Genomic DNA, 288,358 nt, shown 5'->3' on the forward strand with positions numbered 1-288,358 from the left:
AGGCAGAACTACCATTCAGATGCAGGGGCCCACTGCTGCCCCTGTCACACTCTGCCTCCACCTACATCTCCTGATCACCCTTTGCCCCTCCCTGTCACCCACTGCTCTGTTGCATATTTTGAACTTGAGCTCACCACCCACAAATTCCGCCACTGTGTGTCAGCCCATCTGTGGATCAGCGCTGAGGAATATGTATGCGCTATATAAGACACTGTTAATAAATAAAATAAAACTGTATTGTTGGGTCTGTTCATTTTCCAGGGAAGTCTCAACAAAGGCAAGATTTACATAAAGACAGATTAGTACTTTTTTGATCCGATACGATTTTTTACCTGTTCATAACCCCCCTATCCACTACGCATGGAGTTGTTTTTATATAGTGTGGCGAGCCCGAAGCGTTGCGAGTGTACGTACGCGGATTACTGCGCTCGCCACGCTGCATCGAATGTAGAAAAACCATTATGGGGGAAATTTACGAAAATGGATTCGTAAAAAATAGGTGTATTCGTAGGCAGAAATACACCTATTTTTTACACATTTTGTATTTTCAGGATGTACAATCCCGAAAATACAACAATTCGTATTCCTAATGATGGGACATTCGTATTTACAAATACGAATGTCTACACCATCGATAGAATACGACAGAAATCACCATTCAAAAGAATGGTGGTTCCTGATTTACTAAGCAGCCGTATTGATAATACGGCTGCTACTTAGTGTAAAACAGGCACCAAAATACGACAGGAAAATACACCCTGATGTTCCTGTCGTATTTGGCTTTAGCCTGCACGGATCAGTCAGATCCGTGCAGGCTTTAGTGTAAAAAAAAATAGAAAAATTAAATAAAAAAATAAATAAAAAAACAGCGTGGGGTCCCCCCACAGCTGTAACCAGCACCAGGCTGAAGGAGCCGGGGCCGGTAATTAAAAATCAGGGGACCCGACAAATAGGGGTTCCCCGATTTTTAACAACCAGCCCCAGGCTCCAGGTCCGGGGCTGGTTCCCAAAATACGGGGGACAAAATGACTAGGGGTCCCCCGTATTTTAAGAACCAGCCCCAGGCCAAACCAGCCAGCAGGGTAATGTCACAGCCGGGGGACACTTATGATATAAGGTCCCGCGGCCAAAACATTAACCCCCTGACTGGTCAGCCTGGCCAGGGGCCCTGGGGGAGTGGGGACCCCCCCAATGAAGGGGTCCCCCCCCTCCAGGACTTACCTGACCAGGCTGAAGCCTGGTGCTGTCCCCGGTGACCCTGGGCTGTGGTCACCGGGCTGATCTTGGTGTAAAAATAATAATAAACGGTACTTATGTAGTAACTGGGCTGCCGATTTCTAAATCGGGTCGGATCGGGAGATCGCATCGCATCGCATGCGACCATGCGATTCGATGCGATGCGATGCGATGCGATGACCCGATTTTTCCATAGGAATCAATGTTAAAATGGACTGAGTCCATTTTAACATGGAATTCAATGGGAAAAATGGGTCCTTTTCATACCCCTACTATCCAAGTGGGCATGGAGTTGGATATAAACCTGTGGCGAGCGTAGCGAGCCACCGAGCCCGAAGCGTGGCGAGCGAAGCGAGCCCCGCGAGGGGACGAATACCGTCCCCTCGCGGGGCTCGCTTCGCTCGCCACGCTTCGGGCTCGGTGGCTCGCTACGCTCGCCACAGGTTTATATCCAACTCCATGCCCACTTGGATAGTAGGGGTATGAAAAGGACCCATTTTTCCATAGGAATCATTTTAACATTGATTCCTATGGAAAAATCGGGTCATCGCATCCGATATCGGATGCGATATCGGATGCGATGCGATGCGATATCGCATCGCATCGCATCTGATTGTATGCCTTAACTTAAGGCATACAATCAAAAAATCGGCAGCCCAGTTACTACATAAGTACCTAATAAACTATTGTTTAATACTGGTGAACTATGAGTCCCAGCAAGCCTCCCCCTCAAGCTGGGACTTGGAGAACCACAAGTCCCAGCCTGTGGGGCATTAAAGGGCCCGCTGGGTCTTGTAGTTCCACAGTATTAAAAATAGTAAAATAAAACACACTGACACACACTTAAAATAAAACTTTAATACATCCAAAGCCCTTACATACTAATACTTACCTATCTTCATCCCGTAGGTAGCCCTGGTCCTGATGTCCTGGTCTTCTGGTCCTGATGTCCTGGTCTTCTGGTCCTGATGTCCTGGTCTTCTGGTCCTGTGTCGTTTTCTGGCTCCATGTCGACCGTCGCTGTCCATGTCATCGTCGCTGTCGGTGTCCGGGTCCGACGAAATCCATGGAGGAAGCTGTGGAAGGAAACTATACTCACCTGTCCCAGGGCGACGTAGTCCAGGGAAGGGGTCTTTGCAAAAAACAAACCGAGAAAGCGAACCAGTACTCTGTGTACATTGTGCGGCTCCGCCCCCGAATGCCGCTATTGGCCGCCTTGCGGCCTAGCGGCCAATCAGGAGCCGCTACACCTTACACCTAGCAGCCTGCACGGATCTGACTGATCCGTGCAGACTGCCAGAAACATTCGTATTAGCGGCCGTATATATGGCGAGCTAATACGAATGGTTACACCATCGGAGGGTTACAAAGCAGTCGTATCTGACTGCTTTGTACATTCCCCTCCGGAACACGACTTTGCATACGACTGAAACAGTCGTATGCAGTCGTAGGGGAAATACTAATACGAAAAACTAGGTTTTTCATATTGGTAAATTTCCCCCTATATGTCCAATCGTATAGAAAAAATAGTGCATATCTCACCGTTTATATGCTTTATTAGGCCCTTATTCAGATCCGATCGCAGTACAAATTTGTTCATAAAATGGGCAAAACCATGTGCACTGCAGGTGGGCAGATGTAACCTGTATAGAGAGAGTTAGATTTGGGGGAGTTATTTTGTTTCTGTGGAGGGTAAATACTGGCTGCATTATTTTTACACTGCAATTTAGATTTCAGTTTCAACACACCCCACCCAAATTTAACTCTCTGCACATGTTACATCTGCCCCACCTGCAGTGCACATGGTTTTGCCCATTTTGAGAACAAATTTGTACTGCAATCAGATCTAAATAAGGGCCTTAGTGTGACAGGTCAGTGGACAGTCTTTATGCAGCCTGGGTCAAAACCAATGGGACACATTCGGAAGGCAGAAGAGTATTCTCGACATGTTGGTTTAATATAGAGATGAGCGAACCCCCCCCCCCCCCAACTTACCTGATCCGGGGCCGGATCCGAGGAGTTCGCCGGTTCCCACCATCTTTCGAGTCCAAATCGAGGCTAAAATGTCTCGTGTTGGATTCTCGCGAGACCTGGGGATATATAGTTCCCGGCGGTCGGTGCCATTTTCCAACAGGCTGGTGATTTCAGACAGCACGGATGTGTCCATGCTGTCTGCTTAGGGGGGTGAGGGGGAAACCTGCTGCGGGTGGGGGGGGGGGGATGATTAATGCATAGAGGGGGCTGCTAGTGCTACAGAGGGGGCTGCATTATTTTAATTAAATAAAAAAATTAAAAGCAAAATTACTGCTGCCAGTGCCCAGTATAAGTCCAGGGATGCTGCATCAGTCCAGGGGTGTCCGCATGTGTACTGTATTCATCCAGGGGTGTCCGCATGTGTACTGTATCCATCCAGGGGTGCCCACATGTGTGCTGTATCATTCCAGGGGTGCCCGCATGTGTACTGTATCCATCCAGGGGTGCCCACATGTGTGCTGTATTTGTCCAGGGGTGACCACGTGTGCTGTATCATTCCAGGGGTGCCCGCATGTGTACTGTATCCATCCAGAGGTGCACACATGTGTGCTGTATTTGTCCAGGGGTGCCCACATGTGTGCTGTATCAGTCCAGGGGTGCCCGCATGTGTCCCATATAATTCTATGGGTGCCCCCATGTGTCCCATATCAGTCCTGGGGTGCCTCCGTCTATCCTGTATCAGACCAGGGGAGCTGCCCTTTTTTAATGAAAATAAAAATAAGGTGTTTATTTTTATTTTTTTAATGCAAGGGCTGTTAAATGCGCTGTAGTCCAAGGGTGAGCCAAGAGTGCTGTATAATTCATGGGTTGTTGCTAAGTCTGCTGTATAATTCCAGGTGTACTGCTCTTTTTTATAATTAAAAGAATACAAATTTGTATTTTTACTGCAGGAATTTATCTGTCGTATAATTCCATGCCTGCCTTCATGTGTGCCGTATCAGTCCAGGGGTGCCGCCATCTGTGCTGTATAATTCCATGTGTGCTGTATCAGGTCAGGGATGCCCACATGTGTGACGCATAATTCCTGGGGTGAGCCAAGTATGTCATATAATTCATGGGTTGCTGCAAAGTCTGCTGTATAATTCATGGGGTGCTGCTAAGTTTGCTGTATCAGTCCAGGGGTGATGCTAAGTTTGCCAAATAATTCCTGGGCTAAGCCAAGTCTGCCGTATAATTCATGGGATGCTGCTAATGCCCCTTTCAGACCGCACTTTTAAAACGGTAAATTGCCGTTTTTTTACCGTTTTAAAACGGTAATGTGTGCGGTCTGAAAGGTCCAGTCCCACTTAACCGGTTACAAAATGCCGTTTTTTCTAACCGGTTAAAATGCAGGGTCCTACCCGTTTCTGAACCGGTATTTTAGCGCAAAAATCGGCTCAGAAACGGTATTTAGGACCCAGCCAATGAGCTGGGTCCTAAATTCAGCACAGTGAATACTTAATGAGCGCTCATTAAGTATTCACAGCACTGGAGCCCCCCCGCGCGTGTCGACACCCCCCGCGCGTGTCGACGCCCCCCCGCGCGTGTCGGCGCCCCCCCCCCCCCCCCCCCGTGTCGACTTACCCCGTGCCGGTATCTCCGTTGTGGTTCCCGGCACTGCAGCTCAGTATGCTCGGAAAGCACTTATGAAAAAAGTGTCTTTCAGAAAATGGCTGCCCCCCATACGGAAGACAGTTTTTTTAAACAGGGTTTCCTATGGGGCAGCCATTTTCTGGAAGACACTTTTTTCATAAGTGCTTTCCGAGCATACTGAGCTGCAGTCCACAACGGAGGTACCGGCACGGGGTAAGTCGACACGGGGGGGGGGGGGGGGGGGGCGCCGACACGCGGGGTGGGGGGGCGTCGACACGCGCGGGGGGCGTCGACACGCGCGGGGGGGCGTCGACATGCGCGGGGGGGCGTCGACATGCTCTCGGTCCACGCGAGGGGGGGGGGGGAGGGGGGAGAGCTGCACGGAGGGGAGGGCTGAAGGCTGCACTGGCTTTGACCCTGTATTTGGAAAGTTTCCAAAAACGGGTCTGCCAGTGTCAAAAAATCGGCACTTAAACGGTAATATACCGTTTAAGTGCTGCGGTGTGAAAGGGGTTTTATCTGGCAGACCCGTTTTTGGAAACGTTTCCAAATACAGGGTCAAAGCCAGTTATGCGGTCTGAAAGCAGCATAAGTGTGCTGTATCAGTCCAGGGGTGAGCCAAGTCTGCCAAATAATTCCTGGGGTAAGCCAAGTCTGCCGTATAATTCATGGGGTGCTGCCAAGTGTGCTGTATTAGTCGAGGGGTGCTGCCATGTGTGCCATATCAGCCAGGGGTGATGCTAAGTGTGCCGTATCAGTCTAGTGATTGTGCCGCCCACTTGTGTCGCTTATCATAATTATCCAACTACTTCTGTGCAACCTTTTGGCCTAAAAACAATATTGTGAGGTGTGAGGGGTTCAGAATAGACTGGAAATGAGTGGAGATGAATGCTATTGAGGTTAATAATAGCTTAGGAGCAAAAAAAACACCTAAATTCTGTGATTTTTGTGTTTTTTATGCTTTTAAAAAAAATAAAAAATCAGAACCCAAAACGTTGAGGGGGTGTTTTGGCAAAACCCAGTAGAACCCAAAACCTGAAGGTAATCAGAACCCAAAACTCGAAAAGTGACCGGTGCACATCCCTAGTTTAATATACAGGATCTGCCAAGTTCATGGAGCTTACAATGTACTCTGGAGATCAAGAGAGAAAAGTTCTCTGCCAACTTCCAGCTGAAACCAGAGAGAAGCTTTTATACTGTACTGTAGTAAGGGTATTCACCCTGTGATGTGGGCAGTCACTGTAACTATAATGGAATGAATGTTGCTATAAAACATCATGATACACAAGCAGACTGTTAACCATGCTATGTATATGTCAACCATAAGCTTGTGTTGACCTTTTGTCACTGTTGACATTGGGTATGTCAACCATTTCAAGTTGTCGACCTAGCCAACGTCAACCATTAGTGGTCAACCAAGTGACTGCCGCACTAGACATTGTGTACTAATTATACCGTAACCAAGACAAAGAGCAGTTATCAGGCTTTCAGTGTGTGGGCAGTAAGCTCTGTAATATAGCACATGTGTCGGAAGCTTTCAGTGTGGGCAGTAAGATCTGTGATATAACACGTGTCGAAAGCTTTCAGTAGATATGGTATTAAAATAATCACAGACATAACTTTAATCAAGTTTTATTTATTTTTTTGTAAATGAGTTTACACACATTCCAAATTTACATTGCAATGCGAAAAAAGACAAATACTTATATATTAAAAAAAAACTATAAAAGGAGAACATTTGTTGCTGAATCGCACTGTCTGATAAGAAATATTGCAGCCAGGTCAGGACCCTTCTAAGGGTGCATCAGTTATAGGGGCTGGACAGTGTTTTCTGTAAGAAATCTATACGAAGGTTAAGACCGAGATGATGGTGTTTTATTATACAAGATTTAGAATGGCAAAACTGGACACAGAATTTTCCATGAGAACTGTACCACTTATTCCATACATAAAGATGTATTTATTAGCATGCTGCAAATAGACCAAGGGGCACTTTTACAAAGTGGCGGCCTTTGAAAAACCTCTTCTCCATGAGTTTGGGGGTTATTCTGCTTCACTCTTTCTGGCAAATTCCTTCTTAAATGGACAAAACCATGTGCACTGCAGGTTGGGTAGATGCAACATGTGCAGAGAGAGTTAGATTTGGGTGGGTTTTACTTCAAAGTGAGATCTATATTGCAGTGTAAAAATAAAGCAGTCAGTATTTTCCCTGCACAGAAACAAAATAATGCACACAAATTTAAATCTCTCTGCTCATGTTACATCTGCCCCAGCTGCAGTGCACATGGTTTTGTCCATCTAAGAAGGAATTTGACAGAATGAGTGAACCAAAATAACCCCCTTTGAGCTAAAAATGTAAACATTACTACTAATATTAAGTGTAAAAATGTCCAGGCTTTGCACCTAGTACTAGCACCACTTTACATTTTGAGCTCTCACCCACCAGTTCATATATATACCCCCCGAATGTGTTACATCCCACCTTTTATCTTGCCCATGTGCTTTCAGCTCTGCTCCTCTGACCATATGCAGTTGCCATCACATGTGCAATATAGCTACCACTTAATTCACCGAAAGCCCAAACCGGACCGCAGTGCTCATGCTCCCATACTGTACCTGCAGAGCAGCAGTGGAATGCCAAATGGGCTCTACTGTAGATGCCATGAGCAAGAGCAAAGGGGGAGCTGAGCCCCTCTCAACGCCATTTACGAAACAACTACATTACCTGGCCTGTCTACAGTGGGACTTATGCTGGTGAAAGTTACTATCTATTTGCATCATCAGCTGTGGTTATCCCAACATTGGGTATCTCACTATTTGGCAGTTGATCTGGTTTATTGGTCCCATATATGATGTATATGTTTTGTTGGCGATCAAGAAAAATTTGGCTTCTCTTGTATCCCACATCTAGATTCACACACCTCCATCTCTGACCTCTTTGTAAGTTCTTACTTTATTGATAGACCAATCAAGCACTGCAGTTTGGTAAGAGACAAACAGCTGATGCAAAGAATAGGGTTCATAATAATATTTATCCCTGGGCTATTGTTTCTGTCCCTGTAGCCTATAATGATCTCACCAATGTAATTGTCTGGCTAAAACAATGACCGGACCCGTTTAATGAGATTCCTGTGTTTTGTGACTCTGTGTTTTCCTTATTACATTGTTAAATTATCAAATTACAACTGTCAGTGGTTTTAAATCCACAGAATGCTGCACCATTAATTTGGAACTGTGGCTGTGCCCCTTTGACAGCACAATAGGAGAAGTACACTACAAAAGGAGGTACTTGAGCTACAACCAGGATGAACTTATCTTTTCATCATACACTTATGCTGACGTCAACCACAATTCAACTCCACAAGTCAAGGATGGGTGTGGAGTGAAGGTTTTAAACCACTTGCCTACGGTTACTAGCCAAGCAACTCTGTTACCATATGCCAGCTCCTTTCAAAGAAAAGCATGAAATAGTCAAGCAAGGGAACCCTACTGGTCAGTAGTGAAATGTAAAGAAATGCATTGCACATTTCCATGCATGCACCCCAAAAGTCTCGTTAACAAACTAGCTAAAGTTTCTAAAAAGTTACACCCACTAAGCCACTAAGTACTTGAATCCTAACTACATCTATGCCTAACATCTCTCTTTTTTTAAACATCAATAAAAAGCTTTGCTGTACATTTTAGATGGCAAAACAAATGTTAGTTAAGCCCAATGCTTCCAAAAGGAACCCCATTGCTAATCGCACTAAGGATTCCATCTAGCTGCGTAAGGGTTAATAAATGCTAATTAAAAAGAAAAAAAAAACACCACAAGTGAGGCATAATTATCAAAGACCATACATGTGCTGTATACATTAAGCAAGAAATCATTGGTTCAAGCTGCGCTATATTACAACATGATACATTGAAAACAATTTGGCTCAACCCATCTGGAATTCACCAGCTTTCCAAACATTTGAATCAGTGTCCGTTAGTTGTGGTCAGCAATAAATATAGCAACGGGCAAAGAACAGGAGAGAAAAGTTGTAAGATTGCAGACATTATTCAGACCCTACATAAAGGAGCGTCAATTTCAAAATATTGTCAGCTAAATACACCTAGGATTGATTTGGTCACTTTATTGGGGTTCACATACAAAATATGGCACAAATATATATATACATAAGAAATGTATTATTCTTATAAATTGCTTTTTTTAAGTATGGCATGTTCGTATAGCAATATTTTATTTGGAAAAACATCTTGGTAGCCAACAAACCAGGGAACAATGATTCTTATTGACTTCTTTGCCATTAAGACATTTTTTTTCTGTATTTTAAGTGCAAAAAAAATATTTACAGATTATTTTATTACGAAAGAAATTGTAAGGAAAGGATTTGAAATTAAATATTCTGTTCCCAAAATTTGTCACCCTTCTTTTACAGCCAATAAAGGTCATTTACAAACCGCAAAATTGCAAAAGTGCAGATGTTCTTTTGTGATGTTTCCCTACGTTCTGCAGGCGCCTGATTTGTGGGCAAGCCAAGATAGAAGACTCACTATATTCTCCTGGCACTTAGGCTTCCAATTCTTATTTTACTGGGACTAAGGGCCTGATACAACTCTGATTGGACCCACTGTGCGAATGCCTTTGGTGTGTATTACGCTTTAGCATGGGTACGAGAGGGAAGGGGCAGCATAAGGAGAATGCCCAACATTCTATGGGAATACCCATAAAAATGCCTGCTCAAGGCGGCAACACTTGTCCCCTTTTCGTCGAGCTTCGATGTTCAGTACTGACTGTTATTCCCGAAGGGGAGAGAAATCAATGGATGGTCGTCAACCATCAAATAAATTCTCTCCCCTTTGTCCACATGTTAGGGGGAAGTACACATCCTTATACATACATGCATGCTAGCGAAGGGATGTGGGTGACACTGGCGGAAAGGGGGGGATTCGAAGGGCTGCGCTGACCTGTTCACTAGGCTGAGAGTGTATGCAGCTCAACGAAAAGGTCTGAATCAGGCCCTAAATTATTATTGCATTTCTGAGTGTTTTATGCTTTGTCAGAGTGGGTACTCCATTTCCCTCCTCCCATAGGAGGCCAGTCTCCTTAAGTAGTTTAAAGGAACAATTTGCACGCCTTCTGTAATGACTGGCTTAGACCAATTTAATAAAGATCTTCAGAAACATTATAAATCATAAAGACAATGATGCTGTCCCCACACTAATTCATTTTAGCCAGGGGTAAGTCTAAATTGAGAAGTAGTTTAGACTACAAACTAAAAAGGTGAAATTAATAAACAGAGTTGCAGTAGAGTAGAAGGAGCTTGGACAATGATGAAGCATGAAGTCACACTGCCCGTGTACTACGTGACGACTGACTTTACAGGAGCTTGGACAATGATGTAGCATGATGTCAAACTGCCCGTGAACTAGGTGACCACTGACTTTACAGGAGCTTTGACAATGATGTTGCATGATGTCAAACTGCCCGTGAACTACGTGACGACTGACTTTACAGGAGCTTGGACAATGATGTAGCATGATGTCACACTGCCCGTGAACTTGGTGACCACTGACTTTACAGGAGCTTGGACAATGATGAAGCATGAAGTCACACTGCCCATGTGCTAGGTGACCATTGACTTTACAGGAGCTTGGACAATGATGAAGCATGAAGTCACACTGCCCATGTACTAGGTGACCATTGACTTTACATGATGTTCACGAAGACCAAGAAATGGATGAGGAGGTTGGTTAGGAATTGGTGGACGCATGTTACCCGCGTGAAGCACTGCACTTGATCAGTTTTTGCGGTTCCTAAATGACCCTTCCCGTTTCTAGTAAGCCTAGCTGTCATTTACTGACCTCACACCCGAATGTCTCTCTTACATCATCCCTGGTTGGTATAAAGAGCCAAATGCAGCTGAGAATCATTTATCAAAAGTAAAAATCAAAACTGCAGAATAAAAAGGTTTCTGCTAAAAACTTTATACATAATGTTAAAACACATAGAGACAAAACCTACTTCAGTGCCCAGGATTAGGGGCAATACTTAACCATTTCATGCCCTGCTTTTCTCTCAGGTAAACAGCTCGTGTTCAAGTTTACAGTATATTTACATTGTGTGGTTAGGCCTAATTAGCAGCACACAGACTGACATGCAATGGTTTTCTTTTGCAATAACTATTGATTTTGAAGATAATTTAATGATATAAACCCTTCAGCATAGACTAATATCAGCATAGAGCAATATCCTTAGGCATCGTCATAATGGCCCAGTTATCAATGATGGGGGTTAAGGCCGACAATTTTAATATGTGGGCAAATATATATCAAGATAGTTGTGATAATGTACCTGAAACACTCAGAGTCGTGTTTCAAAGGCAACCCCCAGCTTCCTGACCGGATATGCTGGGAGCTTTGTCTGAGTCTGCGTTACTGATTCAAATATGCACTTCTTAATGAGCCCCCCACCTCCTGCTGCCACTAAGTGCAGGCTTCCTACGGTTACATTCAGTCTCCTGTGTCATCTATCTGACGACACTAAATAACTAACAGTGCAATATATCCCCTAAACATTCTTGTAGAGAAGACACGCAGGACATAACATACTGTACAATAATTCTAGCACAGTGCAATAGAATGATCTGAGGCTACACGGGGGTGACCCTTGACTGACGGCTCACCGAACCTCAGAAGACATTAGTCAAATGTGGTTCATTCATAGTTTATATTTAAATGATTTCTGCAGGTAATTTGCAATGAAAAGCAGACATTTATTTCATCATTGTATGCGGGAACATCATTTCATTTCAAAACTAGTTAGGACTTTCCTCCATCACGCCATAATAAATAATAAAGAACTAAGCGGATAGCAGAGTAAAACTAGCACCTACGCTACAGATGGACCTCTTCTGACAGCAGATACGTAAGACTGACACTATCATTCACATCATTGGAGGAGAGTTAAAGTGGTTCTGTGCTTCTCAACAAATGACAACCCTCGTATAATTAGTAGATCTGGTTAGTGGAAATCAGTATAGGAAACGGCTAGGACCACAAAATAAACTCCGGTGCCAACATTTTACATGATCAATGTTCCAGACTAATTACATTTCTTAAACAGTTACATATATAAGTACATCATCGAGAGTAGGGTGAAATCACCCAAAATCTAGGCCTGGTTTCATCTGTAAAGGCAAAATCTAACTGCACGTATATGGAAACTATCATATTGATCAAATATCAGTATGTGTATCAAATACAGCAATAATGAAGTGATGACTAAACATCATATACTGTAGGCCAGTGATGGCTAACCTTGACACTCCAGCTGTTGTTGAACTATACATCACAGCATGCCCTGCATCAGTTTTAGCAATGGCAAATAGTAAAACTGTAGCAGGGCATGCTGGGATGTGTAGTTCAACAACAGCTGGCATGTCAAGGTTAGCCATCACTGCTGTAGGCTGTGGTTTTAGCAAACCACCAGATAATTAGATCAGTATGTCATATCAATCACTAACCATTCAGCCTAGAGACAAGGAATCTAATTATTCTATATCCTCCTGCATGCTGGAGAGGATCGCTGGATAGCTAGAATTTGGATGGGGGACCACGAAGGGTATGGGTCATAGGGTAGACATACATTAGGTCGACACATGAAATAGGTGGACATGGCTAAGGTCGACACAATGATTAGGTCGACAATGGGAATGTCAACAGTCAAAAGGTTTCATGTTATATTGTCCCGAATTTAGAAGTAGGTCGACATGGATACCGTATCAGTGTCCCGTCTCCCCTGGCATGGCTCGCTAAGCTCATCATGCTTTGGGCACACTATTATATTCTCCCTCCATACCCAAGTGGATAGTAGACTGTCGACCTTCCCATTGGTCGCTTAGCCGTACTAAACAGAAAAAACGCATGATAACGCAATGTGAACAAGAGCCCCAACAACAAGCGAGCAGATATAATACGCCTTTGTGACTAATCTTTTCTCAGTATTGTTAGGAAATGCTGCAGCTGCACACTGTTGCTATGCAGTTTCATTTTATACTAATAAATGGGAATATTGTGCAACAGACAATATTTCCTTTCCTATTTTCCCAAACAATACAGTATGCGTAAATGTTGGTTACTACAAGAATATGTGCATTTGTTCAATTTCAAAAATGAATATACGTTAAAAATGCAATGAATTCCAATTGTAATCTGTCTGGAGATATGCTGGCTAGTGAGAAGGCCTTGATCAAATACCAATCGCATACAGTGGGCCAAATGTAATCGGGTGTGAGAGAATTTCCCATTTTTTTAAAGCAGCAATCATTTACACTGGAAAACCAGGTTGGTGTTGTCATGTAATTGATTGCTGCATTAAAAAAATGGTAACACTCTCCCAAAATCTCTCACTTTTGTGATTCTCACACCCTTTTATATTTGGCCCAATATATCACACATATACTTAGCAATTAAAACAATCGGTACTTGTGAGTTATCCGGGCTGCCGATTTTGTCCTTAAGTTTAGTTAACTTAAGGACACCTGACCGACGCGATGCCCGCGATTTAGCCCCAAATCGGGGGCATCGCGTCGGTCGTGGCCGTTATAAGGGGCCGCGACGCGATGCCCACGATTTCCCATAGACAGTAATGTTAAAAGACACGATGGACCCGATTTCCGACACGATTTCCCATAGACAGTAATGTTAAAAGACGCGATGGACCCGATTTCCCATAGACAGCAATGTTAAAATAATATGGGCATTTCACATTGGATACGTTTTAAAAAAAAATGTTTCATGGCCCCCCACCACCGTTAACGCCACCCCGCTATTGACACCAACCCGAAGCGTGGCGAGCGTAGCGAGCCCGCGAGGGGCGGCGGTACGCGTCCTCCGACCTTTTCATACCCCTACTATCCACTAGGGCGTGGAGTGAGAATAGAATAGTGTGGCGAGCGCAGCGAGCCACCGAGCCTGAAGCGTGGCGAGGGGACGCGGATACCTTTACAGGTATCCGCGTGCCCTTGCGGGCTTCACAGGTGTCCGCGTCCCCTCGCCACGCTTCGGGCTCGGTGGCTCGCTGCGCTCTCGCCACACTATTCTATTCTCACTCCACGCCCTAGTGGATAGTAGGGGTATGAAAAGGTCGGAGGACGCGTACCGCCGCCCCACGCGGGCTCGCTACGCTCGCCACGCTTCGGGTTGATGTCAATAGCGGGGTGGCGTTAACGGTGGTGGGGGGCCATGAAACATTTTTTTTAAAAACATATCCAATGTGAAATGCCCATATTGGCCAATTTCACATTGTCATTTTATTTTAACATTGCTGTCTATGGGAAATCGGGTCCATCGCGTCTTTTAACATTACTGTCTATGGGAAATCGTGTCGGAAATCGGGTCCATCGTGTCTTTTAACATTACTGTCTATGGGAAATCGTGGGCATCGCGTCGCGGCTCCTTATAACGGCCACGACCGACGCGATGCCCACGATTTCGGGCGCGATGAAAAAATCGGCAGCCCGGATAACTCACAAGTACCAAACAATCATTAGCTTCTGATGGCGGTTCGGCTGCTTAAAATGGGCCATGTCCCTCATGCCAGAATACTGTCATTCTCTGATATTTGGAGGGGGGAGAGCCAAAATGACTAAAATAATCTGATTGCAATCTACTCAGAAACCCACCCTACATGTGCCATTGCTCATGTGTGTCCTAGCTATAATGGCACATGGCACCTGGGGCTGGTAAAACCTAGTGGTGGTTGATGCACTTTAGAGGGACACTATAGTTTTTGCCCACTTAGTTTTTGCTACCAGCCTTGGCTTCATGTGCTGGTTAATGGTTACACTTCTGGGAGGAACACACACCCTAAGGGATTCCTACCCTCCCAGAATGGCCGGGAGGTTCCCGAAAATTGGGTCCCCATCTCGGCCCCCCAGAAAAGGTGGGCAACCCTCCCAGATACCGCCGGACCGGCTGCATTTCCCCAGTGGCAGTGTTAAATTACCTTAATTTGTGTTGTTGTTTTTTTTTGCTAAATATGCAAATTGTGCCCTTTTAGCCCCGCCGCTCCCCGAAGACCCAGAAATTGCGGGATTTGCATTACTGGGGGCGGGGCTTGATGATGTCTACATCAGGTCCCGCCCCCAGAAGTGCTGCTGAAAGTCTCCTCTCTGGGATCCTCCCAGAGAGGAGACTTTAAAAGTAAGAGAGTATGACATACCCTTTAAAGAAAGAAAAAAAAAAGCACAATGTTTCTGCCTTTTGGAAACCAACAACCTTTAATAAGTTACTGTTAATGATTTGGAGATGAAACCGTGTTAATAATTTGTGGATCCCATGAGGTTAAAAGTGACTGCAAAGCTACCTCTTAGCAAACTTTTGCCCAACTTTGCCCAACTAGAATTTGCTTAAAAGTTTTGAATAAAAAAAATATTTACTTAAACATTTTGGAAAATGAACATTTTTTAGTAATTAGCTGTATCCAGCTGTTTTGTTGGTGCTGGCTCAGAGTGCTGTGTGTACAGGCGATCCACTGACCACCCGTACACTTGCACCGGGAGCCGCCAGTGATTGACAGCTCAGTGGGCAGGTGCAAGTGCACTTGTGACGTCAGTTCTGACGGATCGGGCAGTGTAGCCTGATCCGTCTGTAGATATATCTGCGGATCAATTGATCTGCAGATATATCTATAAAAGCGTACACAGTTTAGGAGTCAAATTAGGGCCAGTCTGCATTTGATTAGACATACCATTCACCCATACAAACTGGAATGAAAAGCCCACATTTGGGCTTTTAACCCTTACTAATTAAACAAAAATTTGCTTACAAATAAAAATGCTTTGCCCTATTTTTAGCAAAAAACATTTAAGCCTGTACTCCCCATGATAAATATGTTATTAGGTCCTGTATTTTTAATATATGTCTCCTAGTAAGCATCATTAGCCTTATATGAGCATGCATTGTATTAAGGCATATTTCCAATACTACAAAAAAAGCTCACAGACAGTAAACAATGTGTAATATGGCAATAACCATGTTCAATAATGTAAATGGTAAGTTACATTTGTTACAAATTAGTTGTTCTTGCGTTTAAAACAATATCGTTGTTACAAAAAATATCAAAACACTTAAAAATGACAGATACCATATGAGTATTTGTATGAACATTTTGTTAGCAAATAAATTGTTCAGAAAATCGTGTTTTTTTTTAAATTATTGAAATCATTTCAAACTACTGGTTTATAAAAGTAGGTTCCTGATAAATTACTGCGAAAAGTAAATGATTATAAAAAATGTAACCACGTTTCAGAATACAAAACATTTTGAAGGCTGAAAACAAAGAATCATAGTGTTTTCAGGAGTGATGGTGACAAGGCAAGTGTGATTTATCAGGGACAAACACCACTGACTTGCAGTAAGATTTGCATTACAGTAGGAGCAAGTTTCATCTTTGCTCCTTTGGGCGTGGCTAGCCATGGCTAGCCATGGCTATTCTATTGTTCTCAGCTGCAATACAATACGTATTGCAGCTGAGAACAATAGAATAGCCATGGCTGGCCATGGCTAGCCATGGCCAAAGGAGCAAAGATGAAACTTGCTCCTACTGTATCTCCCATATTGCATGGGGGGAGGCGAGATGCTGTGTATGGCGTGATCCTAGATAGTGATTCACAGCTGGTGTGTCAGAAGACAGGATACCGTGTACTTGTGTGTAAAGCCCCGTACACAAGGTGAGATATCGGCTAATGGCCAATTTGGACTAAACAATTTTGACTAGATGTACAATTTTGTCTAAGCAATTATGATCTAGTCAAAATTGCCATGCCTACAGAGTCAATCTTAGCTAAGCAATCTATGCTAGATAATATTGGCTTACCTAGGAGATTTTGATTATATAGTAAGAATCTCCTGCCAAAATCTCACCGTGAGCCAGACTGGATTAGCCACAAAATCAAACAGAGAGAAACAAGAGCTTTTTACAAGCACACAGTTTTTTTCTCAAATGATTAAATAAATAAATCTCAGCTGTCCTTTGCGATGATAGGGCATCCGGGATTATGACCTGGAGTCCTATCTGCATGTGCATCAAGTTATACACGTGCCGGTGGGAGGAAGCCCGTTGGCTTCTATAGGGCAACACCATCTAAAGTTGACATTGCTGACCGCATCCAAACCCCAGAATGCGTTGGTTTCCGAAGCTTGGTGCATATGCGTTAAGTAGCCATATTTCATTTTCTAGAGGTTTGGTTGCATTTTATATTTTGATGCATCTCGCCCTTCGCACAATTATGGTAGGCCTATAAAAATGTTAACATTAAATATAAGATTTTAGGGCACTGTATGTCTTATAAGACTTGAGCTAAACTACAAATTAGGTAAAAAAAAAAGATGCACAAAGATGCGCAGTGCATCTATGTGCTGGAGGTTTATTAGTATAATATATTCTCCAATTTGGGATTTTCAATTTTAGTCAAACCTCATGGTGTGGCAATTGGATTGGACTATATGCATGTCAGTGGTCCGTCCCTTGAATAAATCCATCTGAGCCACTGTGGGCACATACCCTGCTTGAAAAGAATAGTTTGATATGGCAATAAGGCACTTGCAGCAACATCCACTAAACAACAATGTAGCTTAGGACATGCTACTGCTAACCAAATGACAGGTCTGTTGAGAATAACAAGATGCTCAGTATATATATGGAGGCAGTGTTTTCCTCCTGTAAAACATATACTATTAATATTTCATGGTAACCCAGCATTTTACATTCAATATAAAGTACTGTATATTAAATGCCTGACTTGCAAGTAGCAAATCACAGGGATCACCAAACAGCTTACATACTGTATATTTTGTTGCCAGTGTTTGTCTGCCTTTCATTGACAGCCCTCCTCTTGCTGCTACTGTCACTATCCTTGTGTTGTGTTTGTCTGCCTTGGATGGCTGTCTGCAGAGGTAGCCAGTTAGGGTGGCTAACACATGCACTACTGAACACTTGTCAGGGGATAGTTTAGCTACAGATCACAAACGTGAATAGCCAGGATAATAGTCCAACTCACTTCCTGGCATTTTCTTTACAAACAACTACAGTATAATGAAAATAGAAGTTTAAAGGAAAAAGAAATTTCCACTATCTAAACTTCTTTTACATTAAGTTTTTACATGGGAAACTTAATTTTCCAATATAGTTCATAGAGAGCTGTACCCGTTGCCTTTAAATTATTATACACCGGGCAAGATATGCTTGTGTAAGTATATGCTGCTCCAGCCCATTTCATATGTATGACATAGTAATATGTGGAAGACCGAATTCATTGGCCAATTGATTATACTTCTTGCATTCGGTTACTCAGCAAGTCATTCATGCTGTGTTATAACTTAAGGTGGCAAGATCCTCCCAACTTACAAACAGGATGAATATCGTCAATCGATGGTTAAATAACATTGATGGTTTGCTACCAAGAGTTAATGTTTTGACAATGATGGCTCAGGTACGATGTTTCTCCACCTTCTATGGCAAAGTTCCTATGGTGATGCGGCAATGGTTCCTTTCCTGATACACCTTACTTGTCCATGCCCTCCCATCATATGGGTACCTTAGCTCACTCTCATTATCTAACTGTGCCAACACAGGCACGTGTCCCCACTTGACAAACACTGATGGTTGCAATCTGCAATCTGTTTCCAGGGATGGTTTCTTGCAATGTTGGAAAGTATCTATGGCACCATTGATTGACACCAGAAATTCTGATGACCTACAATGCTGATGCATTAACGCTTTCATTATAGACAGTGGTTTCTTTGTCATTAAAAGTAATCATCAGGGTACCAGCGCTAGGGGAGTGGCCAAGCAGGGGAGGGCATGTTCCTTACACCAAATCTTTTTTTACATTCTGTGCTGCCCGGTGAAGAGGGCATCTTCTGGTCATCTTGGCTGCCTCATTGGCCCACAATTAACCGTCACAAAAACAACTTTTTAGTTATATAGGTTCACAGAATGTAATTGAAATCCTGACAGAAAACTTAGATTACCATGAAATATTATTATTGCATATCAGTTGATTTCTTTGTTAGTCTACAAGTACTGAGTTAACTGACCAATCCTAGGTGAAGCCCCTAAAATAATTCTGTGCCTGGCAGATCAAGGAACTGCTTATACAATACAAAACATTAATCACTTAACTGTCTGTAGATATATAAAACATGATTGATAATGCTCATATTTCTTTCCCATTATGCTGATATTTCTGCCATCTGCTGCTGAAGTGGGGTCATTGTTTCCCTCTATTGGCATTGGTGCTAGACAAAAATCTGGTATATGTAATATAATTTTATGTAAGCAAAACCACAGAACCCATGACAGGAGGGTTAATGAAATTGTATGAGGCAGCGAGAGGGCCATCTGGCACTCCAATGCTCTAGCCACTCCCAGAACTGTGTGAATAAATCTTTCCGCTTATTCATTGATTTCTCAATTCTGTCAAACAAATGAAGATTATAGTGGTACAGGTTGAAGTTTTCAATGAACAGTAAAGATGGACCCGTAGTATTGTTTGTCCCTTTCATTGCAAATTATAGAATGAATCATGTTTCCCAACTAATATCCAGTTACCACACATACAAGAGTAAGCTTTGAGAAGTTCTTGAAAATGGGAGTGACCCTTTAATTTGTGTCAGTAGAACCCATAATGATTTGATTGAATCTAGCATTACTAGTTCCATGTTACAATAGGGAGGACTTGGGTGTTAATATAAAACAGACATAGAAAGTAATCATTAATACACTCGAAACATTCCCTAGTATACGTACACGTGTCTTGTTTGTTACAACACTGTATAACAATACAATTCACAATGGCTGGTGTCATCCTCAGCTGGTAGAAGCACCATGTTTGGTACTTGGGACAACTCATGAATGGCACACTTGCATACAGTACATCATTTTGAAGCCTGCTTCATCACTATAAAACTGTTGCTCATCCCCGTCAGGTTGGGTCACATGACATTTATGACAAAAACTATAAAATCACAGAAAAACAAAAAAATAAGTATGAAAGCTGTAATTGGATCCTTTAAAAAGCACCACTGTGCTGACCAGCTCTTTTCTGCTGTGTGATCCTACTCATTGGGGACACTGGTACATATTACATGGAGTCCCCAAGAGAGTCAGAGTCATCCAAGGACAGGGGTAGGTACAGATCCTGTAAAAGATAGCAAAAGAGGGATGTGTTAATGTCACAGAACATGAGCTGTCTCCCATTACAGTCTGTTTTGAGTGATCAATCATTATTCAATAATAAAATCTTCTAACTGGTACCTAAGAAAGGTTCCTGCCTGCACTATGGGGGCTATTCAGACCTGATTGGTCGGGTCTGAATTCGGTCCCCACTGCTGATTGTGGGGGTTTGCGCATTCACGAATATGCACATGTCTGCAAACCCCTGGAGCAAATGTACTCAGTGAGTTATACATTCGTCAGGGCACTCGCTCACTGATGGGCAGACAGGGGGTGCCCACAAAAATGGTGCATGTTAACGCAGGGGGGACATCTGCAAATACAGGTGCATCCATGCCTGCTTGGGGTGGGCGGCTGACTTCAAATGATGTCAGCGCCCGCCCCCATTTCAGCAGAAATCAGCCATCCGAAAACTAAGTATAGACTTACTATTCAGACCGAAGGCTGGAAAAATCATTTTGATGGTGAGCGACCTTCAAATGATTTCTCCTCCGTTGGCCACATGTGAGCATGGGAATTCACTCGGTGGGAGGGGGGGTGTTGCGTTTGGCGGGGCAGAGTTCTGAATCGGGCCCAATGGGGGTTATTCTGGTTGACACTCATTGCTGCATGTCTTTTTTAGCCCTCCCACTGCTTGCAAATGCCCTTTGCAGTGCGATTTCACCCACCCGGCTGCGAATAGATGTTTTTACCAAAGATCAATTTGCAGCCTATGGATTGACACTCACATCATTAGTTGGTTGCTGATGTGGTGAGTACACGCAACACTAAGACACTTTGAGGTGTCAGTTTTGCGTGTATCCTGCTGGGGAACATGGTGGGCAGCGGACATCCGGTGATGTCAGTTGCTCGCCTCTTGGCACCCGCATTACTGGGTGATTTCCATAGGAACTCCCAGCATTTTCCTGGGAACGCCCATGAAACGCTGGGTGTTCCCATCAGTGCGACTACCCGCCGCCATCCCACACCCCGCCCCTAATGGTGGATGCGAGCACCCAGCAAACACTCTGTTCGCTGTGGCCGCTCGCACCCTGCACATGTACATGTGCAATAAACCCCTATATATATGTACTATATATTATTGATATATACAAGAACTGTATTTGGAATAAAAAGGGTGTCCAGTAGGTCGCAGGCAATGTTTAGGTAGACAGTCAACAAGTCGACCCCGAAAGGTAGACATGCAGTAGATCAACTTTGACAAAATGTCGACACAAACAAAATATCAACATGGAAAAGGTCAACACATGAAATGGATGACATGAGTTTTTCAGGTTTTTTTTCTCAAAGTCGAGACCTGAACACGTGGACCCTGGATCAGTGTAGCGCCCTCCCTCGCATAGCTCACTCCGCTCCTCATGCTTCAGGAACTTTACTGTTCCCAATTGGAGTACACATGGATGGTAAAACATGAAAAAGTACAATTTATTTTTAAAAACACATCATGAAAAAGTAATGTGTCGACTTTTGTCATGCCGACCTTTTACTTGTGTCAATATTTTGGCCATGCCGATCTAGCGTAAGTCGACATTTTGTCATCAGTTAAGTGCATGTCCACCTTTTGTCCAACATCCTAGTGCAAGTTGACCTTTTGGTGTCAACCTTTTGACTGTCCACCTAGGCATTGTCTGTGAGCCATCTGGATACGGATTAAAATAAATTTTGAAATCCACTGTGATCCATATATACTAGTCCCTGGTGCTAGAGTTCTTTCGAAACTTCTGTGTATAAATGTATAAATATATATAAATAACCTAGACCCCAGGATGATTTTTAACATTGGGTACTTATGTATTATCTGGGCTCCCATGTTAAATGCACCCCATTTTTTCATACCCCTACTATCCAACTACGCATGGAGTTGATTTTATATAGTGTGGCGAGCGCAGCGAGCCACCGTGCCCGAAGCGTGGCGAGCGTGGCGTGGCGAAGCGTGGCGAGAAACACAGGAGCCCAGATATTACATAAGTACCTAACATTGTAGTGCAGTACAATATACATTAACTGATAATATGTATAGGCAATTTTTATTGAAGTTATTCAGATGACATGAATATGCTGTATTGTTATTAGTGACAATTTCCTATCTGCACCTGAAATATTGTCCATATCTTAGGATATCCCATAATTCTCCTTCAAAAACTAATAATACAGTTACAGTAAATAGTACAAAAAAGTACATATTTTAAATGTTATACCTGTCTATCACTGTCATTATAATGGGAAAACGTGATGGGAAATCTTAAAATCATTTATTTATTTATTACTATACTGTACATATACCATTACTATCAAATAATGTATGCTAAATTTCATTTAAAAAAATGAAAGGTTAATGTAGTAAAGTTACACATTTAAGAAAAGGCACCTACAGTATAATTGGCCTAACAAAGGGGCTAGTCCAGGGGTTCCCAAACTTTTTAGAATTATGGCACTCTATAGTGTCAGAATTTTATCCACGGCACCCTTAGGCCAAAACTTTGACAATGAAAAATGTAATACATTTTGTGTATATATCATCTTAATGTTTTACTATTTATTGGAGGACAAGATGTGTTTCTATTCTGTACACATATTTTATGACTGGCAGCCACACGCACTGGTTTTGCCTATTACGTTGATTGTAATTAATTTGAACTGGTCCTGAACCACCAACCCGAGGCACCCCTGTAAGGGTCTCAAGGCACCCCAGGGTGCCACGGCACACAGTTTTTAAACTACTGGGTTAGTCAGAAATTTGTGGACATTTTGAAGGGACCCTGGCTATAATGCAATTAGAGAGACACCTCTCTCTTCAAAGGTTTTTCATTTTATGCCACATACAGTAGCAGTGCCCTAGTGCATTTTATGCCCCACAGTAGTGCTCTAGTCCACATTTTCCTGCACACTGCTCCCGGTTCACATTATGCCACACAGTACCCCCAGTACAATATATTGTATTATGCTACATTGTAGTGAGTTAGTACAAATGGGTATACAAATTGATAGGTAACTGTGGGCCTTATTCTAGTTCACTCTTTCTGACAAAATCCTTCTTAGATGGACAAAACCATGTGCACTGCAGGGGGGCAGATGTAACTTGTGCAGAGAAAATTAGATTAGGGTGGGGTTTTACTTCAAAGTGAGATCTATATTGCAGTGTAAAAATAAAGCAGCCAGTATTTACCCTGCACAGAAACAAAATAACTCACCTACATCTAATTCTCTCTGCACATTTTATATCTGCCCCCTGCAGTGCACATGGTTTTGTCCATCTAAGAAGGATTTTGTCCGAAAGAGTGAACTAGAATCAGGCCCAATGTGACCTGAATGCATCTTAAACATATGGGCTCTATAGTACTGACACCCCTTGCGCTCATTCTAGCATTGCCCATGGTCCATTACTGCACTGGCTTTCCTGTGACTGGAAGTGACAGTTCCAAACATGACAGGCAGTCCTAATTCAAGGGGTTTCCTCCTTCTGGGACTGCCAGAACGGGCTGCACTTAGCAAAGACCTGTCTTCCTTTAGGAAGCCACTCCCTGCTTTTGTACAGCCCAATCCAGCTTCTATGGGCTTCAGCGGATGTAGTTCATAGAAGCCGAGGGTTTGCGCATGCGCAGTCGCACTGTGGCATCTGCGCTTGTCCCGGCACCTGCTAAAACCAATATGCAAGTGCCGGAACTGGCAGCTCTCCATAGCCCCATCGCTAATGGTTGCTATGACCACCATGCATTAGTTTTATTTCATTCTCCCTGTGTATAGAAGTAGTGCTCCAGACTAAAACACAGGCGGGATATGTAAAGCATTACAGTTTGGCCTGTTGCAAAGTGTTTTGGTTAGAACCATGGTAATGTATGTCATTGGACTGCATTTTTATCATATGGTGGATAGGTATTTAGAAAAATGACATTAGCAAGATTCATATGTAACATGATTCCAAAAATATATATCCTACATATACTGTATATACATACTAATTAGGACAATTTCAACTAACTCATCTATCCAGAAAGTATAAGATCATTTCGCCAAATAGAGGAACAAGGTAGTGAGGGGTTGAGATAAGAATTAAGCAGGAGAAGAAACATAATACCTTGTGCTTGCGGAGACTTCCAGGACTGGTTGGGGTAGAGATTGGGGATTGCTTGGATTTGGGAGTGGAGAGCTGACTGCTTGATGTTCCATTAGCTGTTAAACACAAACAAGTAAGATTTATGAATGATTCATTGCTAATGTATAACATTGGAACAGAATATATGCAGGCATACACTATGACAATAGTTACCCACTGAACTTTACGCTTTAGAGAATGTCAGAAAGTTATGCTGTGTAAGTAAGTAAGTAAGTTTTCACTATCTGCTAAGGATAGTTCCTGATGCCGTATATCTTTGGTAATGGATGGAATCTAACACTAGCATGAAGAAGTAAGTACAGTAGACTGTTGCAGTCTTTTTTACTAAGCCTGGGTGAGAGATAAAGTGAAAAGAGATATAGAGTTCTATTTGTACAGCAAAGAAAAGTCCTGTCTTGCTAAAAACAGTGCGTATCTCTGCTTGGTCCAATTTAAAGAGCCCTTGCGATAAAACGATATGTCTGACCCTGAAGTCAGATGCGATTTCCCTTGAACACTTGGACTTTCCTGGGAGTGATTCCATACAATTTTGTACTTTTGTGCTATTTTTTATACCAAAGAGGGCTGACTGACACTTTCCTTCCAAGGTTTTACAGGTTTACATGGTAGATTCATACCTCCCTCCTTCTACTATCCTGTCAGACCTTGTAATTGACCGGTCCCACCGCCTCTATGATCTCATAAGGGCCCCGCCATTGTGCATACATCTTTCTGTGGTGGTTACAAGCACTAGCACTTTGTCACATGGTTTAAAGGATTGGTTGACTGAGCTAATTGTATACATTTGTTTCTGATGTTGTTGGGCCCTTTCCATGTGTTCGTTCAGGAGTGGCACAATCTGCCTCAGACGGTCGTATGATCACAAACTGAACAATGTTAGGGTCCGGGCATGGTTGTTCTTACCACCTTTTTCTAAGAGATCCAGAATCCCTCTGGGCTGTCTTCTATAGAGGAGCTCAAAAGGACTAAACCCTGTAGAGGATTGGGGTAACTCTCTGACCACAAACATCAATTAAGGTAGGAATAGGTGCCAATCTTATTTTTCTTGTGACACTGCCCTCTTTATCATTTGCTTAAGGGTTTGATTAATCCTTTCTACCAGCCATCTGTTTGCAGTGAGACACTGAGGCGGTAATCCTGTCTACTTTTAACAACCGGCATAAATCCTTCATAACTTTAGAAACAAAAGAGGTACCTTAATCCGTTAAGACCTCTTTTAGTATTCCCAAGCAGGTATACATGGTTAGTAGCTCTCTGGCAATGGTGCCAGATTTAATACTATGCAGGGGTATATCCTCCGGGGACCTGGTGGCATAATCAACTACAGTACCACCAATATATATTGGTGTCCTCAAGTAGACTTTTCCACTGGCCCTATCATATCCATAACCATCTTCTCAAATGGCACGGATATGATATGGAGAGGTACCAGTGGAGCCCTAAACTCTGGCAATACCTTGGCAATACCGGCTGGACACAGCGGGTCCGGTACTCGCCCCTCCATGCCCGCCGCCACCTGTCCGTGTGTCTGCTGGTGTCCGAGCGGCATGCTGATTCCGGGTCTGGGGCTGCTGGGGAGAGCTGTATGTGGGGGCGGGATCCCGGTGGTCATGGGGGAGATATGACTGAGGCGGCGTCGGGAGGCCGGCGCCGCCATCTTGGAAGTGGGCAAAAGGCAGATTGGCCAGCCAGGATAAGTTTCTAGCCTCCCTGCACTGTCTAGCCAATGGCAGCCACCCACTATGTATTTAGGGAATCTGCCCTGGCAAACCTGTGTCAGTGCAAAGGTCTTTCTTGCTATATGCAGTTGGAGACTTCTGGCTCACTCCAGGCCACTATTGCTTCACAGTTCAATCCACCCTGCAAACTGACCCCAGGAACGCTGATTTCTTTCGCAGTTGCTTCCATTATTTCCAGTCCGTGGATCCGATACCACCTGCCTGTGGCCTTGCTGCACGTTGCGCCTTTATCCACCAGTCCTGACCGCTTTGAGTCTTCTGGATACCCAGAGACTTTTCAACCACAGTCTTTCCCATAACTCATTGGACCATTACCCACATCTTTCCAGTGCCTGATTACTGGTTCAAGTTGTTCTCCCATCTACTCAATTCATTCACCATAACGGTCTTATCTTCCCACCAAAGCCTTTCTTTCTGTGTCCGGATATCTCCACCATTACCGCTGGTCACCCCGTTACTTACTGCAAGAACTTATTGTATCCCTATTATTTCCAAGACATTTCCTCAAAGACGTTATTTGAGATTTTCTTTGTTTCAGCCTTATATCAAAGCCGTGATTTGAATATGTGATTTGTTTTCCAATTATGAAACCTTCTATAATAAAACCAGCTCATTTTAATCCTGCAACATCTGGTCCTAAAGTAGTTCCTGAGCACCACACAAACCCACCCAGTCCCAGGCATAAATAACGGGCCAAAAGAACCTTAACTATCTGCGTTGGAGTTTTTCTCCTCCCCCAGATGGCCACCCCACAAATGTGGTATGTACAGCTTCTAATACCAACCACACCAGTTTTCAGGGAACTAAGAGCTGATCTACTCTATTCCCTTGTATAGTAGCAACATGATATATCAAATTATTTTTCAATGCAAAATATGGTACACCCTCTGATGGTGCAGCATCAATTACCCTGCCATTAAGGACTTTTACCGTCTCAAAGGCGTGTACCAGTCTGCTATCATGCCAGATAACCAGCTCCTGCAGCAATAGAAGGTCACTGCCCAGGATCAACGGATTAAGTGGTCTGGAGGTCACCACCGCTACCATTTTTAATGGCCAGCCTTGAAAGGTCAGGGGAAAGTATAAATGTGGGCACTCCTCAACATCGCCATGGATATACAACACCCTGACAGGAGGCAGAACCTTGTCAGCTCCTGGAGCTGACAAGGTTGGCAACGACAATGCTGAGCTCACTGCCAGTAGCCACCAGTGCCCAGATCTCCCGGCCTTCCAACTGTACCAGTACCCAGAACATGGAGTACACTGCTTGGGATACACCCACAGCCACCATGCTGACCAATGGCCGAGCAGCTTTTCCTGCATGCCAATCCATCAGCTCTCCCTGTTTCAGACAGTCCCACCACACATGACCAGGCTCGCTGCACTCAAAGCACACCGTGGGAGAGAGTGCCTTTGGCTTACCCACAGTGACCTAAGTTCTGGGCTTCGGTACTGGCACGAACCCTGACCTGGCTTTACTCAGTTTTCCCAAGGTCAGGTGCCACTCAATCACCACTGCCAGCTCCTCAAATGTCTGGGGGTCATCCTGTAGGGCCCATTGCTGTACTGATCGGTCTATCACCCGCATATAATACAATACAAAAGGATATAGCACTCCTCTTCCGGAACTATTACAAAGTCTTGACATTTCTTGTCATCACATGTAAAAGATATAGAGAAATAACGAAAAAAGTTACGAAAATTATAAATTCAATTTCACGAAATAAGTTCTTAGAAAGGGATCCAAACGATGGCACTAAAGTAAATATTCCCCAAGGTCCGTGGGTCGCAATAACAAATGGGTCACCAAGTGAGGAAATTCAAGGAAGCTGATGCTCATCGCTTACATCAAATTACAGGGGACAACACATCAAAAGGTATATATTTAACGAAAATCTGCGTTCATGCGTTCATACAAGGGTGCTCACATGTATGCTATACAGATGCTCACAATCCAAGAAATACTTTTTCAAATCCAAAATCTGGCCAGGTTTTCTACCAAGTATACATTGAACCACGGTAGATAAAAAATAAACTTTATTTCTTTAAACAAAAATAATATGAATGGATAAAAACAGTGGGTTATCTCTTAATGACAACTGATGGAAGCCACAGTAAGATGTTTTAACAGTGTGAATCTAGAATTGGGACATTAACCCGGGATGCAATGTCACCAAAAAATTAAACCTGCATACTGTGTGTGTCAAATGTTCAGAGGCCCATCTTTAACACCATACCAACATGTTTCCACTGATACAGTCTTTTTCAAGGAAAAAAAAAAAGAACTTGAATTTATCATTAAGACTTTTTTTTGGTTATTTCTCTATATTTTTACATGCGATGACAACAAACGTAGGGACTTAAGCTGGGTACACATCTATACAATCCCTGTTTTCTTGTGACCGTTCGACTGACTGTAGACGCGTCGGACTGTCCATAAACAACAGCCGATACGCTTGTACACACCTGTACAATTTTACTTGCGACGTCCGATGTACTCCCGTCCAAACAGTCGCAAGAAAAAGATTGTACCACTGTACACACTCTCTTGATTGTCATTGCATGATGGTTAACACCCCTGTTGTACAGGTACTTTTAGTGCCACGTAAAAAAATGTAGTCAGCCGGCAGGGTGACTAGAGACAGACATACGGCAAATAGCCGGGGTGCGTGTCTAGATGTAGACAGCCGGCAGGGTGACCATAGATAGACATACAGCAAATAGCTGGGGTGCGCGTCTAGATGTAGTCAGCCGGCTGACTACATCTAGACACGCACCCCGGCTATTTGCCATATATCTGTCTCTACTCACCCTGCCGGCTGACTACATCTAGACGGCCAGATACACCATTCTTCAGATCGGTTTGCCGGACGTAACTTTTTACGTGGCACTACAAGTACCTGTGCAGCAGGGGTGGTAACCATCAGACAATGACAATCGAGAGAGTGATGCAGCTATGGAACGCCCACACATTCCAACTTTGGCAGTATAGTCGCAAGAACGGCCAGCATATCGATCGAACGTGTGTACACACTGCACTTTTGTTCCGATATGGGCCCGTCCTGTCGGATGAAAATTAAACAGCACTGAACCTTCGATCGACCGAGTATGGACGGACAAGACTGTTTTTGTCCATTTATCCCTTGTACAGAGGGAGTCGGGACAACGTACACACCTATACAATTGAACGGCCGCCCGACCCAGAACGGAAGAACAGCCCGTATATATGTGTACCCGGCTTTAGGATTCCTCTTTGGGAACTGTTCCAAACAGAGGAGCACTATATCCTTTTGTATTGAATTGTTTTTGTAACATAGACACAGATAACGTCTCCTTTGGATAGCAGCTGTCTCCCCTTACTGCGCTAAGGTTACATTTGTGTATATTCATACAGTGTATAACCTGCCTAGCCTGGTCCAGTGTGACTATCTTTACAATTTGCACTTCAGAATTTTATCTAGCTGCAACAGTCTGTATGTAGTCCAGCTGAGTTTTGCTCACATTTTCCACCAATTGTGAAAAGGATCACATACTTGGGGATTCAAATTAAGTCTTTGTTCTTTATTTTGTAAAGCAGGTCACAGCAAACCAGAGCAATTCCACAGGCAAGCGTAGTTACAGGCAGCAGCATACAGGTAATCACAGCATTTGAGACTCTTGCAAATGATCCAGTGTCAAGAGCTTTTGCACTCTGCTCTGGAAACACTGGTGATTCTGAGCACACACCCTTGCTTCTGATACTGCTCCAAAAAATGGTCTGGATCCTCCATATTACTCTCATGCAGAGATATGCTGTCTGTGTCATAGTAGTTACCGCTCTGTCACATACTGTAAAACTTAATTTATGGATGAAAACCTGAAATTCTTGTCTTTCCTTATAAAAAATTATACTACTATACTACAATAAGAACATACAATATTATGTCTAGATAAAATCTTATGCCTAAATTATATATAGTTTATATAGAAAGATGAACTTTGATAACCTTGATAAGCGCAAGGATTTATTATACAGAGAATGCATATGTTTGGGTTGGCTTGGGAATCTACACCAGTATAAAAATCCTAGAACATGCAATAATGCATTATCCATAGACTATTTGATGTCTTTAAGAAAGAAACAAATTGGAATTTTTATATAAATCACCTTGTATGAAATGTGATGTGGTTCAAAGTTCATTTTGGCAATGTCTGTTTGTTTAATTTTGTTCAAGATAATTTTTCGGAATGGTGAGATTGGTATTCTGGTTTGCCAGAATCTGGGCTGGCATAAAAAGAATATGCAGACATCTGGATATAATATAATACAATTAATTTAGCCAAAATATCTATTTTGGGGGTTCCCTATCACGGTCCTCATGGCACCCTAATGGTCTAGGTTTTAAAGATAACCATGCTTAGGTACAGTACAGGCAGGGACGTGCAGTCAGGGGAGGCAGGGGAGGCAGAGCCTCACCTGTCATAAATCATAAAAAAAAATACAAAGATGATATTTACAAACATATACTGTTCTAAATATCCTATTTGTAGTTTTAATTTTTATAATTTATGGTTTGAGAGAGGCTGTGTGAGCGTTGGGAAGCAGCGGTAGCTGTGCCTCCAGCTGACAGTTTAAAACTGTCAGCAGCGGGGGGCAGGGCTAAGTTGCGGGCACAAGCAGATGCTGAAAAGCCCATTGAAAAAGTATGGGGAAACGGCACCTACTCCTCTGCCTCAGTGACAGGGACGTGCCTTCAGAGCACTCCCCTGTCACTGAGACAGATGTCATTGGACAGCGGATCAGTCTGTCACACACTGACAGACTGATCCGCTGTCGCACGTGGCTGGGTAGGAGGCTGCTGGACCCATTAACGGCAGTCGAGCTAGCCCAGGACCTGGCTGCCAAGATTGCGCTGGTGTTGGGGCAGAAGCCTGGAGCGGAGCCTGCTTTGCTCGCTCAGCATCGCCAGCATAACCTGCAGCCCGGGAGCGCAGGGCGCCCGGAGATCTGGTGCGGGACAGGCTGTCAGGACAGAGGTGTAGATGATGCCCGGCGTTCCCTCCAGGTAACCCGGCCGCTGCTGCGCGGTGCTCCCTCCCTGCTGCCTGGCGCTCCTTCCAGGTAATCCGGCCGCTGTTGCGCAGTGCTCACTCCCCGCTGCCTGTCGCTCCTTCCAGGTAACCAGAGCCGCAGCTGGCTGGCGCTCCCTCCCTGCTGCCCGGCGCTCCCTCCCTGCTGCCTGGCGCTGAGTAACGAGTTGGTGCCATCATGTGCCCCCCCGGCCAGTGCATTAATGCAGCACTGGGGCCACCGCTGCCCCCCTCAATTACATCCAGCTCCTACCCCTTATATCCTGCAGCGTCTCATATTGCTGCTGCGGCCGGACACACCATTCTCCTCCAAGTCAAGGTCTCCATCAAGCCCTGAGTCCCCACAGCTGGTCCCTGCTCAGTAAGTGCAAGTAGGCTGATTAGCATACCTACTGAGGTCTAGCTGTGTATTCTGACCCTTCTGTGTTCTGTCCTTATGTCCCCCCCCCACACTTTTTTTCTTCTGTACCTGCCACACCCCCCCCCTTCTGCATTCTGCACATGTGTCACCCCCACCCCTCCTGTGTTCTGTGCCTATGTCACTTAACCTTGTGTTCTGTCCCTTTGTCACCTCCTCTCTGTTCTTTCCCAGCCGCCATTGTCACCCCCCTGTGTAAGGGGGAGGGGGGCACGCAGGAAACTCTTTTGGCTTGGGGGAGCAAATTTTATAGTTACGCCACTGCTCCCCCATCCTCTACTGTCACTCTCCCCATCCCCCGCTGTCACTCTCCCCCATCCCCCACTGTCACTCTCCCCACATACCCCTCTGTCACTGTCCATAAAAGCTCCTGCCTCACCTAACACTAACCTCACCGCACGTCACTGAGTACAGGTAACTTAATTAGTACTTCAGTCAATTTGATTCAACCATCTGTGCTCAGGCATGGATATCCTTAAAACCTGGACCATTAGGGTGTCTTGGTAACCTTTTATTTTTTAGAATGTCTGGTCTATACCAATAAATTTACTGTTTATGGAAGGTCCAAATTTCTAAAAATGTAAAAGATATGTGTCCACTAAACTTCCCAATCCCTGTCCCATCTGTTTTGTTTTGTCCAGGTGATCATTGGGGGTTGTGTTTGGCATCCTGGCGGACAGGATACCTGCTTCACAATAGCGGCGCTGGAATCCAAACTACAAACCAGAAGCCATGTGTTGGAATGCTGAAATCGATGAGGATGCCGGCACCAGAATCCTAACTGCCGAATGGAAGTATGTGGCAAACGTTAGTGTTAGGCTGGGGATACTTAGGTTTAGGCACTACGGGGGACCTAGGGTTAGGCTGCGGGGTCTTGGGGGGGGGGGGTTAGAGTTAGGCTGTGGGGAGGGAGGGTTAGGGGTGGGCAGGGGAAAGGTAAATATGCTTACCTGACTCTTGTTGGGATTCCCTCCATTGGAATGCCGAGTCAGTATTCTGACCACCGACATCCCCACCGCCGATAATCTGTATGTATCCCAACACTGGATCTCTAGATATCTCTAATGAACAATGGAAACAACAGTTTCCATTTTTGGACCTCTCCATGTATTGAACTAGCTACTAATATAGAGGATTTAACCGTGATTATGTACTGTACCTCCTTATTTATAATAATGCCAGACCTCTTAAATATATACTGCTTGTTATCTCCCTCCTCTGTTATACACATCTATCAAGCCTTCATATCAATCTACCACTGTCTTGAGGGTATAACATGACATAAATAGGCTTGTATAATTAAAGACGTTGTGATCTAACGACTGGAAACACTACGCCATGTACATCACATGTCTCTTCTTTTAGAATATGTTATTCCTAATGGATCTTCCTTGTAAAACATAAGTTCTGAGTACACACTGAGGTTTAACTTGTTTGCTGCTACGAGAACCCCATTTGAGTATGAGGAGACTCCCTCTGGCATTTGTCACAATAAATATTTCAGATGTTGATGTTCTGCACTTATAAATTTGCCAATGCTTAGCTTTCACAGAAAGTCAAATCTTATGCCTAACTCTATTACATACCTTGGTATTTACGGAATGAACGATCTGTGCTGAGGCCTGCTGGAGGCCAGACCTTAGCAACATCACCATACCCTTGACATGTACAGAATAAGACAGGGTGAAAGATATATAGAGGACAGAGGGAATATGCTATTTCTACCTTTCTGTTAAATGCAGCATGCCTACATGATTTTGTGGACAGCTGCTGACATTTAAGCAAAAGGGAAAAGATCACCAATGTGAATATAAGACTGAAATAAATCTAAAATAAATTCTTTCCATTCTGAAATTCTTATAGGAAGCTGTGACATATAAGTATATACCAAACGCATATAGCTGCAAACTTTCTGCATTGGTCCCAGTATGTGAGACATCATTTGAGTATAGCAGATGGTCAAACAGAAAAGCAAATACTCGGAAAACACTTGTCTGGGTCTTGTCTTGGAACGGGTATAAGTCATATTGTCAACTTCATAAAGGTCAACATATTAGGTCGACTACTAAAGGTCAACAGGGCTTTGGTCGACACGTGAAATAGGTTGGCATGGCTAAGGACGATAGGTCGACACAAGCATTAGGTTGACAATGGTAAGGTCGACATTCAAAATGTCGATATGAGTTTTTCCATGTTTATTAGCCCGGAATTTTGTCATAAGTCAACATGGACACTGTATCAGTGTACCGCATCCCCTCACATGGCTTCCCCGGCTGCCATGATGGCCATCTAATGCAGACGTATAGAACTGGAGAAGGGCTAAGGGGGTACAAAGAGGCAGATATGTGTGTATAAGACTATTGGCTGTCTCTGGCCATTAATCAAAGCAATGATCTCCCAGAACTAAGAACTAAATGGATAGTAGATATCCCAGAATTAAGTGAGGATGACTGGAAGAAAGTATTGTCTGTACCAAGGGAGGCGACTAATTCACTCAGAGTTCAGCAGGTCCAAATAAACATCCTACACAGAACCTATATGTCCCCGGTAAAAATGAGTAAATTTACAACTAATAAACTGGACAATTGTCCAAAGTGCCGGGAGTTAGGATGTACGTTCTTTCATCTGCTGTGGCAATGTAAACAGGTTCAATCCTTCTGGCAAAAAGTAAGGAAGAAACTGGTAGACCTTGGTGTGCCAGGCCATTGTTTTCAGCCAAAAAGTTGCCTATTGAGTATATGGCCTAAAGAAAATATGACAACAGAGGGGAGACAAAACGCCATAAATATTTGTGCAATAGCGAAAGTTGTCATAGCTCGATCCTGGATGGCGAAAGAGGGCCCCTATATTTTGGAATGGATAGGATTGGTAAACAGAATAATTGAACACGAAAAATATATCTAGATATCGAGAAGCTCGGTAGATAAATGTTATAATATATGGGGGGGTTGGTATCATATGGGGTTAGGATAAAGGGGCTGGGGAAAGGTATTGGTTATAAGTTGTGTTAAGAAATACACATTAAGTAAAGGATGGTAAATTATAGATCACAATTGAACACTAGTTGAAATACGGATTTGCTCACATCAACAGTATAGAGAAAGAATGGTTGATCATGGGAAAAGTTGAAGTCTAAAAAGTCACGAAACACTGTACAATATAAGTGGTAGGCACTATAACAATATGCAAAAGACTATAGAAATAGGATAAACACAGGGTGTCGGAACTGTCCATTCCCTGATATAGGGGACAACAGGATAAAAGGAGGGTTAATATGGGGCCTGAGATCAGTAATAACGGAGGATATACCAGAAAGAGGCGTTTTGAAATCCTCTATGGCAGAATGAAGGGCACATAAAATAGATTGGTTTAAGAACATAGTTAAACCTACAAGAATGGCAAAGAGATTAGTTGATAAAAAGGCGAAACCAGAGGGATAATGAGCCACCTAAGAAAATAAAAAGGGGAATATAGGAAAGGATGATAAAGTGGTAAATAATTACAAGCGGCAAGCATTGTTATGAATGTATAATGTAATGTATTTTTTTATTTTTTTTTATTGGTATGTCGATGTTAGTACTGTATGTATAAAAAAAAAGTTTATCACTCTGTCAAAAAGGAAAAAAATCCCTTTATCTTAACGGGTGCCTACGTAATACCATTTATACAGAGACATTGTGGTGCTGTCCGAATCTGACAGTGTGTATACTGATCACAAAATCGGATGGTCTATGGTCTATGGTCCAAAGGAAATCTGACCCACATTTAAGAATTAATTGAGCTTGAACTGGTCCTATAAAAAGTTAATCCATTACATCTCCAAAGGATATAAGATTACTACGTAGTAAAAGACCACCATTTAACAACAGTCTCACTGTGTATATACTGTATATATACACACATTTATTGTATATGAATTCAATTTTAATTAATGTATTGTCCTATTAAGTGTGTTTGTTTTTCTTTTTAATAAAGTGTTTATTTAAAAAAAAAGACTATTGGCTGTCTCTTCTGGGGCACACAACTAATTAATTAAGAAAATAAACAAATTTAAAATGGCAACAATTTGCTTTTCAGTCTCTGAGAAAAGATCATAAAAGTCTACAATATTAATAGCCAAGGATTCCTGACAAGGGTTGAAACTGATCAATTTTATTGTTTAATTTAGAATAATAATATCACAATCAGTAGACTTCCAGCAGTCTTTTGTTTTCTCTTTTTAAATTAAATGGCTGGTTTTTCGGTCATGATATATTTAACTAGATGTTATTTAATGATGATTTGAGAGCTCTCAAATGTTTTACAGTGCTGTAATTCTTCTGTTTCTCAGGTTATATAACTACTAATTAGTGGCCTTGGCTCTGCATTATAAATTGCAAATGCCAGTTTCTAAGAGTAATGATCGTAGTCTCAGCATATGGGATGCCCGACGGTAAGTAAGTGGAGAGTGCTAGCATGAGGCCAGGGAAGGGGGGAGGCAGTAGGGGGGAATTAGGGTTAGGCTGCATGTAGTGAGTGCATCCAAAAGCAGGATGGGGGGGGGGGGGCGTAAGAGGGAAAGGTGAGGAGAGAAGGGAAAGAAGGGCAGCCAACTTGTGGAACTCTCTTCCTGGAGAGGTGGTGTCGGCACACACAATAGATATGTTTAAAATAAGGTTGGACAAACATATATTGAGTACAAACATCCAGGGGTACAAACAATCATAATATGTATTTTAATAAAATCAGAATTCACAACGCATAAGAAAGGGATGTAGCAAATGGATCATACTAAAAAAAAAAAACTCAGTTTTTGGAGCGAGGGGGAATCGGCGTATGCGACTGCAGAAACAGCGAGACTCGCGGCTAAATGCAATGGGATCCCTGCACTAGCCACGAGCCTCTGTGTTTGGGGGAATCCTCGCTGTGCTGTGACTGTGAGGATTCCCCCGGAATGTAGAATAGGATGAGCGGCCAGTGAGGGGGCTAAACAGCGAGGATTGCTTGTTTTCAGCGATCCCTACTGTTTAACCCCCTTTGCTGGCCACATTGAATACAAGCTTTATGTTTTGCATTTTATACTTTTCAAACCTACATTTTTTGTTTCCTTTTTTGTGTCTTACTAAAAGTTGACTGGAAGCTTAAGTCTGACATCCAGCCCACCGCAGATGTGTGAAGAAGCAAAGACAGTTCACCCATGTACTATAAATACAGTACTTATCCAGACTGAGCAGAGAGATGCTCAGTTCAGCTTCACCACTGCCAGGCAGTATTGCATAGTGGTTGAGAATCACTCATGGCATGGCATCAATTTGTTAGTAGATTGCCGCAATAACTGATTTTTCATTCTGAGCAGCAATATAAAATCCCTGCAGCTTCTCAAACAGCCTGATATGTATTATAGCACATACAGTAACTCAATAACAACATGCGGATTCTTGGTGGCAGGTCCTATGTGTAGATGTGGCCAAAACTAATTTTCACAAAACACCTTAAGGTCAAAGTATTCATGATGATGACAGTAAAGATGATGGAATGTGTATTCTAATATATACCTACCCTCATATACTTTTACATTTATTAAGTATATGAATGGGGTCTAAGGTGGTGACCCTAAATTGTTATATATATATACTTGTTGTAACACACTATATTAACAAAGGGATCTCTGAGTCCATTGCACCAGCTGTCATTCCAAATAGCTCTTACAATTATATTATCTCTATGTGTGTTGTAAACTAAAAATCAGAATTATTTATTAGGATTGGAACATGAGGGATCACTTTCCCTGCACAGATGCATCTGCTTTGTCCCCAGAGCAGCCATATTCAGAAGCCCCTGGGAGTGAATGTAAACTCAGGACCTGACTGGCAGTGTACTGTATCTGCATGCTGTAATTGTAGCAGCCTGGTGGAAAAGCTTTTGTCTCCCTACTCCAACCCCTCCATTAAGGAAGCATGAAATTAAAGCCAGGAAAACATCCCTTGCTGATTAGATTGTCTTGTTTCGGAGATTAATTTGTAACTATTACAATACTAGGCATTCTGAATTGCTTGCAAATGCATTGTAATGTTCTTACTGTACTTGATTAAGAATTAATCACAGTACAACTTCCCTTAAATACATATAGATAAATACATTTTATAAACTATAGTCATCTGTGTGTTGAGATTAAGTCACAGTCATTGTGTCTGGTAGTAATGGCTACAGACAGAAAGGTGAAGTTAGGACAACGTTTTCAGAGTTTTAGGGTGAAATGTAATAGGGAGAGAGAATCAGAAAGTGAGAGATTTGGTAAGACATCTCCATTTCTTTTAAAGCGGCAATCATTTACACTGCAAAATTAAACTGGTTTTGCAGTGTAAATGATTGCCGCTTTAAAAAACCTGGAGATTTCTTACCAAATCTCTCACTTTCTGATTCTCTCACCCTATTACATTTCACCCTTACACTTTTTACTTTGAAAAACCAGAAAATCAAATCCCTAAAGGCCCATACACACTGGGCGACGTTGAGCTGAAAGCAGCTCAGTTTTGTAGTTTGAGCTGCCCAGTGTATTCCGGGCAGCGATGAGCAGTGAGCGCTGGTGTACGCACCCGCATCATCGCCGCCGACCTCCGCACATCTGTTGGTATTACCAACAGATGAGCGACAGGGTGGTTGGCTTTCCCTAGCGTCCTGCTATGGAAAGTCGTCCACCCTGGTGAAAATTGCTCAGAATGGCGTGAATGTGTATGCACTGAGCGATTTTCAGCCCAGCAATTTTTCCCATCATCTTTGTGCATAAATGCTGGGCAAAATCGCCAAGTGTGTATGGACCTTTACACATTTATTTACTAATGCAGGCAAATAATATATCAACAAATACAACAAGTAATGAGGAGTCACTATTTCAAAGTGGGACATTAAAACAGCATGTCAAAACTAAAATACATGCACAATATCATATGATTCACACTTTATCTCAGTGCAACATGGTTGGTGCAATGGTTAGTACAGTATTTTTGCCTCACAGCACTGGGTCTTGGGTTTCATTTCCAATAAATTTGAATGCCCCCCACATGTTTGGATGGGTTTCTGCATGGTTCTATTATGTTTTGCCCTACAATATAAAACCATAGGATTCTGCCAAGAAATTGAATAGGTATGTCAGGATTTTTTGGCTAGCTGAAAAATCCGGATATCATTGAGTACCCTTGTATATTCCATTTAGTATTCCATCTTTCTCCATGCCAGCCATAGACCAAATAAGGCATATGCCTAGGCTTGACAGAGATGAGGAGGTGATTCCTGTGAAGCACTTACAGAACTGCATATCAGACTCTCATTTCATAAGCAAAGCAAAGAGAATGGATGGTGTGGGTATACATAGGCTAACCATTCTATACCTAAACTGGGATGCCCATGGATTACACAGGTTCTGTAGCTGATCAAGACCAGGTGAAATACAGGCTTGAAGTCAGCCAACCACAGAACCTGCATCATTCATTAATGTCCCAATTTAGAGGGGCAGTATCGTAAGCCAAGGTATATATCAAATGATGCTATGTGATCTGTGGAGAGTATATTGCTATACTCGTAAACAACTTTTGTAACTACACACTGATCCTATCCCACCCTAAAAACCTTCTCCAGCATTGTTACCTACCTGAATCAGCAGGGGACTTGCTGCGACGTGTTGGTGCTGGGCTTTTGGCTGAACTTTTAAGAGGACCGGGCCCTTGTTTTACTGGCTGTGCTGGGTTTCCTTTCATAACGCGACATTCTATAGAAGCAAAACAAAATGCAAAACAACATTTAAACATTAGTAGAAATAACTAAAACCCCTTACACACGGTGAGATATTGGCTAATGGCCAATTTTAACTAAGCAATTTTGACTAGATGCACAAGAGATTCTGGCTAGATGCACTGGAGATTTTGACTAAGAGATTTTGTCTAAATAATGATAGTCTATGATCAAGTCAAATTTGCCTTGGGAGCACAGTCTATATAGGAGATACTGACTTGGCGTCGTTATCTAAGCAGGGGAAAAACTGGGAGAATTTGACTAACCGTCTAGGAGATTTTGAGTATCTGATTCTGGTTGACTCGGTTAGCTGCAAAACTCGTAGCTTACCGAGTCCCAGAGAGCTTGCCCGCTGCCCCGGATCCCCTCGCAACCATGCAAGGGGATGAGTTACGAAGACACATCCCCTCACATGTGCCTGCAGCAGGAGAAATCGTTTGATGATCGACGATTTCTCCTGCCTTCGCAAATATAAGTCAGTGGAGATTGACATATTTGCGGGCAACAGGACAAAGACCTGACAGGCGGCTGACATCATCTGACGTCAGCCGCCCGCCACCGACAAACCTCGCTCCACTTGTAATACCATGGGAACGCCAAGTGTTTTCTTGGGGACGCCCATGTAATGCTGGGCTTTCCCATGTAAGATTTTGATCTTATAGGTACTATCGACACTTGGTGGGACGAATCACATGAGTGGGAGGCTAAAATAAAAGGTTATAGTCTGTTTAGAAAAAATAGATTAGGTAGAAGGGGAGGGGGGGGTTTGTTTATTTGTTATATAAGAGCACAATGGAGTCAGTAGAATCGGTAGGGGTAAAAAATAACAGGTAATATTTAAGGGGCTAAATAGGAACATGTTATAAACCACCCAAAATAAATACGGAGGAAGAAAAAGACTTCCTGCTACAGGTGGGAAAAGTGGCCAGCTTAGGGGACGTTATTATTATGGGTGACTTTTACTACCCAAAAATAAATTGTAAAGATAGGCGCAAGTAGCACCACTAAGGGAAATGTTTTATTGTATGCCCTGAATGACCACTATTTGTATCAATTTATTGAACGTCCACCCAGAAATAACAATATCCTGGATCTCTTGATAAGCAACAATGGGGACATTATTACTAGCATAACCATAAGGGAGATGTTGGGGAACAGTGATGACAATAGGATCACGTTTGATTTAAATTTTAACAAAGATAATTATATTGGAGTAACTAGGTCCTTAAATTTCGGAAAAGCAAACTTTGGTAAGTTTGAGGAGTCCTTAAAGGATTAAACTAGAAGGAATTAGTTAGAGGTATGGATACTACTAAAAGGTGGCAAACTTAGAAAAACAATACTGCAGGAGGGCACTGATAAATTTATTCCTAGGGTAAATAAAAGAAATATGTCAAGAGGAAAACCGATGTGGCTTAACAGCAAAGTCAAATTTGGGCATTCAAAGAGTTTTAACAAGATGGGACACCTGAATCATTTGCCGCATATAAAGAATGTAATGAGAAATGTAAAAATACAATCAAGATGGCTAAATTAGAGGCTGAACAAAAAATAGCCGCAGATAGCAAATCCAATACCAAAAAATTCTATTTATATAAATGAGAAATATTGGCCCACTAAAATATAAGTAGGGTACTCTGGTAATAGAAGGAAAAGATAAAGCAGAATTATTCCATACATGTTTTGCTTCGGTATTTGCAAGGGAAGAATCTTCAGAGGATATCCCACAGATTAAATGCCCAGCTCTTGATTGCTCCCAAACTGTATGTTGAGGAAATGGTAAAAAATAGATTACAGAACCTAAATAGTAACAAATCTCCTGGCCCGGATGAAATCCACCCTAGGATACTAAAAGAATTGAGTTCGGTCATAGCACTACCATTATATCTGATATTCAATGAATAAAAAAACTCAGAGATGGTACCAAGGGACTCGCGCATAGCTAACGTAGTACCAAGGTGGATGAAAAGTAGCAAAACTAACCCTGAAAATGATAGTCAGGTCAGCCTTACATCCATTGAGGAGAAAACATTAGAAGGAATAATAAGAGATAGTATCTAAAATTTCTTAGAACTGGAGAAAGTGATAAGTAAGGCTCAGCAGGGGTTCGTCAAAAATAGAACATTCAGACTAATTTAATTAGCTTCTATGAGGAAGTCAGTGGGAAGGTGGACTTAGGGAAATCTGTTATACTTCTTGATTTTGCTAAAGCTTTTGACTTGGTGTCTCATAAAAAGCCTATTAATAAAACTAGTTAACTAATGTGGGGTACACACCTGAGCGATTTGGTCCAAAATGACGCAATTTAGATACAATCTCGACCGATTGTATATAAATTGGGCATGTTTTGGGCCATTTCAGAGCATTTCAGATCCATTGCAGCAGGTAGGATCTGAAAAACGACTATTCAAGTGGGTACGGGTCGAGATCAGATCACATAAAGCTCTTGAGCGGGTCGTGGGCTCCACCAGGTCGAAAGCGGGTCGCATGATCATCTTCTGATCCACTCACAATCTGCATCATTGTGGTGTGTACCCAGCATTAGGGTTAGGAGATAAAATTTGCAATTGGATTAAAAACTGGTTGCCCAATTAGGGACAGAGAGTGGTGGTAAATGGCAGACATTCAAGCTGCGTAAGGTCCAAAGTGGAGTCCCACAAGGTTCAATATTGGGACCCATGGAAATCCCCCAAGGGGATGTACAGGCGCTAAAAGGGGTTCAGTTCCAAGCTGCTGTGTTAAGTGGGGGAGCTAGTCCCACAAATAGACACAAACACTAGACAAAAAAGGTCACAGCGCTGATTTGTTTGAAGAATTAAAACACCATGGGATATAAAAAGTATAAATGTAATAGAATATAGTTTTCAAAATATAATGTTGATCATATATATACAGTATGTTTAGAAAAACACCTGAATAATCATTTAAAAACACACAAATGGAAAGGGTAGTCTCTCACTTTGAACTGGATTGTGGGGGAAAAAATTAAAAGGTTATCCTGTTTTTGTAAATGACCTTTAGGACATATATATTACCAAACTCCAATAATTGATCTCGACACAAATATGGGTATCTCACTTGTTTAATGGAAATGCTGATGCCATTGGAGTCCCTGGAGCAGAGAAGCAAAATTGAGTTGGATAGGATTCGCTCACTAGTGTGCGTTTCTCACTTGCTTGACAGCAACACTGGAGCCATTGGAGATCCTAGAGTGGAGAAGCACAGCTGTTTTGAAGATTCTGGATGATGATGTTGGTGCCAGCGATGGGGAAAGTGCAGGCTGGAGTACTTTGGTCTGGCCGAGCAACAGTTGAACAACAGGCAATGGTTGTAGATCCAATATTGTAGAATTCCCCCAATCCAAAGGAGAGGTTGAAATAGGCACACCAGATGCATTTTGCCAGTTAAACTGGCTTTTTTAAAGGTGTTTAAAAACTAGTTGCCCAATTGGGGACATAGATTGGTGGAAAATTGAATACATTCCAGCTGGGTAAGGTCCAATGTGGAGTGCCACAAGGTTCAATATTGTTTAATATATTCATTAATGATACGTATAGAAAGTGACATAGTGAGTAAAATTTCATTAACTCAGGAGACGATGTGGAAACACTACAAAGTGACTTAACTAAACTGGAAAGGTGGTCGGAGAGGTGGAAAATGCAGTTTAACGTTGATAAATGTAAAACAGGGGTGGGGAACCTCCGGCCCGCGGGCCGGATACGGCCCCCGCACCCTGCTGGTCCGGCCCGCCCGTCCAGCTGCATATTTTATTGTTTAACAGCCGCCCGCCCGCCTGGCTATATTACTGCAGTAATATAGCTGTGCGGGCGGGCGGCTGATTAATCAGTAATATAGGTGGGCGGGCGGTGGGCTGATTAAGCTTGATTCACCCTCCCGCCCGTCCGCCTATATTACTGATTAATCAGCCGCCCGCCCACCCGCCGAGCAAGAATCCTACCTAATCAGCCGCCCGCCCGCCCACATGGATGGCTGCTGCTGCGGGGAGATGTTAACAACACGTGCCCGCCAATCACAGTGGCTGTGGATGTGATGCGTCCACAGTGATTGGCAGGCGGTAGGGAGGGAGCCTGGTGGTCCCGTGGATCAGTGCATGGGCGGGAGCCGCGGGAGCATCCTACAACAGCCGCAGCAGCAGCCATCACGCTGTGCTGCCAAAACTCAAACTGTGTTAAAGGTAAATGCTGCTCCTCTCACCCTCCCTTCCCCAGTGACTGACAGATCCAGGGGTTGTCATTTACCCCTGGATTCACACCCAAACAGGTTTATGTGATTATGTCTGATTATCATAGTCAGAGATAATCACATAAACCTGTTTGGGGGCGACACTGCCACTTTTTCCACTTTTTATGAGTAAATGACAACCCCTGGATTAATGCTGTGCATTAATTAGCCAGCCCTGGTGTCTCTGGCCACATGTACATGCTGCTGCCCTGTGTATAATGCCCACATGTATATGCCGCTGCCCGTGTGTATAATTCCCACATGTATATGCCGCTGCCCTGTGTATAATGCCCACATGTATATGCCGCTGCCCGGTGTATAATGCCCACGTGTATATGCCGCTGCCCTGTGTATAATGCCCACGTGTATATGCCGCTGCCCTGTGTATAATGCCCACGTGTATATGCCGCTGCCCTGTGTATAATGCCCGCATATATATGCCGCTGCCCTGTGTATAATGCCCACATGTATATGCCGCTGCCCTTGTGTATAATGCCCGCATGTATATGCTGCTGCCCTGTGTATAATGCCCACATGTATATGCCGTTGCCCTTGTGTATAATGCCCGCATGTATATGCTGCTGCTCTGTGTATAATGCCCGCATGTATATGCCGCTGCCCTGTGTATAATGCCCACATGTATATGCCGCTGCCCTGTGTATAATGTCCACGTGTATATGCCGCTGCCCTGTGTATAATGCCCACATGAATATGCCGCTGCCCTGTGTATAATGTCCACGTGTATATGCCGCTGCCCTGTGTATAATGTCCACGTGTATATGCCGCTGCCCTGTGTATAATGCCCACATGTATATGCAGCTGCCCTGTGTATAATGCCCACGTGTATATGCTGCTGCCCTGTGTATAATGCCAACGTGTATATTCCGCTGCCCTGTGTATAATGCCCATGTGTATATGCCCATGTGTATAATGCCCATGTGTATATGCAGCTGCCCTGTGTATAATGCCCACGTGTATATGCCGCTGCCCTGAGTATAATGCCCACATATATTTTTAAGTTGATAACTTTTATATGGCCCCCAACGGGTTTTCAAATTTTCCAAATGGCCCTCGGTAGAAAAAAGGTTCCCCACCCCTGATGTAAAATAATTCATTATGGGAACACAAAGGAACAAGCTACTTATATGCCAAATGGAGTTATTATATGGAAATCTGCTGCAGAGAAGGACTTCTTAACAAGAGATACGTGCAAGGGTGATAAAGAGAGATAAACATCAAGCCAATCACCTGCTAACTGCCATGTTACAGGCTGTGTTTGAAAAAAGAGCTGATTGGCTGGTGGTTTATCTCTCTTTATCACCCTTGAATTTATCTCTTGTTAAGGCTTAATACATCTGCCCCAATGTGTTCAGATATGGGTACCGCATCTTAAAAAGGACATAAATGAATTGGAACAGGTACAGAGAAGGGCAGCTAAGCTAGTAAAGGTCTCTAATCACTAAAATACAAAGATAGGCTGAATAGATAACCAGGCTGAATATGTTTTCACTGGAGAAACGGAGGTTGAGAGGAGACATGATTAGTATGTTCAAATTGAGAAATGGTAATTATATGGAACTGGGAAATGATTTGTTCACTAACAGGCCTATACTTGGGACACGCGGGCATGTACTGAGGTTCGAGGAAAATAAATTCCGTAAGAGGATTCTTCACCATTAGAGCAGTAAAATTCTGTAACTCATTGTCGGTGGGGGTGGTTACAGCATCTACTGTTAATGAATTTAAATCAAAACTGAAAGCATTTTTGGCCTCTAAGGGAATCCTATAGATAGGACTTACTGAAGTCAGTAGTAACAAGTCAAATAGATTGAACTGGATGGACCAACATCTTTTTTTTACCTTAATTTCAACTACATGATACTAAATTCCTGCTATCTCAGGATACAAATTGGGGTGGTAAGTGTAGACAGATTTGGCCAATCAAAAATAAACCATTTTTTTTTATTTTTATTAGGAAACACAAAATTACATTTCTTTTGTATCTGCCCTTTGGCACTAAATGTGTCAGACAGCAAAGTCTATTTGCTCCTAGATTTACAGCCATGGACTTTGCTGTGAGGTCAGGCAGAATTTGTATTCACACAATGCCGTGTTTTCACACCGAACCCCAGGAAAGAGATAATACAGCAACAAAGGAATCAGCCAGCCACATGTCAGCATGCTCCCCAAAGCTGTTACATGCTTTGCTGCACATTTGCAGTAAGACACATGGAAAAGTAACACAGTTTCTGTAAGATTACGCTTGCAGGAGAGAAAAATGTCAAATTATATTTGCTAAAAAATAAGTGCTGACTAAATAGGTCTGGCTGCCCAAGACACTCTGTCCAGCTGCCTTTGGGACACAGTTTGTATAAACTTATACTAAAAAAATAAAATATAATTTCTTAAATTGTGGATCCAACAGAATATGTAATACCCCATACACACGGAGTGATTGTGACTTTGGGGGACATTCTGATTCCTCCGGTTCCCTGCGTGTTTTTACCGTGCATAAAGATTTATGCGCATGTGCAGGGTCCCTGGGCGAACAGACTCAGCGACTTGTTAGTCACAAAGCCGTTGGCACAGAGCGATGCATGCTGGGTGAGTGGGGCAGAAGAGTTGGGTGTCACCCATGGGAACGCCCAGCATATGCATTTTACATGGCGATATGCATGCAGAGTGGCTTGCTGCATCCCGCTCTTTGTAGTCCCTGAAACTGAGTATTGTTTGAACAGTAAAATACCGATTACTGTAGTTCCGATATATAGGTACATCCCCATTGTATAGTTTAAGATCTCCAATGTTACTAACAATATTAAATGTATCACTATTATACATGCTTACAAGCTTACCATTTTCATCCAGAGAAAAGTCATCTTGAGCATATCGGAATTTCTCAGGTCCACATGCAATAAATACATCATCCTCACCAAAGAAATCATGAAGACAGGTCACCTGAAAGAAGAAAGGAAGCTGATTACCAGACAATAATTATACCTTCCCTGGCCATAACTGTGCAAACCTTGATGAAGCCCATGATATTTATTATAGTTACACTACTGCAACAACATACAGACACTATCAAGCTTTTGTCCTGCAATCAAACAATGTCAGCTTACAAATCCGATTACAATGGTATGTATCATTAAGTACCGTTGGAATACATATCGATGGGATGCCGGCAGTCAGAAGACCAATGTTGGCATCCCTATACAGATAAGTATACTTACCCCTTGCTTCCCCTAACCCTCCGTCCCCATAGCCTAACCCTACTGTAAGTCATATATGGTATGTCGGGATTCCAGCGCTGTTCTTGTGGCTGCAAGTGGGGATGCCAGTGACTAATGTAATCCCGCACATAGGTAAAAGCTCTTGGGCTGATCTACTGGTGGAGGCACATAAGCTTCGACAAAAGACCATGTCAGTAAGCGATTTTATTTGATGACCCTATTGGCTGTTGCCAGAGGAACAATGAAGCATACAAACTTGCTTTGGAGAAAGTTCTGATAGTGTTCCTCTGCATACTGTACATATGATGAGGTACAGTAATAATCACAGTGAATCAATAATTAGAAATGCATTGTTTATTTTTTATTTACACCTATAGTTTTGTACTCCAACAGGAGAAAAGAGGGAACATTGTTCATACACACTGCATGGGTATTGTGGATTATGCAAAACACACTCACCCCATAATTCTCAATTTAACTTGGTACTACACTGTTGCTCTTTGTTTTCACTATTTGGAGAGCACTAAATAAAACATGTATACATATCTATTCATTTGACAAGGGCATAATTAGATATTTCTAGGCCCATAGCAAGTTCATAAGGGCCCTTATATAGTAACCAATAGTGATAAATGTATATTACATGTGTAATTTAAACAAGGAAGATGGCCCCCCTTCAGCTCTGGGTCCCATGGCATCTGCACCCCTTGCACCTATGGTAATTACTATGCCCTTGCATTGTGATTATGCACTGGAACACTCTGGGGTAAATATACTATAATAAAAGTCCTGTTGAAGATGGAATGATCCCCCATAGCAACCAATCAGATTCTACTTATGTTTTCGTTAGCACCTCCTATAAGATAATAAATACAATCTGATTGGTTGCTATGGGCAACATCCCATCTTCAATATAACTCCCATCTTAGTAAATTAATCTCTCTGTATCCACAAAAAAATGACTGTGTGCTTTCAAATCAGGGAACATTCTTGTCAATTATCTTTTCCACCCATTTATCACATTTAAATAATCTTGTCCAGCCAATTGGCACTCTTAATCCAGCAACTCCTCTGGTGCAAACTTTTGTTCTCCTGCAGTATGGAATTGAGGTACAGATTTTTTAAGCTCGGTGAAGTGATAAAGTGTCTGGTTTTTATCACCGGCCAATCAGCTCCTACCTGTGAAGTTACAGGCTTGGTTTGAAAAATGACATGTAGGAGCTGATTGGCCGGTGATAAGTACGAGACACTTTATCACTTCACCCTGAGTAAGAGCAGTTACTTAATTTGTTTCCCACCACTCCGGTTGGTAGGTGAATCATTTTGCCTTTATCCCCCACTGTTTAAGATACACAGCTGCTAGTAGCATTGACACTCACCTGTGTGACACTCACCTGTTTTAATTTTATGATGATTGTTTTTTAACAGGTACTATAAATTCTGCAGAACTGATCAGCTGTCTTCCTGTACATTGCTTATTGCTGATCACCACTGAGTATAAATGTACATTCCTATGGCTAGCAGATAACATTTCAAACAGTGCAGCCTCCGCCAGCCAGGCTCCCTCCTCTCTGCCAGGAGCAGTAGAGTCTCAGCACTAAAGGGATCAGACCCTACTGCTCATTTACAATCCTCAGGAAAATGGCACAGCAGCCATTTTCCTGGAGATTTCTGCAGTGCTGCCAGCAGTAGTTCTGCACTGTGGAGTCTGAGCACTAGAGCGCTCAGACTCCACTGCACATATTGGTGGAAAAATGGTCACAGTGCCATTTTCCTGGATCTCAGCAGTGCTCTTGTCACCGCCGCTGGACTATGGATGGTAAGTATTGGGGAAATGGGTGCAGTGTGCATGGTGTGGGCGATGTGGGACTCAGGGCAGAACACACTGCATCCATTATAGACACGCCACTGTAGAGAAGGAAGCCAGAGCCTTTAAAGGTAAGATCTAGATAAAATAATATGAATAAGGGATGCTAGAGGCCCATCTAATGAAGTGCACCTGCCTACTGTACATTATGGACAAATGTATGCTAAGAAACCACTTATTCAACTTGTTTAATGTAGGAGTTTATCAAAATGATTTTGACTATCAGTAATCTTAGGGCTAAATAAACCAAGTGGATGTTTTTCGAAGTGAACAGAGCAACCATTCAGATTGTATTTATCATGAATCTAGCACCTTCTAGAGGTGCTGTGGGCAACATCTCTCACTTCTAAAAACTCACTTTAGTAAATGTACCCCTTATGCTTATAGTCTGCACCTGCATTATTCTTGCAAGATACACCTGTATATTCCTAGACCATTAGTCAGGTAACAGAGGTAAATTACCCCAAATGGAGTATAAATTAAATTCCTGGGGGTAAAGGACGGTCGTGCTGCCGAGACTCAGTCGGGCATACAAATGAATCTATATGCATGCCCAGCTGTGTCTCGACAGTGCAACTGTCCATTACCCCCAGGAATTGTATTTAATTCTACATAGAATCTATATATAGATTCTATATACATGCGCAGCTGTGTGTGTTACAGTACTTTAGTGTACAAGGATCTGACACTGCAGTTCATCAGGCCCTTGTGTATAACACGCTTCCCTGCGGGATGCCCCGGGCCCGCCTCCAAGTCCTCCTGCTTCTTCAGTAGAGTCGACTAGTTGTTGCGCCATCTCACAGTGCGCAGTCTGTACTGCCACTGTGGCACTAAGTTTGCCTAGTTATAGACTCCTGTCAAAGTATACACATCTCTAGTCTAGGGTAAAAAAAAAATTGCACAGACAATCACTATATCATCTTGAGGAACTGCCATAAATAATTGTCTGGACATCACATTGTCAATGGCTATACCACACACAGCATGGCAGCCATTGATGATGATGATGATGATGATAACCATGCATGGCTGTGTGTGGTACATATCAAGGGGGTAACGTCAGCATATCTAAATATATTTTAGGGAAAAAGGTAAAAAAGTTCCCTGACGCCTGTCCTAGAGTTTTGACTATAACATGATTAGAAAATTTTAAAGAAGGTATTTCTAACTTTTAATATCACCTTTGTATCATTCACATCGTCTGTTGTATTCTAATATTTTTTTATAGCAAAAACTCACCACAAAATCATATATGTGAGTGTATATCTGTCTCTGGTACTAGCCGCTGCCTCCCGAGCCACTGACCTACTGCTAAAAATACATTTGTTCTATTTATTTCTAATGCACAACACTTGAGTTATGAAGGCTGTGGGCAGGTGGGGATTGAAATCACGTCCTCATTTTATAAATGTATAGAAGAGAAAGAAAGTAACAGAAAAAGGACCAAATCATTTTACAAACAGTCCTAGTGGGCATCACGGACGGTGTAACGGTTAGCATTATTGCCGCACAGCACTGAGCGTCATGGGTTTGATACCCACCATGGCCCTATCTGTGCAGAGTTTGTATATTCTCCCTGTGTGTGGTTTGGCATAACCAAATGTGCTTTGGGAATGAACCTGAATCAGGCCCTTGATGTAAAGTATTAAAATTGGATTATTTCTTATTCTGCTTATTTTCAATGTTCTATAGAAAATTTACCATCACCATTTTAAAGCATAGTGGGGAAAACGGCAATAAAAAAGTGAAATTTCTGTCTCTTGCCGTAATGGGGTATTATATATTTTTTTCTCATATCTTGTCTTATATAGGTCTCCTGACCTTGCTTGGATCATCAGGCATTGAGGAATTTCCCATTAGGACAGTTCACCAGTCAGTAAGACCTTTCGGCATTGAAAGAGTTAAACCATCTTAAATGCTTCCTTGAGTTGCCAGCTAGAAATGTCTTATGGCATTGGGAAGTGAGCTGATAGCAGATTATTGCTGGAGGAAGCAAGCTACTAATTTGATTCAAATTTCTTCAGCTCATTATACTGTGTATTTATAGCAACGTTTTCCAGAAGCCTGTAGGCAAAGAAGATCTGAAATTGCACATTTTGTCTGAGTTAGGAAAACAAAGAGAGGCTGGATGAGGGATCTCCCTTCACAGCAGAGCTGTCAAAAACAATGGCAGCCCAGTCATTAAAGCGGTGCCCCGCCTCTCACATTGTAATGCGCCCCTCCTTTAGCTGACTTCAGTCAGGAGGGTGCCAGTGACCACCCCTTGCTTAGAAGATCACAAGCTGTCAAAAGCCACTAAACCATTTAGCAAAGAATAAGGAGATAAAAGGGTATTAAGCGCAATTTATCTTATGCAAAGATATCGTATTTATTTTTCTACTTAGACAAAGCCATGCAGGCGGCCATTTCTTTGCTTAGATCAGAACACAAATTAATTGGGATCAATAAGGTGTTGATCAGCAGGGCTGCCATCCGGGGGGGCTGCCGGGACTGAAATCCCAGGCAACAGTCAGAGATGTTCTTACCGCCAATACCTGGAGATCCGTGTCTATACCAGGCTGTGCAACAGGCTGTTTCCTGTGCATTGGTCCTCTGCAAAGTCTTCCAGCAGGTCAGCAACACTCCGTCTATATGGCAGGGTTGCAACTTATGCCCAGCAGATTTTTTTGTCTTGCAGGTAGGGGGCCGTCTATTTTGACAAAACTGGGCCCCACAATTTCTGATTGCAGCTCTTTTGATCAGGACTAGTGCAAAACGACCACAGTCTGAAAGCGTTTTTAATCATTGTCCGAAAACACCAAGCCCCATAGGATTTGGCCATACAGTATATAAACAGCTTAAGAATGCACAGCTCCTTCTGTATGTTCTTGTATAGAACTCTGCAAAGTAGACTGGCGTAGACCATTGCTGAGCACCTGTCATTAGGGCCATTCAAGTAACAATACATTGAAAGTATGAAATAAGATCTTATAAACTTTAAGAATCGGTTTAAACTAAAACTCATAAAATATATAAGTATAATAATAATAATAATACATTTCCATAAGATTTTATGTTATCGTAATGTATTCCATATGATTTATATTACATATTTGCATCTATGTCCATAAGTTAGAAAAATGTGAATAAGAGCCCCATGTATAGTATAGCACAAAAGATTAAATAAGCAGCTGTTGTTAAAGAACAGGAGGGTCGTGTCCCACAACAAAGGTCAGTACCCTAAGCACCACCATGCTGCTGTAGGAGTTCTGCACCATCCACAGCCTTATCTGCTGCAGAATTAGTAATTATACCCGTCGCTGTCTGTCCTGCTGTCAGTAATTACCTGCTGCCAGAAGGAATGGCTGGGGAAACTGATGTCACTGTTGGCACTGTGGAAACCTGCTTTTAACCCATTCCTTTTTTTACATTGTATATTTTATACAACATACAATGACTCAAGTAAAAATAAATGCATTATAATAAAAATGCATACTAGCAATAGCAGAAAACTAAATAGGATGCTTGGGAGTCTGAGGTGTGTACAACAAATGCTAGATAGATGTACAATAATGAGCGTATGGAGGCAACAGTGAAGCATGGTGAAGGTTCCTTGCAAGATTGGGGCTGCATTTTGGCAAATGGAGTTGGGGATTTGATCAAGATTAATAGTGTCCCCAATCAGGGTTGGACTCATGGGCCACTTTGGTTGAAGGCCCACACCCTCATCTGGGGATAAGTTCATGTGCACACGCACACAAGTACTGTATGGTGCATTTCTACAGTGCGTTGTTATCATGCTTGGACTGTATTATTAAGGACCCCAGACTTTGCATTCTCAAATGGATAGACAAGTCTCTGTGATCATACTTTATCCATCATGCAATACCCTCAGGGAGGAATCTGTTTGACTCCAAATTTATTCTACAGCAAGACAATGACCCCAAACATACAGCCAATGTCACTAAGAACTATCTTCAGTGTAAAGAAAAACAAGGAGTCCTGGAAGTGATAATATGTCCCCACAGGGCCTCAACTCAACTCAACATCATGGAGTCTGTCTGGGATTACATGAAGACACATAAGGATTTAAGCAAGCCTACATCAGTACAAGATCTATGATAATAACTCCAAGATGATTGGAACAACCTCCCTGCTGAGTTCCTTCACTAACTGTGTGCATGGGAGTCTAGAAAAAGCGTTACCGTTTTGAAGCAAAGGGTGATCACACCAAATACTGGTCTGATTTAGATTTCCCTTCTGCTCATTCAATTTGCGTTTTGTCAATTGATAAAACTAAACAATTAACACTTGTTAATGTTACCTGCCTTCAAGCTGAACAGATCTCTGATGCCTAAATGTGATTTGTCTTGAGGAAGATCCCTTGGGGACAAAACGTTGACAATGTATATGAAAATGCTTAATAATTTAACCTGCTATCTATAACATCTATTTATTTTATTTTTCAATCAACATAGATGATGTTTCTGTGCATCTGTGGACTGTATTTATGGCACAGCATTCTCCACCAAACAAAGACAGCAAATGACCTAACCCCATACCTAATATATAATACATAATAACCTGAGCAAAAGAACCTGCTCCTAAGGATTTTAACCATAAGAGTGTGTATTCTAAGCACAATCTATCTAGTTCAATCACCAATGCTACAGTGTATATATTTTTCTCTGCTAAGCAGCTTTAGCACTAGGCCACAGCACACCTTTACCAACATCGTGATGGTATGTAAATGGAATGAATCACCATGTGATCGGCCATCCAGGCCAATCAACTATCATTCTTCAACAGAACATCATTTAGTCACATAACAAATAACACACTTTAAGGGGTATATTCAATGGCAAACAGGTGAGCTATGACAGTGAGCATTGCCTATTACCCGCCGTCATAGCCCACCCTCCGTATTCAATCCACCCCCTGCACCCTGGGCTCGCTGCATTAGCGGAGAACCTCACTGTTCATGGGAATCCTCATCGTCCTCTGATGGCAAGTAAGATAGTATAGGGCGATCGGCCAGAAAGGGGGTTAAACGGTGAGGTTGGCTTGTTTTACTGAAAACAAGCCATCCTCGCCATAAAAAAACCCTCGGCCAGCTGCATTGAATATACCTCTAATAATCCACAGCCAAAATTCAAATCATTTAAAGGGTCCTCAACCCCTATTTATCAATTAATTTCTAAATTGCTCAACAGGCCATTAATGGGGACAAGTTATTGCTGATAGAAACAATATATCACACAAACCTATGTATAAAAGTATTCCATTAATACCTTAGTTTAAAAAATATTATACACCTGCAGAAAAGCACCTATTAAAAAAAGTGTAAGACACCCTTACCCCCACAATCTGTAGGTGGAACATGGGTCTCGCCTGGTGCATCATAAATTAATAACTTCAGAGTAAACAATACAGTATACAGCTATCAAAACCTGTACTAACATTATACGGAACATGAAACATCCCCTTGTAAAAATATGTACTGTATATATTTTATGAGCTATCCCTGGAATTTGTGAAATCCAGCTGGTTATTTCCATTTAAGCCCCTGGGACTTACTGAGCCTAAATATCAATATTCCCTCCTTTGAAAGCAAAATTTTTGCTCTCTCACCACCTCTTGACATTTATGGGAGCTGGTCAGTTATGATGCTTGTCAAACAAGTCAGTGGATGTTGTTTCTCAAAATGTTGAGCTACTGGCTTGATGTGGTATGGAGTTACGGTCCATTATCTTTTCTTGCGGAGTTGTGCCCAATCTTGGGCCATGCTTGTATATTGTAACATCCACACAATTGATTCATTTATAATGTACATTACTGTTAAAGATTAAGACACCATCTATGAAACAAAAATAAATTGCATTTCTTCATTTTGGATCATATAGATATTTGCATACACAAGGGCCAAATCAGACCCCATTGCAGTCCCGGTCTTTGGTATATATAAAAAAAAAAAACTATTATTTTTCTATCTCTTATTGTACAAATACCTTCTTCATGAGGGATTACTAATATAACAATCTTACATCCATAGGGGCAAATATAACATTCCTGGCACATCAGACAATGACCTAATCCAAAAAATGCAAAATCATGCACTTGGCCTCAAAAATCCAAAGGCTAAATTTAGTATAAATGGCACTATAATGGAAAGTACTGAGGAAGAGAGGGATCTAGGTGTCACTAATTCAGGGAATTTAAAGGCAGGTAGGCACTGTAACAAAGCAATGAAGAAGGCAAGTCAGATGCTTGGTTACATAGGGAGAGGAATCAGCAGTAGAAAGAAAGAAGTAATAATGCCACTGTATAGGTCATTGGTACAACCTCATCTAGAGTATTGTGTTCAGTTCTGGAGGCCATATCTCCAGAAGGATATAAATACATTAGAGACTGTACAAAGAAGGGCAACTAAAACGGTGCATGGCCTACATCACAAAATTTACCAGGAAATACTAAAATGTCTTAATATGTATAGTTTAGAGCAGAGAAGGGAAAGGGGGGACATGATAGAATCTTTCAAATATATCAAGGGTTTTAACAAGGTACAGGTGGGAGACATTCTTCACAGGAAGAGGAGCAACAGAACATGAGGACATTCACTGAAACTAGAGGGAGGAAGATTCCGGGGAAATTTAAGGAATAATTACTTCACAGAAAGGGTAGTGGATAAGTGGACTAACCTACCATCAGAGGTGGTAGAGGCAAATACAGTAGTACAATTTAAACATGCTTGGGATAGGCATATTGATATCCTAACAAAGAAATAAGGATCAAATATGGGTTGAGGTAACATGTTTAAAAAAGGGGCAGACTAGATGGGCCAAGTGGTTCTTATCTGCCGTCAAATTCTATCGTTCCGTGTTACATATATCATACTTGCCAAGTTAATCCCTCCAAGCAACCACGTCGCATAGAATTTTTTTTTCACATAAAGCAGAAGGGCAGGCACTGTCCAGTTGTTCAACTTAAATGTCTTTGTTTATATTTATCAACACCCAGTGTTAACAAGATTATAACACATCAGTTAAAGTACACTCATTAGACCCCACAGGTCCATAGCAGAATGTCAATTATCAGAAACTTCAATCTGAATAGGTATGTGTACTACCTGGAGCTTCTCCATCGGCTCCAGGTACAGTAGTACTGCTTGCAGAACCCAAACCTCTCACAAAGAGGGACTGTTTACTGGGACCCAAGCTACAGCATAAAGGCATCCGAAAACCAAGACCCACGTGCCCAACAAAGCGCTCACACATGCATGTGGACTATTGTAAATTTTAAATCAAATTCTATTACTCTTAAATGCATTTAAACAGTTAATAGCAAATTAGTTTCTGAAATGGTTCACTGCATTCATTGTACTTACACTATACCATGTGCATTATACATTATCTATGCTAATTGTCATTTTACTTAGGGCATTTAAGGTTTTATTGTATCCATTTAAATGATCTATTGAAAATAAATGCTTTTTCATATTTCAAATTAACATATTTATGCTACACGTGCACCGGGGTTAAACCTATATATTTTTTCTTTTCTATAAAACAAAGATACAAGTCTTCCTTTGATTCAATACAGTATAATGAAATAATGACTTACACAAGTTTTACTATAAATTGCAAACAATTAGATTAAACACAATGACAGACCAAGTTTAAGTGCAAACCACCGTTACTTATTAGTACAGTACTAAAGAAGTTAATGATATATGTTCTGGAAAGAGTAACATTTATTGCATTGCTTGGGTATTGGGGGTGATAATTCAGACCTCTTTGCTAGGCTGCACATATTCGCTGCCTAGGGTGGAAACGCCGTCCCGCCGCCCGAAACCCTTGTGCTATCATCTGCTCGCATGTGGCCGCACGGAGGAAAAACTCTTTAGAATTTTTCTCCCTTCACAAGGTGAAAGTAAGTCTATACTTATATTTTTGTCCTGCAAGGTGATGGCGATAATGGGGGTGGGCACAGATGTCATGTGGCGTCAGCCACCCGCCTGAGCAGGCAGGAGTACAGCAAATGTCATCTTGGATCAGCTTTTGTAAACCCACTTTCCAGACGTTGGTTTAGCATGTGGACTACAGATACACAGATACACATTACAGGTAATTTTCAGAGCCAAACTACATCCAGCAATTTGGAGGATGAAAAGCCCATACTGCATGAGATGCGTGGTAGTGTGCAATGTGCCAAACTGTGCTTGGTTTGGACCACAAACAAAAAATAAATCTTTTACAGTTGGTTTATCAGAACAGAATAACAAATGTAATTATGGTGGAATAATAATTTATTAATTAAGTATCATCTATAATTAGGGAGCCAATATTTATTATTTATATCATTATTTTACATGGTGAAATGGACATAGTATTTCATTAGAGGCGTAATACAAGTGGTTGTTTAATGAGAGCAGCAAGATTGTATTCATGTTGAAGGTTGATAGTATAGTATACATTTGGGGCCTGACTCACACTGGCTCGGAAGGGGCAAATTTGGCCCCGCTACCCATTACCGAGGGGATTTAGATGGAGGGTGGGGGGGGGGGGTTGATTGGCAGTATTAAAGTGCAGCAAATGTATTTGGCCTAGCAAATCACGTGAATTAGGTCCTTGATGCACTGCACATACCAGCATAGTCTTGTGCCCACATAGTATTGGTTCCATAATAAAAGTAATTAATATATGAACCTTTTAACCATTTTATTTTTTGTCCCCAAATTTCATTAAGTCGTTGTTACAGTACCTCCCTAATTAATACGTTTTTTTTTGTCCAGACAGGGCAGAGAGCTTACGCAGTATAAGTTATTCAGCCAGAACTACAGTACATCTAAAATGTCTGCCGTTCCTAGAAAAGGCAGCATTACAACAACCTGCAGCATGATACAGTGCACGGTTTGTGGTCTTGCTGTGTCAGGATGGAAATGACAGAACTGCTCTAATAAATAATGTGATTTGTTATTCAGTTTTACCTCAGTAAGTTACATGGTTTACAAACAAACTATACATAAAACCATCACTAAACTTGTGGTTTGGCAATATCATATGTTATTAAATCTCCCCAATAATGTTCTTTTATAGTCATTTATAGGCTTATGTACAATAGAACTATATAGGTAAAGATACCAACAGAGAACGAGAGGGCAACTTAAAATATTTAATGGATGAGTCGTTCCTGTACATCTTGCTGTATATCAGGCTTGGCAAAGATGTTTTTTATTGGGAGTTGATAATACTACGGCCGTCTGCCCCCGTCGGAAAGAATTATCTGCACATTCGGAATGTGCAACAGCCTATCGACATGACAATGCATTATACAAGCTCCCATACACTGATTGTATGAGCAATTACATCATGCACAATAATCTGCTATATTTTACCAGTAATACAAAAAAAAAATGGTAGCGAAGAGGAGAACTTTGGCCTTTGTCTGTTTATGAAATATCTCCCTTTTTACTCTGAAATCCCAGCACTGGGAGAGGCGAGCAAGGCCATTTGTATTCACTACCACTACGCAGTGCCTCTAGTTGAGAGCGCTAGGAGTGCAATGTGTAATGTTTAAAACAGCAAACTGCATAATTGACTGCAGTGAATTAAAGCTCTCATGCTGTAAAAAAATATCCCTGTTTGACAGTCCCCTCACGTCTCCTGCTTGTTGTGCGGCAGGCAGATTTTGGTTGGACAGCCTCCCATCACACTTCAGGGATTTCAGAAAGCAGCAGTCTCATCCACCTTATAATAGACGAGGAAAAGCAAATGGTAGAGTACAGTCCAGGAGCTACAGCAGTTACATCTTAAAGACATACCGTAGAACACACACACAGTGGTATACAGTACAAGGTCACTGCCATTAATTACAATTAGAGATGTGCGGGCTCGGATTTCAGAGATCCGAGCCCCCACGGACGTCATCATTCCGAGCCCGATTCCGAGCAGCGCTCGGAGATTCCCGCCTGACTCGGTCCGTCCGCGTGATTAGAACGTCATCTCCCGGCGTCGGATTTCGCGAGGCTTTATAAGCAGCTGCCGCGCCCCGCCATCTTCACTCCAGTCAAGTAGTGGGTTGGGAGAGGGTGTGTTGGTGCTGCTGCTGGGGCTTAAACTTGAGCTTGAGCTTTTGCAATCGCTGGTGCTGTCTCTCAGTGCTGCTGTGTAGTAGTCTAACTGTGTACTTGTAGTACTACTGTCTCCTCTGTGCGGTCTACCTCTGGTGTGCTGTGCTGCCTGTAATTGATTATTTTATTTGCTGGGGCTGTCTCCCTCAGTGCTGCTGTGTACTCTGTTCTCAGCTTAGGACAACAGTCTAACTGTGTACTTGTAGTACTACTGTCTCCTCTGTGCGGTCTACCTCTGGTGAGCTGTGCTGTAATTAATTATTTTATTTGCTAAGGCTGTCTCCCTCAGTGCTGCTGTGTACTATACTATGTTCTCCTCTGCTTAGAAGAACAGTCTAACTGTGTACCTGCCTGTAGTACTACTGTCTCCTCTGTGCTGGGGCATACATCTGGTGCTGTGCTGTGCCATTATTATATATATAATTATTAATTATATTAAATATAAATATATATAGTCCACTGGTGCTGCACTGCTGCCTGCACTGAATCTGCCAGTCTGGCGGTCTGTGGTCTGGGGCTCACTGGCTATACTGCCGTATGTACCGTCTGGTCTGGGGCTCACTGGCTAATAAATAATTAAATACTGCCTGCCTAATAAATAATTAAATACTGCCGTATATCTCTACCTTTGTGGTCTGGGGCTCACTGGCTATACTGCCGTATGTACCGTCTGGTCTGGGGCTCACTGGCTAATAAATAATGAAATACTGCCTGCCTAATAAATAATTAAATACTGCCGTATATCTCTACCTTTGTGGTCTGGGGCTCACTGGCTATACTGCCGTATGTACCGTCTGGTCTGGGGCTCACTGGCTAATAAATAATTAAATACTGCCTGCCTAATAAATAATTAAATACTGCCGTATATCTCTACCTTTGTGGTCTGGGGCTCACTGGCTATACTGCCGTATGTACCGTCTGGTCTGGGGCTCACTGGCTAATAAATAATTAAATACTGCCGTATATCTCTACCTTTGTGGTCTGGGGCTCACTGGCTATACTGCCGTATGTACCGTCTGGTCTGGGGCTCACTGGCTAATAATTAAATACTGCCTGCCTAATAAATAATTAAATACTGCCGTATATCTCTACCTTTGTGGTCTGGGGCTCACTGGCTATACTGCCGTATGTACCGTCTGGTCTGGGGCTCACTGGCTAATAAATAATTAAATACTGCCGTACAGTATATCTCTACCTTTGTGGTCTGGGGCTCACTGGCTATACTGCCGTATGTACCGTCTGGTCTGGGGCTCACTGGCTAATAAATAATTAAATACTGCCTGCCTAATAAATAATGAAATACTGCCGTATATCTCTACCTTTGTGGTCTGGGGCTCACTGGCTATACTGCCGTATGTACCGTCTGGTCTGGGGCTCACTGGCTAATAAATAATTAAATACTGCCGTATATCTCTACCTTTGTGGTCTGGGGCTCACTGGCTATACTGCCGTATGTACCGTCTGGTCTGGGGCTCACTGGCTAATAAATAATTAAATACTACCTGCCTAATAAATAATTAAATACTGCCGTATATCTCTACCTTTGTGGTCTGGGGCTCACTGGCTATACTGCCGTATGTACCGTCTGGTCTGGGGCTCACTGGCTAATAAATATTTAAATACTGCCGTATATCTCTACCTTTGTGGTCTGGGGCTCACTGGCTATACTGCCGTATGTACCGTCTGGTCTGGGGCTCACTGGCTAATAATTAAATACTGCCTGCCTAATAAATAATTAAATACTGCCGTATATCTCTACCTTTGTGGTCTGGGGCTCACTGGCTATACTGCCGTATGTACCGTCTGGTCTGGGGCTCACTGGCTAATAAATAATTAAATACTGCCGTACAGTATATCTCTACCTTTGTGGTCTGGGGCTCACTGGCTATACTGCCGTATGTACCGTCTGGTCTGGGGCTCACTGGCTAATAAATAATTAAATACTGCCTGCCTAATAAATAATTAAATACTGCCGTATATCTCTACCTTTGTGGTCTGGGGCTCACTGGCTATACTGCCGTATGTACCGTCTGGTCTGGGGCTCACTGGCTAATAAATAATTAAATACTGCCGTATATCTCTACCTTTGTGGTCTGGGGCTCACTGGCTATACTGCCGTATGTACCGTCTGGTCTGGGGCTCACTGGCTAATAAATAATTAAATACTGCCTGCCTAATAAATAATTAAATACTGCCGTATATCTCTACCTTTGTGGTCTGGGGCTCACTGGCTATACTGCCGTATGTACCGTCTGGTCTTGGGCTCACTGGCTAATAAATAATTAAATACTGCCGTATATCTCTACCTTTGTGGTCTGGGGCTCACTGGCTATACTGCCGTATGTACCGTCTGGTCTGGGGCTCACTGGCTAATAAATAATTAAATACTGCCTGCCTAATAAATAATTAAATACTGCCGTATATCTCTACCTTTGTGGTCTGGGGCTCACTGGCTATACTGTCGTATGTACCGTCTGGTCTGGGGCTCACTGGCTAATAAATAATTAAATACTGCCTGCCTAATAAATAATTAAATACTGCCGTATATCTCTACCTTTGTGGTCTGGGGCTCACTGGCTATACTGCCGTATGTACCGTCTGGTCTTGGGCTCACTGGCTAATAAATAATTAAATACTGCCGTATATCTCTACCTTTGTGGTCTGGGGCTCACTGGCTATACTGCCGTATGTACCGTCTGGTCTGGGGCTCACTGGCTAATAAATAATTAAATACTGCCTGCCTAATAAATAATTAAATACTGCCGTATATCTCTACCTTTGTGGTCTGGGGCTCACTGGCTATACTGCCGTATGTACCGTCTGGTCTGGGGCTCACTGGCTAATAAATAATTAAATACTGCCTGCCTAATAAATAATTAAATACTGCCGTATATCTCTACCTTTGTGGTCTGGGGCTCACTGGCTATACTGCCGTATGTACCGTCTGGTCTTGGGCTCACTGGCTAATAAATAATTAAATACTGCCGTATATCTCTACCTTTGTGGTCTGGGGCTCACTGGCTATACTGCCGTATGTACCGTCTGGTCTGGGGCTCACTGGCTAATAAATAATTAAATACTGCCTGCCTAATAAATAATTAAATACTGCCGTATATCTCTACCTTTGTGGTCTGGGGCTCACTGGCTATACTGCCGTATGTACCGTCTGGTCTGGGGCTCACTGGCTAATAAATAATTAAATACTGCCTGCCTAATAAATAATTAAATACTGCCGTATATCTCTACCTTTGTGGTCTGGGGCTCACTGGCTATACTGCCGTATGTACCGTCTGGTCTTGGGCTCACTGGCTAATAAATAATTAAATACTGCCGTATATCTCTACCTTTGTGGTCTGGGGCTCACTGGCTATACTGCCGTATGTACCGTCTGGTCTGGGGCTCACTGGCTAATAAATAATTAAATACTGCCTGCCTAATAAATAATTAAATACTGCCGTATATCTCTACCTTTGTGGTCTGGGGCTCACTGGCTATACTGCCGTATGTACCGTCTGGTCTGGGGCTCACTGGCTAATAAATAATTAAATACTGCCTGCCTAATAAATAATTAAATACTGCCGTATATCTCTACCTTTGTGGTCTGGGGCTCACTGGCTATACTGTCGTATGTACCGTCTGGTCTGGGGCTCACTGGCTAATAAATAATTAAATACTGCCGTATATCTCTACCTTTGTGGTCTGGGGCTCACTGGCTATACTGCCGTATGTACCGTCTGGTCTGGGGCTCACTGGCTAATAAATAATTAAATACTGCCTGCCTAATAAATAATTAAATACTGCCGTATATCTCTACCTTTGTGTTCTGGGGCTCACTGGCTATACTGCCGTATGTACCGTCTGGTCTGGGGCTCTCTGCCTAATACTGCCGTACCTGTCTGGTGTGTGGCTCACTGCCCAATACTGCCGTATCTACCCTCTGGTCAGGGGCTCACTGCCTAAATACTGCCGTATACCATTATCTACCTGTCTGGTCTGGGGCTCTCTGCCTAATACTGCCGTACCTGTCTGGTGTGTGGCTCACTGCCCAATACTGCCGTATCTACCCTCTGGTCAGGGGCTCACTGCCTAAATACTGCCGTATACCATTATCTACCTGTCTGGTCTGGGGCTCTCTGCCTAATACTGCAGTACCTGTCTGGTGTGTGGCTCACTGCCCAATACTGCCGTATCTACCCTCTGGTCTGGGGCTCACTGCCTAAATACTGCCGTATACCATTATCTACCTGTCTGGTCTGGGGCTCTCTGCCTAATACTGCCGTACCTGTCTGGTGTGTGGCTCACTGCCTAATACTGCTGTATCTGTATAACTGCCTGCTGGTGCATACTCACTGACATATATAATTGCACTCCAGTGGTTCTGTTCTGTGACATAACTCCACAATAATAATGGAGATCCAAAATATGGAGGTTAACAAACAAAGGAAAGATGAAGATGCACTTCCTCATAGTTCTGAAGCTGCTGCCACTAGTCATGACATAGACGATGAAATGCCAACAACGTCGTCTGCCACGGCCGATGCCCAGTGTGAAAGCAGAGGGCATGTACAATTGAAACCAAACTTCCGTAAAAGGAATAAAAATATTAAATGTAAATCGTTGGAAGAGAAACTTAAACTTGGCAATATGCCATTTACGACACGGAGTGGCAAGGAACGGCTAAGGCCATGGCCTAACTTCATGACTAGTGGTGCAGCTTCAGATGACGAGGAAAGTCCTCCTCCTCCGCTCTCCCCGCCCAATAGGAAATCAAAGAGAGTTAGGCTGACACCGACTCAAAAAAGTCTGAAAAAATTTCAGAAAAAAAAACAGAAAAAAATTCCGAAAATAAATCTGGAAAAAACTCATCCTTCTAAAGACATATCCCAAATCCCCACGGAGAGTTCGAGGGTGGCGGTGGTTGTGATGCCGCACCTTCCCATCACTGTACGTGAAGAGGTGGCTCCTTCCACCATTTGCAGTACGCCCTCTGCATATGCTGGAAGGATCACCCACAGTCTAGTTCCAGATTTTATCAGTGAAGGTGATGTTGTACACCAGGAGGAGGATATTGATGTAGCTGGCACTGAGGAGGAAGTTGTCGAGGAGGATGGAGACTTGGTTTGCTTAAATGACGCACCAGGGGGGAATGAGGCACCTTTGGGGGAAAAAGTTGTTGTCCATGGGATGAAAAAGTCCATCGTCATGCCTGGACAAAGGACCAATAAATCCACCTCTGCGGTCTGGAATTTTTTTTATCCGCATCCGGACAACAAAAGTATTGCCATTTGTAGCTTATGTAAAACTCCAATAAGCAGGGGTAAGGATCTTGCCCACCTAGGGACAACCTCCCTTCAACGTCACCTAAAGACGCGTCATGGTTCAGTGTTTAGTCCAGAAAGTGCGGCTAGCAGTCCAGCGACACCTAAATCACTTGGTCCTCCTTTTGGAGCCAAATGCCTGAAAAGCACACCACCAACTCCCTCCTCGACAAATTCCTCCTCGATCCGGATAGGGGGGAGTCCTGCAGTCCATCTCACCTGCATGAATGACTCCATAGATTCCTCCGGAGGATCCTGCAGCACTACGCCTACTACTACTGCCGCTGCTGCTGCTGCTCCTGGAAGTCAGTCATCATCCCAGAGGGGAAGTCAGTCATCATCCCAGAGGGGAAGTCTTAAGACCGCTACGTCTTTCACTAAGCAATTGACCGTCCAACAGTCATTTTCCATGAGGATGAAATACGACAGCAGTCATCCTATGGCAAAGCGGATAACTGCGGCCTTGACAGCTATGTTGATGTTAGACGTGCGTCCGGTGTCCGCCATCAATGGAGTGGGATTTAAACGGTTGATGCAGGTATTGTGTCCCCGGTACCAAATCCCGTCTAGATTCCACTTCACTAGGCAGGCGATACCCGCGATGTACAGTGAGGTCAGAAAAAGTGTCCTCAGTGCCCTGAAAAATGCGGCTGTACCCACTGTACACTTAACTACAGACATGTGGACAAGTGGATCAGGTCAAACTAAGGACTATATGACTGTGACAGCCCACTGGGTAGATGCATCACCTTCCGCAGCAGCAGCAGCAGCATCTCCTGCATGCCAGCTCCTTCTTAGGCAGGCTACGCTGTGTATCACCGGTTTCAAGAAGAGGCACAACGCCGACAACCTCTTAGAGAAACTGAGGGAAATCATCTCCCTGTGGCTTACCCCCCTTAGACTCTCCTGGGGATTTGTGGTGTCGGACAACGCCAGTAACATTGTGCGGGCATTAAACATGGGCAATTTCCAGCACGTGCCATGTTTTGCCCACACAATAAATTTGGTGGTGCAGCATTTCATAAAAAATGACAGGAGTGTGCAGGAGATGCTTGCGGTGGCACGCAAAATTTGCGGACACTTTCGGCATTCTGCCACAGCCTGCCGAAGGCTGGAGCGGGAGCAAAAACTCCGCAACCTGCCCTGCCATCAGCTGAAACAAGAGGTGGTGACACGCTGGAACTCCACCCTCTATATGCTGCAGAGGATGGAGGAGCAGCAAAAGGCCATTCAAGCCTACACAGCCACCTACGACATAGGCAGAGGAGCGGGGCTGCACCTGACTCAAGCGCAGTGGAGGCTGATTTCCGTGTTGTGCAAGGTTCTCCAGCCGTTTGAAGTAGCCACACGTGAAGTCAGTTCCGACACTGCCTGCATTAGTCAGGTGATTCCCCTGATCAGGCTGTTACAAAAGCAGCTGGAGAAAGTGAGGGAGGAGCTAAAGCGGAGCGATTCCGCAAAGCATGTCGCTATTGTGGATGAAGCCCTCCATACGCTTTGCCAGGATACGAGGGTGGTCAGTCTGTTAAAGTCAGAGGAATACATTTTGGCCACAGTGCTCGATCCTCGGTTTAAAGCGTATGTTGTGTCTCTGTTTCCGGCGGACACAAGTCTACAAAGGTGCAAAGACCTGCTGGTCAGGAGATTGTCATCTGACGGGGACCGTGACACGGCCCCAGCTCCTCCTTCATTTTCTCCCACACCTGTGCCTGTGAGGAAACAGCTGCGATTTCCCACACAACCCGCTGGCGGGGATGCAGGGCAGGCAGGAGGGAGTTTGGACATCTGGTCCGGACTCAAGGACCTGCCAACGATTGCTGACATGTCTACTGTCGGTGCATTGGATGCTGTCAACATTGAAAAAATGGTGGATGATTACTTTGGTGACAGCATCCAAGTAGACATGTCAGACAGTCCTTACCTGTACTGGCAGGAAAAAAAGGCAGTTTGGAAACCCCTGTACAAACTGGCTCTATTTTACCTGAGTTGTCCCCCCTCCAGTGTGTACTCCGAAAGAGTATTCAGTGCAGCGGGGAACCTGGTCAGTGAGCTGCGAAGGAGGTTGCTCCCGAAAAATGTTGAGAAAATGATGTTTATAAAAATGAATTATCACTTATTCAATGAAGAGCAGGAATTGCCTCCAGAGATTATAACTGGACCTGTGATTGTGGAGTCCAGCGGGGACGAATTGATAATCTCTGAGAATGAGGAAGTACACACTGAAGGGGGCGAGGAATCAGAGGAGGAGGAGGAGGAGGATGATGATGATGATGATGAGTGACGATGACATCTTGTTACTGTAGAGCCAGTTTATACAGGGAGATATTATGAATTGTTTTATTTTTTGTGGGGGCCCAAACAAACCAATCATTTCAGCCACAGTTTTGTAGGCCCTGTCGCTGAAATGTTTGGTTTGTTAAAGTGTGCATGTCCTATTTTTGCAACATAAGGGTGGGTGGGAGGGCCCAAGGACAATTCCATCTTGCATCACCATTCATTATTCCTACTGCTGAGAGTCATTCATATGTGGGACTTGTCTTTTCAATGCATACAACTGTTTGCATTCCACTTGATTGCTGCACCTTCATGGGTGAGAATGTGATCTCCCTGACCTGGGGGACTCAGGGCTGGGGCAGGAAGGCTCAATTACACTTCTTTTTTGGGGCGGCTAACCTTTTTTTACCTGTCTGGTCTGGTGCCCACTGCTGAGAGTCATTTTTAATGCACATCAGGGTCAGGATCAGGCACATCATAATTAATAATCAATCAATCATAATCAATCAATCATAATCAATCAATCTATCATAATCAATCATAATCAGAATCAAGCCTGGGCGGCTGCAATTAAAGTTCTTTGTGGGCGGCTAAAGTTTTTTTTAGTTTTCCAGTTACTGCAGTTTTATACATAGCTTGGTTTTTGTAAGTTGAAGACTTGTCAGTGCAATTTTCTTTTACAATATCCTTTATCTTTGCATGGACTTTGTGTATTTGGTTAGCATTCTGAGGTGTACACTGACTGCCTTCACCTTGAGCATGATCAGTTTCTGAAGCGGCAAAAATCCTTTTTTTTTGAAGATAGTCACTTTCTTTGCCGTTAGTTGTACAGGCTGACCTACTAACAGACACAGTTGCTTCGGAACAAGTTGTTGTCCGATAAAGCCTTTCCTCAAAACTTAAGTAAAGTTATGTTTCCTTGATAATACTTTCACAGCTCACAAAATTCTCATCACTGGCTTCCTTTTCTTTGCCACTTGATACCTTGTCTTCACAATAAAGATTGATTTATTTTTGATGACCAGTTGGGTACAATTAGTTACACATCTTTTTGGGTGGCTAAACTTTTTTGGGGGAGGCTGCATTTAAACTTCTTTGGGGGCGGCTGCAATTAAACTTCTTTGGGGCACAGGGGCACAGGGGGTATCCTGTAGTGGGCTGCCACACATTTTTTTAAATATGGATCTTTCAGCACAGAGACAAACTGCACATCAGGGTCAGGATCAGCCAGGTTGTTAAACGGGGTTTCGACCACTGTTGGAGCAGTCCTCTTAAAGTAATCTTTTCACGAGCGTCCATCACTTTGATAGGCTTGTCTCCTGCCATGATCTGTTGCTTATTCGAATTCAGCATTTCACGGGCGTCCTGCACTTTACCCCTTATGCGGAAGCGAGCATCTTTGGCCACCAACTTTTCACGGGCATCTTTTATCCCTAGTTTTTGGCGTGCATCAGTCACACCAATTTTCTGACGAGCATCAAATGTTCTCTGAAAACTGGTGGCAAGTGGACGATTGTTCACAGATGGTTGGAGTCTGGATCTCACGTTTCCTATACCTCCCCTGTTACTGACCCTGCGGTACATCCCGGTGCCCACGGACATTCCCCGTTTCCTGATCAGTTCATCCAGCGACACGTCGGCCATATTCCTCCAACCACACAGCTGCTATATCTAATTTGATAAAAATAAAAATAATACTTGTGCTGTGTGGGACTGTAAAAAAGAATTCCATGCTGCTTGTGCACTGACGTCTGCCACTGAGTGCCACGGCCAAGCAGTACCTAATAAGAAAATTAATTATTATAAATTCTGCTGGTGCACAATACTAGTATTGCTGACGTATCTACCTGTCTTGTGCCTAGTACTACTGTCTTATCTACCTGTCTGGTGCCTAGTACTGCCATATCTACCGTCTGGTCTGGGGCTCACTGCCTAATACTGCCGTATCTACCTGTCTGATCTGGGGCTCACTGCCTAATACTGCTGTACCTGTCTGGTCAGGGGCTCACTGCCTAATTTTTTTTGGAGCCTTGACACTTTTAGGGGTGCTGTACTAGCCGACACCTTTAGGTGGACTCTGGTCTGTCTTGTATCAAGCACAGTGGTCTCATGTGCATGAGATTGTTCTCTGTCCTCTTTTAAAATTGTGTCACCATCTTCATGGGTGAGAATGTGATCTCCCTGACTTGGGGGAGTCAGGGCTGGGGCAGGAAGGGTACAGGCTGAGTGGGGGTATGGCACCCTTGTACTCTGCTGCTTTTGCCGGCTCCGGCCGGTAGCGTCTCCCTGGTGTCACGGCTGGCACTCTGCATGGCCTCCCTCTTGCCTTCCTCATGATGCTGGCTGCTGGCTCTCTCTGTGTGCGCTGCTGTCCATCACCGCCGGGTCTCCTGCACGGAAACGCTGCCCGGCTCTCTCCTCTCTAGCGGGTCTCACTTCTGCACGCTTCCAGGCTGCGCACTCTGCTGCTCTCCTCTCTGTGGATCTTTAGGGTGCCCAGCCTGTCTTCTCTCTCTAAGCACGTGTCATCCTCTCTCACGCTGCTGCAAACCCTCCTCCGGCACAGTTTCATTTCACCTCTGACCTCTCCTTTTGCGCTCCTGTGCCAGTGCCCCTGTAACGGTGTGGTGCAAAATAGTACCTGAATCTGGAGCTGATTACGGCGGCAGCTTCTGGATTCCTCACGGCTTCTTCCGGAGAACCTGTGGCAGGGAATGGCACAACCCAAGGAGAACCCACAAAAGACAAGGCTACTACGGCTAGCAGCAACAAATATTTATTTAAAGGAGGAAACGCTGCCCGGCTCTCTCCTCTCTAGCGGGTCTCACTTCTGCACGCTTCCAGGCTGCGCACTCTGCTGCTCTCCTCTCTGTGGATCTTTAGGGTGCCCAGCCTGTCTTCTCTCTCTAAGCACGTGTCATCCTCTCTCACGCTGCTGCAAACCCTCCTCCGGCACAGTTTCATTTCACCTCTGACCTCTCCTTTTGCGCTCCTGTGCCAGTGCCCCTGTAACGGTGTGGTGCAAAATAGTACCTGAATCTGGAGCTGATTACGGCGGCAGCTTCTGGATTCCTCACGGCTTCTTCCGGAGAACCTGTGGCAGGGAATGGCACAACCCAAGGAGAACCCACAAAAGACAAGGCTACTACGGCTAGCAGCAACAAATATTTATTTAAAGGAGATATGTAAATGGGTTGCTGCAATACACTCACGTACTTATGCAAAACAGTCACTTTATATCATTCAGTAATTAAAGCTATAACTAATCAATGACCAGATTAAAGAGAGAACGATTACGCAATAAATTACATCACAACAATAACAATATGACAGAATAATATTACGTCACAACATGTCCGCCAAGTGGCGCTATGCACCCTATATACACTGCGCGGTAGTCCCTGGTGCAAAACAACACAGTTCCTGAATTTGAATAACGGTCCCGCGAAGGAAATCCTCACAAGGTGATTAGGCCATAACTTAGTGTGCACACTACTTTTATGTATAACAAAAGTGATCAAAAATCCTCTCTAAGAGGGGCAGGCAGATTCCCATCCCTTAGGGCAATCTCCTGTATCAGAGGCAAACAGGCAGTCCTGTTAGTGGGGGTATCCAACACCCCAGTACCTGAACAATCAGCTGCAGTTGCCAGCTCCTGCTGGTCACGACTCCTGGCTGGCCACTGCCTGTCTTGGGTGCTGTGTGGTCCTCTGGGTGACTCCCAGATGGGCGGCAATGTCCCTCTCTGCCAAGTGTGGGTTTTGGCAGATCCCTCTGGACAGAGCCTCTTCCATGCTTACTGCCTTCATGACCCCTATTGGGTGCTACGTCTTCCTACGCATGCCCTATGGCATCACCACGGGCAGCGAAGTTTTCCAGCGCTGCATGGAGCAACAGTTCGCTGGCTCTCCCTTTGACATCATCGCTGTCTGCATCCTCCTTATCTGCACAGCCGGGTCCATTAGTTACTGCCACTGCTGCAACCAATGCTAGTGATGGTTACGCATGCCCTATGGCATCACCACGGGCAGCGAAGTTTTCCAGCGCTGCATGGAGCAACAGTTCGCTGGCTCTCCCTTTGACATCATAGCTGTCAGCTTCCTCCTTATCTGCACAGCCGGGTCCGTTAGTTACTGCCACTGCTGCAACCAATGCTAGTGATGGTTTACATTACATTACATCTTCCATCTGCCACCTTAAAATTGATTAGCCCACTCCCCTACACCCATTAGGCAATGATTTAAGAGACGACTGGTAATAATAAATGAATAATAATCACAAAATTAAACAATCAGATTACATTATCACACAATCAAGCCAGATAGGGGTCTTGTTGGATGTTAAAGTGATCGAAACAGTTACACACTTGCAGACAAACTCTGTGCTGCACAAAATGCCCACCGCTCCTTGGCTGCACATGGTAAACAGTGCATGATCAAGCCAGATAGGTATCTTTTATGGGCCTATTTTTTTAAACTGCCATCATGTCTGCCGCTGCAGTGCCACTCTTACATGAGCCACGTGTTTGTGCCGCACACTTGTGTGGCTTAGCATAGTTATCCAGCTACCTCAGTGCAAACTTTGGCAATAAAAACAATATTGTGAGGTGTGAGGTGTTCAGAATACACTGGAAATGAGTGTAAATGAATGTTATTGAGGTCAATATAGTGTAGGAGCAAAAAAAACACAAAACTCTGCAATTTTTGCTGTTTTTAGGCTTTTTTAACAAAAAAATCAGAACCCAAAACCCAAATAAATCCAAACACAAAACACTTAGGAGGTGTTTTGCCAAAACCCATTAGAACCCAAAACCTCAAGGTAATCAGAACCCAAAACCCAAAACCCGAAAAGTGGCCGGTGCACATCTCTAATTACAATGCTATTATATTTATAGTGCCCAACATATCTGCAATGCTATAAAGACAATATGTCATTGTTCATAGCCCTACCATAGCAGATGTTACATTACAGGAACACACCTAAACTGGGATTCATTTATGACAGGAGTCAGTTAACCTGTCACACACTGTCAGCACAGTACAGTCTTTGGCGTTTGGGAATAAACCGGAGCACGTTGAAGAAACCCATGCAAATATGTAGAAAACAGTCAGACAGCCATGATTTTATCCATGATCCCAGTGCAATGCTAACTTGTGTGCCACCATGCTGCCTTACATATGTCTGGCAGAGTGAGCTTTCAGGTAACTATCATTGGTAACATTGGGAGTTCCTTATTGGTGTCTATCGTGGCAATAAGAAATAACTGTTTGGGGTTATTTACCATAGAAAATATTTCCAGGACAACATCCTGTTGACAGTAAAGGGATAAACACCATTTTTATGGCATCACGGATGGTGTAATGGTTAGCATTACTGCCTCACAGCGCTGAGGTCATGGGTTCGTTACCCACCATGGCTCTAACTGTGCAGAGTTTGTATATTCTCCCCGTACTTTCTTGGGTTTACTCTGGGTGCTGCGGTTTCCTCCCACAATCCAAAAATATAGATGGTCTGTGTGTGCGTGTACATGTGGTAGGGAATATAGATTGTAAGCTTCACTGGGGCACGGACTGATGTTCAAAAATTCTCTGTAAAGCGCTGCAGAATATGTGTGCGCTATATAAGAAACTGTTAATAAATAAATAAAACTAGGATACTACGAACATGCAGAAGCAAGATGCAAAGGTTGGAAGGGGAGAATAACAGGGGCAGCCTGGGAGGGATCAGAAGGCCCCACAGTGGTTTTCATACCTTTATAGTATAACCAGTGACAAAGAAGCTAATGCCATAAGTAAATGGGGCCAACTCTGGAAGCTAAGCTATTTGGAGCTGAGAAATTGGCCCCAACTGCAATCCATTTTAAGACTAAAGGGAAAAACGATCTGCAAAGTCCATTATTTCCAACCTTAGGCTCTGCTTATATATACAGGTTTCTGAAATCATGCGGACTACTGTCTACACATAATTTGTGGGTGAAATCTGCTTAATAAATTTTAAACATGCAGTACCCCTGAGCCTCCTCTATCTAGGGGCCCCCTGTGGTTGGCATGAATTTTTTAAACAATTTTTTTTTTTGGTAATGGTTTTGTGCATGGGAGTGGGGTAGTGCTGCAGCTTCACCTATCTGCCAATGTGACAATGATTAATGGTGCATCTTATCCACACCCACAGGAAGTGACATAAGATAGCTACAGCTATTTAAACCCAGTCAGTTCACTGTGGCTGTCATCTGCAGTGGATGATAGACCCCGTGTTCCATTTACCCCACTAAAGGTATGTGATTTTTTTAGACTTTCTCCATGAGTCCATGGCATGTAATCTATTTGTATAAATGATTTAATTATTTTTATGGGACATATCCTTAAAGATGGTATTAGCCTGTATAGACAGATCAGTGATACAATTGTAACCATCTGTATAAAGGATACAGTATTGTTCAGACACCATTTAGAATTGTCAAATTGATGTATATTGCTGTCCTGTTATATTATGAATATGAAAATGCACCTTCATAATACAACATGTGGGTATGTGTTAAACTTTTTGGGCATGTTTGAGAAAAGGCGATCTGTCCCTCTGCTGAGTTTATTTAATTTTTTATTGAAAATCGGTATGTAAAACTATCTGCTATTTCACCACCTAGAAAGTCACCCCTGAGGAAGTCATTTCGACAAAACGCGTTGGGTGTTTCTTTGTGTCACATGAAATTGACGAACTTCAAACAAATGATTATTTTATTGTGTATTAAATTGTCAAAACTGTTATTTGTGTCTGTAAATCATTACAGTTTTATTCATTATTGGTTGTGAAGAGTTAAATATTGGCGCACTCTATTTCTGCTTTCCATTTTTTACCTCCCTTCCCCCACTGACAGGGGGGGACAAATAGAGTTGCAGACGTTGCAGACGTAAAATTGCGCATTGAAGGGGTACCCCATCTTTATATCTATCTATCTATCTATCTATCTATATATATATATCTATAGATATATATATATATATCTATAGATATATATATATATATATATATATATATATATATATGCAAGGAATCCGCACACAATTTAATGATTCATCCAGATTGTGCTCACTCCAAGGCATAGAACCACAACACAATATTTTTGAAGGAGGGCACTCACCATTTCGCCGGTAAAAAATTCAACTTTTATTCAATCCATTAAAATATTAAACTAAGGTCGACGTTTTGGTCCGCATTTCAGACCTTTTTCAAGACAAGTAGCAAGACAATATGAGATCTTTCTCCAACAGAGTCTCTGTTGGAGAAAGATCTCATATTGTCTTGCTACTTGTCTTGAAAAAGGTCTGAAATGCGGACCGAAACGTCGACCTAAGTTCAATATTTTAATGGATTGAATAAAAGTTGAATTTTTAACTTCTAGTTTGGTGAGCTACACATACACAAGTGGTAGAAGTGGGGAGAGAACCAATTGATTATTTTCCCAAAAAGGCTGTGGAGTGTAGCCCATAGGCTACAATTTACTAATGTAATCTAAATATGGCGTTAGCTCCCGGGGCCAAGTTTCAGAATAGTGGTCATACATCACCACTGTTATACAGACTTACTGGGGATCAGCAAACTTACATCCACTAGCGGGTAAGCATCTGACTGAACTATTTATGTGAACGGGACATATTACTTGTAGTTGATTATCTCCTTGAGATCAACCCAATTAATTGGAATGTGTTCCTTTGCCTAAACTGGATAACGGACACATATACTTCAATAAAAATTATAGAAGTATTACTAAAAGAGTAATAAAAAGTTTTATGACCAAAAAGTTTTTATTTATTTTATGTTTTATTAATTATTATTGTTTTCTACAAATAAAGTAGCCACCAAAACAACCGACATTTTCCAATAAAATAGTATATTTATAAATAGAATTTGTCTATAGTTATTTGCATGTGAAATGGTGGTCGTCCAGGCTGATCATTAAGCTAATTAGTTGGTGTATTTTTCTACCTAATCCTCATATATGTGGGCTTAGTTTAAAGTAACAGTTTGCTGTATTACACTGATACAGCTAAAAAGAACTGCAGCTCAGCAAAAATTAGATTTATTTAATATATACAACAGTATTTTATACCCATTTATATGCAAATCAGCGCCTGATTTTCTAGTTTTATCTAGTCAAGTTGTATAACAAAAAGTCTGGCAATAGAGCAGGAATAAGCGGTGGTTGACGTCACAGTGTCCTGAATGTGACCCTAGGGCCACCTGTTGTTGTCACTGCTCTAGGTTCTATCACATTCACTCTAGAGGAAATTTAGTAATTGCATAATTATGCTTCAGTTAATTCATAAAAAAACTATGATTTTACATTAGGCTGCCAAAAATGAATGGAATAATTCAGGAGCTGTCTGTGAGAGGAAAAGGCCTGTGTGCAGGATGTAATCAAACCACCTCCTGTCTGGCAGCACTGGCTCAATGAGAGTCTACCGTGCAAGTGCGAGTCTCTGGAAAAATGGCCACCAAGCCATTTTCCCGGTGATTTCTGTCTATTCTGTCAGCTGCTGCAGGTCTTTGGAGGCGTGATTATACTTACATGGGTGCACTCATAATATATATGCCAATGAAAAACAATGACACACTTTGGTCCTGATATTGAACACACTTCTGTTCTGTTTCTGAAATCTAAACTGCAGTGTAAAAAATAATGCAGAACTTACCCTGCACAGAAACAAAATAACTACTCCCAAATCTAACTCTCTATGCACATGTTACATCTGCCCCACCTGCAGTGCACATGGTTTTGCCCATTGTGAGAAAAAAATGTGTCCTGCGATCAGGCCTTAGTGCGCACAAGAACAATGTGTATTTTGATCACATCTTACGACAGAAGAGGTGGAATTGGATGCAATGGGATGTTGTCACACTGCCAAAACCTCAGCGAGGTTGTGTGGGGGAACTACGGGCTATGCAGAGCTGAATGCAAGTGCGCACTGATGGTGACTATCAGCAAAGAAGGCATACACATACAGCCAACTGCATTGCAAGATGTGTACAGCTCTGCTTATGGGTTTCTGTTTTCCCGGCACAAAATTTTGAAGTAAAACACGCAAAATACTTCAACTGTATCAGGCCATTTATGTATTCCAACATGTTGTTGAAATGATGTCACTTTAACTCTGCAAATTTAAAACGGTTACATTTTATATGTTGTAGTCAATAATATATACAGTACCTCCCGATATTTTACCATTGTTGTGAGATTGTCCAGAGTCAGTGCTTACCAATGTGCTCAGTTGGGTGGACTGAACACATTGAGAGCAAGGATTGGGCAACACAAGCAATCTAGGCAGCACAGTGACATAGTGGTTAGCATTACTGCATTACTACACCACTGAAGTCATGAGTTGGTGACTATCTGTGTGTGGTTTGTAGATTACGCCTGTATTTTTTTGCATGGATTTTCTGTTTTCCTCTCATAGGTCAAAAAACATACTGGTAGGTTAATAAGCTTCTAACAAAAATGAAACCTAGCATGTATGTGTGTACATATGATTGGGAACATAGAGGGTGATTTTGATTGACTCGCAGCACTGCGAGTTTGGCCCTGTCCCAATGTTTTTGGGATTGCGCATGCGCATGGTCTGTAATGCGCATGGGCAGGCCTCCTTTGCAAATGGCCATTAGCATACATCGGGGCAGGCCAGGGACAGACGGCACCAGGGACGGGGATCACCAATGGGAATGCCCAGCATTCTATGGGCGTTCCCATTGGTACCTGGGCCCCGTCTGCAAATAAAACTTTTTATTGTTAAGCTAGGAGAAATCATTCAATGGTCGGAGACATGCGAGGGGGTGTGTCTTCATTACACATCCCCTCGCATGTTTACGTGGGGATTTAGCGGCGGGGAGGCAGGGTGGCATCAAAGGCTCTCAGTAAACTGCGAGCTTCGCAGTTTATTGAGCTAACCAGAATCACCCCCATAGACTGTAAACTCTCCAGATTAAATATTGTGTGATCTGATGTACTGTACTGTAATTATACTATTCCTAACATTATTAATAGTAACAATAACAATAATATATAAATAGAGCAACGAGGGCGATTTATGTTTAGAGGATATTTATTAGCAGTCTGTAAGAACTCTTCTATCGTAAACCAATAATCATCATGACAAACCCATATATATATAGGCTGAGCTAAAGAGATGCAGGTCTGTTTCAGCACTGAGATATATTACCAGACTCTGCTCCAACGTACATGTCAGCTAATGGTAGTAATTATAGTCATTTATCAAATGCAGAAACCCCCCCCCACCTCCCCTCCATTTTGTACATATTATCTTCATCTCCACAGAAATGGGAGAGGGAAGAGGAAAGCAAAGAACAAACTGACTGTATAACCAGAGCACAGCTGGTGAGACAACAGCCCCAAACACTGCGTCTGTGTCACTCCTCATCACTCTAATGCCCCGATCTCATCTTTATTGCATGTCTTACGTGACAGATGTTTTGACAAGTAAAGCAGTGGCTGTACCGTTTTGCATTTCATGTGTGACTGAATAGTTTACCTCCTTAGAAATAACCAGAAGACTTCAAAATTGCTTCTTAGGATGTCTGTACTGCAACACTCATTACCACATTTATGCAGGAATGTATAAAAGAGAACAACTTGTAACACAAAAATGTTGGTTCAAAAATATAAAAAGACAGCAAGAACATGACGTAGGGCCTGATTCAGGTTGGTGCGCTAAGCAGTGTTTATGCGCTGCCTAGCGAGCCCAGAAACACAGCACGCCACCAAGCTGAACCCCCGCCACCGGATCCCCTTGGTAGGAAGTGAAATCATATAATGGTCGCTGGTCAGCAGGTAGGGGGCGTGGCATCATGATCAAATTATTGGTCTCTCCTGCACTGTACACAGCCGGCATGTGACAGGGATAAAGGGGTCATCAAATTATGAAGTACATTGTTGCAGTGGAATAAGCAAGAGCCTCCTACATTGTTTCTTTAAAGAAACATGTTGTTTATGTGCCAAAAAGGGATATTTTTAGATATACTGTCAGTAGTTGCCTTCTATAAGGTATATTTATTATTGATGACGAAGTGTGCCAGAAGTATACCAGTGGAGCAGTTGCCTATAGCAACCAATTAGCTTCTACATAATTCCACAAAACATTTTTTTAACTTTTTTGTACCAGCAGATAACAATACAGGTCACACAGTCTGTCAACCAATGTAAAAGGGAAGGGTAAGTTCTGAGGGACATATACAAAAGTACATTTCATTATAAACCTAGGACAGCCTTCAAAGGCAATGGCCCAAGAGAGAATTACCGGTGAAAAGTCCTCAGGTGTATTTTTCTGATCGGGGGTAATTGAATAGTCGCATGCGATTTATCCCATTTACAAAATGACAATCAAGTTCTAAATCGTATATATGAGCCCTCATGGGGCGCTGCTGGGGAATTCAGGTGCGACTTGTCTTTAGGACAAGGTGGCCTTGTGTATGGCAACCTTAACCATTAGGCCACATCAGCTCTGTGCTAACACCAGGAGCTGTTAATGGATTGGCTACTTCTATGTAATCAGCAACTGTGTTTTTTTTTTATTATTATACTTTTACATACAGTATGTATCTTCTCATCCCTCCATACAGCTCTGCAATGTTGGGAGGTACAGTATGAGTATGAATTGCATTAACAATTTAACACCCATTCACAAGCTGCTCTTATTGCCGCAAACTAATTGTACTATGGGCCTGATTCAGGCCTGTTTGCTAGACTGCGTTTGTCCTAACACATCCCCTCGCATGCAGTTGAACGGTAGGGAACTCATTGGATGGTCGCACGTCATCACATGATTTCTCTCTCCCAATCGCGGAAAAGGCGCTGAAGTCATGTGATGTCAGCCATTCACCCCGAGCAGGCATCGATACGCTTGCACTCCCAGTGGAACAGCAAGCGTTTTTATGGAGACACCTATAGTGGGAAATGTACTAAGATGGGAAATAGTCTTCACATGTGATGTTGCTATGGGCAACCAGTTAGATTGTGTCTACTATCTTCTAGATGGTGCTAAATAAATAAGAAGTAGCTTCTGATTGGTTGCCCATAGCAACATCACATGTGAAGTCTTATTCCCATTTTAGCAAATTTTGCCCTTAGTGTTCCCCTGCTGCTGTCAAACTGCCCGCCCCATTCCATCCCCTCTTCCAGCGAATGGCTCCCAAGGTTTGCGCATACGCAGACCCCAAACATTGGGGAAGGGGACGAATTCAGACCTGACCAAACGAGTCTGCACCAGCCCTTGTATCTTGTACTCTGGCAATACAGGCACCTGTTGTTATTGTACTGTAAGTGAACACAATTAGTATATACAACACTAATATAACACGTGACGTGTTCCATTTATATTAGATATCACCTTCTACTTCTATCATGAATAAAGATATCAAGAGCATTAACAAAACACCACAGTCAAGTTACAGTAGGCTACAGCATGTCATAAAGATGATTATATATATTATAATTTCAGAACATTATTTCAGTGCTGTACCTATCTTCTGTCCCAGAGCTCTAGAATAATATACAGCAAATGTGACATTATTGTAAATTCTCTTCTGCTTTAGTACTCACATTGAAAACTGGTTGTCATGGGTGCCAGGAGACAGCAAGGCACTGTGGCATCAGTAGACTAGATGAACACTGACAATGTGAGAATATTTGCCACAATATAAAAGACTTGCTCACATCTGTGTTTGTCGTGTTTAGAAATCAACAAACAAACAAACAAAAATAGCAACAAATCACAAAATATTTCATTGGGCCCAAATTAATTATTTCTTTAAAACCAAAAAGGAATAAGCTTCACGACATTATAGTGCAATAAAGATACAATTTACTCATTCACATCGGTCCTTGTCCTTGTGGAACTCTAACTAATCAATTACACAAGCAATAACAACGCAAACAATATTCAGTATGTATTTTACAGTGGGAGGAAACACATACAAACATGATGGCCAACCCCGGCTTTGTAGTCTCTTCATAAACATATGGCCAGTGCTAAAAATGTAATATTTATTTGTGCCAAAAAGGGGTGTGACCTTGATAAAACTGGTGTGACCTTTCTAAAAAGGGGGGTGTGGCCTTGCAGGAAAATACTACCTTACACCAAAACAAAGGTGCCCCTTACACCATATTATGCCACACACAGTAGATCCCCTTTCACCATATTATGCCCCACAAGATAATGGGGGTTATTCAGGTTGATTCGCAAGGCTGCGCCCGGCGAACGACCGCCCACCTGCCGCCCCCTCAAAGTGCGGCTTCGCCCGAACAGCTGCGAATGTATGTTTTGCATAAACATCCATTCGCATGGCTCGGGTAACCGCCCACATCTTTCGATGGTCACCGACCATCGAATGATGTTTAGCGTGCACGCATATATAAGTGACTTTTCAGTTGCATGCACGCTGGCGTGGACATGGCCGGGCAGCTGACATCCGGTGATGTCAGCTACCCGCCCCCCACACCCGCGTCACTGCCTCATTACCATGAGAACACCCAGCGTTCTCATGGGAACGCCCATGGAACTCTGGGCGTTCCCATATGGTAATGAGGCAGGCCGGTGCCCCCCGCCCCTCTCCGCCCCCCCCATACGCCGGCATGGGTGCGTGCACCCGGCGACCCGAAAGGTCGGCGTGGGTGCATGCACCATATGCCTGCACATGCGCAGATACCGCCTGCGCATGCGCAGATGCACAACATCGGTACTGCGTGCGAATGCACGCAGTACCGAACGGATCTGAATCAGGCCCAATGTCCCTTGCACCATATTATGCACCCAAAGAAATGCCCCTTACACCACCATATTTTGTCCCCACAGGTATGCTCCTTTTACCATATTATGTGCCACACAGTCATATTGCCTCTTATAGGGGCTGTATTACCTATGGCGACATAGACACCATATAATGTGAAAAACTCATGTTTAACTTTTTCCATGTCAATCTTTGTCCTGTCAACCTTTTGACCATGTCCACCCAATGAATGTCAACTGTCATGTGTCAACCTTTTGATGGTGGTTAAATGGTGGTTCATATTTGTAATGCTGCCATATCTTTAATACTGAAGTTAAGAACTAGAAGTCTCCTATGGAATATTAATTGGTGGCCCTTGTTCATTTTGTGGCCAACTTTTCACAGGGTTTGGTCCTCATGGTATATTTTCCAGTCATCAGTGGTTTCTGCTAAGTTCCAATTTCCCCTTTCCTTACAGTTTTTAATTTTTAATTTTTGTTATCTCTTTTTCCATTTTCTCTTTCCATCGTTATTTGTTATTTATTAGTGTTGGGTTTTATTCCCTACTTTGGGGCAGATTTACTAAGCTTGGAGAAGAGATAAACTGGAGATAAAGCGGAGAAAAGGTAAAAGGAGATAAAGCACCAGCCAATCAGCTCCCAACTGTCTTTTTCAAACACAGCTGATTGGCTGGTGCTTTATCTCCTTTTACCTTTTCTCCGCTTTATCTCCAGTTTATCTCTTCTCCAAGATTAATAAATCTGCCCCTTTGTGTTTTATTATTTAAATGTTTGCAAATAGCTGATGAATCTTGGGCTGTTTATACAATTTAATTATGTGGGTACTCTGTATAGTTTAATTTAGTTTTGTTTGTGTACTTCTAAAAAAGAAAATAATACTGTTGTTTAAAAAAATAAACATGCGAAGGGGGAAGATACAAACTCTATGCAAATAACTCACTTGTCAGGATGGAAAGTTTGGCCACAATCCAGTCAGGCAGCACTGCTAGCCACTGTGTCACTGTGCTTGCTATTTATACAAATCATAGATGGGGAACCTTTGGCCCTCCAGCTGTTGTTGAACTACACTTTCCAGCATGCACTGGTACAAGTTTTGCTATATGGTCATGCTAAAACTGTTGCGGGGCATGCTGGGATGTGTAGTTTAACAACAGCTGGAGGGCCAAAGGTTCCCCATCCCTGATATAAATAATCTTACTAATATGTCTCATCTTACTAAAGTTCAAAATATTTTAACATGTACTGTACATAGAGATTTCACTTCAGATTTGATAGTATTAGAGTAGGCAGCAGTATAGTAAAAGATCCCACCCCAACCACCCCACACACCCCACACAAGCAGTCAACATAAAAACCTTGACACATGAAAACTACTTATACCCCCCCCCCCCCCCAGCTGGCCTGGAAATGGCAAATTTAAAATATGTGGACAGTGACTGAAATACTGGTGGTTCTTACCGGTGTGCAAATAAAACTGCCCTATATGCAGGGCCAGTGCAAGCCCCGTCTGCGCCCCAGGCTGATTCCCTCCCCCCACTCACGCTGCCCACCGCTGGTTGCCGCACGATGATTGGCTAGCTGGGGGAGCAATGAATTGCCGCTGATGACCTGGGGGGGGGGGCATTTCACTCATTCACCTGCTCCCCGCTCAGTGACCCTGCACCGTGCTGGTATGAGTACCGTCCTTGGCAGCCTCTGATTTCTATGGCACCTGGCGGCTCAGTACCACCCTCCAGTGGCCTAAAGCTGCCTAGTGGTGGCGCCGGCCCTGCCTATATGTGAATCCTATGGCACATGCAGTAGCAGGCAGTATTTTATCTGCATGCAAAACAGAACTCCTGCATGGTATGGCCCATAATACATACTTACCTACATGGAAGTCTCCTGTTCAGGAGAAGCCTGGAGAAGAGACCACCTCACCATAGGGAAGTACATGCAATTCACGGTTCTGCGGTGAGTGATGGAGGTAAATGATGTGTTGCACTCATTTAGCCCCACCCCTTCCCCCGGCTTCTACAATTGCTGGTGAGTAACTTCCAAGTGGCAACAGGATGCGGGTGAGCCACATTGGGGGACTACACGGAAAGCCACGAGCCTCCGGCAGCTTCTGGGAGGATAGGCTAGTATGACATACCGTAACATCAAAAGAGCCCAAATGAATATTACCTCACAATAGCAAGCTTGGCATAGATATTTGTGACCTTACAGTAATTTGAATATATTTATTAATATCCAATTTCTGATTCTATCCTCAACATGTCTATGTGCATTTGTGTTGCTGATATGAATTAGTTTATCATTCTACAATTTACTTTATTCAGACATTTATTTCTCAATTTTGGCGAGTACAGATTTCTGTGCAAATGTTCCTTCATTTGTATGGTTACAGATCTTGGCTGATAGCTATAATATATTCTGAGTGAAAGTGACAGGACAGGCAGTCAAGATATATTTAGTTAAATAATGCAAATGCCAAGTTTCTGTGCAGCTAAAATTCTGTTGTATCTGCTATGGGATTATACTAATACACTTTATTAGCTTAAAGCCGCATGTCTGGGGCAGATGATTCCTGTCCTCCTCCTGTCTTATTCGTCCAAGAGATATCCTTTAAAGAGAAGGGCATTTTAATTATAAAAGTAATCTTACATCGCCTTTGGCCAGTCACATCCAGGTATTAGCTTGAAAATGTTCAGTAAGCCACAACACATCAAGAGACATTGCTGTATTTTATTGGAAGAGTTTCCCAATATGAATATTTTACTGTACTGTGTCAATAATGAACAAGCTGTGGTTGAGGAGGTCGGTGTAGTGGAATTATTCATGGTATCAGAAATTGTGCAAGGTCAGATCTTCTGAAGTATGATCTCAGCTCAATAAGATGAGTTTTGTGGTTTTCTAAAACTAAATAAATATGTTCTATGTAATTCTAGGAAACGTATCTACTTGTGTGTCCTTAAAAATCCTGTCAGTCAGCAGTAATATAGATTGAAATGTTCTGCATTTCCTTTTAAATTACATTTTTACTTGCCATATAAACTTGGGACACAATTTTTTTCGAAATGGTTACCGGTAAATGTTTTATTGGTAAACCCTAATGGTACATGGATGCTCATGTAATGCAGTGATGGAAAAGCTACAAGAAAACGTGTTCATGGTTACTTGTGCAATTCAGAAATGGGTAGGAACTATGGGGGGAGGTTTTCCAAAAGCATAGAGGGGCAGATGTATTAAGCCTGGTAACGAGATAAAGTCAAGATAAAGTAGAAGGTGATAATGCACGAGCCATTTTTGAAAAATGACGGTTAGGAGTTGATTAGTTGGTATGTTATCACCTTCCACTTTATTTCCACTTTGTCTCTTCACCAGGATACGGTCATTGGGTCACCACCAAGTAGGTCGACAAGCATTAGGTCGACATGCAGGTAGGTCGACAGAACTTTAGGTCGACATGGGTTACGTCGACAGGGTTATTAGGTTGACAGGGTTAGGTCTACAGGGTCATAAAGTCCACATGGTCATTAGGTCGACATGGGGAAGGTTGACACTTGACAGTCAAAAGGTCGACATGGTTTTTTTTTTACTATTTTTTTGAGCCGACATGTGCCAACAGATGATATTTCATGCCCTACCATCCACTAGGGAATGGTGGGAGAATAAAATAGTATGCTGAGCGTAGCAAGGCACTGAGCCCGAAGCATGGCGAGGGGAGGCGATGCTACGTTTCAGTGTTTATGTTGACTGTGTCGACATTCGGCTGAAATTTTTTTTTCACGTTTTCACTGTTGACCTTACCCACAGGGGCGGATTGGCCTACCGGGAAACCAGTGTAAGGGGCCGTCTCCCTCCTTTACAGGGATCTACGTGCGGCTTTACCGCGGCATCTACGTGCATTTTCCCCTTATCAAAGATGGCCGCGGCCGGCCTCAACTGCTGCCACAGTTAAAATGGCCGTGGGAGGGCTGGTGCGCATGTGCGCGCGCAGGCAGCCGCTCCCATGGTCCAGACAGGCTTGCTGCTCTAACAAGCCACCCTCGCTCCTTTACAGGGCCGGCCGCGGCATCTACATGCATTTTGCCCTGAAGAAAGATGGCCGCGGCCGACCTCAAGTGCAGCCACAGTAGAAATGGCCGCGGGAGGGCTGGTGCGCATGCGCGCGCGCGCGCGCACGCAGCCGCTCCCGTGGTCCAGACTCCAGACAGAGGCTTCATGCTCACAGGATTACTCTTGGGCTGGAGCCTGGAGTTGAGCCTGGAGTTGAGCAGGAGAGCAGCACTACCCAGTACCCACCCAGCAGCACAGCAGCAGCCAGCACTCAACAGCAGTTTAAACTAGGTAGTAGGCACTAAGGGCACACTGGCAGAATATATATATATATATATATATATATATATACCGTATATATATATATATATTGGAAAAGGTATACCCAGCGCAAAAGTTCTTAGTATGAAGGAATGAAGTCCACAATGATCTCCACCATGTGTGCAGTTTTTCTCAACGGATCCTACCAAAGATCCAAGGATAGATACTTGCAAAAAAAGATGGAGAAAAACGCACCAATGAGCCAGATATAAACAACACTTTTACTTGTACTTATGCTCACATACATAGGGGTTTAGAATCATATGCTTGCCAGCCACATATAACATCCGATATCTGCACGAGATGGTATGCCGGATACACAGGAAAGGAAGCCGCTCAGCCGCCGACCAAGGACCCACGGACTCAGCGCTCACCACTCTCTGGACAACAGCCGCACATGCAGGATACACCGGTGGACAGATGGACGTCTCCACGTCGGACCAAGTTAGCCACGCCCTAACTTGGTCCGACGTGGAGACGTCCATCTGTCCACCGGTGTATCCTGCATGTGCGGCTGTTGTCCAGAGAGTGGTGAGCGCTGAGTCCGTGGGTCCTTGGCCGGCGGCTGAGCGGCTTCCTTTCCTGTGTATCCGGCATACCATCTCGTGCAGATATCGGATGTTATATGTGGCTGGCAAGCATATGATTCTAAACCCCTATGTATGTGAGCATAAGTACAAGTAAAAGTGTTGTTTATATCTGGCTCATTGGTGCGTTTTTCTCCATCTTTTTTTTGCAAATATATATATATATATATATATATATTCCAAAGACAAAAAACCTTACGGTTTTACATGTCCCATTAAGGCTTCTTACACATGATCTGGCATTTCTGAAACCTGTTGTAACTCTTCCACTCAAACGCCAAAAAGCAATGAAATTCCGATCATTAAGGCTGACGCCTTAATGGACGTGTTCCTTGCGCAATACAGATATGGTACGCCATCACAGCCTGTGGGTAAGTGCAGATTCAGCACTCTCACAGAGTGAGATTGCTGTCACTCACACAATGGTGGAGCTGCTAATTCACAGATTTGTGTGCTCATTGGAATACACACATGCAGTCTATGCAACTGAAGGTCTGAGCAGTGATGTGGCGCACTCATCCTAATAAGTACCCACAATCATCTAAAACTGTCTATCCCACTGAATTACTATAGTGTTCATTCTAGCACCCGCCATCTTTGAAAACCCATGCAGTTCCTCTTCCCTGTCTGGGGTGTAGCGGTCTGCTGTAGTGCTTCTAGCACAGTGTGATCTGTATATCAGCACTGCAAACCAGACCTGTGCTAGAAACACTACAGCAGACAGCAACACCCCAGACAGGGTAGAGGAACTGCATGGGTTTTCAAAGATAGCGGGTGCTAGAATAAACACTATTACTAGAGCTATCCCACTGAGGGTCCAACATCTTTCACACTCACTACCTATTTCCATTTCATTTAGTATTCACATACAGTTACCAGAAACATCTTTCATAATTGCAAAAACTATAATACTCCCAACTACTATGCATCTACACTTTCTTCTCCTATACGCCTTCATGCTGCTCTGTCTTCTCCGATACCTACTGCTGTGTGTATTCCCTCATCTGCACCAATGTGTCTTTCGCCATCTGCGCTGCCCTGTCTTTCCACACAGATGCCATTGTTTCCTTCTACCTGTGCCACTGGCTTCCCCTCTATTAGTGATACTCTGTCTCCCCCTCCATCCATGCCACTCTGCCCGCCTCATGCATGACACAGTTTCCTTCCATCTGTACTGCCGTCTCCCCTCTCCATCTGTACTGCTCTGTTTTCCCTTTATCCCCTTTGCTCCGAACCCCCTCCCCCATCCCTGCTGTCTTTCCTCCAACTGCTCCTCTGTTTCCCACCCAATCGCATCACTCTGCCTTACCTTCCCCAATCTGTGCCACTCTTTTCCACCCATCTGCTTCGTTAGTCCCCCATCAGCGCTGCTTTGCCTTCTAAGCATTTCTATTCCTCCCCATCTGCACCACACTGCCTCCTACCCCAATCAACACCACTTTTACCCCATCCTAATGGCTCTGTTTACTGCTCAGACCTTCAGTTGCATAGACTGCATGTGTGTATTCCAATGAGCACACAAATCTGTGAATTAGCAGCTCCACCATTGTGTGAGTGACAGCAATCTCACTCTGTGAGAGTGCTGAATCTGCACTTACCCACAGGCTGTGATGGCGTACCATATCTGTATTGCGCAAGGAACACGTCCATTAAGGCGTCAGCCTTAATGATCGGAATTTCATTGCTTTTTGGCGTTTGAGTGGAAGAGTTACAACAGGTTTCAGAAATGCCAGATCATGTGTAAGAAGCCTTAATGGGACATGTAAAACCGTAAGGTTTTTTGTCTTTGGAATTTCATAGCTTTTTTTCAATTTATTTTTTTAAATTCAGAATTGTAAAATTTAACTGTAAGAATAAACATTGGATTTTTTAAAATGTTTAACAATAACACACCCTTGTCAACGAGCATTACCACTGGCTACAAGCATTACAAACCCCTGGCAATGAGTATGACACCCATCCCAGAGCATGGAAGCCCTGGCAATGAAGACACCCATCCCATGAAACCCCTGGCAATGAGCATGACACCCAGTGTGTAGAAGCTATACTGTAGGGCATAATGTATCACGGGCATTGCAGTGTGGGGCATATGGTGCAGGGGAAATTACTGTATGGGGCTTAATATGGTGAAAAAAATGTTCTTCCTGTGGTGGCAAAGGTCTGTAAGTGCAGGGCCAAAAACTGGGTTGTAAGGTAGTCTTCTCCGGTGAGGCCACGCCCATTTTAATGAGACCACGCCCCTTGCCTGGGGCAGAGAACAAATTACAAATGTATGGATAGGGTTAGGCTGCGAGTGTGTGTGTGTGTCTGTATGGACAGGGTTAGGCTATGGGTCTATGAATTGATAGGGTTATGCTGCAGGTGTGTGTGTGTGTATAGAGTGTGCGGATGGGCGTGTGTGCAGATAGGGTAGGCTACATGTGTGTGTGGATGGTGTTAGGCTATGTTTGTATGGATACTGTTAGGCTACGTGTGTGTGTATGGATAGGGTTAGGCTACATGTGTGTGTGTGCATATATGGATAGGCTATGGGTGTGTGTGTGTTTGGGAACCGTGTTATAACCCTGCACACACATACACAGAGTCAATGATGCCTATCCCTAGATATACATGACACGCTGACCCTACCAGGTCATGGATCAGCTGCGGGTGTGTGAGTATGTATGTATGGATGCATAGGGTTAGGCTACATATATGTGTGTGCACGCATATGTATGAATGTATGGATAGGATATGGCTGTGTGTGTGTGTGTGTGTACAGGGTTAGGATACAGGTGCCAGAGTCAATGATGCCTACCTGTACATGACACGCTGACCCTACCAGGTCATGGAACTCCACCAGGCTGAGTGTTCCTCCCGGGGATGGCGATCAATCTGTTCCTTCTGTCTAACTTGATGGTTTCCCCACCAGCAGCGAGTTTCCGGTGTCCGCAGATGCTGAGCAGGAACACAGAGCCTGTCCTCCTTCTTCTGGCATGGTAGTGATGCGGTCTCCAGAATGGATCGCCGGAGTTAAAGGGAGTGTCGATGGGGGGCTGCTGCGCATGTGCCTCCTCCCATGGTCCTCCCTGCAAAGGACCGTGGGAGGAGCTACACACGACTGTGCATGCGCAGCAGCCCTCCCGGAGCCATTTTGGCTTTCTGCAATGATAACATTTGTTTTTTGGGTACAATCAAATTCTAATAAGAGAAATGTGACCTATTTTAGTCTAAAAAAAAGGGAGGGAGGCAGTGAGTCACGCCATACCTCTGGTGCTACAGTATATTGAATAAAATAATAATAGCCAAGGAAAGCCGCATATGACAACAAGCAAACCAGCTTGTAAGAAATAAAAGATAACAATTGGAAAGCTGTCACAGCATAAGCAATTATACCTTTGATTAAAGTTAAAAATTAAATGTAATATAGGTCCCCCTTTTCAATAATAACACAAGTCTCAGTTCATTTCAAATAACAGAAATATTTTATAAACACATAATAAAATCATATACAAAAATATACATAAATCACATGTAATTAATTGTAAAACAATGGAACTTAAGGTGCTGGAGTCCAAATTAATTAAAAGAATTGAACATAGGAGCAGCAGACCTCACTTGAAGCTCAGGCAGGATGGTGATTGAGCCGTCGGAAAAGAGCTGGGTGTATGTATGGTAAGGGTTATAGGCTGCGTTGTGTGTATGGTTAGGGTTATAGGCTGCGGTGTGTGTGTATGGTTAGGGTTATAGGCTGCGGGTTGTGTGTATGGTTAGGGTTATAGGCTGCGGGTTGTGTGTATGGTTAGGGTTATAGGCTGCAGGGTGTGTGTATGGTTAGGGTTATAGGCTGCAGGGTGTGTGTATGGTTAGGGTTATAGGCTGCGGGTTGTGTGTATGGTTAGGGTTATAGGCTGCAGGGTGTGTGTATGGTTAGGGTTATAGGCTGCGGGGTGTGTGTATGGTTAGGGTTATAGGCTGCAGGGTGTGTGTATGGTTAGGGTTATAGGCTGCGTTGTGTGTATGGTTAGGGTTATAGGCTGTGGGTGGTGTGTATGGTTAGGGTTATAGGCTGTGGGTGGTGTGTATGGTTAGGGTTAAAGGCTGCAGGGTGTGTGTATGGTTAGGGTTATAGGCTGCAGGGTGTGTGTATGGTTAGGGTTATAGGCTGAGGGGGGTGTGTATGGTTAGGGTTATAGGCTGCAGGGTGTGTGTATGGTTAGGGTTATAGGCTGAGGGGGGTGTGTATGGTTAGGGTTATAGGCTGCAGGGTGTGTGTGTATGGTTAGGGTTATAGGCTGCAGGGTGTGTGTATGGTTAGGGTTATAGGCTGCAGGGTGTGTGTATGGTTAGGGTTATAGGCTGTGCGGTGTGTGTATGGTTAGGGTTATAGGCTGAGGGGGGTGTGTATGGTTAGGGTTATAGGCTGCAGGGTGTGTGTATGGTTAGGGTTATAGGCTGCAGTGTGTGTGTGTATGGTTAGGGTTATAGGCTGGGGGGGGGTGTGTATGGTTAGGGTTATAGGCTGTGGGGTGTGTGTATGGTAAAGGGTTATAGGCTGCGGTGTGTGTGTGTGTATGGTTAGGGTTATAGGCTGCGGTGTGTGTGGTTAGGGTTATAGGCTGCAGGGTGTGTGTATGGTTAGGGTTATAGGCTGCAGGGTGTGTGTGTATGGTTAGGGTTATAGGCTGGGGGGGGTGTACGGTTAGGGTTATAGGCTGTCGGGTGTGTGTATGGTTAGGGTTATAGGCTGTGGGGTGTGTGTGTATAGTTAGTGTCATAGGCTGTGGGGTGTGTGTATGGTTAGGGTTATAGGCTGCGGGGTGTGTGTGTATGGTTAGGGTTATAGGCTGCGGGGTGTGTGTGTATGGTTAGGGTTATAGGCAGCAGGGTGTGTGTATGGTTAGGGTTATAGGCTGCGTTGTGTGTATGGTTAGGGTTATAGGCTGCGGTGTGTGTGTGTATGGTTAGGGTTATAGGCTGCGGTGTGTGTGTGTATGGTTAGGGTTATAGGCTGCGGTGTGTGTGTGTGTATGGTTAGGGTTATAGGCTGCAGGGTGTGTGTATGGTTAGGGTTATAGGCTGCAGGGTGTGTGTATGGTTAGGGTTATATCCTGCAGGGTGTGTGTATGGTTAGGGTTATAGGCTGCAGGGTGTGTGCATGGTTAAGGTTATAGGCTGCGGGGGGTGTATATGGTTAAGGTTATAGGCTGCGGGGGGTGTATATGGTTAGGGTTATAGGCTGCAGTGTGTGTGTGTATGGTTAGGGTTATAGGCTGCAGTGTGTGTTTGTATGGTTAGGGTTATAGGCTGGGGGGGTGTGTGTATGGTTAGGGTTATAGGCTGTGGGGTGTGTGTATGGTAAAGGGTTATAGGCTGCGGGGAGTTTGTGTGTATGGTTAGGGTTATAGGCTGCGGGGTGTGTGTGCGTGTATGGTTAGGGTTATAGGCTGCGGGGTGTGTGTGTATGGTTAGGGTTATAGGCTGAGGGGGGTGTATATGGTTAGGGTTATAGGCGGTGGGGTGTGTGTATGGTTAGGGATATAGGATGCGGAGTGTGTGTGTATGGTTAGGGTTATAGGCTGCGGTGTGTGTGTGTATGGTTAGGGTTATAGGCTGCCGGGGGTGTGCATGGTTAGGGTTATAGGCTGCGGGGTGTGTGTATGGTTAGGGCTATAGGCTGCAGGGTGTGTGTATGGTTAGGGCAATAGGCTGCAGGGTGTGTGTATGGTTAGGGTTATAGGCTGCAGGGTGTGTGTATGGTAAGGGTTATAGGCTGCAGGGTGTGTGTGTATGGTTAGGGTTATAGGCTGCGGTGTGTGTGTGTGTGTATGGTTAGGGTTATAGGATGAGGGGTGTATGGTTAGGGTTATAGGCTGCGGGGTGTCTGTGGTTAGTGTTATAGGCTGTGGGGTGTGTGTATGGTTAGGGTTATAGGCTGCAGGGTGTGTGTTTGGTTAGTGTTATAGGCTGTGGGGTGTGTGTACAGATGGAGCGGGTCTTATTGTTGCTGGCGAATCGCCAGCAGCACGTTGCTGGTGATCCGCCAGCAACACGGCGCTCCATCTGACTGAGACGCGCGTGCGTCCCCCCACGCACGCGCGTCTCAGTATCCGGGCGGCGAGGCAGACGCAATCCTGTCCGCCACACGCTTCAGGGTGTAGATACCGGGTAACCGCCGGCAGCACCGTCGGAAGAGGACGCGCGCGCACCTCATGCACGCGCGTCCCCTTCCGGCATACAGATGGCGCGGGGCAGGGGATGGCAGCTGGCGTCGCCATCGCCATCCCCTGGATATATAAGTCCCGCTCCATCTGTATGGTTAGTGTTATAGGCTGCGGTGTGTGTGTATGGTTAGGGTTATAGGCTGCAGGGTGTGTGTATGGTTAGGGTTATAGGCTGCAGGGTGTGTGTATGGTTAGGGTTATAGGCTGCAGGGTGTGTGTATGGTTAGGGTTATAGGCTGCAGGGTGTGTGTATGGTTAGGGTTATAGGCTGCAGGGTGTGTGTATGGTTAGGGTTATAGGCTGCAGGGTGTGTGTATGGTTAGGGTTATAGGCTGCAGGGTGTGTGTATGGTAAGGGTTATAGGCTGCAGGGTGTGTGTGTATGGTTAGGGTTATAGGCTGCGGTGTGTGTGTGTATGGTTAGGGTTATAGGATGCGGGGTGTATGGTTAGGGTTATAGGCTGCGGGGTGTCTGTGGTTAGTGTTATAGGCTGTGGGGTGTGTGTATGGTTAGGGTTATAAGCTGCAGGGTGTGTGTATGGTTAGGGTTATAGGCTGCAGGGTGTGTGTATGGTTAGGGTTATAGGCTGCAGGGTGTGTGTATGGTTAGGGTTATAGGCTGCAGGGTGTGTTTATGGTTAGGGTTATAGGCTGCGGGGTGTGTGTATGGTTAGGGCTATAGGCTGCAGGGTGTGTGTATGGTTAGGGTTATAGGCTGCAGGGTGTGTGTATGGTAAGGGTTATAGGCTGCAGGGTGTGTATGGTTAGGGTTATAGGCTGCGGTGTGTGTGTGTGCATGGTTAGGGTTATAGGATGCGGGGTGTATGGTTAGGGTTATAGGCTGCGGGGTGTCTGTGGTTAGTGTTATAGGCTGTGGGGTGTGTGTATGGTTAGGGTTATAGGCTGAAGGGTGTGTGTGTGTGGTTAGTGTTATAGGCTGTGGGGTGTGTGTACAGATGGAGCGGGTCTTATTGTTGCTGGCGAATCGCCAGCAGCACGTTGCTGGTGATCCGCCAGCAACACGGCGCTCCATCTGACTGAGACGCGCGTGCGTCCCCCCACGCACGCGCGTCTCAGTATCCGGGCGGCGAGGCAGACGCAATCCTGTCCGCCACACGCTTCAGGGTGTAGATACCGGGTAACCGCCGGCAGCACCGTCGGAAGAGGACGCGCGCGCACCTCATGCGCGCGCGTCCCCTTCCGGCATACAGATGGCGCGGGGCAGGGGATGGCAGCTGGCATCGCCATCCCCTGGATAGATAAGTCCCGCTCCATCTGTATGGTTAGTGTTATAGGCTGCGGTGTGTGTGTGAATAGTTAGGGTTATAGGATGCGGGTGTGCGTATGGTTAGGGTTATAGGCTGCAGGGTGTGTGTATGGTTAGGGTTATAGGCTGCAGGGTGTGTGTATGGTTAGGGTTATAGGCTGAGGGGGGTGTGTATGGTTAGGGTTATAGGCTGCAGGGTGTGTGTATGGTTAGGGTTATAGGCTGCAGGGTGTGTGTATGGTTAGGGTTATAGGCTGCAGGGTGTGTGTATGGTTAGGGTTATAGGCAGCAGGGTGTGTGTATGGTTAGGGTTATAGGCTGCAGGGTGTGTGTATGGTTAGGGTTATAGGCTGTGCGGTGTGTGTATGGTTAGGGTTATAGGCTGCAGTGTGTGTGTGTATGGTTAGGGTTATAGGCTGGGGGTGTGTGTGTATGGTTAGGGTTATAGGCTGTGGTGTGTGTATGGTAAAGGGTTATAGGCTGCGGTGTGTGTGTGTATGGTTAGGGTTATAGGCTGCGGTGTGTGTGTGTATGGTTAGGGTTATAGGCTGCAGGGTGTGTGTATGGTTAGGGTTATAGGCTGCAGGGTGTGTGTGTATGGTTAGGGTTATAGGCTGGGGGGGGTGTACGGTTAGGGTTATAGGCTGTCGGGTGTGTGTATGGTAAAGGGTTATAGGCTGCAGGGTGTGTGTGTATGGTTAGGGTTATAGGCTGCAGGGTGTGTGTATAGTTAGTGTCATAGGCTGTGGGGTGTGTGTATGGTTAGGGTTATAGGCCGCGGGGTGTGTATGGTTAGGGTTATAGGCTGCAGTGTGTGTGTGTATGGTTAGGGTTATAGGCAGCAGGGTGTGTGTATGGTTAGGGTTATAGGCTGCGTTGTGTGTATGGTTAGGGTTATAGGCTGCGGTGTGTGTGTGTGTATGGTTAGGGTTATAGGCTGCAGTGTGTGTGTGTATGGTTAGGGTTATAGGCAGCAGGGTGTGTGTATGGTTAGGGTTATAGGCTGCGTTGTGTGTATGGTTAGGGTTATAGGCTGCGGTGTGTGTGTGTATGGTTAGGGTTATAGGCTGCAGTGTGTGTGTGTATGGTTAGGGTTATAGGCAGCAGGGTGTGTGTATGGTTAGGGATATAGGCTGCGGTGTGTGTGTGTATGGTTAGGGTTATAGGCTGCGGTGTGTGTGTGTATGGTTAGGGTTATAGGCTGCCGGGGGTGTGCATGGTTAGGGTTATAGGCTGCGGGGTGTGTGTATGGTTAGGGCTATAGGCTGCAGGGTGTGTGTATGGTTAGGGCTATAGGCTGCAGGGTGTGTGTATGGTTAGGGTTATAGGCTGCGGGGTGTGTGTATGGTAAGGGTTATAGGCTGCAGGGTGTGTGTGTATGGTTAGGGTTATAGGCTGCGGTGTGTGTGTGTGTATGGTTAGGGTTATAGGATGCGGGGTGTATGGTTAGGGTTATAGGCTGCGGGGTGTCTGTGGTTAGTGTTATAGGCTGTGGGGTGTGTGTATGGTTAGGGTTATAGGCTGCAGGGTGTGTGTGTGGTTAGAGTTATAGGCTGTGGGGTGTGTGTACAGATGGAGCGGGTCTTATTGTTGCTGGCGAATCGCCAGCAACACGGCGCTCCATCTGACTGAGACGCGCGTGCGTCCCCCCACACACGCGCGTCTCAGTATCCGGGCGACGAGGCAGACGCAATCCTGTCCGCCACACGCTTCAGGGTTTAGATACCGGGTAACCGCCGGCAGCACCGTCGGAAGAGGACGCGCGCGCACTTCATGCACGCGCGTCCCCTTCCGGCATACAGATGGCGCGGTGCAGGGGATGGCAGCTGGCGTCGCCATCGCCATCCCCTGGATAGATAAGTCCTGCTCCATCTGTATGGTTAGTGTTATAGGCAGCGGTGTGTTTGTATAGTTAGGGTTATAGGATGCGGGTGTGTGTATGGTTAGGGTTATAGGCTGCAGGGTGTGTGTATGGTTAGGGTTATAGGCTGCAGGGTGTGTGTATGGTTAGGGTTATAGGCTGAGGGGGGTGTGTATGGTTAGGGTTATAGGTTGCAGGGTGTGTGTATGGTTAGGGTTATAGGCTGAGGGGGGTGTGTATGGTTAGGGTTATAGGCTGAGGGGGGTGTGTATGGTTAGGGTTATAGGCTGCAGGGTGTGTGTGTATGGTTAGGGTTATAGGCTGCAGGGTGTGTGTATGGTTAGGGTTATAGGCTGCAGGGTGTGTGTATGGTTAGGGTTATAGGCTGCAGGGTGTGTGTATGGTTAGGGTTATAGGCTGAGGGGGGTGTGTATGGTTAGGGTTATAGGCTGCAGGGTGTGTGTATGGTTAGGGTTATAGGCTGCAGTGTGTGTGTGTATGGTTAGGGTTATAGGCTGCAGTGTGTGTGTGTATGGTTAGGGTTATAGGCTGGGGGGGTGTGTGTATGGTTAGGGTTATAGGCTGTGGGGTGTGTGTATGGTAAAGAGTTATAGGCTGCGGTGTGTGTATGGTTAGGGTTATAGGCTGCGGTGTGTGTGTATGGTTAGGGTTATAGGCTGCAGGGTGTGTGTATGGTTAGGGTTACAGGCTGCAGGGTGTGTTTATGGTTAGGGTTATAGGCTGCGTTGTGTGTATGGTTAGGGTTATAGGCTGCAGGGTGTGTGTATGGTTAGGGTTATAGGCTGCAGGGTGTGTGTATGGTTAGGGTTATAGGCTGCAGGGTGTGTGTATGGTTAGGGTTATATCCTGCAGGGTGTGTGTATGGTTAGGGTTATAGGCTGCAGGGTGTGTGCATGGTTAAGGTTATAGGCTGCGGGGGGTGTATATGGTTAAGGTTATAGGCTGCGGGGGGTGTATATGGTTAGGGTTATAGGCTGCAGTTTGTCTGTGTATGGTTAGGGTTATAGGCTGCAGTGTGTGTGTGTGTATGGTTAGGGTTATAGGCTGGGGGGGGGTGTGTGTATGGTTAGGGTTATAGGCTGTGGGGTGTGTGTATGGTAAAGGGTTATAGGCTGCGGTGTGTGTATGGTTAGGGTTATAGGCTGCGGTGTGTGTGTATGGTTAGGGTTATAGGCTGCAGGGTGTGTGTATGGTTAGGGTTATAGGCTGCAGGGTGTGTTTATGGTTAGGGTTATAGGCTGCGTTGTGTGTATGGTTAGGGTTATAGGCTGCAGGGTGTGTGTATGGTTAGGGCTATAGGCTGCAGGGTGTGTGTATGGTTAGGGTTATAGGCTGCAGGGTGTGTGTATGGTTAGGGTTATATCCTGCAGGGTGTGTGTATGGTTAGGGTTATAGGCTGCAGGGTGTGTGCATGGTTAAGGTTATAGGCTGCGGGGGGTGTATATGGTTAAGGTTATAGGCTGCGGGGGGTGTATATGGTTAGGGTTATAGGCTGCAGTGTGTGTGTGTATGGTTAGGGTTATAGGCTGCAGTGTGTGTGTGTATGGTTAGGGTTATAGGCTGGGGGAGGTGTGTATGGTTAGGGTTATAGGCTGTGGGGTGTGTGTATGGTAAAGGATTATAGGCTGCGGGGTGTGTGTGTGTGTATGGTTAGGGTTATAGGCTGCGGGGTTTGTGTGTATGTTAGGGTTATAGGCTGAGGGGGGTGTATATGGTTAGGGTTATAGGCTGCAGGGTGTGTGTATGGTTAGGGTCAGAGGCTGGGGTGTGTGTGTATGGTTAGGGTTATAGGCTGCAGGGTGTGTGTATGGTTAGGGTCAGAGGCTGGGGTGTGTGTGTGGTTAGTGTTATAGGCTGGGGTGTGTGTGTGTATGGTTAGGGTCATAGGCTGGGGTGTGTGTGTATGGTTAGGGTTATAGGCTGCGGTGTGTGTGTGTATGGTTAGGGTTATAGGATGCGGGGTGTATGGTTAGGGTTATAGGCTGCGGGGTGTCTGTGGTTAGTGTTATAGGATGTGGGGTGTGTGTATGGTTAGGGTTATAGGCTGCAGGGTGTGTGTGTATGGTTAGGGTTATAGGATGCGGGGTGTATGTATGGTTAGGGTTATAGGATGCGGGGTGTATGGTTAGGGTTATAGGATGCGGGGTGTATGGTTAGGGTTATAGGCTGCGGGGTGTCTGTGGTTAGTGCTATAGGCTGTGGGGTGTGTGTATGGTTAGGGTTATAGGCTGCAGGGTGTGTGTGTGGTAAGTGTTATAGGCTGTGGGGTGTGTGTACAGATAGAGCGGGTCTTATTGTTGCTGGCGAATCGCCAGCAGCACGTTGCTGGCGATCCGCCAGCAACACGGCGCTCCATCTGACTGAGACGCGCATGCGTCCCCCACGCACGCGCGTCTCAGTATCCGTGCGGCGAGGCGGACGCAATCCTGTCCGCCACCCGCTTCAGGGGGCTGCGGGGACCCGGTGTAGACACCGGGTGACCGCCGGCAGCACCGTCGGAAGGGGACTCGTGCGCGCGCGTCCCCTTCCGGCATACAGATGGCGCGGGGCAGGGGATGGCAGCTGGCGTCGCCATTGCCATCCCCTGGATAGATAAGTCCCACTCCATCTGTATGGTTAGTGTTATAGGCTGCGGTGTGTGTGTATAGTTAGGGTTATAGGATGCGGGTGTGTGTATGGTTAGGGTTATAGGCTGTGCGGTGTGTGTATGGTTAGGGTTATAGGCTGAGGGGGGTGTGTATGGTTAGGGTTATAGGCTGAGGGGGGGTGTGTATGGTTAGGGTTATAGGCTGAGGGGGGTGTGTATAGTTAGGGTTATAGGATGCAGGTGTGTGTATGGTTAGGGTTATAGGCTGCAGGGTGTGTGTATGGTTAGGGTTATAGGCTGCAGGGTGTGTGTATGGTTAGGGTTATAGGCTGTGGGGTGTGTGTATGGTAAAGGGTTATAGGCTGCGGTGTGTGTATGGTTAGGGTTATAGGCTGCGGTGTGTGTGTGTGTATGTTAAGGTTATAAGCTGCAGGGTGTGTGTATGGTTAGGGTTATAGGCTGCAGGGTGTGTTTATGGTTAGGGTTATAGGCTGCGTTGCGTGTATGGTTAGGGTTATAGGCTGCAGGGTGTGTGTATGGTTAGGGTTATAGGCTGAAGGGTGTGTGTATGGTTAGGGTTATAGGCTGCAGGGTGTGTGTATGGTTAGGGTTATATCCTGCAGGGTGTGTGTATGGTTAGGGTTATAGGCTGCAGGGTGTGTGCATGGTTAAGGTTATAGGCTGCGGGGGGTGTATATGGTTAAGGTTATAGGCTGCGGGGGGTGTATATGGTTAGGGTTATAGGCTGCAGTGTGTGTGTGTATGGTTAGGGTTATAGGCTACAGTGTGTGTGTGTATGGTTAGGGTTATAGGCTGGGGGGTGTGTGTATGGTTAGGGTTATAGGCTGTGGGGTGTGTGTATGGTAAAGGATTATAGGCTGCGGGGTGTGTGTGTGTGTATGGTTAGGGTTATAGACTGCGGGGTTTGTGTGTATGTTAGGGTTATAGGCTGAGGGGGGTGTATATGGTTAGGGTTATAGGCTGCAGGGTGTGTGTATGGTTAGGGTCAGAGGCTGGGGTGTGTGTGTGTGGTTAGTGTTATAGGCTGGGGTGTGTGTGTGTATGGTTAGGGTCATAGGCTGGGGTGTGTGTGTATGGTTAGGGTTATAGGCTGCGGTGTGTGTGTGTATGGTTAGGGTCATAGGCTGGGGTGTGTGTGTATGGTTAGGGTTATAGGCTGCGGTGTGTGTGTGTATGGTTAGGGTTATAGGATGCGGGGTGTATGGTTAGGGTTATAGGCTGCGGGGTGTCTGTGGTTAGTGTTATAGGCTGCGGGGTGTGTGTATGGTTAGGGTTATAGGCTGCAGGGTGTGTGTATGGTTAGGGTTATAGGCTGCAGGGTGTGTGTGTATGGTTAGGGTTATAGGATGCGGGGTGTATGTATGGTTAGGGTTATAGGATGCGGGGTGTATGGTTTGGGTTATAGGATGCGGGGTGTATGGTTAGGGTTATAGGCTGCGGGGTGTCTGTGGTTAGTGTTATAGGCTGTGGGGTGTGTGTATGGTTAGGGTTATAGGCTGCAGGGTGTGTGTGTGGTTAGTGTTATAGGCTGTGGGGTGTGTGTACAGATGGAGCGGGTCTTATTGTTGCTGGCGAATCGCCAGCAGCACGTTGCTGGCGATCCGCCAGCAACACGGCGCTACATCTGACTGAGACGCGCGTGCGTCCCCCACGCACGCGCGTCTCAGTATCCGTGCGGCGAGGCGGACGCAATCCTGTCCGCCACCCGCTTCAGGGGGCTTCGGGGACCCGGTGTAGACACTGGGTGATCGTCGGAAGGGGACTCGTGCGCGCGCGTCCCCTTCCGGCATACAGATGGCGCGGGGCAGGGGATGGCAGCTGGCGTCGCCATCGCCATCCCCTGGATAGATAAGTCCCGCTCCATCTGTATGGTTAGTGTTATAGGCTGCGGTGTGTGTGTATAGTTAGGGTTATAGGATGCGGGTGTGTGTATGGTTAGGGTTATAGGCTGTGCGGTGTGTGTATGGTTAGGGTTATAGGCTGTGCGGTGTGTGTATGGTTAGGGTTATAGGCTGTGCGGTGTGTGTATGGTTAGGGTTATAGGCTGAGGGGGGTGTGTATGGTTAGGGTTATAGGCTGAGGGGGGTGTGTATGGTTAGGGTTATAGGCTGAGGGGGGTGTGTATAGTTAGGGTTATAGGATGCGGGTGTGTGTATGGTTAGGGTTATAGGCTGCAGGGTGTGTGTATGGTTAGGGTTATAGGCTGCAGGGTGTGTGTATGGTTAGGGTTATAGGCTGCAGGGTGTGTGTATGGTTAGGGTTATAGGCTGCAGGGTGTGTATATGGTTAGGGTTATAGGCTGAGGGGGGTGTATATGGTTAGGGTTATATGCTGCGGGGTGTGTATGGTTAGGGTTATATGCTGTGGGGTGTGTGTATGGTTAGGGTTATATGCTGCGGGGTGTGTGTTTGGTTAGGGTTATAGGCTGCGGGGTGTGTGTGTGTATGGTTAGGGTTATAGGCTGCAGGGTGTGTGTATGGTTAGGGCTATAGGCTGCGGTGTGTGCGTGTATGGTTAGGGTTATATGCTGCGGGGTGTGTGTATGGTTAGGGTTATAGGCTGCAGGGTGTGTGCATGGTTAGGGTTATAGGCTGCAGGGTGTGTATATGGTTAGGGTTATAGGCTGAGGGGGGTGTATATGGTTAGGGTTATATGCTGCGGGGTGTGTATGGGTAGGGTTATATGCTGTGGGGTGTGTGTATGGTTAGGGTTATATGCTGCGGGGTGTGTGTGTGTAAGGTTAGGGTTATAGGCTGCAGGGTGTGTGTATGGTTAGGGCTATCGGCTGCGGTGTGTGCGTGTATGGTTAGGGTTATAGGCTGGGGGTGTGTGTGTATGGTTAAGGTTATATGCTGAGGGGTGTGTGTATGGTTAGGGTTATAGGCTGCGGGGTGTGTGTATGGTTAGGGTTATAGGCTGCAGGGTGTGTATATGGTTAGGGTTATAGGCTGCAGGGTGTGTATATGGTTAGGGTTATAGGCTGAGGGGGGTGTATATGGTTAGGATTATATGCTGCGGGGTGTGTGTATGGTTAGGGTTATATGCTGCGGGGTGTGTATGGTTAGGGTTATATGCTGTGGGGTGTGTATGGTTAGGGTTATAGGCTGTGGGGTGTGTGTCTGTGTGATTAGTGTTATAGGCTGAAGCGGGATGTATGGTTAGGCTGCGGAGGGGAGTGTATGTTAGGTTTAGGCTGTGGGGATGGGTGGGGTTAGGCTGCAGGTGGGAGGAGAATGGTTGGGTTGTGGGGAGTGGGATGTATAGTTAAAGTTTGGATGTGGGGAGTGGGATGTATAGAGAGTGTTAGGCTGGTGGGGAGTGGGATGTATAGTGAGTGTTAAGGTGTCCACAGACGCTACAATAATCGAATGCGTTTTGTACTTTTTAAGCACAAATTGCATCTTATGTACAATTATTGGATGGTGTTTTTGGGCTTGTGCGATGCGATGCGCGTTCCCGGGAGCCCGATATTGTATGTCTAAAAAAGTACGTGCTGCACGTACTTTTTAGACTACATCTGAAATTTAACATTACAAACATGGGTTCATCACATCGCATCGCATGCATCCAAGTGCACATCTCATAGCAAGCTGGAAGAAAAATTGTATAGAACCATTGTACAGACAAAAACGCATAGCACAGTACAATTGTAGCGTCTGTGGGCACCTTTAGACTGCGGGGAGCGGGGTGTATAGTTAGTGTTAGGCTGGTGGGGAGTGGGATGAATAGTTATAGTTACCCTGTGGGGGAGGGGGGTATATAGTTAGAGTTAGGCTGGGGGGTGGGGGGATAGTGTTAGCATACCTTCCAACTGTCCCACAGTGTCCCGTGGTGGTGGTGGTGGTGGGGGGGGGGGGGGCAGTTGGGAGACGGCCGGGACGCGATGTGTCCCTCTTAATGGCAGGTTTGGGGAGGTATGGTGTTAGACTTCAGGGTGTATGTAGTAGCTACTAACCTGGCCCACTGTGCTTCAAAGGAGGCTGCTTTTTTGGGGGACACTCTGAATGATTCACCTCTCTGCAACTCTTCCTTCATCCTGTCCGGACCTCTGGTTCCAGGTTCCCCGCAGCCGTCTTCCCCCTCCTCCACTCCTCAGTGCACTCTCCTGAGCTTCCTAACCTTCTGCTGCTGGCACCGCGTGGTTCTCCTCTTCTGCTCCCCTCCAGCTGCCAGCACCGGGACTGGAACGGCACAGATCAGGGTGACACGTGTCCTGTGCAGGAGTAGAGACAATGAAGATATGCCAGATATGCCCCCACAGTGCTTGGTATGCCCCCGCAGTGCTTGGTATGCCCCCACAGTGCCACAAATATGCCCAGACAGTACCAGATATGCCCCCACAGTGCCAGATATGCCCCCAGTGCCAGCCATATGCCCACACAGTGCCAGACAGTACCAGATATGCCCCCACAGTGCCAGACAGTACCAGATATGCCCCCAGTGCCAGATATGCCCTCAACAGTGCTAGGTATGCCCCCCACAGTGCCAGGTTTGCCCCAGGTGTGCGATATGCCCCCCACAGTGCCATGCCCCCCACAGTGCCAGATATGCCCCCAGTGTGCGATATGCCCTCCACAGTGCCAGATATGCCCTCCACAGTGCCAGATATTCCCCCCACAGTGCCATATATGACCCCAGTGTGCGATATGCCCCCCACAGTGCCAGGTATGCCCCCCACAGTGCCAGATATGACCCCAGTGTGCGATATGCCCCCCACAGTGCCAGGTATGCCCCCCACAGTGCCAGATATGACCCCAGTGTGCGATATGCCCCCCACAGTGCCAGATATGACCCCAGTGTGCGATATGCCCCCCACAGTGCCAGATATGCCCCCACAGTCCCAGATATGCCCCCCACAGTGCCAGATATTCCCCCCACAGTGCCAGATATGACCCCAGTGTGCGATATGCCGCCGACAGTGCCAGGTATGCCCTCCACAGTGCCAGATATTCCCCCCACAGTTCCAGATATGACCCCAGTGTGCAATATGCCCCCCCCCCCAGTGCCAGATATGCCCCCCACAGTGCCAGATATGCCCCTAACTTCTGTAGCATTTATCTTTGTATCGGTCAGCATAACTATAGATGACCATAGTGCATGTAGCCCTCGGATGTGATACAAAAGAGAGGTACTTACTCTGCTAGGGTTAACATGCTCTGCCAGGGGATACATGCTTGTTGTCATGGAGTTACTTGCTCTGCCAGGGGTTCACATGATATGCGTTTTTACTGTTAGTTTGTTTGCAGACAGTGACCAGTGAGCTCAGGCTTGCTGAGCTCCTCCGGCTCCACAGCACTTCCCCCCTCTCATGTGCAGACAGCATCCGGCCCCAGGCTACTGCAGTCTGCAGACACACAGTAAGACTCGAGTGATGATGAAATCATCATCTCGTGAGAGTGTCTCTGCAGAAGCTCCGCAGCGGTGGACGCCTCTGCCACTGTCTGCACACAGTGACAGGCTGCCGCTGTGCTGCTGACCCGCTCTCCTGCTCCAGATGAGTCCAATAATTAATCCTCGATCCCCCGGCACCCAGTCTTTTGGATCCCAGGGTGGAAGGTCCTGCATGGGGTTAGTCAGCATAATGTGAACTGCCTCATTAAAGCTTGATGCAATATGTCGATAGCCAGGGGCGGATTGGGGCCTAAAAGTGGCCCTGGAAAATATCTGGAAGTGGCCTCATGTGGGCAGAGCCAGCATAACAATAGGCGGCGCCACAACCAGCAGCACCGGGCCTTATATTTACTGCGGTGTATGGAGAAGGAGGTGGGGTGGGAGGAGGTGGGGACGCATCCAGCAGCAGGGCCCTGTGCGGCGTTGCCTCCACTGATACATTGCCCGTCAGGTGTGGCTCCAGAACACAATTACAGGAGGACACCATAACAGGGAAGGGAGGGGGGTTATTTGCGCATATTCCCAAAACAGTTGGCGTTGCCTCAAAACAAGGGCATGGCCTCAAAGGGAATGACGAGAGACAGTGGGTAACAGTGAACAGATGATTGAGAGAAGAAGAGGGTGATGTCTTGGAAAGGCAGAGTGACAGGAGAGAGAGGAAATGGGGAGATAGTACCACAGGGGAGAGGTAGATGGTGATGCAGTGGGTGATGGGGAGAGATAGAGAGACAAAGGTGGCTACAGGGAGACACATAGGGAGCTAGGGAAGGTGGACAAAGGGATTGGAGTCAGAGTGGGGAGAGGTACAAGAAATGGGGACAGTGAGAGGGAAGAGGAGGAGAGGGGGTGGTAGAGGAGGAGAGGGGGTGGTAGAGGAGGAGAGGGGGTGGTAGAGGAGGGGACAGGGGTGGTAGGAGGAGGAGATGTGGGTGGTAGAGGAAGAGACGTGGGTGGTAGAGGGGGAGATGGGATGTAGATGAAGAGAAGGAGTGGTATAGGAGTAGAGGGGGGGGGTGTAGAGGAGGAGAGGGGGTGGTGGAGGAGGAGAGGGGGGAGAAGGGTGGTGGTAGAGGAGGAGAAGGGAGTGGTAGAGGAGGAGAAGGGGGGTGGTAGAGGAGGAGTGGTAGAGGAGGAGATGGAGGGTGGTAGAGGAGGAGATGGGGGTGGTTGAGGAGGAGAATGGGGGGTTGTAGAGGAGGAGAAGGGATGGCAGAGGAGGAGAGGGTTGGTATAGGGGGAGAGGGGATGGAATAGGAGGAAAGGGGGGTGTAGAGGAGGAGAGGGGTGGTAAAGGGGGAGAGGGGATGGTATAGGAGGAGTAGGGGTGGTAGAGGCAGAGAAGGGGGTGGTAGAGGAGGAGAGGGGGGTGGTAGAGAAGGGAGAGCAGAAGCAGGCAGGTGTTTGAAAGTTACAGAAATTACTTTGCGCCTCCTAATCCTTCCTCCCCCTCAATCAAAGTGGAGAGTGTACCTCGGGCAGCTCTCCCTCTCTTCGGCGACGGGCCTCCTCCTCCCAAACCGGCGTGCCGGGCCTCTTGTCTGTTTTCCCCTGGTGCAGAGCCTCAACCTCCTATCTGCGGTGCAAGACTTTTTCTCGTGATCCCTGGCGCTGGGCCTCCTCCTTCCATTCCACGGTGACAGGCTTCCTCCCCGCTATCCACAGCAGTGGGCCTCCTCCTGATCCGCGGTGCTGGCAGCAGAGGGCTGCATCTCCTTGTTGGAGCATGAGACTGGGTTGTAGAGGAGACAGGGGTTAGAGGAGGAGACAGGGGTGGTAAAAGAGAGGAGGTGCAGATGAGCAGTGGTGGCCAGCGATGATGCGAGAACGTGCAGCAGCGCTCACCACTGATCACTGCCCCATACGCATAGGGTGGCTTTTGAGATGAAAGCAGCTATAGACAAACTGAGCTGCTTTCAGCTCAAAGTGAACCAGTGTGTATGGGCCTGAAGACCAAATGATGGAGCACAGGGCAAAAATTTCCTTTGCTGACAGAAAAAAATAGCATACCTCAGTTTAAACATTGCGGTATGTGGTGCGCGGCATTACACAGTTCACGCATATCTGACCTCTGAGTTTGCTACCCCTCCTTTTTATTTTAACCCACATTGCATACCTTTTCCTGTATTTTGATGCTGAATTAAATTTTAGTGTATGAAGGATTAGTATTTGTACTGACTTCTTAGACCCTGCACTACATCACTGCCCCCTCTATACCCGCCACTACATCACTGACCCCTCTATTACCGCCACTACATCACTGACCCCTCTATTCCCGCCACTACATCACTGACCCCTCTATTCCCGCCACTACATCACTGACCTCTCTATTCCCGCCACTACATCACTGACCCCTCTATCCCCACCACTACATCACTGACCCTCTATACCCTACACTACATCACTGACCACTCTCTACCCGCCACTACATCACTGACCCCTCTATACCCGCCACTACATCACTGACCCCTCTATTACCGCCACTACATCACTGACCCCTCTATTCCCGCCACTACATCACTGACCACTCTATTCCCGCCACTACATCACTGACCCCTCTATTCCCGCCACTACATCACTGACCCCTCTATCCCCACCACTACATCACTGACCCTCTATACCCTACACTACATCACTGACCATCACTGACCACTCTCTACCCGCCACTACATCACTGATCCCTCTATCCCCACCACTACATCACAGACCCCTCTATACCCACCACTACATCACAGCCCCCTCTATACCCACCACTACATCACAGACCCCTCTATACCCACCACTACATCACTGACCCCTCTGTACCCGCCACTACATCACTGACCCCTCTGTACCCGCCACTACATCACTGACCCCTCTATATCCACCACTACATCACTGACCCCTCTGTACCCACCACTACATCACTGACCCCTCTGTACCCGCGACTACATCACTGACCCCTCTGTACCCGCGACTACATCACTGACCCCTCTATACCCGCCACTACATCACTGACCCCTCTGTACCCGCCACTACATCACTGACCCCTCTGTACCCACCACTACATCACTGACCCCTCTATCCCCACCACTACATCACAGACCCCTCTATACCCGCCACTACATCACAGACCCCTCTATACACGCCACTACATCACTGACCCCTCTGTACCCGCCACTACATCACTGACCCCTCTGTACCCGCCACTACATCACTGACCCCTCTGTACCCGCGACTACATCACTGACCCCTCTATACCCGCCACTACATCACTGACCCCTCTATACCCGCCACTACATCACTGACCCCTCTGTACCCACCACTACATCACTGACCCCTCTATCCCCACCACTACATCACAGACCCCTCTATACCCGCCACTACATCACAGACCCCTCTATACACGCCACTACATCACTGACCCCTCTGTACCCGCCACTACATCACTGACCCCTCTGTACCCGCCACTACATCACTGACCCCTCTGTACCCGCCACTACATCACTGACCCCTCTGTACCCGCCACTACATCACTGACCCCTCTGTACCCGCCACTACATCACTGACCCCTCTATACCCGCCACTACATCACTGACCCCTCTATACCCGCCACTACATCACTGACCCCTCTGTACCCGCCACTACATCACTGACCCCTCTGTACCCGCCACTACATCACTGACCCCTCTGTACCCGCCACTACATCACTGACCCCTCTGTACCCGCCACTACATCACTGACCCCTCTGTACCCGCCACTACATCACTGACCCCTCTGTACCCGCCACTACATCACTGACCCCTCTGTACCCGCCACTACATCACAGACCCCTCTGTACCCGCCACTACATCACAGACCCCTCTGTACCCGCCACTACATCACAGACCCCTCTGTACCCGCCACTACATCACAGACCCCTCTATAAGCTACACTAATGAACTCTGTACACCCTTGTACATCAATGACCCTTCTAAACCCACTACATTACATACCCTTCTAAACCCTATGCTACTGAACTAATATACTGTCCATAGGTACACATATTGTATATCAATATATATATAGGCTTGTATATAAACACAAACACTCATATATATACTGTCCATAGGTACACATATTGTATATCAATATATATAGGCTTGTATATAAACACAAACACTCATATATACATATAAACCTTGGAATATACAGATTGTATACACATATACAATTACCAGAAACACATATACAAATGGCACATATACACACATAACTATTCCAGTTTATATATAGTTACAGATGCTAATATCTATATACAAGTACCAGATACTGTAACAACAGCCAACCCCCCCCCACCCCACCCACCCACACACACACACACACACACAAACAAACAAACCACTGACATGTATTTTTCCACACAATCACATGCAGACACACACACACATTTAATGAAAGCAACAGGGCCCACCCACATATGTTACACATAGTTTTACACACACAGAGACATACTTAGTCCATTCCACACACATAAGCACTGACACATGTTTCTAACATAACAACTATTTTGGGATAGCCCCAACCATGTCCCCTCACAAAAGCACTCACCCAGGCCAGCAGCTCCTGTGCTGTGATTTGTGACTGTGGACCGTGGAGAAGGGAGGAAGCAGTTGAAGCTGCCCGGGAGGAGAGAAGAGGAGGAGCCTGAGCCTGAGGTCAGGACAGTGGTCACAGGAGGGGAGGGGCTAGCCTGCGTGAGCTCAGTTAGCTCATTGGTGGCTGTCCCAGGCAAAGAGGGACTGCACAGTGACAGGTCCTGTCGTGACTGTGTACAATACAGTCACAGTGCACTTTGTCTCCCCACTGATGCCTGCCAGAGCAGTCAGGAGCACACGCTGCACTGCATACCGATCCGCCCCTGTCGATAGCTGCCCTCTGCTCTCACCCCTATCCTTGCACGTATACATCCCCTCCAGGATGTGGAGCCTGAGTGAGTGTGCGGGATCATCCTGCGTGAGCTCTGTGCCCAGGGCATCCTCCGGCTAGCGCCTCCTGCAGGCTAGGGTTCGGGGATGGCTAAGCGCTGCTGCTGATGTTCCGCTGGGTCCCGCTGTCCTGGCCAAGAGAGAGCTCAGAGTAGTACTACACCCCAGACGTGTAGCGCTACTTCCCGCATCCCTGAGGATTGGGGATTCTGGGGAAGGGACGGAGGAAGGCATGTAACTACGAGCGTGTAACCCTAATCTGTGAAGCATGGGAGGCAGCAGCGGCGGCAGCAGGGGAGTCTCTCTGCATCTTGGGTTATGCTCTGCAACGTCAGCATCATGAACCCACTCTCACTGGCTGCTCCCCTAACTATCCACTACAGAGAGGGAAAGTCAGACATGCAGGTCACTATTGCTGGCTGGCTGACACTGACAGAGTCACAGCAGTGTCTGCTGCTCCCACTGATAGAGCAGCACTGACTGTAAGATTTGAATTTCCCGGCAGTGCAGTGAATAAATTAATGACGTCACTCACTCAGTTTACAGCCGTCACTGGCACAGCACGGACCTTACAAAACTATATAATTACAGCCATGTCAGGGCTAATGATCACCCAGCACCCATCCTTACACCCACCCACACTCCCATGTATAACATAAACACTGCAAATTCCACTTACACAAAAGAATTTCTGTTTGCGAGCAGGAGTCGGCCATCTTGGTACACCCAAGTGAAGCCTCTCTGTGTACTCCCCCAGCTGATTGAATCTGCGGCTGCGCAACAAGTTGGAGCTCCTATCTTTATAATGGGGGACGTTTCACTAAATTATAAAAAAACTGTACCTATCTGAAAATCCTCAACCCCAAAAGGCACTCCACTGGGACAATATCTACCTAATAAAACAAACCCCAAGTCTCAATTGTTCCCCTACCCCGAGTTATGCCTTCCCAAAAAAACCCTCATAGACTAACATGGGTGACAAAGTGTCATTTCGCGAGTGTCAGAAAAAAACTGGCAGTTGGAAGTTTAGATCGCTCCCAATTGCTCATTTTTTTATATTTCGCCCTGAAATTTGGCACGCAGCACCGGTTGACGATTCTACGCGTACATGCCAAATTTCAGCTCAGTACGCCCAGTCACTTTTGAGGTGCAGTCCCTCAAACACCATGCCCCCATCCGAAAAGTTCCCTATGGGAAAAATCCGTTCGTTGGATTCAGCCTTAATATAAGGGCACTACCGTGCCCTTATAATATATATATATCTGCTAGCAGAGGAGACATTTCTAAAAATACATTATCTTCTACATATATATATATATATATATATATATATATATATATAAATGTTTATATATATATTTATATATATCTATATATTGCACAGGTAAAGGTATGTCACTTTTTTATGCATTTATAAAAAAGCTTGATAACCGTTAATAAGACTGAAACGCTGCCAAGCAACCTTATCATTCCTGTTCCTAAGTGCGGGCACCGGACGCAGTGAGGGCACCAGACGCAGTTATTCCATATAATAATTTGGAGTGCCGGACCTGCCCACACTTAGGAACAGGAACGATTAGGTTGCTTGGCAGCATTTCAGTCTTATTAACTGTTATCAAGCTTTTTTATAAATGCATAAAAAAGTGAAATATCTTTACCTGTGCAATAACGTGAAATGGAGTGAGTGAGACGCTCCGGCGTTGTGCGCTGGCCTGGTGCGTCCCCCAGCAGTGACGTCACTGTACAGCAGGGGCGGATTGGCCCACCGGGAAACCGGGCCATTTCCCGGTGGGCCGGCACATTAATGTCCAGAAACGGTCGCTCACACCCCCTCCCGGGCCGCAATCTCCGTGGTTAGCGGCGCCGCAGCAGCAGGGAGCACTATGGCCCAATCAAAGATGGCGGCGGCAAGCGCCTCCTCCCAAAGTCAAAATGGCCGCTGGAGGGCTGCTGTGCATGCGCGGCCGCACGCAGCTCCTCCCGCAGCTATTGTGAGTTGTGACAGTGCAGAGGTGGCCGGATCACGATTGCGGGTGCGCGTGTGACGTCACCGCGCACCCGCCCACTACAAGGCTGCCTGCAATGGGGTCCGCTACTGTCTAGTAGCCAGTGCCACCCCACAGAAATGTTCATTATATATATATATATATATATATATATATATATATATAGATGCATATATAGGTATATATACCTATATGTGTGTATATATATATATATATATATATACACATACATACATACATACGTGTAATCGGCATTGCGGTGTGTCACAATGTGTAATGGGCATTGCGGTGTGTCACATAATGTGTAATGTGCATTACGGTGTGTCACATAATGTGTAATGGGCATTACGGTGTGTCCCATAATGTGTAATGGGCATTGCGGTGGGTTCCATAATGTGTAATGGGCATTACGGTGAGTTCCATAATGTGTAATGGGCTTTGCGGTGTGTCCCATAATGTGTAATGGGCATTGCGGTGTGTCCCATAATGTGTAATGGGCATTGCGGTGTGTCCCATAATGTGTAATGGGCATTGCGGTGTGTCCCATAATGTGTAATGGGCATTGCGGTGTGTCCCATAATGTGTAATGGGCATTGCAGTGTGTCCCATAATGTGTAATGGGCATTGCGGTGTGTTCCATAATGTGTAATGGGCATTGCGGTGTGTTCCATAATGTGTAATGGGCATTGCGGTGAGTTCCATAATGTGTAATGGGCATAACGGTGTGTTCCATAATGTGTAATGGGCATAGCGGAGTGTTCCATAATGTGTAATGGGCATTGCGGTGTGTTCCATAATGTGTAATGGGCATAGCGGAGTGTTCCATAATGTGTAATGGTCATAACGGTGTGTTCCATAATGTGTAATGGGCATAATGGTGTGTTCCATAATGTGTAATGGGCATTACGGTCTGTCCCATAATGTGTAATGTTCATAATGGTGTGTTCCATAATGTGTAATGGGCATTACGGTCTGTCCCATAATGTGTAATGGGCATTACGGTGTGTCCCATAATGTGTAATGGGCATTGCGGTGGGTTCCATAATGTGTAATGGGCATTACGGTGAGTTCCATAATGTGTAATGGGCTTTGCGGTGTGTCCCATAATGTGTAATGGGCATTGCGGTGTGTCCCATAATGTGTAATGGGCATTGCGGTGTGTCCCATAATGTGTAATGGGCATTGCGGTGTGTCCCATAATGTGTAATGGGCATTGCGGTGTGTCCCATAATGTGTAATGGGCATTGCAGTGTGTCCCATAATGTGTAATGGGCATTGCGGTGTGTTCCATAATGTGTAATGGGCATTGCGGTGAGTTCCATAATGTGTAATGGGCATAACGGTGTGTTCCATAATGTGTAATGGGCATAGCGGAGTGTTCCATAATGTGTAATGGGCATTGCGGTGTGTTCCATAATGTGTAATGGGCATAGCGGAGTGTTCCATAATGTGTAATGGTCATAACGGTGTGTTCCATAATGTGTAATGGGCATAATGGTGTGTTCCATAATGTGTAATGGGCATTACGGTCTGTCCCATAATGTGTAATGTTCATAATGGTGTGTTCCATAATGTGTAATGGGCATTACGGTCTGTCCCATAATGTGTAATGGGCATTGCGGTGTGTCCCATAATGTGTAATGGGCATTACGGTGTGTCACATAATGTATAATGGGCATCACGGTGTTTGGCATATGTATAATGGGCATTACAGTGTTTGGCATATGTACTGTATATTGGGCATCATGGTATGTGGTATATGTATAATGGGCATCACGGTGTTTGGCATATGTATAATGGGCATCACAGTGTTTGGCATATGTACTGTATAATGGGCATCAGGGTGTGTGACATATGTATAATGGGCATCATGGTATGTGGTATATGTATAATGGCATCACGGTGTGCGGCATATGTATAATGGGCATCACGGTGTGGCATATGTATAATGGGCATCACGGTGTGCGGCATATGTATAATGGGCATCACGGTGTGCGGCATATGTATAATGGCATTGCGGTGTTTGGCATATGTATATTGGGCATCATGGTATGTGGTATATGTATAATGGCATCACGGTGTGCGGCATATGTATAATGGGCATCACGGTGTGTGGCATATGTATAATGGGCATCATGGTATGTGGTATATGTATAATGGCATTGCGGTGTGAGGCATATGTATATTGGGCATCACGGTGTGCGGCATATGTATAATGGCATCGCGGTGTGAGGCATATGTATAACGGCATTGCGTGTGAGGCATATGTATAATGGCATCACGGTGTGTGGCATATGTATAATGGGCATCACGGTGTGTGGCATATGTACAATGGGCATCACTGTCTCCCCTCCCTGCATCCCCTGCCACTCTGCATTCCCCCTCCTACCCTGTATCCGGTGCCACCATGCCCCCCTCACACTCTGCGTCCTGTGCCACCCTGCGTAAATCCTCACTCCCTTCATTCTCAGCCACTCTGCATCTCCCCTCCCAGCATTCTACGCCACCCTCTGTCCCCCCCCCCTCCCTGCATCCTCTTCCACCCTGCCACTCTACTGTGTTGGGTGACCCCCTGTCACCCCCCCCCCCCATCTCTATCTCCCCAGCCCCACAGGCTGCAGAATAAACGCTGTATGCATGCGCCTATTCTGCAGCCTGAGGGGCTAGGGACATAGCCAGCAGCTCAGAGAGACACTATCCAAAAATTGGGCGTGACCTCGTTGAAATAGGCCACACCCCCATATTGATAGACCACGCCCCCCCATTGGGGCTGCTTCAAAATATTTCCCGGGCTGGTTTTAATTCCCAATCCGCCCCTGCTTACCCATGTCGAACTAATGACCCTAACCATGTTGACCTAATGACCCTGTCGACCCCGTCAACCTAACCCATGTCAACCTTTCTGCATGTCAACCTTAAGTCATGTCGACCAAGTGGTGTTGACCTAATGCTTGTCAAACTACTTGCTGGTGACCTAATGATCCATGCCCTCTTTACCAGGCTTAATACATCTGCCCCCTTGAGAGATAAACTACCAACCAGCTGTTAACTGTCATTTTCAAACACATCATGTAAATGGCAGCTGATATAATAAATTTCCTTTCAGACAGCTCATATTTTAACATTGTGTTTCTGCTAATCTGCTTTCTGCATTTTTATTTTTCATTTATGCACATTGTTGCCATTTTTGTGACATTTGTGACTTTTGAAAATAATTATTTGCTATATATATATATATATATATATATATATATATATATATATATATATATATATATATATATATATATATATATATATATATATATATAGTAAAAATAGATGGAGTCACTCACCAGTCTTGCAATCAAACAGGGGTTATTTAATCAGGCAGCATGGCAAACAGTGATGGGCATCGACGTTTCGGTCCGCCTCATGCCCATCACTGTTTGCCATGCTGCCTGATTAAATAACCCCTGTTTGATTGCAAGACTGGTGAGTGACTCCATCTATTTTTACTGAATGCAGTAGCGACCTTCTAGCAAGTCTCACTACATCTGGAATGTCACCCCAGCAATTTCCATTTAAATGCGAGTGTCAGTAATATGGACTGTATATATATATATATATATATATATATATATATATATATATATATATATATATATATATAGAAGGGGGAGGCAGATGGCACTCGTCCGGGCTTAGGAGAAAACAATGTCAGACAACTCAAGGAGGTACCTCCTTGAGTTGTCTGACATTGTTTTCTCCTAAGCCCGGACGAGTGCCATCTGCCTCCCCCTTCTACATTGCCCCCTCTCAGCGGCACCCCGGCAGTTGTCCACCTGCACCTGGAGTGCCTTTCCACGTCTGTCTATATATATATATATATATATATATAAAGTCTATTCTATAGATTGTAAGCTTGCGAGCAGGGCCCTCCTACCTTTTGACTGTCTGTAAATACCAAGATGGTTGTATTACTATCTCGTTTGTAAAGCGCTACGGAATTTGCTGTGCTATATAAGAAACTGTTAATAAATAAATAAATAAATATTCTCAGCACTTGGAGACATGTTAACGCTGCTCTCCAACACAGAATTAAGAAGCTTGCATTTTACAGTCTTGTTATTACACTTGAATGAAAAGGGTCACTTTCTATCAAAATGTAAATGAGCAATGAACCGCAAATTAGCAATGATCGATTTAGTTTAACTTGGACAACAAAAGTGGGTGTCAGGTATTACCGCAGGTTGCATATTTAAATGTATGCAATAAGGAAAACAAATTGTCTCATGTATCATGTCCTATTCCATCCGTAGGTGTGTGCCAGTGTGCACACACCTATCTGCAAGTCCAACCTTTAAACGACGGAAAGTGAGCAGGAGATTTGGGAAAAAAACATTCTAAAGAAATGGTGGCTGCTGATTGGCATGCCTTCTATTGCATGGAAAAAATGGCATGTCAAGTGCCAAATTCTATGTGAACCTCCCAGGAAGCTGACAAGTGGCTCATGGGGGAATTGGATGCAACTTCTCCCACCATCTGCCTGTAATAGATGCTGTGTCACCATACAGTGCTATCACTGCTGGTTCCCAGGAAGTCCAACCGCACCTGAATGCAACCCCAAATTGCAATCCAGGGTAATCCAATTATGTAATATGCCAGTTTAATTGAGAAAATAAAAGCATACTTCTAATTGGTTGTTACATAATATTAGACATTAAGAGCATTCCGCAGCACTGAAGCACTTATTTTAGAAATGCACCCGAAGCAAAGGACACATTCCACCAATTTACTGTACTTTATCCATGTACTGGTATGCTTAGCAGTATGCACTGTGCCTTGCTTGGATTAGCTAAATGCTAAGTCCTATTAATGTAAATATCACAGAACATTGTCAGTACTTTAGGCAGCTTGGAGGAATATCACTGACTATGTGCTGTGAGGGAGCCAGGACTGAGTTCTGTACTGTGCTCTGCCCTGTGGTGTTCAGTCACTGGCAGAGCTTTCCCCTTTACAGGGTGTGCATAAGCTGAGGAAATGGAGGGGGTTCTCAAGCTAAGCTGGTCTATTGCCCAATGTTTTTCTTCTGAGTATATATGGGCTCCATTTACAGTGAAACTATTTGTTCTTTCAATTCCAGAACTGGAAACAAAAATGGAGTGTCATGCCATGCTTCCATCACCATGCATGCTTAAAAGAGCAATGCTCGGGTAGAGAACAGATAATGCCATCAGTTTAACAGAGAAAGACTGAGCAGCAGTCACTATCACCCCAGCCACCTGGTAATAACTGTATGGAATGGAACACCCAGGAGGAGTGCCACTTCTAATGAGGTGGGAGTGGTGCGTCCTAGGGCATTCCCAGGGCTTCCCTATGTTTTTCCATTGCATTTTACATGCTTACTGTAATTATTAAAAAGATGGCCTTAAAATGAACAGCAAATTAATGGGGTATTCAATTAAGTGGGTTTTTTTGGGGGCTATCTGGAAAACAGCACTATCTGCCCCATAGGCTTCAATTGCAGTGTTTTTGTCTGTTTTTGAGTACTCTTTCGCCCATGCCATTTCTCTTTTTTTTAAGGGCGAGTTGGCATTGCCAATGGACCCAAAATCGGGCAAAAATGCTGGGATATTTGACCACAAGTGGTCTTCCCGTGTGCTGGATTTTTCAAACATCAAAAAATCTGCACAAACATTGAATGGGGCGAATCCAAATCACCTTAAACCATCAGAATATTACAGATTTTTCAGCTCTTGAAAAAGCCGGCAATAATTGAATACCCCCAGTTGGAAGTGGTCCGTTCCATATTAGGCTAGGCAAGATTTCAGTCTCTGATTGACCTGCAGCAGTGAACCTAATTAAAGCTATGAATGTGTATATAGATAGTGTTCTAGTAATGCAGGACATGTGGTCCTGTGAGAGCCTGTAAATGAAAAACGAATGTGTTTAGGCTTAGAGGGACACAACTGCGGTGTACTGGCTGACCTCCCAACTGACGGTCATAGATTAACTAGAACATTCTGAGCTGGTTGCACTGTATATCTGGACTGAGTGTATGTCTGGTGTAAATGCTGCAATGTGAATATACAGAGAGGTGGAGATCTAGGTAAACTGTCATATAGTGGTATGCACTTACAGTATTTATACTGTACATGTTAACTGTCCGAGATTTATCTCTTGCTAAGCTACTGTGCATCTTCATGTGATATACAGCTCAACTCCAGCTTGGCTTTATGTAACAGTCTCACATTACTTACCTTCCAACATTGGACATTCCAGGATCAGGACACCCATGAAAAGGTGTGTGGGTTAATGTAAAGGGGCATGGCTTCGCGGAAATGTCTATGATTGCAAAAGCCACGCCTCTGTTTCGCCGCTGCACACAGAATCTATTTACTGCTGTGACAAGGGGACTCTCAGCATGGGACACTGCCGCCTATGGGCGGGATGCGGGACAGCTGCGGAAATAGGGACAGTTGGGAGGAATGCACATTAGCTTGTCCATGGATCCAGACCAGTACATTTTCAGCTGCCAGATAGTTATAGGCAAATTCATCTACACAAGCTGAAATGTTTCAACAACAGCATAGAAATCAGATTAGTGATGAAGCATAGCTGTCCATAAAAGAGATAACACTGTCCATAGTAGCCAAAGGCTGTATTAATTGTAATTAAAAGAGTTTAATTCCATTTAATCTTCATTAAGAATGCCATCTTAGAATGGATGACTCAATGGGATTTTCACGCTTCCTATTCAAGAACATTTCCCTGAAATATGTGAGCATTGTTCTCCAGCGCACTGTAATGCTTTAGCAACATGTCTGCATAATTATGAAGTGTATGCAATCGCTATGCTGGAGACAGCGCATAATGATTCCTCAATGGGCACAAGCAGGACAAAGAGAAAACATAACACTAACATTGCATTATTTACAACTGGTCCTTAGCTGCGCCATCTCAGGTTATTATAAAAGGTAACATTTATTTCATTAACATTCTCTTGATATCTGCATATACTGTACAGTATTTGTTGAAGCTGTATGACAAATGCCATTCCCCCTGGCGTAGATTACAGAGCTGTTTGGAACCATCACATTGAATTATACATTTTAAATGTTCCCAGGGTAACAAGTAAGCTTTGCCAATGCTGTGTCATTGAAAATGGGATTTGCTAAACTATAAACACATAAAACATAGTGTACAGTACTGACAGAGGAGGGTGAGATGAGGCATTGAGGCATCATTTACCTCACCATACACCATATCACTGGTGTACAGCATTAGGTTCCTGATGCGGAAATATTTTCTGTACCTTGTAAGTATTGTATGGTACATCAGAAAATAGCAAGCAGGCTAGGATATTAACCCCTTCAGTGGGAGTTTTTTCTGGGGAGCGCTCCCTAAAAAAAAACCACTGAGGCGTCCCCGGGTCCGGGCAGCGCCATTGAACTGTGCGCCCCGGTGCCCCGTCCCTGCATGCGGCAACCCGCCTTGTCATAAACCGGCGCCACAGGCTGTAATACAGGCATGTCCAACATTGGCCCTTCAGATGTTGTGAAACTACACATCCCAGCATGCTTTGACACAGTTTTGCTTTTAGAGAATGCTAAAACTATTGCAAAGCATTCTGGGATGAGTAGTTTCAAAACATCTGGAGGGTCATCGTTGGACATACCTGCTGTAATACAACAGTGTGTGTGTGTGTGGGGGGGCGAAGTGAGGCGGAGACGGCTGCAGAGGAGAGGGAGCGGGGCAGTGCTGAAGCCAGCTGAGTTCAGCAATGAACTCAGCAGCGCTACCCGGTGCTAATCCCTGGCAATTCCGAGAATTTTACGGGTTGCCAGTCTGAGCATTAAGACATAGCCCGGAAAATTCTTGGGATTACCAGTGAAGGGGTTAAGGTTATTTTACAAAATACATACATTTGACAAGATAGTTTTTTAATTAAGGAGAACTAATGCATTTTACAGGCATACCACCCAAATAATGGCATTAATTTATTACAATGGGAGTTCTACTGAAGATGGGATGTTGCTATGGGCAACCAATCAGATTCTGTATATTATCTTCTAGAAGGTTCTAAATAAATAAGAATTATATACTGATCGGTTGCATCTTCAGACAGTGTCCATTCCCAAAGGCCATCCCCGTTGTCTCAATAGCCCACACTCATTTCCTATTTCAGACTTGACTGCTAGAGAACTCTCAAATCGAGCAATTATCGATATGTATACCAATTGACTTGCACTTGAACAAGGGGAACTAACATAAGAAAATGCTTATGTATTATAATAGTAATCCTCTCATAGGCCCTTACTCAGCTCTGATCGCAGTACAAATTTTTTGAAAAATGGGCAAAACCATGTGCACTGCAGGGGGGGGCAGATGTAACATGTGCAGAGAAAGTTACATTTGGGTGGGGTGTGTTGAAACTGAAATTGCAGTGTAAAAATAATGCAGCCAGTATTTATTTTGCACAAAAACAAAATAACTCACACAAATCTAACTCTCTCTGCACATGTTACATCTGCCCCACCTGCAGTGCACATGGTTTTGCCCATTTTCCAAGTAAATTTGTACTGTACTGCGATCAGATCTGACTAAAGGCCATAGTTTTAATGAAAGGAAACTGGTGTTTGGGGGTGGAAACCTGCCATTTTCTGGGTGTATCTGAAAAAATGCAGGTGTGCCCAGGTGTTTTTTTTTTTTTTATGAAGGTCCTTGATATCAGGGATACCCACTTCCAATAGTATCAGTTGCAGATTTGTGGAAGCTTCAGAATTACTCACATTTGCACAGACAGTAAAATCCTTTCAATGGTCCGTGAATTGCTTATGGATTTGCAAGTGGATGCCATTTTCAATTGTCTCGCGAGTTTTCAATGGACGGTTACTCTTTCTGTCTGGGTGACGTTTATCTCCTCCAATCCACTACATATTCTTACATTAATGGTCAGGTCTGAATCTGGCCCATTATGAGGGGTGACATCCACATGAGTCCTATGAAAATATAGACTGATGGCAAGTATACAGGTCTAAGCACTGTCTACCAGTATTTCCTTGTGGAATTAGCATTTTCCCCTATTTATATCATTCGCAGACTTTGAATAGACATATAAAGAAGTTTATGGATATTTGGGGCCAAAATTGGTGCATCCAATGAGAGGAGTTTGGTAGATTGGGGCATTAGGACATGTATACCTAGCTTCCACTGAAGTCCAGTAACCAGGGTTAGTTTTGCAGGAAAGGATAACCAAACTGAGAAGGTGCATTTACAAAGGAGATTTACCACTGAATCTCATTGGGGCCTGCCCTGCTGGGCGTGCCCATAAGAGGGTATGTGGTCAGACCCTCACATCAGTTAATTGTCTTATTTGTCTACATTGTGTGTACCAGGAGGTAGGGTCATTGCACGGGGGTGGGGTGCATGGTTATGACTTCCCACAATGTCATGCCCCTAGAGAGATCTGCGCTCTGGCAGGTGGCATCACTGGAAGAGGCGTAGCCCTACAAGCTCCCTATTACATTAAACTGGGGGAGTGCCCAGCATTCCCAGGAATGCTGAGCTGCCCTTTAACACTCTGTCTGCACTGCCAGCTTCTCTTCAGTGTAGCACCCGACTCCTAGTCAATGAGGAGGAGATGGCATTTCTGGGGTGTCCAGACTCCCCTGCACCCCAAAAGAGACTCCTCTGCATCTGTCTCAGAGGAAGAGGAGATCACTACAGAAAAAGACTGAATGCAAGTGCGGGAGTGAATTGGATGACAGAACCCCCCCATGGTCAATTATATCTCGAATGGCTGACATAAGTACCCTTATCTCTCCAGACCAAATGATTATCCAGGCCAAGCAACAATGGATTCCCTCATAATGTGGTAAATAGTGTGGATCGCTGGTTCCTATTAAATCATTTATTGATCATCAACCAACCAGGAGTATATGATGTTCTTTAACCAAATCATTGACACCTATAAAAGTGTTCAAAGAACACAAATTGGAAATTGACCTCAGCCCTGTTATGAGCATGGCTAATAAGCATACACAATCACTGATTATACAGATCCCATCATGACTCATCAAACATCAACTGTAGAAATTAATTGAAAGTGACACATACATTCTTTGTCTTAAAGAATCTGGGGACAGTGGCTGCATCAATACATGTACAGCAATAAATGCGTTTGTTAAAGACACATACAGTAGTTCTTTAAATTGGCAATGGGAGTGCACACTGGCTGAGTTATCTTTGTTCTTCAATTCCTACAAAATAATCCCATAGCTCTGCACACAATACCCAAAGGGTGGTGAGATAAGATTTACTCAGTGCTGCAAGAAACGCAAATCTACCATTATAAAAATCTCTAGAAGTGAAAAACCCTCTTTTGTCATCAGATGTCAGACTCCATCACACATCAGAATCTCTCCTGAGCCTTTCTCCTCTGAATACATATTTATAATAGAACTTTGTGTATCCTTCTTTCAGAATCCTGCCTGATTCCTTTTCTGGGAGTCAGGAAAGTACTTAACTAAAAGTACCATAAAGCATTCATTCATATAATCAGCCAAATGCATAAATCACAAGTACTGTAGTGTATTGTAATGGACAGCTTCTGAGCAGGATCATGCAGTTCTAGTCCTCAGTAGTGGCCAGATCTGGGTAATTATACTTACATAAGTGAGACTTGAACGGAGTTATGTTTTAGTTCTTAAAACCAAGGGAAATACATTATCCAATACTTGACATTTTAATAATGATCTAAAATTCCACTACAACAAAAAACATAATGATAATTTGATTACTCTGTAACTAATGGACGTTAATAACAAAGTTTGTAATACCCATTTTTTTTAAACATCTGGCTTTCACAATGTATTCTACAATTTTGTTGTATACACTAAATTTATTTAATGTTAATGAATGTATGTCATATAATAAGCACATTAGATGGATAATTATCAAGCCTTAACCATTTTTGCCTACTTACCTGGAATTTCCAGCCGACTCCAGAAGTTAGAGCAGCCCCCAAGGAAGATCATTCATTGATTTTAAATCCCCCATATGGCATCAAGGCATAAGGTCTTAATGAGGTGATGTGAGGCACCATGTCACCTATTCCCACTATCTGGACTTCCCAGAATATTTGTTGACCTTGTCGGTCTTCATTTATACACTACCAGAATGGAGGGATCATCGCCTCCCAATAATAAGCACACTTACATCTCCCTTGTATATCCTGAAATACCAGTTGCTGCCATGAACATTCTAATTATCTTATTGCTTTCATGGTGTTTTATCCCTGCTCACTTTAAAAGTCAAGACACAAGTATGATTTATAAGCAAACTATAATCATTTAAGATAGCAAACAGAAAGTATATACCATTATATGTGTGCTACTGGGCGACAAATACAAAAAGAGAAGACCCAGGGCCAGATCAAGGGTCACATGGACCTGAGCTGAATATTTTAAATGATCTATTATGAGGAGCGGAGCTGTTGCTGTGTGGGTGTGGCCAGTGGTGCAGAGAAGGGGGGAGGGGTACTTATTACATGGGCCCAGGTGTGATGGAGGGGCCCAGTGGGGCAGAAGCTCTTTTCAACCCAGCACAAGCTGCAGTGTACTGGGGTACAGTGTGGCCAGTCAATAACCATGCCTTCCATGATTAGGCCACCCCCCCCCCCTGAAAAGTACCTGGGCCTGGCCAGGCTCTCTTCTTCCCTGGGTGGGACCAGTGCCATGTGGATATGTACATCTTTGTACCCAATGTCTTCCTAAAGGGAGATGTATCAATTCTTGGTTAGAGATACTGTAAGTGAAATATTTGTTGAAAGCAACCAAACAGTTTCTGTCATTTCAAAGACTACAATAGATAAATGACATTTAGGGGTATATTTACAAAAAGTTGATTTCAAACAATTGAAATTGATTTTAAATACACACTTATTATTAATAATTAAAAAATCAATATAAAAGAAAATAGTATCTTAATAAAATAGTTTTTTATCCCATGAAAATATAACATTGATTTAGATCAATTTTAAATCGTTGAACATGGACTTTTAGTAAATATACCTCTTAGAAGTGTATAGCTGCTGGTTAGTCATCATCCTGCTGTCATGATAATGGGCCTATTTTTATATGGAGGCCTGGTTCCTTAAGGGTAGATTTATTAATCTGGCCATAACATTCCTTGTGTGCCCCCAATCGCTTCACCACTTTATCGTGGTGAAGCGGCCGCCACTCTTCTCCTGAATGCATTATGTATGTGGTATATGTTATGGGAGTGCATTATCCCCTGCCGACAGGGATACGCTTACTCCCATAACGGATGTGCGCCCCCCCCCCCCCCCCCTGCTGCCAAGTACTGCACATGCTCTGGATACCTTGTCTCACAATGTGTATGCGGCTCATGCGCAGTTTTCCATATTCAGCGCCGCTTGCTGGTCTCCGGCGTCTTCAAATTAAAACTGAGCATGCGACGGGATGCTGTATACCCGGCGCATGCGCAGTTTTAATTTGAAGACGCCGAACACAGCAGGAGACCTGCAGCACCAGATAATTGTGGCGCTAATTACATGAGACAAAAAGAGGAGCACGCGGCCACCAGGGAGCATAATAAATAAGGTATGAGGCAGGCGCCCGCTTGCCCCTAACATATGTGCGCTATGCCGCCTGCCCCGCATCGCTGCACGCTAAACACCCGCATCGCGGGTGTCTTATATCAGGGGGAAGCGCTATCCCCTGCCATAACACACTGGGATAGTGCATATTCCCCTGATCGACATTTAATAAATCTACCCCTTAGTTCCCTCTTCTCCTTTGTATGTAATGTAGCCCTGAGTAGACCTCCAACGTTCAGTCTGGTATTGTAGTTCTAATGTCTACATACTTCCTATTGTTATACTTATCTGGCTTGAATCAGACTCCACAGTTGCCCCTCTGTTTAACAACTAAGGACGTTTTACATTTACCAGGAAATTAGAACTACCCCTAAATCAAACTTATAATACATCTTCTTTAGACTATTCACCACAAACATATGCTAGAATGATGTGCCTTTAGTGTTCTAATACTGAGACAGGTGTATTAAGCCTGGTGAAGAGAGAAACTGGAGATAAATTATAGATAAGGTAAAAGAAGATAAAGCACCAGCCAATCAACTCCCAACTGACATTTTCAAACACAGTTCATTGGCTGGTGCTTTATCTCCTTTTACCTTATCTCCTCTTTATCTCCAGTTTATCTCTTCCCCAGGCTTAATAAATCTGCACCACTGTTGGGATATCTAGCAACAGACCTACCCATTGCAGATGGGTGCCGCATCTAAGGGACTGCAGGGGCCTATAGCTGCTCTCCATGCAACAAGAAGGCTCAACCAGAACAAAAGGCAATTCTGTTCCTCCTCTTTGAAATTATGCTAAAGATCCCTACAGTGTACTGTCCAACTTTCATTGCTGAAATCTCCAAAATCACAATTTTCAAAACCTATTTATAAACCCATACAGGAGAGCATTCACAGATTTGAAATATATACTGAATTTGAATAAAAATCTAATTAAATATAAAATAATCTTAACGGCACATACATCACTATGATAATGCATAAACAAATTTAACAAGCAAATACTTCACTATTATAATAATGTATAAACAGATGTATGCATTATTGTAGTGATGAATTTGTCCATAAGATTTTGAAATACCATCTTATGGGCAAATACATCACTATGATAATGCATAATAAGATTTGTATATTATGGTCCCAGATTACCAGTCTATGTACGGCTGATTTCAGATCTCATTCATTTTTCTGAAACCCACCCCCATATTAGCAATAGTCCTATGTAATTTGGTTGTGGTATAAATATACACTGTCTCTAGAATAGACAGCTATTAGGATGAACACTTGTGGTCTACAAGCATTAGGTTGAAAGGAACAAAAGATCAACAGGGTCAAAAGGTTGATAATTAAAAATTACACAGTGGGTAAGGTCGGCACGTACCATAAATCATCAGGGCCAAAAGGTTGACATGACGGTGGTTGACACAAAATAGCTTAACTCAAGCTTTCTAAAGTTGTTTGGTGACATTGTATATGATGTATATCTAAGCACAGTCAGTGGAAATATGTACTATCATGGGCTCACTTCACTCACAACGCTTTGGGCTATTCTCCATTATAGTCCAACTGGATAGCAAGTCAAGCAAGAGTTAGAAAAACATGAAAGCCCCCAAAACTTGTTTCAAAAACTTGTGTTCCGGCTATTTTCATGTCAACTTTTTGATAATGTTGACCTTTGATACCCCTTCGACCTTAATCACTGTATACCTTTTACTTGGTAATCTGTTGACCTTGTTTACTTATCGACCTGATGCATGTTAACCATATGGGGTCAACCTGATGACTGTTGACCTAGATACTGTCAACCCATTTACCTTGCATCTTGTTTTGGGTCAGGGTTCGACATTCATTTCTTATGAACACCTGTTATTCTGTTACTTACACTTTCCAATGGGTCAGCATGATGCCAGCCTAGAAAAGTTTCCAGCTTACTCGTGTCCTGATTATTGCTTCAGACAAGAATCAGATGGGTTTACTGTGTAATCTCATTTGTAATGTATTAGTGAAAATTATTTTATTAAGTTGTTAGTTTGTATAAGTGTCAACGAGCATTAGCATTCCATAAGCAATAGCATGATTTGGAACTTAGGTGTAAACTTACTAGAAGGCCAGTGATATTGTGGTGGTTTACAGATTGCATTCCACAGATTTACCAAACTCAAAACTGCACAGTGGAGACCAACATTCCCTCCATCTATCAGTGGTTCAAGGAAATTGATCTCTACATGATGATGGATTAACTGACTAAAGAATAAGAAGAAGCACCACATTAGGTGTATAGTAGTTTATTGCATAATTTTTTGTAGATACTGTACCAATTCAGTGTAAACAGGGGAGGTGAACAGTGTAGTCAGCTTACTGATGATCATATCTGTGCTTCACTTGAATATGAACTTTTAATATATTACAGGCTACATTTCTCCAGAGGAGGCGTGGACACCCGTCTACTATTGTTCTTTTATATTGTGTTTGTGCTTTCTACCTTCAAGGATGAGAAGTACATACTGTAGGCTGCTCGCACTTATTTTCTGTTATTTAAGCATTACACTGTTTTAGTGCGATAGATGGTATTGTGCTGTGTATATATATATATATATATATATATATATATATATAAAATCGAGAATGACAGTTTACTGTCTAATTATAGCTGCTATTACTACAATGAAAGACCTCAATGACATTGACTTAGAAGTGACCTGTTTAGCATACTTGATGACTTTCTGTGAGGTGACAATGTGAATCATGTCATCATGCCTTTTTGGCCGATAGTCACGTCTCCACTCTAAGCTTGCAAGACTTTCTCTAGGGTCTAGAAAATCACCCACTGTTCAGAAGTCTCGCAGGCATTCCAGTGTCAAGTCAGCACATATGCAGTTATGCAGTTTAGTCTGTTTTCCTTGTACTATATTTTTATGAAGTGCAATGCATTTTGGTGTACTGAGTGACAGTCTTCATGGTGACTATATAGGGGCTAATGAATATGTTTTACACTAATAATTAGACAGAAATAATATGAGAAACAATGGCACAGAACACCAAATCAGATCCAGCTTTGGCCCACTGAGTACTTAACAGCGTTTTTGTAACAATATCAGCTTGTCAGACATACGGTATAACATGCTCAATGAACCCCCTTTCCTATAACAAAATATTTATCTGGCCACTGATAGAAAAAATAAGAATGAATTAAAAAAGAACAAAGAGAAGGGGCAATAGAGGAGTTTAAAAACACAGAAGGTCTGAAATGAATTGACAAAAAGGGACAATATTTTTGTGTAGCTCCACCAGCTATGACTAAAAGTACCCTAAATCCTGCAACCTCTCTTACAAAGGGGAGAGCTAGAGATATAAACTGCAATTTAGTTGGAACCATGTACCAATGAAAATTACATTTATTGTTCTCCTTGACTAATATAGACATGGAGTATCTAACAATCCACTCTTTAATCGAGAACCATGCATCCTCTTGGGTAGGGGGAACTCAAATCCTCCTCTCACTGGCATTCACAATGTGGTATGGAGGGCTCTGCTGAGAGTGGAATTATGTTTATTGAGAAATCATACCAGATTTTAAGGGATTACGGTAACAATGGGGCTCAAAGAATTTCAAAGGACGAGACAAGCTCAAAGGAAAGTGATAACAAAGTGGCATAATTAAAGTTTTAGATATATCAGAAAAGAAGAATGTTGCCTTTAGGTTCTAGGTCATCTAGAATAATTCAGCTTGCGCGATCCAGCATGTCCACCACACACTGGACAACCATACACACTTAGAGAGCAGTTGAGGTTTCTCCAAAACGGAGTGACAGGGGAGGTACTACAGGTCAATTTTAAATTACTGGTACTTGGGTCACACTTTTAAAACTAACAATAACTTGAGTAAAACAGACTAGAAGTCTGGAATGGGGGAAGATAACTAGAAGGGGGTGGGCATTGCAAGGATGCCACTGCACATAGTGAAGTTTCCAGGTCTATCCAGCGTAGACGACTACCGGAAGTGAACCAGTCTAGCTAAGGTGGGTGGCTGAATAAGAAAACTTAACATCCATGAAATCCCTACCACCATTCATGGTAGCTCTACACAAATTGTCAAAACTAATTCTAGGGATTTTCTGTCTCCAGATCAACTGTCCAAAGAAAGTATGGGTCTGTGCAAGATCAGTATTAGAAATCCTTACAGGCAGTGTTTGGAACAAGTACAACTGTTCTCCTTGTAGTCCCCTTTTGTACTGCAGCAAGACTAATTACATAGAACAAAAGCTCATATGCGACTGCATAGATAACATGTCAAATATCCTATTGTGTCAAGATATGGGATGTTTTACATAACTTATGTGTTTTAGTATATATATATTAAAAGATGCATTTTTATGGTGGATCATGGTAAGTTCTACTGAAAACAGTACAGGACAGTAATGTGCAAAGTAGGGATCAAAATAGTGACAGATTACAAATAGAAACAGTGTTGTAATACCTTTGTAAAGCTCTCGGCACCCACAATTTCTGTGTAAGCTTGTATTTTCCAGAATAAATAGTTTGTCACTAGAGCTGAGACAAAGACGGATGCCAAATTCATTCATGCAAAATATACTATAGCAGCCAAATGCTAATGTGTCAAAACTTTTGTGGACCAGTTGTGAAAATGTTTCTTACGCATAGAAAAATTGTCCTGTTACCCATCAACCAATGAGTAAACTGCTATACTTTTGTAAAATGTAAGAAATATCTGTTACAACAGCACCAATTCCAATAAATGTCCATCCCCTTTTTTCATATCTGCCAATCTGTTTTTGCATGTATGCCAGGTTACATGTCAGACACATTTCCCTATCTGCTTGGATATGCACAAGTATTGTATGTGTAGCTAACAAAAGAGTGATAGTAATATAATTAAGTTGTCATAAACCTGTAAGCATAGTTTGCAGCCAACATAAAGCTCACAATTCATTGTATGTCATTTTCTTTTCAAGTCATTCTTTATAACTATGAAATACAGTAAATGGAATTAATATACAGTAATAAAGTCAGAACTGAGCCAACAACAAAAGTGTGGTGTCATAAAAATGAAGTCTTTCAGACAACAATAGGAGGCTCAGTTTATTTTGATTAGTTGATTTTCTCTTAGCTGTCTTCAAAGACGATGTGGTCAGCTGACAGCAACATTCAGGACCAGGGCCAGCTCCAAAGACAGAGTTCTAGATTCATTACATTGGAAGATCTGCCTCTGGTTCATGTCTTTTGAAGCCTAAGAACAAAAGCTCCATAGTGCCAAGGAGCTTAAGAACATTTACTTAGATGAATGAAGCCTTCAATAAACAATTTGAATATAAAAACAAAACTTGTATTTTATGAGCTGACGTTAATCTTATGATTAAACATTAGAGTTAAACTGTAATTATTGAATTGTGTTTTTGAGGTGCTGTATGCTGGCCATTGCCTAGCATTGGGCATGATTCAGCAAGGTTCGCTAGGCAGTCGCCGTTCGCTGCTTAGTGAGCCCTGAAATGCTGCTTCAAATACACCCGCTTCCCCCCCCTTCCCGCACGCTGCCACTGCCAAATCCCCTCTGCACCATGAGGGAGGATGTACATGAACACATCCCCTCCCATGCGCCCGAAGGGGAGAGAAATCATTCCATGGTCGCATGGTCTGAACTGGGTTTTATTTCTGTCAGTGTATGGCATAGAGGGGGTGGGCGCTGATGTCATGTGATGCCCGCGTTTCCAGGGGAAGGCTCAGCTTTTACATGGGGACGCCCATAAAATGCTAGGTGTTCCCCTGATGCTCCCACTACATGCCCCCCTCCCTCCCATACCCATGCGACTGTAAAAACAGTGCTTCAGATGCACATATAGGTGCATGGGCAGACGCCCCACTATTGGAACGGGCCCGAATTTGGTCCTGTCCAATCCGCATTGAATCAACCACTTTATTTGTTTGTTTCACAAATTAATCTTATAAAATAAAGTATTATCAATAAACATTGGTTTGGAGAAACATGTAATATTGCTTTTATATTGCCTGTCCCATTATTTGTCTGTCCCCCATCTCTGATCTTTACTTATGGATTCACTAAACTAGCATAATCATATCAAGCCACATATGTTATACAGTAGGTTTTGCATTATGTGGTGTTGTTGGGACCTTACAGTAAATAAAGGTTTTCACCTTCAAGGGGATTATTCTGGTTGATTCGCTCGGAGGCGAAATGCATCCTTGCGAATCAACCAAACCCCGCCTTTCCGCCACCCATTCCCAATGGCAACTCGCTCGCAGGGGCCTGCTACACAGTAACATCCATTCGCAGGGCAGGGGGAATCTCCCACATTTTTTGATGGTCGCCGACCATCGAAAGATGTGGAAGGTGCACGCATTTATATATGGTAGCTCTGAGCAACCTTATATATGTGTGCATGTTCAGGGGGAAGTGGGCGGGCAGCTGACATCCGGTGATGTCATGAAATGCTGGGTGCTCCCATTTTCTAATGAGGCTGGCTGTCCGGCGCCTCACGCCCCTCCTCCGCGCATGCGCACTAACACAACATCGGTCCCCATGAGAATGCAGCCCTGCTGTGAAGGAACCTGAATAAGGTCCCGAATGTATACGTTGGTACATGCCCTATGATAAGCTTATTATATTAATTGATTGATCTTTGTGACTTTCTGATGGGTTCTACATTGAAGCTCATATACCAATGATCTAGAGCATTTCATTTGTGTTGCCTTCAGATATGAAACAACTTAGCTCTGCACATTGGCTACGGGTGTATTGCGACAGAAGTATACAAGGCCAATACAAATCATAGAATAATACTGTACAATGACATGATAGTAGATTAGTATAGAATAGTAATAAAAGGGTGGGGGAAAATAACCAGAAAGACTCATTAAAAATACAGCTGGAGTAATTTCCATATACAGAATTATATGAATGTGCACCACAAGTGTTACTAATTCCATGTGATGTCACAACGCCGATTTATTGCTCCTGGTCCAATGAACAAACACATTGAAAAATATGGCAATGACTGATCAAATGCAGACAAATAAATTGTTCTGTTGACTGAATGTCTAGCGGAGATTTGGCATATATGATATTCAGTTTAGGCACTAACCAATGCAAAAATGTGATTTCATTAGGCATGCCCGCAGCACCTCTCACAATCATACTCGCTTAAAGGTGGCAATAGCTAGTACTCTGCCAATTAGCCTAATGGCATACATTGTGCTTTATGCATGAATATGCACTAATCAACCAGTGCTACAGAGAAATGGAAATCTAAATTGCAGTCGCTTGAAACAGGGGAAAACCCAGACATCTGCCAGGAAAAAAATCGTATGAATATAAAGGTTACTGTATTTTATAAGGTAAAATATTGAATGATGTAATTAAAAAAGGGTTGGTCCTAATTAAGATAGTAGACCGTAGTCTTCAGACTTGCAAAATGTTATGTAAAGCATCTGCTCAGTCAATCACAAACCACAATGGAGATATGCTCCGTTGAATGCAATTAGAAAATAAATGTGTACAATAGCTCATAACAAATGTGCTGCAATGCGTTATTTTTTTCCACTTCATCAATTACCCTGTGTGAGCCTGAAAGGTGTTTCTTGCCTTTAGCAAAACACACACACACCTAACATGAGTCAGCTGGTCTCCTATGATGGAGAACTGGAGAGAGGGGAGGACAATGCTGCCCAGCTGTTTTGAGGAGGACAGATCCCACCAAACCAGCTGAGAGACCATTGTGTTGCTGAGGTTGTTTCCTAGCAACCAGCATTTGCAGCTGCCAGACTACAAGTGAAAGCTCCATTATAGCAATACATGGAGTAGTGATGAGTGGAAGGTGGGACTGCAGATCCCGGCTCTGTGTCGCAGATATACATCACAGTTATGTTCTCAGCAGCATCTAGAATAAATGCTAAGAACTAGCCATGCAGTGTCACCAGAAGGTTATTTGCATGGTGCTTCTACTTTAGTATATGCAATTTAGGTAGCTGATTATAATGGAAGCAATGTAAAGGAAAGAAAGAGAAAAACATTAGCAGTATCTTAAAATATATGGGTATAACCAGTGGTCGAAGTGGGGCGGTATACGGGGGTATGCCATACCGCCACTTTAATCTGAAGATAAAAAAAAAAACGTTTTATTCCCCCTCAGGATGCTCTCTGATCACTCAGCAGCGCATATTGTGCTTTTGTAATACCCCTGTACAACGGGGCAGTCTGGCAGGGGACGTTGATGGACAGGGGGGTGTCCGAAGGTGCGCACTATATTCACTCTTTACTTTTCCATACCCCCACTTCAAAATTTCCATACCCCCACTTCAAAATTTACACTTCGACCACTGGGTATAACAATATATTACTATAATGTACATAGCAAAAACATAGTTTAGGTTTGGGGATTAAAACAGAACTGAGGAATGTAGTGACATAATAATATTATCAATGAAGGTTCAGTTTATCTCCTCTTTGTCTGATTAATGACATCAGCATTGATGTTGCCTTGCTGGCCGTGTTGCCTGGCGGGTCTTGACATGTAATGCATATTTAAGGGCTTATCTAGCTGACTTTTCTCATTGCATATAGAACATGTTTCGATCACACCCATGGAGAGTGGGTCAGGAGAGATATTGATCATTGTGCTGTGCTGCCTGTGCTCTCCAAGAGGACAGCAATGATGTATGTGGTATAAAGGTTACTATCAGAAAATTATGTCTGCACCATTTAACGCTCCAGTACCACCTAGGAAAAAGCAGCCCGAGGCTTTGCTTGGTTTATAGAACAGATCCAGCAAATGTATTCTCTTATCCACCTTAAAGTGGTGCAGAGGGGGTGTGTTGTAAGTAGGAGGAGCTGTTATTGGATTACAGTTTGTTATTGGTCCTGCCACTCGCACAAAGGCCCTTATTCTGGTTCACTCGCAAAGCGCAAAGGCAAATTCCTTCTGAAATGGACAAAACCATGTGCACTGCAAGGGGGGGGGGGGAGAGGTAATCTGTGCAGAGAGAATTAGATGTGGGTGAGTTATTTTGTTTCTGTGCAGGGTAAATACTGACTGCTTTATTTTTACATTGCAATATAGATCTCACTTTGAAGTAAAACTCCACCCAAATCTAATTCTCTCTGCACATGTTACACCTGTCCCACCTGCAGTGCACATGGTTTTGTCCATTTGTGAAGGAATTTGCCTTTGCGAGTGAACCAGAATAAGGGCCAAACAGAGGAGGGGTACCAATGGTTTTGGCTAGGAGGAAGGGGTACATTAGAGTAACATTTCTGTAGAAGTGCTGCTTTAATTCTTATTTCCAAGATGCTTTTAGCGTTTTGGAATACAACAGGATGACATTCTCATTTTAAGCAACCCTTAAGTTTACAGAAATATATTTTGACAAATTTCTTTAAAATAGGACATATGTCAGTCAGCATAATATAAGATAAAACTCAAGGGGGAAGGAGAGTTTCATCTGAAACACAAAGAGCCTTATTCAGATCGGAGCTCAGTACAAATTTGTTTGGAAAATGGGCAAAGCCATGTGCACTGCAGGTGGGGCAGATGTAACATGTGCAGAGAGAGAGTTAAATTTGGGTGGGGTGTGTTGAAACTGAAATCTAAATTGCAGCGTAAAAATTATGCAGCCAGTATTTACCCTGCACAGAAACAAAATAACTCACACAAATCTAACTCTCTCTATACATGTTACATCTTCCCCACCTGCAGTGCACATGGTTTTGCCCATTTTCCAAACAAATGTGCACTGAGCTCAGCTCTGAATAAGGCCCATAGGGTTGCCCATAGCAACATCACATGCAACGTAGAATACACATTTTAGTAAATTTGCCCCATAGGGGTAAAATTCCTAAGATTGGAGTTCTATTAAAGATGGGATTTTGCCAATAGCAACCAATCTGATTTTGCTTTATTTAGCACTACTAGAAGCTAATATATATAATAACAGGGTAATTTTCAAGGATTTTATTTTGGGACCTCAGCAGGTCATGGCTAATTGGATAGTCTAGGGAATCAGCCCTATTGCCACAGTTTCATAAATTAATCCCTAACAAGCATTAATTAGTAACATGGTAACTGGTATATTTAGACATAGGCCCTTATTCTAGTTCACTCGCAAAGGCAAATTCCTTCTAAAATGGACAAAACCATGTGCACTGCAGGTGGGGCAGATGTAACTTGTGCAAAGAGAATTAGATTTGGATGAGTTATTTTGTTCCTGTGCAGGGCAAATACTCGCTGCTTTGTTTTTACAATGCAATATTGATCTCACTTTGAAGTAAAACCCCACCCAAATCTAATTCTCTCTGCAAAAGTTACATCTGCCCCACCTGCCGTGCACATGGTTTTGTCCATTTGAGAATGAATTTGCCTTTGCGAGTGCATTAGAATAAGGGCCATAGTTCTGTGTATTTGCACCTTTTTGAACACTGTCATCCTGGGTATGGGTCATAGGGTCAACAGAACTTGGTTGACAGTCATAAGTTCGGCCATTATAGGTTGACAGTCACTAGGTCGACAAATGAAATAGGTCAATCACCGCCTCCATCTTCTTTGTTCTATCGCCGTCGTGCAATCAGTGCATGCAGAGTAGCCTCTACGGTACTGCACATGCGCTGGCCGCAGCCTCTATGGGGCAGCTTCAGGAGCAGTCCCGTAGAATTGTATTTACGGTCCCAAGTCCAGTGCATGCGCAGTATCATCCACTGTACTGCATATGTGCAGAAACCCATTTTTTCATAAGAAAATCAGGGGCACCAATTAAATGAAGAAAATGAGAAGAGTGGATTAATTCCTTTTACAATAAACAAATTACATTAACTCTCTGTTGTAAATGCTGGTTGTAAAATTACCTTAAATGACCCGTGTCAATAGTGTCTAGGTCGACAGTCAATAGGTCAACAACAAAAGGTCGAAATTCACAAGATCAACGTTGACAAAAAGGTCAAGATGCACAAGCATATAAAAATGTCGACATAAGTTTTCACTTTTTTTTTTTACATACCCTGGCCATGCGCGGGCACATGCTACATTAACTGGGGCTTCACATGCTCAGGTGTCGACATTGACACCCAAAAACCCCATGAGAATTCATGTCAACTTTTTCCATGTTCTGACCTTTTGTCAATGTCCACCTTGTGCATGTCGGCCCTATGTTGACCTATTCACTGCCGACCTAGAAACTGTTGTCCCTATGATCCATATCCACCCAGGTCATTTAAGGTAATTTGCCAGTCAAAATTTAAAGCATAGACTAGACGCCAGGGTTGCCTACATTTAAAATCTCCTCTCCAGGATAAGCCCAGAGAGGAGACTGTCAGCAGCACTTCGGGGGGCGGGCCTGATGTAAATGTCATCAAGCTCTGCCCCCAGTACCGCAAACCCCACAATTCAGGGGAGGGTTGCCCGCGTTTCCAGGGGGATGAAAGGGTACCTGATTTTCGGGAACCTCCTTGCCATTCCGGGAGGATAGGCAACCCTGCTAGACGCAGCCTGTTTATTGTAAAAGGAATTATTTTACTCTCCTCATTTTCCTCATTTAATTAGTGTTCCTGATGGGAACAATATGGCAGTTCCCAATTCTCCCATAGAAGAGAATTGAACAAATTAGGAAGAGGTTTCATATGTTTCCTCGCGTGACAGCCCATGCTGCCTTTGTCTGATTGCTTTATTGCCGCCGCTGCCGCCTATGTCACTACCCTGAGCCGGAGACTAGCCGCCGCCGCTAATACATTGCGCAGAGTGCTGGATCCGGGAAGAGGAATATGGAAGAGTTGAGAGAAGTGTTCCGGACAGACGGTGGATACCCATAATTGAATCACTTATTGAGCAGTGGTGGAATACCACCAGAAACGGTACTCCTTGAGTTTTTGGGGTGCTGTTGTCTCTCTCTATGTGGTGGAGGGAGTCATTTGATCACATACATATTGCACTAGGAGGTGCCCATCTCACTTTTGTTTTCTAGATCGTTTTAAATGGTATTCCGTGAACAGAAACCCACTGGAGAGGTGCTGCCACCCTGGAATAAAGGGAGAGTGCAAAAACACGTACATTTTAGAGTATGGACTCTTTCGGGACTCACTATTAAGTGACATTGGGGGGATTAATTTTGATTGCTCTAATACCACCATTTTACACACATATATATATATATATATATATATATATATATATATATATATCCAGAGACACGACACTCACCAATTCTTTGCAATAAAAAGTGCTTTTATTCTTCACAAATGCTGCATATTCCCAACGTTTCGGTCCTAAACTTGGACCTTAGTCATAGTGCAGTCCATCACAAAAACATCCAAGTAGTGGAGTTTCATATAACTATTAATATATAGATACATTTACTACTAAGATAAGGATAAGCAGAAATATACCTCCAGAACAGACTTTGAAATTGTTACCGAGATGTTATTTAAAGAACTATTTTTTGCTGAGGAATGAATTAAATACTCTGTGTCTAATTTACATGTAATCCTTGAGTCTGCAGCAATTGATAAGGTTCAAGATATGGCAAGTGGACTTAATATACAGATTATTCTTGGTTTTGTCACATCAGCTATTTTTTAATATGCTTGTTGTATTAATCTTTTTAAATGATTTCATGGATTTTATTGCATAGCCCGGAACTCTATGTCAGCTGTCTCATTTTTCACAGTTGTCACGGAGACCTTCACTTATAAATGTCCTGGTAAGTTCTTACTTGGATTTGCATTAAAACTCCAGCAATATCAAATTATTTCTATCTACAGTACATGAAATCTAAATTCAGTTATGTGGCATCTTAAAAGTGTGTTAGCTTTAATGTTTATATATTGTCTGATATATCTTATCAATTCAGATTCATAGGTGCATGCAATGTCGATGTCCGATACAGTGAATGATGTGCCAAAGCTCACCGTGCATGTTTAGCAATAGCACTTGCAAAGTCAGTGACAAATATTGTAGTGAATGTATCTGGGAGGTTACAGGGAGTGGCTAGAAAAGTGCAGGTGTGTCATGACCATTTCCTGGGCATTACCTAGACTCAGAGCCGGCCCTAGCCTAAATGACGCCCTAGGCAAGATTTTGGTTGGTGCCCCCTACCACCGCCACTAGTTCCGCCTCTGACCCTGCTCCCCTTTCCCAGTACCATCAACAATCATCATAGCAGTCATCATTTTGGTGCTCCTACCCGCAATATTTTAAATAGAAACAGTGCACACATTTGTGCGCAGCCCAAACAGGGGTGTGTTTTTGCTGGGAAGGGGCATGGCCACACAATAGTACCCCCAATTCACATTATGTCACACAGTAGTGCAACTTTATTCACATTATATCATGCGATGGTGTCCCTTATTCACGTTACATCACACAGTAGTACCACTTTACCTTATATACATTTTTCCTCACATTATTCACATTATACCCTTAGAAAAAAATCCTGAGAAAATATTGTATTTTAAGCACCTCCATGGCTACACTGCAACCCAGCACAAAGCAGTGTGTGCTGGGCAGAGGAGAAGAGCTTCAGCTGCTGCTGACTTAAGGGGAGGGGGCCCGGGGCCCCCACTGGGCCCTTCCATCAGACTTTGGCCTGGGTAATTTGTACCCCCTACCCCTTTCTCTCAGCATCCCTGATAATACCACACAGTAATGCCGCTTACACATGACACACATTATTAATGTCCTTATAACCATAATGCCCCTTACACATTATGCCAACCTTTATTAATGCCCTTCATACACATAATGACACACATAATGCCCCTTACACATATGTTGCACATTATTAATGCCCTTATACACATGACACACATAATGCCTGTTACACATATGTAGCACATTAATCATGCGTTTATACTTGACACAAATAATGCCCCTTACACATATGCCGAACACTATTGCACAGCCAACACACCCGCAGACAGCACTCGCACAGCCGCTAACACTGTGACCTCTGCCTCTGCTTGGATACAGATGTTTCCTCATACAGCTTGACTCAATAGGCCATGCAGCTCCTGGCCAGTTCTGCTAACGTTGGGTGCCTTTTTTGCTGAAAATTCGTCTTATTTGCATTGTTATGACCAGCACACACAAGGAGTTTCCAATGATTAAAATAATATGCGGCATGCCTATATTCTGTGAGTGACTGTGGCTGTACCTGCATACGGAATGCTATGTTACAGTGATTTCCATGAATACACTATTTCATATGCAGATACAGCCTCACTCACACACAGAATATAGGCATGCTGCATATCATTTTAATCAGCAGAAGCTGCTGATGCCCCTAGGCATTCCAAATGCCCTAGGCAATTGCCTAGTTGGCCTATGCCTAAGGCCGGCTCTGCCTAGACTGAACCCTTTTATCTTATGTGAGCCACTTTAAAACAGAATAGGGTTGCATAGAGTGTGATCTAATGTACCTGCTTACAGGGTTGTACTGGCCCACAGGAGCAGGGCCACCAATAGGGGAGTGCTGTGGGTACAGCTGTCCCGGGCCCCGGCCTCGGGAAGGGTCCGGGCAGCTCATTTTGCTCACCGCCACCCCCCCCCCTGACTGCCTCAGCTGCGCTGCGCTCTGTGCACTGAACAAAGCAGGTCCTGGAGCGCAGGCTTTTTCTCACCCCAGGACACCAGCGGCCAATTAAAATGCTGCACCGGCTTTTGAGCCAATCAGAGCTTGCGTACCGGCAGCCAATCAGATAAGCTGCTAATATGCGAGCTCTGATTGGCTCACCAGTCAGTGCTGAATTTTAATTGGCCACCAGCAGTTTAACAAGCCTGCACTCCGTGACTGCTGGGCTGCAGCTCAGCAGAAGAGGAGATGGGAGAGCAGGAGCCTGGTTACGATAAGTCAAGTTAGGAGGGGGGGGGCAGGGCTCGGACTGGAAATGAGTCCTGGGCCCCAAAATTCCTGATGGCAGCCCTGCACAGGGGTAACCCCTGATGGGCCCGGCTCCAGGAGCCCAACGAGTCCTCTAGGGATTAGGTTTCAGACTGTGCACTTGAATTATACATTATACATATGAATACAGAATTTCTGTTATCAATCTGGCATATTATCATGCATGCACTAACAGTTTTATCTATCTATCTATCTATCTATCTATCTATCTATCACTCAGGAGGAGACAGCAAAAACTTGTATTAGGTGACAATGCTTTGTGGCATGCAAGCCCCTTAGTAAGGACACAGAACCTAATACTGTATGCATCCTGCTGTAGCTTCTCCTTCTTATACCTCAAGTAGAGATGCTGGGTGGCAATAGATGTGGATGTTTTTAATTTTCTTCTCTCTAAACTCTGCCAAGCATGACTAAATAAAGGCAGTACAGTTCGATGATTTGTAAAGAGGATGACAACAATTCACAAGTTCAGTTACCATTTGAACTGTAAACATGGAAAAGACAGACAATGATGTCATTGGTATCTACAGAACAGCCACCCTATCATGGGAACTTTTCTTTCCATTACACACATCCTCATTTTCCATAAAGTAACTGATAGTAAATACAACAAAATTATACTGGGGATTCCAAATACAATGAAGGCTTCTATTTTATGTTACACTCCTGGCTATAAGCTCCACTTATAAAGTAGACCAACACTGAATATTGCTGCTTGTACCTTTGTGTTTGTGTGTGTTTGTGTGTGTGTGTGTGTGTGTGTGTGTGTATATATATATATATATATATATATATATATATAAAATGAATGTGGGCATTTTGAATGTGTCGGTATTTTGACTGCAAATGGTTGTTGGTATTTTTACCGTCTGTATTTTGACTGTTGGTAAATTGATTGGTTCCATTTAGTTGGACTGGATTGAATTTTTCCAGGTCCTCTTGCTCAATACTGGCTCTCACCAGGTGTTTCACATATTTGCAGTATACGATCCGTCCTCATATTTAATTGATATTAAGGTATCCAGTTATGTTTATTGGTTAAGAAACATCTGCCTTATTGTTCCAGTGAAAAGAACCACCTGGCTCCTGAGTATTTATTCTGACTAGCTCTACTTTAACGAGTGTTTCTTGAGACCAGTTCATTTTTTTAATCTCCCCTGAAGAGGTCCCTTATGAGAACGAAATGCGCTGGGTCATTGTTTTGAAAAACCTGCCTCTGCCACATGAGAGGTCCACCTATGGGTCTATACAAATAAGAGTATAGGTGGCAAATAAAATCTACCCTTCTGTACTGGAGCATTTTTACTAAAAGTTGTTTTTATGCTACTTATGTATTGACTTGTATTGTAAATAGTTTTCTATACATTTCCTTTTACTCTCTCTCTCTCTCTCTCTCTCTCTCTCTCTCTCTCTCTCTCTCTCTCTCTCTCTCTCTCTCTCTCTCTCTCTCTCTCTCTCTCTATATATATATATATATATATATATATATATAAATGTAAAAATCACTCACCAGACTTGTAGGTAGCATCAGCAAAACAGGTCTATTTTGATCAGAAGCATGGCATTTGGGTCCCCATCTGGGACAGGCCCGAAATGTAGATTGTTTATTCGGTATGCCATGCAGCCTGATTAAAATAGACCTGTTTTGCTGATGCTACAAGTCTGGTGAGCGATTCCTACATTTGTGGATTTCTGGACCAACATTGGCCAGAATTTGGACAATCACCCCAGCATATGCTCATGTTGATTTGAGGGCAAGCCCCATGGACTATATATATATATATATATATATATATATATATATATATATATATATATATTCCAGTCCTGCTCTGCTGGGAGATGCCGAGCTGTGGGAACATCCAGTGTTCTCCAGACAGTGTTACTAGATCTTCATTGTAATGGCTGACTAAACACTTTATTAGGATTTGCTGGTGCATGAGCATATAAAAGTGAAATAAGCGCATGTTTACACCGATTTATGAGGCCACGCTGTGACCTCTGTAAAACACTGCACATAACCTTCCTGTCCGCTAGTCTGTTACAGTATTACTGCCAGTAAAGGGAAAACTAATGTCACAATTATTGAACTACACTGTTGTTAACAATTGTACAGCCCTTATGATAGCATTTTGTTTAACCTGTACTGAATTAAGAAGAGGATTATTCAAAATTAGAGCAGTAAAATTCTGGAACTCAATGCCGGTGGGAGTGGTTACAGCAACTACAAAACTGGATGCATTTTTGTCCACTAAGGGAATCCTATAGATATGACTTATTCAAGCCAGTAGTTACAAGTTGGATAGGTTGAACTCAATGGACGAACGTCTCTTTTCAGCCTTAATTACTATGTTACTATGTTACCATATCAGTTTTGGGTGCAAATGAGGACAGAAGCTTTCTTCCCTGTTTATGTGTAACTGTATGTAACTTTATGTTATTGTGGGTATATTTGTAAAGGTTAGTCAGCCCTGTACTATGTGAAATTAGTTCTTTATTACATTGCTTCCGCACCTAGAAATGCATTTTACAGAGTGCAGCGACATTATATCGACACAAACTAATCTGCACTACCCTGTCAAAGGGTTCAAAGCTTTTTTGATGAGGAAGAAAACCAAGGCATATATATACACCTCAGCCCTTCTCCTAATTTGAATACTACTGTCTTGCAAACAGAAGTCTCATTTTTGCACAGCAGTGGAAATGTATGTTTACTGGTCTCTTAGCTGGCGGAAATGACTGCACTTTGCAATCACCATCATCTTGACCCCAATTCAAAATGTATGTGTTAAAAGTGGTCCACCATCAAGATGAAAGTTAAAACACGGTAACAATAACAGCAGCACCAGGCTTGCATATAGCAATGTCACAGGCCCACAGGGGAAACCCCTTGTAGGCCCCAATACCTGGGTGATGCGGGCACCTCTTCTCATAGGGATCAGGTTCCAGACTGTACACTTGAATTATACATTATACTGCACAGGGCCACTGTGTATTTTTTGCAGTGTATTGCTGTTATTCTTCTGCTGCTATTAACTTGGTACTTTATCATGCTTGCACTAGCAGAAAATACTATATATATATATATATATATATATATATATATATATATATATATATATATATATATAATATATATATATACATTTATCAAGGGGACAAGTTTATGCACTCTCTACTGCAAGCATGTTCAAACTAAGGCCCTCCAGCTGTTGTGAAACTACAAATACCATCATGCCTTGCCACAGTTTTTCTATTATGGAATTATGGCAAGGCATGCTGGGATGTGTAGCTTCACAAAAGCTGAAGGGCCGCAGTCTGGACATGCCTGCTCTACTGGTTAGGCTGACCAAATGGTGGCTGGTCATACTGCTTCAGGAGGCAAGCCACACCTGTACACATGGCTCCCTACCACTGAATATAACATGGTGGGTCACCCATACCCCAGGTGACACTGATGTCATGTCCTATATTATCAGATGTCATGTCCTATATTACCAGAATGGAAAAACTGTCCTGAATACAGTGCAAATACATGACAATTATAGTTACTTTTGATATTGTAAAATATACAATCAAATATTTTTCTGGCTCTCATCCTACCTGTTTTCCATCCAAAGTGTACAGCTTTTTGACCACTCCAGTCTCCAGTTTAATGGCATCAGTGATGTCAGTGAGAACTTGCTCAAAGGAATGAGCCGTCTTTTTATTTAAGAGGACACGGACAGCCTTGCGTGGCTTTACTCCACTTCGAATGATTGTCACCAACTTGGGACGGACAAAGTCCTTGCTCTCCTTGAACAGACTGTTGTTGCAGCTGCCGAGGGACTGGGGTGACTTAAGTGTAGCGGAAGTCTTCACGTTGACTGACCAGTTTGGGTTGACATTCTTAGTGTATTCCAGTTTCTTGAAAAAGTTGTCGGATGAACAAACATAGCTTTCACCTTAAAGAGATAACAGACAGACAGAAAGTCTATAACATGCATAGACAGATAATCTTTACTTGTTTTTAGCAGCCTAATCCTAAGTGTCACCAATAAATTTAAGCTTTCAAAGGCACAGATTTCTTTTGTTTGTTTTTTAACTACCAAGTGATGTAAAACACAGTATATACTCCTTAATGTATTTATTTCCAGTATATTCTCTTTTTGAAAATGTTATAAATTCATTATGACCAAATAAAAAGGAAATCAGAAGCAAGAAACTATTTAGTGTACAATATGTGGTGGTACAACCTCCCACATCACATCTATACTCATTGCATACTGTATGTACTTAAATATTCAATCAAAAATATTAGATAACTCCTTAATTGCGCTCTTACCACCTGGACTAATTAAATTAGTTACGCAAAGGACAGCCCTCCAAATAAGAACTGTCCTTTAAGGAGTTGACAACTGCAAGCGGTGCTGGGGTGATCTGATTGGATTCCTCTAAGAGGGAATTGAGGAAAGAAATTCACAGTAAGGCCAGCAAAAGCTGTTTAACATAATTTACAGCAAGGCACACATAATATTTTTGTAATCCCTCAGTGTTGCCAAGTAATGTATTGATAACATCACAAAAACAAACAACCTTGATAACATTGCGTAGTCACAACATTCGAGAAGAAAAAATAAAAATTGACAAGGTTAAGGGCCCCTTACACTTGTGAGATTTTGTGAGATTTCATCTAATTTGAGTCAATTTATCTGACAAGATCTGATGTGCCGTCTGACAAAATCTTATGTGCCTGATGTGTAGGACACAATCCACAATCCTGTGCCATTGGGTATAACCAAGAGATTGGAAGAGATTGAACCTCCTGCACATAGGATAAATCTCGAGTCAATCAGGTTCAATTTGTTGAGACAATTAGTTGACAAGTGTAAGGGGGCCTATAGACGCACACCTATGGGATAAGATATTTATTTTTCAAATGAAGACTTTTATTAGCATTGGTTTAAAAAGTTCCTCTGTTTCCTTGTTTTTGGAAACATTGAGGAGGTTCCCTAGGTGTGAAATAGGGGTTACAATTTTAGTGACAATATCAGAGCCGGGCCAGTGATTTTAACACTATTTACACTTTTTTCTTGTCTTTATGAACACTTACTAAATGTTGTTAATGTACAAAAAATGTTAACCCCTATTTCACTCCTAGGGAACCTCCTCAATGTTTCCCAAAACAAGGAAACAGAGGAACTTTTTAAACCAATGCTAATAAAAGTGAAGTCTTCATTTAAAAAAGAAACCCCTTATCCCATAGGTATGCGTTTAACCTTGTCAATTCTTCTTTTTTCTGCTCGATTTCTTGCATAAACCCAATTGCCCCAGACTGCATCCCCACAAATTATAATCATTGCGGTAGATAGCCTGAACTAAATAGGCAAAAATTCCAAGTATGCAGACTTATTCTCTTTGTCTCTTCATGGTAGTCACAATTTTAAATGGTGACATCATCTTTTCCATCTAAAGCACCTTTTATCTTTTGCTTTTCTAGATTTAAGTAGCAAACCCACGTGCACTTGCCAACAGATTTCCCTAAAGCAGTGGTTCCCAAACTGTGTGCCGTGGCACCTTGGGATGCCTCAGGGAACTTGTAGGGATGCCCTGGGTTGGTGGTCAAATTATTTATGGTCAATGTATTAGGCAAAACCAGTGCCAAGAAATTAAAAATGTGGACAAACAGAAATTAATTCTGCCACTCACCACATAACTAATCCTGAAGTGAATCCTGACACTCACCACATAACTGACCCTGAATTGAATCCTGACATTCACCACATGACTGACCCTGAAGTGAATCCTGCATTCACCACATAACTGACCCTGAATTGAATCCTGCCATTCACCACATGACTGACCCTGAAGTGAATCCTGCATTCACCACATCACTGACCCTGAAGTGAATCCTGCATTCATCACATAACTGACCCTGAAGTGAATCCTGCATTCATCACATAACTGACCCTGAAGTGAATCCTGCATTCACCACATGACTGACCCTGAAGTGAATCCTGCATTTACCACATGACTGACCCTGAAGTGAATCCTGCATTCACCACATGACTGACCCTGAAGTGAATTCTGCATTCATGACATAACTGACCCTGAAGTGAATCCTACATTCACCACATGACTGACTGTGAATTGAATCCTGCCATTCACCACATGACTGACCCTAAAGTGAATCCGGCATTCACCACATGACTGACCCTGAAGTGAATCCTGCATTCATCACATAACTGACCCTGAAGTGAATCCTGCATTCACCACATGACTGACCCTGAAGTGAATCCTGCATTCACCACATGACTGACCCTGAAGTGAATCCTGCATTCACCACATGACTGACCCTGAAGTGAATCCTGCATTCATGACATAACTGACCCTGAAGTGAATCCTACATTCACCACATGACTGACCCTGAAGTGAATCCTGCATACACCACATGACTGACCCTGAAGTGAATCCTGAATTCATGACATAACTGACCCTGAAGTGAATCCTGCATTCACCACATGACTGACCCTAAGGATGACATATTAACACAATTTGCTTCCTTTAATATTTTTTTCACAAAATTTCTAACTAAGAAACATTTGGACTAGAGCCATAAAAAAAACATTCTGATACTGTAGGGCATCGTAATTCAAAATAGTTGGGGAACCCCTGCAAGGTGTAAGCATTTCACAGGGGAAAGACATTTAGGGCCTGATTCAGCCCTGCTTGCCAGGCTGTATATGTTCACAGCCTAGTGAACAGGTAAACGCCACCCACCGCCCGACCGAATGAAAAATCATTCGATGGCCACTCACCATCAAATGATTTTTCCTCCGTTTCTGGATAAAAGTATGTCTACTGTATACTTACTTTTATCTGGGACAAGACGATCAAAAAGAGGGCGGGAGCTGGCATCATATGATGTCTACTGCCACCCCAAACAGGCATTGCCCCATCCTGCTCCTCCTGGAGCGCATGTGCGGACCACTCCCAGGGTCCGCACATGCGCGTAACCTCGCATGCGCAAACCCGACCTTCGGGGACGGATTGTAGCTGGAAATTAGAGACATTTGACAACTATGAATTGTTATCTCTACAACTGGTATATTTACTACATTCACTAGATTTTAAAATAATAATTAGCACTGCATTGGCCCGTTTTAAGAAAGATTGTTCTTCTACAATGGTGTAGTGTATCATCAAGCTAATATAGATTTAGGTTCAGAAGCATTTTATGAACAGACGCCTATTTTGCCAGGGTGCAGGATGCTGGTCATTCTCATATTTGTACTGTATAAGTTGAAATCATTGACAACCAAGAAAACCCCCCATAGTTTCACATTGTAAATGATTGCCACATTAAAAAACATCCAAGATTGTCCAGTTCCTGCACCCCTGGAGAATCCCTATTACATATTACCGTTAGAGCTGTGAATAGTACAGTATTTTACTTAGGGCCAGATGCACTAAGGGGGTTATTCTGGTCCGTTCGCAAGGACCGTACGCACGGAGACCGATGTTTTGCGCATGTGCAGCCGCATTTCTGTGCATGTTAATAGATCGGGTGCGTGCGGCCATGGCGAGTGCACACACACCCAAGGCTGCGGCCAGGGGGCGTGGGCGTATTGTCTCCCACACTCAGCGTTTCATGTGCGTTCCCATGGAAATCTCCTGGTGACGTGGGCGACGGGGGCGGGCAGCTGACATCACCAGATGTCAGCAGACCGCCCACTTCATTTCGAATTCCCACACACATCTAAGGTTACCTCAGAGTAACCTTAGATGTGAGTGTGTCTTCAACATCATTCGATGGTTGGCGACCACCGAATGATGCTGGTGTTCCCCCACAGCCTGTGGATTATGTTAATGTTAAACATCCATTCGCAGCCCATGCATACAAACGTGGTGTGCAAGGGGGGCATGCGTATCGGCATTCCCAGGGCGGCGTCTGGTGGACTCGCAAGGCTGCAAATTCGCAGCCTTGTGAATCAACCAGAATAAGGTCAAAAGTGATAAACAACCAACCAATCAGCTCGTGCTTGACATTTTTCAAACAGTCTGTGACATAGAAGTTAGGTGCTGATTGGCTGGCTGTTTATCACTCTCCATTTGATCACTTTGGAAGCTTAGTGCATCTAGCCCACAGTGTTTACACTAGTGGTTTATGTAAGGTTGTGATTTATAGTGAGATTGACATTTAGATTAACATTAGGCATTCACGCAAAGTGAAAAAGTTACACATTGCATGTGTGTGTGTGTGTGTGTGTGTGTGTGTGTGTGTGTGTAAATCTGGCTCTTGTACTAGCCAATGCCTCCCCAGTCACTTACCTCACTGCAGGTCACTGGTATGAGGACACATCTGTACCTAACAGAGTGTCTGTCAGTAGCATGACAACAAACCCTAACCATCAAGTGCATTACTAATACCCCTTTCACTTTGCAAATGCTAGGGTTGCACCTGGGATTTGAGTGCGGGTCTGCTCTGGTAGCGACCCAGCATTAGCGATATTGCCTGGTAGCTGACATCATTCAGGGGCAGAGCGGCAGCGTGTTAGGCGAAAGAGGAGACGGCTCTGAGGTGACACTGCTGCCTCCTCCATAGAAGTGAATGGGACACAGGTCACTCGACTTAGGGTTACCCGTTTAGACTGCCCAGTAACCCGGTTCCAACCCGGGAATAACACTGCTTAGACCCCGGGTCGGATTCCCGTATTGCTGGACCTGGGATATACGACATGGCCCTTTCACACCGCACACCGAACTGAGTCGACCCAGCAACAACGGGATCGGCCTGGGGTAAACTTGCATAAGGATTATATTTTGTTGACCACATCTAATCTGCCAACAAACCCTGTTACATACTGTAGATAGTAAATATTAACCCTTTGAGTGCCAATATCTCTGTGAGAGATGTGCAAAATATCCACTAAAAATGGCAGTGTTGCTCAGATTTGTTATATAAATTCTAATAAAGAATTTGCAAAAAAAGATTGTATTTCCTGTATAAGGTAATCATTACAGGTCATTGTGATGAATAAAAATGTTTACTACGGCATTTCCACACCTATTTTGACAAACTTACTTGACACTCAAAGGGTTAATTCAAAATGTGCATATGTCTCCCATAAGACACTGCAAAAACTTTAATTAATTCACTCATGATCTTCATCATTGATTATTGCAATTCCTTTCTTACCAGCCATCCCCTAGGCAGACTTTAACCCCCTACAATCTATTCTGAGCACAGCAGCTAGTCTAACTGTACTCAGCAGATGTTCTTGTATTGGAGCTCTGATCTGCCAGCCCCTACAATTCTCTATACTAAAGTACAAATCATACTAACAAACAATGCCTTTAGCTAATATCTATACCATTATACTGCACGTACAGTATGTTTTTTATACCAGTGTTGCTGACTTTTAATTGTGCCTCTCTGGGAGAAGCCCGGAGAGGAGACCAAATTCTGCATGCCGGGAAAGGAAGGGGGGGGGGGGGGGCAAGGCGGACGTCATCATACCCCATCCCTATTGTACACAATTTCTAGAATTTGCTGATCCACGATTAGGGGGTTGAGCTAAAATGACGTAAAAAACACTCAATTTTAGTCCCGTCCCCTCCCCAAAAAGCCACAAATTACGAAGTTTGTTTCAGCAGCTCTGGGGGGTGTGGGGGTGTGGGAGACTTGCATGCCCTCCCGGGGGGCCTCGAGTCTGACCCAGTTTTCGGTAGCCTCCCAGCCATTCAGGGAGGGTAGGCAACCATGCGTTATAATTGCTTCAAAATATCTTCCAACTCAACCTTAAAGCTGGGTACACATTAGACAATATGATTGTGTACCCAACATGACATAGTGGGCAACGGGACCTGGCAGGGGAGTCGGCAAAGGCAAATAGTGGAGTAGTGACTACTGCACATACACATACAAAAAAGACTCTTATAATTGGGATCTTGCTCATGACCAGCAATCCCATAGAGGCTGGACTGCCCCAAGGCTCTCTCAGCACTATAAATATGCTGTGCACACAGCATCTATTTACATTATACATGCTAACTCCTGGAGGGGGCATCAAAGCCGCGCAGACAGAGGCATGGTGAGAGGGGATGAGGGGAGTGGCATGACATACTGTAGGTGGGTGGTAAAGAGGCATGATGGAGCTATTGTTTTCATGGCCTTACACCCTTTCTATTCCAAGATTACCAGCATTATAAAACAAGGTGCGTGGCATCGATGACACGATTCAGTACAATTCGTGTCAATGACCTCCTGAACAGCACACTGTACTCAGGAAGGGCCACCCACTGGGTGGACCTGTGGGTGGGATAACAGGAAAGTCCCTAAAAAGCAGCACAGTACTGTCCATAGTAAGACAGTTGGATATATGGTAACCACTTCACCCAGTGCAGTATAGCTGGACAAATGTGCAGTCATCATATATATCTAACCTATATTCTTCCAGAAGACTTTAAGCTGGCAAGCAAAGCCTGCTTACCTTTACATACATATCTAACTGTTTGGCCACATTGCTGTAGTGCTGGAAATATGATGGTGCTACTGTATATTGCATCAATACATGTCAATAGTGTTACAGTTCAGATTGTGATTAGGATTTAACGTATATGAAAATGTGTAGAAAGAGAAAAGGCTGGGAATCTGAGTGGATCTAAAGTCATGAAAGGGAAAATGTGGAAACTAATTTCATCACGTTTTACTAGACCCACTAATGGCATTTTAGTTTGGCCTTTTAAGAAAAATCGCCACACATTATACACTCAGAGGCAGCATCCATTATATGGATTCATTTAACAAGTATTTAGCCTATCAGTTTGCTAGGAACTGTGACATCATTGCACTGGGGCTCACTCTGCTTAATATTCACTGAGAGCTGGTTTTAGTGAATGAATTATCTACATTCTTTTTATTATTAATTCAAGTCACAAAATGGACAACTTTACTGTGCACAGGTGAAAGGTCTAGTATTAGGTATGGATCATAGGGTCAACAGTGCCTAGGTCGACAATTGGTCGACACTAAGAGGTTGACATGCACAAAGTTGACACAGGAAAAAGATTGACACACACCAACGGTCAACTCAGAAAAGTTCAACATGCTTTTTTCACCTTTTTGAGGGTCAATGTTGACTCTTAGCACGTGGACTCCCAACCAGTGGACTGGGCACCCCTGCACAGATTACCGTGTTTCCGCACACTTTGTTTTAATAGGAGTCCACATAGATGGTAAAGTTTGTAAATATGCAAAAAATAGGAAAACATTTGAAAAATTCATGCCAACTTTTTCATGTGCCAACTATTGCCATGTTGACCTTTTGCTTGCCGACGAGCATATGATGTCGATTTATACTGTATCTCATATATTCAAAGAACAGAAAAAAAGGTGTAATTTTGAAAGCTATACAGTAGTTACTGTATGTGCTGTACCATACCTCCCAACTTCTGTATGTCCCAATGTGGGGACGGGGATTAGTAGGAAAGGGGTGTGGTCTGTACCACGCCCCGTTTCAGCCGCTGTGGGGGCATGCTTGCCCCTCCAAATGGGGAACAGCACACAGCATCTATTCATGTGGGATGGGGGGGGGACTCCCAACTGCCCGGGACACTGCCGGCACCAGGAAGGACATCCCAAAAACTGGGACGTTTCTGCAATAAAGGGGTCAGTCGGGAGCAATGCTGTATGTTGTATGTATGTATATACAGTATAGATAGCACTCTATACCCAGACAAGACCGTCAGGCACACAGGTTATTTTAATGAGGAAGAGGTTGCCTGGGGCAGTATGTGGAAAGACCTGGGTAGTCTTTAAATGTACAGTACCTTAGAATATTTTTAGTTATTGTGCTCCAATATTCCATCGCTGTATGATATATGTGTTTTTCATTACATATTGTACTACGTTCCATTTAAAAATTCCGGCTATGGAATGAATCATTTAAAAATAATGACACGACAAGGGAATGCTGCCACTGTATTGCAGAATGTAAGCACTGAATGTAATCCTAGGGTGTGTGCACCTCCTAATGAGGATTACGACTTATTCATTTAAAAAAAAAATATATATATATATATATATATATATCTTGTTCGATGAATATCATGTAATTAATGTAAGACATTGGTAGAACAGATTCACCTAACTAACGATAGGAAAACAAGAGATTTATCCAGCAACCATTGTATTGAATGTTAAGGTAAACCTAAACTGGTTGCCATAGAAACAATGCAATCTCTAAACGATAGTCCACTGCCTTAAAAATGCCTGCTGCTGCAAGGCAGAGGTAAAAGACTAGCAATTCTATCAATGGTACATTTTTTTTTTTTTAAATAAAGCATTGATTGGTAAAGAAGTAGAAATGCCAATTTTGAGATTCAAGCTAAACTAAAGTATTCTATTTAAAAAAAAAAAAACATTTCTGGAGGCAAGGAAGGAATTGCAAGTGCTTATAGGATTAGTACTGCTTGCCAGTCCCTCTAAACACATCTCATACCCATCCATTTTAATTTCTTTCAGCTTCTAGGCCTCAATGGGATTTGCAAATTAAGTGAAGCGGTTTTTGCTTTGCAGAAAAAGAGCACATGCTTATCTAAACACCCGTTCATTCCAGCACGCCGCCTCCTATTCATGAAATGTGCACTGTGAGACAGTCAGAAAATTCTGCCATCTTCCTCTTGTTCTCATTTATAAATATATATGCTAAAAAATTCCGTTTAATGCCCTCCCTGTCAGTAAGACCCGCAGCATGCTCCCCTTTAATGTATTCATTTTTTTTTTTAAGATCAATAACCAAGCTGTACAGAATAAGTTACTGTTTATTTGTAATTATAAATGAGAACGATTATTAGACAACGCAGCTAATTACTCTAAAGAGATGTAATGCACTGCCTTATTATTTTTAAGGGATGTAATGTATTTTACAGAATATTGCTTATTTTTAATCAAGGTGTCCTAGGAGTTTTTGTATGTGGCTTAATTACTGGTGATGTCTGGGGCTGGTTCGGCAATGGAAGTCATTTGGATATGCATTGCTGGTAAGATTGGTACATGGAAAAATGTGTATTTATATTTTCCCCATGCTGTGTGAAGGACTCCAGGCATCTCAATAATGACATGAGACACTCCCCTCCCATGCTCATTGCCAGTCTAATCGCACCATTCTTAGCCCCCTCTCATGCCTATTATTGCTAACCTCATTATGGCTTCCCGTGCCAGTCACTGCTCCCCTCCCTGAGCAGGGGTCTGCCTTTTGGTTTAGGGTCAGATTGACAATGGGGTGGATAAGACTGCAGCCCCAGGCCTCCACATAAGTATAGGCCCAATTAGCAGCCTAGCTGGCCACATGGACACCCATAATCATAATATTAAAAATGTATATCATTTTTTTTTTTGTTTTCACAGAGTTATGCAGATTTCTATATTTATGTACTTATGGAGGCAGTGGGGATGTTAGTGTAGGGCAATGGTTCCCAAACTGTGTGCCGTAGCACCCAGGGGGTGCCTCAGGACAATTGCAGGGGTGCCCTGGGTTGGTGGTCCAGGACCAATTTAATACAGTGTTTGTGGCTTCCAATCATAACATATGTGGACAAACTGAAGTGAGTCCTGTCCCTCACCACATAACTGATCCTAAGGATGACATATAAACACGATTTTCTCAATAAGAATTTTTGGCCTGGGAGTGCCATGAATAAACTTCTGATACCCTAGGCTGCCGTGATTCTAAAAAGTTTGTGAACCCCTGGTGAAGGGTGTACACTACCCTACACTTCTAAGTGGTGGCCCTTAAACATTTCAGTCCCAGACCCATGTGGCCCTCAATCCTGCCTTTATTGCACTATACTAGTTGTCTCCAGAGGATGGGCTGCAGCACAGTTCAAAATTCAAATGGGGGGGGCACACCAACTGCCATTCCAAACTGACGTACTGGCAGTGGGTGTCACTAATTTATTTTAATTTTGAACTGCGCTACAGCCCCACCTCTGGAGTCGCCACTGGTTGTCACCCATTCTGTAATTACTGGGACCTGCTGCATCCTTTATAAATTCAACATGGGTTGCAGTTTGGCCTGTTTTGTGGTCTGGTACATGAGGTGCTGCCGGTGCCTGGCTGTTGCAGTAACTGTGGGCCTTATTCTAGTTAACTTTTTCTGACAAAATCCTTCTTAGATGAACAAAACCATGTGCACTGCAGGGGGGCAGATGTAAAATTTCCAGAGAGAATTAGATTTGGTTGAGTTATTTTGTTTCTGTGCAGGGTAAATACTGGCTGCTTTATTTTTACACTGCAATATAGATCTCACTTTGAAGTAAAACCCCACCCAAATCGAATTCTCTCTGCACAAGTTACATCTGCCCCACCTGCAGTGCACATGGTTTTGTCCATCTAAGAAGGATTTTGTCAGAAAGAGTGAACTAGAATAAGGCCCTGTGTGAGGTGATGAGGTGGTGAGGTGGAGGCTCTGACAACTGCTTTCAGCCTATGAGGCCTACTAAGCTGTGTGAGGCTGCATATTGGCCATTGCATCTAGCGCCAGCATGACTCACAGGCAAAGATAGCAGGCTTTGACTGAGTCATGCTGCACACAATCACCCAGCAGGCACAGTGCACTGGCACTAGCTGCAGCTTTTACCTCCATGGGACCATGGCTTTCCATGAGGCTGTCTACCTAGCACTATTATTATTGTGTGTGACTTCCCTAATACCCCTTTCGGTACTTGTGTAGTTTCACGGCACCAGCATGGCACTGTGCTACTTCCGGGTTCTACGCTCGCCACAAACTATCTAAAATAAACTAACTTAAATCCATGCCAACATGGATAGTTCATACCCCCACTATCCATGTTGGCATGGAGTTGATTCTAGATAGCGTGGCGAGCGCAGCGAGCCACCGAGCCCGCAGCGTGGGCAAGCGAAGCGAGCCCCGCAAGGGGACTCAGACGCACAACGCAGTGAAACTACACAAGTACCCCTCTTTCACATCGCAAATGCCAGGTCGCACACTGGTAGTGTAGATGAATGACAATTGTCCAGTAGTAATTAATAGTCTATTGCTGGTGGGGAATAGGAAAAGGGATTTAGGGCAAGTTGTTGTGCCCGTTGGATGTATAATTACCCAGTGCCGCTGGAGGATGTCAATCACTTTAGGATAGCATTGCAGCAGTCTTCCTCACGATCTCGCGGTGATGGACTTAATGGAAATTGTGATCCCGGGCAGCCAGCTCTGGGAAGCGCAGAAGGGAGGGGGTGGGCCACCGGCGTGATGCAAAAGAGGGTGGGATGGGGCAGGGTTTATGATTACAATCTATATTAAGAGTATGACCAGTGTGATCTCGTCATTGTATACTATGCCAGTATTACAGGAATTGCGTCATTTGGTCCCCAGGGTGCCATGGCACAAGTTTTGGGAGCCACTGCATTAGGGTCTTACAAGTTCATTATTTTCAGAACCCCAAAACATTTGGTAATAATTGTAAACAGAACAATTAAAGAATGGGTCATATCTCTTTCTCACGTCATATCTGTTGTCCTGATAAGAGAACACAGAACAGTATTAGTCATAGGCGTAACTACCATAGGTGCAAGGAGTGCAACTGCTATGGGGCCCAGAGCTGCAGAGGGCCCATCTTTACTGTCTAAGTAATATGTTTTATATAAATTTATCACCAACAGTTGCTAACTTACAAACTTTTGCTATGGGGCCTCCAAATTTCTAGTTACGCCCCTGGTATTAGTTATGTGCAGTGTGTGTATATATTTATCTGTATAAAATACTAAGCATGTAGTACTTAATAGTTAAACAGATTGATAATTTCCAGGCTGAAAATTTGAATTAGGATCCTTCAAGCAATATAGGAACACACTGTGGTGCAAAAGCTGTACCACCTGCCATTACAATGCAAAATCTGTCTCTTTCTTGGGAGGCAGGGCAGCCTTCCAGGGACTGCATCGCTGATCTGCCAAGTCAGCACAGATAGGGACAGATGGCCCAGTGATACTGTCAGCACTGAAGACATCGGACAGGGAAAATAATGAGCGATCGCATGCTTTAGCTTTATATGGCTATCAGAGAAACTTAAGAGAGAAGCAACAATTGCAGCTGAACTCTCATGCACTTTGTGCATACCTTGATAGGACGCCAAGTGATTTCTCTAGTGGCGCTGCTGCAGAACAATTACTCTTTTTTTTCTGTAATTTTCACAAATTATTGCGGATTCCCATATAATGTATGCAGATTACAATCTTTAAAGCAAGTAACATCTAATAATTATGTTTTTCTGGGTACACAATTTCATGTAGAAACTCATGGAAAAAAGACCCAGCCTGCATAATCTGTTTAATCTTGTCAGTGAGCGACCTAGACTGGAACTTTCCAATACATGGGTGACGTAGATAAGGAACAATGCTAGGTGTATTTACAAAATGGAAAGTATCACTTCCTCTGTTCCCTTTTTACATTTGTTTAAGTACACTGTAGTACAATATTAGAATCTGTTCAACCCACGGGAAAAGTCGCTAAAACATCATAATTGTTGTACATCCATTTACAATAATGCTGCATAAAAGATCTTATACTTCTGTGACATATGGGGCCTGATTCAGAGGCGGGTGCACTGCTGGGGTCAGATGTAGTAGGAGAGATTTTTTGCTACTGCGTATGCATCTTTCACATAATGTACGCATCCCTATTGGGTCCGTATCGCAGGTGCAATTTTATATACACGTGCAGAGCAGTGTATTGGGAATGTAGCTGGGGTTCCTGGGTGGTGACACGGAGGTGGCTTAGTGCAGGCATGTAGATGGAGAGGGTCTGTCTTATGGGTGTACTATGGTAGTAATGCAGGCACGTCAGTAACAAAAAGGGCTGTGTACACAGAGACATATAGGATACTAATGGTGTGTGTGTGTATGTGGGGGGGGGGGGGGTGGATGTTACAATTAGGTTGTGGAGAGAATGGCTAGACACTTAGGGAGTTAGGGTTAGGCAGCAGGGTACGGGAGTTAGAGTTATGCTGTGTACACATGGCTAGATATAACATTCGATTTTGACTATGCAGTCATAATCTAATTATAATAGAATGCTTTTACCAGCATTCGATACAGATTCGATCCCGATGCGCATTCAGTGGAAATAGAAATGAAAATAGTCTTTCTAGGCAAGACTATATAGTAGAAATCGGATTGAATTCCACATCTAACTGTGTGTACACACCTTTAGGCACTATCGGGGATGGTGGGGAGATAGGGTGGGGTTAGGCAGATTGATTACCTCATTTGAGATGCCTGTGTTGGTATTTTGACCACTGGCATGCCCTGGCAGGGGCTAGGATCATATTTACATACCCAGACAAAAGGGACTTATTTATTTATTTTTACACTGGCATTTTTCTATAAATAAATAAAGAATCAGTTCCCCAGAGGCAAGCTTTGGCTAACCTGGGAGAGAAAGGGTAATGCGTAACACTGAGGTTTTGGCAGAGGAAAGCCTAAAGACATCTGACCCCTATGGAGCCCATTGGCTGGGAGTATCAGGGATGTTGAGGCCTGCCCCTGAGCTTCGGCAAAGGGGATCCGAATATTGCTTTTTCCTCTCAATTTTGAGGGGATGGGGAAAAACAAGGGACTTCTCCGAAAACAGAAAATTGTTCTGACCATATTGCCAGTATTCAGTATGGCCTCATACTTTTAGACCTTTAATTCAAGAATTAATGAAATCTATCCCTTTCTATTTCACATTCCATAGTTACTCTTCTTACTTTGAAATCCTAATTAGAATATGCAGGTTCTTTGATATTTGCCAGATAAAAGTCATTTTGCTAAGTGACTGACCTTATACAAAGACATGATCAGAAAGTCATGAAATGAAATTAAAGTTTCTATTGCAAAGTCATTAAACAGGATTGAAAGAAAACATCATTAAACTACATATACTTATGTGCACAAGGCCAAATACTGTAATAAGATGTATATTTATCATTGGGGCAGATGGGCCCTTTGTAAAGCTAAATCTGCAGTGGCTAATCTGGGCCTCTGAATGGCATCATTCCTTATAATTAGTTTAGAGGGGAATTTATCAAACTATCCTGCTCCAGTGTGAGTGACTGTCAGTCTGCTGTCTTTTGGGGAAGGTAGAGGGTGGTGACGACCACCAGTTCCCAAAACAGATGCATGTGGCCACCATTTAGGGAAAGAGAAAAAGCCAAGAATCTCTGGTTGTACAGAAATTTCCTGGTCTCTGGGATGAGGAGCTTGCCCTTCTCCATGGGTGCTATAAGCCACCTGTCCATTGGCGTAATTAATATTATTGCGCCCCCCGCCAAAATTGACATTGCCACCCCCCCCCCTTAGTAAAGTTACCCCTCTGCATGCTGCCGCCGCCGCATTCCTGGTCCGGCACCGCAGATATCCTCCTGGCTCCGTCTCCTGCAGTTATGAAAAATTACAAGGCAAAATTGCTGCCCCCTAATAGCAAACAGTTTTTAAGAATGCTAGAGGAGGCCACCGCCTCCTCTAACATTCCTAAAAAACTGTCTGCTGTATGGGGGCAGCCATTTTGCCGTGTGATTTTTCATTACATGACAGGAGGATATCTGCGGTGCCGGACCAGACAGGAATGCGGCGGCGGCATGTGGAGGGGTAAGGGGGCGGCTCTGAGCAGTGTGCCCTGATGAGCACCGGCGCTTGCTCCCCCAAGCAGCCACGGTGGCTGCCGTACGGTAGCTACGCGACTGCACCTGTCTAATGATCTGATGCCTGCATCCTTGGCTTCTGCTTCCAAGGAATAACTATTCCAACCACATCTGAACAATAAGCTCGAATAAGCGCTCACTTACAGTAAGCAGAGATGCATGAAGCCTTGAAGAGAGAGATAAAGTGGAGGTTACCCATAGCAACCAATCAGCTTATAGCCTTATACTGTAACTGTCATTCTAGAAAGTGTGGTAGGTAAATGAAGTTACAAGCTGTGTTGTGTTGGGCTACTCCATTTTATATCCCCATTTGTACTGAATAACCAGAAAAGTAAAGAGCAAGTTCAGTGACTGGGAAATAGCAAGGCCAGTATCAGGGGTCCCGATGCAGCAAGTAACTTGGGGTGATCATTGTAGGGCAAGCGGTAGACATTTGGGGGTCTCTGTGCAACAGGTGGCTTTAAGTTTGGATAGTCAATGCACCATTTTATTGGCAAATGTGGGGTCATATGTGCAAAAGGTATCAGGCAGTAGAGACTTTGGGTCTGGATCAGACCTGATCGTTAATCTGAGAATTTGCAGTGGACTGTGAGGAGAAAGCTGGTGCACGGACAGAAAAAGAAAACGCCCCTTGCTAAATTTCAAGAGAATTTTGAATGGATCGCTAAATGCTCTACACTCGTAAGCCATGTCTCAATTCCCAGAACATTGGACATTTTTTGCTGACTGCCATTTTGAGTAAGTCTGAGACTTCCACTAAGCTGCGACTGAGACAGCGTGGAAGTGGTCATTGCTGACATCATAGACCCTCCCAGTGTTCGTAGTGGAAATTTGAAAGTGGGGGTATGGAAAAGTGAAGGTGCGTGCTATGTGCGCACTCCAGAAAAAGGGGCCATGGCCACTTAAAAGGGGTGTGGTCAGTTAAAAGGGGGGGGGGTCTTTGAATGTAAAGTGCCACGCCATATACCTCTTATATACACATTATGCAACACAATAGTAGACCCCCTTATACTTGCCCCTTTAACATAATGCCACACGGAATGAGCCAAAAATCATATTATACCATCTGGATGGAGCAAAAATTCAAGTTAAGATGCCCATACATGGAGCGATGTGCTCCGTGGATGTTGAACTAGATCACATCTAGTTAAAAATGTATACGATGTGCTAAAGCAGCTGTGTTTTGAAATAGATGCAATGTGATCTAGTTCAAAAAGTACATGCAGCACATACTTTTTGGGGGTCTGCCCATCGCCTCGCAAAACAGGATCCCTCTGTGTATGGGCACCTTTATGCCAAACTTAAAGTGCCAAAATTCTTGTCATGCCACCTGGATAAGCCAAAATGCAAACATCCTGGTACCCAGACTGAGCAAAAATTCACATCCTGGTACCCAGACTGAGCAAAAAATCACATCCTGGTACCCAGACTGAGCAAAAATTCCCATCCTGGCACCCGGACTGAGCAAAAATTCCCATCCTGGCACCTGGACTGAGGCAAAATTCACATCATGCCAGCTGGACTGAGCTAAAATTCACATCATGCCACCTGGACTGAGCAAAAATTACATCATGCCTCCTGGACTGAGCAAAAATTCACATCATGCCACCCGGACTGAGCCAAAATTCACATTATGCCACCCAGATTGAGGAAATAAATTCATGTTTTGCCAAACTTTACATAATGTCACACAGATTGAGCAAAAATTCAGGGACAGGGACTGTGGGGAGGCTGGGGCATGGGCACAGCGTAGGGGCTGCCTGTCTGCCTGTCAGATATAGAATGCTGATGCTAAAGTAAAAATACAAGTTCAGTGCTTGAAGTGCCGTTATACCATACCGTTGTATACCGGCCCACTTCGAGCACCGGACCCTCCTCAAAAACGCCTTGACATGCCTGAGTTTCTTTCAAACACACCCAAATACTGCCTTCCTGTCAATCAAACTTTGACTACTGTGATCAAATTGCAACTACATAGTGAACAGGAATTTTGTTGCTAATTGTGGCCGCGCATGAGCCATGCAGCTGATGCACAAGCACAGTAGCTTTATACGCGGCCGAAGTCGCTGATTAGCGATCACCTCTGAATCATGCCCTTCAATGTGTACTCCACAATAGGTAATGGGAGTAGTATGCCTCTAGTTGGAAATGGAGTGATGACCCTGCAATATATGGCTGGCAATAATTGCTTGGCTCTGTGCAATGTATGTATGGCAATGTGTATGTGTTGGTGGGGTTCAGGGACCAGAATCTCCTTGATTGGGAGTCTAGGCCCAATGCATGAGTCTTAAAGGATATACAACAGCGGCATAGGCCACCCAACATGTCTTGTTTATAATATATGAATGTTTTGGGATGCAGTGTAAATCCCGGCGGTCAGGATCCCGGCGTTCAAAATCCCGACGCCGGAATCCCGACCACCGAAATCCCGCCACTTTCTTCCTCCATGGGTGTCCACGACACCCTCAGAGGGAGAATAAATTAGTGTCGCCACGCAGCGAGGCACCGGGCCCGCAGGGGGGGGGGGGGTGATCCACGTCCCCCCTTGTCGGGATTTCGGCGGTCGGGATTCCGGCGCCTGGATTTTTAATGCCGGGATCCCAAACGCCGGGATTTAATACTGAATCCGAATGTTTTACATAAACAGTACAGTCAGTGCACTTTTCTCTCAACCTATAAGAAGTCTTCACTTTATTAAAATTTGCTTGTAACAATAGAACACTGTGGGTAGATGTATGAAGCTGTGATGAAGGAGGAGAAGTAATAAAGTGCCTGATACTTTATCACTTTATCACCGGCCAATCAGCTCCTAACTGTTAAGTTACAGGCTAGGTTTAAAAAGGGACAGTTAGGAGATGATTGGCTGGTGATAAAGTACCAGGCACTTTATCACTTCTCTTCCCTTATCACTGCTTCATACATCTACCCCTGTATACCCCTGTATGTGCAAAAGTAGGGACTTTAAATTTATTCTGTGCAAATGGTTTATAGTTGCCCAAATTTATCCCAAATTGCTGTCTGTTGGCATGCATAGGCATGCATAGCTTGGCATTGCTGTTTGCTAATGTTGCCCCCAGTGTTTTTTTCTAACCAAGTGTGAATATCCAAAATGAGCCATGAATGCCTGTACCCATGTAAAGCAATGTGAACACTTCATCAATCACAGCAGTATGAGCATTCTGGAGAGGCCAGGATTATATACCAAACCCCTAAATTGTTATAAAACATTTATGTAATGCTGGCTAAGGCAACTTGATGTAACAAACTGAGTTCGCCTGGGGTGTAACATTGCTTATAACGTTAAAAGCCCAATGTTCCTTCCAAAGTAAAGTATCAAATAATAACTGCCAAAGCTTAAAACAGATCCCATAGAAGTAATGCAATTCAGATTAGCTTTTAGAACTTGGAAACAATGTTCTAGACATATTTTATATGAATAAGGCTCTCCTGTCTGTAAGCCCGTTCTCTCGTGTGTTATTGCTTGGTAATACCAGGAAAGCACATTCTATTGCCTGTGTTGCATTAGGTACTGAGAGGTCTATTCTGTTGCTAATCGTAGAAAACCTTGTAATAGTGAATTTTTTCAAAAACAAGCATTAGCAAAACATAAATTACATAGTATGCTATGTTTATGAAAACTTGGATAAAAGAAAACGGTACTCTTTACCTAGCACGGCGCCCACTATTTTGATCGTGGGAATCGAAGGTAAAAAAATCGCGGGCATCGCGGCCATTGAATGCACTAAAAATCGGGTGCGACGCGATGCCTGCGATTTCCCATAGGGAACAATGTTAAATTTCTCAATTGACCCGATTTTACTGTTCAATGCCTCAATTGACACGATTTTTCCATAGGAAACAATGTTAAATGGCCCACAGAGGCCAAATAGCCACCCTGAAGTGTTAAATGGCCCCCACAATTGGTAACGCCACCCCACGATCAACGTCAACCCGAAGCGTGGCGAGAGCAGCGGTACACGTCCTACGACCTTTTCATACCCCCACTATCCACGTCGGCGTGGAATTGAGAATAGAATAGTGTGGCGAGCGTAGCGAGCCACCGAGCCCGAAGCGTGGCGAGCGCAGCCGGATACCTTCACAGGTAAACGCGTCCCTTCGCGGGCTTCACAGGTATCCGCGTCCCCTCGCAGGGCTCGCCACGCTTCGGGCTCGCCACGCTCCGGGCTCGCCACACTATTCTATTCTCAACTCCACGCCGACGTGGATAGTGGGGGTATAAAAAGGTCATAGGACGCGTACCGCCGCCCCTCGCGGGCTCGCTGCGCTCGCCACGCTTCGGGTTCACGTTGATCGTGGGGTGGCGTTAACAATTATGGGGGCCATTTCACACTTCAGGGTGGGTATTTGGCCTCTGTGGGCCATTTAACATTGTTTCCTATGGAAAAATCGGGTCAATTGAGGCATTGAACAGTAAAATCGGGTCAATTGAGAAATTTAACATTGTTCCCTATGGGAAATCGCGGGCATCGCGTCAGTCGCGTCGCACCCGATTTTTTAGTGCATTCAATGCCCGCGATGACCACGATGGGCGCCGTGCTAGGTAAAGAGTACCAAGAAAACTGTGGAATTAAACACACACACATGACTAGTTGCGATAAGCACAGATCCCCCCAATTGAAAAATCTATATTTCTAAGAAAACAATATTTATTAAGGATTCATCATCAATTCAATCACAACTGTGTCCTAAATGGTGTCAATCCAGTACAGCATATATCAATTCTGTATAAACTTTTGTTACACATTTCACAGTGCCACCTGCAGAGTGATAGCCTTTAGCCGGCTTCCAACCAGGAGTTCAAAAAGGGTTGGATATAGATCCCATGCATTAAATGTTTGTGCTGACAGGACATATCATATGATGCAGGAGGAGCCTGAAGTGTCCCCTAGCAGGCTCGCTTCACTCACCATGCTTCAGGCCTGGTGGCATGCTCCACTTTGCTTGCCACCCTTTATTAAAAGGAATACATGGTGGTGTGGATAATCAGATTCAGTGGCGTAACTATGAATCTCCCCCTGCCACAAATGTTTTGCGCGCCCCCCACCCCCAGCACGACCACGACCCCCCCCCCACCTCGACCTCCCCAACCCCCTTACCCCTCCACATAGTGCCGCTGCATCTGCCCCGGGACCTTCCGCTGGCGAATCAGTCTGCGCTGCAGCTCTCCGTCTCCCTGCTCTCCCGACTCCTGCTGTCATATAAAACATGTTACTCAGAAAATGGCTGCCCCCGTACAGCAGACCGTTTTTAAGGATGCTAGAGGAGGAGGCCTCAAAAACGGTCTGCATTATGGGGGCAGCCATTTTTTGTGTTTCACATTTTTTATTGCAGAAGGAGCCGGGAGAGCAGGGAGACGGAGAGCCGCAGCACAGACTGATTCACCGGCGAAAGGTCCCGGGGCAGACGCAGCGGGTAACAATAGTCTCGCAGCCCCCCCCTGGCGCCCTCACCTTCCAAGCGACTCCCCGCCACCGCGGGGGGCTGCGGGAGCGATAGTTACGCCACTGGCCAGATTGGTGTTCTATCGACCTCTCTGCTGCCACTGCACATGGTATGTTCCATTGATCACATAGTTCAAAGCTACATTCACAGCCTGGGAAATAGTTGCTATCTTTTTAAAACACAGCATCCTATTACATTTCCCCCATAATATCTCTGTACACACAAGGTTCTGTGAGATGATATTTATTATATTTTTATTTCACCAAACACATTCATAGTTCCAACTCATAGTAATGAATGTGTGATATGCAAATGGCTGCGCTCGCCACGCTTCGGGCTCGGTGGCTCGCTGCGCTCGCCACACTATTCTATTCTCAACTCCACGCCGAAGTGGATAGTAGGGGAATGAAAAGGTCGGAGGACGCGCACCGCCGCCCCTCGCGGGCTCGCTGCGCTCGCCACGCTTCGGGTTGGCGTCTATCGTGGGGTGACGACGGGGACATCTATAATGGGAAATGGGTCATATTGGCCCATTTCACATTTTTTCACTATTTCAATGTTAAAAAATATTTTAACATTGAAGCCTATGGAAAAATCGGGGGCATCGCGTCGGGAACATTGTTAATGGTCCGGACCGACGCGATGCCCCCGATATTTTACCTTTCCCGACACGATTTCAATGTTAAAATATTTTTTAACATTGAAGTCTATGGGGAAATCGGTGGCATCGCGTCGGTCGCGTCGGGACCATTGTTAACGGTCCCGACCGACGCGATGCCCCCGATATTTTGTCCCAGCCGGCCAAATGGACCTGATTTCAAAGGAAATCGGGTCCATCGTATGGATCGTGTACCTTAACTTAAAGGTACACGATCCATACGATTGTGGCCGTGCTAGGAAACAAGTACCAAATACTGTTTTTTGTTGTTGTTTCTGTAAAGAAATATCAAAAAGACTTTGGGGGAAATTTACTAAGATGCGTATTCTACTTCACATGTGATGTTGCTATGGGCAACCAATCAGAATCAACTTCTTATTTATTTAGCACTCTCTAGAACAGTGTTTTTCAGCCACTGTGCCGTGGCACACTAGTGTGCCTTGAGCGGTTCTCAAGTGTGCCCCCAGACCTAGAGATGCCCAAACCATTTTACAGCTACCACCAGTTCAACTGTTATTTACTGGTCTTTTCTTTTCATGTAAAGGGCCAATGTATTTTATTTATGTTACCTGTGGGGACCAGTGTGATTGTTTTTTTCCTGTGGGGGCCTATGTGTTTTCTCCTGTGGCAGTGGTTCCCAAACTGTGCGCCTAGGCTCCCTGGGGTGCCTTGGAGCACTTGCAGGGGTGCCTCAAGTTGGTGGTCCAGAATAAATTCAAGTTATTTATGGCCAATGAAATAGGCAAAATCAGTGCTTGTGGCTTCCAATTAAGAATATGTGGGTAAACAGAAGTGAATCATGTTTCTCACCACATAAGTGGACCTAAGGAATACATTTAAATCACAACTTCTAAAATATTTTTCCTGAAATTAGTAACAAACTTTTGGCCTAGGGGTGCCGTGAAAAATATTCTAATACTTTAGGGTTCCGTAATTCAAAAAGTTTGGGAACCACTGCCCTGTGGGGATCTCATGGTGTGCCTTGGCAATTTTAAAATCTTATTTAATGGGCCGCAGGGTAAAAAGGTTGAAAATCACTGCTCTAGAAGATAGTAGACATGATCTGATTGGCTGCCCATAGAAACATCACATGTGAAGTAGAATACACATCTTAGTAAATTTCCCCCTTTATCTGCATTGTATACTGTCTAAGAGAATCTAGACACCACCATTGGACAGATGTAATGTCCTGAATGGTTAGGGCACTGGTCCTTCACCCATGAACAGGAGATGTAACAAACCTTCTTAAGAGCAAAGGTGGACAAGTTGCCCATAGCAACCAATCAGATTCTGCCTATGATATATAATGTACTAGATTAGTGAAAGCTGACTGGTTGCAGAAGTGCATCTTCACCACTTGGCCTCTTTAAAGGTTTGATACATATCTCCCTGGGTAAATTTTATCTTGTGCACTGATAAATTAATTTGTATTAAGTTTCCATTGTCCAAGTTCTGTCATTTCCATCCCTCCAAATAACTGATGTTACTGCAAGTGACACTGCACCCTAGGGAGATAGACAGTCATCAGCTGTGCCCCCAGCAGTCCTGCTAATGTGTGTGAAATGCACCTGAGACCTCTGGCCAGTGACATATAAAACTCTCCATTAGTGTTTGCGATGGAAGATCCATTTGCATATCACACATTCATTACTATGAGTGGGAATTATGAATGTGTTTGGTGAAATAAAAATATAATAAATATCATCTCACAGAACCTTGTGTGTACAGAGATATTATGGGGGAAATGTAATAGGATGAGAGATTCAGAAAGTGAGGGATTTGGTAAGAAATCTCCAGGTTTTTTAAAGCAGTAATCATTTACACTTCGAATTCAAACAGTGTAAATGATTGCCGCTTTAAAAAAACTAGAGATTTCTTACCAAATCTCTCACTTTCTGAATCTCTCATCCTATTACATTTCACCCTATAAGTATACTATAAGTAAAGGCCAATGGGATCAAGTAACCTCACAATGAATTTTTAGAAAGGGCTTTTCCCATTTGAACTCAAATTCTCCATGTGCCACTAAAGGTAAGTACACCCTGGGCAATTTTTTTAAACGATATAATGTAGCTTATCTTGGCTTTTCTGAGCGATTTTGTTTAAAATATTGTGCATTTTGTATGTGACAAACGATGTGCGCAATTTGTAAGTTTCAGGATAGTTTTATTTATTGGATTAGTATTAACGAGAGTGTGATGCACCAAGCTTACAGTATACAAATAGATGGTCAATGGTTGCAATTGTGCAAAAATGACTGAATAGACTAATTATGGAAACTGTAAACCACAGGTCTTCAATCTGTGGGCCTCCAGATGTTGTGGAACTACATTTCCCAGCATGCCCTGACAGTTTTGGCATGCTCTTATAGGAATAAATGTGGCAATGCATGTTGGAACATGTAGTTTCACAACATCTGGAGGGCCATAGGTTGAAGACCCATGCTGTAAACCAAAGCAAGAATACAATTACAACCAAACTATTTTGTAGCCCAATTCGGGAAAGGAAATCCTCCATATATATTAGAATTACACTTATAGATCCTTGAGAAATGCAGTCAGTATATTGATGTCGACATCCCGACTGCCTTTAGAACACTAGTGCTGGAATACAGACAGCCAACATTAAATACATGTACATAAGTATGCCGGGCTGATTAAGGTCAGGCCTGGGATGGAGGGTTTGGTTTAGGCACTAATGGGGGGACTTAGAAAGGCTGTGGAGAGGAGGGTTGTATGCAGGCAATTTAAAGTAAGGGTTAGGCTGTGGAGTGGGGGATAGATTTAGGCAGTGGGGTACAGGGGTTAGGATTAGATACTAGAGGGTTAGGCTTCTGAAATGAAGGGTGGTAGGGGGAGAGGCTTAGAAATGTTTTGGCAACAAATATTGTATGACTTCAGTATATTATAGCAGCACAAATGTTTAGAAAACATTAACCTACCTTCCTCAAGGTCATCCATGCTGCCGATTTTGTTCATTCCATCAATGGTGTAGATGTAGCGAACACCTTGGGGCAAATTAATGTTATCAGATAGGGAACGGGTCAAATCAGCCAGCAGAGCATCAAAACTTCGGAAGCGATCAGGTGATACAGCATACACAATACCCTTGAAGTATCGATCTCCATTACGGTAGAACCTAACTTTTTTGGCTTTCTTTTCATTACTGAGGGCCTGCAAAGTGCGGGTTCTGTAAAAACTGCAATGGGCGCTATGCGTAGGGCTTGGCAATCCATTCATTCGAGATGTTCGTGCATTCCTGGAAGTCTTATCCCTCTCATCAAAATGACCAAAATCGAGCTCCATGTCTTAGTTCCTCTGGAGACCTAAAAGAGGCAATGATGCAGAGATAAGGATTTTTCTCCTAAGTCTCGCCCAGACAGCAGCAAACAGGGCAATCCCCTTGTAACATTAATAATTCCTTTTACTTGTTACAAGCACATTCTCATGTTACTCAAAGTTTGTGAATAATTAATACCAAAAAGTGAGTGAATTGAGGCATGGTTAATTACACGGCTAGCTAATTGAGACAAACAGCAGACTTAACACCTGAGCCCATGTAAATCCATGATGATGTCTGGACCTTGGAGATTTATGAGGTAAGATATTAAGACATTTGGCATTACATATAAATTCATAATATGAGTAAAAACTGGGGGCTAGGTGAAGAAAGTTACAAGCCTTGTAAATAAAGGGCTTTTCCACCTCCGGGTACTGACTAAATAGCTTCAGAGGAGAAGCTGCCTATGGCAACCAATCAGATGCTCTGAATAATTTTATAGTATGCAAATTATACAGTAAATGTTACATCAATGCTGATTAGTTGCCTTGGGCAACTACTCCATTGCATAGCTGCCTACCCTCCTGCATTCTGCAGGAGACTCCCTGACATAGCAGCAATCTCCCTCCCTCCCTCATTAGTCTAGCAATCTCCCTCATGTCACCTAGCCCACATTACACTGTTACATTTTTGGGGAAAAAAGGAATGAGAGACAGATTCAGTTACATTGAATCATCAGAGCCATTTTCCAGCACTTTACCAAGTACAGTAGCTCTTACTAACTGCTTTGGGGCTCATCTACATTTGGATAAAAGTCATTTTAAAAGATTTGTATCTTACAGAATGTAAGATTGGGTTATCTTACATCCTGGGGTGGGGCTTAATGTTGTCACGCTCAAGCCCTGCCCCCCGAACTACAGCTGGAAGTCTCCTCTCCATGCTTCTCCCAGAGAGGAGACTGAAAAAGTCGGCAACCCTGAAGTAGATAAGTATGCTCCATTGGTGCATATCTCCACTCTTATCACTGCTTCAAACATTTACCCCATTGTTCTGTAATTTATACTACACACATAGATTTCCATTTTCTTTATGATTAATTCTTGTTTTTAGTCAAAGATGTACAGCATAATAAAATGCTATTTTATATGTATTATCTGTCTATCTCTCTATTCCCACAGAATGGAGCTACTGTGCGTGCCCATTGGCAGCAGATTTTCCTACCAAGTCTGTTGTGTGTGTCAGTGGATCTGAGTGATTAGTCATGGCACCAGAGAGAATCTGGTCAGTGGCTTACCATGATCACTGGGCCTGTATACTGTATGGGCGGTATTCAATGAGCCAGAATCGCTGGTCACAGTGATCCAGATTTAACATTCGCCTGCCAATCGCCGGTTTTTAGCTGTGAATCGCCATGCATGGGGATTCGTGGGGAGTCGCCAAGTAACCCTATTCAACGTGGCTGAGAATCGCCGGCCCTAACGGCGATTCTCAGCCATACCGGCGTTTCCCTATACAGCCGCATTAATGTAGTCAGTTGTTTAAAAAAATGCAGAGAAATGCCAGAAAAAAGCAAATTACCCTGTACAAACGCTTCCCATACAGCATAAGGCAAACGCTGGGTATTCTGCTCTACGGGCAAACGAAGGAGTGAGGTGGGGAGGAGAATCATGGGTAAGTGAGGTGCACCATGGGTAAGAACAGTGCTTTGTGGGAGAAAAAAAAAATGCCTGAAAAAATTAAATATATATTTGTATAGCACTTCTACGACCATGACATCACACAAGGGCAGCAAATAATAATACATTAGACTTGCATAGTTAAATAGAACACTTCAAACCAATTATTTCACATGTTCCTATAAAAGTTCACCAGAAAAAAATGACGAGGGACACTCGGTGAGGAACGGCGATATGAAAGAAGAAAAAGGAATCGCCAACTTCTCATTGAATACACTTTTGGCGATTCCCCTCAACTACCGTCGATTCCCCATGTAAAATCCTATAGACCAAAAACGGCGATTTGGAGAGAATAACATTTGGCGATTGCTGCTTCATTCACCGGTAGTCATCGGCGATTTCAGCTCATTGAATACGGTGATTCGCATTTGGGGCTCCAAAAATCACCGTCAGACACGATAAAAACACAGAATCGCCATAAAACTTGGCGATTCTGGCTCATTGAATACCGCCCTATGTCTAAAGTACTGTACTTCTGTACATAAACTACTACAGTATTGCTTGTTTCATGATTATGCAACATTCATGGGCTTGCAACAATTGCTCTAGAATCATAAACTCCACACAGACATAGGCATTCATCCACACTCACACTACTTATCTAAGAAATAAAGACGCGTACAACTGAATGGGCTTAAAGGGGACGGCTTATTTATTTTGAGCAGGGGCGGCCTATTTGAATCTAACTAAAATTTATGTCCCTGCTCTAACTAAGGTGGCGGGCAAAGAACGGCATGCAAGATAAATAACATTGCTGGAAAATAACAAAGTAATAAAAATAACAAACTCCGGATCTAAGGGCCTCCTGCCCTTAATTGCCAAGGACCGGCCACCTGCCAGCGTCCAAGACAACGGCACAATTTCGAAGCGGACTTTTCAAAAGGGGCCACTTGCCCTTAAGGTCAGGGGGTTGACCTTCTGCTTCTGCCCCTGACCTCGCATATCACTAAGGCAGAGCTCACCACTCTGCCCGAGTCAGCAAAAAATTGGGCCACCTGCCCTAAACTACAAATGTTCGCAACAATTTACCCTATCCGAAGTAGATGATCGTTAAGGTCCAGATGTGGGCCCACCTGGATCGGTGATGCCCACATCTCGACATCAACCACCAGCTAAGTGTAAATACAGCTCTAATTTAAACTACCGTTCTTTCCGCCAAGACAAAATAAGCCGACAACAACTAAACGAATAAATGCAACGACTTCTCAAAACGAATTCTGACTAACAATTGGGGCGGGAGGGAGGGCAACGTTTCCTGAAGCAAGAGGCAGAACCTTCTGGAAGCAAGAACATCACCCCATCAATCTCCACCTCTGGCCTCAAGCAGCCTATCCTGAACCGTCATTCAAATCAGCCAACCCGTCAATCAAGATAAGACGAACCCCCGGGCCCAGATTCAGTGTGTGAGCTAAGGATTCCTGCCAATAGCCAGGTGAGTTTATGCTGTTTTCAGCCAGACAAGCTGGCTTCTACAGTCTTAAACTCCACACAGACATAGGCATTCATCCACACTCACACTACTTATCTAAGAAATAAAGACGCGTACAACTAAATGGGCTTAAAGGGGACGGCTTATTTATTTTGAGCAGGGGCGGCCTATTTGAATCTAACTAAAATTTATGTCCCTGCTCTAACTAAGGTGGCGGGCAAAGAACGGCATGCAAGATAAATAACATTGCTGGAAAATAACAAAGTAATAAAAATAACAAACTCCGGATCTAAGGGCCTCCTGCCCTTAATTGCCAAGGACCGGCCACCTGCCAGCGTCCAAGACAACGGCACAATTTCGAAGCGGACTTTTCTAAAGGGGCCACTTGCCCTTAAGGTCAGGGGGTTGACCTTCTGCTTCTGCCCCTGACCTCGCATATCACTAAGGCAGAGCTCACCACTCTGCCCGAGTCAGCAAAAAATTGGGCCACCTGCCCTAAACTACAAATGTCCGCAACAATTTACCCTATCCGAAGTAGATGATCGTTAAGGTCCAGATGTGGGCCCACCTGGATCGGTGATGCCCACATCTCGACATCAACCACCAGCTAAGTGTAAATACAGCTCTAATTTAAACTACCATTCTTTCCGCCATATCAGTTCAACTTGAACTGACCCGCCACCAACCTAATGACAAAAACTCCCTCAACTAAACCTCTAAACTTCTCAATGCGTCTATCAGATTCTGAAAAAACAAATCCATGCCTACTATAGAGAGATGCACCCCATCCGGCCTGTACAAGGTCTCGTTTCTAAAGGATATGGCCTCGTGCCTGACGACCACTCCGCCCTCCGTTACTATAGCCCTGCCGACTACAGAATTGATCCGCCTCCGTACCAAATCGATGGCACCCGGATTGAGTGCATCTCTCCAAACCCTCCTAGGTATAATCTCTGACCAAAAGAAACGGCAAAATCGCCATTCTCTGATCAGATCCAGCAATAAATTCCTAATCTCAAATCGTATATTGAGACCGGAATTATGCGTTAGGTCGTTGCCCCCCAAGTGAATGATGACAAAAAGTGGGTAACCAAATGACCTAACCGACTCATCCAAAAGACCCCTCAACGCGGACCACCTCATACCTCTACGCCCCAGCCAACGGATAAATCGCGTCTCGGGGAAACGTTCCGTATCCGTGGTTACCTGGGACAAGGACAACCAATAAATAAATGAATGCCCCACCATCCAAATCATATTGGTGTCCAAGCGTTGACCTGTAATTCGAAATGATAGATACTGTTAGAAAGTTTGAAATAAAGGCAAACATCTTGAAAAAATTTAACGGGCCCGGGAAATTCCCTTAAAGGTGATTTTGGAGTTCTATATTAAATTGTTGATAACTAATAGGACTGTGATTTGGGTGATCTATTTAGGACTAATTGCTTTTTTGACCCACTTAATTAATTTATAATCCCTACTTGTTGTTTCCTGTGAAGTGGGGGGGGGGGGGGGGGGGTGGGTCACCCGATTTGACTTGAGGCAAAAAACACAAATCTTCCACCAGTTGGCTAGAGCCTAATTTAAGACTGGTGATAACACAAAAAATTCCTCAAGGCCCCCCAAACACTAAAGCGCGTTTGGGCGAGCGGCTACTCCTCAAATGGGCTCACTGGACTATGTCGGCCTGATGTATCGCTTAAATGCACCAGACCGCCATCTTCCGAGTGCTCGTATGTCGACCTGAGACCAACCCGCCGCAGCGGCTGCCGAAGCGGCGCCGATACGGAAAGAGTGTGTCCCAAAGTCGGCTGGAGAAAGACCCTGATGCAATATACAGCGCCTGAAAACCGACCTGAACTGGAAGTTAGTAAGGGGGGACCCGTCGATGTGCATCAGCCAGGCCCCGGGCAATTGGGGCCGCAACTCCACGTAAGCCAGAGCCGCCACCACTGGACAGATCCGGCGGTCGCCACTCCGACCCAAATGGACCCACTGCCCCCTGCCTGCTACATCGGTCTTTGAACGCTGTACAGTATCTTGCACCACAAACCGTCGTGGTGCACGTCGACATGGTTGAACAGCATAGGCGAGGGAGATGCCCTGGTTGCGGACACCAGTTCGCCTACTCTGAACGCCCCATGGAAAGCCATGGCAAAGGCCAGCCTGAAAAGTCGAACCTCGTAATCGTTTGAGCAAATTACTCTTAGAGACCTCGAGATTCGACGCAACAGGCTGGCATCAATCGGCCGGCGCCTGTCGGGCAAAACCGGCCTGGTTCTGGCCCATCCTTTTAGCATCCTGGAAAGGATGAAAGACTTGGTGATGTCTCTCTTCCCACCAAGACGCAAAAAGAATGATATGCCTGCCAGAGAGCGTCCAACAAAACTTCTGGACTTACCCTCCAAGTACAGGCTCCATACATAGGCGATAATAAGACGCTTAGAGCTCTTACCTGTGCCACCCTGTTCAATCATGAACTCGCTCCAGCGCTCCCATGAGGCCAGATAAGCTCTGAAAGTCGCCGGCGCTAACGACCGCAGGGCCAGCTCCTCTACCCCTCCAGAGGCACCTGCCATAAAAAAGATGGACACTGTTCACCATGCTTCTGGGCTAAAGGCACAAGTTGCCTGAATCTTACCCATTCGAAACGGGACAATGCATCCGCTACTTCGTTAAGCACGCCTGGGACGTGCTTGGCTCGCAACGTAATGTTGTTCGCCAAGCACATCATCACTATCCGTGCTAAAATACGCAGAACTGGGAGAGAGGTTGACTTCAGTTGCGTAATGGATTGTACCACCCCTAGGTTATCACACCAAAAGACAACCTCCCTGTTTCCCAATTCTGCGCCCCAAAGCTCTAAGGCGACCATTATTGGAAATATTTCCAATAATAGCATATTCCTAGTCATGCCGTCTCGTGCCCAAGATTCGGGCCAGGCATCTGCGCACCAACGTCCCGCATAGAATGCGCCGAATCCGAAAGATCCTGCAGCATCGGTATATAATTCCAACTCCGCATTTGCAACAGCTGGAGCTTGCCATATGCATATGCCGTTAAAATTATCCAAAAACATTTCCCACACTCTCAAATCCCTCTTCATTTCTGAAGATAGACGTAGAAAATGGTGGGGTTTGCGAATCCCGACGGTCGCTCGTTGAAGTTTTCTACAAAATATTTTGCCCATGGGTATAACTCTACATGTGAAATTAAACAGGCCCAATAGAGATTGGGCCTGTCTAAGTGTTAACTTAGCAGCCGCGATGGCATAAAGTATTTCGTCATGTAGACGGCGTACCTTATCCAGAGGAAGTTTACACAGACCCAGCTCGGAATCAATTTCAATTCCAAGGTACACCAAATTCGTAGTAGGTCCCTCGGTTTTTCCCCCTGCCACGGGAACCCCGAAATCCCTAAATAAATCAAGCGCTGTTTCTAGTAACTTAAAGCACAGGTCAGAACTTGGAGGACCCACTAGAAGAAAGTCATCCAAATAATGAGTAATGCTGTCAGCTCCCGTCACTTCCTGTAGGCACCACTGCAAAAATGTGCTAAAGCGCTCAAAATAAGCACATGAAATAGAGCAACCCATGGGCAAACATTTATCTATGTAAAAACCCCCATTCAATTTAAATCCCATGTATTGAAATGCGTTCTTATTTAAAGGTAATAGTCTAAAAGCTGATTCAACATCCAATTTGCACATGAGGGCACCAGGACCAATCTTTCGAATAATGTCTATAGCGTCCTCAAATAAAAAATAATTAACAGTGCACAAATCGTCATCGATGGCGTCATTGACAGACGACCCTCTAGGACAAGAAAGATGTTGAATCAGCCTGAACTTCCCTTTAACCTTCTTGGGAACCACCCCAATAGGGGACAAAATTAGTCCCTCAACTGGTGGTGTTAAAAATGGGCCTGCCATGCGACCTAGTTTTACCTCGGCCTCAACTTTTTGTGATATTATGTCAGGATATTCCATGGCGGAGCGTAAGTTTCCCCTAGTTCCCGTATTAATTGGAGCGGAAACAGGTAATTGGAAACCTTCTGAAAATCCGGACTGCAAAAATTTAGCTCCATCCCTGTCCGGGTACCGTTCCAGCCATGGTAACATCCTGACCAATACTATAGGAGTTGGGGCTCTATCCAACGACAGGTGCCGCTGGACCGCGGCTCTGTTTTGTCGTGGGCTGAGCCCCACCTCCCCCCCCAGTTGGTGGTTTTGTGCAATCCTTGATTGCGTGTGGACCTCCGCATCTGAGACAAAGGTGCCGAAAACGACACCGGTTTCCCAGGCTGCACTGCCCATTATTAAATGAGTAGCACTTACCATGGCCAGGCTTAGTATTACCTCCCTTATTAACGTTATTGTAAGGCCTACTCCCATACTGTCTTACCCACCCCTTATTCTCAGCAGCCCTAAGAGGTGTAGCTGATTCGGTAACTTCGACGTATAACTCTACGTCTTTCTTACCAAAATCAAACACCTCCCGGCCATGCTGCTTCCTCCTAAACTCTTCGTCATAGATCCGCCAACCGGGACCGACGTAAGAGGTGTAGAGTTTATGAATAAGAAACTGGTATCTCACCAGGTTCACATATTCATCTGGGTGTGTTTCTAAATAACAGTCCGCAAAAATAAGTATGCCTCTTACCCAGTTATTATATGTACGAAAGGCATCCTCGTTAGAGGGTCCTTTCTTCCTTGCGGCTAGGAGGGCCCGCCTATCTTTGCTTGTTAAAGCAAAGATATCTACATAGCGCCCTTTTCTGATCCTATCCCTAGCCCTAGGGCGCAAATACCGCTTAACAGCGGTGTTCGCGCACTGCACTGCGTCGGACTCGACCGATACATTAGAGGAGCCTGAGCTATGGGACCTATATTCTCTACGCCTCTTTCGCTTGCGTCTCCTCACGACGCCGTCCGAAGATGATTTATCTTCGGAAGACGTCGATGCCAACGAGGAATCCGAGGTTTCATTTCTGCGCCGTCTCTTCCGGGACTTTGCAGATCTTTTTCGCCTAGCTTTTTCCTCTACAGATGAGTCCTCCGACCCACCACTGTTAGACCCAGCATTATCATCATTTGTCCAGTCAGGATCATTCGTAGACTCACCAGTATCAGATGATGCTGCCCTCCTTCTTCCACCTTCGCCCCTTCCACGACTTGATGAAGTTCCCTCCATAGCTTGCTGCGCTGATTCTTGACCTGTCAATAGAGGTTCAGTAACAACCCCCATAACATTTGAAACATTCGGCGATGCCCTTTCCGCTGAGGAAACGGCGTTTCCCCCTTGTGCCGCAGTAATAGTCGGAGCTATTGCTTTAGCTATGATGTCAGATACTGACTCCAAAGTCGCCGTAGGAGCTGTGGTCCCCTGTCCACCTGTACGGTGGTTAACAGGGGAGCCACTGCCGACACCACTGCAGCGCATATGGATGTAAGCGCTGATGCGTCCAATGATACCGTGGTAGTAGCTGTATTACTCCCCCTAACCGCATCGGCATAGGAGAGACCCGGCTGCAGCCTAGACCCTCGTGGAACCCTATGGGCCTCATTAGCTTTTTCCGCGGCCAGCCTTCTCCGTGCTGCCCGCCTAGATCTAGCGTTAGAATTTCTGGACCCTTCTACTGGATTCAAGTGTGAATCACTTTGTTGGTCCCTATCACTATCCCCATTTTCTTCATTTGACTCAGCCATGATCCCTTGTTCCTGTTGAGCGGATTCGCTACTTACAGAACGCATTTCACCTGACTCACTGCTTGAGGACCCGGATTCAGTGGAATCCTCACTATTATCCCGCCACATAGCTACGGCCGATTTGAGCATGGCAAATTCGGCCTCAGTGAGCTTATGTCGCATATCTTCAATGAATTGTCCCCTGGGGTTGCTATCAGACCCCATTCCACCAGATGGCGCTGTCCTCTCATTCCCTTTCTTCCCTCTATTGTGGGACCTCCTGCCATTCCCCCTTATTGCAGCAGAGGGCGCTCCAGGCAAAGAAGTGCCTGCAACACCCTCTGTACTGTCTGTCGTGGCACCCCTGCGTCCACTTCTTCCCCTTGGCGCTATAACACCCTGAGTGCTCATAGGCACTGTACCCCCCTTTTTACTTTTAGGGCGCGCTCCGGTCCCCCGACCGTCGCGCCGTGCCCTCACTGTTTTATTCCCTTTATTCCCTTGTATTGTGGATGCGGGTCCGGAGTGACTCCTGGCACCCGCATCCCTCATGACTGTTACTGAGGCGGATGCTTCAGGCCTAGCGCCTGAGCACCGCCGTGTGATGCGGCTGTAGCGTGGCGCGGCGGGGACAGGCGCCGGCTCTGACGCCCTCGTCCCCTCCGCTCGCCCCCGCGTGCGCGTCTGACGCGCAGGGCTTGCCGGAGGATTTCCTGAATCTCCGGCAGCCCCTCCACGACGCCCAGACTTAGCGGGCAGACGACTGATGACCGCCGGAGCGGGCAGTCCCGCCCGCGTATCGGCAGCCCTCCGGCGAGGGGAGGGGGATAGCCCCCGCTCATCCACCCTGCAGGGAGGCCTAGCTCTGGCCCGAACAGACCCTGCATCTTCACCTAGCGCAGCGTACCTGGCGGGAGCCCCCGCAGCGCGCTTAGGCCTGCCAGCCATATTAACAGTCACAGCCGCTTAAAGAAAAATATAGAAAGCAGGGAAAGTTGTTAAAGTAATAGAGTTATAGTCTAGCAGTAAGAGTAGGAAGAAATAGAGTGAAAAAGGAAAGAGATAGGGAGTGAAGTATATAAAGGAATTATAGATCTCTAACAGGCTAATAATTGTCTGTACTTAACAGTCCAACGTTTCCTGAAGCAAGAGGCAGAATCTTCTGGAAGCAAGAACATCACCCCATCAATCTCCACCTCTGACCTCAAGCAGCCTATCCTGAACCGTCATTCAAATCAGCCAACCCGTCAATCAAGATAAGCCGAACCCCCGGGCCCAGATCCAGTGTGTGAGCTAAGGATTCCTGCCAATAGCCAGGTGAGTTTATGCTGTTTTCAGCCAGACAAGCTGGCTTCTACAGTCTAACATTTGGAAATCCCCCTCCAGAAACCCTGCAATTGCCCCTGTATTATCCACTAATGGCTCCCAATGTGATGGACCAGGATAGCGACTGGGGACTAATGCGGGGTACACACCAGGACGACCCGCTCACGATGCACATCGTGAGCGGGTCGTCAGTGTCTCGTCCGACCCGCTCACGGTGACGAGGGGGGGCACGACCCGCTCACGATGTGCACCGTGAGCGGGTCCGATCCGATGGCGACCCGCACCCGGCTGTATGGTCGTCATTGAGATCCTACCTGCAGCAGGTAGGATCTCAATAACGACCGACCCGCGGGACCGCGCATCGGATCGGTATCGGTCCACACCAGGTCAGAAAAGGGCCCAATCAGCACACAATCTACATCCAATTGATCGGAATTGGATCGAGATTGTGGGGATCGGGCCCTAGTCGTCCTGGTGTGTACCCAGCATTAGATTGCTGAAGATGGAGGGTATACATTAAGTGTCAAGGGATCTGGTACAAAGGAAACAAAACACACAACATATAAGTAACAATACAATGGATGTAGCGCTCCTATTATGCATTGCTAAAAACTTGGATGCCTACCTTAAACATATACAGTAGTTGATCATATCAAAAACAGGTACAGTAGTACTCCAGGACTGTCACCCTCTCTAATTCTCATCTATTGTTTTAGGTGGTTGTTTAATCATCTATTGTATGGTGTATATATAAATATATATATATATATATATATATATATATACACATATATAGTGACAAAGAATACCAGGTTAACAGTTTGCAAGCAAGGTTACAATATCACTGGGTTTTACACATATTTCACAGTCAGGGTACACTCCAACACTCCAAAGCACCTAATGTTCTATTACATTACTGGCCTATCACCCAGCCACTTTTCAGCATTGGGAGCAATGACCTCCTGCCCTGGACACACATATAACAGAATCCACAGGTGCTGCTATTCGGCCAAACATCAGTTTAGGAAATCTGGACTGGATCTATTTTTCCTGCTGCTAAAACCTGGTCAGGACCTTCCACATTACCCTCATGTGAAAATATGCTTTCCTGCCACAAAATATTATACACACACACAAACACACACACACACGTAGCACAAACCTGTAATGTTATATTGAGTGTACAGCAAACTAGTATTGCATCCCATGGCACTGAGTATAAAAATAAAGAACTTTAACTAATGACATAATTATGTAGCTATACATAAGGTACCTTATATACACGAGTATAAGTTGACCCGAATATAAGCCGAGGCACCTAATTTTACAACAAAAAAACTGGGAAAACTTATTGACTCAAGTGGGACCCTCACTCGAGTATAAGCAGATGGGGGCTTTTTCAGCATAAAAACTGTTCTGAAAAAATAGGCTTATACTCGAGTATATATGGTATATGGGAATAAGCAATATGTTTAGTAAAGGTTGTAAGAAGACCTGTCAATGATCAATTAAATATCTGTAGGAATGGAAGCCTTTAAATAATTTAAATATTCCAGACCTCATTCAAGATGAATCTGTGCAAAACACACCTCCTTTTTCACCATCTCCCAGACAGCTGCCACCATGTGTTATCTGCTGAGAATTCAATGAGCGTGCCAAATGTATGTGTCACCGAGTTAAGAAGATTCAAGTCTTAATAAAATAACAAAATATACAACACAACAAAGAATCTCCTTTACACACAGTCCAAAAATAATAACAGATACAATTAAAACATTTACTGTATATAAACTTCAGGAAATATAGTTGAAGCAACATTGTATGACAGACATGACATATATGAGTATGATCCAAAAGCCCAGATTCCATGCTGCTTACACACCAGCCAGTCTAAAAGCGGATAAGCAGCTGATATAAGGACACCCACCATTTCTATGCTAGCATCCTGAGGTATGGCCGAGGTGTGACTACGAATACATTCTCCCATTTATTGCTTCATGTTTTATTCCCAAATCCTTAATTTAATTGTACAGTGTGTTCAAGTTTTATTATAAAACCTCTCTAAAGAGAATATAGTTTATTATAGCATTTTTTTGTGAATGTATTTTATTCTCTCATCAGCCAAGCACATTTCCTAAATATAAAAGACAGTACATGTGGCATGATGTCATCTATTTGATTCTGCCGCAGCCCTAGTCGGCACAAAAGAATCAGTTGCCATGGTAAAGGGATGCAACAAGAAAGGCAATTATCACATGGCATGTCCTGCAAGTAGTATGACCGAAGGCAAAGCTGCCAGTAAAAGCATCGTGTGAGGCAGGATATTCAAATAGGATTACAGTACAAGTCTGAAGCGAACATGACAATGTAAAAATGAAGATTACCTATCTACATGGCAGAATTAAAGAAAGCAAGATGTTTCCAATGAGAAAATCATCCATGGCTATGTATGTATTTTTCATGCACCGTTGCACATATTTAGGATTCCGGTGACCACATGGTCTCTCCACATAAATACATTGTGCAGTTATTGTAGATATTTTCTGCTGTGGCTCCTCAAGCTCACATGAGTTGCAAAAATGACTGATTACCAACTATCTATATTAGCTCCAAATCTGGGATACTATCTGTCCCGCTGTCCTGACATTTGCTGGCAATGGCACTGTATGTTCCAATGGCGTAAGTTCGTCCCAGCTGCCCGGAGGCAAGACATATACTGGTTGCCCCCCCCCCACACACACACACAACCTTATACAATCTATACGTGTGTCCATTCTGAAATTTATATTTCTATCTCTCTATACTGTATATACAGTATCTAAATAGAGATAGGGAGAGACACAGAGGACACATTTTAGAACTCAGTCACAGAAGCGATATTGATGGCTTTCAATTAACTGATTTAAACTTGCAGGTTAGGACAGGTGCCCCCTCGGAAGCAGGAGCCCGGTGGCAGATGAATCCATTTTCTCCCAGAGTTCTGCCTCTGGTATGTTCCATTCGGCACAACAGAACAGCGGGGACTGGGTGCCACATGAACATGCTACTGACAGAGTAGCCAAGACAAATATTGGCCGGCCCCCTTGTACTTAGTGGGGGAGTGGTTTGGGAGTGTAAGCCACTCCCTCTTGTATATGGAGTGCCTGAGCCACCAGGGTGTCATTCAATGGGGTTGTAGCCATAATAATTAGTGGCTGCATGACCCTGGCAGGAACCTTTGTATCTGGTGTTGCATGAAGAAGAGCAAAAGTGTGTTATGGGTGGGAAGGAGGTTGGGGCTTTGTACTTTGAATGAATGGGGTTCGGGCCTGCTTTTACATATTTCAAGTGCCATAGCTGCTTTTATTTCAAGTACCATTGCTCAGTAGTACATATATTAATTAATTAAAGCTGTCTCCACTCTTTTTAGCTCCTCTTGATTACTTGTCCACAAAACGACATTGTGTTCTCTAATCCTGTGCTTAGACACATACATATTCAGGAATCTGACTATGGGAATGCCCCATTCTGCCTAGCTCTTACCAACACCTGGCACATAATTGAGCTTCTGTACAAAGGACCCCATCTTGCCACACTAATCAATGCAGCATTGGTAAAGCAGACACAATAACTACATATGCTAATGTTGTATTTAGGGGAATACAATAATAACCTCTAATAAGTGTTAAACACCACAGTAGCTATTGGGGGACATGTACACTATGTCATCTGTTCATATTTAAATGTATAGGCTGCATATGAGCATTATATGTATATATCTTAGAAACTGCTTGAATACCTGCACTGGTAAAGTCAAATTATATTAACTGCCACATGAAAGACTACGAAGTGTTATACCTTTCAATGCAGATCAATGGACATAAAAAACACTATCACATTATGGCATAATTTACCTGTGATCACTATGTGCTAAATTACTTAATTTATAATAAGTATAGCATAATCCCAATAACCTACATGCACGTTAGCAAACTGCTTTATGTGGGTGGACGTTTGTTTTGACTTATGGTGTAGACCAAACGGCACGTCCAAATATGCAAATGTGCATGCACACATAGGAGTGCATGCAGAAAGGTTATCATTAAAATGGGTATATGCAAATATGATTAAATGAATGACCGTAACAGTAGCATTGTTCATTAAATGTGTGCCTTCACCATATAGGCTCAATGTACCATGTCTCCCAATAACAAAGGATTATTGATCAGTAGCTGCAAACGCTAACCCTCGCCCACATGTGCTCTCTCACGCCTACACCAACCAAAAATACTCCTGAGGTTTAGCAAGACACAGTGTTAAGAAATGATTTATTTGTACCAGACAATATTGCTGAGCACTACTGAGAAGTCAGTGTGAACATGTATGTACTACAATTAGCACCAATATGCTAATATGCTAAGGATAACCGGTTCTAAATCCGCTCGGTGTATTGTTCCAGGCAAATGCATATCTGGATGCTTTCACTAGACATGTCTATCACATCCACCTTAAACACCATGCTGCAGAGGATGGGTGGAACATGGGGGCTGTTAACACATTTCTGCAGCACTGAATTCAGGGCTAGCCACTGATGGGTTAATTTCATATGACAACTGGCCTCTCCCATTTCTCTGTACTTTGCATGTTTTACACTATATCTCCATCCTTCACCAAAGCTGTACTGCGCTCAGGGATATTTTATTACAATACTATAAAGCCACATTAACAATAGAAGTCCACACCTCTTTTAAGGCAGTGAACTGGAGTTCATTGTCCTAATACACTTCAATCTCTAGGAAAAAAAACCTTTCATTTCAATTCTTCTCTCCTTACTGTGTTCTCTGGGCATGATAAGGTTGGTCCTCATTGTGGTGTGTTACATACATCAGAAAACACTACAATGCACTTATTAATGTATTTTCATTGAATTTCATTTTTGTAATTGAATTTATTAATGACTGTTCCAATAATCGACTTTACACGGTATTTGGCATGTTTAAATGGTTAGAACTTATCCTGTATCATGTAGACACTGGACCTATTCCAGGTATTGTGTCTTTAACAAGCCTCATGTGACTGTAACAAGCACTTTATAAGATGACAGCACATTACAATGTCTGATGACTGTCACCTATATAAGGCAAAGGATGACTGTCCTCTGTAACTACTGCCCTCTATACAATGATATATTCTACCCATTCATTCTACCAAGTACAGTATTACCATCCCATTCATTGCCTCAACTAAGTCCCTGCACAGAATACTAATAGTAGTAGATGACGCACAGACTCCAATTAATACAGAATCATTAATATTGTCTCCCACAAATAAGCTGCTGGTACAAGTGTGTTACAGAATGTTTCATACAGCACAGGGAATACTCCATTCCTTTATCTGCATTGTCCTGTGCCCCCTCTGCCAGGGAGTGGGTATAGATGAACATGCATGGATGTTACTGGAAAGCAGCTACTCACCGTGCTGCCACTGGTACAAGCTGAGGATGCTGTTGGAATGACGGCTATTTTCAATCTGCCTTTGTTATCTGAGCTTCTAGTCAAGGGATTCCAGCCAGGGTGGGTGAGACTGCTTCCAGGTCCTAGTGCCTAAAATGCAGACTCCTCCTGCCTTAGGTTAACCCTTTCTTTGTTTCATTCTGGCAGGAGTGAGCAGTCTATAATCAGCTATCTATTTATGTAGTGTATAAATAATTGCTGTTGTAAAATAAAGGGAAGCCTTTCTTATTCAAGTCACAGCTCAGCATTATAAGCATTGAAAGGGAAATGTCACCTCCTTGATTACATGTGATGCACACTAATTAAAAGGCAGAAAGTATGTGTTTTATATGTGTTTCTTACACTTCAGTGCATAATCGATACCATCTCTGCGGGTAAGCAGAAAAATCTGAGTGGTCCCCCACTTTCTCTCCAAAAAAATTATAGGATGTGGTTGGAGAAGGCATCGAAGCAGCAGCAATACACCAATATCCATCACTATGGTAATAGAGCAGGAGGTGTCTGGTATAAGTAGCTGCCTCCTTGCATGCATTAGTGATCATGTTGCATCCTAGGATGCATCCATCCTCTAGCTGGCACAATGTGTATAAGAGGCACTACTGTGTGGTGTAATGTGAATTGGTACTATTATTTGGCCACACCCCTTCCCGACAAAGCCATGCCCTAATTTCTTGCCCCGCACTCTGTCCCTATTTTTTGTGTGTGGGAGTGTGGGGGCACCAATTCCTTTTCTGGCACAGGGCAATGTCTAGTTTCAGCACTGCTGCTACAGAGCACATTATGGGGCGATTCAGGTTGGTTTGCAAAAGCAAACTCGTTTTTTTAATGGACAAAACCATGTGCACTGCAGGTGGGGCTGATGTACAGAGAGAATTACATTTGGATGGGGTGTGTTCAAACTGAAATCTAAATTGCAGTGTAAGAATAAAGCAGACAGTATTTACTCTGCACAGAAACAAAATAGCTCACCCAAATGTAACTCTCTCTGAACATGTTACATCTGTCCCACCTGCAGTGCACATGGTTTTGTCCACTAAAGAAGGAGTTTGCTTTTAAAAACCAACCAGAATCACCCCCTAGGTGTATAAGAGGTACTACTATGGGCATTATACATATTTTTTTAATCAGCATCTGTTCTCAGCACACATTGTTTCTTTGTAAAGTATGGGAGGGCACAAATTTATAGTTTGCAGGGGGCATAGGCGAATCTAGGGGGTGGTCCGGGGGTGCACAGGACCACCCATTAGCCCATTTTGTAGCTGAGGGACGGGGCTTTCCAACGAGCCCAGCCCCGTGTCTCTAGCCCCCTGGGAACCGGAGATACGACCAGGCAAAGCTGGAACGTTTTCCCTATAAGATAACATGGGACCCGCTAATTCTGACCCCCACCCAGTTCAAAGGCTGCCAGTTCTCCCTTTGGCATCACTGAAGCTCGAGGTTGATCTCAGTCTGACCCAAATCGCTGGGCCTTCAATCTGATACCAGGCTGGATCTATATGGGTTAATTGGTTCCAGGGATATTGAGGTTAAACCGATTTTTTTATTTCTTAAATGTAATTTCATGACTGTTTATGTTCTTTCTCTGGAACCAAACAGCCCAGTTGCACAGTACCAAAATCATTCGAAGCCAACTCAAAAGTTCTTCAATATGATACTGGTCTCATGTAAATGGGTCAGTTGGTTCCGAAGATATAGCTGGTTGGTTAAAAGGGGGTAGGGAGAGGGGAGTGGTTGTCTCTCCCCCTCACACCAGAAAATGCAGGGACTAGGCTGGTGTATAAGGGGTCAGCCTGGGAATGTCCCTGCATGATCCTGGGACCATATTCCCGGGTAAATCCCTGCATTTTCTGTTATGAAAGGGGTATTATTTCAAACAGCCATGACCTGCAGTGCTCTGAATTCAGCCGCCCTTAATCATGTGGTGCCGGCGCTCAGCGTGCTCCCCCGACGTCACGCACAACAACAGCGCGCACAATATTTCAAAAGTCCACTCCGCTAGAGGGGGCACCAGGAGGGTAGTGGGAGCGTGCTCTGCGCTGCACTCTGCTCCTCTCCCCATAGAAGCAGCTGCACCGCTCTCCATCTCTCCCTGCAGCAGCAGCGAAGGCTCATATAAAAATTTACAGTAAGTGGCACTTTTGGGGGCATTGCTTAAGGGACGCTACAAGTGGCGGTATGTGGGGGCATTACGCATAATGTGTGGCTTCATGTGTAAGGGGCATTACGGTGTGCAGCATCATGTGTAAGCGGCATTATGTGTGCAGCATCATGTGTAAGGGACATTATGTGTGCAGCATCATGTGTAATGGGTACTATGGTGCGCGGCATCATGTGTAATGGGTACTATGGTGTGCGGCATCATGTGTAATGGGTACTATGGTGTGCGGCATCATGTGTAATGGGTACTATGGTGCGATCAAGCAAGAACCCCCTAGCAATGAGCACGAAGGTAAGAAGCACTTATGTGGCAAATATGTAATGGGCATTACGGTTTGTTATATAGAATGTAATGGGCATCATGATGTGTGGCACAATGTGTAATGGGCATTATGCTGTGTAGCCTTATGTGCAATTGGCATTACGGCGTGTGGCTTTATGTGTAATGGGTATTACGGAGTTTGCTAAAATGTGTAATGGGCATTACTGTGTATGGTCTAATGTGTAATACCACACCCCTTTTTGTGATGTCACGCCTCCTTCCCATGAGACCACGCCCCCTTTTTGGCGCGCGGCTACGCCGCGCAAAGGTCCCTCTTCTATTACGTCTGGATCTGGGACCACCCATTACCATAATTCTAGATTCGCCTATGGCAGGGGGTGCTGAACACCCTAGCACCAACCCTGGATGCAGCATTGGATCACCTGCAACACCATTGGCTGCCTGTGTGACCCATGGGATGCAAAGAGGCTAGGAAATCTTCCCTAAATGGCTGCAGACTGTCTAATTCTTGCATATGCACAATATTGAATATTAGTACTTTGTGCCTCAGATAGAAATTATGTTTTATATTCTTAGTATGACCAAAATACAATTCTGTATTGCTCAGGTAAGCAGCTCATAAAAGTCTTACCATTACTGACTCCGCCGCTAATTACTAACTGTGGAATTTTGCAGTACCAGGTCTGACCCAGTCTACACTGAGCGATTTTGAACTGAAAGCATCTCAGGTTTGCCATTTGAGCTGCTTCTAGCTCCGCCCTCCTGCACGCACCCAGGACAGCGGGCTGGGGTGTGGAGAGGGGCGTGGGGTGGCAGGCGGCTCCATTAGCATATTGGAACTCCCAGCATTTAATGGGTGTTCCCTTGAGAACACAGGGCGTTCTCATGCTAATGAGGCCATGATGCCAGGGCAGGGGGCTGGCAGCTGCCATCACCGGGTGTCACCTGCCCGTCCATTTCCTTCCCAGTGTGCACGCATATGTAAGTGACTTGAAAGTCACTTTTCTATGCGTGCACCTTCCACATATTTCGATGGTCAGTGACCATCTAAAGATGTGGGAGGTTCCCCCTGCCCTGCGAATGGATGTTACTGTGTATCCATTCGCAAACCCCTGGGAGCGAGTCGCCACTCGCCAGCCACTGGCAAGGCGGAGTTTGGTGGACCGGTAAGGCTGCGGCTTTGTGAATCAACCAGAATAACCCCCATTGTGTGGCTTATTGTGTACTGGCAGCCCTTCAAAGTAATATAATGTGTAGGCACTACTATGCTGTGTAACATTACCTAAGGCACTACCACAGTTCACAAATGAACTACAGTAGGACACTTGGTACTTGTGAGTTATCTGGGCGTCCGATTTTTTGATTGTATGCCTTAAGTTAAGGCATACAATCAGATGCGATGCGATACGATATCGCATCGCATGCGACCATCGGATGCGATGACCCGATTTTTCCATAGGAATCAATGTTAAAATGGACTGAGTCCATTTTAACATGGAATTCAATGGGAAAAAGGGGTCCTTTTCATACCCCTACTATCCAAGTGGGCATGGAGTTGGATATAAACCTGTGGCGAGCGTAGCGAGCCACCGAGCCCGAAGCGTGGCGAGCGAAGCGAGCCCCGCGAGGGGACGGTATTCCGTGTCCCCTCGCGGGGCTCGCTACGCTCGCCACGCTTCGGGCTCGGTGGCTCGCTACGCTCGCCACAGGTTTATATCCAACTCCATGCCCACTTGGATAGTAGGGGTATGAAAAGGACCCCTTTTTCCCATTGAATTCCATGTTAAAATGGACTCAGTCCATTTTAACATTGATTCCTATGGAAAAATCGGGTCATCGCATCGCATCGCATCGCATCCGATGGTCGCATGCGATGCGATGCGATGTCCCGATCCGACCCGATTTAAAAATCGGACGCCCGGATAACTCACAAGTACCGGACACTTTTATGAGGCATAAAATACAATTACCAAGCAGTCTCTCTCTAATAACATTGGGACAGGGACCCCTTAAAAAATGTTGCATAGGGACCACAGAGTTCTAGCTACACCCCTGCTACAGATTTACAGAATATATACAAACCTTCCTTGTTCTAGTGGAAGGTAGTGGTTCTCAAATTCAGTCCTCAAGGTACTCTAACAGTCCAGGTTTGAAAGATATCCATGCTTGTGCACAGATGGTACTGTATAATCAAATTGACTGAGGTACTAATTGAGTTTTTGGATATGTAGTTCAGTGTAAGCTGTCTTTAGACCTTTGGGCCCTTGGAGTAACTGATTTATTATTGGGAGACACACCTGGTATGAGTAAGTGGGGACTGATATGGAAGACACTCAACTTTCCCCATCATCATATTGGGTCTGAGACCATACCTCCCAACATGACCCTCTTCAGGAGGAACACAATGCTCTGTTTCTGGACTTCCCTCTTAATTTATGATTGCCATCGCCTGTTTTAAACAGGATGATTGCTAAGAAAGCTGCTTCAATGCAGGTAATAGTAATCATTAATTAAGAGTGAAGTCCAGAAACAGACCATTGTGTCCCTCCTGGAGAGGGTCATGTTGGGAGGTATGGGTCTGATAGGGGATGCCACCTTCCTCCCCTAAGGATTCGATACTGATGTGGACAAGTCTAAATCTGCACTTTGATGGTGTAAAAATGTGACCTGGAGATATGCACTGACAGCTTATCATTGGTTACTCAGCTGTTGATTGCATTGCTGGAAGTCATCATTGTGGTTGAGAGGAGTGAAAGGAGAAACTTTACAAAATGTGCTGTCCCTTGAAATGACTCTAATAAAATGTTGCGATGTCCCAAAAGCATTGAGCATGTCTTGCACTGTGTGACTAGTCCTTAAGTTACTGCCAGAATAGGATTGGAGAATTTATTACAGCAATTAGATGAATATGACAACCATTCCCAATGGCATATCAAGGGGTCCATGGGCCATAGTGCAAACACTGAGCTGAAACTGCATCATCCATCATCGCTCCCTTCACCTCACCTATTTCTACTAAACCTACAAGTGCACATCCATATTTTTATTATGATCATTTATTTGTAAGGCTCACAGTGCTCCGCAGCACCGGACAATGGGGAAATCAGGACATAAGTATTTGCAACAGGCATATAGGTACTCAGGTGTACAGAAATGCCCCCAGACACAGATTTACAGCAGTTGCCACAACAGAATGAAGGAACATAGGGCCTAATTCAGATCTGATCGCAGGTCAAATTTGTTCTCAAAATGGACAAAACCATGCTGCACTGCAGGTGGGGCAGATGTAACATATGCAGAGAGAGTTAGATTTGGATGAGGTGTGTTCAAACTGACATCTAAATTGCAGTCTGAAAATAAGCAGCCAGTATTTACCCTGCACAGAAACAAAATAAGTCTAACATTTTACATCTGCCCTACCTGCAGTGCAGTATGGTTTTCCCATTTCGAGAGCAAATTTGTCCTGCGATCAGGTGTGAATTAGGCATATAGTACAAAGGTGGGGTGAAAGCAAAGGACCACCTTGAATGCTTTGCTGTAAATCTGTTTACAACCACCACTGTTCAGTATGTGTGAGAGCACCACCTTCCCCTGTGCATAATTTAACTCATACTTGCTGCTATTTGTACTGCCTCCTCCAAGATGGGCCATGCCAGGTGGAAGGTGCAGGGCAGCCATGTAGGAGGGACAGGGGTATGTGGTGCAGCAATCATGTCATTGTGCCCCGTCTCCCATTATACAAATCCACAATTTGTGGAATTAGAAAGTAGGGGGTGGGTTCACAACAAAACAATTTAGAACAAATCTCTAGAGATGTGTGGTTTGGTTTTCCAGAAATTGCAATCCATCTGAATAAAAACCCAGTCCGGATATCCCAAGCAATCCCGGTTTGGATCTTCCCACGGTTCAGAATTTGGATTTTAAATCAGAATTTGAGGTTTTGGATTTGGTAGTATGACAGACCTTCCCGGATAGTAGGTGAGTATGAGTCAGCTCCTTATTGTCCTTTGTATAATACATGTAGATCACCACATACAGTAGCATACCTCCCAACTTTAGTAGCAGTGCAGGTGGGACGCTGCTGCTGCGCGCCGGAGGGGCGCCGACATTTTCGGGGGGTGTGTGGCCTAATTTGGGGCGTGGCCTACACTCGCCGCTCCCCCGCGAGGCCACGCCCCCATTTTGCCGCTATGGGGGCATGACCCAGAGACTCTGTGAGCCTCTAGCCATGCCCCCAGCCCCCTGGCTGCGGGAATAGACGCTGTGCGCATGCGCACAGCGTTTATTCCCCGCTGCTTAGCAGCTGACAGGGGGGACTCCCAACAGCCCCCCCACACCGCAGGACACTGCCACCCGCGGGTGGGACAGCGGGACAGGCCCTGACAATCGGGACTGTCCCGATAAAATCGGGACTGTTGGGAGGTATGCAGTAGTATTGCTAATATCTAATACGTTACAATGATAGGTGTGACATGAGCAGATCTGCCAGGAAGTCTATTGAGCCCGTTGCTATGGGTACATGACTAAGTTTTTGGAGAACTATTACTATTATTAGTTTTAGAACAAGCAGTAGCAGTAGTATCCTTTAAATACATGTACATAAATAGCGCTAGCATAACATAACAGGAAATAAAGCATATAACAGTATCAAAAGACAACATGAAGATGTTAGAAAAGTATACATTTGCAGTCAGGCTCTGGGTCACTGTAAAGTGGGGAAACAAAGAGTACATAAAAGAATCCTGCATGTGAGAGGGTACAATCTACGATTTCAGGCGTTTATATTTAAAACAGCCTAAATAGTAGTATGTTCTGTATGGGTACCTTATGGTGCCAGAGATATGTATATAGCTTTAACTTCTTAACGCTAACATTTATTAACACTTTAGTTTTCTCACTGATGTGCTGCTTTGGGCTTTCTGGCTTACTGTATGCTGATTTTTGGGGCCATATCCCACACCTAGATATAGCAATAGGGACCCCCAATACTCATAGAAGCCATGAGGGATGGCTTGGGGGCTTACCCATGTATTTGCAAATATATGTAACCAAGATCTATGGATTCTATTATGATGTTTTTTTTTTAAATGGTTACTGGTATCATTCTGTGTGTTGGGAGAAACAATGTGTTTTTTCTTACTCGGTGCCAGAGACAAGCCAGGTTGGTAATATAATGTTCAAAAACAAACAGAGAAGCAGCGCTTGTATATACACACTAATTACAATGGATTAAATCGGCAAAATGTAACACATTTATTAAAAAACATTAAAAAGAACAAATATCATGAGCAATTTGACATGATAAATGTGGATTTAAAAAGTACCCTCACTCTTTCTATGTTGGCTTAGATGGCTTAGGAAGTCCTCTTATAAGGGCTGTATTTTGGCCATAGTTTGTATGGTTGATAATATCTCACCACAGATGTATGACCGGGTTTCCAGTAATTTCCAATTGTCCTCTCTATGATGCGGGTGTCCACTGGTGGTAGATCGCGACTGGAGGAATACCAGGACCTTGTGGGTTTCCCGAAATTGTAGGTGGTGTCCTTGGGTGTATTGGAATCCAAGGGAAGCTTTTCAATTGCCCGTTAGTGGTAGCCTTTTTGGAGTTTTTTTCCTTTAGAAAGGTAGTTGCCAGAAATCGTGCCAAGTGTGGATGACGAGTGAAGGGTAGTTAGGAGCTCAACACCGACGCGTTTCGCTGAATTAGATCAGCTTTTTCAAGGTGATCACATTTTGCCGATTTAATCCGTTGTAATTAGTGTTTATATACAAGCGCTGCTTCTCTGTTTGTTTTTTCTTGTTGTATAAAATTCTAATGGTCCGCTATAACCACTAACAAGCAGCTGGTACTAGGAAATTGAGAAGCAACCTATATAACGCGCTTGGTTCACCACAACGTTGGTAACTCCCCTCTTTGGTAATATAATGTGTTGAGGATACATGAAGGAGAGGAGGTGGTGGTACACGGCAATGGTCATTATAGAAGTTGCTTTACTACTATCTGAACTCCTATCATCACACTTGATATATGTCCTGGTAAGCCCAGGGTGCTTGTTGCTATATATTACTATATTCATCCAACAGTAGGACAAATATATTGTTTGGTAAATTATCTATGAGACATTTGCTCTCATAGCTGGGCTAACACCAACAACTCATTAACACCAAAGAATAATGTTAGCAGCCTGACGTTCTGGAGTGTCAAATTTAAACTTGATCAAAGGGAAATTAATCTGTTGCTACCATGCATCAATATGGTGAGCAATAGTACCAAATATGGTGGCCAATCCTGGGATTGGGATTGGTGGGATCCTGAGATTTGGCCCCAAAATGTGAAGGATTTCGGGAGTATCCAACCCCGAGATTTCCAGATAAGACTGCGTTTGAACAATCTAATGCCGGAAAACGTCTAAAAAACCACTCAGACGATTCCTGGCTGTTCCTGACCTTGGGGTGCGCCCTGTGCAGCGCGACTAGGTCATAAATCACACTGCGCAGGCCACACTGTTGAAACTCTCTCGCCGCCCACACCCAGTTCCACTACAGCAGCTCTGCCGCCACTTCAGCAGCTCCGTGCCACACCTGGCGACTGCCTCCACCTCCCGAACCGCTGCTGCCTGTCCTGCTCCTCCAATTAAGTTAATATGGGAGACGGGGGGGCGTTTTTCTTTAGGTATACCAATCCCGGGATTGAGTATTTTTCAATCCTGATTCGCTAGTACCTAAGAACTCAGAGAAAGACTGTAGAAGACAGCTTGTCTGGCTGAAAGCAGCATAAACTCACCAGGCTATGGCAGGAATCCTTAGCTTGCACACTGGAGTCGGGCTGGGGGGCTTGGCTTGCTTGATTGGCAGGTGGCTGATTTGCATGTAGATCATTGATAGGCTGGTTTGGAGTCAGGGGCGTGGATTGATGGATAGAGGATCCTGCTTCCAGAAAATTCTGCCTCTTTCTTCTGGAATCGTTGCCCTCCCTCCCGCCCCAATTATTAGTTTTATTTAATTTTAGGAGTTTTTCTTTTAACAGTTTTTCCATTTAGTGGTTGTCGGCTTATTGTGGCAGAAAGAACGGTAGTTTAAATTCTAGCGGTATTTACATTTAGCTGGTGGTTGGTGTCGAGATGTGGGCATCACCGATCCAGGTGGGCCCACATCTGGACCTTAACAATCATTTACTTCGGATAGGCAAAAGTTTTTGCGGACAGTTTGTGTGTCAGGGCAGGTGGCCCAATTTTTCTGGCTCGGGCAGAGTGGTGAGCTCTGCCTTAGTGATATATGCGAGGTCAGGGGCAGAGGCAGAAGGTCAACCCCTGGCCTTAAGGGCAGATGGCCCTTTGGGAAAAGTCCGCATATAAAGTTGTCTGTTGCCAAGGACGCTGGCAGTTGGCCGGTCCTAGGCAAAAGGGCAGGAGGCCCTTGGATCCGGAGTTTATTATTTTCATTACTTTTTTATTTTACCAGCTGATGTGTTTTATTGCCATGCCGTTCTTTGCCCGCCACCAGGGAGCAGGGACGTAAAATTCAGTTAGTTTCAAATAGGCCGCCCCTGCTCAAAATAAATAAGCCGTCCCCTTTAAGCCCAACTCAGTTGTACACGTCATTATTTCATAGATAAGTGGTGTAAGTGTGGATGAATGCCTATGACTGTGTGGAGTTTATAACTATTGTACGATCAGATCTACCCCACAGCAGTGAGATTGCCGCTTTCTTACCAAATTTCTCACTTTCTGAATCTCTCATCCTATTACATTTCGCCCATATGTGCATATGATATAACAAAAAAATGCCATATCAACAAAATGTATTCTGCCCAATAATGTTGAGTTTATAAACCATTGATAAAACCAATACACAAAAGGCTACCATTCTGTTATACTGTATATACGCAATGATAATCCACCTGTGCTTATAAAGGCAGTTACTGTAGAGATATTTCTGTACAATTGTTTGTAGCCTCATTACAATAACAATTAAAGCAAACTTTCATGTCGATGCAACATAAGTATTGATGCAAATGTCCACAGTGTGCCTGAATTACTGGAATGTCCTTTCAAAGTGGTTGGGATCATTAGGTTGACCACTGAAGGTCGACACACTCAAAAAGTCGACATGGCTTTAGGTCGACATGGTCATTAAGTCGACACACATTAGGTCAAAATGCCTAATTTCGGGGGCGTGGCCTATACTTGCGGCTCTCCCGTGAGGTCACGCCCCCATTTTGCCGCTATGGGGGCATGACCCAGAGGCTCTGTGAGCCTCTAGCCATGCTCCCAGCCCCCTGGCTGCGGGAATAGACGCTGTGCGCATGCGCACCGCGTTTATTCCCCGCTGCTTAGCAGCCGACAGGGGGGACTCCCAACAGCCCCCCCTCACCGCGGGACACTGCCGCCTGCGGGAGGGACAGCGGACAGGCCCTGATAATCGGGACTGTCCCGCTGAAATCGGGACTGTTGGGAGGTATGGTATAGGCCTGGTGATGAGCAGTTCCTGGTGTCCTCCAAACATAACACCCGGTATTCACGCCAAAGGCTTCAATCTTTTGTATATATTCAATTGATGTCGGATCCATTCCGGAATTCTTTCGCCGAATGGATCCAGCATCCATTATTCAGCTGGCGGTGAGTACAGGAGTTGACGGATGGGTACAGGGCGAATCGGTCATCGGCAGGAGGGTGCGGGTGGTGGCAGGAGGACGGCGCCGTGTAACCTGCTGCTGCTCACCTGGCGCGCTAATCCCTGCCTCAGTCTGGCATCTTTTTAAGTCAGATTGAGATTGAAGGAAACACAGCCAAAACCTTTCGATTTTGCCTGTGTTTCTGTCAAAAGCAGGTGGATTAGTGGCTATTCTGTCAATCCATCTGCTTTTCGGCAGGTCAAAACATTTTGACCTGCTGGAAAAAAACATATCGCATTGAATAGCTTGAAAACCCTACCGATCTATTCATGTCGAAAACTACCGTCTTTTCGGCAAGACGGCAGTTTCAACACTGATTGAATATACTCCTTTGTCTCATCAGACCAGATAATTTTGTTTATAATGTTCTGAGTCCTTCAGGTGCATTTTGATCCAGATCAGCAGTTAATTATGACATTAGAGGTGCTCAGAATTGCTTTTTCCTCATGCATATTTGGTAGTGGTAATATGTTGGGATTCATGAAGTGAACACTAATACAGTGTCTGAATGCAATGTCTACAAAACACCCTGAATGTGTGAAAACTCATTCAGTTAATTATTTTGTAGGATCAGTGTTTAGTTTCTGATAAAAAATCATATCTCCTTACGTAATACTTCCTCAGAATAGTGTGTTCAGCACCGCTTGTGTTCTGGCGGCTGCTGGTATCATATGTCCAAGTGGTTTTCATTCGTAGGGTTCAATTTTATTTTTTTAGAACTTGAATTTGCACTAGTCTATCATTCTCCTGCTATAGACTACAGCATAAACATTCAATCATCATTGAAACTGCCAGTAATGTATATTTATTTCTCTCTTTTCCCAGATGAGGTGGAGTTGGACCATGAAGCTTTGTGGAAATAAAGATTGGGGTGATGGACACAATGAACAGACACCCAGGGATTAAAGGAATTAAATCAACTTGACACCTTAATATGGTTTATTCAGAGACTAATATTAAAAAGTCAGGTATGTTTTTGGGATCCTGTTCACTGGTTGGTGATGATAGTCAAATTTGTGTGCTTAATAAAAACAACAATAATAATAATAGATATCTTCACATACACCTTCAACTGATACCCCTTTCACATTGCACTTTTAAAACGGTATATTGCCGTTTTTTTCCATTTTAAAACGTTTAAGGCTGCAATGTGAAAGTGCCAAAGTTGATTTACCGGTTAAAGTTAACTGGTATTTCAACACGGTTAAAAAGCAGAGTCCTACACGTTTTAAAGCCGTTTTTTAGGCAGTGTGAATGGCTCTATTTCTATTGCTTGAAACGTGTTCCTTGGGGGTTAAACGGGTTGAATGTTTGAATGGTATTAAATGATTTTTAAAACGGTTTTCACCTTCAATGTGAAAGGTCTCAAGGCTCAGACCCGTTTTAAAGTCCCATTTAAGAATACCGTGTCATTACCCATTTCTGCAATGTGAAAGCAGTATCATAGAATCTTTTCCAGCCATTGCATTTTGTGTATCCTGCAGAGATGGAAGCATGTTAGCAGAGAAAATACACAGCACAGTATCTGTCTATTGATCGTGAAGCCACATCTGCTGTAACCCTGAAGTACAGTAAACTCTCCCCCGGGTTAATTTATTAGTTACACCTACTATTCCCAAGTCAATTGACTTAATCAGTGACAGCAACATCTTATATTTATTTGTTTACCGTTATTTTTATAGTTCACATATATTAATCGGCACATAAACAGGCATATACAGTATTTGTTATTTTTATGCTTTTTTTATATGGCGCCACAAGGGTTCCGCAAATGACAGTGAAAAAAGTGATGGGTTTGATGCTGTCGAGGTGTAAAGTAGAAGTTAGTTGATATAAGTAAGAGTAGGAAAAGCACATGAGGGAAGCTAGTGCATACACACTAGCCGATGCCAGGTCCAATGGGGGGGGGGACACGTGACATGATGTTTTTTGCACCATGTCATAGCTAGCAGGACTCACTTGGCGCTGTGAAGGCCGTGGGTAGAAGAGGGCCACTGATGACATCAGCGACCCTCCCTCCCCATGAATAGGGAACACCTGTGTTCAATCACACTACTAAAAATGAGCAAACTCAAAGACCTTTGCTCGTGGCCTTTTGGTCCGGCGGCTCGCGCTTGCGTACCATACACATCAGTGGTGTGCAGTGGGGTGAGGCAGGTGAGGCACAGCCTTTCCTGTCATATTAAGGTATATGCCAGAGTTTTGAATTAATAAAGTATTTCAAAAATACAAAGAATATATATAAAAAAAATCTTATTTTTATTATTCTAATCAATTCTATAGTCAAAACTCTGGAGTAAAAAGTCTATGGCAGGTGAGGCAGTGCCTCACCTGGCTACCTTTTCTGCGCATCTCTTAAAAACTCAGCATATCTCCAGCAGTATATACTGCTGCACATATGTATAATGCCGGCATGTACCTCATGGCTCATATATTGTGTACAAATCTGGCTCTGGTACTTGCCAGGGACTCCTCAGCCATTTACCCCACCGCACATCCCTGATACACATAAGGTCATTTGATCATTCGCAGGCTGGAAAGTGCTTCTGAATCAGGCCCTCTATACTTTAATACCAGAAATATGTGTTTTCAAATCTCAGACCTATATAAGAATTTGTAATTGTAAGACAGCAATACACATTTTACAACTGGGGGGGGCAGAAATATACAAGCTGAAATAATACAAAATAAATGATAAAAAACAATAGACAAGCTGTCTAAGTGAAAATAGAGCCTCTCTAGATATTACTCAGACACGTGTAATCATGGTGCGGCTTGCTTCCATTGTAACGGTGCAACATCCAATTATTTATCTCCACCTTCAATACATTCTGACACCGAGCTCTCTCAACCGATGAAAACAATGTGACCCTCAAACTGAAGTGGAAGAAATTTATAGGAGTTGGAAGATGGCTCATGAGACATTGCGGCAATGTGACGGATACTCATTTATCAGATGGAGAGGAAGATAGTTTGCTGTTGTGTGATTCCTAACAGTGGGGATAAAGATAAAACATTAACACTGAAATAAACTACATGCTGTGAGAACCATCCAAAAGAAATCATATTAGCAGCCAGGGCCAGATTAAGGTCTGTGGGGGCCCTGGACCACAAACTTGTGGGGGTCCCTATCAAATAAAAGTGATAAAATGGCAGTTATAAAATAAAGTATAGTTTATAAATCAGCATTGTGATCGTGTTCAGTTCCATAAAAAAAAAAGATATAGTATTGTTTTTTGAAAACCAAAATGCCAATCACACTTTACAAAATGCACTCTAATGTTCCAAATATCTTGCACGTCTATGTGTGGGGAAAACAAGAAAACCTGCTGTGTGAACCGGTGACTGCAGTTCCACTGTGCAGCCCCCCTTGCAGTTCCCTAACCCGGCGGCACAGTGCTGCAGGAACTTGGAAACATGAGGAGTGTGGAGACAGAGATCATGAGAGACAGCTTATAGCTTCGCCTCCACATTCCCATGGCCCATGGGAGTATCTGCGCTAACCAAGCATATGCAGCAGCGCACGAACGGCCATTTTAACTCCTGATCATGTTTGTCCACCTGGAAACTGGACAGGAATATATAGCTCCTTTGTATGAGGAGTGGACTAGAGCTGGTTCCCCTGCGTGTTCGCACAGGGGAGCGATGTTTAGTGACTGCGCATGCGAAAAAACTTTTATGAGCATGTGCAGTCGATTGGTGCAAGTGGGCGCAGCGATTTGCTTATTTGCCAGCTGCTAGGTGCGAACGGGGGGCATCAGTGAGTGATTGTGCCCATAGGAACTCCCAGTGTTTTATGGGCATTCCCATGAAAATGCTGGGTGTTCCCATGGAAATGCGCCTGTGACCCGGGTGCCGGGGGTGAGCAGCTGATGTCAGCGGATGTCAGCTGCCCACCTGCTTCACGCACAGGGACGCTGCAGATCTAAGACTCCAGCATTCAGCTAAGAGGCCTCCCGCTAGAGTGAAATCCCAGCCCTGTGAACAGGGGTGTAACTATAGCACCGCAGCCCCCGCGGGGGGGGGGGGGGCGCTGTGCATGTGGGGGCGCCGGGGGCTGCGGTGCTATAGTTAAACCCCCCAGCAATCCCCCGCAGACTTAGCTATCGCGCTGGTCCCGGCGGCTCCGTTCTTCTGCTGAGGACCACCACAAAATGGCCGCCCCCATATAGCACACAGTTCTCTGAAACTGTCTGCTGTATGGGGGCGGCCATTTTCTGGTGGTCCTCAGCAGAAGAACGGAGCCGCCGGGACCAGCGCGATAGGTAAGGCTGTGGGGGATTGAGGGGGGGTTTGCATGGGCGGCGGGGCGGTGGGGTAGGGGTGCTCGGCGGGGCGGCGACAGGGGGGGGCGCCCAAAACGTAGCTACGCCACTGCCTGTGAATTATTGTGCTCGCTGTAAGAATGGATGTGCACAGCTGCAAATCTGTTCACAACCGAGCAAAAATATCGAAAACCAATCGTAATAGGCTCACCATTAAATGATTTTCACACTGGCACAAGCCATCACAGGCTCAGAGTAACCAGAGACTTACTCAGCGGTCCAATGAAAACAGGCATATCTGGCCTGCTGCTGAAGTCACGCACCCTCCCCTGAAACAATCAGGCATGCCTAGAAAACACCTGCGTTTTTCTTAACACTCCCACTAAAAGGCCGGTTACCAGTCACCTGCTTCATGCCAATCACCTTGCCAACGGCCAGTGAACAGAATAAGTAGCAGAATTCATTGCTGAAGGTTTTGTGCATGTGTACTGCAGGCGCAGGTCATCCAAAATTGATCACCTGTGATCAGGTCTAATTACTGTACCCTCCATGGACAGCAAAGTCCTCCTCCCTTGGGTTTCCAGAAAATGAATCTCTCCAATGTTGCTGTACCACTAGTGAGGGAGCAAAACCTTCTAGGTACAGGTGTATGGGTGCAAAGTCACGCGGTTTCTCTATGCTTTTATTAAAAGCAATCTGAAGGGAACTGAATGCCAACTAAAGGTGGCCATACATCAGAAAGACATTGCACCCAATCATACAATCTCAATGGATTGTATGATGGATTGTATGACAGATTGTGAGAACATTGTGTGTCAAAAACCCACCAAGGACTGCTCGATAGTTGAAGGGAAATTGGACACAATCATGATTGTAAGACCGGTCTTTTTGATGTATGTATGGCGGATATGGACAGTGTAATGGTTAGCATTACTGCCTCACAGTGCTGAGGTCATTGGTTCAATTCCCACCATGGCTCTAACTGTGTGGAGTTTGTATATTCTCCCCGTGCTTGCGTGGGTTTCCTCCGGGTACTCCGGTTTCCTCCCACGATCCAAAAATATACTGGTAGGCTAATTGGCTTCCAACAAAATGAACCCTAGAATGTCTGTGTGTGTGTGAGTGTACTGTACATGTGGTATAGAAAATAGATTGTAAGCTCCACTGGGGCAGGGACTGATGTGAATGTTCAAATATTCTCTGTAAAGCGCTGCGGAATCTGTGTGCGCTATATAAGAAACGGTTAATAAATAAATAAATGTATGGCCACCTTGAGATTGGTCTTTCTGATGTATGGCCACCTTAACTGTTGGTACATCAACTTGTGATGCAATAGACAATTCAATTTTGTTTTCATAAATGACACCTCAGCAAATCGGTCACTTTAACTATGGTTTGGTTAGTAGGCAAGACTAAAGTTACAGAAACTGGCCATAGGGGTCTATATAATAAGCACTTGGTTGTACAACCTGGCACATGCATCATTGGCTTATCTACAGTATAATGTGTGCAGTGCACATAGGCCCCTGAGTCCAGGGGCCACACAATTACCTCTCAATCTGTGCTGTGGGTATTACTGAGTACATAGAACCTGATTCAGGCCTGATCGCTGGGCTGGGAATCTTCAGAGCCCAGCGATCAGGTTAACTCCACCCACCACCACCCTGCACACGCTAAATCCCACCCCTGTGCAAGGCTGCAGATTTGTTCGCAGCCGTGCCCCCAGGGAGAAATCTATTCACCATCGGATGCATTTCCCCCTGTTCCAAGTTCCGAGTAAGCCAGGACTTAGTGCTGCAATGGATGTGGTGAGAAGGAGGCCGCTGATGACATCCCAACAGCAAGGGAATGCTGCCTGCCTTTTCTGGAGAATGCCCAGAAAATGCCAGTGGCATGCCCCCAAATTGCCACCCGCTGTCAATCACACAGCGAGCAGCGATCACAGGCGTTTGGAGACTGTGATCACACAGAGGGCTTGCGCATGTGCAGTCCTCTGATAATTGCCAGGGTGGGGAATTGAGGGCCCTGTGATCAGGGCTGAATTGGGTCCATAGTGCAAATGCCATTCTTCTGGAGATCTGCACTGCAGTGATCATCCAAACACATGACACAGATACCATGTTAACAGAGACCTGCACATGTGCATTACAGAAATCACTGGGAAAATGGCGCCTGTGCAGTGGACTTTTGATATTTGTCAGGAGTCTACTGTAGGAGACGCAAAGTGAGAGATGAAGGGTATCTCCACGGGGGCTGCACAAAGCCCCTTACCTCTCAAGACACCTCTGGCTTCCAATCATGGTTGTGCCTGAATTTTGAAACGGTCAATTTTTTTTATAAAGGTCCATACACACTGAGCAAATTTTGCCAGTTTTAGCAATTTTCCCTGGGTTGGACGACTTCCATTGCAGGACGCTATAGAATGCCGAGCAACGAGGCCAGCAATGATGCAGGAGCATAAATCAGCGTTCCCGATCATCGCTGGCCTGTAAACATTGGACGGCTTTCAGCTCAAAGTCGCACAGTGTGTATGGGCCTTTAGGTTTGTTTTACTAGTAAAATCATTGCCCTTTTAAATTTAGGTCATAAACACAGGGCCAGGTTTTAGGTTTTACACTTATGAATCACCTAGTGTCAACTTCTGTAGCCACTGTGCTTTCAAACTATAATTTAGTGCAAATAATATATGTATGGAAAAAACTGTCCCCAATATATTAATAACATTTGTTATGCACATCTAATCAGTTAGGTAAATTCATATCAACAAATCACTGCACTTTTAGTGACGTTCCCGTATATGAACAGAGCTAGTAAAAACTACCCAAAATGCAATGCAAAAGTAAAATGAAGATATGAGACATGCTTCATGCTGCGCTGGTAGATGAGTGTTCATGTGTAGAATTCTCTGTGGGCTGCATGGCTCAGCTGTTCTTCAGGGGGCACTGGTCTTTCAGCCACATAGTAGAAATAATTGTAATTCAGCCGCACTGACTTCCTGTTACCAGCCCTGACAGCTGAGAGACTATCTCTGCTTAAAGCGTTTCCCATGTACAACAACAGCCCCTTTTCCAGTCATATGAATAAGCTAATAAAGGTGCAGTGTCATTTTGCATAGCAAATATAAGAGTGTTGGCATGTAGGCATCCCTAGTAATATAATGGGAAGCAGTGGGGACAAAGATACGTATATGTCTAATAGTTGTGCTCCCAGGTGAGATACTGGCACTATATACGATTCATTTAGGACATAGCTGCCCCTTTGTCTTTTAAGTCAGCCCTGGGAATACATGGACCACCGGGTGAATGCAGGAGACCATGTCTAGGGGAGTGGCCATCTGCCACAGAGGCGTGGCTAACCATTAGAGAGTGTATGGTCTGGATAGATTAGATAGATTAGATCAGGGGTGTCCAAACTTTTTGCGACAAGGGCCAGATTTGGTGAATGGTCCCCCACTCTGCCCCCATTCACTCTATGTCCCCCAGCCTGCCCCTTCACTGTATTTACCCCAGCCTGCCCCCATTCACTGTATGTCCCCCAGCCTGCCCCTCCTTTACTGTATGTCCCCCATTCACTGTATGTTCCCCTCTCTGCACCCATTCACTCTGTTCCCCAGCCTGCCCTCCCCTTCTCTTAATGTCCATCAGTGCCTCTATTCATTGTATGTCCCCAAGCCTGACCCTCCTTCACTGTATGACTCCCATTCACTGTATGACCCCCATTAACTATGTACCCCACTCTGCCCCATTCACTGTATGTCCCCCAGCCTGCCCCTGCCCCCCCTTCTCTGAATAGCCATCACTGCCTCCATTCACTGTATGTCCCCCAGCCTGACCCTCCTTCACTGTATGTCCCCCACTCTGCCCCCTCCCTTCTCTGTATGTTTCCCAGCCCCTTGTGTGAGCCAAAGGAAGGAGAGGCAAAGCAGGCACTGCAAGGATAGGATGCTTGGGCTCCCGCTGCTGCCCTCCTCCGCTCTGCATGTTATGGGAGTAAGATTCCCCCTTGCTGCCCTCCTCCCCAAACACTGCTGTCACTGTGATTGTGGAGTAGGGTGATATACGATTGCAGCAGCAGGGGTAGGACGCCAAACACATCTGACTGTGGCGGCTGGCACCTCCTCACTGCAGCAGACAGCAAGGTAAAGGCGCGCTTGCCGGGGCCCCACCTTTAGTGTCCTGTGCTTGCCACATCTGATGTTCTGCCCGCTTCCAGCTGGAGGCTGCAGGCCGCTTGAAATGACAGCACGGGCCGCAATTAGCCCTCGGACCTGACTTTGGACATGCCCGGATTAGATAGTTAAAATAGATAGATCAGTGGGGTTTTTTTTTTTTTTTTAATATGTTTATTGGATTTTCAAAGAATAACATGGTACAAGTTCCAACGAAGGAGTTACAGTAACAGTCAATTAGTCATACATCAGAAAACATCACATGTTCACATTAGCATCCAATTAAACATCAGTGAGTTACAATCAGTAAGTCTGCATTCATATATCAATATTATATATCACTGATAGAGATGTGAATTTCTCATGTTGTCCGAGTATGCGTTTATAAACCTAACATATCCTTATAACATTAATATTGAATAGTTAAAAGGGGGTAGTGTAAAGTGTTTGTGTGTGGGGGGGTATAGGGGGTGTGATGGGCAGGGCCGGCGCCACTGGAGGGTGGCAGTTCGCCCCTCGCCCCCAGCATGGAGGGTTAGCGCACGGTGTATAAAGCTGGCGGCGTCAGTGTCCCTGCAGTAATTAAGGTGCTGGATCGGGCAGGGGTGTCCATGCCGCGGGGGTACCTGCGGCGCTGTGTATAAAGCTGGCGGCGGGGTCCCTGCAGTGAATAGAAAATGACTAGCGCTATGCGGCGGCGCGGGAAGCGCTTCTGGGTTTGAAAACACTTGCTGCACGCTGGTTGGCTGAGATTCAGGGACCCCGGCGCCGCCAGCTTTATACACAGCGTGCAGGTACCCCCGCGGCACGGACACCCCTGCCCGCTCCAGCAACTTAATCACTGCAGGGAAGCCGACGCCGCCAGCTTTATACACAGTGCCGCAGGTACTCGAATTTCAGTAAGGATATCGTTCTATATGAGCCGGGGACCGTCAAATCTCTGCCTGGTTTGGGCAAGACTCTAATTGTGGCTAAATTAAAATAAGGGGAGGAGGTGTTTTCAAACATTGTTTTGTTGTACATTGCTGTGTCTGTGGGAGCTATTTTATGGTTCAAAAGTTTGTAGTAATCTATGGTGAGACCATCTGGTCCCGGAGCCTTTCCAAATTTAAGTCCCGAGATAACTGATGATACATCTTGGTGGGATATTGGACTAATTAAGTATGAGGCCTGTGTTTCATTTGGGGTATAGAAATATCCTCCCAAAATGTAGTGGCTTTCTGTGTGTGAGAGATAGGTTTAGAACAGGGGTGTCGAACTCAAATTCATCAGGGGCCGCATCAGCAGTTTGGTCACCCTCAAAGGGCCGGTTGTATCTGTAGGTCCCCCTGTATAATTATAATGCCATGACACCACAGGCTGCTCCCCCTGTATAATATAAAATGAATGCCATGACACCACAGGCTGCTCCCCCTGTATAATAATAATGCCATGACACCACAGACTGCTCCCCCTGTATAATATAATAAAAGTAATGCCATGACACATAAATGATTATACAGGAGGATATTTATAGTGTGATCCTCATCCTCACTTACTGTTTCTCCGTCTGTCCTGCAGCTGCTGCGGCTTCCAGCTTTTCTTCACTGCTTGCTGCGGCCACACTGTCCCCGACTCCCGGTCCAGCTTCCCTGCCTGCTCCTACTTCTCTACAGACGCCTGGGCGGGCGGCGTCATCGTCATGACGTCCCCACCCAATGTCTGTCACTGCCGGGCATCAGAGGGAACAGGCGGCCGGGCCCTCCTCCACGTAGCCGTGGAGGCCGGCGGCCATGTTTCTGTAGCCGCATACATATGTACCTACAGGAACATGGCCTCCGACAGTGGAGGAACAGGTAAGGCGGCCGCGGATGTGAACGCGGCCCGCAGCACTCCTGTTTTAGACACACTGCCCCTGCATGCTATCTCCTCGCGCGGGCCACATGACGAGGTCTGGCGGGCCGGATTTGGCCCGCTGGCCTTGTGTTTGACACCCGTGGTTTAGAATATAGATGAGTGTAGAATTCATTAAGCACCTGTGCGGTTTGGGTATTAGTCTTAGATAAAGTCCCGTCTTATTGACGTAAGGGATATACTGTATGGTCCCTGATCGTCTCTGGCCTATTAGTAGGGATGCGAGTAATTTACTCGATTTGTTTCCAAACTTATGGAAGCAGGAGTTTCCTACAGAAGAATAAATAGATTCTATCGTCCCTATGGTAGCTTCGTATTTGGCTTTAGAGTCTTGGTATGCTTTTTGGTTATAGGGTTCGGGGAGTTTTTGTACGCTTGATATGATTCTGTAAGGGAGGGCTGAGCTATTAGGTGATTTTTGGATGTTGATTTTTTTGAGTGAAGCCATATGAGAAATTATTTCACCTCTAATCGTGGCCTTTGATGCCTGCCAGATTAACATTGGATCAGTTTCTAAAGATTCTGCATTATCATGGACATAATTGTCCCAAGCATCTATCACTGCTTTTCTTAGGTGTGCTGAGGAGGCCAAAGCCACTGGGCTTCTCCAAGAAATACATTTTGGTTGTGCCCTTGTGATACGCATTCTAGCCCACACCACTGCATGATCAGATAGCACCATATGCTCTATCTCACAATACTCGATTCTTGCTAATAAGCGGTGAGACATAAATATAAAGTCTATTCGAGATAAGCCATCAGTGGATGAGGAGTGACATGAATACTCCTGATCTGTGGGATGGAGTACTCACCAGATGTCCAGTAGCTGCGCCTGGTCTAAAAAAGCTGGAATACCAAACTTGGGTAGCTTACGAGAGGAGGAATTGTGGGACTGTCTATCTAGGTCTTTCGTTGGAGTCAAGTTAAAGTCTCCACATACTATGAAGGGTAAGTGGGAGAAATGGGCTAGTAATGAGATTATTTTCAGCAGAAAGGGTTTGGAATATATGTTGGGGGCATACACATTTAGACATACAAAAGTTTTATTTTCAAATTTCACTTAATACAACACATAACATCCTTCTGGATCTCCTTTTAATATTTGTGACTTCTAAATCTAGATGGTTTTTAGTATATTCATGTACTGTATGGATGAAAAATACATGGGCCTGTTAGTTGTGTTATGACCCTACCAGAAGTGTTAGGATGCTGCAACTACCACATTTTATGTACAGATGGAGCCCTTCTTATTCAGTGGGGGTCTGGCGGTCGGATAGCCAACCGTCAGCCGCCGGAAGGGGACGCACACGCACGAGGTGCTCGCGTTTCCCCTTCCAATCAGTCTGGAACCTGATTCTAAAGGCAGAGGTGGGCCCCCGGGACGTGGGTCCGGCTGGAGGTTCCCCTGTGCCCCTGTGGGTCAGACCAACACTGATTTTACAAGTTATACAATCAGTAATATTCTATTTAATCACTTTGACTGTATTTTTTTTAAGTTTTGTATACAGTATTTCTACACTAGATCCCATACAAAGTTTACACCTATGAAGTTTGGTTGTATATAGTCTCTAACATTTGACATAAGTAACATACAGTACTATCCTTAAGTTGATAAACCTTTGATAAAGCTGCTGTAGCGGCGAAACGCGTCAGGAGTGCTGTTGCCCTTTTCTCCACCACTACCATTTGGGATTGTAGTCCGGACCAGCCCAGGAAAAACCATCCGCTGATACCTTTTATTGTTGGAAACCGCTTTCTCACCACATCGCCCCACATCTCAACACCCAGGTACCTGAGGACTTTACCACCTGTCCTTAATTCGTCCAGTGAATTCGGTGATTTGTGCCAGTCTGGGCCGACCACGTGGACACCAGGACATTCACAATACAGCGTGTGGAGCGGTAAATATACCAACTTCATTTCTTCCATCTGGGCCTAATAGGAACGGACTCTCCTAAACCACCATATTGTGGAATCAGGGCATCAATTTAATGAAAATTTTATGCTATTGATTTTACTATGTATACATTTGTCTATATTATTGTTTTTATTTCAGTAAAGTATTTTGTGTAAAGATCATCCAATTGTCAATTTTAATTTTAAGCGCTGCTACCATCCTCTTTTTCTATCCTTAAGTTGTTTAACCTTAAAATAAATGAGACGTAGTCTCTCAAAACAAATGTGTGTAGTCATTGGTTTTAAAGCTTAAAAGTTTTTTTTACAAAAATATGTTTTAATTACTTATAATGTGAATTATATCCTGTTGAAATGCCCATTCGCTTCTATCATGTCTTTTATATGTAGTGCCCCCCTTTTTTTCCCTTCAAACGTCCCAATTACATTCTGGAAGCCAATCTCTAGCTCTCACAACCAAAGTAGTTTTTGCTAGTGGGTTTCTTTTTTTATGTAGTTGTTGTCTTTAATATATATTTCAAGATCTAGAAGATTAAAATAGCCGTGCTGCAATTAACTCAATATGATAGGTATTTGAATTAAGACACTTATAAAAGTCCTCTTCCTAATGTCTCTTGCCATTTGAAGAGCGCATCATCTCTATATCATTGCCAAGACACCAGGCTTGGCTAAAGAAAATAACCAACCACTGATTTTTCCCAATGCACTACAAATGTGCATTCGAGTAATCTTGTGAAAACCTAGTGCCCATAGCTGTGCCTGTTTCTTGTAAATGATATGAGCCTTCAAAATAAAAACAGTTGTTATGTTAAATGAAATGTGTACCGTCTACTGTGAAACCCAGCAAATCTTGTTCAGATCCATAATATGAAATAGTTTGTTTTTTTCAATCAATCCCTTTATCATAGTTTATAAAAGTTTACAAGGAGGAGTAAAAGAGAAGACTAAAGGTGCCCATACACGGTCCGTTTAACGGATCCGTTCGGGACTAAATTAGCACGCATCGCATCGGATCGTATCCCTAGTGCATGCCTTGTGCATGCACTGTGATCCGATGCGATGTGTACCTAGTACAAAAAGTATGTGCAGCACATACTTTTTGTACCGTACGATGAGATGCGCGGGAGCGCACATCTCATAGTACAGAACGGACGGTCCGGAAATGGACCGTCTATGGGCACCTTAAGGGGGTTATTCAATTTCGGGTCACGACTGTCATGACCCTGCCCCGTTTTCAACCCACTCAACGCTCATTTTGCAGGTGGCATTCAATGTCTGCCTGCCGACTTTGCTGCGGCCGGGAGCTCATCAATTCCTTGCCGTTCTCGGCAGAACGAGCCCGACTGCTTGTGAAGTCGGGGTCATTCTGCCGAGATCCCCTGTTCAATGCTGTCGAGGAAGACAGCATTGAATAGGGCCCTGCCTCCATTTTCCCTGTCGGGAATGGCGGCAGGAGATTGAATATCCCCCTAAGAAGGAATTCACATCTATGTTATAATAAGTAATAAGTTAACCTAGGCGACAACCTAGCATCCAGCATGCCACATAAAGTTCCTGGCCATCCAAAATGTTCGCCGAGGAGGATTGTGTGACTACCGCTTGGTGTCATGACATCAAGTGGACCTGTGTACACTCCCAAAGTCCCTATGATGTCCTTGGATAGGATAAAAATGTTTGTAAAGTAAAATGGTTTCATCCACTGTATGCGGAGGACAGTCAGCTTACATGTAACACAGGTAAAACTACTCTGTACTAAGATGTACTAAGCGTTAAAAAGTGAAAAAATGTGATAAACCACCAACCAATCAGCTCTTACCTGTCATCTTTTAAACACAGTCAGTGACATGTAAGTAAGGAGCTGATTGACTGGTGATTTATCACTCTCCATTTTATCACTTTTAAACTTAGTACATCTGGCCCTTAGAGCCTAATTTAAATGTATACGTATTGCCGGTGCTCACACAGCTGAGCATTTATCGGTATCAGTTAGGTGACAAGGTACTCCATCGATGCATCCTGCAATCGGCAGTAAAATTATAGTGCTATGCTTAGTAAGTTTGAGGAGGGCCCCAAACTGGTACTTGATTAGGGCCCCATGAGGTCTATATCCGCCTCTGGTTTTCTGATTTGTAGACTTATTTGCATGGAAATTTTTCTTCTAACTTTTTATTCTCTATAACATCAAATAATATCAATCCAGTTCACAAAATCAAAAAAGCAACATACACATTTCATGACCTTTAGCCATTTCCTACTAAACTTAATGCAAATGACTGAGGATCACCAATAAGCCATATTTATAGAGGCTTGGCCACACAACAGCTTGTGAACAATTATGTTTTGTTCAGTCAGCCATAAAATATCAGATAAAGTACAACAAGAGAACATACAGAAGCAAAATGCACAAAGCTGGAGCAGCCTTGTGAGCATATGGATGTCATTAATCTTTCACACTTTATTAAATCACATATTGTTTTGATGTACTATACTTACATTAGTAGTATACAATGAAATCTACATTTTCTTGAACATACACTTAGTTATGTTGTTTTGTCTAGTTTAATATTTTTTTTCATAGCTAAACTTTGTTGTGGTCCCTAAATTAACAAATCTTAAATCATATTTAGGGGGGTATCCTAGTAGCTGCGATAACGCAATCCACAAATGCAGATAAAGTTATCGCACCTACAGTATCGCCTGAAAAAAAAATCACTTATTGCGGGTAGGTTTTTTAACACCTATTTTCAAACTGTATTATTTGTGGTATTAATTTTTAATTTTCTTTGTTTAACCCTTTGAGTGCCAAGTGAATTTGTCAAAATTGGTGTACAAATTGGCAAGCAAACATTTTCTTCACCATAATGTTCCTGTAATGTTTATCTTGTAAATTAAATATAATCTTTTTTGTAAAAACATTTTTTATTTGAATTTATATAACAAATGTTAGCGACGCTAGCATTGTTAGCAGATATTTTGAACATCTCTCATACAGATGTTGCCACTCAAAATGCTAATCCAGGTCATAGTTTTTCAGATGGAAAATAATTTGATGCCTCACATATTGGAGGGTGCACTACATGGTCAAATGTATGCGAGCGCCTATTCTAATTAGTGTGTTTGTCATATCAGATACATCCAGGGACATACTGGGGCTCTAAAGCAGCTCTGGCTTGCTACGAGTTATGGAGGCATGGCCTTGTGGCATGCTTTGTCTAACTGTCCCCAGGTTGGCCAAGCATAGAGCTGGGAAGTGGAGCTGTTTGACCAGCCTCTGTATCTGTGTAAGTAGCAGCTAAGCAGAGTTCCAGAAGTCGGAGCAGGGCCGGACTGGCCATCTGGCACTTCTGGCAAATGCCAGAAGGGCCGCTGGCCAGGTGGGCCGATTTTTCGCCATCCTAGTTGAACTAGTCAGCTCAGCACCGACTCCTCTGCCGGCGTCCCTATGCTGAGCAGACAGCCTGAGCACGTCATGACGCATATGACGTCATGACGCAGGTCCATCAGTCTGAGTGGTTTACATACAGACAATAGTGGCGGCTGGGCGCTGCGCGAACCGGCAGCGTTTCCCTCTATCCCCTCCTACAGCCAGTGATCTTTGCGGCAGCACAAGGGGCAGGTTCTGTCCCCGCCTCCTCCCGAGAACACAGCAGCGCTAGTACCAGGGATGACAAAGTGCGGCCTCTATCTCAAATCCATTATTTGGTGCTGTCCCCCAGGCAAGGGCATCAATAATGCCTCCTCTTCTTGCTATCCGTGGCAGCGCTATATGTGGAGAAGAGACTAAGGAACTTCACTCCTGCAGCTGAACCTCATTACTGGCCGCAATGTAACATGGATACCGCTGTTAGGACAGAGGCTGCAATCGTGACCTTTAAATTGTCCACGTGCCTGATCATTGCCAAGTGCATCCGAGGTAAATTGACAATTTTACATTGTGGCAAAGGCACAATGTATAATGGGCATACATTAGTGTGTGCCACCAATGTGTAATGGGCATAATGAATTGTGTACCTTATATGAAATGGGCATTACGGTGTGATATAATGTGTAAATGGCATAATGGATTGTCATATTCTTTAATGGGCATTATGGTGTGTTCCATAATGTGTAATGCCACGCCTCCTTTCCATGAGGCCATGCCCCTTTTTGCCGTGCAAGGGTTCCGCCTACCGCAGGTGGGCCTGTGCGCTCAAAATGCCAGGGCTGAATTCTGGTCCCAGTCCGGCCCTGAGTCGGAGCCATGCAGTTAAATCACAGTTGCTCCAACTGGCTTTTAGGCTGGACTGGCATCAGTTCTTCACCCCTTTTGTCATTTGTCAGAAGTGGCGGATGGCCAGTCTGGCCCTGATCACATCTATTGTCAACAGGTGCATAAAATCAAGCATAAAATCATGTACCTCAAAAGTTAAAATTAAGAGCTTTGTGAAAGTCACTGTCACATATTGCACATATTCTTACAAATCATTTTAACCTGCTACAGCTTCCCTGGTGAAGTGTAATTTTTATTATTGTGAAGTGGAAATTTCTAGTAGCAACAACAACTCAGCTGTGAAGCAGTAGGCCACAAACGCTCATAGAGAAAGAGTGCTGAAGGCATAAAAATGACCGGTCCTCGGCTGCCTCACGTACTACTAATGCCTCCATACTGTAGGTGTTGTAAATACAAGAACTCAGGGCCAGAATAAACATCAGGGGCCCCCACACTGACATTGCTGTGGCAGGTGGGTGACAGGCAGAGGGGTTGGGCAGCGTGGAGTGGGCAGAGGGTCCCTGCGGTGGCTGGGCAGTCAGCGGCTGGGTCCCTGCGGCAGCTGGGCAGTCCCTGCGGCAGATGGGAAGTCAGCAGCGTGGTCCCTGCGGTGGATGGGAACTAGTAGCGGTATTGGCGGCGTGGGAAGTGGCTGCTGAATGTAAAACCATATTTTGAAAAGACTGGTCACTGATGGGAGGCTGCTGATTAATGGTGGGCCAGTCTTTTCAAAATATAGTTGCACGTTCAGCAGCCGCTTCCCGCCCTGCCAATACCGCTACTAGTTCCCATCCACTGCAGGGACCCTGCCACTGACTGCCCATCCACCGCAGGGACCCCGCTGCCTCCACAGCGCTGCTCGGATGCCTGCTGCCCGGACCCCAAGCTGCCCAGGTACCACCTGCCTCCGTCCCGGACTGGGGGGGGCACAATTTTGTTGTCCAGGGCCCCCACACACGTTAATCCAGCCCTGCAAGAACTGTTCATCTGGTGCTTCATGGATTGAGATTCCATTGCCGAATAGCCCACATAAGTCTCAACCTATGTGATGCCATCTGTGACAGGAGTGGTGTCAAGCATACAGCCACTGAATTCGGGTGCCATGTAAATGCATTCTCTACAGTGACTAATCATGCTTTATCATTTTGCAGTCTGATGGACAAATCTGAGTTAAAACCTGGATGCGTACTACCAAAAGATGGAGGAGGATAACGGTCTATGGCTGCTTTTTATGGTTTGGATTGGCCTGGGCTACTTAGTTCCATTTGTAGGGACACCTTGATCAGGTAATAATATTTTGGCTAATTGTTTGCTTCCAACTTTGTGGGAGTTAGGGGAAGAGACTTTTCGGTGTTATGAGTATGCTGCTCTCTGAGCACAAAAAACCATTCCTCCAACCTCCTCCACCTGAGCACAAACAAAAATGGCTTGACAAGTTTGATGTGATAGAAGCTGATTGGCCTGCAGCGTGTAACCCTTAACCCCAACAACCTTAACCCCAACAAACATCTTTGGGATGAATTGGAATAGTGACTGCAAGCTATACCTTATTGGCCAATCTCCTTGCCCAACCTCACCTGCTCTCATGGCTGCATGGATGTACTGTAAAGAAGCTTTCCCGAGATGGGATATTATTCAGCACATACTGTTTTTGCGATTATCATTTGTTCGCATATTTTTGAAACAATGTCGTATATAATTGGCTGGCAACATTCAGCCCAGGCCAAATTCGACCCAAGTGGCTCAATCAGAGCCATAATTAGACATTTGGTGTCCTGTGCCATTAATAGAATTGGTGCCCCCTCCCTCCCCATATCTGAAATAGAGTAAATAATGTGACTGTTTGAGAGAAGGGGCATGGCCACAGAATAGTACCATTTCACATTAAACCACACAGTAGTACCGTATACACATTATATCCCACAGTAGTATGATTTAAATACATTATGCCACACATTAGGTTCATAAACAATACAAAACACAGAAGAGTCCCATATAGACATTACTCCTCAGTAGATCCAATCAAACACATTATGCTATGGTATAATCCCTAATACATATTACGTCATAGTAGAGCCCCTTATAGACATTATCCCAAAGTGGAGCCCCTTATCATTATTTTCATTATCAATCCTTTTACTCCTACTCCTCTTCCTTATACTTCCTCCTCATTTTCATTCCTTCTCCATATTCATCCACATCATTATACTTCCTCACCATTATCAACATTTATCCTCCTTATTAACATTCTTCTCCCACACCCTCCTCTTCATTAACTTTATGCCCTCCTCATCATTATCACTCCTCTTCATCATCCACATCTCTCACCGGATTCGGTATGAAATCCCGACGGTCAAAATCCCGACAGGGTCAAAATTTCGAATGGGTCAAAATACCGACAAGGTCAAAATCCCGACATTTAAAATCCCGACAAGGACAAAATCCCGACATTTAAAATCCGGACAAGGTCAAAATACCGACATATAGAATGTACAGGTCAACATGACTTTGTGTCGATAGGTCGCAAGGTCGACATGGGTTTTTTCACCGTTTTTTTATCCGAATGTCGACACGGTCGACATGGACACCGTTGGAAGTGAACTGCAGCCCCTCACATCGCTCGCAATGCTTCGGGCACGGTGCTTCGCTGCGCTCGGCACACTATTTTAATCTCCCACCACGCCCTAGTGGATGGTAGGGCATGAAATACTGCCTGTGGCACATGTCGGGTCAAAAAACAGTGAAATCCCTGTTGGGATTTTGACCGTCGGGATTTTGACTGCATTCCCTCTCACCTACCTCCTCATAAACATGCCTCCTGCTCATTTTTGTCATCAACATTCCTCCTCATCAACATTCCTTCGCCGCCTCCACCTCATCATCATTATTCCCCACCCTCCCTTATCATTCCTCCCCCTTTTACTCAACATCAACATCAACACTCCTCCCCTTCATTATCATCACCCCCTCCTCCTCATTATTATTGCTAATCTGTCCTCCCCGTTCCCTGATTACCTTTTTTATGCTTCCAGCCATGGAATGCCACAGTTCCACTGTTCATCATGCCGACATCAGTCACTCTGGAGAGACATCATGACATCATGAGGTCTTTTCCTTCAGACTATGGGAGTCAAGGAGGCAGATCCCAGCCAGCTTTGCGTTATTGAATGGAGCTGGGCACCTGCCACTGAGATGCCTGGGTCCTCAGTGGCAGGTAACCTATATTAGAGTGCTTGGAAGTTTGCAGCTGCCAGGTCCACACACAGGGCACCTGCACTCTTTGCCGTGGCTTTGGCCGCACCACTCTATTTGTCACTCTATGCCCAATATATGCCTCACGAATGGGCATGGACAAGTCCCAGAATGGTTGTCAGTCCTAGTTTGCACTTCAATTGAATTCCTTTCCATTCTCCCAGGATATTAATAAATATCTAACAGTTACCACAGCCAACAGTAATAAAAAAAATCCCTTCATAAATAAATAAATAATAAATACCTTTTTGTGTTACATTGCTGAAGGTCGTCTGATGGGCTAAGGTCAGTGAATAAATGTATACTTCAGTAGCACTAGACCAAGTATGATTTCCTCACTTAGGGACTAATGTGGGGAAACGTGTCAGTGATCAGCTTTTTAACTATAATGGTAGCTGGCACCGCTTACTACACCACGAATATATTGCATAGATCAATAGACTTCCACGGAACCAAGGCCCTTATTCAGATCGGTGCGTACTTTCCCGAAATCTTACGGAGCGGTCCGCACGCCACGCTGTGCGGTGGCTTGCGGACATCGTCCGTATAAACGCCCACCGGTCCTCCGCATGCGGACAAAGTCACTCTTTAAGAATAGGGCGTGTTCACGGACGACATACAAACCATGCGTGTGCGGGGGAAACACTCAGATTCTGCACGGTCAGACAGCGTAAGCACGGTCTGACAGCGTATGCACGGCCTTAACGCGTTAGAACGGACGGGAACCTGCCAGTACGCACCGATGCGGTGTACTTACGCACAAAACACCACCACTCTTATCTGAATTCCCAAATGGATCACATGACACACTTAGGCAATTATCAAACCACTTTGAAAAGGGATTGTTTATCCTGGTCATCTATTATTTATCTAATTGATCATTAAACACTTACAACCACTTTACATTAACCCTAACATTCCCTATGCAATAAAAAATGCTATCTACCCTTTTGCAGCGTACATAACTAAACATCAACATTTTTTTATATTTCATTATATTTATACTTTTACTGTAAAATACTAAAATAACACACAGACAACTTCGTAATTAAACGTTAACTTTTATTTACAGAACATAAAAAAAATAAATTAACAAAAAAACATTCAATCCAGGAGGAGGTCACAGAGGTCCTGCACATGGCCAGCCATCCGCATGAGGTCCTCCCGCAACCTCATTAGGGCCCCTCGCACACCCTGGGCTGCCTCCAGGTAATCTGTGGGCATGAGAAAGGGGGTACAACATTAATTATGCTACTCAGGTACACCTTGTACAGTCAATCCTAAGTACCTACACCATGAGAAATCATACATACAAACAAATACTTAGCCAATCCTGTATCTAATGGCAGAAAATATATGATCATGATGCTGCCACCACACACACACATACACACACATACACACACATACACACACAAATGTGGTGACGGATATCCCTCACGACTATCAGTCGGGTGCTTGCTAAAGGCGGCGGCGTGCTCTCGCACCACTTCCATGACTCCTTCCTTTTCTGTCGACGGCGTGTTCTCGTCCCCAACTTGGAGGCCCCTCGACCAAGCGGATGGCTGTTCTAGACCAGCGTTCACACTGTTCTGCGGTGGGGGTACGACGTCTTGGAACGTGGTCCACCTCAGCGTTGCTATGGGTTGGTTGCGGTACACTTTCACTACCCGGCTGTGGGGGTTCAGCACTCTCACGGGGACACGGCCACCCCTGACGGTGACCAGGGCGCTTGCCACGACGACATCGTACCGCGCCGGAATCAGCCCTGCTTCGACTAACGCATCGTAGTCACCACCATTGGGTCCACATCGGGCCTTGCCCCACAGGATTGTCTCAGAGTTCGGCTGGAGCTTCACTGGCTTCCCATCCGTTAACCAGACTTTTCCGACCTCGCCCGTCTTGGGCACGAACCATTGGTGTCCCTGTAGTACTTTGATGGTTTTCTGCAGGGCTTGGTCCCCGGCCGTCGCGCCCCTTGTCAGCTTGGCCTTCAACGTGGTCACTAATTCGTCGGGACACCGGTGCAGCACATTCATCCCTAGGATGACGGGGGCTAACTGATCCCCTTCCACGTCAGTGACCAGGCACCCCTGTTTGGGCAGCAGCGTGTCTCCAATTCTGATGTCGGCTTCCCAGTAGCCTACGCAGGGTATGGCGAGGCCGTTGCTGGCTATCAACTGCAACAATGACGGGGGTGGCAAGATCACCCGCTCCTCGTCCCAGTGCTGTCGAAGGGTCGAAAGCTGGATCGTGGTGATCTGGGAACCGGTGTCCAGCATTGCTGGGATCTCTATTCCCTCGACGGTCACTGGCAAGATGGGGCATTGTCCGATGAATTTTGGCCACCACTGATTTGGGTCTTGTTCTACTCCCGGTACTCGCCCCGAGGTCCTGCCCTCGACCTCGGGGTGTTGGAGTTTAAATGTTCCTCCTGTCCACAATTCCTTTCTACGTGCCCGACTTCCTGGCATCGACGGCATATGGGGCGCCCTTGACCGTCAAATTGATCGGAAGACCGCCGCCCATACTCTCGGGGCGGCTCCCACCTGCTTCGGGTTGGCCTTTGCCGTTCGGCCCTCCATCTCGGCTCTGTGTAGCTCGGTGCCGGTGAACTTGCCATTCGGCGCATCTCCCTCTGCATTTCCGCCATTCCGACGGTGAGTTCTTCCATTTGTTTCTGGAGTGTCTGCATCGCGTCTCGGTCTGGTTGTTGGCCGCCCTGTACTGCCAGGTCTGGGGTCCGTTTGGCTCTGTCGGTACTACTGGTTGTAGCTCCGGCTGAGCTCGCTCCTTCGTTAAAGCCGATCAGCTCTGGGTAGCCTTCTTCCTTATTTTTGGGGTTACCGACGATGACAAGGGCGGCCGTCTTGAAGTCCCGGAAGGTCTTGCCTGGCATCTGTGCCCTCAGCAGCCGCAGTTGGACCCTAACATTTTCTTGGGCCACCCCTTCGACAAATTGGACTGTTAGGGCCTCGTCCGCGTTTCGTACCTCTTCCGGGTCCACCGCTACAATGGCCTTTAGCATCTCCTGTAGACTCAGAGCGTAGTCCCGTAGCGTCTCATTTGGCCGTTATTTGCGTGTGTACAGTTTCATCTTTAGTTCGGGGATGGTCTTTGTTTCGAACGTGGTAAAGATTTTCTTCAGCATGTCTGTCGCATTTGTTCTATCTTCCATTGGCCATGAGGCCACTTCTCTGCGCGCCGATCCCTTCAGCTGCCCCATCAGGATTTCCACCTTCTGCTGCTCACTCGGTTTGTACATCCGGTACGTGGATTCTATTTTATTCCTGAACTCTGCGAATGAGGTCTTCTGTGGTTGGTCATCGTCTCCGCTATAGGTCGGGAGCCACGGGGCCCCGAAGTAGTACGGCAGGGTTATAGTCGCAGCCGGTGTCGCGTCTTGAGCATCCTGTTGTTCCTGATTTTGCGGATTCGCCTGCTGCGCCGATCCTCCGCCTTGTTGCTGCTCCATTTTTCACAGAATTGTCCCTCTCCTAGTGCACGCGGATCCTGTTCGTTGAGGCCAAAAAGAATTTGTGGTGGCCGGTGTACGAAGGGAACGGGTTCCCCTTACCTTGCTGTTCCAGTGGCGACTCAGATTCGTCTGTTCTCCTGCCTTCCGGTGGACGAGGGAGAGACTCTTCAATGAAAGGGGCAGCGTTCTGTGATGCAACTCTTATTTATTGCGAAATAACCACAACCGATGTCCACTGACCCTCGCTGCGCAGCAGTACTTGGGAACAATGGCACATTGGGATTTAACAACAATCAAGAACGTTCAATTTGACAATAGGTGAGAGAACAGGGGTTAACCAAATTACCCACGTGCCCGCTGGGGCCTACGGACTCCACGTATCCAGAGTACCGTGACGACACTCGGGGTCAATCACCCCCACTTTAATGCTACTACGGGGTTAGGCCAGTCGGCACGGTACCATCGACACTGGAGGCGTACTTTCAACACATGTATAAACCCGCCGGCATACAATATACTACACAACAATAATAACTGTAATAATGATTGAGGTAAACATTATACCCGAATACTAAGTAACTGGGGTGACGTCACCTTAGGTGGAGCTCAGTCCTGATCGACCTGTGCACAGGGGCCTGAATAAGTCAGTTCCAGTAGGGGCCCGCGTCGGCAATGGTTACGGTCCCTCCTCCTGCTTCCTGGCAGTAAAGTCACTTGGAGGCTGAGGGGTCACTAAACAAAGGGGTCCTCGGCCTTACTATATGGTAGGGGGGACAGTACCCCAAGCTACCCACAAGATGGCGGTGTCTTCCTTATGGGTTATAGGCTGCCCCAGCACTGGTGGAGGTGATAGCAAGAAGGGACAATTCCCTTAGGGTGCAAGTTCCCCCTGTCTGTGGAGGTGATAGCAAGGAGGGACACTTCCCTTAGGGTGTTGCGTGGGCCCAGACTTGGGTGCAGGGTATTTCCTCCTGCATGTCTCTAGCACAGGGGGGCAGAGAGTGGGCTTTGGCTGGGATTGTGCAACCAGGGGTGACTGCCGGGAGGCTGTGGGTACCTGTATGCGGCTCTCTGTTGCAGGCTCCCGCCCGTCACGTGCTGCCGTCGCCGGGTCCGCTCCTGCTTCCGTCCGGGGGGTCGCACCAGTGTGGGCGCCACAGCCGTGGCGTTGTCGCACTCGGTGATCACTCCGGTCCCCTCTCGTGCCGGCGGTGAGGCTGGATCAGCCGCTCTTCTGTCCCGGGCGCCGCCGCGTCTCCCTCTCTGCGCCGACGAGTCTGGATGACGCGTCGCCCACACGCTTCCTTCTCTGCGGCGAACGGGTGCTTCTCCGGCTGTCGGGGCTTCTTTCCTTCTCTCCCTCCTGCACTGGCGCGCAACTCTTCTCTCGTCAGCTCTCCTCCACGACGCACGCTGTTCACGCTGTCTCCTTCCCTGCACTTCAATCACGTGAGTCCCGGTCTCCTCCTCTTCCTCTGTCCGCATCCAATCCCCTCTCAGCCTCACTTGTCAGTCACTTGACAGTGGCGCGAACCAACTCAGGGGACATTAACCCCTTAGTGTCTAGACTGGGGAACGCGGCATTAGGCAGTTCTGGGGCACCACACATACACACACATACACACACATACACATACATACACATACATACATACACACACACACACACACACACACACACTTGTGTGACATATACATTTGACAATGTATATATCAAAATCACCACAACACTTGAGGATCACTCACACTTCTCCTGGCCAAACACTCCCTAATCTACACGAAACCTACACCCACTACAACATGCCACATTTAGCCATACATATATACCTGCATGTTACTGCTTAATAGCTAAACTGCATGATAGATAGATAGATAGATAGATAGATAGATAGATAGATAGATAGATTGATAACACATTAAAAGGCTACCCTAGTCACTCTACCCTATTACTTCATGATTCCTTGTCACATTGCCAGACAGGTCAAAGTGCAGCACTAATCTGTTTCCATACACCAAACCATTTCGAAGTTCAATACATCCTACATAAGTCCTTTCAAAAAAACATGCCAACAACACAGGACCACTGGCTACAGGGGGGCCCAGGAGAACTGGACACTTGAGACTCCGTTAGAAATCTGGCCTGCCCATATTCCATTGATGTTTTGTTTGTCTTCTATACAAAGACCCTGCTTAAAGAAACACTCATCACCTACATGAGCCTGCACATTGCACGGTTGCAGCATGGCCCTATAAGGCCAAAGTGTGTCAGTTGTTTTCCATTTCTTTGGACTACTCTTTACTCTATTATAGCAAAATGTCATCATCTTTGCCACATAACTAACTGTCCCTAAGTTAGTCATGAGTCATTGCGTCTACTTACCCCTGCCAGACACCTCCACCGGCTCTTCTTCCTCCAGACTTGGAGGCGGTGGCAGCTCCTCAAGGGGTAGGGCCTCTTGGTACCCAGGGGGGGGGAGGTAGATACTGGAGGTTGGTGATTGGCTAGGGGGAGGGGTGTGTGTAGGGGTGGTGGAGGCGAGGTATTCCACCTCATGGTGGCCCTCAACCTCCTCCTCCATCTCCACCTGTCCCGCCTCCTCCTCCTCCACCTCAACCTGGCCCTCCACTTCCACCTCCAGGGCGATCTCCTGGACCTCCAGGGCGTCCTCCTGGACCTCCTGGCCCTCATATGTTGCCTCCTGCCCCTCATATGTTGCCTCCTGCCCCTCATCTGTGGCCTCCTGGCCCTCCTCTGTGGCCTCCTGGCCCTCATCTGAGGCCTCCTGGCCCTCATATGTTGCCTCCTGCCCCTCATCTGTGGCCTCCTGGCCCTCCTCTGTGGCCTCCTGGCCCTCATCTGAGGCCTCCTGGCCCTCATCTGCGGCCTCCTGGCCCTCATCTGCGGCCGCCTGGCCCTCCTCCTCTCTGGCCTGTCTGGCTCTCTCCCGTGCTGTGGGTTAACCAAACAAAATGGGTCAGTGTCATTTGACATTGTAATTGACCAAGTACATATCCTACCCACATTATATATGTGTTATATATCACACATATAGTATATGGCATTTCTATGTCATAAACACCCAACTGACCTCATGTAATGTTATTATTCAATAATGTGAAAATGAAAACACTCACTGGGCTAGATGCACTAAGCTTCAAAAGTGATACAATGGAGAGTGATAAACAGGCAGCCAATCTGCTCCTTCCTGTCATAATACAGGTTGTGTTTGAAAAATGTGAGGCAGGAGCTGATTGGCTGGTTGTTTATCACTCTCCATTTTATCACTTTATGAAGCTTGATACATATGGCCCTTAATTTTAATGATTGATGAATTGCGAAAAAACTTACACCGTTCAATTCGGCGTCTGAGCCGCTGTAGCAGCTCCGGCTGCCGCCTCCTCAGGTCGGACCATCGCCTCTCCAGTTGGGCGACGGTCCTCCGCACATTGGTGCGGGCGAATATCCGGCACCGGGCAGCAAGGTACGCCCGGCGCTTGTCTGCGTTGGAGATGAAGGGGCCTGCACGCCCCAGCCTCCTCTCCATAACTGCCACCAGCGACAGCAGCTCCGCAGTGGTAAAGGGTGCTGCGCTCTGGTATGCCGCCATTTTACCACTGGCACATGAAAATTCTTCCTGTCCTGTGATTGGTTGGTAAGGTCACTATTTGGTATTAACTTTATTATCCATATTGACATGGACATTGTGTATCCGCCCAACCATCGGCGATAACATCGCACCGCCAAGCAACGTGTGCTATAGCTTGGCATCGCTTAGCTGTACTTCGCATTACTTACTGTATGCATTTATGTGTATGCGTACATTTATGAGAAAAAACACATACACATACTAGCACTTCGCCATTACATTGGACACCTGCCTGGTTGCCTGCCTGCCTGTCTGCCTGCCTACCTGCCTACCTCCTAGTGCTTATATATTTTGAACTAAACCCCCAAAATAATCATAAATATTAAATCTGATAAAAAAATAATCACACCCACATCCCACACATACATGGTGAAAAAAGTAAGAAATTCAATGTACTCACCAGACACGGATGATAAGCTCAGCTAAAAAAATGAATACATAAAATATGTTTTTAAATCTATGGACAATACGTTGTTTATTGGCCTTAAACCAATACACCTCAAACCGGATACGTAGTGCTATTGCTATTGCCATTAAAAGGCCATGCTGCCTAATGTTTAATTAGGAGGACACTAAATTTAAATCATTGTCAACCTTGATGTGGATAATAGATCGGAATGAGGTTTGGTCTGGCCAACATTCAGAAATGTACCTGAAGTATCTCATGGCCACAGAGTCCCGCAGCTGGTATCCGCGTCTGCTTTCAGGGGAGCGGGATGGGCGCATGGGCGGGTCTTGCGGCTCAGATGGCACCTACCACTCATCAAAGGGTATCTCACGCCACACAGCTATGTTGTGAAAACAAACACACAGGCCCACAATCCTCGACACCATTTCAGGCGCATACTGTAAGTCACCACCAGTGCGGTGGAGCACTCTAAATCGACCCTTCAACAGGCCAATTGAGCGCTCCACCACTTGCCTGGTGGCAACATGCGCCCTATTGAATGCCTCCTGTGGGCCTGGTTCTGGGGAGCTGTACGGCGTAAGTAGCCAGGGCATACATGGGTAACCGGAGTCACCCAGAACCCACGCATAACGGCCTTCAAGCTCTTGGAGTCTTTGCCAAATCCCGGTTTGTCGGATAACATGAGAGTCATGGGCACTTCCGGGAAACTTCGAGTTAAAGGCGAGAATTTCCATGGATGGGCCACATACCACCATCACGTTCAGTGAGTGGAACAATTTTCGGTTCCTATAGATCTTCTCACTTCTTGATGGAGGCACAAATGGTACATGGGTGCCATCCACAGCCCCTATCACATTAGGGAAGCCAGCAATTTGATGGAATGCCTGCTGGCTTCCGTGAAGGGTCTCTTGGGCAAAAGACATGGCCACGAAGTGCCCCTTGCGCCTAAACATGGCTGACGTCACACGCCTCAGGATTCGGCTGAAAGCCGGCTGAGATATTCCAGCAAGTACTGCCACTACTTGTTGGAAGGATCCCGAGGCACAGAAATGCAACACCGCCAGCAGCTGTGTGTGAGGCGGAATTGCTGTCGTGAGCCCATGAAGAGGTTCTAGATCACTCTCAATTAAAGAGAGTATATCTAGAATTACATGTGGGGGTAACCTGTACCTAGTAAGTACCTCATCTTCGGGCATCCCAAAGAGTGTCACCCGTGTGCGGAAGATTCTAGCACATCCTGGCCTCCTTGGCCGACGAGTGGGGTGAGCCGCAAGTGCCCTTAGCCTCTCACCCATGTACTGCATCACTGCTTCTGCAACCTACAACAAAAGGTTACTAAATAAGGATACACCTATGCAAAGATTGGTGATGCTCTAAAATTTGACACATTTTATGCAACTATACGTACAATACAGGGGCGCCCAGTGTAGTCCCACAGATCCATACAATAATAATAATATTACCTCTCCACACACCTTCTTAAAGACTAATGTTTTTAAAACATGTAACAACTAAACACAAAGTAAGTATTACAGGTGTGATCAACTGCTCAATATCTACAATGAAACATTTCTAATAAAGCTGGGACATGTAGTTCACCATTATTTGGTGCCACACAGGTTTAACATCTGTCAGTTAAATGGTGGGCAGGTAACATGTTTCTGTAATGCTAACAAGACTTTGCTGTACCAACAATCTGGAGCATGCAAGTGCTTACCTTAGAACCTGGCCCAATACAGCTCGGGAGACAAATGCACCTAGCAGCAAAGCACTATTTATAGGCCTAGCACATGTGTTGTGCATGACATCAGTGATCACTATTGCATGACTTCTGGGCCGGATTTGAAAATGGATTGGGTAACTGACTTTTTATGGACAATCTCAACAGTAACACAGTACTACTGAACATTGACAGATAGCATTTAGGATTGCATAACGTTACAGGTGTCCATTACAACAAATCTTTAAACAGGTCACCTACATTATAGTTTGATGTTACGCCAGGTTTTGCACAAGCGAGTTACAGCTACTATGGGCGTGGCCTATGGGCCGCACACACACCACGGCGTACGCTGCCGTACGTGACGCTGCCGCACGGAACGCAGGTTGTAGCTGATTTACGCCAATTACACAAATAGTATTTAAAGTTGTGCTACAAAAGCACAAAGTTGTTTCTAACATGGCTGGCTCTGATTCAGAGGAAGACCAGGTGTTGCAGAACCTCTTAGCCCGCATGGAGTCCAACACCAGCTATGTCCCCCTCAACCCAGACCAGCCAGTGGGAGAAGAGCAGCCAGCTGGCCCATCTACATCAGGGCAATCGGCAGCTGGCCCATCTTCAGCATCAGCAGAATCATTGGGATCACAACAGGTGGCTTCCCAACAGAGTAGCCTGGCCAGCACTTCGAGCACAGCGACAGGTGGCCGTGGCCGAAAGAGGCCAACAGACGAACCAAGCAGCAGAAACATGGCATTCGAAGCGCAGGAGCTTGCCATCCTGGTGCCCCGCGCACGGGATTGGATAGAGTGTCCACAGGACCGGTTGACACACACAAGGAGATGGAAGATCTGGGAGGACATAACGGTGGAGATTAATGCGGTGGCTCCACAAGTTCGTGAGACGGAGCACGTTAAGAAGAGGCAAGTTCATGTGTGTTACATTTGAGCAGTACAAGACCAGTAATGTTTACATTAGATATTAGATGGAGTTGGTCAATGGGCGGTCACGTTGCTTGGAGGCACAGACATGTTTGCCATGTCATTTAATTGATAGTTATTGTAGGGTGAGTGTGAGTGTATCTTCTAAGGGTTGGTTTTCAAATTTAATATATTCTAAGTTTGGTGTCATGAGGCACATACTGTATTATGTTGCAGATTGCAATGGGTGCTACAGCAAACATGAGGAGTGACATGTATTAATATGTAAACTTTGATTGCAGGTGGCACGACTTCAAAACGAACCTCAAGAAGAAATTGACCCAGCGGTGGGAACACAGCCACACCTCTGGGGCTGGCCCCATGCCATCAAAGCTGAAGCTCACCCCCCTGGAAGAGATGGCCGAGTGCTGCATTGCAGTGGAGGAGGTCCGGGGGGTGAGCACCATGGACAGCGAGTCCCCAGCGGAAGTCATGGCTTCTTAGCTTGAAGGTAATTATTTGCCATGCCATAAGTAGCTGGTTCTAATTTGGCATGGAATGTGTTGTAATTGTAATGTTCTCTTTCACCAGCATCCCCACCGCTTGGTCAAGAATCTCTTGAGGAGGTTGAGGAGTCTGTGCCACCTGGCCCCAGTAGCAGGCCCGTGCAGCAGCAGCAGCCAATGTCCGCGGCTGAATTGGCCACATGGGGGCATGTGCTTGGCAATATTCAGCAGCAGGGAGAGTCGGCATCAGAGCGGGTGCGTAGGACCGAGGAGGTGTTGCAGGGTTTGATCAGCAGCCAGCAGGCTATCGCTGGGAGCCTGCAGGCTATTGCTGAGGCCCAGCAGGCCATGGCTGGCACCCAGCAGTCAATTGCTGCTAGCCTGCAGGTGCTGTCTGATCAAGCCCTGCGGCAAAATGACCTCCTCCTCCACCATAATGAGCTTATGGTGGAGCTAGTTGCCAGCAATAGGGTCCTAATGTCATCCGTTTCTGGTGCATTCCCACCATAAGCACTCCCTGCTGCCAGAGGGGGAAGACGATCCACCCCCTCCCCAGCATGTGCTCCACCTGGGCCACCATCTGACCGTGGCCGTGGCAGAAGAGCTGCTGCACGTGGCAAGGAGCCTGCCAGGGGCAAACGTGCCCGCAAATGAACGCATTAATCTCCACCGTTATGTCTTCCCAAATCTTTCATTGAGCTGTGTGTGTCAGCTTCCTGTGTCCAATTCCGTGCCGAGGGTACCCACATTTGCCCTTGCTTCGAATGTCATGTTTGGTTCCCCTGTTGCCCTGTTTCGGCTAGCATTACTGTGTGCTGTACTTGAAGTGTTGGTGCTATACTTTTGTTGTGAAGCCACCTGATGTGTTCCTAATGATTCTGCTGTGGCTATGTATGTGTCGAATACATGGATTTTGTATCTATTATTTAATTGTCTTCCTGCTATGCTACCTTTCATTTTGTTGCAATTTCTAAATTATGTTATAAGTTCCTTTAATAAATGTTTTTTGGTTTCCCCCAAATGTGTGGGTTAATTGATACATGTAGAAGTAACATGTGTAGTAGTATTATTAATATGAAGTGGTGTTCATTATTTGCAGTGTAAAAGTGTGTGAAAAGTACAGCATATATGTGTGTGTTTAGTAATGGTCCATTTAAGCTGCAATGTTTCCAATTGAAGCAGTAACAAGCGTGTAATTAACAAGTAATGAGTAAAGTAGGTGATTGTATTGTGTTCACCTGACATTGGTTGTAGTGATTAGGCGTTCCGTTTGCCTAGCGCATGACCGAGTGGTGTCCGCAAAGCAATACTTGCTTATGGACACCGCATATTTCTTGCCTTTTTGTTCGCGTGCATTCGGTGTGCTGTCCGAATGCACGCCCACCAAAATAAGTGCACTCCCCCGTGTCCGCCCATGTTTCCGCCCAGTTTAGCCCACTTTGAAAGTACGCCCCTGTGTCATTCCGAATGACGCCCATAATACGCCCATATTTCCCGAGTGATTGCGGTGCACATTTCTGTACGGTATTAGTGAGTACAAGTACGGAGACCATGCGTCGCACATGCGCATAGCGTTCCCCACGCATGCGCAGACGGCTAAAAAACGCCATCCGAAAGTATACGGGAAAGTACGCACCAACCAGAATAAGGCCCCAAGAGAGGAGAGCTAGATGTTCCACTGCAGCACTAAGCTATTGACATCCCCTCTGCACAGTAATTGGCTCCTGACAGCCTAGGTGCACCATTGCTTAAAGGATATAAAGGTTGGGACAGCAAGATCTAGTAAGAGAGACTGAGGAGCTGCTAGTCTTTGGAGCGGTAAATATAAATCAAGCTGATAATTCCTCTGTTTCTACAGTGCAACTTTACAAGACTGAGACCTTCTAAAATCCTCTAACATTGACTAAGTATGGTGTTTGAGGGTCTACATGACTCAATTACAGTGACAACTAATCTATAGTGTTACCCGACATTGACCCTTGGAGACATCTAAAACTACTTAACACTACTAAAAACTAATATGGACACTAATACCCCTTTCACATTACAAATGTGATGGTTAGCCCCCACAGTGACCTGAGTCGCTGTTGTCAGTAAAGGGGCAGGATGGATTGGCGGAGCGTCATTGGGGTCGGGGAACTAGGCAGCGCTTGGATCGGACACTGCCTCCTACTCGACCCAGGTTACTCATTTACAGTGCCTAGCAACCCGGATCTGACATGAGTAAAACCCTTCTTTTAACCCAGGTCGGAATGCCAGGTTGCTGGTCCTGGTTTTTTTTCAAATGGACATTTCACACAGCACAGAGACCCGGGTCGACCCAGCAACATCCCGGGTCTGACCCGGGTTATTTGCGCAGAGTGAAAGGGGTATCATTGGTCCTTTTTAAAGTGACAGTTACTCTTGTCATGGTGGATTATTCTATTTTATCTGTGGCTTATTATTAATTTTATTGTATGTCATTATTCTGTATCTTTTACTGTCCGGTTATTGTATTGTATTGTTATAATTATTATATCATTATTATTACTTTTTTATTTTCTAAATCTTTTTAATATAGACTTAAATGGCAACTTCCTTTTTTATAGCACAGTCTACTGTTTTTGTTTCTGTGTTGAGCCAATTAAGAGTAGAGTAGCCCCTTAGACTGCCGCTGATTAAGTGTGTCTTTAAATTATCCCTACACAGTTTCTTTTCTTCTTCTTTTTTTTAGTCCTAGACTGCACTTCAATCGAATTCCTTTCCGTTCTCCCTGAATATATATATATATCTAATAGCCCATACACACTGGGCGACTTTGAGCTGAAAGTCGCTCAAAACAGGAGGTTTGAGCGGCTTTCAGCTCAAAGCCACCTAGTGTGTATGGCCTGGCGATGAGCGGTGAGCGCTGCTGTGCGACCCCTCAACTTCGCCGGGAAAGCCGTTCATCTGCTGTTTATATGAGCAGATGAGCGGCTTTCAGGACGGCTTTGCATAGCGCTCCGTCGGCGCCGGGCAGGGGGAAAGCCGCTCAGTGTGTATGCACTGAGCGGCTTTCCCTGCAGCGGTGAACGCCATCCTCGCTGTCCATACACGCTGGGCATAGTTGCCCAGTGTGTATGGACCTTAACAGTTTCCACAGCTGACAGTAATAAAATATCCCTATATAGATCAATACCTTTTTGCATTACCTGGCTGAAGGCAGTCTGATGAGCTGGGTCAGTGAACAAAGGTACACTTCAGTAGCATTAGACCCAGTATGATTTCCTCACTCAGTCAGGTAAATAACAGAAAACAGTATAATGGAGGTCCCCTAAGTTAACATGACTTGCAGCAGCACCTTAACCTCAAACTGATCAAAGTATGTTGCTGGGGGCTTGAGTATTTATCTGGGTACAGGTAGGGGGAGGCAGCTTGTGTATGTCCCTGGAATAGCGAGTTTACTGTTTGTATAGGGGGCTGAGTGCAGGGCCGAAATGGGACCAAAAAATCGTCCCTGGCATTTTTACCACACAGGCCCATCTGCTGTGGCTACACAGGCCCACCTGGTGGCACACACCGTGATGCCCATTACACAGTATATACAGCATAGCAGCACATATGTCCCCTCCAAATATAATACAGCCCATACTGTAGGTCCCCCCCACAGATAATTATACAGCATATAGCCCCTCCACATTTAATATAGCACATAGGTCCTCCTCACCCATATAATACAGCACATATGTCCCCCCACAGACAATTATACAGCATACAGCCCCTCCACATATAATACAGCACATATGCCCCCCCCCCATAGATTATTATACAGCACATATATCCCCACCACATATAATACAGCACATAGGTCCCCCCCAGAGATAATCATATAGCACATAGCTCCTCCACATATAATATAGCATATAGGTCCTCCACACCCATATTGTACAGCACATATGTCCCCCACAGATAATTATACAGCATATAGCCCCTCCACATATAATACAGCACATAGGCCCTCCTCACCCACATACAATACAGCACAGATATTTTATGTATCCCCTGTGCACTACATAAATACACTATTAATAAATAAAACAAAGGGTAAAGTACTGACAAAATGGGAAGCCCCCTCATCCTCAACTGAAAACTCTGAGTAACAACCTTTTACCCCCCTGACAGGTCCTACACACACACATACACACACACACACACACACACACACACACACACACAAACTCCATACTAGTACAGGTGCTCAGCGCTTTACAGAGAATATTTGAACATTCACATCAGTCCCTGCCCCAGTGGAGCTTATAATCTATATTGCCTACCACATGTACACGCACACAGACATTCTAGGGTTAATTTTGTTGGGAGCCAATTAGCCTACCAGTATATTTTTAGATTGTGGGATGAAAAAGGAGTACACGGAGGAAACCCACACAAGTACGGGGAGAATATACCAACTCTGCACAGTTAGGGCCATGGTGGGAATCAAAAATGATCTAAGGTGTAGGACCTGAAAATAATTGCGTGTAGGGATGCTGGCAGTGGTTACACCAGACACCATTGTGATGCTCCTTCAGTGCTCTTTGCTAAGAGCACCTGGAATTTAGAAGTGCCAACTAGCTGGAGTATATGAAAGCAAGTGCTGCAGCTAGCCCCGCATACATATGTATCAGAAAGGCTGGGCAAGCAGCCTGCTGCCATAGAATGATTTGTATGTCTTCACCAAAATATTTTCTATAAATTCTATGCTTCTTTATGCACAGTAAGTGTTGTTCTAGTGCTTTATCCTAGCTGGATGATGTAAGTGCATACTCTGTTCTCTATTTTGGAACTTGCACTAACATGCTAAACTGGGTTGGACTTACCTTGTATCGTCTTGAATTGAAATAACAGAATTACGAGATTTTAATGAATTTTTAATAAAACACAAATTGTATTGTCAACAGTTGTGTATTTATCTCCATATTTGTCCATACTATTGGTGACAATTTATAAGCTGGTGGATATAATTAGTGCTATCTATTTTACACCATATATATATATATATATATATATATATATATATATATATATATATATATATATATATATATATAAATAACAATAATATATATATATATATATATATATATATATATATATATATAAAATATCAATAGTATATATATATATATATAAATAAATAACAATTTTTAAAAATATCGATTTCAGCTAATGAGAATATTAGTCTATTAATATTTCTTATAATTAAAATTTCAAGCCATAGTAATTACATAGACATTGATCGTATAAAAATAGTCTAGGAATCAATGTTATTATCCTGTCTGAACAAATGGTATTAGCCACCAATTGGTCCCTCTGATATTTGTAACATCCACCGTCTGCCTCATTGTTCACTTGATTAAGGTTTTACAGGAAAGCCCTTTATAAGCTTCCCAAGTATCATTTTATAGCTTGGAGAGCAGCTGCCAGGTTACCTCAGACTGAGAGTATTTAGTTAAATGGGGATTGTGGTCACAATTCGTGTGACTAATCTCTGAATCTAAAACAAAAATAACTCTTATCCACATCAGAGTAATCATAGGACTAATCAAGACACAATGAACCCGGCCAGTTTTAAGTTTCAATCTAAGATAAAAAAGATTTATGAACTCCAGACTTTTAAGGGGTGTATTGGAATGCTACATAGTGGTAAAACACATATATTTACAATGTGTAAATACTGTATATAGACTCAGATAAATAAAATGAGACATTTAGGGTGACATTTAATAGGATACAATTTTTAGTAACATTTAGAAACCTTATCGCACCGCATTGCACTTTTTAAAATCGCATTTTTTCCTTCAAAACCGATTATTTAATGGGATGCGCAAATAACCCCCTAACCTCTTGGCCCACCTAGGTCCCCTACATTATGCATTACACCCCTATATAAAGGGGCACAGGCGCCATTTTGACCTTTGGAAGGTAGTAAGGAGCATGGAGAGGAGAGGAGCGATGTCTGGGAGAGGAGTGGCAGTAAGTGCAGGTGGCAGAGGGAGCAGTTAGCCAGTCACAGGCAGCAGCAGCGCCAGAGGAGCCAGGGGGAGAGGCAGCAGAGGCATGCTGAGAGGCAGCACATTGAGAGAGAGAGGCAGCAGTGTGGCAGGCAGCATGGCCACAGAAAGGCCTTGCCCAGCCCAGACCCCGGAGGAGCAGGCACAGCAGGAAGAGGTGGAAGACCCTCTTGCATCCCCATCCCATCCACTCACACAGGACCTGTTCAGCACACAGTCCGAGGAGGAGCTGCAGGAGGCCTACATGTCTGATGCTGACTGACCTGAGGTGGAGGAAGATGGAGGTGAGGAGGAGGAGGGTGAGACTGCCCTGGAGGAGGACGGAGACATGGCTGCAGAGGAGGTGGAGGCAGAAAGTGGACGTACCCAAAGTGGCCGTAAGGTGCGGTTCTCATATGAGGTAAATGTCGCACTAGTCCGCCCTGTAGTCCCTGTATATGACCGGCTACTGGGCAAACATAACAACAGGACCACTGCACAGCGGAAGAGGGACATGTGGGACTCTAGTACAGGGGCCGTGAATGCAGTAAGCAGCCACAAAGGGACAGTGAGGAATGTCAAAAAGAGATTTAATGAAATAAAGAGGCAACTGAAAACCAAAATAGCCACCGAGGTCAAAGAGGCCAACCGCCCTGGAGGAGGAAGCCCCAAACCCGTGTCTTACACCTCCTGCGAGAAAAAACTGAAGCGTATTATCCCACCAGAGGTCTTTCCTGGGCTCCATGTGGTGATATGTCACTTCCAGCGGACACAAGATGGCCGCGGACCGGAAGTTACAGATTAACATGACGCCTGGGAACCAGCATAAATCAAGTACACTCATAAGATTCAATGGGGCAGTTATACCTTATACATGCCCCTCTATATTATACACACCTGAGGAATATTCTTAATTAATACAAGGGTATTTAAACCCTATAACTCTGTCAGTCAGCAACACCTTGAAAAAGTTCTGACCTGCAGATCGAAACACGTTGGTGCTGACTGACCTAGTGAGGGACCTCGTCACTGGGACAGAGGACTGCTGACCATTACAGAAAATGGGGGCCCCATTTTTCTTGGTCTATTACCAGCTTTTATCTGGACTCTGGAAACCCCAAAGATGAGTACCCCACTACCTTTTTTTATGATGTTTTAACCAAATATATTAAAGTCCACTATTTTATCCTAGCCGAAGTCTGAGAACCATTTATGTACACGATTGGGACAAAGTACACTGAGGATATTTTTGATACGCCAGCTTTACTCCAGCACTTGTGCGTAATTAGGAAGGGGGTACCCCCGAACCTATAATACTTTTTATTCAAATGAGTGGAAATTATAAGGAGACACTCCTAACCTTACATTGTTTACCAGAATCCACCTTGAAAAAGTGCACATGACGCATGAAACGCGTTGGAGAACCAAGACCCTCCGGCAACCTGTCACCGCATCTTCATCACCTGGCTCCACCAGCGATCGTATTCCAACTTCCGGCCACTTCCGGTCTGCACGGCGAAGACGGAGAATCAGCGCAGCGGCTGTCACGTGCAAACGGGGTCCATCCGGTCTCTGCGCTTAGAAGCTCTCACAGCCAAACAACTCAAGACCAAAGCCGAGACAGATCACACGGAGCACAGGGTAAGATAGGGACAGCAATACCGGACTGACATATAGATTTTTTTTAAATCAAAACTCTTTCACGAAAAGAGTGTAAACATTGTCACTAACCAAGTTTATTTCCACAGGTACCACTATTCTATTTATTCTATTTAATTTATCCCGTTCACATTTACTTTTCACATTAGATTATAAAGCTCATTTTAGATACATTATATAAGATAAAATCACCAGCGCTCCTCCCCCCAACTACTTCTACCAGAATTAACCTGTCAGTATTACACAAAGTGTGTGTATCATCTTTCTTTTGCATGTACGGCTCCCAAAGAAAATCATTAAGGAGCCCAAAAAAGAATCTCATTAAATAGAGGAGTATCATCCATTTGTTTTTTAGCGCTCACGACTTTAAGTTACAGTTTTATTCCTCCATGTGGCGGACACAGATAGGCCACCAACAATGCCACCCCAAGCTGGTTAGTGTTCACACATTTTCATGTACATCATACATTGCAATGTTTCTCTTGCATACCTCCCTCCCAACGTTTGTAGGGGGCGTGGCCTATCGGAAAGGGGCATGGCCTATAATTGCGGCGCTGCCGCGAGGTTAGGCCCCCGTTTTTGCCTCGGTAGGGGCATGCCCAGCAGCTCTATGAGCTGCTGGCCAGCCCCCAGCCTCCCTGCCTGCAAGAATAGACGCTGTGCGCAGCCCTCGAATCATTTACACCTGATGAAGAAACCAACACCACATCACTGACTGAAAGGGCAACAACTGTGGGACTCCCCATCAACCCCCACCCACCCGATCACCCACACACCAACCACCCCTGAACAGGTAGTACAGTCATTGCACACATTTAAAAGCAAGCAGATTTAATTTATGGCAATGCAAAGCCATCAAATTGGCAATATTCAAGGCTACATTAGAAACATATTTCAGCAACTGAAAAAATTGACAAGCAGTGTCCGTGTAGGTGTGGGGACACAAGTGAGAATGGCTACCACCCTGGACACACGTATGTCTGAAATTATGGCCCTACGCGACCATAATAAGAATATTGCCAGCTTAACTGAAAGTGTGCATGGCCAAACACAAGCTATAGCACCACAGACCAACGCCTTCATTTCCATGCAGGGTCCGAACCATCGGTGGGCTGGGGTCAGGGGCAAAGGGGGGATGTGCACGTGCCCAGGCATCTAAAAAATGACTAAGTTGAACATGTATATTGTTGTTCTTGTACACTTGTATGATGCTTTTTTTGCCAGAAATGTATGGCCCAGTAAAAGGAGCCTATTTATTTTCCTTACATGAGTAAAGATGTTATTTTACATTGAAATGTGTATGTGGTTTATTATATCCTAATGTATATTTCTTAAAACTTAAATGATGTAAGGCACTATGGTTATTTGCAGTTAGGGAGGTGATTTAATATTGTGGGTTTGGTAATTACTTCAAATGGCATACAGCATTTTAATAATGCACTTACCAGCATGTAATCAGCAAGGGATACCTCAGGTGAAGCAGCTTCTGCCATTGGCCTCTGACTACTCCCCTAAATATTGGTGATAATGTATGGGAAATGGTTTATGGTATGTAAAGACGCTTACACCAAAGGTACATGGTTGGATAGTTTACACATGCAATTACCTGAGAAATAGCGCCTGATGATCTCCCTATGCATCAGATCCCCCCCTCTGCGTACTCCTAACTACCGTAGGTGGGGTAGTTTCAGCTTCCTGCATGGCTGCTGCATTGCCATCCTCCACATAAGATGTTGGGAGAGGGCAATGTTGTGTAACATGCAGCAAGCATGGACAATCATCACTACTTTTGCTGAGTGGTAAAGCAGTATACCTGATGATCTGTACAAACAACTGAAACGACTTTATGTAAATTGAAACTTTTTACTTGATACAATTACCTTTTTGAACCACCTTACAGACATTACAACCCTGACCGAAGACACCTGGCTAATATGTGCTAACGTTGTTAGTTTATACACAGTGATCCCACAGCAGGATGGGAGTAATGCAGTTAAGATGTTTTTGATTAAGAGTGGTCTTTTTGAAACCAATTATATTGATTTTTTTATTCTACTCCTTGAATTTATTCTAACAAAAACATTTTTTTATGTTTAACGGTAAATATTATTTGCAATATAAAGGATGCTCTATGGGTTCCTCAGTCGCACCAGCACTTGCCAATATTTCTATGTTTTACATTGAACAAAAGATATTTTTTGAACAGAAAAGTGTCAATAGATACGTATTGTCAAATAAAAGATATATAGACGATCTGTTTCTAACTTGGACAGGCACTGAGGCGGCATTTGTGGATCTCATTAATGAGCACAATTTGACAGATTGCCCTGTTAAATTCACTATCCGAATGGATAAAAACTGTATTGACTTCTTAGATGTGGTTGTACGGAAGAGTGGTAACCTCTTCAGTACGAGTGTCTATTATAAACCTACCGACCGAAATACCGGTCTGCATGTGAACAGCTGCCACCCTGTTTCACTAAAAATGGGATATCTCTATATCTCAGATGATCCGGATAAGGCGGATCAATTCTGATGAAATGTCAGCGTTAAAACATCTAGACAATCTTATTGATCACTTTATAGACTGTGGATATGACAGAAGTTTCTTGAATAACACAAAAATTAAAGTAATGAATCTTGATCGCAATACTCTTTTAAGTGGTAAAATCAATGATGATCAGAGTGTACAAACCCGATTACCATGGGTTAACAACTTTGATACTATGTCAAAATCCATTCAAACAGTGGTATAAAAACAGTGTCCCATTCTCCAATCAGATAAACAGTTACCCTTTGCCAATACTGCCCTTATGCAGGGCCATCTGTTCGTATGGGCTTAATGGGCACTTGCTAAGGGCCCCAGGTGTATAAGGGCCCTATCCTGATAGCTGAGGATCCCCTTTTTCCAGGGATACCAGAATTTTGAAAATCGGACTGGGGAACTGGAGATATCCAACTTCAAAGCAGCAGTCCACATCCGAGCTGTTATTTGCACTTCCTAGTCATATTTCTCAGGTTCTCTCTGACTTAAAGTTTTAAGTCTCTATCATGCTCAGAACCAGAGATATCAGCCTTCCAGCAGCCGGTCCCTGCTCCAGCTCCACACGTCTGGTGTACAGTTTTATATTTTTGTCAAGGTATTGCTCTGGCTCCTGATCTCTGATCTCCAAGTCCCCAGCACCTCCTGATAGGTGGGACTGTAGGTTTTTATACTATTGAAGGCTAAGAAATCTATTTCCAGATAATGGCGATATCTGCAGTCAAACAAGCTGCCCTTCCACTGGAAAATGACGAAAATTAAGCCCACTCCATTATCCAACCCTCCCCTGCGTATAAAACACTCACTACCTCCCTGGAAGTCATTTACAAGGGACTCTTTATTCAGCTCAGGGGGCGGCGGTACGTGTCGTCCGACCTTTTCATACCCCCACTATCCATGTCGGCGTGGAGTTCATTTTATATAGTGTGGCAAGCGTCACACTATCTAAAATCAACTCCACGCCGACGTGGATATTGGGGAAATGAAAAGGTCGGAGGACGCGTACCACCGTCCCTCGCGGACACTCACCACGCTTCGGGTTGACGTTGATCGTGGCGTTAACAATGGGGGGCATTTCACGTAGTAATTAACCATCAGGGTGGGTATACAATTAAAAATGGGGTCTAGCGGGCACTTAACATTGAGTCCAATGTAAAATCGGGTCTCAGGGACCATTTAACATTGGTTCCAATGTAAAAACCGGGTTGGTCGCGTTGCAACGCATCGCATGCGATTTGGTCGCATGCAATGCGCCCGATTTTTCGGACCCAATGGCATACAATTATAATCGGTGGCACCGTGCTAGGAAACAAGTACCGAAGTTTTATCTTTGGCAGCATTTTAAATAATGATTCTGTCATTTGTATATCTCTATCTGCCCTATGTTATATTGTTCCATTTTTCTGAACTACCTAGAATTATGTGTTGTCGCACTTCATTCTTTATTATTCAATGTACTGTGATTTATGTTTCCTTTGTTGTCGTGGTGATGGTTTCACTTGTGGGCGTGAGCAAACCCATGATGTCATCAGTGGCAGCCGGATGGACCGGCATGCAGGGCATCTCCTTCCTTTCCTAGCACGGGTGATGCTATATAAGTTTTGTAAGTATTGTTTCTTGTTATATTCTGACGATAGTGCCATAATAAACGAGCACTGAAACGTTGATTTCAAAACCGACACAGCATTGTCGTGTATCTCTTTTTATAGCTGAGTGCCGCACCATCCTACTGTCTACATTCTGCTTCACAGCTGTGAAGGCACCAGCGTCAGCTATCTACTCAGCGTGGAGTGCCGGTCCCATTTGCAACTATATATATATATATATATATATATATATATATATATATATATATATATACAGTATATATATTGGAACTTTACTGATCTGCTGTAACATCTTATGACTATTCATTTAAGAATAGAACTTTTATCTTGGAAAAATTGACGTTTCATTGAACTTGGATGGAAGCATATGGACTTTTGTTCTAAATAGGCGCTATACCACTATTGGGGATTACATACAGATAGTGGTAGATGCTCAAATTAGTTCAGTAATACCACTATTGGGGATTGTATGCTCAGGGAACTGTGTGGTGAGGCAGCCGTCATACTTATTGGTCAATTGTATAAAAAACACTAGCGCGTCTTGGAATATTGGGTTTCATATATACATGTATAATGTGCATCATTTATCTTTATATCTAATAATATACTAATATATATTTTTAGCTTTTGCTCTTGAAATTCTGCTTTTCTGAATTTTGCAACTGACCTGTAAGAAAACAATGCCGCCATCTTGTGGTAGTTTGTGGCATGTGACTATGAGCAATAAGGTAAATTTACTACCACAAGATGGCGGTATTGTTTTCTAAGCTAATCAATGGCAGAATTCATAAATGCAGGTGAGGATCGTTTATTAGAATGGAAAGTCAGTGGAGATCTTTGATGCTGTTTATTGTTGTGAAATACTATTGCCAAGCAAATTAGAATACTTGTATTTGTAAACACAGGCTAAGTAGTGAAAATAGAAGTGATCCACTTTTACCTGTGTCTAGTCAGTGGCAGAGCAATGTGATGATATATTGCGTCACAGACCGCTGGACACTCAGAGCGCTGTTTGTTTTTATGTAGGTCTAACTTAACTCATTGTGTGCCAATATTGCTGTGAGATATGTGCAAAATATCCACTAAAAATGCCAGGGCCGTATTCCAGGAATATGAATCAATTAAGCTATGGCCAGCAAATGATCTGAAGTCAACTGATTAAAGTTTAGTTAGATGTTGCGCCCTGAAAAAATAGGGTACTTATATGTTAGTTGGGCGCCCACTATAGTTACTACACTCATACTCCCACTATCCATGTCGGCATGGAGTTGATTTTATATAGTGTGGCGAGCGCAGCGAGCCACCGAGCCCGAAGCGTGGCGAGCGAACGCGCAAAACTAAGCAAATAGCTTAGTGGGGGCCCAACTAACATATAAGTACCAAAAATAGTCTCTGTGAGCGATGCTGGCATTTTTTGTGGAAATTTTGTACATCTCTCACAGCAACTTTGGCACTCAAAGGGTTAAAGACACTAGTCAAAATGTAGTCAAATGCAGAAAAGGATGATTGACAGGTTGGGATTATGATTGGACCAGTGATGCATACTTGCCTATTTTTGAAAACTAGTTTCAGGGAGAATATAGTTGGTAGCAGAAGTTTGCACAGCGTCCCATTGAAGGGGTGTGTCATGCTCCACTTAAAGAGTGTGTTTAGTTCCATATATGGAGAGATTGTGAAAACAGATTGTGAACGTGGCACCTAGAAGCGTGGGTGTGTACTGTTACATCTGACAGGAATCTTGTAAAATGACTTATATCCAAATGTAGATGAGCCCCAGAGCAGTTAGTAAGAGTTACTATACTTGGTAAAGTGCTGGGAAATGGTGCTGATGGTTCAATGTAAATGTATCTGTCTCTCATTCCTTTTTCCCCAAAAAATGTAACAGTGTAATGTGAGCAAGGTAAAATGAGGGAGATTACTAGACTAATGAGGGAGAGAGGGAGATTGCTGCTATTTCAGGGAGTCTCCTGCAGAATGCAGGAGGGTAGGCAACTATGCAGTGATGGCTTTCAGGGGTTGGGCAGCAGCACAGTCCAAAATTCAAATAGGGTAGCCCCCTGCAACAGTCAGAGAGTCATTTTGGAATGGCATTTGCTGTGCCTCCCCTATTTCAGTTTTGAACTGTGCTGTAGCCCCTCCTCTAGAGACTCCACTGGAATGGACCTTGGCTATCAAAGTGTAAATGGAACCTTTTGAGACATTTTGTGGTTGTGACCTGGGGACTTTTTTTTGTACACAGCAATGCTGTTTGTTGGTAGAGGCAGAGGGGTGAGAAAGAGGCAGGGGGAGAGAGGAAGGGAGAGATAAAGGGTTGTGAGAGAGGGAAGGGTATAGAGAGAAAGGGGGAAGAGAGAGGGGTGAGAGAGGGAGTGGGGATAGTGAGAAGAAGAGAGAGGGAGAGAAGAGAGAGGGTGTGAGAGGGTTGAGAGAGAAGAGCGAGAAGAGAGAGAAGTGAAAGAGGGAGAGAGTCAGAAAGAGGGGAAATATATATATAGAGGAAGAGTGAGTGAGAGAGAGAGAATTGGTAGAAGTGTGCAGGGGAGCAGCATCCACATCTACAGAAGGGATTAACTAGTAGCCTTGCGGCTAACAGTTAGCGGGTGCCTAATAGGTTGGTTTTTTCAAGTTGCTCCTACTAGGGGGTGTCAGACCCCTAAGGGGAATACAAATAGCAAAAAGGTAGGTGGAGCGCTACAAAGTGAATAATTGGTTAAAATTGAAGAATACATTATTACTTTTGCAATAAAAGAAATGGGTCTGATACTTAATTGGTCTGAGGTCCCGTTTGGAGTCCTTGGGATAAGGAAACGTGTACACGTGTTTTATTTTCCTTGGATCAGTCCATGGAAAGCTGGAGGGTATGTGGGTCCATAAACCTTGCCGGATTGTGATCGCGCTGGAGGATGGATGGTTTACTCCAAACAGGACCTCAGACCAATTAAGTATCAGACCCATTTCTTTTATTGCAAAAGTAATACTGTATTCTTTTAAGGTATTATAGATTGTACCAGATCTTTGTAAGCAATGGTTATATGCTTGTTGTTTTTTAATATACACCATAGCCAGTGCCTTTGCACACCATTTATTAAGTACGATTTTAACCAATTATTCACTTTGTAGCGCTCCATCTACCATTTTGCTATTAGCATCCACATCTACATTACCTTCTCTGTGTCCCTGAAGGGTTAATCAGCCATCTTGTTTCTCTGTCTTATAGTTTCTGTTCCTGCTTATCTCAAGAAGTTATGTTCTGGCTTGTTTCCAGTACTCGCTTGCTATCATGTACTTTGTAACTTTCCTCAGAAACTGTACATCCTGTAATTTCTCATAACTAACGAATACTACACACTCCCCTATAAGGCGACGTATAAGCCACCCCACCTAGATGCTGTTATTTCCCTACCTCTGCACCAAATATTAACCAATCATATAATTGAACCAGCGCCGTATGTTATGTATAAATATGTTGTTTTTGTCATTATTAAATTAGAGTTAAACCTTGTATCTGTGGTCCTCGTTACTGGTCATATCATATAAGGTTACACTCTCACGGAGCTCTAAGGGGTCTTCACACTGAGGTCAAATAAGGTAATGAATATATAAGGAAATCGATACATCGGCACATGATCGATTTTCCATCAAATGGGGGCTCGGCCGCGGGATTCGAAGTTCATTCCTACACGGTCGTCAGCAGACTCCAAAAGTCTACTCTGAGACCGCTGTGAGGTTACGGACAAACTCGATCCTGAACCTATGACTCTATCCCCGGGGGATATCGGATGTCAGTTCATAGAAGTTAAAATCTTCTATCTTTGTTTTGTGTACACACTGATCTAGGATCAGATACCGTACTTGGAGTACGAAGAGACCACGGGTCTTTATCCAAATAGAACCTCATTTTGAACACCCACTATTTCATTGGCCAAATTTCCTTACTATGTTTAGTTTGAAGTATAAGTTTTTCTTATTTCAATATCCTTGTGTGATTGGTAAGTATACACACTTGTGATATCTGTATTTCTTTGTAAACCGTGCGGCTGGTAAGTTCACGCACACTAATCTCACCACTTGTCCCATTTGATTACTGTATGCCAACAGACTTGCGGACTTTATGCTCTCCTTCTTGGAGTAACGCAACGTGAGGCTTCATATACAGTTCTCATAATCAGAACCACTAGACTCTATTCACTGTCACGTAGACAGTCTGTGGTCCCTACTAACAAAATCATTATACATTTAAAACTATATGAGATGTCTAAAGTGAATACATAATTCTGAAAAGTGGGCAGACAAAGACCAACCCTCACAGCCTGCTGCAACAGGTTGTACCTGCCTTTCTGTGACGACGCCCCTGGTCTGCACACTTTGAATTTTTCACGCTCTCATATCATAGTCACATATGTCACATCCTAGACACCCACAAATAGGAACCTGTGAAGATTGTCAGTGTAGTATAGTGCTTTGGTACCACAACCCTGAAAGAGACGATTATTGGCCGAAATTAGTATCTGCCAATAGTGAACTTATAAGGTTCAAATCTACACTCACGTCCTTTTCTAACGGTACTGTTGTAGAGGCGGTCCTTGTATTAGGTTGCCATCTGCGCACGGACGTTATACAAAAATACATTGATCAACCATACCCTTTCTTTGTGACGGATATACCAATTAATCTCTTCAATTATCCAGTTATCTGTCCCAAATCAATAGAGCAGATTCACCAACTACCTGAAAGTAGTCAGATACTATATTTCTTAGATTTCAGTGAAGATTATAGTCAACAACAACAGATAAAGAAGTGGAAACTATTTTCACAGAAACATCAGAAACAAACTCACAATAAACATGGGTTCAAAACAAAGTAAAAAGACTGTAACATATCCACCTCCCCTACCTAACGAGACATGTAAAGATTACGTAGCCCGTAACTCACCCACTAATTATTTTTTAATCAACCCATGGATAGATAATCTAGCGGGATGGACTGAAAATTGTGGGAGCGAAGATGCATTTCCCAGAGATGGCGGCAATTACCCCTATTACATGGAAATGGTTAAAGGATTGTGTCTTGGAGACAAACAAGCCTGGCCATGGTATGATGCTGATCCGTCTTGGGACATGAAATACATGTCTGCAGGAGGTGAACAATGGCTCACCATTGCCCCCTTCTGGCATGACACCACAATCACCAAGAAACAAAGACAAATAAAACTCATATCTAAATCTTTACATGACAAAGAGGAGAAGAGAATTAAGAAGGTTGTTAAAATATTATCACCACCCCCTTATAGCCCAGTCTATCCCTCATTGACAGATACTGACCTGATGGCCATTAGTCACCAGGTTCTATACCCCAGTGCACCACCCCCCAATCCTGGTGTACCGGGGTCTGGTACAATACCTCCAGGACAAGTACCCCCTGTTAATAACGTCATACCCCCTGTAAACCAACAACTAGGAGAAGAATCTGACACTGACGACGAAACCCCTAAAACAGAACCTACTGAGGAGGAATTGGAGGAATTAATAAAAGATGCCACAGAGATGCTTAAACATAAACAACAACAAAAGACCAGAAAATCAGCTGATGATTCCATTATAAATCCACAGTCACTAAGTAGTATTAGTAGGGCCAGTAGAAAAATCACCAAAATAGAAGTAACTGATAACAGAACCTCCGGAGACGATGATTCTGCCTCCGGAGCCTCTGCCTCACGTTTTCTTGCCCCCTTCATGACCATAGGAGACCAACTCCTCATCAAGGCTATGGACCTTGAGGAATTAAATAAGATAATTAAACATTGTCCCAAACCTCATGTCAGTCCCACTGGCACTGTAGCATACCTCAAAAAGGCTTGTACAGGCCGTAACTATACACATGATGACATCATATTAATTATTGACAACGTCACTGACCACAACTCCAAATGGGATTGGAAAAACGTAAAAACCATCGTCGACTGTCCAGCTAAAATGTCCACTAAGGATTATCCTTTAAACAATACAGACAGCGTAAAAACCATGTGGGAAGAAATAAGTACAGAAATGACAAAAGTATTTAAAACCAAGTCTTCCCTGCCCGTCGCAGTGGCCTGTAAACACAAGGCAACTGAGACAGTCACTGAATTTTGGAAAAGATTCAAGAAATGTTGGTCTGAGGAGGCTGGTTTAGACCCTGGAATGGATACACTCCTCATCTCCACATTTATTAATAACTTACACCCATCTATTATCACCACTGTCAAACAGAGTGTCTCTACCTGGACCTCTGACAACATCACTCAATTTAGTGATCACTTGTATGAAAAAGAATCAGCAGGATGTTTTGACATGAAGAAGACTCCTGTCACTTCTACTCACAACTTCCAGAACAACAATAGGGGCCCACCCAATGGATCAAATAGGGGACTCCCACAGAACAACCACAGGAGACCTCACAGGCCCCCTCAAGGTCAACCGTTCCGTACACCACCATATAACAGGGATTATAATAACACTGGCACAGTCCCTAAACAGACAACTTGTTTTAACTGTGGCCAAAACACACACTGGGCTAGGGACTGTCCATTCCCTTCCCAGAAACCACAACAACCTTACACACAAAGGCCCCAACAAGGACTGTCCCGATCAGGTTCTACACCAGTTCAAGACCATGTGCGATTCAGAGTGGACTGGTCTGACCCTACCCACTGACGGGGCCCGGAGGAGGGTATCCCATCTTTTGCACAGTTCACTACTCATTGGGAAGATTCACCCCTCATCACATTGTATGTAGATGATAAAAAACTGTCTTTTCTAGTGGACAGCGGGGCCACCACCAGTGTTTTGTGTTCTCTTAACTATGATGGTGAACTGCAAAAGACTACTCCTTCAATGGGAATCAACGGGATACCTACAGACACTTACCTGACTGACCCAGTTATCATACGTTCTGACAAGGGAAAACACTTAGGGATGCACCAATTCAGGATCATCCCAGAATGTCCTGTTAACTTACTAGGCCGTGACTTGTTTAGTAAATTCCACATCTCCATCTCACCCTCTCCACAAGGAAGTGGGCTCCAAGTCACCTCCCCACACTTTGTGTCACTACAAAATACTCTGGATAACTCACTTGATCAAATTGATGATAGAATTTGGGCCACTGGCCCTTATGACACTGGTTTCGTACCATGCACACCCTACAAAGCCAAACTCAAACCAGACACACAGCCAGTGTTCTGTAGACAGTACCCACTTTCATCTGAGAAGATAGAAGGTCTTAGACCCATGATACAAGAATTCCTTGAACAAGGCATACTCCGATACGTCATCTCACCTTACTCGACACCCATCAACCCCGTTGCCAAGGCTGACGGTGCTGTCAGGTTCGTACAGGACTTGAGAAAAGTAAATGACCTCATTGTCCCTATTGCACCTATAGTACCAGATGTAAACTCACTCATCTCAGCAATCCCTGCAAACGCAACCCACTTTAGTGTCATCGATTTGAAAAACGCATTTTTTAGCATTCCTATAGACACAGAGACCCAATTACTATTTGCTTTTTCATTTGAGGGTAAACAATTAACCTGGTGTCGTTTACCCCAAGGCTATATTGACTCTCCAGTGGTCTATAGCATAGTCCTCCAAGCCACATTGGCTCCCTGGCACCCCCCCCCATGGTTCTGTCCTGCTACAGTATGCAGATGATCTGCTTCTCTGTAGTACCACCGAGGAGGCCAGCCGGTTAGATGGAATTTCATTGTTAAACTGGTTATCAGAATGTGGACACAAGGTGTCAAAAGCAAAACTGCAATGGTGCAAAATGAATGTCAATTATCTGGGTTTTGTACTCTCCGAGGGAGAAAGGAAAATCAGTCCACAACGCATACAGTCTGTATTGGGCCTGGTCACCCCAACTACCCAGAAGGATATGCTGTCTTTCTTGGGTATGGTAAATTACTGCAGACAGTGGATTTCTGATTGTTCCTACTATGATAACATCTTGAGACAATGTACACTCAAGGACAAACCTAAGGTTATAGAATGGTCGGATGTAATGTTTTCTGCATTTGCAAAGTTAAGAGAAATGTTGGTAAAGAGTCCCGCGCTCGGCCTCCCGGATTATCTGTTAACATTCCATTTATTTGCAAGGGACACATGTACGACTATGGCGGGTGTGCTCACCCAACTTCACGGAGGCAAAATGCGCCCTGTCGCATTTTTTTCAAAAGTAATGCCTGTCACTGTGCAAGGAATGCCAGCTTGTCTTCGAGCCCTGGCTGCCTGTGCAATGGTTGTTGAGATGTCTACCACATTAACACTAGGACACCCTACTGTGTTACATACCACACATAACGTCCTTTCCATTCTCAATGGCCTACACACACAACACATGTCAGCTCAAAGACTCAGTGGTTATGAAGTACTCCTACTTAGTAACCCTTCTCTCACCATTAAATATGCAACAAACTCTGAAGGTCCGGTCCCCGTACTCAATGCCCTTTTAGGACTAAGAGGCCCTGACGACGAGGCACCTCCTCAACACGATTGTGCATTGACTATTGACTCAGAAACTTCGCCCAGAACAGACATGTACACTATACCTGTCCCGAACGCTGACACGATCTTTGTCGACGGTTCTTGCAGTCGACCAAATGACAACACATACCAAGCAGGCTATGCGGTAGTTAAGCTTCCTGATATCACTCTTGAGGCAAAGGCAGTTCCCTTACAATCAGCACAGGCTGCAGAGCTCATTGCACTCACCAGAGCATGTCACCTATATTCAGGCAAACCTGTAACAATCTACACGGACTCCAGATACGCCTACGGTGTTGTCCATGACCATGGTATGATCTGGCAACGCCGAGGATTCACAGGTGCTGATGGAAAAGGCATATCCCATGCCCAACTCATCACTGACCTGTTGCACGCAATTACCTTGCCATCACAACTCGCCATTCTCCATTGTAAAGCTCACACTGGAAGAAAAGACGACATCAGCAGAGGCAACACCTTAGCTGACGCCGCTGCTAAACGAGCTGCCACTACAGAAACTTACAACCTCATTCTTGCTATCATCTCACCACCATCACTAGATGATACCTATTTACTCACAGAATTACAGGCGGCTGCCTCTAACTCTGATCTTTCAGACTGGACATATCCAATTTTGCAGAAGAATCCACGGACTGGATTAATCTGCAAAGAGGGGAAACCATGCATTCCCCAAACCAGTGCTTCACTGTTCATAGCACATTACCACGGAGTGGGACACCATAGTATAGTCACAACCACCCTACTCCTCTCAAACGATTTCTACATCACAAATGTGAAAGAACTTATTAAACAATACATCAGTAGGTGTATAATATGTCTCAGAAACAACCCAAATAACCCAGACAAAGCAAGACACCAACACTTAGAATACCCAACCACTCCATTCACTCACCTGCAAATAGACTTTACACACATTAACAATGCAGGCAAACAGGAATATGCCCTCGTCATTGTCGACATGTTCTCACGATGGCCCGAGGCATACCCCACAAAGTCAGAAGACGCAAAAACCGTAGCCCGCATACTCACGCGTGAAATCATTCCGCGATGGGGATGCCCGCTCCAAATCAATAGTGATAAAGGCTCAGCCTTTACGGCCAAAATTACTGCAGAATTGGTCAAAGCTTTACAAATAGAATGGAAGTTTCACATTCCATATCACCCTCAAAGTTCCGGTATCGTGGAACGCATGAACCGTACCGTCAAAGACAAATTACGTAAAGCCACGGGAGGTACATTCGCTAAATGGAAACAAATCCTCCCTATTGTATTGGCTGAAATAAGAATGACGCCACAAAAAACTCTAGGATACTCCCCCTTCGAAATACTAATGGGTAGGCCTTTTCCCACACCCTGGGCAAAGAAACCACTGGTTACAACTGAGGGAGATCTAGACGTAATAAGAGAAGAGTACGTTAGATCCCTAATAGAGAAACTTAATGAGTTAGAGCAAAATGTTATCTTTAAGAATCCTTCTCATCCACAGTTACCCACTCACCCATTCAGGGTTGGAGACAAGGTCGTAGTGAAGGTACTGCCGAGAAACAAGCACCCTGGAGACTTCACCTACGGACCAGAGACGGAAGTGGTCGCAGTCACCAGGACGGCTGTCCTCACAGACGAAGGACCAACGTGGATCCATGCATCCAGAGTGAAGAAAATTCCACTCCCACCGCAGATCGACACCGATCCCGACGCTGATCCAGAGAATTACACAGACGGGACGAGAGAGGTGATAACGGGGGCAGACAGCCCTGACCTCCAACAGGACGAGGTACTAACGGGAGTCAGTGACTCTGACCTCCAACCTGGAGAAGACCTGCCGGCTGGAGGTGACGAGGAATCAGGGGTACAACATTCTGAAGCCGAGGACGACGCTACAGGATATGACTCCCCCCACCTTAGCCCTAGTGACTTTACTCGGGCTTGTTCTTTATAATTGTTTTGCTGAAGTTGATATAACCCAAAATGATGGACGCTTTACCTTCTGGTATAATTCTTCTAGCACGACTGTCGCTACTTTTATTTTTTCTTATTGTGATATTGTACCTTGCTCAAACAATCAAGGCGGGAATCGGGGAGAACCACCGCTGCCATGGCTGTGTAATGTCCACCACGCACCACACGCAGTAAGTCACGTGTATATCTGTGTCACCAGCACTTACTGGGGAGATTCTTGCGACTCATGGGGGGCTGTTGGGTGGAACACTAGAGCAGATACCACTGTCTTTGAGAGCAGCCAAGACTGGGGATATCGCCCCGATGTTGGCCTCCAGAAATGGTCCCATGGTCGATCCTTACTAACCCGTATGTCCCTACGAAAAAGGGGCACTTGCAATAGCCAATTTATCATTAACCTAGAAAACCCGGCCCCCGGCGATGCCGGACTATATGTCATGAGTAAATATCAATCAGGAGAAAGCGGGGGCCCAAGGGGAAGATTCCATTTAAAAGACATGTATGATAACCCAGAATACACCGCCCTCAAAGCCACTGTAAAACCTAAAACACCACCATCATTCTTTAAACCACATGTCACTACTTTTAATGAAATGTTAGCCATTAACAACCCCACTTACGAAGACACTATATCCATAGAGACTGGATCATCTGACGTAAACTATTGGTTAGAATGGATGAAGTATAATGCCCGCAAGGTTAATCAAACTGATTGCTATGTATGTGGAAAGTCCAGACCCCATTTAGGTACTGTACCCATACGCATACCTCCCGATCAGGATAAGTGCTTTTTTAGTTTATACACTGATACCATAGTGGAAGAGGCCAAATGTGAACAATGGAAAAAGGAATACCCCATTATGACAAAGAATACCAACCCTGGTAGTACCATAACTATTTACCCCGGTAATTACACTTGTTATTTCTCTAATAGTACTGATCAAAATGTTGTACAATTGAAATTATTTCCTGACGGGTATTGTACTGAACGAAGAAATATCAGCATACCCACCATGAAGAAATCATTAGGCGATATCTATTTTATCTGTGGAGATATGAAATTGAGGACAAAACTAAATAGCCCTTGGAAAGGAGAATGTGCCCTGGCAAAGATTATCATGCCCATTCACATCCTCCCAGCCAACCTTCCTCAACCTCCTCCCACAGGCAACACAAACACACACTCTAGAGCTAAGAGAGATGCCCCCAAGGAAAGTTTCGATCCACACATATATATCGATACTGTTGGTGTCCCTCGGGGAGTTCCAGATGAATTTAAGGCTCGAGATGAAGTCGCTGCTGGCTTTGAGTCTCTAATTCCCCAAGTGACAATCAATAAGAACGTGGACTGGATAAATTATATATATTATAATCAGCAGCGCTTTGTTAATGATACTAGAGATGCTTTAAAAGGTATTGCTGAACAGTTAGAAGCCACTTCTCAAATGACTTTTCAGAATCGTATGGCTTTAGATATGATGCTTGCCGAGAAAGGAGGAACCTGTGTGTACATAGGTAAGGTTGATGGATGCTGTACTTATATCCCAGACAACACAGGTCCTAATGGGAAAACTACCCTAGCTATTAAACATCTAGAAGATTTATCCATCGAACTCAAGAAGAACTCAGGTGTCACGGACCCCTGGAGTAGCTGGTTTGGATGGTTAAACGATTGGAAACACGCACTAACACAAATAGGCATGTTTATCCTCATTGTAATTATTGTACTTATGATAGTAGGATATTGTGTCTTTCCCATATGCAAGAAGATTGGTTCCAAGTACCTGGATAATGTAACACCTGCTATGTACACTGATCTCGCCAAAAGCCCTCCCTCACCAGAAGATTATGGTGAATATGTCAAAATTCACCATACCAAACAAGATGCCATCTACAAGAATCAAATTGTCTAAAAAGGACATTGATTCTAAGAGGGGATTGAAGGGTTAATCAGCCATCTTGTTTCTCTGTCTTATAGTTTCTGTTCCTGCTTATCTCAAGAAGTTATGTTCTGGCTTGTTTCCAGTACTCGCTTGCTATCATGTACTTTGTAACTTTCCTCAGAAACTGTACATCCTGTAATTTCTCATAACTAACGAATACTACACACTCCCCTATAAGGCGACGTATAAGCCACCCCACCTAGATGCTGTTATTTCCCTACCTCTGCACCAAATATTAACCAATCATATAATTGAACCAGCGCCGTATGTTATGTATAAATATGTTGTTTTTGTCATTATTAAATTAGAGTTAAACCTTGTATCTGTGGTCCTCGTTACTGGTCATATCATATAAGGTTACACTCTCACGGAGCTCTAAGGGGTCTTCACACTGAGGTCAAATAAGGTAATGAATATATAAGGAAATCGATACATCGGCACATGATCGATTTTCCATCAGTCCCCATACAAATAGGAGTGCTCATAAGGGGGGAAGGTGCCCAATGCCCCACGGAGGTGGCATGAAGGACGGAAAGCTGTTTATAATGTAGAAAAAAAATCAACTAAATGACAAGGGGGGACACATGCCTTGGTGTCCACAAACCCCTAAATCTGCCACTGCCTCTGTCACTCAACACAAACCCACATCTGTTCACTCAAACACAGCACACCTCTTTTACTCAAAAGACACATGCACACCTCTTTCAGTTAACACATACATACATACATACATACATACATACATACACGCACATTTCTGTCACTTAAACACAACATACTTTTCCTGTTTATCATCCATCAACATCCATCCACATAAACACTGCTTCCAATATTTATTAAGAAAAGACCTCCTGATGCCCCCCACATGCACCTTTACACACAGTAGCATTTTGAAGCAAGACAAGCTGTAAGCAACAGGATATCGTGGCAAAGGAGGAGAGTGATTCCCCCGGGCCAGCTCGGAAGTACCTCTGAGTAACTGTGCACAGAAGCTCCTCATAGATTGAACCTGTAGATTGAAGGAGGTTCCCTCTCGCCCTGGCTCTGATGTTGCTCCTCTGTTAAGGTCACGGGTGGATGATGCGACTAATTGCTAGAACCCCAACAGGTCAGTTCACGGAACGGGAGTCTCACTGAACAGCGCTCCTGCTCCCTGGTAAAATCAGCAGAACATGGAGCCGGACTCTGGAGGCCAGTACTCCGCAGCGCCCGTCTGCAACTTGCTCTCTGCGCCCGCCCGCAGTGAGTGACGCTGCTGCAGCAGGAAGTGCCCGCTGGCCGGGGAAGCAGGCAGCCTGTGGCAGCAGGAGTTTGGATGGGTTTTTGCTAATGTGAGACTTTGGGGCCGGCTGTACTGATGGAAAGAGCTGTGGGTAGGGATGGCCATCGACCATCGATTATTCAAAATCATCAATGGTTCATGGCCAATGTCGAATACTTTTGCCATCGATGGCAGAGAACCAGATAGTTTCCCTCCATCGATGGAATAGCAAAACAATGTTTTTTTTTTCAAAGTGCCGGGACACAGAGCATAGCTCCGCCCCGACACCCGTGAAGCCCTGCCCCCTGTGTTTTGATTGGCCCACGGGCCAATCAATCAAATACAATGGATGACCATCGATATGTAAAAATATCGATGGTCATCCATTGCATAGTTAAGCACTATTGATGGCCAGTTGCAGAATTCCCATCAATGGCAACCATCGATGGCAATGGCAATGATGGCCATCCCTAGCTGTGGGACCGCCCAGGCCAGGGGTCTGAGGGACTGGCAGTGCAGGGCGTGCGTCGGTGGAGAGTGCTGCAGATGGGGAAGGGTGGTGAAAGGCCCAAGGCGGAAGGCTTGGGTGTTGGGCCCTTGGGCAACTGCCCATCTAGCCCATGCATTAATAAGGCCGTACCTCTCACTCGGCGCCAGCGGCTTCACAAAGAGCAGCTCTTTTCGCCAGAGCTATCCTTAATGATAATAATCACATATGTGAATACATATGTTATTATATCAATGCAATGTTTTGGGCTGAAAGACTGAGTTCTGTCACCTGTAATGGTAGGTGGAACTAGTTCTACCTCTGACACTGTACTCTGGACAGTAAGCATCAGTAAGCAGTAAGCCTGTGGTTGGAGTGCTACAGATAGGTGACTTTTAGGCCTCAATCCACTAATTAAAATTTTACTCTGCACACCAAAGTGCATGTGTGTGAACTTGTGTACACGGCCACATGGTGTTCATTACCGTCACATTGAGAATTCAATATTCAAATGTGTACAGGTTGTCACTACTAATATAACTATACAGTCAGGAATTTAAAGAACTGTTTTTAGAGAGCAAAACTGTTTTCATTTGCACTGCCTAATGTTAGGGGGTAGGTAGCAGAGCAAAAGAGTGCCACACCACTTTAAGCCCTGCTACCACTAGATACCCAAGCAGCATTTTAGCCATACAATAAGAGCAGGTTGCACTACGTATGTTCAACTTTGTGATCAAAAATATATAGAAGAAAAATATAGAGAGAATTGCATTTTTCCTGGAAACTCAAAATGAAAAAAATGATGTGAAATGTTTGATGAATTACTATTGACCACAACATACCAGTAGATGGTGCTCTTGTGGTACAAATACAAATATATATGCTACATGGTATATAGCAGGGGTTCCCAATCTTTTTCGAATCACGGCACCCTAGAGTATCAGAATTTGTCCACGGCACCCCTAGGCCCCCAAAAATATATATAAAATTAAGTAGATTGTGTTTGTATGTGCTTCTTAGGTTCAGTTATGTGGTAAAAGGCATGATTTGCTTCTGATTGTACACATTTTATGATTGGCAGCCACCAGCACTGGTTTTATCCATAAATAATCGATCATAAATAATTTGAATTGGTCCTGGACCACCAACCCGTGGCACCCCTGCAAGTGTCTTGAGGCACCCCAGGGAGCCACGGCACACAGTTTGGGAACCACTGGTATATAGTTTTCTTTAAAGAAAAACATAAATCCCATTTAAATAGAGTGACATTTGCAACCCAAGCGCACATGTAAATGCACGTTCTTACCTGCTTATTAAGTACTGTGTTCTTACCTGCTTATTATGAATTCAGCTTGATAATGTGGAAACTAAGGCCCTCCTTATAGTTGGATTGCTTCCCTGCGTGCTCGCATAGGGAAGAGATGTTTAGCAACTGTGCATGCGAATAAACATTTATGCTCAAGTGCAGCCGCTTGATGCTAGCGGGCGCAGCGAACTGATCATTTGCCGGCCCGATCGCACCTGGCAGTGCGGGCCTGAAACAGCGGTAAGGGGTTGCACCCATGGGAAAGCCCAGCATTTCATGGGCATCCCCATAAAAACACTGGCCTTTCCATTGCTAATGCGACCGTCAGGGGTGTAACTAGTGCTTTGTGGGCCCCATAGCAAAATCCTGATAATTTAATTAGGGGTGCACCGTCAAAGGGGTGTGCATAGCACCATCTATTGGGCATGTCTAACACTGCCCATTGGGTGTGTCTTCAGGTGGGCATACATCAAGCTGATAAATCGGACCAAATCGGTTCATCATGACATGGGGTCGGGTCCGATGCGCAGTCCCGTGCGTATCGGACCCGGCCCCAGGGGTCGGACTGGTGGGACATACAATGTTTAATAAGATCAGTCGGGACGGGCGGCGGTGACAGTCAGTCTCTCTCCACTGTCCAGCGCCGTAGCGGTGAGGAGCAGTGGTGGCGTCCGGCTGGGGAGGAAGCAGTGGGGCAGAAGCGCATTACCAGATCAGTGCTGGGGCGGGCGGCGGTGACCATCAGTCTCCACTGTCCAGCACTGTAGCGGGCGGGCATCCGCGGCAATCACAACTTTAAAATAACATGTCAAATGGCTGCCCAGCTAATGATTGGCTGAGATAGAGCACTCGCAGCCAATCAGTGGCCTCCCTCCGCCGCTGATTGGCTGAGAGTGCTCTATCTCAGCCAATCAAATACCGGAGAGTCATTTGACACATTATTTTAAAGATGTAATAGCCGCCGCTGCCCGCCCGCTACAGCGCTGGACAGTGGAGACTGATGGTCACCGCCACCCGCCCCAGCACTGATCTGGTAACGCGCTGCTGCCCCACTGCTTCCTCCCCAGCCACCCGCCCCCACCTCGATGGCCATCGACCATCGATTATTCAAAATCATCAATGGTTCATGGCCAATGTCGAATACTTTTGCCATCGATGGCAGAGAACCAGATAGTTTCCCTCCATCGATGGAATAGCAAAACAATGTTTTTTTTTTCAAAGTGCCGGGACACAGAGCATAGCTCCGCCCCGACACCCGTGAAGCCCTGCCCCCTGTGTTTTGATTGGCCCACGGGCCAATCAATCAAATACAATGGATGACCATCGATATGTAAAAATATCGATGGTCATCCATTGCATAGTTAAGCACTATTGATGGCCAGTTGCAGAATTCCCATCAATGGCAACCATCGATGGCAATGGCAATGATGGCCATCCCTAGCTGTGGGACCGCCCAGGCCAGGGGTCTGAGGGACTGGCAGTGCAGGGCGTGCGTCGGTGGAGAGTGCTGCAGATGGGGAAGGGTGGTGAAAGGCCCAAGGCGGAAGGCTTGGGTGTTGGGCCCTTGGGCAACTGCCCATCTAGCCCATGCATTAATAAGGCCGTACCTCTCACTCGGCGCCAGCGGCTTCACAAAGAGCAGCTCTTTTCGCCAGAGCTATCCTTAATGATAATAATCACATATGTGAATACATATGTGATTATATCAATGCAATGTTTTGGGCTGAAAGACTGAGTTCTGTCACCTGTAATGGTAGGTGGAACTAGTTCTACCTCTGACACTGTACTCTGGACAGTAAGCATCAGTAAGCAGTAAGCCTGTGGTTGGAGTGCTACAGATAGGTGACTTTTAGGCCTCAATCCACTAATTAAAATTTTACTCTGCACACCAAAGTGCATGTGTGTGAACTTGTGTACACGGCCACATGGTGTTCATTACCGTCACATTGAGAATTCAATATTCAAATGTGTACAGGTTGTCACTACTAATATAACTATACAGTCAGGAATTTAAAGAACTGTTTTTAGAGAGCAAAACTGTTTTCATTTGCACTGCCTAATGTTAGGGGGTAGGTAGCAGAGCAAAAGAGTGCCACACCACTTTAAGCCCTGCTACCACTAGATACCCAAGCAGCATTTTAGCCATACAATAAGAGCAGGTTGCACTACGTATGTTCAACTTTGTGATCAAAAATATATAGAAGAAAAATATAGAGAGAATTGCATTTTTCCTGGAAACTCAAAATGAAAAAAATGATGTGAAATGTTTGATGAATTACTATTGACCACAACATACCAGTAGATGGTGCTCTTGTGGTACAAATACAAATATATATGCTACATGGTATATAGCAGGGGTTCCCAATCTTTTTCGAATCACGGCACCCTAGAGTATCAGAATTTGTCCACGGCACCCCTAGGCCCCCAAAAATATATATAAAATTAAGTAGATTGTGTTTGTATGTGCTTCTTAGGTTCAGTTATGTGGTAAAAGGCATGATTTGCTTCTGATTGTACACATTTTATGATTGGCAGCCACCAGCACTGGTTTTATCCATAAATAATCGATCATAAATAATTTGAATTGGTCCTGGACCACCAACCCGTGGCACCCCTGCAAGTGTCTTGAGGCACCCCAGGGAGCCACGGCACACAGTTTGGGAACCACTGGTATATAGTTTTCTTTAAAGAAAAACATAAATCCCATTTAAATAGAGTGACATTTGCAACCCAAGCGCACATGTAAATGCACGTTCTTACCTGCTTATTAAGTACTGTGTTCTTACCTGCTTATTATGAATTCAGCTTGATAATGTGGAAACTAAGGCCCTCCTTATAGTTGGATTGCTTCCCTGCGTGCTCGCATAGGGAAGAGATGTTTAGCAACTGTGCATGCGAATAAACATTTATGCTCAAGTGCAGCCGCTTGATGCTAGCGGGCGCAGCGAACTGATCATTTGCCGGCCCGATCGCACCTGGCAGTGCGGGCCTGAAACAGCGGTAAGGGGTTGCACCCATGGGAAAGCCCAGCATTTCATGGGCATCCCCATAAAAACACTGGCCTTTCCATTGCTAATGCGACCGTCAGGGGTGTAACTAGTGCTTTGTGGGCCCCATAGCAAAATCCTGATAATTTAATTAGGGGTGCACCGTCAAAGGGGTGTGCATAGCACCATCTATTGGGCATGTCTAACACTGCCCATTGGGTGTGTCTTCAGGTGGGCATACATCAAGCTGATAAATCGGACCAAATCGGTTCATCATGACATGGGGTCGGGTCCGATGCGCAGTCCCGTGCGTATCGGACCCGGCCCCAGGGGTCGGACTGGTGGGACATACAATGTTTAATAAGATCAGTCGGGACGGGCGGCGGTGACAGTCAGTCTCTCTCCACTGTCCAGCGCCGTAGCGGTGAGGAGCAGTGGTGGCGTCCGGCTGGGGAGGAAGCAGTGGGGCAGAAGCGCATTACCAGATCAGTGCTGGGGCGGGCGGCGGTGACCATCAGTCTCCACTGTCCAGCACTGTAGCGGGCGGGCATCCGCGGCAATCACAACTTTAAAATAACATGTCAAATGGCTGCCCAGCTAATGATTGGCTGAGATAGAGCACTCGCAGCCAATCAGTGGCCTCCCTCCGCCGCTGATTGGCTGAGAGTGCTCTATCTCAGCCAATCAAATACCGGAGAGTCATTTGACACATTATTTTAAAGATGTAATAGCCGCCGCTGCCCGCCCGCTACAGCGCTGGACAGTGGAGACTGATGGTCACCGCCACCCGCCCCAGCACTGATCTGGTAACGCGCTGCTGCCCCACTGCTTCCTCCCCAGCCACCCGCCCCCACCTCTCCTCACCGCCCTGCAGCTCCCTGTTATTTTTTTTACATGTGATAAATCGCATGTGATTTATCACATGTAAAAAAATCGCACATCAAAGTCCTAATCGTATGTGAGCCTCCCGGGGAGCTGCCGGGCGGCTCGGAGGTGAATTGGGTTGACTTGTCCTTAGGACAAGTTGGCTCTATGTATGGGGGCCTTTACACAGCCAATCAGGCATGTCTATCATCATCTATTGGCACTGGCTACAATATAAAACAGCCACACCATAATCTCCTGCCTTTTTTAGTTTTAATTTTCTAATTACTCTGTGTAAAAGTATATGCAAATAAACTCAAATACATACAGTATATGGATGATGCAGGTATGTAGTGATATGACAATGGTCTAGTACAATTCTAATATGCAAAACACACATAATTGATTGATGAATGCTTCTTTAAATAGAATACAGTTCTAAAAAGCAAAAGTCTTTGGTAAAAGGTATTGCTGGTTTTGATAGTGGCATGGAGGTATTCATAATGGTGGCCACAGCATTAGGAGGTGCCTGTGCATCACTAACATTCAATGTGCGCACACTTATGAGAGAGAGTATGGGAAATGAGAGACAACGGGGTCAACTTACTGTAGTGCATTATGAAAAGCACTGGGATGGAGCTCTCATGGCTATTAAAATCTGCATGCTGTTATATTGGAGAATGCCAGTACTCGTGGTTGTTTAGTGCAAGTACTGGCATTCTCCAACTAAAGTGCCCTGCCGCGATGCTGTTTGAGCCACGCTCCGGTACAAAAAAAACACTGCAGAGATAGTTTTGTCTCACTCTCTCTCCCATTGTGCTTTTCACAGTGTACTGACTTAAATTGACCCCAAAGAGGGTGTCTGGGAAACCAGGTCTAGCAACGCTGCAGGCACTTCAATTGTGACAATGAAGGTGGGCACAGGACAGTGGCACAACGATTGCCCACATCAGTATCTAATAATGTAGAGTGTGCAGGGGATTGCCTCGGGCCCCCTCAGCCACTGGGCAACTGCATCCCCTGCACCACTGGCACCCATGATGCAGGTGCGGGGGGGTGGGCAGCTGACTTCAGCAGATGTCAGCTGCCCACCCGCTTCTCTTACAGGGGCGCTGAAGATCTAAGGTCAGCAGCGGCTGACTTAGATCTGCGAGCACTTGCAAAATCATTTGATGGTCGGCGACCATAAAGTGATTTTGACAATGTTTATGCTAAACATCCATTTGCATGCATGCGGGTAAATCAGCGTGCGAGGGGGGAAGGGGGGTTTTTGCGGTAGGCATTTGGATGACCCACAAAGCTGCAACTTTCACAGCTTTGCGGGTCAACCAGAATGAGATTTATCGCATGTGATTTATCACATGTAACTCCCAGGTATCTGCCTGCCTCTCCCTGCCCAACACATCTCCCCCTCTCCCTGTCCAATCTCTGTCCCTCCTCTTCCTGCACAGTATCTGCCCCCCACTTCATGTCCATCATCTGCCCCCCCTCTTCTTTCCCAGTATCTGCCTCTCCCTGCCCAGAATCTGTCCCCTCTAAATGCCCAGCATCTGTCCCCCCTATCCCTGCCCAACATGTGACCACCCTCTCCCTGCTCACCATCTGCTCCCCCTCTCCCTGCCCACCATTGTCTCCCCATCTCCCTTGCCACCATCCTCCCCTTCCTCTGCCCAGCATTTGTATGCTATTTGTGTGACCCTGATGAAGATGCTCTGCGAAGCGCACACAGGTTTGTTCCTTATGCGCCACCACTTCCAGTGAATTTGCGCATGATTTATGTGAATATTGCTGTACAAATACACTGCCTGTGAACCTCTCACCCCTGCACTTGTCAGGGCAGAGGAATAGATTCTATCTGACTCCATAGTTGACTCAATCCACCTAATGTGCCTCACTATCAATAGGGACCCAAGGCAACATTGCAGTTGATTAACAGTATCTCGCTCTACAAATAGGCAGCTGCAGTCACCAGATTGCACAGTATAGTGGCCAAGATACGTAGTACCTTATTCAGGTCCCTTGTTTAATGCATGAGGATTTGTGCGCATTTTGTTCGTCTGCTCCTGGTATCGCTCATTGCCAGTCCTGGTCTGGTTTCGGGTAATCGTAAGTTCTCCACGCAGGAGACCAGGTTTAATTTATATACCATTTGTTATTTGGTGAACTGTGTGTTTCTTTATTTGGATAGTCCCCACTGGTCCTCCTGAGTTTGATACAGGTCTGCAACATTTTTTATATTTACCCCATCTTTGTGTGGTTTTGCTGTGCTTATCACTTTCTTATGTATGCAACGAGGTCACCCATGGTATGCAACAAAGTCACTTCTGCATTTTGCTCCCTGGTGTGTCTGTTGTCAGCAGTGTGCCGTTAGTTTTATATCCCAGTCAGTTCCCTTTAGTTAGTTATCCTCTTGGTCATCTCCTTCCAGATTATGTTACCTTGTAAATACGCAAGACCTGGTGGCACCGGAGTTAAGGTGGACATAATCTGCCTTTTCAATCATGGCTATTGTAGGTGAAGTCCTAGTTTACGCAGGTATCTGCTATCTTCTAGGAGGGGCCAGCAGAGGCAGAGTAGGGTGCGCCATCCTAAACAGTGGTCACGGCTGTGGGTTCACAACCCAAAACCATAACACATGCATCTTAGGTGACTATTCAGGCCTGATCACTGTTGTACGGATTTGCATGGCAATTGATTATAGAATAATTATAGAATAATTGTGGCACACATGCACATAACCAAACAGTGACAAAAATCAATGATTACTCTTTTCACAATCCCCTTGCAACTTGACTGACGTGAAGCTGACTTTTGGGGGTAGTACCCGGTGATTTTCTGGGAGTGTCTGTAAAACCACAGGCAGATGAAGCGGAGTGCAGAAACATTGGTCATGTTTTTACTCTTTCTTGTTGGCGACTATCTGACCACAGGTCTCTGCAAATTCACCCAGCAGAGATCAGGTCTGAATAACCCCCTTAGTCACACTGTGCATGTTCCAGGATGGTCTTGTGACAGTGGTCGTAGTCAGGGCCGCCACTAGTAATGTTGACTAATGTTGACTAATCTGTGAGAAATGCTGCATTTTTCCCATTTTAATAAGAAACTGTACAATGCAGACAAAGAATAACATCTTAATTATCATTCATGGAAACAAGCTCATATAGGTCTCTCAAGTATCTAACTCAGACATACCGTGCAGAAGCTGTTTGATTGGGTTATTTATGCTGTGTTTGGGGGTTCATAGGCTTTTTACTGGCAGGAAACTGGCCTTTCAGCAGAACAGACGTAATGTCCATACAAGAAAGCAATTGGGACCCACTTCCAAACTTGGGCCAGACCTAAGTCAAGTATAGTAGGCCTCCTGTCTACTACACCATTGGTAGGGACTGGTGGAGCTTCTGGGCACCATTTTCCTACCATATACACTTCAATGGTACCAACACTGAGGCAGGCTCAGGTCTAAGTGTGGTGCTGGGTTGCTAAGCTGCTAGGGTCTGAATGTGTGTCTGCCTGGGGGGACATAAAGTTCTAAAGCTAATTGCCCTCAAATGGTTTGATCCAGTGAAGAGTTCAGTTTGATCAGGGTCATTGTAGATTCAGGGTCTGATAATACTTTAATTATAAGAGGGGCCTTGCGGTGAGATGCAAGAAAAGACTGATTAAGTCTTACCTGGGGCACACTTTAATTTGATGTGTTTTGTATTATTATAATACTTTAAAACATAACTTTTAATTGTTTTATTCTTAAAAGGAGGGGTGACATTTGTCACTGTTTCGGGAGCATCGCCCTTGTTCCTGCACGCCTCCACTCTCTGCATGCATCTCCTCGGGAGCGCACACTGCACAGTGCAGCTTGCAGAACGCCGAGCCCCTCTGTGTCCTAGGCTCGGCACTCTGCAGGTTGCACTGTGTATTGTGCGTGCCTGGCTGGGAGTTGGTGTGCGGCCACAGGGGTGGGAGAGTGGTACCATGCCACTGTCGCTGTGGGCAGCTGCCCAGGCCCCTCCAGAGGTGGGGCCCAGGACAGCTTTACCCACAGCACCCCCCTGTCTGCGGCCCTCCCCATATGCATGACCCAGAATGGCACAAAGCTTTAGATACATGCCCATGACATTTACTAAAAGTTAAGGCAGTTACGTGCGATCTCATGATTTCCAACTAGCTCCTGCCTCAAAATATCTAGTTTCACAGAAAAGATAAATATTACCAAGTTCTGTCAAACTCATAACAGTAGATTCATATATAAAAATCCATAAGATCTGTGCCTGCAGTGTATGCTAAAAATGTGCCAGTGGTTGGGGGGGGGAGGGTCTGTTTGATGCCACAATGAGTTCTAAATGGAATTTAGAAATGGGATTGATGCGCTCCGCAGGCAAAATGCTTTCATTGTGGAGCACATCGACCTTGTTTGGGTCAAAATATGGCCTGAGAACTAAGCAAGTTTACTACAGCGGATCGGCCATGATCGGTCTCCTCAGTAAATTTCCCCCCATTATACTTGTAGTGCTGTAGAGAAGCACACTGCCAGACTTATCAAGACATCAAAATCTATTTTCAAAAGTTCATATACAGTAACACATATATACTGGGTATGAACTGGGCACTTTTCGTGTTCCGTGAAACACGTTTTGGGTCTGTATCTCGGGCAGTGTTTTGGATCTGGATCTGTTCCAAAACACCACCATTTTCGTGTTCTGGGTTCTGATTTTTTTTTTTTAAAAGCTTAAAACTTCTGAAATTGCAGAATGTGTGTGTTTTTTTTTTTTGCTCCTACGCTATTATTAACCTCCATATCATTAATTTCCACTAATTTCCAGTCTATTCTGAACACCTCACAATATTGTTTTTAGCGCAAAAAGGTTGCACCGAGGTACTGTAGCTGGATAACTATGCAAAGCCACACAAATGGGGGGCACAAACACGTGGTTCATCTAGGAGTGGCACTGCAGCAGCAGACAAGATGACTGTTTGAAAAACTAGGCCTCAAAAAGCACATAATGGCAAAAAAAGAGGTGCAAGATGGAATCGTCCATGGGCCCTCCCACCCACCCTTATGTTGTGTAAACAGGACATGCACACTTTAACAAACCAATCATTTCAGCAACAGGGTCTGCCACACGACTGTGGCTGAAATGATTGGTTTGTTTGGGCCCCCACAAAAAAAAGAAGCACGCCACCTCTCCCTGCACAAACTGGTTTTATAGAGGCAAGATGTCCTCCTCATCCTCCTCCTCTGATTCCTCACCCCATTCATCCCCGCTGGACTCCACAATCACAGGTCCCTCTGTTTTCTCTGGAGGCAATTGCTGGTCTTCATTAAATAATTGATAATTCATTTTGTTAAACATCATCTTCTCCACATTTTGCGGAAGCAACCTCCTACGCCGATCACATAACCAGGTTCCCCGCTACACTAAAAACTCTTTCGGAGTACACACTGGAGGATGGATAACTCAGGTAAAATAGAGCCAGTTTGTACAGGGGCCTCAAAACTGCTTTTTTATCCTGCCAGTACAGGTATGGACTGTCTGACATGTCCACTAGATGCTGTCACCAAAGTAGTCGTCCACCAATTTTTCAATGGTGACAGCATCCAATGCAGCAACAGTAGACACGTCAGCAATTGTAATAAGGTCCTTTAGTCCGGACCAGATGTCCAACTCCAAACTCTGCCCCGCATCCTCACCAATGGGTTGTGTGGGAAATTGCAGCTGTTTTCTCGCAGCCACAGGTGTGGGAGAAAATAAGGGAGGAGCTCTTACCATGTCAAAGTCTGCTTCAGATGCCAATATCCTGACCAGGTCTTTGCACCTTTGTAGACTTGTGTCTGCCAGAAACAGAGACACAACATAAGCTTTAAACCGAGGATCGAGCACGGTGGCCAGAATGTATTCCTCTGACTTTAACAAAAAAGAAAGGGGGTATGCAGCACTAATTAAAAAATACAATTATGTTGGATTGACTTTACATATTTTTATATTTCATAAAATGCAAGACAATTTAATAAACAATTTAAATTGAATATATCACATAGAAAGAAAAATAAAAATATTCATAGCAAGACATTTAAATTGCATTTAAAAGTATAGTGGAGGGAATATTTGAAAGGGCGATGGGTATCCTCAATGGCCGTTCCTAGTAATACCTGGAAAAGTAATGGACCAACTCTATATTGGTTTAGAGTGGTTATAGTTACCGTCCACCTATAGGATTACAGGGTCATGGATCCGAATTGTGCTGTATATAGTATTTTAATTGGTCCAAAAGTCCTTTTTGTATCCAATTGCGGTGTACCATACACCATTGGTGGTATTAGATGAGCAAAAGTTCTTGTCCGTCCAGGCTGGTTTGGGCAGCTGATGAGAGGTCCATCTCCTAGACTGAAGTAAACATGGCGCCCACCCAGCCGTCCTTATATACATATAGTGACGTTGTCCGGATCTCACGAGATCCGACAGCGGGATCTTGCGAGCGCCAGTCTGGGTGGGAAAACCCGAACAGGCTCGTGAAAGCGTTTGGCCAGGGGGTTGTTCGTGGGCGCTCATCTCTAATGTATGTAAGATATAACCAGCAGCTATGCAGTATGTCCAGCAATAATTCTTCCTCACACTTTGTACGGTTTATAGGAATGACTAGTACCATTTTCCTATTACAATGGCCAGGTCCAACCCGGGCCGGCACTTTCACATTAAACCCAGGTCACCCATTATATATAGGGCGACCTGGGTTTAACCTAGGTCGGATTGCCGGGTTCGGCAACCCAGTCATAAGGTTTGGTGCTTTCACTCTGCACCTCAACCAGGTCGACACAGCAGCAACCCAGCAATAACCCAGGTTTGAGGTGCGATGTGAAAGAGGTATACGTATTCAGACATCATGAACCAAGGTAGCCTCATTATGGAAATACAGTATTTGCCTCACAGAGCACTTGCATAATGATGACATGAGAATGAAGGCGGTTGATGAAAACCTCTACTGTGTAGTGTTGTGGTCAAATATGCATGCAAGGTCCCAGGAAACTGGATCATCCTGCAAGACTATAGAATTCTATCCTTAGCTCATTACATTTTTTCACCCTTAACTCCTGACTTGTTAATGGGCACAACCCTGGAGGTCACTGATTGGAATGAACCAGTGGCAAAATAATGAAGAGCAAACAGCGGCGTGTGCAGACCTGACAGTGATTCTGAATGTGTACATGCTGAGGCTCTAGATGAGGTTTCATTAGGTTATACAGACTGATAAGGTTAATACAGTTGAGAGGCTATTCTCACTATCAGCCAGATAAGGCATTTAAGTTTAAACACCAATATAAAAACCTAGGACTGTGTGCTGCCATGGCAACTACTCCTGATGCTTTCATTGTGCTACCTGCGCCTTCTGGTGAAGTGTGGGTATAACACTGCATACAGTACTTGCTGTCACTGGTATGGATGATGCACAAAATAAAACCGTACGTCTTATACTTACATTATACCTTACTCTTATGTGCCTTTGTTAGGTCTCACAATCAAGCACAGACAATTTGCAGTATCAGAGGTGGTTTTACAGAGGAGGGGCCCCATGTGCAGACTCTGGGTGGGTCCCCTCCTTTCGACAGTTTATTAGACTCTAAAAACAAAACATAGAGCCCACCATATACATGGGGACCAATTTCAGTACTGCGCATGCACAGTGACAATTTTTCCTGTGTTTATTTCCGCAGATGCAGTGCCTGACGTGGGGCTCTGGAAAGACATATTATTAACACATGGGTACAGTGTAGGCCCATGTGCACCGCACACATTCAACCCATCAAAGAAACACCTGGGGGGGAATGGTTCCCCACAATCTTGCCTTGCTGAAGATTATTTGTGCAGAATTTGTATCTGATTTCTCTGTACAGCGCTGCGGAATATGTGAGCGCTATATAAGAAACTATTAATAAATAATAAATTATTTGTGCAGAATTTGTGTCTGATTTCTCTGTACAGTGCTACTTAATATGTGTGTGCTATATAAGAAACTATTAATAATTAATACATTATTTGTGCAGAGTTTGTGTCTGATTTACTGTATGTAACCATTGAAAACCTTTGCATAGTTTGTGGTGTTACATTGTATGTTTTCCATGTTAACAAATAGGATTGTGGTGACTACAGGTGGATTCTAAATAATTTGTGGATCTCCAAATCCCCCCCCCCCCCCCCCCCCCCCCCAATGTCTGCCATTAAAAAAAAAAAACTTGAATGTGATAACAGCTATTGACTGATAAATGCAATGGGTGTTGTGTAGCTCTCAGACAATGGCCCTTATTCTGATCGGTGCGTACTTTCCCGAATTATTTCGGTGCGGTCCGCACGCCACGCTGTGCGGTGGCGTACGGCTAACGTCCGTAGAAACGCCCACGGGTCCTCCGCATTCGGACGGACTCACTCTTTAAGAACAGGGCGTGTGTACGGACGACATTCAAACCGTGCGTGTGCGGTGGAAACGTACAGATTCTTGCACGGTCTTCCCGCACAAGCACGGTCTTACCGCGTCAGAACGTACGGGAAGCTGTCCGTACGCCCCGATGCGGAGTATTTACGCTCAATCCCACACTTTTTTACTGAGTACACACAGCGATCACATGACCCACTTAGGCAATTAGGCAACCTCCTGAAAAAGGGATTGTTCTCAATTTCAATCAATTAAATGCTCATCTATACTGACCCACATTCCTACTACATTCATGACACACATTAACCCTTACAGCATGTGACCCTAACATACATCTATATACACTATGTACATTTTGCTTATTTTAAAGATTTTAAACAAGTTACACATATACTTTAGCATGTTAGAAAAAAACACTGACAACTTTGAACTTTAAATAACTATTTATTAGAAAACAACTGTCCACAAAAACATAATTAATTATCGCCATCAATGATGCGGTCCATTTCCGCCAACATCTGGTGCATCAGGCCTCGCAGTCTAAGGAGGGCCCCACGGCGACCCTCCTCTGCTTGGGCAGGCTCATCTGTGGAGGAAATTCAAATTGAAAAATGACTAATGATATTCATGCATACATTTAACATAGTCAAACCTACATTTTAAACATGCACCGTGACAGGTGTGTGTGTATATATATATATATATATATATATATATATATATATATATATATACACACACATATATAACTATATATATGAGACATACACCTATACATACATGCATACATACTACATGGAAAGCCTGATTTTGGCCCTCTACCCTTTACTCTGTCGAACACCTCACAGTCATACTGCTCCTTCTCAATCCAAACCCACCCATGACTAAGCTGTGAGAAGCATGTCACGCGCTGCACCAATCACAATTCGGCAAACAAAGTTCAGTGTCTGTTATATGATGGAGCCTGGCAGGGGAGTTACACAACTCTCAGGAATGCTCAGTACATTTGTGCAATCAAGCATGGCTTGCCTGCTGATGGTCTGCTCCAGAAATCATTGTCAGAATGCCAGTTAGGGGAAGCTGCAGCACTAACCCACTCCCATGCTCAAAAGCATTACTAAGACCAAATCAACACACAATTATGGTGCAAAACATACATGCAGACCGCAGGGGGTGGTTAGCTAGAGGAGGGCCCAGGGGCACTGACCACTTGTTACTCCAGTCTAAGCCACGCCTGTCCATACTCCATTTATGCCATACTGAATCTAGTTTCGAAAGATCATTCACCAGTAAACTCTACTCACCTATATGAGGCTACAGATTGTATGCTTGCAGCAGGGACATGAAACACTTACATTAGCAAGTCATCCCTTTCTTCCAGGATACAGACTAACTACACAGGTTCAGTGGCACTTAAACTCGATATGAAAGACATCCTCACAACCTGTGTCATTAATATGTGTCCTGGATGAAAGGGATGGTTTGCCCACCCTATCTAACCCCAAAGTGTGTCTGTTGCTATCCCGTTTGTTTTGTCACTTTATAGTATTGTAAAAATCAATTGAATCACCAGTGCTACATAGCAAATAGTAAATGCCAAACGGATAAATTAATCCTTATGTATACATACCAATTCCGGCCGCCTGGACGACCTCACAGGCCTCCACCTCCTCCTCAGGGGCCTCCAATGCCCCCACCTCGTCCTCGCCTTGGATGACCTCCTCCTCGGGTGGCAGCGCCTCCACAGCCCACCCCTCCTCATCCTCCACTTCTTGGGCCCCCTCCTCCGGCCTCCCCTCCTGAGGAAGCTCCTCCAGGGCCATCTCTGCCTCCTCCTCCACTTCCTGGGCCCCCTCCTCCGGGCTCCCTTCCTGCGGAAGCTCCTCCTGGGCCACCTCTGCCTCCTCCCGGCCCTGTCTTGCTCGATCACGTGCTGTGTATGGGAAAAATCAAAAAAGTGGCAATTAGTGGTAATTACTATCAAGCCTTATCAAGCTATAAATGCAAAGGTTATAAGTACAGATAATTGTACAGGCAAACAGCTCCTTAGTGGTCTTTACAAAACACAGCCTGTAACATGGCAGGTATGCTGTGACATTTGGGCCATTGTAAGCATCACAAGCATTAATCCTCCGCAATAACATATTTTATGACCATTACAGGGTGTCAAACAGGAAGTAGCACTCATATATTGTATGCCATGTTTAACTCATGATCAGGCTGGTGACCTTAGTGGATTAAATAATGTCAGGTAAGCAATCATGTCCAAATCCCCATTTACTGTCGAAATACTCACATCTAGCAATGCTGGCCCTTATTTGTTGCAGCTTGTCTGGCTCCCTGCGCCTCAGGTCGGACCACTGCCGCTCCAGCTGAGCGATGGTCCGCCGCACCTGGGTGCGTGCGAATATACGGCGGCGGGCCACTGCATAGGCATTGCGTTTTTGCCTATTGGTAATAAATGGGCCCGCCCGCCCCAGCCTGGTCTCCATAACGGAGACCAGTGTTCTCAGCTCCGCTGGTGAGAATGGGGCTGCTCTCCCAAATCAAACAATCATGTGCTGTCATTGGTTGATCAGAGTGATATTTGGTATTAACTTTATTGTTCATTTTTACACTAACAGCGTCTATGCGCCCGAACAGACGGCTAACCCATTGCATCGCACACCCATCCTAAACAGACAGTGTAAAATAAGATGGAAACACATTATATATAATCTATAACATTCACCAAACATGGGTATAAGCAACAGGTGAAATAGTCTGCATCACTAGACACTTACACCTAACTCCACAAGGTACTAAACAGCTATTTTATAATGAAAGGTATGCAGCAGAAACATAGCAAATAGTGGCAGACCTTTTCCAAAAATTAGGCCATGCTGCCATGTGTACACTTACCTTCTACTGGCCCATACTACAGAAGTGGAATGAAAAGTAGCTAGCATCCAGCCTGAATTTGGAGTGCTTTCACATGTGATTTGGATGCTAGCACTGATTACTTGTGGCTAAGTGGTGGACTGGATTTACATATGGAATGGGTAGTGTCAGTTGTACTACATACCAAACAAGTGCACAGTACAGATGTACATTCAAATATACATTTCATGTGTGACCTCAGTTTTATTTTGTCATTGGTGTTGGAATCTGCATTTAGCTACTAAATCAGACTTACTCAGTTTGCCAGGTTTTTGAGAAATATTTTTCCACACCAAGGGGCGTCCCGTATGCGCCGCACGGTTGACGCTGCCGTACGGAATGCGGCCGTACGGAACGCAGGTTGCAGCTGATTAACGCCAATTACAGAAATAGTATTTAAAGTGGTCCTAGAAAGGCAAACAGTTGTTGCAAACATGGCTGGCTCAGAGTCAGAGGAAGAACAGGTGGTGCAGAATCTCTTGTCCCGCATGGAGGCCAACACCACCTATGTCCCCCTCAACCCAGAGCAGCCAGATGGGCCATCAACATCAGGCCAATCAGCAGCTGGCCCATCCTCAGCATCAGCAGAATCATTGGGAACACAGCAGGTGGCTTCCCAACAGAGTAGCCAGCCCAGCACTTCAAGTACAGCAACCGGTGGCCGTGGCCGTGGCCGCAGTCGGGCAACAGAGGAACCAACCACAAGAAACATGGCATATGAACCGCAGGAGCTTGACATCCTGGTGACCCGGGCACGTGATTTGATAGAGTGCCCAGCGGTAAAGTTGACACACACAAGGAGATGGAAGATCTGGGAGGAGATAACGGCGGAGATTAATGCAGTGGCTCCACAAGTTCGTGAGGCGGAGCACGTTAAGAAGAGGCAAGTACATGTGTGTTACATTTGAGCAGTACAAGTCCAGTAATGTTTACATTAAATATTAGATGGAGTTGGTCAATGGGTGGTCACGTTGCTTGGAGGCACAGACATGTTTGCCATTACATTGAATTGATAGTTATTGGAGGGTGACTGTTGTTGTATCTTCTAAGGGTTGGTTTTAAAAATGAATATAATGTAAGTTTGGTGTCAGTAGGCACATGTTGTATTATGTTTCAGATTGCAATGGGTGCTACAGCAAACATGAGGAGTTACATGTATTAATATGTACACTTTGATTGCAGGTGGCACGACTTCAAAGGAAACCTCAAGAAGAAATTGACCCAGCGGTGGGAACACAGCCACACCTCTGGGGCTGGCCCCATGCCTGGCAAGCTGAAGCTCACCCCCCTGGAAGAGAAGGCACAGTGCTGCATTGCAGTGGAGGAGGTCCGGGGGGTGAGCACCATAGACAGCGAGTCCCCAGCGGAAGTGATGGCTTCTACGCTTGAAGGTAATTATTTGCCAGGCCATAAGTAGATGTTTTGAATTTGGCATGGAATGTGTGGTAATTGGTATTTTCTCGTTCAACAGCATCCCCACCGCTTGGTCAAGATTCTCTTGAGGAGGTTGTGGAGTCTGTGCCACCTGGCCCCAGTAGCAGGCCCGTGCAGCAGCAGCTGTAAATGTCCGCGGCTGAATTGTCCACGTGGGGCCGTGTGCTAGAAAGTATTGTGCAGCAGGGAGACTCGGCATCAGAGCACCAGCCACCAGAGTATTGCTGCGAGCCTGCAGGCTATGAGTGCCAGCCAGCAAGCTATGAGTGCCAGCCAGCAAGCTATTGCTGCTAGCCTGCAGGTGCTGGCTGATCAAGCCCTGCGGCAAAATGAACTCCTCCTCCGCCATAATGAACTTATGGTGGAGCTAGTTACCACCAATAGGGTCCTAATGTCACCCGCTTCTGGTGCATTACCACCATCATCACTCCCTGCTGCCAGAGGGGGAAGAACATCCACCCCCTCCCCAGCATGTGCTCCACGTGACCCACCATCTGACTGTGGCCGTGGGCGAGGCCGAAGAGCTGCTGCACGTGGCAAGGAGCCTGCCAGGGGCAAACGTGCCCGCAAATGAACTTGTGTCCCCATTAATCTCCACCGTTATGTCTTCCCAAATCTTCCATTGAGCTGTGTGTGTCAGCATCCTGTGTCAAAATCCGTGCCGAGGGTCACCACATTTGCCCGCGGTTCAAATGTCATGTTTGGTTCCCCTGTTGCCCTGTTTCGGCTACCATTACTGTGTGCTGTACTTGAAGTGTTGGTGCTGTACTTTTGTTGTGAAGCCACCTGATGTGTTCCTAATGATTCTGCTGTGGCTATTTATTATATATTATTTACTTTTAGTCCTGTTATGGTACCTTTTGTTTTGTGATGTTTTTGACATTTTTGGCAAAGTTTCTTTAATAAATGTTATTTTGGCCCCACAAATGTCTGTATTAATTGATACACGCAGAAGTGACATGTGTATTAGTATTATTAATATTAAGTTGTGTTGATTATTTGCTGTGTAAAGGTGTGTGACAAGTGCAGCATGTAATGTTCCCTTTAAGCTACAATGCTTCCAATTGTAGCAGTGAGAAGCGTGTAATTAACAAGTAATGAGTAAAGTAGGTGATTGTATTGTGTTCAGCTGACATTGGTTGAGGTGCGTCCGTCCTGATTAGGCGTTCCGATTGCCTAGCGCATGACCGAGTGGTGTCCGCAAAGCAATACTAGCCTTTTGGACACCGCACATTTCTACCCTTTTTGTTCGCGTGCATTCGGCGTGCTGTCCGAATGCACGCCTACCAAAATAAGTGTACTCCCCCGTGTCCGCCCATGTTTCCGCCCAGTTTAGCCCACTTTGAAACTACGCCCCTGTGTCATTCCGCATGACGCCCATAACACACCCATATTGGCCGAATGATTGCGGTGCACATTTCTGTACGGTATTAGTGAGAACAAGTACGGAGACCATACGTGGCACATGCGCATAGCGTTCCCCACGCATGCGCAGACGGCTAAAAAACGCGATCCGAAAGAATTTGGGAAAGTACGCACCGATCAGAATAAGGGCCAATGTCTAGGTCGATAGTTTATTTATTTATTTATTTATTTACAGTTTGTTATATAGCGCAGCAGATTCCGTTGCGCTTTACAATAGTAGACAGTGATAAAACAAACTGGGTAACAACAGACAGACTTGGAGGTAGGAGAGCCCTGCTGCAAGCTTACAATCTATAGCAGTGGTTCCCAACCTTTTTTGTCTCCCGTACCCCTTGATTAGGCTTTTCATTTATGAGTACCCCCTCGTGAAATTTTTAGGGTGCGTGGCCTATAAAGGGGTGTGGCTTAACAGGGGCAAGTCATACTGGCAATGACGAGAAAAAAAAAAAGTGCAACCACTTGACCACAATATAAGCTCAGCCCATTCTGCGGACAGCATATAAAATAACAGAATACTGTCAAATCTCTATTGCTGAAGCAACAGACATTCCAATGGATCACATTAGCCTTCCAATAGTGCCAGATACATATATGCCCCCAAAAGTGCCAGATACACATATGCTCCAATGGTGCCAGGTATGCCCCCACAGTGCCAGAAACGGGAATGCCACCACGGTGCCAGGTATGACCCCATGGTACTGGGTATGCGCCCACAGTGCCAACAATGCACATACAGTGCCAGCAACAAGTATGACCCCATAGTGCCAGCAACAAGTATGCCCCACAGTGCCAGTAACAAGTATGCCCCACAGTGTCAGCAACAAGTAGGCCACACAGTGCCAGCAATGCCCCACAGTGCCAGCAACAAGTATGCCCCACAGTGCCAGCAATGCCCCACAGTGCCAGTAACAAGTATGCCCCACAGTGCCAGCAATGCCCCACAGTGCCAGTAACAAGTATGCCCCACAGTGCCAGCAATGCCCCACAGAGCCAGTAACAAGTATGCCCCACAGTGCCAGCAATGCCCCCATAGTATTTCCCAGCAGCAGCACACTCACCATTGACGCTGCTGCTGGGGAGAGGACAGTCCAGTGTAGCTGCCGCCGCTGCTTCTCTCAGGGAAGGAGAGGACAGCACACTGCGTATCTCTCCTTCCCTTCACTGTGACTGGGCTGCCCGCCAATCAAAGTTCGCGGGCCGGCTCCTGATTGGCTGCCGGCCCGCAAGCTGATTGGCGGACGGGCGGCAAGTCACAGGGAAGCACACTGAGGAGTAGGAGAGATGCGCAATGCACTCTCCTCCCCTCCAGCAACCTGTCTGACTGCCACGGCCGCCATTACAGGCCGGGCCGCCGCGTACCCCCGAGCGGGTGGACGCGTACCCTCAGGGGTACGCGTACCACAGGTTGGGAACCACTGATCTATAGGGATATAGGGGGGAAACACAAGGACAGGCACCAGTAATAGCATAGCAGTCCCACCAAGTTACAAGTCCAGAAGGCTATATAATACATAAGTGCCTCAGAGGCTTATGCATGTAGAACTTAAATATGATAGGCTTGCCTGAAGAGGTGTGTTTTCAGGGAACGCTTGAAAGTTCGGAGTCTTATTGTGCGTGGAAGGGCATTCCATAGGATGGGAGCAGCCCGATGAAAGTCCTGTAATAGAGAATGGGAGCTGGTGATCCGTGCAGAAGAGAGACGCAGATCTTGAGAAGAGCGGAGAGAGCGAGATGGGAGATATTTTGTGATAAGTAAAGAGATATAAGCTGGTGCAGTATGGTTAATAGCTTTATATGCAAGTAGAAGTGTTTTATATTGAATACGGTAAGATACAGGCAACCAATGGAGGGACTGGCAGAGCGGATCAGCAGATGATGATCGTCTTGCAAGGAAGACCAGCCTAGCAGCAGCATTCAAAATGGATTGCAGTGGCGAGAGTCTGTTCTTGGGAAGACCAGTTAGGAGACTATTGCAATAATCAATGCGGGATATTGCAAAAGGTTGACATGCACAAGGTCGACACTGGCAAAAATTTGACATGGGCAACAGCTGGACATGAAAATGGTCGACGCATTAAAAGGTTGACATGATATTTTTTTCACATGGATTTGCGCTTTTTGCACATCCCATCCGGAGCACACGTGGTACTGTACAGTAAGAAAAAGTTCAAAACATGAAAAAATCCCCCAAAACTCATGTCATCTATTTAATTTGAACTTTTGTATGTAGGCCTAGCGGGGCTTTTGTGCGAGGATGTAGTGCTGCCCCTCCAGCAAGTGCCACCACTAGGCGTGTGCCTCACGTGTCTAATGAAGAATCCACCATTGTCAACATGGTCAGAATGTGGACAATCTGCATGTGTGATAAATCTGTCGCTATCGCTAAATCCTGATCCTAACATTGTCACAATGTCATTTCATATATCAATATTCTGTCCATGTTGGCATTTTTTAGGTATCGACATTTACGATATGTCAACATTATGTGATGTCAACATATGAATTTCAACATTGTGAATATTGACTTGATGACTGCATACTTGTCACAAACTCAGACTCGTATTAGAGACTACCAGGCCAGGGATTGGCAAGACCTGGCACAGGGGTGCGGAATCTTATCATGTCAGCGTTTTTTGCCAGTGACCCCTCCAAGTGGGATTTGGGCTTCGCTGCGACCGATACGCTGGTCGAGGTCACCTGTTCAAGTTCCCCTTTAGGAGCTGGTATACTGTTATGGTAACAAAATGGGCTCTGGAATACTCATAGTTGTATTTCCGGGTCAGAATATAAAAGACAATGCAGGTACCGAAGGAGTAAACGGAGACAGGTCCAAATTCAGGCTGGGTCATACACAGGAGATCACTATACACACTACACTGGGATAAGGCAGGAGAGGAGTCAAAGGAATAGCCGGGATCCAAGGGTGTAACTACCATAGGTGCAAGGTGTGCAGCTGCTATGGGGCCCAGAGCTGAAGGGGGCCCATCTTTACTGTCTAAGTAATATGTTTTACATACATGTATCACCATCAGTTGCTAAATAGGGGGCCCTTACAAACTTTTGCTATGGGGCCCATGAAATAGTGTTCATTCTAGCACCCGCCATATTTGAAAACCCATGCAGTTCCTCTTCCCTGCCTGGGGTGTCGCTGTCTGCTATGGTGCTTCTAGCACCGGTCTGGTTTGCATTTCAGTGCTGATATACAGACCACACTGTGCTAGAAGCACTACAGCAGACAGCGACACCCCAGGCAGGGAAGAGGAACTGCATGGGTTTTCACATATGGCGGGTGCTAGAATGAACACTACATGAATATCTAGGTATGCCTCAGCCGGGATCAGTTACCAATAATCAGGAAGGAGTAGAAAAGCGATAGGGATGTTGGAACAGGTGTGGGAACCTATACTCTGACAGGGTCTACCTTCCAGCAAGTTCCTTATATAGGGAGGGACCAATTTCCTGTGCACTGACCCCTTTAAAAGAGACGTGAACACTAAGACACTGGTGCATCTCTCCCTGCTGCTCTAGGAAACTACCTGCTTGGCTGTCACTGCTGGCCCGGGGTCTCAGCTAGAACCCTGGGTGTTTTATTGTTTCTGTGCAGGGTAAATACTGGCTGCTTTATTTTTACACTGCAATATAGATATCAGTTTGAAGTACACCCTCCACCCAAATGTAACTCTGCACATGTTACATCAGCCCCACCTGCAGTGCATATGGTTTTGTCCATTAGAGAGTGATTGTGCCTTTCCGAGTAAATCAGAATAACCCCCATTATATGATGTCTCCAAAAATAAACGGTATAGAAATGTCCTGGCTGCATAACAGAGATTAAGGTTTAATAGAAAACACTATTTCTTCAGTCAAGAATCAACCTTCGTTTTCTATGCACTATTGTTCTGAGACCGAATTAGTCCCAGCGGCAATTCCCCAGCTGCTCAGGCTTTATACATTTATGCAACAATATATAGCACCTTCTCAGTCTTCATTATTCTGCAGTATAATCTTACCAGCAATCAATCAGATTAGGGAAAGAACTGTCAATCAGGTAGGATATGAAAGTTCAGCACTTGGCAATGCAGCGCACGTAGCATGTCCCTGACATAATGGTGGGTACTGGTATCAGTGAAAGATGGACTCAGTTTAATGCTGAAGCAGGCTGACTTTTCCATTGACACGAGACATTTATGACTATATATACACACATTCCTATAAACATGTACATACAGACACAAGTGTGCCTTTGCTGCCTTTCCCCCTTCCATTATAAAAGACAATATTCGGTACTTATGTATTATCTGGGCTGCCGATTTTTTGATTGTATGCCTAAACTTAAGGCATACAATCAGATGCGATGCGATGCGATGACCCGATTTTTCCATAGGATTCAATGTTAAAATGGACTGAGTCCATTTTAACATGGAATTCAATGGGAAAAAGGGGTCCTTTTCATACCCCTACTATTCAAGTGGGCATGGAGTTGGATATAAACCTGTGTCCCCTCGCGGGGCTCGCTACGCTCGCCACGCTTCGGGCTCAGTGGCTCGCTACGCTCGCCACAGGTTTATATCCAACTCCATGCCCACTTGGATAGTAGGGGTATGAAAAGGACCCCTTTTCCCATTGAATTCCATGTTAAAATGGACTCAGTCCATTTTAACATTGAATCCTATGGAAAAATCGGGTCCATCGCATCGCATCTGATTGTATGCGATATGGTCGGATGCGATGCGATGCGATGTACCCGATTTTAAAATCGGCAGCCCAGTTAGTACATAAGTACCCAATATTCTCTAAGTCTGTATTAGTGCATGATGCGCAGTTGTTCCACGCTCCCCAAATACCAAATAGAAACAGTTTTGTAATGATTAATTTAGTATAAACACCAAAATACAGTATGTCTGTATGTGACTACAATAGATGGGGCTCATATAAAAAAAATTTTAAGTAAAGGTTGAAGCCCAAATTGTCATTGTGAATAGTCAGCGTGCCATTATCAATACATCTGTGACTAGTGATGATGCAGGTGAGATGTCTATGGTAAGTTGTCCTTCACCGTACAAGGGAAATAACAAAATGGCTGATGAAATGAGGACATTGGTGTTTGGTTGTCCGCTTCTTCATCAGAATACAGATTGGCCCTTTGCATATCCAAAGTGCTCTCAAATGTTTAACAATTCTGCTTAATGACCGAGTGTTATACGCCAGCATTCTGTGTGTAACCGAATCGGGCACTGGACGTGTAGTCAACAATGAAAGCAGTCTTCTTATTTTACAATATTGTTTAATGTGATGGGACAAAAGCACAGATGCTATGGAGTACAGAGCAATACAGAAGGGAGATCCTTCCAGAGCCCCTGTCACACAGATGTAGCATTAGCAATTGTTGTTCAGCACACGTTCATCTGTGCTATAACAGGGGAATTGTAGTGTCACTGAAAATCCAGAGAAATAGCTGAAAAAAAGGCGATATGTCTATTATTTGTGTTCAATTTCCTCGGAGTAACTTAGACCAACTCAGCCATCACTAATAAAACAAGCGGCTGTATGCTCATTGCCTCAGGCTCATAGTTTCAGCTGCATCGTCACCTTTGCTTGCCGAGTATTTCGCACACCGAGGGACATTTATTTAATAAAATTATTGCTGGAACTATAGCTGATAGTGAAATTGTTATTATAAATACTTTTACAGTTCTGTTCATTCAGTTGCTAAAATTTGTGCCACTTAATTAAGATAAACGTGTCTATGTCATTTATAAGATATGTATACTGGCCACCATTGTCTACATACAGTGTCAGCACCATTTTATGGGCTGAGCAATACTATGAGAATGCAGCTATTTAATCAGTTTACAGTACGTATGTTTCATTATCCCCTAGGGGTGCGGATCACTAGGTTGTCAGTGTCTAGGGTTGACAGTCATTAGGTCGTCAATGGAATGACAGTGTAAAAGTCGACTCATGAAAAAAGTGAACATGCACTAGGTTGACATGAACAAAAGGTTGACACAAGAATGAAAATTGTGGACACATGAAATGCTTGACCCGAATTTATCACATTTTTTCAGTTTCATTATGAAGTCTGTGAATACCAGAGACCAAACTGGTTAAAATCATTCCGAAGAGGTGGCTGGGTGCTTCTCCAAACTGAAGGCTATTCAGTCAAGGCCCATACACACTAGAAGATATGAATAATGAAAGACATTGGTGAACAATTCCCTAAAGGTCCATATACACTGGGTGACTATGCCCAGCGTGTATGGACAGCGATGATGACAATCATCGCTGCGTGGAAAGCCACTCAGTGCATACACACTGAGCGGCTTTCCCCTGCCCGGGCGCCGACGGACATAGCACTATGCAAAGGCCTATTGTGGTGGGGGAAAGGAGGTGGAGGGCAGCAGAGGTGAAGGAGAGGAGGTGGTGGGGGAGCAGCTATATCCCAATATTGTTCATATCGTTGGGCACAGCTTACACACATGTGTCTAATGATATGAACAATATTGGGCTGATTGACCTGCATGTTCGGGAGAAAATGGCACTCGGCATCATAGGCAAATGCAGGGGAGTTTCTGGTTGCCCAGAAACCCCCGCCCTCATCTTTACAAGTGCCTTAAATTAACACAACAATAGCACTCGTATATAATATGATCAATAGAGCTGCCACCACATCATACAGTTAAAGGAACAGAGCAGGGCTAGTGCACATGCCTAGTGTACCAGCTTCTTCTACCACATTTACTGTATGCGTGGATCTGAACTCTCAAACAGTGCAATGGACCAGAGAGTAGCTGCCAAGAGGAAGAGACAGGAGCCTTACCATGAAGTGGGAGATTGTGATAGTACTGGTTCTATTATGTTTGTGTACTTATTTATTATGATATGATTAAACATTTCCTGACCACAATTGTTTGAAACAGCTAACATAGTATCCAGTGTATAAAAAGACCAATTTTCAGGGCTATTACCACTCCCCCAGACTCCCGAACTTACGCCAATGTGCAGCAGAGTGGGAGATTGTGGATGTAACATGTGAGAGACTTACATTTGGGTGAGTTATTTTGTTTCTGTGCAGAGTAAATACTGGCTGCTTTATTCTTACACTGCTATTTATATTTCTGTTACACACCCCACCCAAATGCAACTCTCTCTGCACATGTTACATTTGCCCCACCTGCAGTGCACATTGGCCCTTATTCTTGTTCACTCTTTCGGATGTGCGTTCTTTCAGAAATGACCGTGCGCACCGCACATCGGTACGGCAAGAGAACACAGGCCTACATGTTGTCCGCGTTCCTTCGGACGGACTTCCACAGAATAGGAAGTGTCCTCGGACTGCATCCAGACGACCGTGTGCGGTCGGACCTCAAAGATTTATCACGGTCTTATTGCGTCTGAAAGAACGGGAAGCTGATCGTATGCACCGAGTTGGCGTTTTTTCTCACAAATCTATTCGGAAGTCATGCTTCACCCACATTACACACTTATCCAATTAGGCTAACTTGTATTATATATATTAGTTTTGATTTAAATCAATTACTTCCTAATTTAGACTTAAACGCATTACTTCCAATTGAGATTAACCCTTACATCATGTTCAGTTTCATTATTCCATTTCAGCACCTTTACTTGTGTTTATGGCCCTCATTCAGGTTCATGCACTCGCATGCACATTCGCAAGCACTTTTACGGAAAAAAACACACGCACGCATCGGGCGAAGGCACGCCTACAGTGCTTGCGAATTCATTCGCACGCAACCATACTAAGAAGGGGGGTGGTCTATCATTGCGCGTACGTGTAACTGGTCGCACGCACCCACACATTTGCGCACGCACACTCACCTCAAGCTGCTAACGAACATGCTCTACTCCCCAAATGTTAGCAAACTAAATACTAGTATGCACATGTGTTGTGTTGTAAAGGAAGTATCTGATATTTATGTTGCATGTGAGGTGACACATGTCGACTAATGTTGACAGGGGCAACATGCTAAATATAGCAGAGTAGAAATGACAATAGTGGTGGTATGTTACATAAGGCAAATTTATAAGGGTGGGATTTGTTTGGTTTTAGCGCATTGGTTTGGTCAAAATAACTTTAGCAACAGAAGAAGTTTGTATCTGCTAACACTTGATTGCTGGTGGTATGCAATCAGAAGTTGTGCTGAGGTAATTGTCTCATGAAATCAACCATGCATTGGTGTCAATAGTGTGCAGGTGCCATTGATTTACCCACTGATTTAGCCATTTCGTGCGTGTGTTTGCTCCGTATGAATGTGCACATTACAAGGAGCAAGGTGTGCGAAACGAAAAACCTGCTTTGAGCTGGCGAAAAGTTTTGCGTTGGAGGGGAACAATCCCTCTTGCACTCATGCGAAAGCACTCCCACCACTCATAGTGAACGCCCATGTGTACGCCCATGTGTACGCCCACTTTTGCTCATTATAATGGTCGCGCCCATGCTAACGCCCACTGCACGCCTACTACCGATGCACTCGTTCGCACGGAGAAATCTCCGCGAAAGTTTGCTTGCGAGTATTTTTTAATTACATTGCACATGCGCAGTGCGCTAGCTGCACATGCGCAATGGGGGTAGCAGGGTGAAACGTGCGAATTCGCATGCGTACGCGCCAATGTGAATAAGGGCCTATGTGTGAATACTATATATTAATTGCAAGCAAAATGCAAGCACAGCATTAACCAAATTTTAAATAAAACATAATAAATGTTAACTGCCTACAGTTGCATACACATTATGTGTGTAAATCATTATGCATACTACATTACTTTTTGTTTTTTAATAGTAATCTAGTATTGTGTCATGCAATGAATGTTTCACTATAATAAAGCAATATCTCTGTGCATATTATGTCAGGCACAATGTTAGATTGTGACTTAAATGTGTGTCTATGTGTACATGTGTTTGCACAACCAATGTGTCCTGTGACCATTGTATTCATTCAAGCATTAATTGTGACGGTGACATGTCTGTCCTTCACACATTAAGCTAACCCCTTTCACACCAAACACACACACACTCACATACACACCACCACGCCTTCAGCAATATGTATTTATTACCCTTCACTTTGTTCCACTTTATGCAATCACACATCTCTATACAGTATCTACCTTTTTCAAGTTACATAAATATATTACACAACATACTAATATACTGTTAAATTTCACAAGAACACACAGACACACAGACACACAGACAACTTCTAACTGTCAACAAATATTTATTCGAATAAAATAACAAAAAAAAAATTATTCCAGAATGTTGGTCAGGTCCTGTAAATCCTGGGCCAACATCAGAAGGTCCTGCCTCATTCTGGCCAGTGTCTAATGCGCAGTCTAATGCCGGGCAGCGTCTGAGCACTCGCTCAGACGCTGCCCGGCTGTTCCCGTAAACTGACCCGGCGTGCGGCCTGCGTAGCGTGACAGTAGAGGTCACGCTGCGCAGGCCACACGTCACCAGTGACCGCCCGCCCGCCTACCCGCCGGCCTGCCCGCCTCTTCTCTGCCGCCCGCCTGCATGCCAGCCTGCCTCCGCCCGCCCACCTGCCTGCTGTCTTCGATGCAGGTGCACTTGCCGGGAGGCACCGTGCACCTCCAAACCCACTCCCAGCCGCCCGCCCGCTCCCTTATGTAAGTAGATGTGCGGGTCGGCCGGGGTGGGTCCAATGCTAATAATGGGCTTTTTGGTTTGGATGCCAATCCCGGGATTGAAAAAATGCCCCGGGATTGGCATCCCTAGCAGCAACGTAAGCCTGGAACTTATCTCTATTAGATATAAATGGCCCCGCACGGCCCAGCCTCTGCTCCATCATGGAAACAAGGGCCAGCAGTTCTGTGGTGGTGAAGGGTGCTGCCCTCTGAGAAGCCATCTTTGCTATGGCGCATTAAACAAATCATGTCTCTGCTGCTAACCCAACATCACCACTCCCTGTTGGCCGAAGGGGAAGAGCAACACCCCCTTCCACAGCAGCTGATCCCACCAGCAAAACATGCCAGAAGAGCTGCTGCAGGTGGGAAGGCACCTACCAACAGGGCTGCCAAGAGAAATCCTGGGCCCCGGTACATGAACTTCCAGGGGCCCCCATGGGGGGGGGGGATGTGACCACGGCATGTTCCTGCCTCCCAGCTGGGTTATAAGTAATATATATATATATATATATATATATATATATATATATATATATATATATAGCTTAAAGGGATCCGGCGGCACTCAGAATGAAGACAGCAGGCAGTTATATATATAAATGTCTTTGCTGCTGTCTTTGGATGAAAATATTTTATATTTGTATATACAGCATATATACTTTACAGATCCTTCTTACTATACAAAAGGCCTTTGCCTTTGTTTTATATCATATACTGGTGTACTCCAGTAGTCTGTGCAGATAATCCAATGAAGGAGGCAGACAAGGAATTATGCAGAAATGACTATATTAGCGCCTAGCGCCTTTCAGGGTCTCCCTTGTCCTCAGGGCGATACAGCATAAATATAAACACAAAAAAATATTCACTTACCCCTATAAATACCCCCACTGTAGTCCCATCTCTCCATCCCCGCCGGGCGCACGGGTCCGACCTACCGGAAGTGCTTTGCACCGTACTTCCAATAGGAAGTAAGGACACACTCACGTGCATTCCACTGATCCCCCTCCGCGTTCCACAGGCCGGCAGTACCAAGCTACATCATAAAAGCGGATCCACGGCACTCATTCACTGGGGTCTAAAATCGCCTCTTCTGTTACAGCTGGGTGCCGTGGATCCGCCTGTTATGAGCCGGGTACTGCCAGCCAGTGGAACACGGAGGGGGAGCAGTGGAATGAATGCGAGTGTGCCCTGACTTCCTACTGTGCGCGATACGGGAAGTAGGGTGCCAAGTACTTTTAGTATGATCGACCCAGGTGCCCAGCGGAGACCACAGTGGGGGTATTTATATGGGAAAGTGAATGTCTTTTTGAGTGTATACAGTATTTATGCTGTATCGCCCTGAGGACGGGGGAGACCCTGCAAGTGCTAGGTGCTAATACAGTCATTTCTGCATAATTCCTTGTGTGCCTCCTTCATTGGATTATCAATATATATCTATATATAGATATATATCTATATATACTGTGTATATATGTATAATTTGAGATATTTTGAGAGATATATATATATATATATATATTGATGATCCAATGATGAAGGGAGAGAGAGAGAGGGGGGGGGGAGAGAGAGAGAGAGAGAGAGAGAGAGAGAGTGTATTAAGACAGGCAGGGCAGAAAAAAAATGCACTTACAGGGCAGGACTCGAGTTAGACAGATTCAGGAGCTCCTCCGGCTCCAGCCTTCCCTGTCACATGCCGCGCGCTTCGTGCACCTGACCTTCCAACCTTCCCCTCTGACATGTTGTGAAAGGAGCTAGTGCAGTCTGCAGACACACGGAGTTTCTCTGCAGACGCTCCGCAGCAGTGGATGGGGCTTCTGTCACTGTCTGCAGCACTCCACACACAGTTAATGAAGTGACAAAGGCTGCCGCTGCTGACCCGCTCTCACCGGCCAGCCACAACCCCTCCCCCCCCCCCCCCGGGTGGGTGCTCCAGCCCACGCTGCTGCAGCGCTGCAACACCGCTGCCATAAAAAAAATTTAAGTGTGACTGTCCCCTGGCCCGGGCCCCCCTAACAGGCCCGGGCCCAGGTAAAATGTACCCGCCCCCCCTGCCTCTCGGCGGCCCTGCCTACCAAGGCCAAACGTGGAAGAAAATAATGCACTTGTGTCATCCCTATTATTCTTTGCCGAATTTTTTATTTAGTTGTGTGTGTCAGCTTCGGGTGTGCAATGTACATCCAAATCCGTGCAAAGGGTACCCACATTGCAGGTCCCTTCTCTTGGAATATTTGGGTTTTTTTCCCTCTTGACCCAGTCGGCTTGAATTAGTGGCTGATGGCCACGCAGTGTTGGTGTGAAAAATCTCTTGTGAAGCCACCTGTTGTGTTCATAATGATTCTGCTGTGGCTGTATTTAGTTGGTCCTTTAAATTTTATGTTTTATTTTAGAGATGATTTCATGTCCAACAATTTGCAAAATAAAATTGATTATTTTACAAAGTGTGTGCTGTTTCACATTATTTAGCAATGCACATTTTAGCATAGATTTGTGGAACACAGTTATGTCCATTTAGTGCAGTGTAAATGTGGGCCAGATACCAACAATAAAATAAAGTTCATTGCAAGATTTTTACATATATATTTTTTTTTCACTTTACCCTGCAATGACTTAATAGTTTACTGCTTCCAATTGAACGAACCTGTGGTATGTTTTTAATTAATCACAAATGACCAGTGGACTGGATCGTATTGTGCTCAGGTGGGAGTATTTTAGGTGCGGGCAGTGGCGGATTCAGGGGGGGGGCACCCGGGCACCCCTGTCATTTCATTATGTAGCTGAGGACCAGGGCTTTCCAACGAGCCCGGCCTGTGTCTCTAGCCCCCCGGGAACCAGAGATATCGCCTGGCAAAGCTGTAACTTTTTTCCCCATAGGATAATATGTGACTCGTCAATTCCGACCCCCACCCGGTTCCGACGGCTGCCCTGGCATCACAGAAGCTTGTGGTTGATCTCATTCAATTCCAAATCGCTGGGCCTTCAATATGATATCAGACTGGTCCATATCGGTCAATCGTTTCCAGAGATATTACGTGTAAACTAATTTATTTTTTTTTTAAATGTAATTTAATGGCTGTTCATGTTCTTTGAGGGCAGATTACTCTGGAACCAAACGTTCCAGTTTCACTGGACCAAAATCGTTCAAAGCCCACTCAAAAGTTCTTCAATATGATACTGGTCTCATGTAAATGGGTCAGTTGGTTCCGAAGATATAGCCGGTTTAATAAGATAACTGGTTAAAGGGGGGGGAGGGGGGGTTTTCTCTCCCCCTCACACCAGAAAATGCAGGGACTAGGCTGGTGTAAAAGGGGCCAACCTGGGAATGCATTTTCTGGTGTGAAAGGGGTACTATTTCAAATAGCCGGGACCTGCAGTGCTCTGAATACAGCCAGGCTCTGCCACTGTCCGTGGCTATCACTTTTGCCTGGCGGCGGCTGTCCCCCATTTACCGCGAGCATGTATTTCCCTTGACAATGAGCATGTAATCCCACATGGCAATGAGCATGGAACCCTTGGCAATGAGCATGTAGATAAGCAGCACTTATGTAGCATAATTTTTAATAGGCATTATGGTGTTTGACATAATACATAATGGACATAATGGCGTGTAACTTAACGTGTAATGGACATTATGGTGTAAATGTTTAATGCGCGCCTTTGGTGGACAATGTTCCTGTTTATGAAACGTATTGTGAATTTTGGCTTAATTTGTGTGGCATTATGTGAATTCTGGCTCAATCTGTATGGCATTATGTGAATTTTGGCTCAATCCATGTGGCATTTTGTGAATTTTGGCTCAATCCGTGTGGCATTATATGAATTCTGGATCAATCCGTGTGGCATTATGTGAATTCTGGCTCAATCCGTGTGGCATTATGTGAATTTTGGCTCAATCCGTGTGGCATTATGTGAATTTTGTCACAATCCGTGTGGCATTATGTGAATTTTGACTCAATACGTGTGGCATTATGTTATTTTTGTCTCAATCCGTGTGGCATTATGTGAATTTTGGCTCAATCCATGTGGCATTATGTGAATTTTGACACAATCCTTATGGCATTATGTTTATTTTGGCTCAATCCATTTGGCATTATGTGATTTTTGGCTCAATCCGTGTGTTATTATGTAAATTTTGGCTCAATCCGTGTGACTTTATGTGAATTTTGACACAATCCATGTGGCACTATTTGAATTTTGGCTCAATCCATGTGGCATTATGTGAATTTTGGCTCAATCCGTGTGTCTTGATGTAAATTTTGACACAATCCATGTGGCATTATTTCATACCTCCCAACATTACCCTCTCCAGAAGGGACACATTGCTCTGTTTCTGGACTTCCCTCATAATGTTTGATTGCCATCACCTGTGTCACACAGGTTAATTGATAAGAAAGGCACTCCAACACATGTGATTGCAATCATAAATTAATGGAGAAGTCCAGAAAAAGAGCAATGTGTCCCTCCTGGAGAGGGTCATGTTGGGAGGTATGTTATTTGAATTTTGGCTCAATCCGTGTGGCATTATGTGAATTTTGGCTCATTCCATTTGGCATCATGTGTAAGGGGCAAGTATAATGGGGTCTAGTATTTTGTTGCATAATGTGTAGAAGTTGTATATGGTGTTGTACACTACACTCAAGGACACGCCCCCTGTTGAGTGGCCGCACCCCATTTTCCGGAGCGCGCACAACTACATCCTTCACCTTTGTCGCCATGGTGGGCCTGCGTACTTTAAATTCCAGGGCCTATTTTTAATCCCATTCCCACCCTCTCTCTGCCGCTCTCTTAGCATGTACACTGGCACCACTAACACCGCCCCTCCCCCACCTAAACCCTCTTTTATCATGGTGCCCCCCCTGTCATTTTATCCTGGATCTGCCCCTGGGTGCGGGCGTACTAATTGGGCAATCCGAATGCGTAGCGCATGAACCATTGCCCTCCGAGATGTGAAAGCTGCTTGTTTTCACCGAAGATTTGTGCGGTGTTGTTTCGCTTGCACTCGATGACCGGACCGAATGCACACCTACCGCTGCTCGTGCACTCCCACGTATACGCCCAGATTTACCCACTTTGAAACTGCGCCCTTATATACGCCCACATGACTTCCATATGACGCCCATATTTACTGAGAGTGTTTGGAGGACATTTTTAGACTGTATTGTTGAGAACAAGTGTGGAGACAAAGCGTTGCACATGCGCATTGCGTTGCTTACACATGCGCAGTAAGCTAAAAGTCGCCTTCCGAAAGATTGCGGAACGGATCGACTCAACCAGAATAAGGCCCATAGTTTTGTCCATTAAAGAAGGAATTTGCTTTTGCAAAGCAACCAGAATAACCCCCACTGTCTATTAGTCACATGTAGTTAAGCAGACAGCAAAACATATATATATATATATATTTATTTTTTCATAAAAAAGATAAAGCTGCTATTAGTTTAAAATAGTATTTTATGAGGGTTCTTAGGTTATAATTCAGACTTCCAAGCACATGCTCCCTGTCTCCCTAGGCAGTGCACATGACTGAGCTAGAACACCAGGCCTCAGGTTATGTCCATTTATAAACCCAAATAGAAAGAAATAGACAATCTATACTGTGTGGCCACAGGATGATCTAGTTCAATTGTAGCCCAGATCAAAGGCAGGTTCTTCTAAATTCATTATAAGTGGATTTCTAGTAACTGAACAGAGCGTCTCTTATGGCTGTGGAAATGTTTGTCCTTCGGATATTTATTACAACTTATTTCTATGCTTTTGGTGAAAACTTACAATTTTATTAAGCATCTTCATTATGCTCCTACATTGGCCAAAGAACAGTATATTTTTATCATATAATAATAACAACACAACAATACAGAGATTTACAGTACAGTGGCCCTTATTCTGATCGGTGCGGATATTTCCGAATTCTTACGGTGCGGGCCGCACGCAACGCTGTGCGGCAGCGTGCGGGCAACGTCCGTAGAAACGCCCACGTGTCCGCCGCATTCGGACGGAGTCACTCTTTAAGAACAGGGCGTGTGTACGGACGACATATAAACCATGCGTGTGCGGGGGAAACACTCAGATTCTGCACGGTCTGTCCGCGTATGCACGGCCTTCCCGCGTCAGAACGGACGCGAACCGGCCACTACGCACAGATGCGGTGTACTTCCGCATACAACAAGACGACTGTTATCTGAGTTCCCAAATAGATCACATGACACACTTATGCAATTAGCAAACCACTTTGAGAACAGATTGTTGCTCCTGGTCATCTGTTATTTAGCTAATTGATCCTTAACCCCTTCATGACAGAGCCAGTTTGTGCCTTCATGACAGAGCCCTTTTTTTCAAATCTGACATGTCTCACTTAAGTGGGGATAACTTTTTTTTGCTTTTACTTATCCCAGTGATTTTGAGATTGTTTTCTCGTGACACATTGTACTTCAAATTAGTGGTAAATTTGGGTCGATACAGTCTGTGTTTTTTTGTGAAAAATACCAAAATATCGTGAAAAAATGGAAAATTTAGCAATTTGCAAAATGTTAAATTTTCTGCTTGTGAGACAAATAATCATACCACTCAAAATAGTTAATAACTAACATAGACCATATGTCTACTTTATGTTTCCATCATTATTTCAACTTCCTTTTAATTTTTTTGGACACTAGGAGGCTTACAATATGAATAGCAAATTCTCAAATTTTCATGAAAATTTCAAACACTGATTTTTTTAGGGACCAGTTCAGTTCTGATGTGACTTTGAGGGACTTGTATGTGAGACACCCCCATAAATGATGCCATTTCAAAAACTGCACCCCTCACAGTATTCAAAACAGCATTTTGGAAGTTTGTTAACCCTTTAGGTGTTTCACAGGAATTAAAACAAAGTGTAGGTGAAATTTCAAAATTTCTTTTTTTTTGCAGAGTTTCAATTTTAATACATTTTTCTAACGAATACAGTAGATTTTACTAGAGAAATGTGACTAAAAATTGATTCCCCCAATTCTTTTGTTTTCAAAAATATCCTATATGTGGCCCTAGTGTGCACGTTGACCAAACCACAGGCTTCATAATAGAAGGAGCACCTACTTGATTTTGGAGCCTCCTTTTTATGAGATTTTTTTTTAGGCACCATGTAGGTTTCTAGGCACCATAAGTGCTAAAAGTTAGGAACCTCCCCCACAAGTCACCCCATTTTGCAATCTACACCCCTCAGGGAATTCATCTAGGGGTATAGTGTACATTTCAAACCCCCAGGGGTTTCACCAATTTTGGTACAACTGGGATGTGAAAATGAAAAATTACATTTTTTTACACAAACATGCAGTTCTGGCTCAAAATTTTTCATTTTCACAAGGAATGAAGGAGACAAAGCACCCCAAAATCTGTGCCCCAATTTCTCCCGAGTACGGCAATGCCTCACATGTGACCAAAAAATACCAGTTGGGTGCATGGCAGGACTCAGAAGGGAAGGAGTGATTTTTGGATTTTGCAGCAAAGATTTTGGTGGAATGAATGGTGGGTACTATGTTGCATTAGCAAGACTCCCAAAGCACCAATACAGTGGAACCCCCCCACAAGTCACCCCATTTTGCAAAGTACACCCCTCAGGGAATTCATCTAGGGGTATAGTGTACATTTCAAACCCCCAGGGGTTTCATCAATTTTGATACAACTGGGATGTGAAAATGGAAAATTACATTTTTTTACACAAACATGCAGTTCTGGCTCAAAATTTTTCATTTTCACAAGGAATGAAGGAGACAAAGCACCCCAAAATCTGTGCCCCAATTTCTCCCGAGTACGGCAATGCCTCTAATGTGACCAAAAAATACCAGTTGGGTGCATGGCAGGACTTAGAAGGGAAGGAGTGATTTTTGGATTTTGCAGCTCAGATTCTGGTGGAATTTTGGTGGGTGCTATGTCGCATTAGCAAGACCCCCCAAGCACCAATACAGTGGAACCCCCCCACAAGTGACCCCATTTTGCAAACTACACCCCTCAGGGAATTTATCTAGGGGTATAGTGTATATTTCAAACCCCCAGGGGTTTCACCAATTTTGGTACAACTGGAATGTGAAAATGGAAAATTACATTTTTTTACACAAACATGCAGTTCTGGCTCAAAATTTTTCATTTTCACAAGGAATGAAGGAGACAAAGCACCCCAAAATCTGTGCCCCAATTTCTCCCGAGTACGGCAATGCCTCACATGTGACCAAAAAATACCAGTTGGGTGCATGGCAGGACTTAGAAGGGAAGGAGTGATTTTTGGATTTTGCAGCTCAGATTCTGGTGGAATTTTGGTGGGTGCTATGTCGCATTAGCAAGACCCCCCAAGCACCAATACAGTGGAACCCCCCCACAAGTGACCCCATTTTGCAAACTACACCCCTCAGGGAATTCATCTAGGGGTATAGTGTACATTTCAAACCCCCAGGGGTTTCACCAATTTTGGTACAACTGGGATGTGAAAATGGAAAATTACATTTTTTTACACAAACATGCAGTTCTGGCTCAAAATTTTTCATTTTCACAAGGAATGAAGGAGACAAAGCACCCCAAAATCTGTGCCCCAATTTCTCCCGAGTACGGCAATGCCTCACATGTGACCAACAAATACCAGTTGGGTGCATGGCAGGACTTAGAAGGGAAGGAGTGATTTTTGGATTTTGCAGCTCAGATTCTGGTGGAATTTTGGTGGGTGCTATGTCGCATTAGCAAGACCCCCCAAGCACCAATACAGTGGAACCCCCCCACAAGTGACCCCATTTTGCACACTACACCCCTCAGGGAATTCATCTAGGGGTATAGTGTACATTTCAAACCCCCAGGGGTTTCACCAATTTTGGTACAACTGGGATGTGAAAATGGAAAATTACATTTTTTTACACAAACATGCAGTTCTGGCTCAAAATTTTTCATTTTCACAAGGAATGAAGGAGACAAAGCACCCCAAAATCTGTGCCCCAATTTCTCCCGAGTACGGCAATGCCTCACATGTGACCAAAAAATACCAGTTGGGTGCATGGCAGGACTCAGAAGGGAAGGAGTGATTTTTGGATTTTGCAGCTCAGATTCTGGTGGAATTTTGGTGGGTGCTATGTCGCATTAGCAAGACCCCCCAAGCACCAATACAGTGGAACCCCCCCACAAGTGACCCCATTTTGCAAACTACACCCCTCAGGGAATTCATCTAGGGGTATAGTGTACATTTCAAACCCCCAGGGGTTTCACCAATTTTGGTACAACTGGGATGTGAAAATGGAAAATTACATTTTTTTACACAAACATGCAGTTCTGGCTCAAAATTTTTCATTTTCACAAGGAATGAAGGAGACAAAGCACCCCAAAATCTGTGCCCCAATTTCTCCCGAGTACGGCAATGCCTCACATGTGACCAAAAAATACCAGTTGGGTGCATGGCAGGACTTAGAAGGGAAGGAGTGATTTTTGGATTTTGCAGCTCAGATTCTGGTGGAATTTTGGTGGGTGCTATGTCGCATTAGCAAGACCCCCCAAGCACCAATACAGTGGAACCCCCCCACAAGTGACCCCATTTTGCAAACTACACCCCTCAGGGAATTCATCTAGGGGTATAGTGTACATTTCAAACCCCCAGGGGTTTCACCAATTTTGGTACAACTGGGATGTGAAAATGGAAAATTACATTTTTTTACACAAACATGCAGTTCTGGCTCAAAATTTTTCATTTTCACAAGGAATGAAGGAGACAAAGCACCCCAAAATCTGTGCCCCAATTTCTCCCGAGTACGGCAATGCCTCACATGTGACCAAAAAATACCAGTTGGGTGCATGGCAGGACTTAGAAGGGAAGGAGTGATTTTTGGATTTTGCAGCTCAGATTCTGGTGGAATTTTGGTGGGTGCTATGTCGCATTAGCAAGACCCCCCAAGCACCAATACAGTGGAACCCCCCCACAAGTGACCCCATTTTGCAAACTACACCCCTCAGGGAATTCATCTAGGGGTATAGTGTACATTTCAAACCCCCAGGGGTTTCATCAATTTTGGTACAACTGGGCAGTGAAAATGAAGAAAATACATTTTTTTACACAAAAATGTACTTCTGGCTCAAAATTTTTCATTTTCACAAGGAATGAAGGAGACAAAGCACCCCAAAATCTGTGCCCCCATTTCTCCAGAGTACGGCAATGCCTCACATGTGACCAAAAAATACCAGTTGGGTGCATGGCAGGACTCAGAAGGGAAGGAGTGATTTTTGGATTTTGGAGCACAGATTTTGGTGGAATGAATGGTGGGTGCTATGTTGCATTACCAATACAGTGGAACCCCCCCACAAGTGACCCCATTTTGCAAACTACACCCCTCAGGGAATTCATCTAGGGGTATAGTGTACATTTCAAACCCCCAGGGGTTTCATCAATTTTGGTACAACTGGGCAGTGAAAATGAAAAAAATACATTTTTTTACACAAAAATGTACTTCTGGCTCAAAATTTTTCATTTTCACAAGGAATGAAGGAGACAAAGCACCCCAAAATCTGTGCCCCCATTTCTCCAGAGTACGGCAATGCCTCACATGTGACCAAAAAATACCAGTTGGGTGCATGGCAGGACTCAGAAGGGAAGGAGTGATTTTTGGATTTTGGAGCACAGATTTTGGTGGAATGAATGGTGGGTGCTATGTTGCATTACCAATACAGTGGAACCCCCCCACAAGTGACCCCATTTTGCAAACTACACCCCTCAGGGAATTCATCTAGGGGTATAGTGTACATTTCAAACCCCCAGGGGTTTCATCAATTTTGGTACAACTGGGCAGTGAAAATGAAAAAAATACATTTTTTTACACAAAAATGTACTTCTGGCTCAAAATTTTTCATTTTCACAAGGAATGAAGGAGACAAAGCACCCCAAAATCTGTGCCCCCATTTCTCCAGAGTACGGCAATGCCTCACATGTGACCAAAAAATACCAGTTGGGTGCATGGCAGGACTCAGAAGGGAAGGAGTGATTTTTGGATTTTGGAGCACAGATTCTGGTGGAATGAATGGTGGGTGCTATGTGGCATTAGCAAGACCCCCGAAGCACGGTGAAATGATGAACCTAATAATCCATAGATGTGTGGTATATTTTGAAACACTCCCTTATACATAGGCCGGGTTTGTCGGGGCAAGTTTCACAGTGGAAAATAGTATCCTTTCTTATTCCCTTTTTATAGCAAACTTTGCACCTTTTTTGTGTCCTGCCCTTTCTTGCAGTGGAGGGGATTTCGTTGGGAAAATGCTGCCCTGGTACA

The 288,358-nt window shown here is 44.6% G+C and overlaps 2 protein-coding genes and 1 long non-coding RNA gene across 3 annotated transcripts; 1 reads left to right on the forward strand and 2 right to left on the reverse strand.

The window, feature by feature from the left end:
- Nucleotides 1–16,363: 16,363 nt before the first annotated feature.
- DCX (doublecortin) lies at nt 16,364–180,640 on the reverse strand. The gene is made up of 7 exons (XM_083159389.1): nt 180,490–180,640; nt 164,522–164,905; nt 140,385–140,725; nt 46,274–46,376; nt 39,037–39,153; nt 24,144–24,238; nt 16,364–20,033 (listed from the first exon to the last, which is right to left on the reverse strand). The coding sequence occupies exons 2-7, from the start codon at nt 164,883–164,885 to the stop codon at nt 19,977–19,979; spliced, it is 1,077 nt and encodes a 358-aa protein (XP_083015515.1). The 5' UTR covers nt 164,886–164,905; nt 180,490–180,640; the 3' UTR covers nt 16,364–19,976.
- On the reverse strand, nt 91,357–108,352 carry LOC146035758 (uncharacterized). The gene is made up of 3 exons (XR_014460713.1): nt 106,877–108,352; nt 103,781–104,039; nt 91,357–101,132 (listed from the first exon to the last, which is right to left on the reverse strand). It is a non-coding gene; the product is annotated as an uncharacterized LOC146035758 (long non-coding RNA).
- A 61,045-nt stretch (nt 180,641–241,685) lies between the features above and the next one.
- LOC146035759 (protein NYNRIN-like) lies at nt 241,686–246,644 on the forward strand. The gene is made up of 2 exons (XM_083159388.1): nt 241,686–244,181; nt 244,224–246,644. The coding sequence occupies exons 1-2, from the start codon at nt 241,686–241,688 to the stop codon at nt 244,359–244,361; spliced, it is 2,634 nt and encodes an 877-aa protein (XP_083015514.1). The 3' UTR covers nt 244,362–246,644.
- The last annotated feature ends 41,714 nt before the right edge of the window (nt 246,645–288,358 follow it).

Source organism: Crinia signifera, chromosome 9 (assembly GCF_055691185.1).
Source record: "Crinia signifera chromosome 9, ASM5569118v1, whole genome shotgun sequence".
Taxonomy (NCBI): domain Eukaryota; kingdom Metazoa; phylum Chordata; class Amphibia; order Anura; family Myobatrachidae; genus Crinia; species Crinia signifera.

Coding starts and splice junctions, on each gene's coding strand:
- DCX (XM_083159389.1), bottom strand. CDS start 164,885: ATGGAGCTCGATTTTGGTCATTTTGATGAGAGGGATAAGACTTCCAGG. Junction 46,377..140,384: donor ACACTTTGGATGGAAAACAG/GTAGGATGAGAG, acceptor TTCTTCTTTCAG/GTGACCTGTCTTCATGATTT. Junction 39,154..46,273: donor CTTTTCTCTGGATGAAAATG/GTAAGCTTGTAA, acceptor TTGCTTCTATAG/AATGTCGCGTTATGAAAGGA.
- LOC146035759 (XM_083159388.1), top strand. CDS start 241,686: ATGAATGTCAATTATCTGGGTTTTGTACTCTCCGAGGGAGAAAGGAAA. Junction 244,182..244,223: donor CGGGGGCAGACAGCCCTGAC/CTCCAACAGGAC, acceptor AGTGACTCTGAC/CTCCAACCTGGAGAAGACCT.